Below are 288358 nucleotides of genomic sequence, written 5' to 3'. Positions count from 1 at the left end.
TTTACTCATTTATTTTTCTTCATTTTTAGATTTCAGTATAATTATGGCATAGCATTATATTACCTTCAGGAGGACACTAAAGTGAGTGAACGATTCTATACACCTAAGTATACTCTTTTTTTTTTTTTTTAAGATTTTATTTACTTATTTGACAGAGAGAGAGAGATCCCAAGTAGGCAGAGAGGCAGGCAGAGAGAAAGCAGGAAGCAGGCTCCCCGCTGAAAAGAGAACCCGATGCAGGGCTCGATTCTAGGGCCCTGAGATCATGACCTGAGCCGAAGGCAGAGGCTTTAACCCACTGAGCCACCCAGGTGCCCCCCTAAGTATACTCTTACTACTCTTCACCAATTTCAGCCATCCCTTCTTCCACCTCCTCTTTGGTAACCTGGTTTAGGTGACATTAAACCAAGGTCATGCAGCTGGTCTTTTGACACAAATCAAATATTCTCTGTAGTACATCATGGTCTTATCTAAATTTCCATCTTTTATGTGAAAGCAGTGTTTCTCAACCAATTTTTTCATTATTACTCCTTCATCCGAGACTTTTTTAGTCTTTTTTCCTCCATTGATATTGAAATACAAGAGATAATCTGTATATCTGTTTTTATTTTATTTTGTTTTATTTTATTATATTTGAGAGAAGGCGCACAAGTACAAGCAGGGAGAGGGGCAAAGGGAGAGGGGGAGGGGCAAAGGGAGATGGAAAGAAAGAATCTCAAGGAGACTCCCTGCTGAGCTCAGAGCCCCGATGACATGGGGCTCAATCTCATGATCCTGAGATCATGACTTGAGCCAAAATCAAGAGGCCAGCACTTAACTGACTAAACCACCCAGAAGCCCCTCTGTGTCCATTTATATACTCTATATGTATCTCTTCTCTCTTCATAAAAAGGGTACAATGTTTTTCACCTCTTCACTGACAATGTATGTATTAAAGAGATACAGAGTGAGGTAAGTGTGTGATTCTAAAAACACCACCACCAAAAACAAATGGAAAACCTGTTTTATGTCAGAACACTTGCAGCTGCAAGTAATAGAAAATCTAACTAGAAGTTGTTTAAACAATAAGGAAAACGTATATTCCACATAACAAGAAATGCGGAGGTAGGATCCTTTATTCTCCATTAATCCTTTATCCTACTGTAAGTTTATATGATTTCTTAGCTAATAGATTTATTTTTGAGCAGTTTTAGGTTTACAGAAAAATTGGGCTGAAAGTGCAGAGAGTTTCCACCTATTCCCTCACCTAAGCCACTAACGGTTACCTCTATTATTTGTTTTTTGGGTTTTTTTTTTTAGATTTTATTTATTTAGGGGCGCCTGGGTGGCTCAGAGGGTTAAAGCCTCTGTCTTCGGCTCAGGTCATGATCCCAGGGTCCTGGGATCGAGCCCCATATTGGGCTCTCTGCTCCGCGGGGAGCCTGCTTCCTCCCTCTCTCTCTCTGCCTGCCTCTCTGCCTACTTGTGGTCTCTCTCTGTCGAATAAATAAATAAATTTTTTTTTTAAAAAATTAAGGGTTGCCTGGGTGGCTCAGTGGGTTAAGCCTCTGCGTTCGGCTCAGGTCATGATCTCAGGGTCCTGGGATCGAGCCCCATATCGGGCTCCCTGCTCTGCGGGGAGCCTGCTTCCTCCCTCTCTCTCTGCCTACTTGTGATCTCTCTGTCAAATAAATAAATAAAATCTGTTTTTAAAAAAATAAAAAAATAGATTTTATTTATTTATTCGACAGAGAAAGAGAAATCACAAACAGGCAGAGTCAGGCAGAGGGGGAAGGGGAAGCAGCCTCCCTGCTGTCCAGAGAGCCTAATGCGGAGCTCCATTCCAGGATCCTGAGATCATGAACTGAGCCAAAGGCAAAGGCCCAACTCACTGAGCCACCCAGGTGCCCCTGTTTGGTTTTTTTGTTTGTTTGGGTTTTTTTTTTTTCTTATTTTTCCCCCCATGTTTATTTATTTATTTATTTAATTTTCAGCGTAACAGTATTCATTGTTTTTTGAACCACACCCAGTGCTCCATGCAATACGTGCCCTCTTTAATACCCACCACCTGGCTCCCCCAACCTCCCATCCCCCATCCCTTCAAAACCCTCAGATTGTTTTTCAGAGTCCATAGTCTCTCATGGTTCACCTCCCCTTCCAATGTCCTTCAACTCCCTTCTCCTCTCCACCTCTCCATGTCCTCCATGTTATTTGTTATGCTCCACAAATAAGTGAAACCCTATGATGATTGACTCTCTCTGCTTGACTGATTTCACTCAGCATAATCTCTTCCAGTCCCGTCTATGTTGCTACAAAAGTTGGGTATTCATCCTTTCTGATGGAGGCATCATACTCCATAGTGTATATGGACCACATCTTCCTTATCCATTTGTCCGTTGAAGGGCATCTTGGTCCTTTCCACAGTTTGGCGACCATGGCCATTGCTGCTATAAACATTGGGGTACAGATGGCCCTTCTTTTCACTACATCTGTATCTTTGGGGTGATTACCCAGTAGTGCAATTGCATGGTCATAGTGAAGCTCTATTTTTAATTTCTTGAGGAATCTCCACACTGTTCTCCAAAGTGGTTTCACCAACTTGCATTCCCACCAACAGTGTAATAGGATTCCCCTTTCTCCACATCCTCTCCAACACACATTGTTTCCTGTCTTGCTAATTTTGGCCATTCTAACTGGTATAAGGTGGCCTCTGTTTGTTTTTATCACTTTATTTTATTTTATATTTTCAACATGGTAAGTATACTCCTTAATCCCCACCCCCCTATTTCCCCCACCCCCCTATTTCCCCCATCCCCCACCCACCTCCCCTCTGGTGACCATCAGTGTGTTCCCTGTAGTTAAGAGTCTGTTTCTTGGTTTATCCCTTTCTCTCTCTCTTTTTCCCTGCTCCTATTTTGTTTCTTAAATTCCACATACGCATGAAATCATATAGTATTTGTCTTTCTCTGCCTGACTTATTTCCCTTAGCATTATACTCTCTAGCTCTATCCCTATTATTGCAAATGGCAAGATTTCATTCTTTTTATTACTAATATTCCTGTGTGTGTGTGTGTGTGTGTGTGTGTGTACACCACTCTCCATTATCCACTCATCCATTGGTGGACACTTGGGCTGCTTCCACAACTTGGCTATTGTAAATACTGCTGCAATAAATATATGGTTATATGTATCCCTTTGAGTTTGTGTTTTTGTATTGTTTGGGTAAATACCCAGTAGGGTCTTTACTGAATTGTAGGGTAGTCCTATTGTTAAGTTTTTGAGGGACATCCATAATGTTTTCCAGAGTGGCTACACCGGTTTGCATTCCTACCAACAGTGCATGAGGGTTTCTCTTTCTCTCTCTCTCTCTCTTTTTTTTAATTACTGTAATCTTTTATTTTTAATTAATTTATTGTATTTAAATTCAACCAACTAATATATAGCATATTATTCATTTCAGAGGTAGAATTCAGGGATTCATCAGTCTTATACAACATGAAGGTTCCCCTTTCTCCACATCCTCACCAACACTTTTTTGTTTCTTGTGTTTTTGATTTTAATCATTCTGACAGGTGTGAGGTGATATCTCATTGTGGTTTTGATTTGGATTTTCCTGATGATCACTGATGTTGAGCTTTTTTTTCCTGCATCTATCGGCCATCTGTACGTCTTCTTTAAAGAAATGTCTGTTCAGGGGTACCTGGGTGGCTCTCTCAGTTAAACATCTGCCTTCCACTCAGGTCATGATCCCAGGGTCCTGGGATCGAGCCCTGCATCAGGCTCCGTGCTCAGTGGGAACTTGCTTCTCCTTCTCCCTATGCTGCACCCCCTGCTTATGCTCTCCCTCTGTCAAATAAATTAACTCATTTAAAAAAAGTCTGTTCTTGTCTTCTGCCCATTTTTTAACTGGATTATTTGTGTCTTAGATATTAAGTCATATCAGTTCTTTATATATTTTGGATATGAATTCTTTACCTGGTATGTCATTTGCAAATATCTCCTCACAGATACCCAGAAATTAACATTCTGCATTGGTGTGGTTCATTTGTTACCATTGATGCACCAATATTAACACATTATTATTAATTAAAATCCATAATTGACATTTGAGATCACACTTAGTATTTTATATTCTATGAGCTGTGACAAATGGATAATGACATGTATTCGCCATCATAGTATCATAGTGAATAGTTTCACTGCCCTAAAAATGCCCCATACAGGGCGCCTGGGTGGCTCAGATGGTTGGGCCTCTGCTTTCTGCTCAGTTCATGATCGCAGGGTCCTGGGATTGAGTCCTGCATCAGTCTCCTTGCTTGGCGGGGAACCTGCTTCTCCCTCTCCCTCTGCTGCTCTCCCTGCTTGTGCTCTCTGTCTCTGTCAAATAAATAAGTAAAATCTTTTTAAAAGTGCCCCATACTCCACCTATTCATCCCTCTCTTTCCGCAAACCCCTGTCAGGTCCTGATCTCTATACTGTCTCAATCGTTCTGCCTTTTCCAGAATGCCATACAGTCAGAGTCATACAGCACACAACCTTTTCACATCAGCTTCTTTCACTAAGCAATATGCATTTAAGATTTCTTCATGTCTTCTCATGACTTGATAGCTCAATTCTTTTTATCACCAAATAATATTCTATTACCTGGATGTACCACCATGTTTTTATCCATTCACCAACCAAAGGACATCTGACTCGCCTCCAAGTTTTGGCAAATATGAATAAAACCGCCCAAAATATCCATAAGTAAGTTTTCATGATGACCTAAGTTTTTAAATCATTTGGGTAAATACCAAATGCCACTGCTGGATCATATGGTAAGAGTGTGTTGAGTTCGGTAAGACACTCCCAAAGGTGTGTTTAGATTTGCAAGTCTTCCAGAATGACTGCACCACTTTGCCTTCCCACCAGTAATGAACGAGAGTTCCTGGTCCAGATCCTCATCAGCATTTGGTGTGGTCAGTGCTTTGGATTTTAGATACGCTAACAGGTATGTGGTGGTATCTCATTATTATTTTAACTTGCAATTCCATGATGACATATGATGTAAAACATCTTTTCACCTGCGTATTTGCCAAGTATACTTTCTTCCTTGAGGTGTCGAGATATTTTGCTCATTTTTAAGTTGGGTTGTTTCTTTTCCTATGGTTGGGGTTTTTTAAATTACTGATGTATAATGTATTATTTGTTTCAGGGGTACAGGTCCATGATTCATCAGTTTTACACAACACACAGCATTCACCACAACACATACCCAACCCAATGTCTGTCACCCAGCCACCCCATCCCCACCCCCACCCTACATCAACCCTCAGTTTATTTCCTGAGATTAAGAGTCTCTTATGGGAGTGCCTGGGTGGCTCAGTAGGTTAAGCCGCTGCCTTCGGCTCAGGTCATGATCTCAGGGTCCTGGGATCGAGTCCCACATCAGGTACTCTGCTCAGCAGGGAGCCTTCTTCACTCTCTCTCTCTCTGCCTGCCTCTCTGTCTACGTGTGATCTCTCTCTGTCAAATAAATAAATAAAATCTTTAAAAAAAAACAAAGAGTCTCTTATGGTTTGTCTCCCTCTCTGGTTTTGTCTTGTTTCATTCTTTCCCCTCTTCCCCTATGATCTTATTCCTTGTTTCTTAAATTCCACATATCAGGGAGATCATATGATCATATGATCATAATTCATCATATGATAATTGTCTTTCTCTGGTTAACTTATTTTGCTTAGCATAATACCCTCCAGTTCTAGCCACGTCATTGCAAGATTTCATTTTTTGATGGTTGCATAATATTCCATTGCATGTATAGATATAGATACATACATATACACATGTATAGAGATATAAATATAGATAGTATATATAAACCATGTCTTCTTTATCCATTCATCTGTTGTTAGACATCTGTGCTCTCTCTATAGTTTGGCTATTGTAGACATTGCTGCTATAAACATTTATTGTTGAGTTTTAAGTGTTCTTTGTACACTTTGGATAGCAGTCTTTTGTCAGATATGCCTTTTGCAAACATTTTCTCCCAGTCTGTGGTTTGTCCTTTCATTCTCAGAAATTTTTTTTATTTGAATGAAGTCTTATTTATATCTTCCCCGCCACCCACGGGTTGACTTTTGGTGTTGTATTTAAAAACTTATCATCAAACCCAAGGTCATGTGGATTTTCTCTTGCTATCTTCTAGCAACTTCATACATTTGCATTGTACCTTTTGGTCTATGATGAAATCTGTTTTTATTATTATTATTATTATTATTATTACTTTCCAAATGTTCCCACTTTAATTATTGGATTGCTGACTATTCTTCATTTTACACTCTAAACTGCTCTCTGAAAATTAGGTTTTCCTCTTATTTTCTATTCCACAAGTTTTCCTGATTCCTTTCCATAAGTATTTTTCCTACAACAATCCTTTTGTAACATTTGTATTGATTGGACTCATGCAGTAACTTCTTTAATCATGAGCATATTATGCAATTAGTAAGATTCCTCATCTACAAATAAGGGGAATAAGTCAGGCCCTCAAAGAAACTAACTTAGTATATATCTAGCTCATGATGTATTACCCAATCCAAGTGAGAGTGTGCATCTGAAAAACTGTGAGGATTCAGAACGGTCCCTCAAATGGAACATTCAGAGAAAGCATGGGCCTCTAAGTCAGCTCGAGCTGGTACCATGCTATTAATGAAGCTTCCCTTGCCCTTTGCAGCCTAACACACATGGTGACAGGTGGGGAAACTACAAATAGCCTTGGCCTAAGAATGGAAAAAATGATAAGCTGGGGAAAAGGCTTTGAAAGTGACTTAATGACAGGAATGCAAGGGGCAGATCTGACCATACAGAAGAGTGTGTTACAGGTCTCCCAAAGAACCTTCGAGTATGGAGGACTTTGGCTGCAGCTCACTCTCAGGCTAGCTGCTTCAACAAGGATAGTAAACACAAGCCTCCGTTCTGGGGTGGTGCTGAGATCCACGAGTCTGTACACTGGGTCTCATAAATACCAGCTTCTCAAAAACAGCACAGCCCTCCAGCAGCCTTTGTCATTACACTAGACTGCACCACTTTGAACTGTGTGTTTCCTGGGCTGATCACACTGTGCTGGTTTGCACTGGTTTTGATGCCATGGGAGCGTGCAGAGCAGCTTAGCTCACCTGTCAGCTGGATCGTATTACCTGAAGACCAAGTTAAAGGCCATGGGTAGGGGATTTAAGAGCTCTGGGTTTTAATCCCAGCTCCACTTGTCGACTCATTGAAAACTTTTGGCATTTCCATTTCCTCATCTTTAAAATTGGGATATGAGCTGGCTTTACTGGGAAGATGGCTATGAGTAATTAATGAAATAGGCCACTTGGTGCTCTATAAATTACTCCATGGACAAACACGTGAACTCTATGCCTCATTCCCCTTCACCCTGTCCTTAATTTCCTCATACCATGAGATGGTTAGCCACATGACCCCCAGGATGGGTTCCATTCCAAAATACAACATTTCAGTCATTGCAACTCAACACATGGCGGTGGTTCTCAAACTTGTGCCAGAGACAGAATCACCTGGAGGTTACGCTAAAACACAGATCGGGGCCCAAGATTGGGCACTGCTAACAAGTTCCCAGATTTTGCTGATGCTGCTCTCCAGGGGACCTCACGCCTAAGAACCACTAGCTGGTGGTAGTTGAAAACACTCTGGCCAAAAGACAGTTGGCGAATTATGCTTACAGGTTGTCTGGGCCACTTCTTGGGTATCTGTGCAGTCTCATGAGCTTCCCCACTCCCCTCAGAAGGGTCTCATGGTGGGTTAATGTCCTGCTGTCACCAACCACTTAAAATTCTTCATTTTTGAACAAGAAACTCTGTAATTTAATTTTGCACTGGGTCGCCTAAATTTTGTAGCTGGGTTTGTTCACAGTGTGAGTTTTACAAATAAACTTTGGATGAATGAACAAAGGTAATTTTGGAAAGCCACTACTAAGAGTATGAAACAAGCTTGCTCAGAAATTTTTCTTTTAGGGGCACCTGGGTGGCTCAGTCGGTTAAGCATCTACCTTCGGCTCGGGTCATGATCCCAGGGTCCTGGGATCGAGCCCTGCATCAGGCTCCCTGCTCAGTGCAGAGTCTACCTCTCCCTCTGCTCCTCCCGTAACTTGTACATGCTCTCCCTCTCAAATAAATAAATACATAAATACATAAATAAATAGCAATTGTTCTTTTAGTTGCAAGCATTTTGCCAGTCTGCTAATCCAGCTAGCAGAAGTTAGCAGGCAAGCCCTCAGGCTTGTGCACAAGTGGTCGAGGTGAGGTCCGGTGTCATCCCTCTGCTCTTAAAGCTTTTCCTGTTCATTTGCTCCCTCTTCTCTGCACACTCAGCACACGGGGCTTTCCTCACTCCTCTAGGCAGAAATGCACTAACAGGATCTAGCAGGAAGTCTACACACAGAAGAATCCCTTCAGGGAGAAAGCAAAATTATTATGTGAATATACCTTTATTTTTTTAGAATAGAGGACTTCACCCTTTGAATCATAGCATGCAGAGAACTGTCTACCCAGCCTGTCTCTCAGACTGTGCTGCCACCTGATCTTACCCCTCAGAGGAGAGATCCTATAGCCCTTCCCTAAAAGCTTGCCTGAGTGAAACCAATGACACAACCAAGCCAAATGTTAGCAGAGTCAGAGCTAGGGAAGCAAAATGAAGACACCCACTTCTTTTTTTAGGATGGGATTTCCTACACTGGCATACCTCTTGACATGCTTTCCTTTTGGTCAGAGCTGATAATAGTACTAGGGTTTTATATAGTGCTGTAGCTGTGCGTGTCAACAGTGTAGGGAAGTGTAAAGCCCAAACTCCATTTGTTTTGCTTCCCTAGGGTAACTGATATTTAACCAATAGAAACATGCAGTCTGAACACGTTTTTCCAGGAAGACAAAAAGAAAGGGAAACTGGAAGAAGCATGGCCTACACTGAGATTTTATCAGACTGTCTGAGAAAGGTTCTTGGGCTCTAGGTGGTAGCCAGGGGACATGTGAAGACACCCACCGAGAGCGGAGTGATCCCGCCAATGTTGAGATACTAGTTGTGAGGAGTGAGTGGAAGGATGAGACATTAGCAAACTAGAAATGAAGGGACTAATTAGCCTTTATCGAACATGGAAAAGACATTTTACAAATACCAGCTAGGTTAACCTTCTTTTGCTCTGAAGGACTTGTGCCCAGGCCCCCATTGCTTGTATACAGGGAGACTTCTGTGTCATTTTTAAAAGAGACCGTCTTCCTCATGACACTTTGCATCTGGCCAGCTGGTGGTGCCCTGAGGTGAATGGCCCTCCTTGGAGCCGTGTGGCCATGACTTAGGCAGAGGCTCCCAGTAAGGATCCAGGGTCTCAAGGATTTTGACAGATGTGTCTTTAACTACTTTCTCCTTGGGGGTGACATCAACAGCTCATTGTCAAGGACTAATATTTATTGCACATTAACCTTTGTATAGCTGTGAAATAAGGACTCAAAAGAGCATAGAATCACTGTTAATCATTACTTCCTCAGGGCTCCTGGGTGGCTCAGTCAGTTAAGTGTCTGTCTTTAGCTCAGTTCATGATCCTGGGGTCTTGGGATGGAACCCCAAGTCAGGCTCCCTGCTCAGCAGGGAGTCTGATTCTCCCTCTCCTTCCACCCCTCCCTCTACTCATGCTTTCTCTCTTTCTCTCTCTCATACACATGCTCTCTGTCTCTCTTTCTCTCAAATAAATAAAATTAAAAAAAAAAAAAGTCATTACTTCCTCTCAGGAAGATTGTGGGATCCTACTCACTTTCCGTGGAAAACAAACATTCTCACCCAGACTCACCTTCCCAAAGAGCAGCACCACACACATCACCTCCTCCATTCCAATGCTTTCTGTGGTTGCCATCATTGGCCTAACTCACCACAACTCTTTATCCTTAGTCCTTTTTATCCTGTAGTCCTTTCACATGGAAGAGCCACAGTTTGCGGCAACTCACACACACCAAACAGATCTCAAGATTTGCTGGATCTGCTGACGCTTTTCCACTTGTTGCTTTTGCTTCTGTGACTCACTCCACACATCTCACCTGCATTCACCAACATCCCGTTAGTCCTTAGAGCCCAGATGAAACTATGGAACCACATGGAGTCTGTCCTGATCACCTCCAATCAGATAGAATTACTCATCTGGTCATTGAGAAACACCTCTCTTGACATTATCTTTCTCCACATAGTAGTACAGAGATCCAAATTCTGGCTGCATTTTACCTACTGTATCATGCCAAAGTTAATCAATTCTTTGAAAGGCAAGAACTATCTAGCTTCTCTTCATCTCTCCTGGTTGGTCGGTGACTTGCCAACTTCTGCAGGTGGCAGGCTACTATTTTGCAGAATGCCATTCTGTTTGGGAAGACCATGATGTATTTACCCATTAATCAAAAATTCAAAACACATTTATTGAGTGCTGAACTGTGCTAGGCCTTGATACCTACTATTATATTCAATTCCCTTACCAAAACCAAGGCAATTTGACTAAAAGGAAAGACAATTTTATTTAACAGGTACAATATAAAAATTATAACAATAGGAACAAAACAAAGGCAAGCAGAAAAGCCTTTCTCAACATAGTTTCTTGTCTTTATTTATTTACTAAACTTTATTCGTTTTGCCTTTGGTCAACTCAAGTTCTTAAGTTTTTTTTTTTTTTTTTCTCTTAAGATTGTATTTTTAAGCAATCTCCACACCCAATGTGGGGAGCGAACCCACAACTCCAAGATCGAGAGTCACATGCTGACCCAGCCAGGTGCCCTGCCAAGTTCTGAAGTTTAAAGAAAATTATAAAAAACTAAAGTGGAGAAAATTCTATTTGCTAGATTACCATTTTCTGAAAGTTAAAAAACAGTCACCCTTCTCTGAATTTTCCAGCAGAACACCTAAATTCAGCATGTGGAGCAACAGGGTTTGGGCAGGAGCATAGACGGAGAACCACTTCAGGAGGCAGGTTCTACATGATATTTGTGGAGAATATAAGATGCTTTCCAGAAGAAGGTGACCAAAAATAGAAGCCAGAATCAAAATTTAATCAAACCAAGTCATAAGAGGATTAAAAACTGTATCAGTATGCCTATACTTGGGTAAGATGTATTACCCAAGCCAACAAAATATTACTTTGGTTCCATCCGAGAGTTGGCTCTTATTCTACAGCAGATGGATAGTTGAACACACCATTCACCTCTGAAGTTTTGTGCTTTTCAAAAGTGTCTAAACATAATGACCACTAACAGCATCACTTGTGTCAAAGATATACAAACTCCAAAAAGGTAAATCTGACCACAGGGTCAATTCTGAATGCTCTTGTCCTGTAAGAGTTTTGTCTCCTCCTAGTGAGAACTGGATATATTTCTTCCATTTAAGGTTCTTAGGTGGCAAGAGCTTCTAATCCCAAAGACAGATCTCTGTGCACAGGAGAGATGTCCCACATCCCTGCCAAAGGGAGAATTCTCACAAATGTGCCCATTGCCTGTTGCCACCATTGGACAGAATATTAGAGAAAACCAAAGACCAGGCTTGTATACAGCTCCTGAGAGAATAAAAGCAAATTCTATCTTCCAGTTCTCCCAGAGGAAATGTTTAATATGTTAGGAGAGCCGGAAAATGAATCTGTGCTATCAGATGGGAGCCAGAGGAATGTAGCCATGTTTAAGTCAAATCAAGGCTATATCTGCTATTTTCAAAAGAATTGAAACAAGATTCTAAATCCTAAAATCACATTGATTTGCAGGAATTACATCTTCATTGGTTCATAGGGAGTAAATAAAATTTTAATTTCTTAGTGTCTTTGATAGCAGGGATAATTGATATCTGGAAACATGTCTTCCTTACGCAACTCATTAGAATGATGTTTCAAATATCAGGTAACCAAATTGCTGTCTCATTGTGTCACCTGCTGATTTTAAAATGCTCTTACATTCTGACCCAAAGGGTTAGCTGAGGTTCCCGGAAGAATGTTGAATCTGTTCCGTGTCATCTCTGTGCCAACCAGATTCTGTCCTTGTCTCTGGGAGCTGAGGAGCCAAAAGGAGAAGAACGAGATTTTGCATACAGCTTTTCAGGAGATCATTATCTCATCCTAACATACTGCTGGAGATGAAATGAAAATTGCAGTTCTACATTTTTTATGTGAAAGAAACACTACTGTGTGGTTCTGTTGTTTTAATAAACAAACATTAAAAAAAAATCTGGCAGCAACATTGCAGAAGGAAGGGAGAGTGAAAAGCATAGCCAGATAAGCAGCATGAAGAATGCTTCTCGGGATGCCTGGATGGCTCGTCAGTTAAGCGTCTGCCTTCAGCTCAGGTCATGATCCCAGGGTCCTGGAATAGAGTCCCACATCGGGCTCTTTGTTTGGCGGGGCCCGGGCTTCTCCCTCTGTCAGCTGCTCCTCCTGCTTGTGGTCTCTCTCTTTCCCTCTCTCTCTGACAAATAAAATCTTTAAAAAGAAAGAAAGAAAGAATGCTTCTCTACCATCATCTGCATCCATGGTCATTTCTTCATGGTGCAACCAGAAATTTTGTTGTTCACACTTGGATACGTTGGAAGTGAAGGGGAAGGCTGTAAATAGTTGTGCTAGGGACAAGTACCCTACCGATTGGTCATGCCTTACTCATAGACATGGTGTTCCATGTTGGAGATCCAGTAGGACCAAAAATGTAATTTCTTCCACAGAAGGCTGAAATTTAGTTGAGGAGATAAGATATTTACAGAAAAGAAATACACCACAAGGCAGCTAAATTGGGTGCACTGACAATAAGGTTTTCTTTTTTTTCTGTACTATTTCCTTTCTCCAATACCAAATTACAGGCAAAAGACAGTTCTAATTCAGGTCAAGATATATCTCAGATCTGAGTTTGGGAAGGCCCTGCCAGGCCCCAAACCCTGGGGTGTGGAGTGCTTCTGAAATTCAGTGCTTCTTTTCCTCTGAAGGACTTACCCAGGGGCCCATTGCTTGTATATAGGGAGAATTTGTATAATTTACAAAAAAGATCCTCTCCCTCAGGATGCTTTGCAGCCAATAAGTCAGGAGAAGTCATCATTGGCAGGTCAGGTGGTCCTGTCCTGAACTGAATAACCTTTCTTGGAGCCGTGCTGCCATGACTTAATCAGCCTTTAGACACAGGCCTCCACTAAGCATCCAGGGTCTCAGGGATTTTGACTGATGACCACACAAAGAAGCTGGTGGTGAGAAAGAGAGGGCAAAGCTCTGTGGGTGGACCATCTTCCTATGGCAGATTCCCATGTAAACCAGTCAGCACCATTCACTTCCATGCTTTGAACCCATCTTGTCTCCAGTATACATACAGGGAAAAGGAACCAAGCATGAATGGTGGACGGATGAGCCACCTGGATGAAGGGAGGGTAAACGCACGGAAGGGCGGCTCTCTTCCCTCGGTACGTCACTGGAATTGGCAAAGATAGGGTATTTGAAACAGTTTGCATGGACGGGAGATGTCCATCTTTTGCCCTTCTCTTGAGTATGCTCATCTAGTGAACAAGAGCCATCCTTTCTGGAAAGCCATGAGAGAGAGACAGAAAGAGAGAGAGGGAGAGAGATTGAGCACTTAATAATAGCATGTCCACAGTCTCAGTGTCTAGACTCTAGAAGGGAGCCCCAGTCTGGCTACTCAGCATACATCTACATGTAGGAATAAAAGTCAGAAACTAAGTTTTTCAAAAATCACATGGAATATTGTGAGTTTGTATTATACAAGTTGCATCTGAAAGAGAGAATCAGGTAATTGGAAACGGAAAGTGGAGACAAAGAGGATGAGTGTGGATTCGGGAAGAACCCCCCCCCACACACATTCTATCATGTGAGGAAGAAATGCTGCCCGTCTTCTACATCCCTCATCCCTTCCCATACAGTGTGTCTGTTTTGGGCCCCAGGGTGGTCTCTGTCAATTGGGAGACTCTCCACACTTGAGGAACGGGGTCTGGGGAAAGTCACTGCGGGTATCACCTCTCACTCCCACCTCACACACATTCCTGCTCTCCTCTTCACACACACACACACACACACACATTTCATACCAGTGAAGCAATGGAGAGCAAATATTAAAGCCATCTTAAGGAAAATAATAAGGCACAAGAGGAAGTGAAGAATGCGAGTGAGACAAGAAAGAGGATGAGGCAGGCTGGTTCCTCGGCGTCCAGTTCTACCCTAAGACACCCCCCGAAGACTAGGAATCAAGACAATAGTTATCCCTAATAGCCTGTTTTCAGACATTATTTTCACACACGAGATTCTTTCAGGATGATTGTCGCAGTTCACGGAAAGTGGCTGTATTCCCTGCTCCTCCGCTTTGTGGGGGACTGGATCCCAAAGGAGTTAGTTGTAAGTTGTAAGGACTAAAAGCGAGGGATTTTTTGTTTAAACTAAGTGGGAGACAGAGGCCCAAGGTAGAAAGAACCCTGAATTCCACAGGCTGTCATGAGCTGAAAATGGAGATGAACACCAACCCAGAAAAGTCTGAATCGGAGACAAAGGGCTAAGGGTTTGGAACCAGAGTCATGTGCAAAATTCATGTGCAAAAGCAGCTGAGGCTCAGACCAGGAAAGGTTGATCTGAGCTATTGCCTGAAAGTCGCTGGTCTCGGAAGATTTGGTTCTCCAGGTAGCGTTGTGTGGGAAGGTGTGGGGTTTGGCTGGGGCATGGAGAAGGGCAGAATGGCCCTGGAGCTCAATGATGCTGTCTAAGCTGGTTTTCCCACTCCACCATCTGAAAAGGCCACATGCTTGGCCCCTCCCAGGCCTAATATGGCTGCTTCAGTGCCAGGCATTGAAGACAAGGAGGAGAGGGAGGGGTGATGCTGGCACGGTTTTATCTCTCACCAGTATCTTTTGTTAAGGAAAAAAATGCTTTCTCTGAAACAGCTCCCACCCACTTCCTTTTATGTCTCAGTGGGGAGAACGAAGATGCATGGACCCTTCTGGTTATAAAGTTGGCCAGGAGAACAAATATCTGCTTGCTTATTTGTTTGCTGGTTTTCCCCATTTTCTGTAGTGGGAGGCAGACAAGGGGATGGAGTTTGGAAACAGCTATTGGTTCCCAGAGCTCCTCTGCAGGAGTGCCAAGGCACAAGTTACTGCGCAGAAAGAGTGGCCCATCAGAGAAGCCGGCTGGTGGCTTCTGGCCCCAAGTCTGTCCTCTGTTCACTTCCACGAGCTCACATGCATGGGTTCTCACACTTTCTGGCCTCAAGACCCCTTTATGCTCTCGTAAAAATTGAGTAATCATAAAGAACTTCTCTTTATCAAGCTTGGACCTATTAATATTCTCCATGTTCGGGATTGAAATTGAGAAATTTTAAGAGTATTTCTTAATTCACTTTATTTGGGGTGGGGGTTGAATCATATATAGTTCTTTTATTTTTATTTTTATTTATTTTTTTAATTTCAGTGTTCCAGAGTTCATTGTTTATGCACCACATCCAGTGCTTAATTCACCTTGAAATAACCTCAACAGATTGCCTGGGTGGCTCAGTTGGTTAAGCAGCTGCCTTTAGCTCAGGTCATGATCCCAGGGGCCTGGGATCGAGTCCCATATCGGGGTCCCTGCTCAGTGGGAAACCTGTTCCTCCTTCTCCCTCTGCTCCTCCTCTGGCTTGTGCTCTTTCCCACTCTTTCTTTCTCTCAAATAAATAAAATAATAAACACAAATTTTTTAAAAATAAAATAACAATAACAATTCTGCATATGAATATAGAATAAAGATAAATTTTTATGAGACGTAACTAGTTCCAAAAAAAATAGTAGATACAGTAGAATTGCTTTGCATTTTCATACATCTCTTTGTTATGCGTCTTAATAGAAGACAAGTGGATTTTCTTTTTTTTTTTAAATTTTTTATTTTTTATAAACATATATTTTTATCCCCAGGGGTACAGGTCTGTGAATCACCAGGTTTACACACTTCACAGCACTCACCAAAGCACATACCCTCCCCAATGTCCATAATCCCACCCCCTTCTCCCAACCCCCCTCCCCCCAGCAACCCTCAGTTTGTTTTGTGAGATTAAGAGTCACTTATGGTTTGTCTCCCTCCCGATCCCATCTTGTTTCATTGATTCTTCTTCTACCCACTTAAGCCCCCACGTTGCATCACCAGACAAGTGGATTTTCTTATCTGCTCCTGCAATCTGTTTCATTATTTCACATCATAAAGTTCTGAGAAAACTTGAATGTATGCTTGCAAGAAGATGAATGTGCCAAAGACAAATGCTGCCCTAGTACTATTATAAAATGAGTTTTTGCCTCACAGACTCCCCAAAAGGATCTCAGGATCACTTTCAGAACCAGTACAGTGCAGACATGATCATTAACTACGAAACCTCAAGTTAGTCAACAAAGAGTATCTGCCTTGGTTCCCATTTCCAATTTTGAGCTTTGCCTTTTATTTACATAACTCAATGGCCAGCCAATTCAAGTGTTAATATCAGAACTAAGAAATAGGCTTCTCCTCACTTCCCTGTACTTCTTCTTATAATTCTTACCAAACAGAAAACTACCAGCAGTTTTGAAAACACTGGCTCATTTTGGTTTCCCTCATATGCATTTGGATTTCCAAGTCATAGAGTGTTTTCAATCATGACTCAAACCAATGAAGTCTATGCTTCTCCTCTTCCCAGGAGTATCTGCAAGAAGGAAGGGTCCCTCCTGGGCACAGAGCTCAGGAAAGAGGTGGCAAGGAGTGGAATGATGGGAAGTGGAAGGATGCTTCCATTTCTACCTTCAGGCTTTTGCTCCAGGCTCCTTTGATGTATGTCTAGGCAGCCAGCCCCGTTCTATGCGGATTATGGAAGGCATGGTTGATGACATCCAAATTCACACTCTAAATCTTTAGCAGCTCCAAGAATTAAACCTAAGACTCCCAGTCAACTGTTGTCAACATTTAATTATATGCACCTCATTCTTTTTATACTGTTCATCCTCTTTGGCTCTTCCCTGTAACTGTGTGAAAGTTCACAGAGCAGCCCTGGGGAGGGGGGCCAATGTTGGGGAGGGAGGCCATTGGCTATCTCCCAATGTGATCTTTCCTAAGTACTTTGAGGTTAATTCTGAAATGTCAGGACCACTGTGGGCAAATAGCAGAAAAAGCTAGAGAGGCTCTCTGTTGGCATCCAAGGCGTGTGCTGCTGGTGTACAGAAGAGGCATCAGCGTTCACAGGCCGGATACAGAATCACCCCGGGGAGCTTTTTCAAAGTGCAAATGCTGGGTCCTTCCCCGCCCCGTGGAGCCAGATCTCTCCTCACCCCTCCCACCCCCCAGCCTGGTTGGAAATCACTGATCTAGGCTGTTAGGAAAGAGCTTTATTAAATTTAAATTTAGCAGGCGAGGTTGTGGATAACCCTATCTCTGTTTCTGAGAAACAACTGTTTACTATTCTAACACTGCAGAAACCTGGCAACCAGCTAAGGGAGGACTGGCAGACCTCAGCTCACAGAGCCTTAGGTGCAGCTGCTCTGGAAGGGACCCCTGCCCTCAGCACTCCCACCTGCCCAGCCTGGTGTTCAAGTTAGAAGGGGCACACAACCTGGGACTGCTCAGCACCAAAACGGGCAGCGGGGACCTATTTCTGATGATCCTGGGGATTATTTTGAAAGGAAATTCCACAGAGTCCATGTATCGCTCACAAAGTATTTTGTTCCAGAGCTTTCTTTCTTTGTCCCTCTGATTCTATTTCTGTATTTCCCTCTTTATGTTTATGGGTCTGGGACTGAAGGACAATCACATGAAAACGACTGTCCTAAAGCGATGTTCCTGGGTGGAAAAATGGGCTGCTTACAGCCCCTGCCACCACGGATGGGATGACAGTCTGGGTGAGACTGCAGGAAGATTCGCAGGGTCACTGGGGCTCTTACTTTTCAGAGTGGGAACTTTTAGTCTGCTGCCACTTACTCCAGGGAAAATGGGATGTGGGTCACAGCTGCGTGGATACTGTGGCCAAATCTGTTGCCAAATGCTGCAAACCTGCTTTGCTCATCCCTTCTTTTTGAAACATTGACTCCAGGAAAAGCCCTCTGCATCGACTGCCTTCTAAATCACACACATACACACACAGCACGTGACTCTTGGTATTGGCGTTGGAGCGCACTGGACAGGAGGGGCAAAACAGTCCCGGTCTGCGCACCAGTGACACAGACATTCCATGCCCCGTGACGCTCACAGCTAAAATCAGCCTCTAGAACCTGGATGGAATGGAAAGTGATGACGCGGAACGCCTGGGCAAAATGGTAACCTCAGCTGACGTTCACAGCTAGCACGACACAACCTAAATGTACGGGGGTTAGGTGCTTATGATGGCATCACAGATAGAGAACGTTCTGAAGTTGGGTGCTCTTCCCAACTTAAAGCGTCTAGTCTAGCGAGGCTACTGGTTATGAGACAATAAAATAAAGCTTGCGAACTTAATCAGTATTCGATGGGGGAAACATGCTCTGGAAGAGAATAGAGTCTGTGAATTTAGGGGGTGAGGATGTTTTGACCAAATGTGTCCAAACACATCTCTTTGATGGTTGTCTTTTACATTTTGGTTCAGCAGACTGTACACTGTGGGTCAACAAATACCTAACACCCATGACCCAGGCACTGTGCTAGAATCAGACAAATATACAAAGGGTAACAAACATGGAACATGACCTAAAGAGGATTGCAAACAAGCAGGAGAGGACATGCACATAAAGATTTATTCTACTTGTACAACATATTTAAAAATAGATTTCTCCAGCCCAGTGTCTCAGAGTTGTGGCTACTGTACCTTCTAGTAAGTAGGTTACATATATTCATGAATAAATCATATACGTGTGAGTAAGGTGATTTTTAAAAATTTTTTTAAAGAGTTTTATTTATGTATTTGACAGACAGAGATCACAAGTAGGCAGAGAGGCAGAGAGAGAGAAGGGGAAGCAGGCTCCCTGCTGAGCAGAGAGCCCGACTCGGGGCTCAATCCCAGGACCCTGAGATAATGACCTGAGCTGAAGGCAGAGGCTTAACTCACTGAGCCACCCACACACCCTGATTTTTAAAAATTTTTATTTAAATTCCAGTTAGTTAACACACAACAGAACATTAGTTTCAGGTGTACAATATAGTGATTTAACACATGACTCAGTGCTCATCACAACAAATGGACTCCTTGATCCCCATCCCCCATCCCCCACTCTCCTCCCCTCTGGTAGTCATCAGTTTGTTCTCTTTAGTTAAGACTTTGTTTCTTGGTTTGCCATTCTCTCTCTCTCTCTCTTTTTCCCCCTTTGCTCATTTGTTTTCTTTCTTAAATTCCACATATGAGTGAAATCATATGGTATTTGTCTTTTTCTGTCTGACTTATTTCAGACAGAAATAAGTGTAATACCTTTTAGGTCCATACATTTTGCCCCAAATGGGAAGATCTCAATCCTTTTTATGCCTGAGTAATAGTCCCTTGTGTATATATACCACCTCTTTTTTATCCATTCATCTACTGATAGACACTTGGGCTGTTTCCATAATTTGGTTATTATAGATAATGCTGCTCTAGAGTAGGGTGATTTTTTTTTAAACCAAGTCTTTTTTATTTTATTTATTTATTTGTCAGAGAAAGAAATAGAGAAAGAGGGCACAAGCAGGGGGAGCAGCAAACAGGAGGAGAAACAGGTGCCCCCCTGAGCAAGGAGCCCATTGTGGAACTCAATCCCAGGACCCTGAGACCATGACCTGAGTCAAAGGCAGTAGCTAAACCAACTGAGCCACCCAGACATCCCAGACAGATGATGTCTTAATGGATGATTCTGTAAGGTAAGTATAGAATCCTCTCTTACTCCACAGCAAATTCTATAGGGAGAGACAAAAGGAAGAAACTCTAATTCACCATTTATACATTTGTGGCTTTCTGCAACTAAATGGTTGGTTTTCCACACCATGCCCACCAACTCATCCTGGATCTGGGGAGGGAGGATATGTAAATTTGGGAAATTCACTGAGTCCAAGATACATGAGGGGAGTTCCTTGGCTGTTGACTCTACCAGAAAAGTGAAAACAAGACCTATGAATTTTGCTAAGAACATGATCAAGTATAAGATTTCTCCAAGGCAAAAAGTACTTCGATGTTTCAACTTAATGAAAAAATACTGGTGTTTCATAACTGAATTATTTCCATATGTTAAACCTTTTAAAATATCTGCAAGTGTTACTTTTACCTAATGTTATTCATTTATAAGGCTTTAATAATTAAATTGACTCCATTAAAAATTAAATTCAAACAGCTACTTATAATAATGGAATGAGATGGTGGTGGAGAAGGGGAGTGTGTAATCCCAAATCTTTATCATGCTGTTTTAGAAAAATAACGTATAGAAGCAGATCTTTTCTGGAAGTTTGGAGAAAAGGCTTAAAAGAAAATTCAAAATATGTTCTTTAAGCTTAATATATTTTTAAAAAAGAAAATGACTAACAAGGTTTTCTCTAATTTATACTCTCTTGGTCATACCCTATGGGGGCCATTCTTTCTACTAAAGGCCAATGCCACTCTTGGAGGAGCCTGTCAGAACCTCAGAAGTCACTGTGGTAGAACAGCCTAGAATCTACTGTCAGGTTGCTCCTGTCATATACTGCTCATATTGGCTTGCAGTAGATACAGAAGTGCTTGATGTCCAAAGTTAGGACTCTCTCACAGCCCAGTTTGCTCTATTTCCACAATGCCTATAAGATAAAGTATAAATCCCACTATGATCCTGTGCCTTTTATAACCTAAAAACCTTCCTCCCCTGGCTGTATCTGGCCTCCCTTCTTCCTGCTCTCCCCCACCGCATGTTCAAGCTACCACTATACTTCTAACTTCGCTCATGTTCTTTCTCGTGTTTGGAGTGGTTGCCCTTGCCCTCTTACCCATTTGATACGTGTTCTCCTCCTCTTACCTCCTGCCCACTTGCTATTCATTCTTCAAGAAACAACTAAAATGTTCTCTGTTAGTCTCCATGACCATATTCTCCCTCTCCCTCCAGGCAAAAATATTGTTCCCTAACCAGAATTTCTGTTCTTCTCCTATACCCTCTATGAGAGCATTTGTCACATACTTAAGTCTTTGTGTATGCTTTATCTTCCTCCACACACAGTGTGCACCAGAGGAAGTTTTTGGAAGGCCAAAGAACATATCTGAACCATCTTTAATGTCCAAGGAACTAGTGTGTGGTAAACTGCTGTGTTTGACGAACTGTCAAATATATGACACATCATTTATCAGTTCTACGACGGAAGTGTATTATAGATTACTTTTAAACAAAAGCAACTTTACACCTACCACATTCTGGAAGCTACTCTAGACACCAAAGCTTAAGCCCCATACAAGTGGCAGATAAGGTACCTATAGTCATGGACATCCCATGGTAGGAGATGGGCAAATAAGCAAGTAAAGAGAGAAACGAATGCGATCATTTCAGAGGGTCTTCAATTCTGTGAATGAAATACAGCAGGCAGATGAGAGAGAGAGACATACTTTACACTGAGGGGCAGAGAAGGCCATTCTGAGGAAATCTTAGTAACTTTTACTCTAAGATTGAGTCATAGGAAGGCAATGGTGAACAGCTGGGAACATTCCAGGCAGGGAACAGCCATTACACAGCCCAAGGTAAGAATGAGCGTGTCATGTTCGAGAAGCTGAAATTAGTGTTGCTGGAGAAAAGGGAGTTCTGTGGACTGAATTATGTCCCCCAAATTCATCTGTGGAGGCCCTAACTCTCAATGTGCTACTTAGAGATGGCCTTTGGGAGTTAATTAGGTTTATACGAGGTTGTGAAAATGGGGTCCTCACGATGGGATCAGTGCCCTTATAAGAAGAGACATGTGAGGGGCACCTGGGTGGCTCAGTGGGTTAAAGCCTCTGTCTTCGGCTCAGGTCATGATCCCAGGGTCCTGGGATTGAGCCCCGTCTCGGGCTCTCTGCTCAGCAGGAAGCCTGCTTCCCCCTCTCTCTCTGCCTGCTTCTCTGCCTACTTGTGATCTCTCTCTGTCAAATAAATAAATAAAATCTTTTTAAAATTTTTTTAAAAAGAAAAGAAAAAGAAGCATGTGAGATCTTGTGTGTTTTGTCTCTGCCATGTGAGGACACAGTGAGCAGGTGGCCATCTGCAAGGCAGGAAGAGAATCCTCACCAGAAACTGAACCGTGCAAGAACCTTAATCTTGGCCTTCCAGTCTCCAGATCTGTGAGAGAGTATATTTTTGTTTGTTTAGGCTGCCCAGCCTATGCTATTCATTATGGCAACCCAAGCTGACTAACACAGGGGGTAATACCAGAAAAAGTAAGACTAGCAGGCAGGGAAATAGATCTTTTAGAGCCTCATGCACTGGGGTAAGGAATGTACAAACTTCGTTACCTTCTGTGTGCTGGCTAGTGGTAGGTATTTCAGCTGTCTCTTACTGCCTAGACACCAGCAAGTGTCTAAAACTTAGTGTTTCACAACAACTCTCACCATTTATTTGCTCATGATTTTGTAAGTTGGGCAAGGCTTGGTGGGGACAACTTGACTCTACTCTCTGAGATGTTGGCTGAGGTCATGAATGCAGTTGCACTCAGCTGGGGGCTTGCCTCAAGGTAGAACAACAAAGACAGCTTCCCTGCTTACATGTTAGGGACCATACACCTCAGCCACGAAGCTGGGATGGATGGGGATTGGCTGGGTCTTTCACTCGCCATGTGATTTCTCATGATTTAGTAGTCTACCCTGATCTCTTCTTTAGCAACTTGATCCCACGAGGGTGAAAGCAGAAGCTACAATTCCTCATAAATTTTGTGACTGGAAGTCTGAGAATGTCATTTCTACCGCATCTGCCTATATCAAAGGAAGGCAATTAGATTCTACTTCTTGATGAGATAAGTGGCACACATGGATGGGTAAATTGTTGGCACAAATCTTCAGGACCCATCCATTATCATCCTCCATCTGGCCACAATGATTCACTTCCCCCCCTAATACTCTTCAGAGTCTCATCCAATTATGGTACGAAGCTTGAAGTCTACTATCTTGTGGTTTGCTTCAGATCTGGATGTAGAAGAGGCCCTTCAGATATGACTCCTCTTGCTTTAGATATCCATGGATTATATGTTATCTACCTCCCCTGCATCTAATATCTAATAATGAAACAGAGATTGTTGCTATTTCTGATGCACAACAGTCACTGGTCCATAGCAATTATGAAATCCATCCAAACACGTATCATGAGCTCCCTCGACTCCATTGCAGGACTGAAAGAGCACAAGAAGGTCTTCATTTATGGCCCCATTCTCCTGTCTGCGATGTGGTTCCCTGATCCTGTATTTCCCATTGCTCTTGGTTCCATCCTCTGAGCTCTTGATTCTGCCCTCTGTGTCATCTTCCATTTTACATGGTGATTGAGCTGGTTCTGCTTTCAGCCTTCATCTCATCCAAAGAAAGTGGGGCTCCAAAGTCTTATTCCATTTTGAACTTAGTCACCTTTAGTCTAAACTGGTACAATTATTTTAAACTCTTTGTGGGTTCTCATTTATCAAATTACAATCCATTTCATTAAACAAAAACCACATTCACAATTCTTTCCAAGACAACCTCCTCTCTATTTGGGGCTATAAGTCAGGGTGCTGTGGAGTAATGTTCTTAAGTTACCCAGAAATCTCAATAAAGGGATGTGGGTGGGCATCACCTTATAGTTTTATGAGACTTTAACAAAGAGTCTTAGAGAAATTTTTGTCTTTATCTTGATCCTAAGACCATGCTTAACTAGCAGTACCCTGGATTTCATCTTTGTCTTGAGACTATTCTTATTTTAAGAATCTTCTGGAGGTGCCTGGGTGGCTTAGTCATTTGAGCACCTGACTCTTGATTTCAACTCAGGTCATGATCTCAGGATCATGAGATAGGGTCCTGTGTGGGGCTCTGTGCTCATTGGGAAATCTGCTTGAAGATTCTCTCCCTCTCTCTCTATTCCCTTCTGCCTGCTTGTGCTCTCTCACTAAATAAATAAATAAAATAAAAAAGAATATTTTGTTCATCTGGACATGTTGAAAATAAGAAAGAGTTTCACCTCCTAACTCATCAATTCCTGGATCAGAAATACATCCCCTAACTTGTGCTTTAAACTGAATCATTCCCTCTTTAGCTCATCTCTCTCTTTCCTTTCTTTATCACAGACAGTTAAAATAAGTCAGTTGGCACTTTCCACATTCCACTAGAAAATCTCTTTGGCAAGCTTGACAAATACATTAGGTACATGTGTTAGCTTAGTACATTTTGCCCCTCTGTAGCACACACTGTCCTTTCTCCAGCTGTCAGGGTGGTTCCTTCATTGCTCTTCCAGCCTCCATCATGGTCTTATCACCACTCCTATGGTCCCCACCTGTCTGAAACCATAGCCAACAGCATGCATGTTAAGTTTTTTGTTACAGCAGCAGTCCATTTTCAGGTACTCATTTTTGTAGCAGTTACTATTGATGCATGACAAAACAGCCCCAAACCTAATGATTCAAAACAACTGTTGTTTATTATTTCTTACAATTCTGTGAGAATTGTGAGGGTTGAATGAGAAATTCTTCTGCTCTCCAAGTTGTTGGCCAAATCTCACTTATGTGTCTGTATTCAGCTCATAGACTCAGTTTCCTGGAGAGAAGACTCCTTTCATATGCCTGGGGCCTTGGGCTGACCATTCTCCTTCACGTAGCCCTTGTCTCCATGTGGCATTTCATCCCCCAGCGCCTCTCCACGTGGCCTCTCTTTCCAGCAGAATAGTCAGGACTGCCTTGCTGTATGGATGCTGGGTTCCAAGAAAGCCAAGTGCAAACTACCGGGCACGACATCACTGCTTTTTGACTCTACTGGTCAAAGAAAGTCCCAGAACCAACACTGATTCTAGGAGAAGAAAAACAGATGGGAGGAGCATGCACAGATGGAAGAAATTGTTAGTAGCCATATTTATAGAAACAACTCCCCCATCACGTCCAGCCTCCCCTCTGCATCCCTCCTATTCCCTCCCCTAAGGCCTTGCAGAATTCTGAGATTCTCTGGTGAGGACTCAGGAACTCCTCTGAGTTCCTTTTGATGCAGGTTTCAGCTCTGACTTTGATCCCTGGTTTGTATTCATAGGTTTCTACGTTGCTCCTAATGTGACAACTTTAGCTTGAACTCTGTCACGGGTATGGTAACTAAATCTCTTTCTTGCTCTTATTGAGGTGAAAATGGCTATTATTATGAATAGCTAATATGTATGAAACCCGTTCTCAGTACCAAGCATACCTTGAGAGCGTTTCATTATTTCTGAATTGCAAATAAAGAAACTGAGATCCAGAAGGGTTAGTTAGGTGGCCCAAGGTGGCAAATGGGATGCCAGGGACTGGAGCCTAGGCTCTTTGGGTTAAAAGCTATCTGCATAGGGGCACCTGGGTGACACAGTCGGTTAAGTGTCCAACTCTTGGTTTTGGCTCAGGTCATAATCTCAGGGTCTTGAGATCACGCCCCACATTGGACTCTTTGCTGAGTGTAGAGTCTGCTCGAGATTCTCTCTCTCCCTCTCCTTCTGCCCCTGACTCCCCTGCACTCTCTTTCAAATAAATAAATAAATCTTGAGGGGTAAAAAAAAGCTGTCTGCATAATTCCAAATCTCTACTTCTCTTTTCCTGAATTGTGGCACTGTAACTCCTGTCAATTCCCCTCATCCATATTAGGTTCTAATTCCTCACCCTGTCCCCAGGGTTAGGGCCCTGCTATGTCCTAAGATGTTTCCTAATGCTGGTTCTGTGTTTTCTTTCTTTTTAAAAAAATTAAATACATACTTTGTTGAGATATATTATACATACAGAAAAGTATAGTGTATAGCTTGAAGACTTTTTTTTACAAGAAGTACTTACTACTCAAACCAAGAAATAGAACATTACCGCTCTCCCAGAAGCCCTCATGATCCTTCTCAGTTACTAGCTCTGCTCCACAAAGATAACTATTACTATTGTTTCCTTTATTATAGATTAATTTTGACTATTTTTGCACTTCATATACTTAGAATTCTGTGTATTTTTTTTAACCTGGCTCCTTTCTGCTTGACATTCATAAAAGAATCAGTCATATTACTATGTATAACAGTGGCTTATTTATTTTCATTTCTTTTTTTTTTTTTAAGATTTTTTTTTTGAGAGAAAGAGTATAAGCAGGAGGGGCAGATGGACAGGGAGAATCTCAAGCAGACTCTGTGCCGAGCAGGGAGCCTGATGCGGGGCTCAATCCCACAACCCTGAGATGATGACCTGAGCCAAAATCAAGAGTTGGGCGTTTAACTGACTGTGCCACCAGGCACCTCTTCATTTTTGTTTCTTCATGGTGTTCCATTGTACGACCATTCCACAATGTATGTGTCTCTTCTTCAGTTGATAAACATCTAGATTGTTCCTACGGTAAGCTATTACAGATAATGCTGCAGCAAACATTCTTGGACAAGCCTTTTGGGCACACGTAGCTGTTGAGATCATACCTGAGAGGTCTGCAATTACAAAAGAATGACTTTACAAAGCATTGGTACCAATTTTCACTTCCACCAGCAGCATAAGAGAATTTCAGTTGTTCCACATCGCTACCAACACCTGGCATGGCTGGTCCTTTTAGGCTTAACCCTACTGGCAGTGTGTAGTAAGATTTCGCTGCAGCCGAATTCGACCACAGGCTGCAAACGTGTTTATATGTTTATTAGACATTCAGATGTTGTCTTTTTTTGAAGTGAGTATTAAAGTCTTTTGTGTTATCTTTCTTTTCCATTGGAAACAGTTCCTTAAATATTCAGTTCCTTAAATATTAAACACTTGTCCGATAGATCGATCGCAAATATTTTCTCTATTCTTTGGCTTGCTTTTGCACAGTCTTGTGTTTTTCAATAAACTTGTTTTTTAAGTATCAGTGCTCCTAGGTGGCCAGTTGCTAAACTACTTCCCCTCCTGGGGGTCACAATATTTCCTCTAGGCCCTCTCTAATGCTACCAGCAAGGACAATGTCTCTTGTTGGCTACACTGAATACCCTCAGAGTTCAGTGCACCTGTTCCTGTCCTTCCAGAAGCTTGCTCCATCCCAGTAGCAGATCTGGTTCCAAGTTCTGGCACTTTCCTGTCTTCTCAGGCTCCTTGCAGTTAACTAGCTGTGCCCAATCGTATTCTGAAGAAGAGTTCAGGGTGTCCAAACAATTGACTTAAACATGAACTTTAGAACTCATCACCCTGTGCATTGGGGCAGTCCTAGGTACTCTATTTCCTTCTGTCTTAGTCACTTAGGATCAAATACCATTTCTAGCTGAAGAGAACTAGAACATTACAGCCATGGTTATGGATCACCCAAGATACCTCTGCAATTTAGTGCCAGGCCCCTAATCTGTGAAAGAAATTATGCTATGAGAAAATGACACCCTTAAGCCAAATTGAGAAATTCAACAAATAATTATTGAGTGCCTGATATGTGTTTTCACTGTTCCAAACACTACAGAAATAGCAAATGAAAAAAGAAGACACCAACCCATGCACACATGGCACTTATGTTTTAGATGGAGAAATGAGTAGCACGCAAGCTAAGTAAGACCTCTAGCATGTTAGTAGTGATAAGGAAAGGAGGAAGGAGTGTCATGACAGTGGTAGTGGGTTCATAGTTTTAGACAAGATTTCTAGGTAAGGAATCACTGAAAAGGTGACATTGTAGCAAAAACCAGAAAAACAAAGAGAGTCAAGATGATACCTGGGGGGAGGAACATTTATGACAGAGGAAACAGCAAGTGCAAAGATCCTGTGGTCAAAGTAGCTCTTGTGTAAGAAAAACAATGAGTATCAAAAAGGCAAGAATAGCTGGAGGTGAGAGAGAAAAGCAGAGAAATAAGAGAAGAGGTCAAATAGGTTTAAGATGGGTAAGTTTTATAGGTCATTGACCTACAGTATGACATAGGCCTATACTAATTTGGTATAGTGCTGCTCAGATGCCAAGTTCACTGTGTGTTTAGATCGTGAGGTGGTTGTAATTTAAGAGTTGTTAAGAACAGCTTAATGCAGCCCTGAGGGAAAAGAAGGAAGAACCATGGGAAGGGAAGGGCTGGGACCCATACTTAAAGACCAGGGGCTTCGCTGGCTGGAGGGTTGGGGCACTGAGATCCTGAGTCCACAGAGACAAGAAGATTCAGGGAAAGGTGAAAATGTGGGAGGCCATCGACAAACCAAGACACAGAGGTTCAACTGAGTCTGGCTGACTTCCAGAAGACAATTAATAAATGAGAAGAAGGCTGAGATCACACTGAGAGATCTTACTGGCTCACAGCTCATTATTCAAGAGTCAACTTCTCTCCAGTGTCACCCTGCTTCAGGGTCATTCTCTACTACTTTAAGTTATTGTTTTTCATATTTTGAATATGTTTTTCATATTTTTTGAAGATTTTATAAATCTAATCTGTAAAAAAAAAAATAGTCCGTCTTAACTACTGAGTAATAGAAATGAGACTTCTTTTATTATTATTTTTTTAAATTCATGGTGTTGTCTGTCATCTTCAGCAACTCCAACTTGCTAGACATATTTTGTTAGTTCTGACTTATACACTTCTTTTTAGCTAGTCTATCTTCCTTCTTCCCCTTCCTTCCTTCCTTCCTTCCTTCCTTCTTTCAGAGAGAGAGAGAGAGAGAGAGAGTGCAGATTCCATGCTGAGTGTGGAGCCCAACACAGGGCTTGATCCCAGGACCCTGAGATCATGACCTGAGCCCAAATCAAGAGTTGAAGACTTAACCAACTGAGCCATCCAGGTGCCCCTGGCTAGTATTTTTTTTTTTAATAAAATGTATTTTTCTTTGTTGACTCGTTAGAACTCTGATTTTATGTTGAATTGCTGAAGTAGTTAGTGATCCTTCGTATAATAAAAGTTGAGGTATCTCTACTCCTGTGGGCTGGCAATGTGAAGCAGGCAGGTGAACCGTGATGTAGATCACACAGTCCTTCTGTTCTCGCTTTCTTCTTACTTTCAGAGGCTCAGGATAAGTGAAGACTCAGGGCATCATTGATATGTACCAAGGTTACTGCAAACTTAGTGGTTCAAAACAACATACATTAACTACATCACACTTCCTGTGGGGCAGGAATCCAGGGACAGCTAGCCTGGTCATCCCCTTCTGCATTTTATAAACCTGCAATCAAGGGGTCAGCTGAGGCGGTCGGTGGGCACTCATCCAAACTGAACTGGGGAAGGATCTGCATCCAAGCTCATTGGATTGTTGGCAACATTCAGTTCTTTTTTTTTTTTTTTTAAAGATTTTATTTATTTATTTATTTGTCTGAGAGAGAGAGAGTGCACAAAAGCAGGCAGAGCCAGAGAAAGAAACATGCTCCCTGCTGAGCAGAGAACTCCACGCAGGACTCAATCCCAGGACCCTGGGATCATGCATGACCTGAGCCGAAGGCAAACGCTTAACTGACTGGGCCACCTAGCATCCCTCAACATTCAGTTCTTGGTGGGCTGTTGGACTGAGGGTCCCAGTTTCTTCTTAGCTGTCCACAGGAGGCTGCTTTCAGTTCCTTGCCATGTGGGTCTTCCCCCTAATCACTTGTTTCCTCATAGTCAGCAAGAAAGAGAGTCTTCTGATGAGACTGGTGTTACGGTTGTATGCAATGGAATCACATACAAGTTTTTCACCTTTGCTGTGTTCCATGAGTTAGACTCAAGCCCCAAGCCTCAACCACATGAAAAGATTTGGATAAAGGCACGAATGCTAGTACAGGAGCTGTGGGGCCGCTTTATAGTCTGTCTGCTGTAAGTTTCTTTGTGACATGTTGGGGCCAGGGACACTAAACATACTCAAGAATTCAAAGTCAACCTACCATCAGAGGGGGCACACATTTTGGCAGGACCTGGTCTTCCCAGGAGCCTCTCCTTCGTGTTTCACACAGGAGTTTCCTGATGTTATCTGTCTCCCTTCCCTGGCACCCAAAGACAGCTAAACCTTATAGAGGAAAAAGGTTCTACTTCTCCTCACTGTTGCCACAACTCTCTGGACCAGGTGAGGTATAGATTGTAAGGTCCCAGATGAGCCTCACTTGGGTTACACATATCCAGAACTCCTTCTTGCATACATTTTTTTAAAAACACATGGTATGTCTTCCAGAGTCTAAATGTTTGGAAAGTACTTAAATGTATTATGATACCCATACATTAGAGTACCCTCAAATTATGTAGCTATTAAACAGAGATTTTAGCATGGAAAAATATTCCAGGGGGTGGAGAAAACAGCTTAAATAACAGTAGCTCTTTCAAAATTGATTTCTTTTAAATATATGCATCTATGTGTGTAAATGTTAAAAGTGATTCTCTCTAGGTGGGTAGGATAATGGGTGATTTTATGTGTCTTCCTTTAACTTAGCTGCATAACAAAATATAACAAAATGTATTGCTTTTGTAATAAAGGGCCAAGCTTTAGAAGTTTTTTGCTTTTTGTGTCTTAAGTATTGTTAGGTCCCCCAATAATGGGTCTGTGATTAAAGGAGCGAAACTGATATAAAGTGAAAGTCAAGCAAAGCTTTATTCGGCACCAAGCGTCAAAAATCAGACTGAATGTTCAGGGCCATGCCTCTTACAGAGACGGCTACCTCTCTCTGCTTCACAGACTAGCTTTTAAGGGCAAAGGCCATGTGGTTGGGCCTGGCCCCACGCAGGTGGCCAATGAAATTGTAACACACAGAGAAAGCTGCACAGTCATGTTAGGTCACACATAAGTGACCAATTGAATTACAATTTACCCTAGTAGATATTTGAACCAGTCTATCACCTTGGTCAGAACTGGCCCAAAAGGTGCCCAAAGGGTGGGGCCCATACTCCTTGGTAACTAGGGAGACAATATGGGCCCCTCCACTGATTGGATGTCTCCACCTGGCCTGACCCACCCTTGTATTTGGGCTTTGTTACCTGGGACTGGTTTCTGGGACTTGTTTTTAAGTAAGTCCCCTGGGGGAAGGGTGGCAGGGACAGTTTAAGTTTTAAACAAAAAAATTATTGTTTAACCGAATGGAAGTGTTCTGGCTAAATAGGTCCTTACAGTATGATCTGTCTGCAATGAAGGACCTGGGTTCTTTATCCTATATTTCTATCCCAGCATAACTCCCTTGGACATATTAGGTTCTTTTTTTTTTTTTTTAAAGATTTTATTTATTTATTTGACAGACAGAAATCACAAGTAGACGGAGAGGCAGGCAGAGAGAGAGAGAGAGAGAGAGAGGGAAGCAGGCTCCCTGCTGAGCAGAGAGCCCGATGCGGGACTTGATCCCAGGACCCCGAGATCATGACCTGAACCGAAGGCAGCGGCTTAACCCACTGAGCCACCCAGGTGCCCGACATATTAGGTTCTTAATGGATTTTTTAAAAGATTTTATTTATTTAAGAGAGAGAGAGAGAACACATGAGTGGGGAAAGGGACAAAGAGAGAGGGAGCAGACTCCCCGCTGAGCAGGGAGCTCAATGAGGGGCTCCATCCCAGGACCCCGAGATCATAGCCTGAGTCACCCAGGCACCCCTGGTTCTTAATGTTTTTAAACAAATACATGGATTTCAGAATATTTAAAACTAACATCAAGATATTCTATGGGACTCTGCAAACAACGCTAATTTATATACTTCATTACAAATAAAACACAAACAAAATCTCCCAAACCTTTGCTCTGTTTTTCCTAAGAAACCAACTCCACTCGCCTGCCCCAGTGAATCAACTATTCTAGGAGGTAAGTGTGGCAGACTGCATGGCTATTGGTAAAGGGTGGCTTAGACAAGTGAAATTTACAGATAATCAAGTATTTCTTGTTTTATTCTATAGCTCAAACTGTCTTCCCTGATAGAACTTTGGAAAAGGGTACTAATATGTAGAAAAATCAATGGAGTTGCCATTACACTTCCCGCTTTGGATCACCCCTAGAAGAGGTGACCATGAGCATTCAACCCGGTTTTGATCTTCAGGATGGAGAACGAGGAAAAATAATGAACCAAACTCGTAACACTTGAAACAATGGGAATTTACTATACATAACCCTTTGGTATTTTGTTTACTTCACCCAAAATAATCTGTTGGGTAAGGGATTTTTTCCCAAGAATACTGAATGGTAGCATATCACAATATGTTCATAAATTGTTATGTCCGCATTGCCTTTTCATGCTTACATCATTTTTAAGGCTAAGGAGGAAAATACAGTTTGAACCTTATTTTCTGAAAGAGAATATTGGAGCACTGAAAGAGCCTGAAGAACTGTTACAATGTTATTGGGAAATTCAGGCCCATTAAATCATAGAAACTGATGTTTGTGATCAATCTATCTGCATTAAGTGTGGCGGAGCTCTTTTCACCCCTCTTCATCGGTTTCCTGATCCCTAAAAAAATAAAACAACAAATAACAAGGTAGTTGGTCTTTTCATTTTCCCCCCATAATTTCAATACTTCGTGATGGTTAGCTCCGTTTCTTCCTTTTAGCCCACTCTGCCGAGCAAATGTTCTCAGGTACACGCAGATGAGCAACAACGCCATCCACCATCATGACTCTAACCCAGAGTTCACTGGTGTATTTCATCGTGTTGGGTTTTCCTTTATGCTTGTAGGTTCAGCCACAATCCTGTCTAGGTTCACACAACTGCTCCATTTTCCTCCGTGTGCCATTTTAACAAAACAAACAAACATACAAAACAAACAACAACAACAACAAAACCCTGGAGAGCCTGCCATGTGCTGGACACTATGCTAACCTCTTGCTGAAGGAGAGGATGGAAAAAGAAAAGCAAGCAGATAGCCCAGTTTCAGCAGCTCCTTTCCTGTGCCCAGAAGAGTGATTTCATTTCTCTCTCATTCTGCAGCATACCTTCTTCCTCTACCTTTTCCCATAAAGTCCCTGCTTGGAAGTCCCCTGCCTTTGTACCTGCTGTTCCAAAATATGAGAGCCTTCCCGGCAAAATGGCGGCCAGTCTATTTCCCTCCTTTCTCTCTTTTGGTCTCCTTTCCTTCTTTATCAAAGTTCATTTTTCCTTCAAAAAGGTCAAAATCCGATTTGACTTCTCCGCCAACAACTGTTCTCACAAATCAACCTGAGGTTTCACTCTTCTTTGAGGAGTACCTAGAATTGAATATTATTCCCAGGAAAAAATGTTCAGTAAGTACTCTTTCAGGTTATATTGGCTTCCAAATTTTCTTTAAAATTTTTTTTTCTGTTGTCAAAAGTAAACATTCTTTTGACAAAATGAGAGAACACAAGGAAATATAGAGAAGAAAACGGAGATCAGAGGCTCACTCACCCTCCAGAGCAAATGTTAATGTTTGCATACATTTTTTTCAAGATCTTATTCTATGCATCTGAGATTGCATATAAAATATATGTGTTTATTGAATGGGTATAATTGGAGATACACATTTGTTGTACTTCTTTTTTCTTTTTTTTTTTAAACATATTTTATTTATTTATTTGACAGAGATCACAAGTAGGCAGAAGCAGTCAGAGAGAGAGGGGGAAGCAGTCTCCCCGCCAAGCAGAGAGCCCGATGCGGGGCTCGATCCCAGGACCCTTGGATCATGACCTGAGCTGAAGGCAGACACTTAACCAACTGAGCCACCCATGTGCCCCTAAATATTCTTTTAAACACAGTATTTTTTTTTAATTTTTAAAAGATTTTATTTATTTAACAGAGAGAGATCACAAGTAGGCAGAGAGGCAGATAGAGAGAGAGGAGGAAGTAGACCCCCCAGTTAGCAGAGAGCCCGATGCAGTGCTTGATCCCAGGACTCCGTAATCGTGACCTGAGGTGAAGGTAGAAGCTTTAATCCACTGAGCCACCCAGACACCCCTAAACATTGTATTTTTAAAGCCTACCCTGAATTACTTTCAGATGTTACCCTTCATTTATTAATTGAAAAAAAGATCAACCCAATAATTATGAGCATTCCTAAAGAATGGAATAGTTTAGAAACCACCTAAGGAAACCTAATACATATATGTGGGGATATGTACACCAATGTGCTAGTTGCAGGATTTTTAGATGGTTAAAAATTGGATTCAGTCTAAACGGCCATCATAATGGGAATTGTTAAATAAATTAGGTTATCTCAATACCAAGAAATATGAGGCTACAGTTGGAAAAAATGTCCATGATATACCACTCAGTGGAAAAAGCAAGTCATAGGACATATATAGGGTTTGAATTTTATTAAAAAGGATATATTTATAGGGTTGCCTGGGTGATGCAGTTGGTTGACCCTCCGACTCTTGGTTTCAGCTCAGGGTTCAATCCTAGGGTTGTGGGATCGGAGCCCCTTACATAAGGGCCCTGCATTCAGCAGGGAATCTGCTTGAGATTCTCTCTCCCTCTCCCTCTGTCCCTCCCCCTTGTGCCTTCTCTCTAAAATAAATAAGTGTTTAAAATATATATATGTATATTTACTTAAATGTTTACAGAAAAATGTGTTGAGATTTATTTAAATGCTTGTTAAGAACTGTGTAGAAATGGTACACACCATCTATAGTTTAAATTTTTGAATTTCCTAAAATTAAACTTAAGCATGTGGGAAAAGCTAATACTGCTCTTAATTTTTAGGTAATCAAAAATGTCATGTATTTTATCTGACGTAATGGAGAGCAGTGGTCCTATGCATCCCAAATGCCAAAATGGCACTAAAAATAACTAAAAATAACGACTATTGGAATAAAGCTATCTCAGATATTGTAAGAACAGATGAGGAAACATGAGAGGAAATTCCTCTGTACTTTGGGAAAAGATTTGTGTGCTCTATTGGAAAGTCTGGGTCTTCTGTGTAACTATGGATCCAAATTAGTTTTAATCCTGCTTTTGTGGATTTTTAATCCTGCTTTTGTGGTTAGGATTGGTCATGTAAGTGAAGCATGGTAACTCTAAATGAATATTTCTATGATGATTATGATGATGAATACAGAAAAAAGTCTTGAGGAAGATACATTGTTGCTCAAGAGGCTCAGAAATTTATTTGCCTGATAGAAGCATGAAATCATACATTTTATTTACTTCCCTGAGAAACAGGAGATTTGACTCGATCTGCAGAAAGCCAGGCATTCTGGTAAAGGTCTCTCAAGACCTTCTTTAGTAGAAAAAGTACCCAACTGGGATTTTAAAAACCTGGAATCTGGTCCTATCTTTTTTCCTAGCCATTTGAGTGATTTGAAAAAAAATTACTTCACTTCTCTGAGGCTCAGATTTTTCTTCCCTCACTAAAAGAATGGTAAAAAATAATGCATTGTCATTGTAAAAATTTTAAGCAATATTTAGTATATAAAGTCAAAATGTAACTATAGATAATAACTCTCACTTTCCAGGTCTGCTTCACAGCAGAACTGTTGTTAAAATTTGGTGTATATCATTCTACACATCCCCCTATAAGCACTTAAATATATATATTTTAGTGAAAAGAGTAGGGTTCAACTCTATATATTGTCCTATAACTTGCTTTTTCCACTAAATAGTATATCATGGACAATCTTTCCGACTGTACCCTTAAAGCTAAGATACAGAGCTATCCTAATTTATTTAACAAGTATCATTTTGATAGGTATTTAGACTGACCTCAATGTTTAACCACCTAAAAATCCTACAACAAACACATTGGTACATATATCTCCATGTACATGTATCAAGTTTCTTTAGGCTAGCTTTCTAAAAATGGAACTGCTGAGTTTTACATATTTCGAAGTTGTGTAGTGGTACCAAACTACCCTCCAAAAACATACCACCTGATCTTTCCCCCAACGGAGTATGAGAATGCTCCTTCCGCACCCCTTTGTCAACACTGAATGCCATAACTTTTTCATATTCTGCCAATCTGATCAGTGAGCATGGAATTTTATTGAAACTTTCTTTTTTTTTTTTTAAGATTTTATTTATTTGACAGAGAGAGTACAAGCAGAGGGAGCACCAGGCAGAGGGAGAGGGAGAAGCAGGCTTCCCACCAAGCAAGGCGTCCGATGTGGGCCTTGATCCCAGGATGCTGGGATCATGACCTGAGCCAAAGGCAGTCGCTTAACCCACTGAGCCACCCAGGTGCCCTTGCTGAAATTTTCTTAAGCTACAATATAGAGCTGGGTTTCATGATTTCCACGGACATTTGGATTCTAAAATGCTACATGTGGAAAACAAAACTGCTTTGTCTAAAGACATACATGTGAGGTTTCACAATGGATTTTTCTGGGCCATTTCTGACCCTTCTGCAAAAGTAGAATGCACAGTCCTGAGAGTTTCTGCTGAGAATTCCAGAGGTGGTAGGACATCTAGTTAGAGTTAGGGGACTCTCCATCAACCTCATCTGAAAGAAAGACAAAGGTGGCTATTTTCAACAATTTTAACTAAAAGGGAAAAAACAAAACAAAACAAAATAAACAAAACCCAGAACAAAAGGCTAAAAACATAAACCTTCCTTCAGTATTGCATGTAACAGAACAAGGACAAAAGCTCTGTATTTAAAATATAGCATTTGGGGTGGGGAGGGGGTGTCTGGGTAACTCAGTAGGTTAAATGTCTGCCTTTGGGTCAGGGTGTCTCGAGGTCCTGGGTTCGAGCCCCAAGTGAGGCTCAACAGTGAGTTTGCTTTTTCCTCTCCCTCTGTCCCATCCCCCTCCATCCTGCTCATGATTTCTCTCTTTCTCAAAATAAATAAATAAATCTTTAAAATGAAATAAAATATAGCATTTAGCAGGGACTCTGTAACTATAGATAATAATTCCACTGATGAAACTTTCTCCATTCATGTCTTCTTTCTGGCTAAATTCTACTTAAACATGTAGATTCTATGCTAACGTTAACACAACTTTCAGTTTCAGCCCTAGGGGAAAAAAAAAGACGATGACAGAGCAGTGGAAAATCTACCAGGGGAAGGTTAGTTTGATTGATGTGACCTTCTGGCTGCAGCACTCAGTTGTTCCATTAAGAGCTACAGTGTCTTTTCTATAGCAATTCAGAAACCATGTCCTAGAGTTAGTGAGTTTCCCCAAGCTCCAAATGTAAGTAAAAGTTAAGGTCTTAATTACCTACCATTGGTTTTTTTTGTTTGGTTGGTTGGTTGGTGATTCCTTTCCGGTAGCCCTTTTTACTTCATAAAATCCTTGTGCAGTTTTAAATCTTTCAGCTTTTAGAATTCCAATCAGGGGCACCTGGGTGGCTCAGTGGTTTAAAGCCTCTGCCTTCAGCTCAGGTCATGATCCCAGGGTCCTGGGATCGAGCCCTGCATCGGGCTCTCTGCTCAGCAGGGAGCCTGTTTCCCTTCCTCTCTCTCTGCCTGCCTACTTGTGATCTCTGTCTGTCAATAGATAAATAAAAATCCTTTAAAAATATAAATAAAATTCCAGTCAATTATACTCTAAGAATGGAGGAAACAATTTCTTAATGGCATCTGTAGGGACAATTATTAAAATGTTAACATAACCCCAGGACTGAACTATTGCAGTGATCTCATACGGGTCTCCGCAGCCAGTGGAGACCCTTTTGACCCAACCTCCACTGGAGTCCAGAGTCACCACCTACAACGTCCCTGCCCTTTAGAGCAGATTTGTCTCAGAACGTCTCTCATATCTGACTGCAGTCTCTGGATTCCACCTCCTTCCTTGCCTTTTTCCCTCCAGCACAACCCATGTTCCACTTAGACTGACAGCTACCCAAATACTTGGCTTTCATATCTGTGCTTTTTCATGGGTGGTCCCCTTGCCCAGAAGGACTTGTCCCCAAGCGTGTCATCCCCTTATTTGTCTCTATTCGACCTTTCAAGATACAGCTGGATTGTCAGCTTTTCTGAGAAAAGGAACTCTCCAGGGAAAGCTGACCCTTTTGTGCCCTCAATCTCTGGTCTCCTGCCTGTTAAACAGAATGGTAGAGGCTATTTTAAAAGGCTGTCTTCTTTATTGGACTCTGCTAGTGCTTCCTGCTGGCTAAATCCAGACCCTCTGGATTGGTCATCTTTCCAGCATTTATCAAAGGGTGGGATATACTGCAGAGAAACTCTAATGTTAATTGAAGTGACTTGAATTGCATGACATAAAAGCAAATCTGATATTACTTGGAAACTCATTTTATTGGTGATCTTGGCATAAGTTCCAACAAAGCATCATCAAAGAAGGGACACTCACCAAATGCACAAACTACTAATGATCCCGGTCTGTGGCACAGTGATCCCAAGGTCCTTATAGGAAGGAGGTATGAGAAAGATTTCGTTCTGTTATTTCTATAGTGTTCTTTGTCCTTCCTGTACACTAGCCATGGCTCCCTAAAGATTCTGAGACCTTCTGAAATGTTTGAAAGCACCTTCAATGAAGAGACAAGACTAACAACATGTGTGAAGTGTAATGTGACTGACTTTGTTAGCGTTCATTTAATTAATTTTTTAAAGGTATAATGTCCTCTTTCCAACCTTCAAAATGTTCAAATAATTTTGACCTGACTGATTTTGGAAATACATTTCCCCTTTACCTAACATCAAAACAACTGCCTTCTATATAAATATGTCATCCTTTAATTCTAAGATTCTTTAACATCTACAATTATAGTTTTAGCCTATAATTGTTATAATTACATTGACTTTTACAGAGAGATCCTCCGAGATACATAATGAAAAATTTCCCAATGTCTGTATAAGAATATTAAACAGAGTGAATTCATTTCATTACTCCCTTTGTTGTAGAAACCTAACTTCTCGAACTGAATGTCTTCTTTAAAAAAGTATGTTCTTTGTTCTGAGGCAAGAGAAAAGCCTTTAAAGTAGCAAAACCCCAAATACTCACTGTGTTTAAATAGGTGTTAGTATATTATCTCTAGTTAGCTATACAAAGTTATTTATGGAGAAAAATGCTGACTATACTTGTTAAGGTTTAAATATTAGAGGCCGATTTTAAATGGAAAATACCATGTAAAAATGATTGGAATGCATAGATAAATCAGAAAAAGATCTTGATTATTTCTGTTTAAAACTACCAAAGTATAGTTTTCAAAAGTTTATATTTAAAATACATTCTTACATGAACTGAATTTACATTTCATTATATATAACTGTACATTTAAAGATCCACCATCCCACATGATAAAGTGATAACAGTCTGTTTATGGCTGTGGAATGTTGGATTGTTAACAGGCATCCAGAAATGGAATTACTAAGTTAATGAGTATGAACATATTTTGAGTTCCTGGTGCATATTTCCAAATTACTTCGGAAAGGGTGACACCACTTCTCAGTATCATTGGTAATGCAAGAAAATATGAATTAAAATCTGCTTTTCTGAGGAATAAACGTTACTTTCATAAAATTTTGCTAATTTAGTAGGTATGAGGTGCATTATTCTAATCTACATTTGTTTACTTTCTAACAAAGTTGAATATGTTCCCATAAATTTGAGTTAGATTTTGTGTGTGCGAATCCTTTGGTTATGTTTTCTGGCTACCTAGCCATCGAAATCTTAGTGTTTTTATTATTATTATGAGTTGTATGTTACGTATATATATAATATTATCCTTTTATCTTCTGCATTTGTTGTAGAAGAACATCTTCTATATTTATGTATATTTGTTTTTTCATTCTGTTGCTTGTCTTTTGTTTATGCATTATTTAGAAAAGCATCAGGGCACCTGGGTGGCTTAGTCAGTTAAGTGCCTGACTCTTGATTTGGCTCAGGTCATGATCTTAGGGTTGTGGGATGGAGCCCTTGAGTCAGGCTCCATGCTCAGCAGGGAGTCTGCTTCTCTCCCTCTCCCTCCCCTCCCCATCTACCCCCTCTGTGTATTCTCTCTCTCTAAAATAAAAAAATAAATCTTTAAAATAATTTTTTTTAAAAGCATCAGATATTTGAATTTATAGTATATCTGCTGATCTTTCCCTCTAATAATTGTTTTCTGAAGCATCTGGGAAGTTCTCTCTCACATCATCCCTCAAGTTGTTAAATAAGGAATTCCAGGGCACCTGGGTGGCTCAGTGGGTTAAAGCCTCTTCTTTCAGCTCAGGTCATGATCCCAGGGTCCTGGGATCGAGCCCCACATCAGGCTCTCTCCTCCATGGAGAGCCTGCTTCCTCCTCTCTCAGCCTACCTCTCTAAATAAAATCTTAAAAAAAAAAATAAGAAATTCCATTTTCTGTTTCTTCTACTAGTCGAGTTTTTATATAATATTTTTAGCATTTTGATTATGATAAGACTTAGTGTTTTTTTCTTCCTGTTTCTTGGGTGGGTGTTTATTGAGCTCCCCGAATCTATGAATTCATCATTTGTCATCAAATTTGGGAAATGTCCAGCCATTGTCTCTTCAAATATTTTTTTTCTGTCTGCCCCTGCCTTTGGGGATTCCAACTGCAAATAAATCCATCCACTTAATGTTGTGTCATAATCTAGTGGTACTTTGTTCATTTCAAAAAACAATTCTCTGTGGGTATTTTGTTTTACATAGTTTCTATTCCTATGCTTTAGAGTTTACTAACCTTTTCTTCCCTGACATCTACTTTGCCATTCCTCCCATTCAGTGGATTTTTCATCTTACACATCACAGTTTTCTGGTCTTAGAGCTCAATGTGAGTTTAAAAAAAAAAAAAAAACCCTATGTCTCTATTAACTTTTTGAACATATAGGATATAGTTATAATAATTGATGCTTGTCTTTGTCTGGTAATTCCAATGTCTATGAGAGTTCTGGGTCTGTTTCAATTGATGTTTCTTCATTATGTGTCCTATTTTCTTCCTTTTTGTGGGCCTCATCTTTTTTTTTTTTTTTTTTTCAATACCAGGTATTGTGAAAATACCTTGTTGGGTGGTGGATATTTTTGTATTCCTTTAGACATAATTGAGTCTTACTCTGGAATATAGCTAGGTCACTTGCCATCAGTTCTCTCTGTCATGTCTTGCTGTGTTGGGTGGCGCTGGGCAGTGCTTACGTCCAGCCAGCTGCTCCAGTTACGCCACTTCTGAGGCAAGACTCTCCTGTGAACTCTACCCAGTCACGAGGCCTTCATCTCACTGGGAGGAATAGGCTCTATTCTTGGTGCTGTGTGAATGTGGGCACTGTTCCCTCAATCCCTTCAGATGGTTCTTTCTTCATCTTTAGCAAACTAGCAAACTCTGACCAGTACTCAAGGGGGATTCCCTGCACATCTCCACAGCTCTCTCTCTCTCTTCTCTCTCCTCTCTCTTGCAGGGTCTCTCTTCGTCAGTAAACTTTAGGCACCTTGCTCTCCCAGACTCTTAGCTTCTCATCTTCAACTCAGAGAACCCACTGTGCTCTGCCTGGGTTTCACCTCCCAGGTTTCCGATCCTCAGTCTCTGGCCAGGAAACTCTCCCAAGAAGGTACACTGGGACAACAATGGGCCACTTCTTTTTTATCGCATCTCTCTGAGATCACTGGTAACTTAGTTGCCTGGTGCACAGTGTTTTAAAAACCATTGTTTTGCATGGAGCACTGGGTGTGGTTCATAAACAATGCATTCTGGAACACTGGAAAGAAATTTTAGAAAAATAAATAAAAATTAAAAAAACAGAACAAAACATTGTTTCTTACATTTTGTCCATGCTTTGGTTGTTTCCAGTGGGATTGTTACTATAGTCCCTGATTACTCCATTCTGTTGAGAACTGTGATTTCTTTAGGTATTCTGCAATTAATTCTTGTGTATGGATTGAGGTGAAAATCTATTTTGATTTTTTTTTACTCCACCCAAATTAACTACCCTAACATCAACTCTAGTGAATATTTTCTTCCTTGTCTTTGATATTTACCTTGTGCTATATTTTGGGGTACATTTCCGCATTAGCTCATTGGTACTGTGGCTCTATTACTCATTTTTGCCCCAGAGCTATACTCTTTTACCTGGAGCTTCTTTGTCATATATTTTTAATACCTGATAATGCTAATCTACCTTATTATATTTTTCCATTAAATTTCCCTCTGAGTATTTTTATTTTTTTTAAGTTTTTTTTAAAAGATCTTATTTATTTATTTGACAGACAGAGATCACAAGTAGGCAGAGAGGCAGGCAGAGAGAGAGAGAGAAAGAAGCAGGCTCCCTGCTAAGCAGAGAGCCCGATGTGGGGCTCGATCCCAGGACCCTGGGATCATGACCTGAGCCGAAGGCAGAGGCTTTAACCCACTGAGCCACCCAGGCACCCCACCCTCTGAGAGTTTTTTAAATGTATTCTGTTATACTTATTCTTCTACATCCATTTGGAAAACATTTTGTCAAATCTTTAAAACCATTCTGGGATTTTTCTTAAGACTGAATTATATATGTAAATTAACGTGGAGATGACACATAGACATTTTATATAATATTTGTCTTCTTATCCAGGAGTGTAATATACCTATCAATCTTTACTACTCACTCAAATGAGTTAATTTTTCAGAAGTTTTTATTGTTTTTTCACAAAGATCTTATATATTTCTCTCTCAAGTACTTAGTGTTTGTGTGTTGTTACTGGAAATGGGCCTTTATTTTGTCAGTTTGCTTTCCTACAATTACAGATGAAAAGCTATGGACAGGGGTGCCTGGGTGGCTCAGTGGGTTGGGCCTCTGCCTTCTGCTCAGGTCATGATCTCAGAGTCCTGGGATCAAGCCCGTCTGGCTCTCTGCTCAGCAGGGAGCCTCCTGCTTCCCCTTTTCTCTCTCTCTGCCTGCCTCTTGGCCTACTTGTGATTTCTCACTCTGTCAAATATATAAAAGCTTAAAAAAAAAAACCTACGGACATCACATGCATGTAGTGTATGTCTGTGTGCTTATACTCATGCCTATTTAGTTTCCTATATTCCATACTATATCCATGTATCTCTAGAACTGAGTCCTTGGCTTCTGTATGTATTTAATCATATTACTGGGAAATAATGGTATTTTCACTTCTTTATTTGCAACACTTAAATAACCCACATTAAACTAAACTGGTTTATGGAGTCTTGAAACTAGATACAGCATAGTTATACTACAAAAAAGTATTAGTCCAGCTCCCATATAGAACTGAAAATAAACTTAAATCTTCAGAGAAGTCTTTTTAGAATACCAAAGGGAGGAGGGGCACCTGGGTGGCTCAGTGGGTTAAAGCCTCTGCCTTCGGCTCAGGTCATGATCTTGGGGTCCTGGGATCGAGCCCTGCATCAGGCTCTCTGCTCAGCAGGGAGCCTGCTTCCTCTTCTCTCTCTGCCTGCCTCTCTGTCTACTTGTGATCTCTTTCTCTCTCTGTCCAATAAATAAATAAAGTCTTAAAAAAAAAAAAAAAGAATACCAAAGGGAGGCTCTCTGCCCCTCTCCATTGAACAAATAAGGGCATCCTCTGGTGCAGTGCCAGCCACCTCCCCGAGACACGATGGTGAGGGTTGGAGTAAACGGATTTGGCTGTATTGAACACCATGTCGTCAGGGCTGCTTTTTATTCAGGCAAAAGTGGATATTGTCACCACCAATGACCCCTTCATCGACCTCAACATATTCCAGTATGATTCCACCCATGGCAAGTTCAATGGCACAGTCAAGGCTGCGAACGGGGAAACTTGTCCTCAACAGAAACTCCAACTCCGACTTCTAGGAGTGAGATCTTGCCGACATCAAATGGAGTTGATGCTGGTGCTCAGTGTTTTGTGGAGTCCACTGTGGTTTTCACCACCATGGAGAAGGCTGGGCCTCACTTGAAGGGTGGGGCCAACAGGGTCATCATCTCTGCCCCTTCTGCTGATGCCCGCATGTTTGTGATGGGCGTGAACCATGAGAAGTATGACAACTCCCTCAAGGTTTTGTTAGCAATGTCTCCTACACCACCAACTCCTTGGCCCCTCTGGCCAAGGTCATCCATGACAATTTTGGCATCATGGAAGGACTCATGACCATAGTCCATGCCATCACTGACACTCAGATGACACTCAGATGAACTTCCCTCTGGGAAGTTCAAGGGGCTGTCCAGAGCATCGTCCCTGCTTCTACTGACACCAAGTAGGTAGATGAGGTCATCTGTAAGCTGAATGGGAAGCTCACTGGCATGGTCCTTGTATCCCCACCCCTGACCTGTCAGTGGTGGATCTGACCTGCCTCCTGGATAAAGCTGCCATGTACGATGACATCAAGAAGGTGGTGAAGCAGGCATCAGAGAGTACCCTTGAGGGCATGCTGAGCTCCATTGAGGACCAGGCTTGTCTCCTGTGACTTCAAGAGGGGCCCCCTAGTCTTCCACCTTCAGTGCTGGGGCTGGCATTGCTCTCAGTGACCACTGTGTCAAGCTTGTTTCCTGGTATGACAATTACTTTGGCTACAGCAACAGGGGGGTAGACCTTCTGTTTCACGTGGCCTCCAAGGAGTAATAGCCTGCTGGACCACCAGCCCCAGTGAGAGCAAGAGGAAGAGAGGGGCCCTCAGCTGCTGGAGAGTTCTCACCCCAACTCATCCCCAACATGCTGAGAATCTCCTGACCTCTACTACAGTTTTCATCCCAGACCCCTGAAGAAGGTGGGGGGAGGTCTCAGAGAGTCCTACCTTGTCATGTACCATCAATAAAGTATACTTTACCCAGCCAAAAAAAAGAAGAATACCGAAAGGAGAATACAAATGTAACACAAAGAAAACATCTAAAAATTTTTTTCTCTGGTTACTTCCTATCCAATACCATCTCACACATGGAGCTCCTCTGTTCTTCAATTTATCGCCCAACCTCTTCTCTACCCCCTAATTCTCCAAAGCCAACTCACAGAGAGCTGAATCCTTCCCCTTCATACCAATCTTCTAAACTTGCCTGGATTTTCCCGTAACTCTTTGTCATTATGTTTCTATTAATTTCTCCTTGCTGGTTTTCCTAGGTCTCTACTTCACCGCCCAGTTCTCTACTTCTCTGGGACCCTATTCAACACAAAAATCTCCCCCTAACAAACATTCAGTGGAAATTAACTTAGAATGTGGTGGGGTGGGAGAAAGGGATTCAAGACACCCATACTTAACAGTTTCGTGTGTTTGTTAAACAGATGACTGCATAATTCTCATGTACTACGAAAATCTAAATGTTTTCAAATCCTGTGGGTCTCTATATGTTTAAAGGCCTTCCTTTTATTGCCTTTAATAATATATCCAAAATTACATGAACCAATGTTTATATAATTTTATACAATTTTCAAATTTAAAAAGTTCAAAAGCTGCTGCTTCACGGTTCCTGGGGATACTGTTTAATGCCTTCTGGGGTCAGGAAAATGCTTCAGTGCCATCTGCTGGTTCCTAGAGCCATATCAGGTAGTTATTCTAATTGCTTGCCAAATCCTTTTTTTTTTTTTTTATTCCCCTTTAACTTCCCGGTTCTCCTTGACTGCATTTCAAAATAACCAGAAAAATAATTGCCATTTCCAGTGACAGGACCATGAGTATTCAAATTAATAATAATGTAATAACCTTGTTTGGGACAAAATATGAAGAACAAATATTTAACTTCTCGGTTTATTGAACTAATCATGTATTTGTTGCCACTAGACTAAAGTGTAAATTTCACATGCTGAATTGACATTGCTCATTACATGCATCTTATTTCATTTGTCACCAATGGATATATTTTCAGGTAGATAGTGTCCCATGTGTTGTGATATATGATGCAAATAATGTACAAACAAAAAAAAATTGAAAGCTTCTGAATAACCTTTTATTACTTTTAGAATATTTTTAAGTCATTCTTATAACAATACTACTTTCATTTACTTACATTTGATATACATTTCTTGAACAGGAAGGAGATACAAACAGAGACAGTTTACACATATTTGTTCAGCCAGTAAATATTTACTGTCAACCACGCCCCAGGCATGTTACTTCACAGGAGTGATTTAGAAGTAAGCATGAGAAAGCCCTGATTTCAAGACCACCCTTGGGCCAGGGTAAGATCTGCACCCTACATATCACAAACACATTTTTAAAATTTGCTTAAAAATGTGGGAGGTGGGGCGCCTGGTGGCTCAGGGGGTTAAACCTCTGCCTTCTGCTCAGGTCATGATCTTAGGGTCCTGGATCAAGCCCCTCAGCGGGCTCTCTGCTCATCAGGGAGCCTGCTTCCCCCACTCTCTCAGTCTGCCTTTCTGCCTACTTGTGATCTCTCTTCCTCTGTGTGTCAAATAAATAAATAAAATTTTTTTAAAAATGTGGGAGGCTGGGACGCCTGGGTGGCTCAGTCATTAAATGGCTGCCTTCGGCTCAGGTCATGATCCTAGGGTCCTAGAATTGAGGCCTGCATTGGGCTCCCTGCTCAGTGGGCAGACTGTTTGCCCCTCTCCCACTCCCCCTGCTTGTATTCCCTTTCTCATTGTCTCTCTCTCTCTCTCTCTCTCTGTCAAATAAGTAAATAAAAATCTTTTTTAAAAAAATGTGGGAGGCTGTCTCTCAAAATCTGCCTTTTAGCCCTGCTGTGGCATAACCTGTGAGCCTAAAAATCCAATCTCTGATTTGTGTGTTTAAGTGTCAGGGAAACAGGTCTTTTGTCCTGTGTCCCCAACTAAAAGAAAACCCTGTTTGAATGCAGGGAAGACTTATGAGTTGTACTGCTTTTGGACCCTGTGTCAGAGTGTAAGGAAGATTTGTATGTAAAAGGGCTTAGGCAAGAAAGAAAAGACAAAGTAATTAACTTGTCACGTTCTTCCTCTCAGACTGCATGAACATAACAGACTTTGCATAATGAAGTGTTATTTCTAAGTAGTTCCAAAGGTACCTTGTTGTTTCCTTTTGTTTTCTACTTCATAGGTCTGGATGTACTCATGAACCAGCAAAATGTTCTCAACAATTGGATATGATAGCTCAAGACTGTTTACAGTATTAAATAATTCATATGACACATAAATTTGAAAAAAGGTAGAAATAAATGTAACATGAATGAAGGGTAATACAGATTCTATACATTGGCAACTAGAGGGACATTGAATGACAAGCTTCTGAATATCCAACTCACAATTTTTTGTGCAAAAAGTTTTCCTATTTAATTATTTATTTATTTGACAGAGAGAGAGAGAAAGAGAGAAGATGAGCAGGGGAGGGGGAAGAGGGAGAGAGAGGCACAAGTAGACTGCCCACTGAGCAGGGAGCACAAGAGGGGGCTCCATCCTAGGACCCTGAGATCAGGACCTGAGCTGAAGTCAGGTAATTAATTTACTGACTGAGCTACCCAGGTGTCCCTTGGGAAAATATTTAATAAGGTAGTAATATTTACAAAAAATTTAAAACGTCAACTTTATTTAATCTTATTTAAAAATTTGTCGTTAATTATAATATATTTTGCCTTCTTAAAAGAAAGATAACTGTTGAGGTGCCTGGGTGGCTCAGCTGGTTAAGCATCTGCCTTCGGCTTGGGTCATGTCCTGGGACTGAGCCCCACATGGGGCTCCCTGGTTAGCCAGGAGCCTGCTTCTCCCTCTCCCTCTGCCACTCCCTTTGCTTGTGCTCTCTCTCACATGTGCTCTCTCTCTCTCTCTCTCTCAAATAAATAAATAAAATCTTAAAAAAAAAGAAAAAAGATAACTGTTGAAAACAAATGAAAAATAAAATGCATTGGCTTTTTACTTAATTAATATTTTTATGAAAATATATTCAATTTTTGTATACTTGGAATAGAATAAAATTTTATTTTTTAATTTGATCATTTTTGTCAATAGAACACAATTTATGAAAATTTGGGTGAAATAACGTGATTGGTAATTTTGCTGAAATGAAGGCAAAATTTTATGGAAAAAATATATATAGAATGCATTAACTCTACAAGTCTTTTTTTCTTCTTTTTAGCTCTATACGTCCTTATTACTCATTCACAATCATCAGCCAATCAACATTATACCTAGATAGATACAATAATTAAGTACTGTCATCTTTTATATTTTGTCACCTTTCATTTATATACAAACATTTTTATTTTGTCATTATAAATGTTTACTTGTCAAAAATAGTGATTGTAACAGTTAACAGTGGAGGAGGAGTTAACAGTGTATTAGGCTGACTTATAACTTTTTAAAAAATATTTTACTTATTTATTTATTTGACAGACAGAGATCACAAGTAGGCAGAGAGGCAGGCAGAGAGAGAGGAGGAAGCAGGCTCCCTGCTGAGCAGAGACCTGATTCGGGACTCAATACCAGGACCCTGGGATCATGACCTGAGCCGAAGGCAGGGGCTTTAATCCACTGAGCCACCCAGGTGCCCTTAACTTTTAAATAATTAGGAGCACCTGGATGGCTCAGTCAGCTGAGAGTCTCCCTTTGACTCGGGTCATGATCCCAGGGTCCTGGATCAAGCCCCACATGGGGCTTCTTGTTCATCAGGGTAGTCTGCTTCACCCTCTTTGTCTGCCTGCCACTCCCCCTGCTTGTGTGCTCTCTCTCTCTCTCTGTCAAATAAATAAAATCTTTTAAAAAATAAATATTTAGACTAATGGTAGGTGGGTCTCTATTTGCACACTTGCCCAGCTTCCACCATCTGAGGAGCAGATTTCATGTCAGCCTGTATGAAGACAGTATTCAAGAGAGGGGACACAGAAATAAATAGGCAAGCAAATCAGATTGTTCTAGGTAGTCATAAATGCCATGGAGAAAATACAAGCTTGGTCTGTTTGATGGATAGAAAGATGATCTGTTGTGACCAGAGTGGAGTGAAAGTCAAGATCAGTCCTATCTGAGGTGATCTCCATTTTGTCAAGACTTCTCATTCAGGTCTCTGCTTAAATGTCGCCTCCTCAGAGGGTCCTTCTCTAACCACTCAAACTAATGATGCCTTTTCTCGGTACCCCCTAACATTCGGCTTTGTAGTAGTGTCATTACAGTACTTACCACACTACTCGATGCTTTTCTGGTTTATCAATTTGCTTACTGCTTGTCTCTTCCTGGTGGAATGTAAATTCCATGTTCACCCCTATATGCCTAGCCTGGCATAAAGTACACATGGAATGAATCAGAGTATTAATACTGGGGATTAAAAGGGGTAGGGTGAAGGAGGGAGGATAGCCTTTAAAAAATAACTTACCCAGGGTGCCTGGGTGCCTCAGTGGGTTAAGCCTCTGCCTTCGCTTGGGTCATAATCTCAGGGTCCTGGGATAGAGCCTGAATAGGGCTCTGTGCTCAGGGGGATCCTGCTTCCCCTTCTCTCTCTGCCTGCCTCTCTGCCTACCTGTGATCTCTGTCTCTGTCAAATAAATAAATAAAATCTTTAAAAAAACAAAACAAGCAAAAAACCAACTTATTCATTCAAATCACTCTTAGAAACTGTGGGGTGGAATAGAGTCCTTGCCTCAAACAGTGATACTGTAATGACATCCCTCATCAGATGAAAGAGCATATGGTGAAAATACTGACTCTGAAAACCATGTTTATCCTTGTATCAAGAAATATTTACCAGCTACAGCTGAAGTTGTGGATTTAATGAATGTAAAGTAGCAAAAGCCATGAAAAGGATTCTTAGACAACTGATATTTTAAATTCGAATAACAACTGAGAAAGTAAGTTTGCTCTGGTCCTCAACTGAATAATCAAACCAGGAGATAGGCATATAATCACAAAAACCAAGGAGGAGATAATCAAAACACAATCAGGAATATATCTAAAAATTCTTCTAAAATGGAGGAAAAGATGTAATTCAAGATCATGGTATTTGAAAAAATAAACCCATATTTTATATATATTTTATATTATATATATTTAAATAAACCCATATTTTATATATATTACATATATAAAATGCCTATACAAACACATGAATGTATGTATATATAAAATGAGTCTCTGACTTGTTTTCTTTCCTAGTTTACTTTCAAAATAAAATTCAACATGGCACAATTGGGGGCGCCTGGGTGGCTCAGTGGGTTAAGCTGCTGCCTTCGGCTCGGGTCATGATCTCGGGGTCCTGGGATCGAGCCCTGCATCCGGCTCTCTGCTCGGCAGGGAGCCTGCTTCCTCCTCTCTCTCTCTGCCTGCCTCTCTGCCTACTTGTGATCTCTGTCAAATAAATAAATAAAATCTTTAAAAAAAAAAACATGGCACAATCGGAGCTGACATAGAAAGGCATACAATATTTCAAAATGGAGCAAGCAGGACTAGCTAAGCCTAGTTCTTCTTCTTTTTTTTTTTTTTAAGATTTTATTTATTTATTTGACAGACAGAGACCACAAGTAGGCAGAGAGGCAGGCAGAGAGAGAAGGGAAGCAGGCTCCCTGCTGAGCAGAGATCCCGATGCGGGACTGGATCCCAGGAACCTGAGATCATGACCTGAGCCAAAGGCAGAGGCTTAACCCACTGAGCCACCCGGGTGCCCAGGAACCACAAACTTTTTGCCAGCTGCAAGCCCTCAGCCTGGACTTAATTCCCTCATCATCAAGACACCTGAATCTTTCAGATTCTTCACTTTGAAAGGAGGCAGCTTGATTTGACCAATTTCAACCCTTCATTTATCTATTACTTCAATCAAGCCCAATTAACATACTTTCAATTCCTATTTTGCATAGAGGACCTACAGGATAACAGCACTCATGACCTTTTAACTTTACAGCTCTCTCCCCTCCTTGTCTTCCTCAGAGCATGTTCAAGTTCCTGCCTGAATTTGTCTCCCAAATTGCAATTCTCATTGCCCAAATAAATGCCTGTTTGCTCGAATTCTCAGTGAATTATTTCTTGGTTGACAAAGAGTTGAACCAAACACCTGTAGCACTTTTCTTTTTATTTTCGTTTTTATAAAGCTTTAAAATATATATTCAGGGGGCGCCTGGGTGGCTCAGTGGGTTAAAGCCTCTGCCTTCCGCTCAGGTCATGATCCCAGGGTGCTGGGATCAAGCCCTCCTTGGGCTCTCTGCTCAGCAGGGAGCCTGCTTCCCTTCTCTCTCTGCCTGCTTCTCTGCCTACTTGCTATCTCCATCTGTCAAATAAATAAATAAAATCCTTTTAAATATATATATATATATATATATATATATATATATTTCAGGATTTTTAAGTGAAAAAGCAAATTTATCTTGCTGATAAAATGGTACTGATTTTTCATTTCTTACTACTCTTTAACTTCTAAGCTGATTGTTCTTATAGAGGTAAAATTCCCTTAACACATAAGGACAAAACAATCTGAGAGATGTGTGGTAAAGTAGATACCGCCAGAATTTTTTAAAATCCTGTTATCCTCTTAAGGCAATTAACACCACATGAAAAAGGAGATTATTAACTATCTGTAGGAATGACTGAAGAGATTTTTAGGTTTTTCCGAATGTTGCTGAAGTAAAACAAGAACAAAAGACTGTGTTAAATTTTAAGCAGAGAATATGCATTGAGTATAGAAGCAGAGAGCCCCCAAATCTGTAACTGTTTCCAACAAGCTGCAGGGAAGAGGGTTATTGAAAGACTAACACCCTGGCACCGAAAAGTCCATTTTCTGAGAGAAATGAATGCATCCGGAACAGGTATAGGATATGCAACACTCCTGCGCCCTGGGTAGCTTCTTGGAGAGAAGCCCCCATCTGTAGCACTTACCACACTGCTTTGGATATAGACGGTGGTATACCCATATGGGACACTCTTCAGCAACATTAATCTTTAATGATGCCAAGACCCAGCGGTTGCATGGAGCTTGGAGTGAGAATGGGTATCACAGCAAAGGGGCAAGAGGGAACTTTCAGGGGCCATGGAAACTCTCTTCTTGACTGGGAAGATCGTTACATCTTCACTTGTTAAAACTCGTAGAACTGTTGAACTGAGGTGGTTAGTTCGATTGGTAAATTTTATCTTAACAGGGTCAACTTTAAAAGAAAGAAAAAAAAATTCAGTATGCGCTCTCCAGGAACACAAAGTGGTGACAAGCAGGCGCGCACTGCGCGAGCTCATCTCCTGAAATCCTCCGCCTTTCCCCAGTTTATTAAGAAGGTAACAAACTCAGAAAGATGAAGTAATTCGGTGGAGCGCACACAGCACCGGGACGCCAGCGCTGGGATTTGAGCCCAGCCAACGTGACTTCGCAGCTCACATTTTTAACCCCGGGCGAATCTGGTGGTGCACAGTAAAGGCTGGATAAATGTATGTCTAATAAATGCTACGTTACAGATCCTTAATGCTCACAAAAGGTTCGCCCTGAGACTGAACCCTTCAAGCGCAAACCGCACAGCGCGGACGAGTAATCCACAGCTGGAGAGCTCAACGCGCATCAAAACCGCCGACTGAGCCTGAGCCTGTACGGCGAAGGGGTGGGGCTTCGACGCAGGGAGGTGGAGTCATCTTAACGCCTTTCTCGTAAGCTTGTACTTCTTCTCTTGCCGTAGTGCCTGAAACCGGAAGCTCTCCTTAAGCGTGCTCTGGATTTCCGGGCGAGAGCCGGCCGCTGGAGTACCATGTGCGGGCTGATGTGAAGACAGGTTACTCTGTACGCGCCTCCCGCAGTGAAGTTCCCGGTGAGCAGGAGCTGTAGGGCAGTAGACGATATACCAGCGGAGGGGGAGGTGACCGCGGGTTTTCGAGTGTCGCGGAATCAGGGCTGAAAAAGCCGTAGCGCGGCCCCAAGAGCTTTAACTGTGGTGTCTGCATTTGGAGTCCGAGAGTCACGGGGCAGGCGGTGAGTGTCCGGGACAGCGCTGAGTGCGAGGGAAGTTGCTTGTATGTGAGCCATTAGGGGCTTGTAGTTAAGCCACTCTGTAGTTTTTCCTGGAGACTTCTCACGGTGGCTTTGTGTCCTAGCCTGTGTTTTTAGGAATCCGCCGGCGTGAGAGATGACGTCCCTAGCTCAGCAACTCCAGCGACTCGCCCTCCCTCAGAGTGACCGCAGTCTGTTATCGAGAGATGAAGTTGCTTCTTTGTTGTTTGACCCCAAGGAAGCGGCCACCGTCGACAGGGACACCGCCTTCGCGATCGGTGAGTTACCCGTTTACGAAGAAAAGCTTTGAAGCATTTGTTTTGTAGATGTTGGTGTATCGTTTTTTCTTCGGACTCTCCCTCTTTCTTAGCAGTTTCTGACTTGTTGTTTAGGGGTAGAGAATAACAAATAGCTATGTGCTAGGTGCTTGAAATGTATGTAGGTAGCGGCTACCTGAATTTCACAGGTTGAAGAAACAAGGAGGTTGACTAATGGGTAAAGCGAAGAACCGCTGAAAAAAGTCTGGAGGCAGTGACTAGGTTCCAGGAGGAATCTCCTAAACCCTAGGAGGACTGGCCTAGTTACTGAGAAGTGTATGCTTGTTTTTAAAGGAGTGGCTTCTGCCCTGCAGAACTTTCCTGTTTTTAGGGAGGGAGATAGGGTTTATTTTTTATGTTGAAAATTAGAAATCTATGTTTGGGACTGTATTACAATTATACCTGCTAAAAGGATACAGAGATCTTGGGGGTAAATTAAATTGTAGAGGGAGCTAAGATGAGTTTGCTTGCAAACAATTGTTAAATCAGCTGGCCTTTTCCTAGGATGCACTGGTCTGGAAGAGCTGCTGGGGATCGACCCTTCCTTTGAGCAGTTTGAGGCACCGTTGTTCAGCCAGCTAGCAAAAACGTTGGAGCGCAGCGTTCAGACCAAAGCAGTGAACAAGCAGTTGGATGAAAACATTTCATTATTCCTTATTCACTTGTCTCCTTACTTCCTACTGAAGCCAGCACAGAAGTGTCTGGAGTGGTTGATTCACAGGTAACAAATAAAATTACAGAAATAATTATGAGCAAACAGCTTTGATCTTTAAAAAAAAAAAAAAAAAGTATTGAGAGCACTTAAACAATTTAAAGCTGAGAAATTAGATATATTAAGAGATTATGTCTGTTGGGTAAGATAAGCGTGTCCCCGTCAAACTCACTTCTTTTGATAGAACTAGAACTCCTAGAGATCTTGAGTTAATAGGCCAACTTCAGGGGCACCTGCATGGCTCAGTTGTTGATTGTCTGCCTTCAGCTGGGGTCATGATCCCCGGATCCTGAGATTGAACCCCACATTAGGCTCCCTGCTCCACAGGGAGCCTGCTTCTCCCTCTCCCTTTGCTTGCTGCTCAGTCTGTTTGTGCTCTTTCTCACTAATAAAAAAAAAGAAAATAGGCCAACTTCATTTGTTCTAAGGAGCTCATGTTACTTTGCTGTTACAAATTATTACTGCATATTTGGAGCAAAGGTGTTCTTGACTATTTTGTTGCTAAAATAACAAAACCAATGCTTGGAGAAGAGGAAACTAGTATTCTCTAAAATATTAGTATCCTCTAAAATAATAGAAAAACAATAATAGATAGTGTGTATTGAACATTTTTGTACTAGGTGCTGTGGTAAGCACTTTGCATGCATTCAGTGCTTAGAGCATTCCTATGGAAAGATAGTTGTACTGTCCATTTTACCATATACAGAGTTGAGGTATAGTTAAGTTATCTATGTCACGTAACTAGTACGCTGAGACACAAAATTGTTTCCAGGGTTTAATCTTTTATCCTCTCTGGAAATTGTCTTGGTAAGTATACTCAGTTTATATTCCCACTTAATTTCCATCACATCACAGCTTAGACAGTTTTGTTTATTCTGCCATGTGTTATATGTTTTATTTGTGTGTTTGTTTATTGAATTCTGTTTATTTGACAGAGAGACAGCAAGAGAGGGAACACAAGTAGGGGGAAGCAGGCTTCTGTTGAGCAGGGAGTCAGGGCATGATCCCAGAAACCTGGGATCACAACTTGAGCCAAAGGCAGATGCTTAACAACTGAGCCACCCAGGTGCCCCGTGTAGTATGTTTTAAAAGTAGAAAGACCTGCTATGTCATTAATTGGTGACATGGGGATAAAGTTATTTCCCTTCTGGAAGCAGTGGAGTCATTGGGAAAACATAAGTTTAACTTGGGTCTTCTGATTATCAGAACATTAGAGTCATCAGGCGAAAAACGGGTCTGTAATATTTCCCTTTTTCTTCTAGTATTTAATCTCCCCTCTCCAATAGATCATTAGTGTAAAGAATACTTGTATTTGTGTAACTTATTTACTAAGCAAACATTAAGTTTGAAACAAGATGAGTAGGCCGCTTTGGTTATTGTTTTAAAATAAAGGTGTATGCAAAGATTGGGGCATGTTGTGCTACCTGAAGTAGAGAGAAGCTTCATGGAGAAAGTAGCTTCTTGGCTAGTAAGTTTAGAGTTTAGTTAGACATGAGGGATCACTTCACTGGGAGAATTAGAAAAAGCATTCTGAAAAAGGAGATATTTGAGCTAGGTCTTCAAGGCTAGAAAGGATTTAATGTATCTGATGTAATTAATGAATCACTTACTATAGTAGAGGAGTCAGTACAAAGTTCTGTGAAGTTCAGGGACAAATTATGTATGGTTGTACTTTAACAAGTTTTTTTTTTTTTTAATTCAAGGAAATTAATGTGATTTTCATCAGTCTTCTGGTTTTAGAATTCTGATAATTAGGGAAGCTGAGGAAGCTGCGGAAGGTGAACTTATTAGAGCATGGAAAGGAGCCAAGCTTTACTGTCTAGTTGACCAGTTGCTTTTCTGTTGCTTTGACCACAGTGATCACACGGTTTTATTAATTTAATAATAGGTTTAAAAAAAAACCAAAGTGAATGGCATGTAAATTTTGGTATTGAATCTTAAAAATACTACTGCATAAGAGTTGACCAAATCCTGCAAAATAGTTATCATTTAATGCCCTTTATCTTATAGTTATGTGTTTGTTTTCACTGATATTTATTCTTAGTAGTTTTAATTCATTGATAAACAATTTGGACATGTAAGGAAATACATGCTTGTAGGTTTTGTGTCAGTGTGACTTGTTTGCTTTTCTCCCCCCAGGTTCCATATCCATCTTTATAATCAGGATAGCCTCATTGCTTGTGTTCTACCATACCATGAGACAAGAATATTTGTACGGGTTATACAGCTCCTAAAAATTAATAATCCAAAACACAAGTGGTTTTGGTTGTCACCAGTTAAGGTATGATTATTGAATGACACATGTTTTACTGAATATTGAGTGTGGCAGTTCAGGCTAGGAGGAGGACAAATGGGGACAAAAGTAGACTAACTGTAGGACCATGGAAAAAGTTAACTTTAGGCATAATGTGAGGTCAGTGATCAGAAATACAGTTTAAGAGTTTGAATGTAAAGCACTTGAACTAAAGGATATTTAAGAAGAGAAAGCCAAGCCAAGCCAAGTTTTTATCACATTACTTCCTCTAATAACATCAAGACCATTTTTGCCCCTACTCTACACACAGAAAGTGAGGCTCTCTAAACACAGCTGTTTCAGGTATGCAAACCCCACTCACTATTAAAGTTCATTTTAGATTCTCCTTTCTTTGATTTATTCAATATTTATTAAGCACCCAGTACATGCCATGCATGATGCTAATAAGCAGTGGGAATAGCAGTATAAGTTTTCTGTGTTTGTCATCTGTTACTAGTCTTATTGTAAAGCAGAGAGAGCCTGTCAACATTGGCTGAAAAAAACGAATCTAACTAGGGGAGGTATTAAGAATCTGGAGAGTACAGGGGCGCCAGGGTGGCTCAGTGGGTTAAAGCCTCTGCCTTTGGCTCAGGTCGTGATCCCAGAGTCCTGGGATCGAGCCCTGCATTGGGCTCTCTGCTCAGCGGGGAGCCTGCTTCTACCTCTCTCTCTGCCTGCCTCTCTGTCTACTTGTGATCTGTCTGTCAAATAAATAAAATCTTAAAAAAAAAAAAAAATCTGGAGAATACAGACTTAGGTAAATACATAATCAAAATGCAAAACATAAGTAGGCAGTATTCGCTGAGGGTCTGTACCCTTGCTGCTCACCTCCTGGATTTCTAAACTTTGTGCAGTTTTATATGTTAATCTCCTATCTACCACATGCTGTATGGAGAGACTATATATTTTGTATTTATGAACTGAACCAATAGGAAGTTGTTACTATGGTAGGTACTTTAAAAAATAATTGTTGATAGATGCCCTTAACGATAATTGGTTCTTTCTGTCTATAACAGCAACACGGAGTGCCCTTAGCTAGGGGAACTTTGATTACCCACTGCTACAAAGATCTTGGATTCATGGATTTCATTTGTAGTCTGGTGACAAAATCTGTGAAAGTGAGTAGTATCTTGTTTCATGACTATATAGTTCCATTAAAAGATTGCTTGCTTGGAATGGGGAAAGCCTGCTAAGGCATTTCCTAATTACTGTACTTTGAAGAAGTTCCTTTGAAGTGAAAAAGCATGAGCAGTTCGATCAGTCTTGCATCACTAAAGGTGTTTTCCTACAAAAATTATTCTGTTTCCTTCCAAATTCTCTTTATAATGACTGTTTAAATAAAAAGATGGTCTAAAAATGTCAGGATTGTTCATTCTTGTCATATTTAATTAAACTATTGCATTTGTGTATTTAATATTGTATGTGGTAAAAAGAAACATGTCAGCCTGAAGTAGTTGAGGAGAGTTGTAAATATGCTTCCACTTTTATGTGTACTTTGTGTTTTTTTGTTCTAGGTGTTTGCTGAGTATCCTGGGAGTTCAGCTCAGTTGAGGGTGCTCTTAACTTTTTATGCTTCTACCATAGTGTCTGCTTTAGTGACTGCTGAGGACAAATTGGATAATATAGTTGCCAAGCTGTTTCCATACATCCAAAAGGTTGGCCTTGCTCATAAGTAAAGTAGATTATTTTGTACTTGAAGGAATTTCCTGGCTTTTAAAACTTTCACTCGATGATAAATATTTTAAAATTGGTCATTGGTAAGATTTAATTTTTTGGTTAAAAAAAAAAAAATGACTTGTCTTAAAAACGTGACCAAAGTGGGATCTTAATAAGGGTTCCTTAAGAATTAATGTTGGCTATTTGGCCCTGCCGCTGTCTTCCAGATCTGTTTTTTTTTTTAAGCAGTCATGTTAATTCACTGGAAAAGGAATGGATTTAAAAATCTCATCAAGGCATAGACTCTTTTATTCTTTTTGCAATGACTGACTTGACTTATACTTTGCAGTGTTTCTTCATCTCAAGTGCCTTGTTGCCTATCACCCTTCTAGATCCCTCATGAATTTACTGCTTTCACTTCCTACTGGTGTCCCAAAATTATTATCTTTAATCAGACACTATTTTGTTTCTGAAATCTCCTTTACAGTGGTGGGTGTTTGCCTTTAGAAGAGGCTATTGGCTGGCCCCTGTTATAAATAGCGGATGTTTGAGTTGGGAGACCTTCTGAGATCCCTCCTTTCATCCAGGAGACTTATCTCTATGTGCTCAGGAAATGAGGTTGACTTCTGAAGTGTGGTTGACTCTCACTTTGTGTTAGATATTATTAATCTCTAATTTATGGCATTTTCAATTTGTCAAGGTAAAGTGACATTTTAAGTAGAATTCAGTGCTATAGTTTATAATTTTTCCTTATATCTTAACAAATATTTAGGGATTGAAATCATCTTTACCAGATTACAGAGCTGCCACGTATATGATAATATGTCAGATTTCTGTGAAAGTGACAATGGAAGACACCTTCGTTAATTCGTTGGCCTCACAGATCATCAAAACACTGGCCAAAATTCCCTCTTTGATCAAGGATGGATTAGGTTGCTTGATAGTGCTCATGCAGAGACAGAAGCCAGAGAGCCATGGAAAGAAGTATGTACAATTGAATTGAAAAATGATAGTAATTAAAGGAGAATGAAGTTATTTTGAATAATTCTTTCAAATATAAATTTTATACTGGGTTGTTTTTCTTTAAATTGCCGTGTATTTGACTTCTGAAGTTAACATGTACTTATTTCTCAAAGGCCATTTCCTCACTTGTGCAATGTTCCTGATCTCATTACAATACTTCATGGGATTTCTGAAATATATGACATCAGTCCTCTTCTGCGTTACATGCTTCCCCATCTGGTTGTCTCCATTGTTAATCATGTTACAGGTATGTGGTTTTACATTTTGTGTTGAGAATCTAAGATCTGATTCTAAGATTTGTGTCTAAGATCTGATTCTCTTAAAATAGGAATCACATTCATGTTATTATCTTTAAGCTATTTAAAGGTTCTAATTAATTGTTCGGTGTCATTTATTCTGTGTAATTTATTCTTATGTGAAAAACATTTGAGGTGGGGAGTAGGTTTGTTGAAGGGAGATCCTTCCTTATTCATTGAAGGATATACTCAGAATTATGTTTTGTTTTGTTTTTTAATGTGTGTTTTGTTTTTTACCTATCTGTATGTGAAGACGACTATGGAATTATTTTAAAATGATTAATGTATGTTGCCAAGTAAAACCTCCCTTTCTCATTTAGATATTTAATGAACTTCAGTGACTCATTTATACTCAGTTGCCAAAAAAGTTTTTCTCCTTTGAGTCTTTGACCATAGACCAAGAAAATCTCATACATAAAAATCCAAATTTTAAAAAAGTCTTTAAAGTAATTAAAAGTGATTATTTCCATTATTTGCTTTTTATCCTTCAATAAATACAGAAAGACAAGAAGAAATGCTTGGTCCTATTACCACTTAGGCTAAGAAAGACATACTAAGGAAGACATCTCTAAATTATGTCATCTGTTGAAAATTAAGTTTGCTTACCCAGATCTTGGTTTACGTATGTTTTTCAGAAACATGACTAACATTGTATAAAAGCACATTTTTCCTATTTTGGTGGTGATAAGTAATATCCCAATCTTTGAAGGCAGGGCCAGCATCTGACTCAAAATACATCTATGGTCAGTCTGGAATATTAGATGACAGCTCTTGGTTCAGTAAGGTGTATCGAGATGATGATTGAGCTTGTTTTCAGAGCTAGTTTATTAAGACCTAGGCTTGGGTCCCTACTTCAGCCCCTTCTAATATGACCTGGAATGACTGGTTTTTAGACTTCTGTTTTAATAAGATAGGCATGAAAAACTTGTTAAAAATAAAGAGAATTTCGGGTAAAGCATAAGTGAGGGTAAAGTATACAAAAATATAAAAATATATAAATGGCTAAATAGGTAAAATACACTTGTATAAACAGGTAAAAAGCTGGTTTCAGATGAATACGGTTTAAAGTTATTCCTATAGGAGGGTTTTCTGCTGTAAATAAATTTAATAATGTAAGTGCAAAAAACTTTCCCAATCAATTTTAATTTATGTTGTATACTAAAGGAGAAGAAACTGAAGGGATGGATGGTCAAATCTACAGGAGACATTTAGAAGCTATACTTACAAATATATCGCTGGAGAACAACTTAGACCATTTGTTGGCTAGGTAAGAAGGTATTATTTCTGACATGCTTTTGATTTGTATTTTTGTGGTTTTGTATACTTTTTAGAATTGGCTAGCCATTTTCCAGTATGTCTTTATGATGTGCTTCTAGATTTGTCAGTATCATGTCACTAATTAGAAGTACTTAGTGCAATAATTGTGGCACTAGAAGGAAAAAATAATTTCTCTCTAGTGTTCATGTGTGATCATGGAAAGTTAATAGTTAAGCTAAATTTGGGTTATAGCTACATGTAACTAGTAGCTGTTCAGAGTTTCCTATTAATAAAGATCAAAGTGCCTGAAGCAATACCTCACAGTTGGCATTTAGTGAATATCAATTAGAAACTTGATACTGAGGGTTGGTGTGAAGTGAGGATTATTTCTTATTTATTTATTTATTTTTTAAAGATTGTATTCATTTATTTATCAGACAGAGATCACAGGTAGGCAGAGAGGCAGGTAGAGAGAGAGAGAGGGGAGGAAGCAGGCTCCCTGCAGAGGGGAGAGCCCGATGTAGGGCTCGATCCCAGGATGCTGGGATCATGACCTGAGCCGAAGGCAGAGGCTTTAACCCACTGAGCCACCCAGGCGCCCCTATTTCTTATTTTTTTGTAAAGATAGTTGTTTCCCATTTTCTTTTTTTACTTAAAGGGCAACTTGATATAAATGCAAAGAATGTAGGCATTGCATTCAGACATGGGCTTGAATCCTGCCTCCCTCATTTCCAGGAGAGTAGAGTAGTAAGTTCTGAAGGTCAGACTGCCTGGATCTGGTTTTGTAACATTGGCCTGTCTGCTGGTGTGTGTCATTCGTGCTACTTGCTGACAGAGTTGTCTTGTGAATTTCATGATGGTATATATGGGAAGTACTGTGGAGAGTGTGGGCCCCTGGATCAAACTAGACTTGAAAACACACAGTAGGTCTCACTAAGTGTTGGCCATGGTGCTTCTTCTCCTTCGATCTCAGGCAAATTAGACAAAAACCAGGGCTTAGAATTCTTGTAAAGTAAGAATGACTTCTACCTTGTGGAAGTGTGGCAGATAATATTTCTAAGGCATCTAGAACATAATGAGTACTCAGTAAATAGCTCTCATGTCTGCTGGTACTTGTTTTGCAGCCTTCTTTTTGAAGAGTATATTTCATATAGTTCACAGGAAGAAATGGATCCTGATAAAGTATCTTTGCTTAACGAACAGTTTCTTCCACTTATCAGACTGCTAGAAAGCAAGTAAGTTGTGTGTTTGTGCCGTTCTCTAATGTGTGCCTCTTGATTTATAAAAAGATTCACAGGTCACATTGAAATAAAGTAAATGAATTCTAAAGAGGCTGTCCTTTTTGTTCCCCCTTGAGGAAGACAGGTGAGGGATTTAGGTATATTTGAAATTTGACTTTCATATAGGGAATAGGGGCTATGTGGAGACTATAGAGAGTCTAATTTTTTTTTACAGAGAGACTTTGTTGCAGTAGTCATAGTTACAGACTTGATTAACATCACCAGGATTTACGTATACCGTTTTACATATACATTTGTTAAAATTTTAAGTCTCAGTAATTTTTGAAGTTTTATTTATGTTTTTTTATATGTATAAGGTGCATGTGGTCAGTGACTTTACCAAGAATGATTAACTCATTAATTTCTTCCCAGATATCCCAGAACATTAGATGTTGTACTAGAGGAACGCCTAAAAGAAATTACAGATCTAAAAAAACAAGAACTTTTTCATCAGTTTATCTCTCTTTCCACAAGTGGAGGAAAGTATCAGGTAAGTTTTTCTTCAGAGAAATTACTACAAATATGGATATATTTGTGTGGTTCTTTGAAGAGCTCTGGAAGGAAGTTTGCTACTTCATACCTTTCTTTGGAAAACTTTATGGACAGGTGAGATTTAATACAGTTTACCTAGTTCCCTGAAGTAAGGCCGTGAGGCAGGGGTTGAATCATTGGAAAAGGCACAGTAATTTAAATAACTGAAGGGATATGTGTTTCAGGGAGAGTATTGTTTGAAAATGTTACAGATGATCATCAGCAATCACTAAAAGGTAGCTTCACGTAGTTTCCAGCATTTTCTTATTTTTGTTCCATACCTGTACTTTCCAGTGCAGTACCCACTAGCTGTATATGGCTATTTAAGTCATTTATTCAGAAAAAGGGAGGTAGATTTTAATTTCATGAGCATGTTAGAAATTTCCTGGTGAGTAACCCTGAATCTTTCTACTAGAAGTTAGGCAGTTCTTAAAATTAGCCTTGAAAATAAATATGAAGAAAAACTTGATTGTTTTGGTTTTTCTTTTCTAATAATTAGACTTTCATTTTTAATGGCATTTCATTCCCAAATCTTCGTGAAGTAAGTTGTTATAAATCTGTCACTGTTGTATCATTTAGATAAATTGCTTTCTGTCTTCAGTGACCAATTTTTTAAATTTTTATTTTCATTTAGGTGCTACTACAATGATTTATTTTAGGTACTTCTCAGTCTGGAGTCAGATCTACATAAAGAATGCAAAGTTACTTCATAGAATTGCTTCACTAAATAAACCTACCCATAGACCTGAGGGTACTCAAAGTCACAACATTAACAGTATATATTTTGTTCATCTATTGTAACTCACACCCTGTTCTAGAGACAAAGATTTTACTTTATTTTGTGGTGTCTGAAGTTAGATGGTTGTTATCAAATGTGTTGGGCATTTTGGGATGGTTTTTTCTAGTTTTTATTCTTGATTAGATGCTGTTCAGATTTAATGGCGAAAATAATTTGGTGATTGTGATGAATCCTATAGTTTCTAGCAGATTCTGATACTTCCCTGATGCTCAGTCTGAATCATCCGCTTGCTCCTGTGAGACTTCTGGCCATTAATCATCTGAAAAATATGAAAACATCAGAGGTTTGTATCAGACAGCTTCATTTGTGGTATTTTTATCCTTATGGTGAACAGTGTCATTCTAGAATAAGAAATTGAAGTTACCAACTATAATTAATATTGTGTAATTACAGATATAAGATTAATAAAGCAGAGGAGAGTGTACAGGACAAAGATTTAGGACCATACATACCAGCAGGCAGCACTTTTAACTTGTGTATGCTCTAATAACAATTGTCTTCACATGTTTCCACGTTGCAGATTATTATTTAGCTTAGTGTTTTTCAGACTAGAATTTCTAGATTATTTACAGAGGCTCACAAATTATCTGAGAATGTTTTAGTTTTGAAATTTGACTTTGATAGTCTCAAGTTCAACATGAGTGTATTTGGGGACATGGGAATGAGACTTTTGGGATACCGTTCATGATCTCAGTACCTGCAGTTGTATTTGTGTTTCACATTTTGGTGGCTGCGAGAAGCAAGTACAAAGACTGACTTAATTTGTAAATAATGTCTTTATACCAAAATGGTATTTTAGAAGACTTTGTAATGATTCAAATGAAGCAGTATTTTTCATTCTTAAGCCATTCAAACAATACCTTCACGATTTTTGGTTTGTTTGCTTACTGTTGATACTATGTTTTTAAAATTTTTCTCCCACTTTTAAATGGACTCATTTTTACATAGCCATCAAATCATGGGTTTGAAGAGCTAATTGGTATAGATATTTTGCTGTAGTTACTATAATTGAAATGGGAGTGTTCATTGCTGTGATATCTGAAATCCTCTTGTATATGTACTACTATTAGCATATTTGGAAAATTTCTGGAATAAAAAAAGTGGTTCTAGAGTTGTTTCCCCATGGCATGTAGTACTACAAACATGCTGAACTCAAACTTGTGTCATGGTTGGTAGATCCAGATTCATGTCACAAGTAGAATTTAATTTCAGCTAATCATAATTACCCTAATAAATACATTTCAGTTTGAGTTTTATTGGCTTTATAGGGTTTTTAAATATTGGACTTCAAATTTTTTGTTTTATATTTTTGATATATTTATATTTTTGAGTTATTTAATTTTAAAATGATTTGTAAATAATAAAGTGTTAGGATCTGTCAGAATGTTTCTTTAAAAATGTTTGTAGTGTTCAGATTTATAATCTATTGATTTTGATTCATTTCTGATCTGGCATAAGATTATGTTTCACAAACTGCTGATAAGTATGTGCTATTGATTTTTTGTTTTTTTTAATTAAACTACTGAATTCTGGTCTTTGTTTTGATGAGAAGATTCCAGTGTCTAGAATGAAAAAGGGATTCCTGGAAGCTCCTAATACTCTTACAGCTGTTCTCAGCCTTCTTTTACTCTTAATCCCCACCTCCCCTGTTCTTTTCTGGATCTGGTTAGATTTTCAGTAAAAGGCACTGTATACATCTGCCTTTTAGGTTCAATATTGTCATTACAGTTACTGTCTTTCTCTGCATGCTTTGATTTCACTTTTCCTTCTCCATCAGTGACAGAACATAGATCCCATTATAGAATTTCAGATTGGGATATTTGGCTACTTGTTAGCTCTAGAGAAAATTTTGGTGACATTTGGTACATGAGATTTGAGCTTCAGTTTTATGAGTTCTAGGGATTTGGGTTTTATCTCCCTGTTACTTTTTTATAGCATTATAAAAAATGCCATCTACAGGTAGGGATATATTTAGGTTGGCTTGTAGTCTTAGTTTCCCATTACTTTGAATGATTATATGCTTTATTTTCTTTTGTTAAGAAAAATAAAATCTCTTTTGACAGACTGGCAACTGGCTTTTCAGCAGATGTCCTTATCCTTGTAAAAATCTTGATAATAATAGCTAACTTTTAACAGTACTTACATTGTGTAAGGCCTTGTTCTATGCACTGACAGGTATTATTTCATTTTGTGGCAGTTCTTTGAGATAGGTGCTTTTATTAGCTGTCTTTGATAGACAAGAACAGTGAGACCTGGAAAGGTTAAGTAACTTGCTACAGGTCACACAATTGGTAAGTGGTCGAGCTAAGATTTAAACCAGACGTTCTGGTTCTTTAGTTTATGTACTCTCAATATCCGGGCTCTTGTGTAGCAAGGTGAACTTCTTTTTTTTTTTTTTTTTTTTTTTTTAAAGATTTTATTTATTTGACAGATAGAGATCACAAGTAGGCAGACAGGCAGGCAGAGAGAGAGGAGGAAGCAGGGTCCCGCTGAGCAGAGAGCCCGATGTGGGGCTCGATCCCAGAACCCTGAGATCACGACCCGAGCCGAAGGCAGAGGCCCAAACCACTGAGCCACCCATGTGCCCCATAGCAAGATGAACTTCTTTTTTTTTTTTTTTAAAGATTATTTATTTATTTATTTATTTATTTTAGAGAGAGAGAGATGACAAGCAGGCAGAGAGGCAGGCAGAGAGAGGGGAGGAAGCAGGCTCCCCGCTGAGCAGAGAGCCCGATGCGGGGCTCAATCCCAGGACTCTGGGATCATGACCTGAGCCGAAGGCAGCGGCTTAACTCACTGAGCCACCCAGGCGCCCCGCAAGATGAACTTCTTAATGCAAAACTTATGTTTGGATTATACATATTCTATGGTATTTTCAGTAGAAACTGGGAAAAGTTTTTACCAAATAATTACTCATCTAAAAAGACCCTTTAGAGATTATCGAGTTCAGTGCAAGTATGCTGAGTGTTTGAGTTTGTCTAGGGTAGAGCCTGTATTTCTTGACTGATAATGAGTGCTTTTCATAAAACTAAGCTTTCTTTTTAGTGTAAACTCTTAGGAGGTTTTAGCAATAACCAAATTTAAATATTTTTTCTCTTGCTTAGGAGAGTGTTGATGAGTCTTTCATAAAAGAAGCTGTTTTAACCCGATTAGGTGATGATAGCATAGATGTTGTTTTGTCAGCTATAAATGCATTTAAGGTGAGTGAATTTGTTTGTTGAAATACACAGTTTGTAAATATTTTTTCATTCCCAGGTGATTCTCTGCTCTAGGCAGGAACATATTTGGAAATTATTCCTTCATTGGGAATTTGTTCTCCTGAGAACACAGACTTAAGCCTGATTAAGGAAAGCTCATGGGAAAAACTAGACTGCAGAGTTTTATGTATATGGAAGTTCTTCAAGAAGGAAATGTGCTTTGTGAATTTTTATCAGTAGTAAATACCTTGGGATCATGGAAGATTCTCTCATAAATGCCACTTTTGAGAAACTGTTCTCATAAAGCTTTGAAATTATATGACGACTGTTGGGAGATAAATTCTTTATAATTCATTATTTTTTTAAAGTTCATTTAACAAGTACCATGTGTATCTGAAGCAAGTGAAAATTTACTTATGTATGTTTCTTCCCCTTTAGATTTTCAAACAATATTTTAGTTCAGAAGTGACAGTTTCAAATCTTCTCAGCCTCTTCCGAAGAGCAGAACTTTCAAAAAATAGGGAATGGTATGTATTCATTTCTTCTCATACTGTTTTGAAGTGACAGAATTCTATGTCCGTTTCAGTTCTGTTTTCTTTCTTTACATTTTTGCATCTGATAATTTAGTTACGTGGCCCTTTGGTCATGGTAGTGGAATGGATAATAATGTAACTTGTGCATCATAAAAAGAAAGAGGGTTTGTGGGGGTTCTCTGTGTTTGAAATTTTCCTTAATAAATTTTCTTAATAAAAATTTTCCTAATAAAATGGAAACATTACATAATGAGTGACATAAATGGTGAAATCTGAGAAGTAAGGTAGGAAGTAGTTTAATTTTCTGCTTTATATAATTCTATTTGATTGTTTTTATAAGGATAGTATATTACTTTATAATTAAAAGTAAACATATTAAAATAAGCTCAGAGGCACATGGTCACCTGTAGTGTTTGATGTACTCTAGTTACTTCATTTTTCGCATCTAAGCTTTTTGCATCGAAAAAAATGACCTAAGCTCCTGGGGGGAGGAGAGCATGTCTTACAGATTTTTGTATCTGTCATATTTAGTTGTAACACATAGTATGTGTTTTTATTTTTTTTTAACTTAGGAGTGAATCCTTCATGTCTAGTGGAGTTGAGATATGTTGTGAGATACATGTTTTATGTTACAGTCAACCTAGTGATTTCTCAAAAAAAAAAAAAAAAAAAAAAAAAAAAAAAAAAAAAACAGTTAACAATTACTGTCCCAAATAGCTCCCTGTTAGCATGGATTTTGAGTGATTGTCTGGGGTCTCTCCAAATAACGTGTTTGGTGAGGTCAGGATAGTGTCAGTTGAGCAGAACAATATAATAATTTTTTTTGCTGAATTTAAGTTTCTAATGGGTCCCTTAGCCAAATGTGTTTGTGTTTCAGGTACAAAGTACTTGAGGTAGCAGCAGACATACTAATTAAGGAAGAGATACTGAGTGAAAACGATCAATTGTCAAATCAAGTGATGGTGCATCTGCTGCCATTTATGATTATTGTCAATGATGATATGGAATCTGCTGATACGAAGATTGCCATATATTTATCGAAATCCGGAATTTGCTCTCTGCACCCTGTATTAAGAGGCTGGAAAGAAGGTAAAAAATTTGGTTGCCTTTGGGTGTGGGGGCGGGACCAGCAACACTTTAAATACTTTAAAAAGAGGGGCGTCTGAGTGGATCAGTGGGTTAAGCCTCTGCCTTCAGTTCAGGTCATGATCTCATGGTACTGGGATCGAATTCCACATCGGGTTTTCTGCTCAGCAGGGAGCCAACTTTCCTTCTCTCTCTATCTCCTGCTCTGCCTCCTTGTGATTGCTGTCTCTGTCAAATAAATAAAATCTTTAAAAAAATAAATAAATACTTTAAAAAGAAAAGTACAATTAAAAGTTGGCTCTAATCATTATTTGAAATCATGTTTGCTATGGTCTGTGTCAGCAAGATTTTTAAAAATTTTTGCCAAGGTCAGAAACCTACGGTTGACTCTTGAACAGCATAGGGTTGAACAGCATGTGGATTCACTTAAATGCAGGTATTTTTTGATAAATACAATACTCTAGGGGCACCACGGTGGCTCAGTGAGTTAAAGCCTCTGCCTTTAGCTCAGGTCATGGTCCCAGGATCCTCAGATTGAGCCCCACGTCAGGCTCTCTGCTCAGCAGGGAGCCTGCTTCCTCCTCTCTCTCTGCCTGCCTCTCTGCCTACTTGTGATCTCTGTCTGTCAAATGAATAAATAAAATCTTTATAAAAAAAAATACAATACTCTAAATACATTTTCTTTTCTTTATGATTATTTAAACACTACTTTTTTTTCTCTAGATTACAATTTTGTAAGAATACAGTATAGCACACTTACAACATTAAAGGTGTGTTAACTGTTATTTGAAGGCTTCTAGTCTGTAGTAGGCTATTAGTAGTTAAGTTTTTGAGGATATATGCAGATTTTCTCTTGTGTTAGGGAGGGGCATTGGCAACCCCATTCCCCATGTTTTTCAATAGTCAACGACAATAAAAATAAAGCTGACCCAGAGATAGATTCAGAATTGGATAAAAGGAAAAATACAGAGCAAACCTTCATAGGAAAATTGAAACTTTTGCCTAAATTTCTTACTCTACAGAATTCATGAGGTGAGTATTGGTGATACAAGTGTCCTCTGTGTTCATTTTTTTTTTTTTTTAACAGCTCTTGAAAATGTGATTAAAAGCACAGAGTCAGGAAAACTAATTGGTGTAACAAATCAGAAGATGATTGCATTATTGGCTGACAATATAAGTTCAGGGGATCCTTCTTCAATGTTAAAGATGGTATGTATGCTGTCAAAGACCACCCCTGGACTTCCTAAAATTCTATTAGATTCTCAGTGTTTGGTTTACTAGATTTTTTAAAATAAGTTTTACATTTTTGACTACTTTGTTATGCTTTAAACATTTATAGTTTTACATAGTATGTTCTGCAGAGTGTTTGAAATCTTCTACATTTTATATAATTTTTTTGTGGTTTTACATTGGACTATAAGAATAGTGTATCTTTTTTGCTTTCTTGTTTCCTGTCATTTAAAATATAAAGTCATATATTTTTTTAAATAACAATCTCTAAAAGGATTTTTTTTCTCTTTTGCTTTAGTAAATAAACCTATGTCAAGGTTTTAGGAGTATAATTTTAAAGCCCTTTATCCAGTTGCCAGATGCAATTATGTTCATTATAATTCTGAGATTATTTAATTTTATTATTACTTTAGAAATCAGTGAAGAACTTTGAGTAATGGAGTATGTTTATTTTTCAAGGTGGAAGATTTAATAAGCATTGGGGAAAAGGAGTGCTTTAGCCTGAAGCAAAAAGTGACTTTTCACGTGATCATGGCTGTGCTTGTTTCTTGCTGTTCATCTTTAAAAGAAACTCACTTCCCCTTTGCGATCAGAGTCTTCAGTTTATTGCAGAAAAAAATAAAGAAGCTTGAGAGTGTGATTACTGCGGTGGTAAGGAGTGCACAGTTTTTGGAACATTGAGTAAAGTGGCAGCCTGGCTTACTAATCACAGCAGCACTGAAAATTGGGGGCTGAAATGCTAAATCTTTGGATACGAGGGGTGAATGTGAAGCAGCCTTGGGCAGCAATAGGTAGAAAGTTAGAGAATTTAATTGAATTATAGAATTTCAGGGTTGTGATGTTCTGTACCTGATAGTTGACTCTTCCCTGTATTATCTTTATTAATTACCGGAGTTATACTTAAATACACTTTGTGATGAAGAATTCACTAGGCATGTTATTGCTTGAACAAAATATTTACTTTATTCTGTTATTTACTAAGAATTGATTTTTTTTTAAAGATTTTATTTATTTATTTGATGGACAGAGATCACAAGTAGGCACACAGCAGGCAGAGAGAGAGGGCGAAGCAGGCTCTCTGCTGAGCAAAGAGCCCGACGCGGGGCTCGATCCCAGGACCCTGAGATCATGACCTGAGCTGAAGGCTGAGGCTTAACCCACTGAGCCACCCAGGCACCCCACGAATTCAAATTTTTAAAACAATTTGAGAGATACACTTGAGAAGGGTGTGAAGGGAGAGGGAGAGGGAAAGAATCTCAAGCAGACTCCCCAGAGAACACAGAGCCCTACATACCATGGTCAGCCCTACATACCATGGTCGTACAATCCTGAAGTCATGACCTGAGCCGAAACCAAGAGTCAGACGTTTAACTGAGCCAACCAGGTGCCCCAGGAGTTGATCTTTTGTATTATTTTAATATTACATCAGATTTGGATCTCACCAGCTTACTATTATCTTTGACAGTATTGGCTAAAGAGCATGTTTCAGTTGTTTGTATATTTACCTAGTATCACATCTTGAGGTAATAAGATGATTTCTTTTAATATTTTTAATAGTATTTTGTTTTTATTTGTCTTCCAACAATCAGAGGGCTTTTCATATTAGGGTTTGCTGAAACGAATCACATCTTTCTTACATTTACACATACCCTGAGGGTTTTACAAGTTCTAGCCATAGTCATTGTTACCTAAAATTACGTAAACTTGAAAAGCACAAATTTTTCAGAGTTCCTGGGTGGCTCATTCAGTATGCATCTGGCTCTTGGTTTTGTCTCAGGTCACGATCTCAGGTCATGGGATTGAGCCCCACCTCAGCTTCTATTCTCAGTGCGGAGTCTGCTTAGATTCTGTCAGCCTCCCTCTTGTTCACGTGTGCTCTTTCTCTCTCACTCTCAAATACATGAATGAAAATCGTAAAAAAAAATATAGAAGAGTGGTGGATTTTTATATTATAAAAAGTAGCCCAGATAAGCCCTTCTTAATTTCTTTCTTTTGTAGAATATAATAACCTGAATGGTATTTGCCCTTGGTATTAAAAGTATGGACAAATGGATTGTTTTTTTATATGTGCAGAGAACATGCTGTTTTATATTTAGTACTCTTTATAGGAGTCCTGAGTCTCTCTGGCTGCAACAGCACACTGAGTCAATGAAATCCCTCATTAGAGACATTTTCTCAAAAGTCTGGCTTTGGGTTATTTTCCTTCTAAGTTACTACTTTGCAGTCTTCTGTACAGGGTCTTGTTTATCATTTTTCTTCATGTTTTCTCATGCTGCTTTTTAGTATCTGCTGTATAATTTTTAAGCACCCTCACATTTTGCTACTTGTGTAGATCTATTTGCACCCCATTAGAAGTATGTGACATGAGAAAGCTCCCTTTAAGGGTCTCCTGGAAATCCAACTCCTTTCTCTATAGAAATGTGCCATTTAATAAACACAATTTCTATGGATAAAATTTATTTTTAGATATGTGTTCAAGGAAATATAGATAAAATGAAACTGTGGATAACTTAATCTTTTTGTTGTGAATAGTGGTAGTTAAACCTCCTTACAAATTTGGATAAAGCTGTTAATCCTGTCCTCAAATGCTCATAGAGACAAAATTTTGCATATTACTCAATCATATATCATTGCAGTTCCCCTGTGTATAATCCATGTTCAAAACTCCTTCATATTTATGCTCTTTGTTTCCTTTACTATTTCAGGAAATCCCTTCCGAATGGCATTTTGAGCTGATGATGGACAGAGAGATACCAGTGGAACTGTGGGCCCATTACATAAAGCAGCTCAATTTGGCCCAGCGTGTTGCCCTGGAGGACTCTGTTTTACTCATATTTGCACTGAAAAATTTTATTCATGCACTGAAGGGTCCTAAATCTTTTCCTAAAGGTAGGACAAAGTGTGAGTTTTGAATGTGATACTCAAGAAAACAATTATTTTCTCCACAACTATTCTTTGTTTTGAGTGAAAAGTTCCCAGCACGTGTTCACATAAGTTTATTCATCATTTCTCTCTCTCTTCATGTCCATGTAGATGATATATGGTGGAATCCCGAGCAGCTGAAAGAAGATAGCAGAACCTATCTGCGCTTGCTTATTGGGCTCTTTGAGATGATACTCAGTGGTACAGATGCCACTCATTTTAGGGTTCTGATGAAACTTTTCATAAAGGTACTAGGCTCATCTTTTTCAGGCATACTCTTCCCTTTCAGAAGATAGAGCATTTATGACAGTTTTTTAATGTAAATGAAAGTAGATTTTTGAACAGTGCAGAGTATGGGGTAATATACACGGGCCCTGTGAGGTAGTGATATCATTATGACACCAGTCCATAGGCCAGAGACTAACATTGCTGCATGCCTAGTAGTGTGTTAGGCCTGTCATGTACTTACTAATCACAATTCATTACCAGTGAGAAACTGCTGTTCAATGGGGTAAGTTAGCTTGTGCAACTCAGTTAAGAAATTTCATGGACCTCCATGTGCTAGGTCCAGCAGTTAAGTCTCTGTTCTTGTCTTACCCCTTTCAGCAGCATTTGGCACCACTGGTGACACTTACTCCATCTTGAAATTCTTTCTTAACAAGGCTTCCCCCTCATCATGAGTCTTGGTTTTCTGCTTATTTTCACATGTTGTTACTATTGTCCAGTGTGTTCAGAGGCAAAGTTATAGCAAGTCCTTTGGATTCATTTCCATACTTCTCGTTGGTTAAAATAAGTATGGAAAATTTTAAGTCTTGGGACAGGGCTTTGTTGTCATTACAACAAAGTGTTTTCTGTAATTGTACACTAGTGTAAAGAGGATTTGGAACCAACTAAATGTGAGTAAAAATTAAACTTCACTGTCGTTTATTTAATTTAGGTGCATCTAGAAGATATTTTTCAGTTATTCAAGTTCTTCTCTGTTTTATGGACATACGGGTCTAGCCTTTCAAATCCACTTAATTGCAGCGTGAAAGCAGCATTGCAGACTCAAGCTCTTTATATAGGTTGTGAGATGCTCTCTGCTCAGAAGGCACAGGATAAACATCAGCTGGCATCTGTATCTTCTCCAGGTATCATGAGTAGCGTGTTGTGTTCTGTCATGATCAGCTTTAATGCTTTCTCTATAGGTAGTTTATGTGGGTTATAGTTGGGAGAATTTTTTTTTTAACTTTTTTTTCTGAAGAGTACTCACAGTGTGGGCACTCTCTCTGCTCTTTACGTGTATGTATAAGTTAGGTGTATACATATAAATTCTTGTGTATAAACTGTATATACGTATATATAAATTATTATTTTTTTTTAGATTTTACTTATTTGAGAAAGAGGGCATGCACACCAGCAGATGGGGAGGAGCAGAGGAAAGGGAGCCCAACATGGGGATCGATCCCAGGACCCTGAGATCATGACCTGAGCTGAAGGCAGACACTTAACTGGGGCACCCAGGAGCCCATATATAAACTACTTTTAATCACCAAAATGGGTTGTTAATATCCAGCTATTCATGTTCTGCGTTTCATCAGTGAAGGGTTACATGGAGAAGCCATGCCATTTAATACAGTTCTGTATTCATCTGACTACTTAGAAAATGGGTCTCCAGACAACCTTTCTGAATTTGTCTCTTTTATCATGTGTAACTCATTTTCAGGTTGGGCATTCACTACTAAAACACCCCCAAATTTAAGTTTATTAAGTTTATTTTTTGATAAAATGAAATTTGCAAATTTCATGAAGTTGATGAACGTGATACTGGAAAATAGGTACTTTAAAGCTACTGACCAAAAAAATTTTTTAAAAAGCTACTGACAAATGAGAGGATCTGGCAGAATTAGACCCTGTAGCGATTAAAGATGAGAGAATTGATAAGGATGATGCATATGATTGATACTTCAGACTGGAATGATTTTAATGTCAAAGGAATAAGAGTGGCCTTTGGGAAATTTGAGGGTATTCTAGATTTTTTTTTGTTAGTTCTAAAATTGCCTTTTTTTTTTTTTTTTTTAAAGATCTATTTATTTGACAGAGAGAGACAGTGAGAGAGGGAACACAAGCTGGGGGAGTGGGAGAGGGAGAAGCAGACTTCCCACAGAACAGGGAGCCCAATGTGGGGCTTGATCCCAGAACCCCAGGATCACGACCCAAGCAGAAGGCAGATGCTTAACGACTAAGCCACCCAGGCACCCCCTAAAATTGCTTTTTATAAATGTTTTGTGAAAGTAAAGTGAATGATCATATGTTTTTCCCAAAATCATTTCTGTTTATCTTTCATTAGTTCTGTGAAAGAGCACATAATTACAATTGTAACCAAGATTTTGTTAAATACAAGGTAATTTACATACATAGATTTTGAGTTTTACTTATAAAATAAAATCCCATGAATATAATTTCTTTACCATTCACTGTAAAATTGCCTTCCCTTTTTTTAGGTAGACTTACTTTAAGGTTCTTTTTTTTTCCAGTTTTTTTTTTTCTGCCTTAGATGAGAAGACCCTCCTGTACATTTTTTAAACTCTTTATTAAATTTATTTTAAACTTTTTATTAAATTCTTTAATAAAGTATTAAGTATTATATTACAAGTATTCTATAGTAGTACTTTATATAAGAATTTATTTTAAAATGTCTGCAAATTATTCCATTGTATGGAAGTAGCATGATTTATTAAAATGGATATTTTTGTTAAATTTGGGAGTTTTCATAAAGGTGTTTGTATTTTATTTAGAGGTCATAACTATTTGGATTTCCTAATTATGAAATGTCTGTTATCTTTTGGTATCAAAGGCAGTAGTTTCTGAGGAATGGATATCTCCAGGACCCAAAGACTTAACTTGTCCCCAGTTTTGCTGCAAGATAGGCTCCCTGTCTACCCCTGACTTGTCATCTGTCATTTTCCTTCTTCCTAAAGTACTTTTGCATTTATGCTGCTAGAAATGTCACAGTACTCCACTGAAAACAGGAGAGATGCACCTTGTTCTACTGGGAAGCTCAAGGACTGCACACTATAGAGTCCCAGGGGGCCTAAAGTGGAAGGTCATTTAGCCATTGCACCTGTCCTCCGTGCTCTCCTCTTTGAGTACACAGTGAGCTTCTATGCGTACCTTGTCTGTGAGGAGTCCAGGAAGTGTTGGCTGATACTTCTTTTAATCTGTTTACAAAAAACTTTGTCTTTAAAAAGAAAAAGGTATTGGCATGTTAATATAGTATGCTGTTATTTGAATTAAGTCTTTGTCAGTGGCTTGGGAATCTAACCACCATTTATTGCTTTCTCTCCAGATACTCAGTTCAAAATTTGCTTACATACAGCAAATTTTGTTAGATGAATAAATATTTAATCTCATTTGTAATAAGATGTAGACTGCCTTTGTTTTTTTAATACCTGATCAATGTAGTACATTCATTTATATATTTAAAACCAAAGCTCAGTATTTTTTTTCAACTTCTGTGTAAAATAACTATTTTAAATCTAAGTAAGATGATTTGGGAGAATGAAGTCACAGAGATTTTAAATGGAAGAACATTCCTAAAACCTGATTGTTTAAGGTACTTTTTGCCTACCTTGAGTTCCAGTAAATGTTACTGGAACATGGTAACTGTAGTATTTTCTTCTTTGAATTCATTTTTGAATGATACAGGGAATTTTAGCAAATAGTATCTTGACCTGATGCTGCCCCTTGCATGAATTCAGCTTTCGAGCTGTTTGTTTCTGACTTTATGAGTTAACATTACAGAGACCAGGAAAGATTTCCATCTTTCAGTTTACCTTCTCAGGTTCAAAAGTTTGTTGAGCTGTTTCTTAGCATTCCAGAAATGGAATATATGGAATGGATCGTTACTACCAAAATAAAAGTTGGCACAACTCACCTCAGTAGATAGCACAGAATAAAGCTTAAATAACTAATTACCATAAAAGGATTTTAGGTATCCTTTTCTCCCAAAGACATTTTTTCAAAAAACCCTCAATCCACTTGAGCTTACAGATACTTTACCAGATTTTTGAAGCAGATTTTCCAGTGCTGTTGAACTGAGCAGGGCATAGAATGAAGAAAAGCTTCCAGATGCTTTGTCTAAAACAAGTGTAACATTGAAAATTGACAGTTCTTCCAAACAAAAAGAAAACAATAGGCATGTTTCTTTGAATAATAATGCAAATTTCTAAAGTATTTGCAAATTGAGTCCAGTATATTTTTAAAAAGCACGTATTTACCCAAATAGAGTTAATTCCAATAATACAAAATTGGTTCAAAATTATGAACTCTTAATATAATTAGCCATATCAATTTAAAAGGAGAAAACCCATATCATTTTCCAAAAACACTGAAAAGGCATTAGATAAAAATCAGTAATTCTAATTAAGTGGCAGCAAAATAAGAGTGAGTAATAAAAATACTTCTCAAATCAAAAGCTAGCATTCTTAACTGCAGAGTTAAAAGCATTCCTTCTAAATTCATTACATTACTGGGCTTGGTTCTAGAAGTAGTAGTTGGCAGCAGTAGCTCTTTCAGATACTGATGGAATGTATGAATAATAAAGCTCTAGAATTTTTAGGTGGATTATTAAATGGGACATCTGGCTAGCCATTTGGAGACATTAAAAGTTTGACTCCAATCTTATTCCTTAGAAATTTCATGTGAACTAAAGATTTCACATTAAAAAAACAACACACAACTTAACTCTAGTGGTAGAAGAGAACATGTGGTACATGTGGCCTCTCTCAGAATATGAAGATAGACACTTGAACAACTGACTCAGTGCGGGGAGGGCCTCTCTAAGCAATGTATAAAACTAGAAGAAAAATTAGACTAATTTCTGCCACTAAGGACAAAATATTTGCAAAGCCTGATACACAATGGGTAGTTTATCTGCGTACTTGCAAGGATGTATGTAAAGAGATATTTGTGTTAGCAGTTACAGTGCTGAGAGATAAGGAACAGCTGAGTCACCAGCAAGGTACTGGTTTAAAAAATATAGAAAATAGAATGGAGAACTATACAGTTTTAAAGAATGATTTAATTTAGATACACACACTTAGGTAGAAAGCACTTCAAAATAAATTGAGATGTAATCATTCTGTGTGTGTGTGTGTGTGTGTGTGTGTGTGTGTGTGTGTACACATTGTGTGCTCTGCTCTCATTTGTATGTTTTCAAAAGGATGTAGTAGCATAGAGCTAATAACATTTTGCTAGAATAGTAAACAGTGAATGGTCTTCAGAGAATTTCAGTGAGGAGGCAAACTTCGACATACCCTCTGGTACTATTTAAGTTTTATACTGTTTAAATTTTTTAAGTTGCTAAATATTTTCCCCTTTGGTTTTAGTGGTGATAGCTCTACTCATTAATCTGGGAAGCCCCATAAAAGAAGTACGAAGGGCCTCCATTCTTTGTCTCCAAGCCCTCAGTGGAGTGGTGTCTCAGTTCCACCTGGTAATAGATCATCTGGTTCCTAAAATAGAGGAGATCACCTCAGATGCCACCTATGTTGCTCAGGTAAACTCATTATCAAAGAAGATTGATCGTGTGCGCATGCCTGTGTATACCTGTGAACAGTTTTGTCCTCTTTTTACATTTTGCTTTGTAGGGATTTTGATCGAGTCAAGTCACTGAAATTTTGAAATTGATGTCAATATCTGCACAACTTTCTCTTACCGTTTTTAAAAAAGATAGCATACAGTGTTTCAGTATGTGACTCTTGATAGTACTAACTTAGAGGTATTGTACCATTTCCTGTTAAGGTTTCAACAGGAAATGAAAAATGATTCACTATCACGTGATTTGGAAAAGACTCTTCTATGATTAGTACATTTAGCTTTTATAGTTTCTCAGCCCTTTTTTATCTGATTTTCTTTTTGGTGTGCTAGGATTTAGCTACTTTGTTTGAGGAACTACAGAGAGAAAAGAAACCGAAATCTCATCAGAAGTTATCTGAAACTTTGAAAAACTTACTCAATTGTGTATATAGTTGCCCATCTTACATTGCAAAAGATTTGGTGAAAGTACTTCAGAAAGTCAACAATGAGGTATGTACAATTCAGGTGGCTTACACATTCCATGTAATGTTACTAAACACTATTGTATTGGCTAATGAGTGAGGAAAACATTTGCAGGAGTTACAGATACTCACTCAGAAGTGAAAATTTTCTTTATAATTTGGGAGAGGGAAGATGTAGAAACAGAGGACACAAAAAGCAAGTACTGGTAGATTTTTTTTTTTTTCTATTTTAAAATTGTATGTTATTCCAACATAATTATTTATTTGAAGTGAATTTAAAAAAGTAAAAACATGGGGAAAAACACTGAAGATGCACTGCTGAGAAAACTGTTGGTTTGTGTCTTCTGGTGGAAATCCTACACAAGATAATATATTTGGACATAAGCATGAATATTCCAGAATCCTTTGTTCATTCATAAAATGTGTGTGTTTGAACATTATTTCTGGGGGAAATCCATAGCTTTCATTATGTCGTCAGGAAGGCCTTGGCACAAAGGAGGTTGTGAATCACTGTTTTTTGTGATGGCACATGGGATCAGACTGTTCCAAAGTGCATGGATGCTTCACCAGTCTCAGACTGACTGCAACGTGGAGAACTCAGGCAGGTGTCAGTGGAGTGAAAACCACATGATCAGATTTTCCTGGTGGCAGCCAACAGATGGCATTGAGCGGCTTTGTGTCATCCCTTGTAGTTTAAACTAGGAATTGACTGTTCTGTGAAAGACCAAATAGTAAACATTTGTTTGTGGGCTCCCACAGTCTTTTCTTCTTGCAGGTGCTTGGCTCTGCCATTGTATTGTGAAAGTTGGAGCCAGTTATGGTAAACATGAGCTTGGCTGTATTTCAGTAAATAAAATTGACCAAAACAGGTGGACCTCTGGATTTGGCCCACGAGCCATAATGTGCTGGCATTTGGTTTAGTTGTTAAAGACCTCACATACATAATTTGGAAGTTCTGTTTGAGGAAATATGCAGTGTTTGCTAAAATTTATTTTTGTGGTCGAAAACTTTAGTTTGTGTTTCTTGTTATCAGAAAGTCTTGGGATACCTACAAATTACTCCTCATTTCTGAAGGGTTTAGAGCTTTTGACTATTATAAACTGAACCATCAGAGAAAGCCTGAGTGCTTAATTGGATTAAACAGCCTTGCTCCTGTCCAAGGGATCATTTTTAATTGGGTTTTTTCTCCAGGCTAAGCTCCCAGGCTTGTAACATCATATCTTGGGATGTCTTTGTAAAGCAAGCAAAAATAGGTGTCAGTAGAGATAACTGTTTGCTAATAAATTTCTCCAACTTTAGATGGTGCTTTCTCAGCTGTTGCCTATGGCTGAACAACTGTTAGAAAAAATCCAGAAGGAGCCGACAGCTGTCCTAAAAGATGAGGCCTTTATTTTACATCTCACTCTGGGAAAATATAATGAATATTCAGCTTCCCTTTTACATAAGGACCCAAAGAGTCTAGATATATTTATAAAAGCTGTACATACAACAGAGGAACTTTGCACAGGAATGCCAACCATTCAGATAACCGCTCTTGAAAAGGTCAGTGACTTTTTTAAAGACTAAAGTATGTTCAAGCTCTTAAAATTTTGTAGTGTTTTACTTGGAGGAGCTAAAGTAGACTGGACATGTTTTAAAATGGATATGATCTGTTTGGCCTGCTTTTGCAAAATTGAGTGATACGTAGGTGTGATAAAGCTACATTTTAGCTGACAAAATGGGAATAATATTACATCATAAAAAAGAACTGTTTAAAGGTCATTTTGGGGATTCACATTTGTTGAGCTCAATTGCCTTTTTTCTACCTCCTCTAGATTACAAAGCCATTTTTTGCAGCTATATCAGATGAAAAAGTTCAGCAGAAGCTTTTGCACATGTTGTTTGATTTATTGGTGAACTGTAAAAATTCACATTGTGCTCAAACTGTTAGCAGTGTTTTTAAAGGGGTAAGTTACGCAATTTCTATAATTTGTTTATTATTGTTCTCTTCCAAGTAATACCATGTTTAATCAACCTCTGATAATCCAGTGCCTTTAGAGTGTCAGATGTTAGCATTAATAAGAATCATGGACAAGTAGCTCATAGAGAAGTGCAGAATCAAAATTATAAGTCTTCACCACGATTTTTATTTTGTGAAATATTTATATTTTAACCAGGTTGGGTATAGTGTTAGTTTGGCTCTTACATTAGATGGGATCTATTTGTTTTATGCAAGGATTTTCAATGGAGTACTCCTTAACGGAGTACTCAGCGGGTTCTACTTAATTTAAATAGTTGTTTGATGACATGTATATCGTGGAATTGAGCCTGTGCTCATTGGTTTATATGTATATTAAAACATAGCTGTACATCAGAACAACCACTTAGTTACTTTGTTTTGTTGTTAAAAAGAAAACAAGTTCACAAAAATAGGTACTAGTATGGGGAAGTCCTAGTATGCAGATTCACCAGTTCTCAGTATTTAACATATTTTCTTAGATTTCTGAGATGCAGATTTCTAAGTGAAACAAATTAAGCTACAGAACAGTGTGTATACTACACTCCTGTTTGTGTGGTGTTTTCGTCTTTATACAGCTGTTAGGACATGGAAAAGAATATGGTGGCATTTGCCTTCAGGGTTTGGGATTGGTTTGGGCTCTAAAGTCCTAGGAAAATGTGAAAGTGGACATGGACATTTAAGTCAACATCTGTTTCTCTAAGTTTATCCCATGAAGTGTATCATCAGTCATTCTTCATTCATATTTCAGATTTCTGTTAATGCTGAACAAATCAGAATAGAACTGGAGCCACCAGACAAAACAAAGTCCTTGGGCACAATTCAACAAACGAGAAGACAAAAAATGCAGCAGAAGTAAGAGCTAGGAGTGCAATGAAAGCATGCTATTTATTCCCCGGTCCTTGAATGTTATGAAACCATTATAATGTTTTGATGCCCATTAATTTGGCATACATAGTATGATAATTTTTACTTTGCATTGATAGTGTTTGCTTTTCAAATATTTTCTGTTTCCCAGAAAATCACAAGATCTAGAATCTGTTCAGGAAGTTGGAGGTTCTTACTGGCAAAGAGTAACCCTCATCCTAGAATTACTGCAGCACAAAAAGAAACTCAAAAATCCTCAGATACTGATACCAACTCTTTTTAACCTGCTGTCAAGGTACTGACACTTGCCTTTGCATTTGATCTATGAGAGAATAGGATTCTAATTCATGCACATCTTACTTAACATTCTTTTTTTTAAATATAGTCTTTTCTTAACTAGTCTATAAAATAAAGCAAGTTAAGTACTGTAGTTGAAAGGTTAAAAGAAAGTTGTTAGGTACCCATTGTTAATGCCCAAATTGATCATCCTCTTGTGTTGTATACTGAATGGCCATTCCCCTTATAGCCTGCTTCTTAACTTTCAGAATCGAGTTCTTGGGGCATGCTTACTTTAAGGATAAAGGGAGAAACCCGCTATGGTTTTTAAGTATAAATTACCAGATAGCTGTAGTGTTTGCCATTATATTGTAGATAAAACTTGTTTTTGTCTGAAGAGAATGTAATTCTCAAGGTTCTCTAAGATTTCAAATAGGTTGATGGAGAGTACAACAGAGAGATAAAATTTGACATTAAGCACCTGCCCATATGAGAAAAAAAATCAGTTAGAATCTTGTTTTTTATAGGCTGTGTTTAATGTAAATATTTTAGTTATTCCTAAGTAAATATGCATTCTGGAGAGTGGTCATTAATGCACAAGTGAAATTGTGTAACTTCATTTCTCATTATGTCTTTGCCGGGGGGTCCTGAAGGAGCTTAGAACCTCTGCCACCGGAGCAGGGAAATATGGAATACACCAAACAATTAATTCTTAGTTGTTTGCTCAACATCTGCCAAAAACTATCTCCAGATGGTAGCAAAATACCAAAGGGTATGTACTTTGTTGGAAGGAAACGATGGAAAGATTACTTGCTTTGCGTGCATATGTACCTACCACTTAGAGGTTTTTTTTTTTTTTTTTTTCCTCCTCACTCTAGATGTTCTGGATGAAGAAAAGTTCAATGTGGAATTGATCGTTCAGTGCATCCGTGTTTCAGAGATGCCACAGACCCATCACCATGCCCTTTTACTTTTGGGTACTGTTGCTGGAATATTTCCTGTAAGTACTAATGATTTTGAGACTTCAGCAGATATTTTGATATTTTTTTTCTTCAGAGGAAATGCGTAAGTGCTCACTGGTCTGAATTCAGTCGACTTTGGGTCTTATTGGTGGGACTCTGAGTCCTGTCTCTTAACAGTTGTGGCACTGTAGCTGGTTGATCTTGCTAAGCTTCAGGTCCTCTTCTTGTAAAATGGCAATAATAGTAACCTTCTTTGTAGGATTATTGTGAGGCTGTGACTGGGTAGTTTATGGTTTGCACTTAGCACAGAGCCTGACACCATGTAACTTATAAGCAGTAGTGTTGGTGTTCCTTGACAAAAATTACCATCCCACTGTCCTCAGACAGCTTTTGTCCAGTGAGTTGAGAAAAAGTACTTTGATTATAAACTACCTCGGTGAGAGAAATCCTGTTCGTTATAGAAGTACATCTTTTGAAGGTAATTGAGATTTTTTTTTTCCTGTTGGGGATTGAGGTCACAGGTTCTTAACCTGGGGTTCTCTGGGAGCTTTAGCGGTCTTTCAGTATACTAAACATCACATAGATTTTATGCATATAGAACTTTTTTCCTTGGAAGAGAATCAGTAGCCCTCAGAGGAGTTGTTAACTAGAAACAATTAAGAATCATTCATATTTTTTCTTTGCTTTAATTGAAATATAGTTCATATACAATAAAATTCATCCATTTAAATGGGTTCTACTATTCACTGGTTTCAGTATGTTGACAGAGTTGTATAAATATCACCATTCTCTACTTCCAAAACATTTTCATCACCTCCAGAGAAACCCCATACTCATTAGCCATCACTCTTTATTCCCTGTATCACTATAATTTCTGCCCCTGGCAAACACTAATCTACTTTCTCTCTCTTGGTTTACCTGTTCTGGACATTTCATGTAAATGGAATCCTATTATATGTGTGCTTTTTAATGCTTTACTTCTTTCACTTAGCACAATGTTATCCAGGTTCATGAATGTTGAAGCTTGAGTCAGTATTTCTTTTTTATGGCCAAATAATATTCCAATGTATGTATGTGCCAGATTTTGCTTATTTGTTGGTCAGTTGACAGACATTTATTTCTATGTTTGGGGTATTGTGAATTATGCGCTGTGAACATTTGTATATGAGGTTTTGTATAAATATGTTTTGTGTTCTCTGGTATATACTGAGGAGTGGAATCTGAGTCAGAAGTTAACTTTAATTTTCTTAGAAACAGCCAAGCTGTTTTCCAAAGCATCTATATAATTTTGTACCCACCGGCAGTTACGAGAATTCTAATTTCTCTAAACCCTCTCTGCTAGCTGATCTTTTTTTTTTTAAAGTCATTCTTGGGTGTGTGAAGTTTCTTAGGATTTGGATTTTGCATTTCCTTAAATGCCTAATGTTGAGCATCTTTTCATGTGCTCATTGACCATTTCTTTATCTTTGGAAAAATGTCTTTGGGAATCCTTTGCCCATTTTTAAATGGAGTTGTCTTCTTTTCTTGCTAGACTATAATGAATCATTGATATTTGGTGTGCTTAAAATGGAAAATGTTGAAAGATGTATTTTCTTTCAGGATAAAGTTCTACACAACATCATGTCTATTTTTACATTTATGGGAGCCAATGTCATGCGTCTAGATGATACTTACAGTTTTCAGGTTATTAACAAGACTGTGAAGATGGTTATTCCAGCACTTATTCAGGTAAGCTGTCTTTATACCATCAGTAGTTTTTTATTGTTTAAGTGTGCTGCATACCTAACATGAAGCCCACCACAAGGCTTGAACTCATGATGCTGAGGTCAAGACCTAAGCTAATAAAATCAAAAGAGTCAGACGCTTAACTGACTGAGCCACCCAGGTGCCCCAGGTTTTTTTGTTTGTTTTTGGTCTTTAAATTTTTACATAGTATGAAAGTAGAAGTAAATAAGTGACATTAAAAGCCTTTCTGAAATGCTCAGGTATTTGTGCTTCTTACATTTTAGAATGCTGAAGCTAATAATTAGTTTTAGTAACAATGTCCATTCCAAAAATACAAGGAAACATGCATAACTGGTTTGCTGTGCTAAAGGGGTAGAATTATACCTGGGGCTTAATGTTACACTGACAGAGTGAATTTAAATTTGCCATATATTGCACTTGGATAATACTGTTATACAGGTTAGTGAAGGTAGGACATCTTAGAGTTACAGTGGCAAATTTGTTAATTCAACAAACATTTTTCAAGTGTTCTCTAAGAGCTATGTACTCAGAGATGATTGAGTCTCTACCCGGAAGGATGAACCATTTGAAACTAAAAATCATCCTTAAAAATAAAAGAGCTTGATCATCTACATGAATTTTCTGTTTATCCCCACCTGTTGTTAGTGTCTTCTTCACATTATTGGCCATTCCAGGGATGACCGTATTCAGCACTCCTCTTCTTTTAATCTTGGTATTAGGTTGATACTCTCTGTGTCCAACAAGTTGGCAAGTACAGGACACAGATATTAAAAGAAAAATAACTGTATGCATCAACATCATATATGCCAGTTGAATAGGTCTGTGCTGAAAGAGTTCAGAATAAAAGACAGCACCCATGAGCCAGGAAGACCACAAAGTTTCCTAAGAAATACAATTTGAACTGATAGGAATGAAGGACAGGATTTGCTTGATGAAATGACAAGGTCCAGGAATGTGTACAGTGTGTGTGTGAAGAATGTAAGTTAGAGTGATGTGTGGAGTTCAGAGTGTTGAGACAGGGAGAAGTAGAGGGCATTGGTTCATTCATTCTTGCATTCAACAACCGTATTTGTAGTATCAGTTCCAGATTTCAGTGGTTTGAACATTATTCTGTAAGCAACAGGGAGTTTTTGGCCTTTTCTGTGTTCTGCTTATGTAGATTATACCCATTCTTCTCTGGGCAGAACACAAATCCTTCTTGTGTGTAGGTTCCCAGTTGGCCTAAGAGCAGACTTGTTCTGAGTGCCACATACTTGGGATCTGTCATTTAGTACCTCCAGTTGGTATCTTTCCCCATGTGAGTCTTGTTCATACAGATGATAAATCTTTGTGGCGGGGCTCACATCCTACATGTTGTATTCCCCTCAGGGCCATGCAGTCCCTGGTATGTAATCTGTACTCACTGAATATTTACTAATAGTTCCTTGATTATTCATGTTCTTTTGATCATTTTGGGGGGGACACATCTGAAGGTCTTCCCAGGTCTACCTGAAAGCTTCTTTGTGAAGGGTTATTTGCTCCTACTCATTGTTTCTACTTGCTGTTCTGCAGTCCGATGGTGGAGACTCTGTAGAAGTCACGAGAAATGTGGAAGGAATCGTGGTGAAAATCATTAATGTGTTTGTGGACGCACTGCCACACGTTCCAGAGCACAGGCGCCTGCCCATCCTTGTTCAGCTTGTCGATACATTAGGTGCAGAAAGATTCCTCTGGGTTCTCCTCCTCCTGCTCTTTGAACAGTATGTCACTAAAACAGCGCTGGTGGCTGCCTATGGAGAAAAGGTCAGAGTACAGGGCAGGGTGACTAGAAGGAAATGCTGATATTTCACACACACTTCGTGATACTTTCCAGTTCATGTGTAGGGCCAGTGATGCTTATGTCTGTTATTTACTTATTCATTTGTTTGTTTGTTTATTTTTTAAAGATTTTATTTATTTGATAGAGGTTACAAGTAGGCAGAGAGGCAGGCAGAGAGAGAGGGGGGAAGCAGGCTCCCTGCTGAGCAGAGAGCCCTACAAGGGGTTTGATTCCAGGACCCTAAGATCATGACCAGAGCAGAGGTAGAGGCTTAACCCACTGAGCCACCCAGGTGCCCCTACTTATTTATTAAAGATTTTATTTATCGATTTGACAGCACAAGCAGGCAGAGTGGCAGGCAGAGGGAGCGAGAGAAGCAGGCTCCCCGCTGAGCAAGGAGCCTGATGTGGGACTTGATCCCAGGACTCTGGGATCATGACCTGAGCCACAGGCAGATGCTTAACCGACTGAACCACCCAGGCATCCCACTTAATGTCCATTATTTAACAGTACTTGCTCAGAACTGTTTTAAAAGATATTTTTTACTTTTTTTAAAAGATTTTATTTATTTGACAGAGATCACAAGTAGGCAGAGAGGCAGGTGGAGGGTGCTTTGTGGGGGCGGTGGGGGGGGGGGAAGCAGGCTCCCTGCTGAGCAAAGAGCCCAGTGTGGGGCTCGATCCTAGGACCATGACCTGAGCTGAAGGCAGAGGCTTTAAACCACTGAGCCACCTGGTGCCCTGTTTTTGACATTCTTTACAGTTGCTTTCAGAGCCTGTGGCACTCCGAATACCCTCAGTAGCAATGGATTATTTGCTGTGGGTGATTGGACTTTCCTGAGAACTGGTCTGTAGTGCCATGCTAGGTGGTTCTGTTTTAAGCCTAACACAGTACGGCTATAAAGTAATTAAACTGTGTCTCTTGAAAATGGTTTTGAAGGCATTTCATGGAGAAGGGGAGGAGTGTCAGGATCATCAAAATTGTCACAACACTGGTGAATGTTTTTTAAGAGCCCTGTTTGCATAGATGAGGGTAGAACTTCTAGGTCAAGGTTAGGCTTTTAAATGACTTTTTAGACAGAGGATTTGGGATAGGTCTAGATGTACCCTAAGGAAAGGAACATATTCTGTTCTGCTAGAAATCACAATGCAGATTTTCCTGGAATTAGGCCCACACAGTTCTCATAAATTGGCTTTTTTATGTAGGACACTTCGTAACTCATTCATCTGGGATACAAATGACCATAAGGAACAATACGTAATGCCTTTGCATGCTAAGAAATATTTTTAAAACATTTCCCTAACGTGTACTTACTAACAAATTGGATAGGTATAGTTTTATTACCTATTTCTCTTCTTTGTACAGGATGCTATTTTAGAGGCAGACACTGAATTTTGGATTGCAGTCTGTTGTGAATTTAGTGTCCAACATCAGATACAAAGCTTGATGAATATTCTTCAGTATTTACTAAAGTTGCCAGAAGAAAAAGAAGGTAAGCGTTAAGTGTTAATTACTGTTTCATCTGAAAGATTAAAAGAAGCAGAAGACTGTGCCTGTTATCCTTAGAGCACATAGTACGTTTTTAGAAGGGTTTTTTGCAAGTAACTTAATAATTTTTAAATTATGTATGATTGTGTGTCTTCTCAAGTCCTTGTGGAAAATAGAAAGTAGGACTTCAGCTCACCTCTCCTCACACACTGGCTTTTTTACTGCTCGGCTTCTGTGGATGTGTTGGCTATGGAGTGTTACCAGGGGCACCAGGATGCGTTATGGTAAAATGACAGCAGGTTAGCAGGGACTTAATAGCTGTCTCTTGACTTCCCATTAAAATATTTGTGAAGAGGGGCGCCTGGGTGGCTCAGTGGGTTAAGCCGCTGCCTTCGGCTCAGGTCATGATCTCAGGGTCCTGGGATCGAGTCCCGCATCGGGCTCTCTGCTCAGCAGGGAGCCTGCTTCCCTTCCTCTTTCTCTGCCTGCTTCTCTGCCTACTTGTGATCTCTATCAAATAAATAAATAAAATCTTTTAAAAAAAATATTTGTGAAGAGACAGGAAGAAGAAAAACAGCACAACTTTGGTAACTAGGGGTGCCTCAGTGGCCGTTGGTTAAGCATCTGGCTTTGGCTCAGGTCGTGATCCCAGGGTCCTGGGATTAAGCCCCATGTCGGGCTCTTGGCTCACCGGGGAGCCTGCTTTTCCTTGTTCCTCTGCCTGCCATGCCACCTGCTTGGGTTGCTCTCTCTCACTCTCTGTCAAGTAAATAAATAAGATCTTTTTTTTTTTTTTAAAGATTTATTTATTTGACAGAGATCACAAGTAGGCAGAGAGAGAGGAGGAAGCAGGCTGAGCAGAGAGCCCGATGTGGGGCTCGATCCCAGGACTCCGGGATCATGACCTGAGCCGAAGGCAGAGGCTTTAACCCACTGAGCCACCCAGGCGCCCCAATAAATAAGATCTTTAAAAAATAAATAAATAAATATTAAAATTTTGCTGTGTATGTAAGTCTAGAAAATAATTCCACCAGTGAGACTGGTTTAAGAAAGGGTTTGATGTGTTCTTCATTCTCTGCCTTTTGAAGCAGAGCAGCAAGGAGTCCACAGGGACTATTTTCTGTACAGCTAGCTGATTTGGCCCTGCAGCGGCTTGTCTGGCCCTCCATTCTGCTTAGGTCTGGCAGGGACAGACCAGCCTGGAGAGCTGTATATAGTAACCTGTTTATGGAAGAAGTCTTCAATTAGAGTTACTCTCTAGGACAGTGTTTTCTAAGTGGCCCACTGTGGACTCCTAATTACTGTATCTTCAAACCCTTCTATATTAGATAAATGTGGATATGGGATTCTACAAAGTTTTAGGAGACACATCTGTGAACTTTTAGAATTAAACGTTGAAGCTAGAGAAGACCCTTCCTTTATTCTGCCCCGGGCCACTAAGTAAATGCCTCTGTGGCTTCAGGATTGGGAATAGATGCAATACTAAAAGACACATTTTGTAGTGCTTTTGTCTTTCATTTGCTTGTCTTAGTTGCCTTGGGTAATTTTGTTTGTTGTACTCCCAGGACTCTTGGATATGTTAATAAATATACATCTTTCACTAATTCAGAAGATGAAAAACTGGGTGTGATAGATTCACAAATTCCAATCAGAAAATTATATCCCATGTACCGTGCTCTTTATATCCATATCTTCCTAAAGATTTCACATGAAGATGAGTGAGGTCACTTGTCATCTTGTTCTTTTTCAGAAGCTGTTCCCAAAGCTGTATCAACTAAAAGTGAATCACAAGAAGAAGTGCTACAGATTTTTAATGTAGACACTCACACTAGCAAGCAACTGCGGCATTTTAAGTTCTTGTCAGTGTCCTTCATGTCTCAGCTCCTGGCTTCCAGCCATTTTATCAGAAAGGTGATATGTTTTTTAACTGTATTTATGAAAAATTATTTTTTTGAAGGAACTATTTTGAAAAATATTTTTTTGAAGGAACTATTGTTTAAATTAGTAAAAAGAGATTGGCAAATATAAAAACATGAGTCAGCCCTTAAAGATAAGAAAAATACAGTAGACTTTACCATAAACAATTTGGCGTGATCTGTTATGGCTGTACACATGTAAACCCTGCCACTCCGTAGTTCCACTCTCCAGCGGTACACAGGCATACCTCGTTTTACTGTGCTTCACAGGTGCTGTGTGTATTTTGTTTTTTTACAGATTGTAGGCTTGTGGCCTCATGCACCAGTTTTCCAACAGCAATTGATCACCTCAAACTTTTTCATTTTATTTGGTACGGTGACCTGTGATAAATGATGATGACTTGCTGAGAGATCAGGGGATGGTTAGCATTTTTTAGCAATAGGGTATTTCTAAGGTATATACATTGTTTTTTTTAGATACAACACTATTGCACATGTGATAGACTATAGTTAACATGAATATAACTTACATGCCCAGAAAGTTCATTCGACTCACTTTACTGTGATGACTTTATTTTGCTGGACCTGAATCTACAGAATCTTCGAGGTATGCCTCTGCACCCAGCAGAAACATACACACAAGCCAACGTTTAGCAGACGTGCTACAACACATTGAGGAGAACCCCCATGAGAGCGGTAGTTGTGGTAGCCCAGAACTGGCAGCAAGCCAGGTGTGTGTGAACAAGAGATGAAGTGTCCATCGACATAAATGGATACGAGTGAATCTCAAAAAGGCAATAGTAAAAGAAAACAGGCAGACACACAAGAATATGCCCTAATTCCAGTTATGTAAAGTTGAGAAACAAGCACAACAAATCTGTGGTGTTAGAAGTAAGGACAGTGTTTACCTTTGGGAAGGAGGGAAAGAGTGGTAATGAGATCAGGTAGAGGAAGGATTCTGAAGTGCTTCTAATTGTAGGCTCTTTATCTGCATACAGCAAGCTCTGTACCTGTGATTTAGATGTCTTCCTGTTTGTGTGTTAAACTTTACACACAGGAAGAAGGAAATACAGAAGCAAAATGAAAAGGAAGGATTGGGAACATCAGAGTGGTTGAACATTAGAAAGTCTGTTCTGTTTCTACTGCATGAGCAGGTCAACAGGGAAAACCATATGACAATTGAAGAATTTATAGAGAAATCATTAGATAAATTCAGTACTTATCATGGTTTAAGAAAAATCCTCCTAGCCTCCAACATGGATGGGAACTTCCTTGGCCTAATATAAACCAGAAACTGGTTTATATCCCACTTCTTAATGAGACAGACATTGTAAGTCTGGAACAAAGAGGATGTCCTGTCCTGTCCTGTCCCATTGCCGTTTCTATTCTGCAAAAGATTGGAGCCTAAGAATCAGAAAACATGGTCACCAAGCTCCTAGAGCGAATAATTCATTTTGCAGGCTTGCTTGATAGGGGTTAGTGTGGACACTCCTGAGGATCCACCTGCCGAGGACAGTGGTGGTGCACGAGCAGTCGGAGGGGTCACACCCGTGCAAAAGCAAGGGAGGTGATGATGTGGCGGGAGTTTTGCGAAGTAGGTGAGGAAAGAGAACTGTCCTATAACTAGAACCACCAGGATTTGTTTTCCATTTGGGGAAGGAAGACTGATCACACACTGTATACAAAAGATAATTTTAAGTAGATTGTGAAAAGGAACACTTAGAAGAAAATTGAGAACAGTGTGACCAGAGGATGGAGAATTAATTTAAAAGTTCAGTTCAACAAAAGGCCACCATAAACAAAATGAAAAGAAAGCCACAGTTACAAAGTTCATAAATTCATTTCCCCTAAGAACATCTGGCAGAGAATATGAATTCACTAAAAAGGGAACAGAAATGGCCAATTAATATGCAATGAACTACATTCCTAGTAGGAAGGAAATTGCAGATTAAATGATAATGCCACTCTGATGTCCCTCAGATTAGCAAAAATTTAAAAGCTCTTACTACCAAGAAGTGGCAAGGCTGTGGGGACACATTTGTGTCCACAGTGATGGGTAAGGTCTCTGAATAGGGACTTCAAAAAGCACACGGCAGTCTCCAGGTTGGAGATGCGCATCTCCTCTGATCTAGCCATTCCCTTTCTTGGGTATGTGCCCTACAGAAAGGGGCCCGCTTGTTCAGGGAGATAAACAAAAATGTTCTTTTCTAACGTTCTTACCAGCAGAAGACATGGACATAAACCAAAATGTCCATGGTAAACAGAGGTGGACGAGCAGATACGGCATGGTATGTCCTGTGGTGTATGCAGAGAGCACTGTGTGCCTTTAAATAAGCATTAGGACGACATGAGTTCCCGTAGACAGATCCCAGAACCCCCATATTCCCAGAAAAGCACATTGCCAACTGCTGTGTACTCTGACTGCATTTAACGGCAGGTTCAAGTTGGTGGGGCTGGGGGTATTGGGAGAAGGGAAGAGGGAGCCGTAAACGGAACTACACCTGTATCTGTAGTGTTCAGGGTCTTAAAATCAGCTAAGAGCTAAGGAAAGCATTTCATAAAATTTCATAAAATTAGTATAAAATATAATAAAATGTGCATAGAATAGCTAAATTAAGGGGAACCAGAGTTCTTGAAGTATGATGGGGATAATCTGAACCTGATTAAATTGTAAGGTCAGAGGGACGCCTGGGTGGCTCAGTTGGTTGGGCAGCTGCCTTCGGCTCAGGTCATGATCCCAGCGTCCTGGGATCGAGTCCCACATCGGGCTCCTTGCTCCGCAGGGAGCCTGCTTCTCCCTCTGCCTCTGCCTGCCATTCTGTCTGCCTGTGCTCGCTTTCTCCCTCTCTCTCTGATAAATAAATAAAAATCTTTAAAAAAAAAAATTGTAAGATCAGAAAACAGCCCCTGGGAAGTTTGAACTGAATAGTCTTATAGATAGCGGAGTTTTACTGTACTTACCTCAAATGATGTTATTAATAATGTCCATACTGTTCTGATGATACGATGTTTTCTTTAAAAATTAGGTAGTTGAAAGTGGTGGTCCTCAGGTTTTAAAAGGCCTTGAACAGAGGTATGTTACTTTTTTTTAACTTGGAAATAATTTCCAACCTTATATCAAAAAGCCAAGAGTTGTGCACAAAATTCTCATGAGTCTCCTTTGTTTTAGGTTGCTGGAAACAGTTCTTGGCTATATTAATGCTGTAGCACAATCCATGGAGAAAAATGCAGACAAACTAACTGTGAAATTTTGGCGGGCACTGCTGAGCAAAGCCTATGACATGTTAGATAAGGTAGGTTTTCATTTCTCCCCATCTGCTATGTTTTGTTGACTGTTTATGTCATCGTGAAATGATCTGACATACAAAGTTTTAAAAAATAAACTTAGCAATAAGCTTTTCTTAATATACTGCAGCTCACATGTTTCTTAGAAAAGAATCCCTTGATGGCTAGAAAGAAATTCATCTGTAAAAGGATTGTTTCCCTACCAATTATGAGAACATGTGTCTCTGTCTCAGAACATGTGTCTCATATGCTTTGAATATTCAGTCATCTAATACTGTATTATGTTCCACTTTATTCAAGTGAAATAGAAAAACACCTCTTTAGGTGGAGTGTTGGGGGATACTAGAAATATCACTGGCCTTGACATTAGGATCACTGTTCAAAATCTAACTACAAGGCTTGGAACAGTTCACTTACTCTTAGCATCAGCCTTTTTTCCTTTCTTAAATAAACATGGTTAGTAATGCGTCCCTGAAAGGTTAGTCTAAGAAATAAGAAAAAGGATCTCTAAGTGCCTGGAACCTAGAAGCTCTGCAGTGAATAGAAGTCTTTCTTATTCTGAATGGATCTTCCTTTTTAAAAAATTTTTTGTTCATTGTGACTGCCGTCTAGGTAAATGCCTTGCTGCCCACAGAGACATTCATTGCTGTGATCAGGGGGCTGCTGGAGAACCCATTGCCATCTGTCCGCCGGAAAGCACTGGATCTTTTGAACAATAAGCTACAGCAGAATATATCCTGGAAAAAGAAAATTGTAAGTGGAGACCATACGCTGGACCCATTTACCATTCTTGGCTTTATCAGAGCACTGCATTTAACTCCCTAAGTTCATCCAGTGGTACAGTTTGAATAAGCATATCATTATCTGAACATAATGCCGTTGAGGTGCATTTCTAACATGTGATGTTAATTCTTATAGGAATTGTGATAAGAGTTCTTAGAATAGAATCTCAGCCTAGTGGAATTCTTGCTAATAAGGACCAGATATTGTGGTTTAGCATACTGCTTTAGCATAATTCTAATCCTTTTTTGCTCCAGACGGGTAGGGTGCTTTAGATAAATACGTCCGAAATTGGTCACAAGCACATTCACTGGCTCAGTGGTAAATAAAGCAGGTGGGGAAACAGTTGCTTGTGTAGAATTGTTTGGCATAGGACGTCCTGGTCTGATTTCCATTTAGATGGTCTCAAACAGTAAAAGTGGGAAAATGTACTAGTGTTTTATTTTGCAGCTTTAATTATATGAAAATCTTGGCTGACCTCTTCAGGTTTATCGTTTCCTCAAACTGGTTCCAGTCCTTTTGGCCATTGTGCAGCATAAAAAAAAGACAGTAGAAGAACAAGCAATAAACAGACAGACAGCATTGTATACCCTGAAGCTTTTATGCAAGAATTTTGGTGCAGAAAATCCAGAACATTTTGTCCCAGTGCTGAACACTGCAGTGAAACTGATTGCACCGGAAATGAAAGAAGAGAAGAATGTCTTGGGGAGTGCTCTGCTGTGTGTGGCCGAGGTGGCCTCCACCCTGCAAGCACTGGCCATCCCCCAGCTTCCCAGGTGGGCTGACTGGGACCTGGGATGGGAACCGTCACTTTGGGTTTCTGGTACATGTTGAAAAATACGTCAGTGGCTTTTTTGCCTCTAAGTAAAAGTTATGTAACATTAGTTATAGATGTGATCTTTGCTTCAAGCTGAAACCTACAACATTATCATATCCCTTTATGATGGTTATTGTCCCCTGATTTTTCATTCCCCTTTGGCCTACTGTAACTAGGAAGTGTAGGGGGTAAGGTCCCTCTAGAGGGCCCCATCTCTTTGGGCAAAAGCTGCATCCTGCTGCCCACATTCTGAAGTTAGATGCTCCTGCTTTGTCCTTGGCTTTGGTATTCACTAGTTGCGCAGCCCTGGGCAGTTTACTTAGTCTATTAGAGCTTTGCCATCTCTAAAACCAAGATTGTACCTCCCACATGGGATTCTGGTGGGACCATGAGTGTAAGGGTTTTCACACAGTGCCTGACACATAGCAAATGTTAAATTGAGAGACCCCGTTATTTTAAAAAAATGACTGTGTAACCGTGGGTACTTGGAGATCTTGCTCTTGGGCTCATAACATGTGCAGACACCGTTTTGTGGACTGGGCGGCGAAGTGATGTATCAGGCACAGTTTGGATTTTTTCATGACTTCTTAAAGTTACGCTGCAACTCTTGTTTTCTCATTTTAGCCTGATGCCATCATTGTTGACAACAATGAAAAACACCAGCGAGCTGGTCACTGGTGAGGTCTATCTGCTCAGTGCTTTGGCAGCCCTGCAGAAGGTTGTGGAGACCCTCCCACACTTCATCAGCCCTTACCTAGAAGGGGTCCTGTCCCAGGTGAGCCACAGTGACCTCAACATCTTGTCTGAGATGGCAGGGGCGGGAGAAGAGGACAAATTACAAAGCTAACAATTTTGTTTATTCTTTAAGTTTTTAGTTTCTGTTTCACAGAAGGCTCTTATTTCTGAAAGCTGTCTTGCTTTTTTAGTAAAAGTTCCCTTTTTCTCTCCCATTGTCCCACTTGCTTGATTGTGACAGTGATACGGTTATTGCTGTCTTGCAAGGCTCATCTCTCTCGATTTTGCAGAATGTGTTTTATTGCCTTTCTTCTGCCTCCCCGCCATGAGATTTTTGGCATTAGGCTGGTAGAGTTGCTTTTTATTACTTCTTACAGGAACTAGTGTGCCCTGTTTCTAACATGGATTTTTTTAATCGTAAGGTATCTTTCAGAGCAGGATTCCTCTGTCGTAGTTCACCGCATACTTGGCAGACAGGCAGCGGGCCAAGTGACATTTCTAACTGAAAATGCCCCCAAATGATCCTTGTTCTGTTCTGTCATTTGCCATCTATGAGGTTAGGAGCCTTAACTGCCATGGTGAAAATTACTTAGCTGATTCACACACTCTATAGCCAAGATTTAAATTACAACACTGCATCTGAGGAGCTTTCTGGAAAGAACTGGACTTTCTCATGGTCTCTGCATTCCTGTCCTCTAAAAAAACAAAAACAGAAACAAATAACAGTGGGAATGGGGCACCTGGGTGGCTCAGTGGGTGAAAGCCTCTCTTTGGCTCAGGTCATGAAATCAGGGTCCTGGGATCAAGCCCTGCAACGGGCTCCCTGCTCAGCGGGGAGCCTGCTTCCCCCTTTCTCTCTGCCTGCCTCTCTGCCAAATAAATAAATAAAATCTTTAAAAAAAAAAATAACAGTGGGCGTGCTCTGTGTCCTTCTGCCTTCCACCACGTACCTACATCCCTGACTCCCACCTGGGAAAGAGGCATCTGTTCATTTTTCTCTACAGATATTCAGGGCTGGCTTTAAAAGGGATTCTGTCTGAAGCGCACTGAGCTTTCGGCAACCACTATCATCTGAACTGAGTTCTGTAGTGTGCAGACATTGTCAGTGAGTTCTAATACTGGCTTTGATCACTCTTTTTATATTCCTATAGGTGGTTCATTTGGAGAAAATCACTAGTGAAATGGGTTCTGCCTCACAAGCTAATGTCCGTGTCATATCCCTTAAGAAGACACTGGCTACCACACTCTCACCCCGAGTCTTACTGCCAGCAGTCAACAGAACGTACAAGCAAATTGAGAAGAACTGGAAGGTTAGATCATACTGGGTATTAGACTTTGGAGAAGGGAGATAAAAGTAATAAAATTCTTAAGTTTTCCCTTAAAGAGGATTAATTCCTTAATGAATGCATTAGTGAACTCTGAGAATATTAAAAATTGGCACATCTCTTTACTCTGTCACTGGTAGAACCACATGGGTCCATTTCTGAGCATCCTGCAGGAGCACATTAGGGTCATGAAGAAGGAGGAGCTCACCTCCCATCAGTCTCAGCTGACCACGTTTTTCTTGGAAGCCCTGGACTTCCGAGCACAGCACCCTGAAGTAAGCTTATTTCCTCTTCCCCAAATCCTAAAGTTATCTGCCTGTTTAAGAGCCAGAGAAAAATCTTGCAGTGTAACCTGTTTTATTTGTGAAAGTTGTGGAAAGCCAGATGTTAGTAATCTGGCTAATAGATCAGATGCTCTTTTGTTTTCAGAATGATCTGGAGGAAGTGGGAAAAACAGAAAATTATATCATTGACTGTCTAGTAGCCATGGTTGTAAAACTTTCCGAAGTCACGTTCAGGCCGCTGTTCTTCAAGGTATGCTTTCTTCTCCCACATCTCCTTTGTATCCAGATAGAAACGGTACAAGAGAAATAGAATAAAGTAATCCTACTTTATCTTTTTAGCTGTTTGATTGGGCTAAAACAGAGGATGCCCCAAAGGACAGACTGTTGACATTTTACAACTTGGCGGATTGCATTGCTGAAAAGCTGAAAGGGCTTTTTACTCTGTTTGCTGGCCACTTGGTAAAGCCTTTCGCTGACACCTTGAACCAGGTGAACATCTCCAAAACAGGTTGGTAGCGGACTGTAGTTCAGTGGACACCTTTACTTTTGCTACCTTACACACAGTACAGTAAGTGTAAGGAAGGTGAAGTTTTTACTTCATGGTCAGTTGACAGGCATTGAAGTGTTTGTTTCAGGGTAATGAAAGTGTGTTATGGTCAACTGATGCACTTGGGAGAGAGAATAAAGCACATGGGCGCGAACTATAAGTTCCTGAAAGGAACTGTAAGACGTTCAGACTGGCGCAGTGCGCACTGCCCAGTGACCCACTTGACAGCTGCTAATTGAACTTGCCAAACTAAGTGATCTGAGAATCTTCTCCTAAAGAAGTTATGTAACCAGAGCCATTCATATCGTGCCTTCATCCTGATTGATTTATCATTTTAGAAATACCGTTCTGTTTGTGGTGGTAATAATGATTTGAATTTAAACATTGACGATTAAATTGTAAAAATTTTTTTTTCACTTTTATTCTCTCCTATCTACAGATGAAGCGTTTTTTGATTCTGACAAGGACCCTGAAAAGTGTTGCTTGCTCTTACAGTTTATTTTGAACTGTTTGTATAAAATCTTCCTTTTTGATACTCAGCATTTTATCAGTAAAGAGAGAGCAGAGGCCTTGATGATGCCCCTGGTGGACCAGGTAACCAAATAGAACCATCTCTTTTTGACAAACAATGAGGAAGCCGCCAACCCTGTTAAAAACGTGTTACTAGATCTTAACATCTACTAAAAATTACAGCTGCTGGGTTTTAATCTCTAGACTTCTTAATGAAATTTTTATTTCAAAATTGAATGAAAGGAACTTCTCTTCACAGTGGTGTGTACTAAGTCTTACTTTTGAATTTTTCAAATGAAAGGCATGATATAAGGCACTGTGGTTAGATTTTTAATTTTCTAAACTTGAATTTATTGAGAATGTTTTAGGACTTGCTGCTCTCTGGAAGAACTCCTGTCAGTTGTTCTGCTAGAGGGAAAAGAGTGATGCTAAGGGCTAGGAGAGTCTGAGCTCCAAAACGTGGTAAATTTGTTCTAGAGAGAGTACTAGAATTACACCTCGAAAAAAAAAAAATTACACCTTTTGAGCCTGCTGCCATCATGAAAGAGAGTGAAAAATTACTTACACATTAGGTATTTTTTCAAACAGAAGGAGACCTGTTGCTCAAAGTCCTCTTCTCTCCCTCTTCATAGCTAGAAAACAAGCTGGGAGGGGATGCACGCTTCCAGGAGCGGGTGACGAAGCACCTGATCCCCTGCATCGCGCAGTTCTCCGTGGCCATGGCAGATGACTCCCTTTGGAAGCCGCTGAACTACCAGATTCTGCTCAAGACCAGAGACTCCTCACCCAAGGTAGGAACTGTGGTTGACAAGCATTGAAGCTGTGTGTGTTCACCATACAGTCTGAACAACCTTAAAGCAGTCAAGGATATTAGGACCCTGGTAAGTCTGCAGGGACACAGCTTGTCGTGTAGAACTAGAGGATGCTTATGAGGCAGAAGTTTGAGCCTGACAAATTTTTGGTTTTTACTTAAACGCTATTTATAAATAACAGAAGTCCTCTCCCCACCGCAGTATGTTAGACCCAAGTACTAACATTTTGTAAATACTTCAGAATTTTGAGAAAACCTGAATTCCACTGTTTAAGTGTCTTTGTGTTCCCAGAGACAGTCTTTCAGTTTGCCACGGAATATTCCTTTGAGTTAGAGCACTGTATTATCTTCACTGTAATTTATCAGGCTTAGGATTTTGTGGAATCGTGAACGGTAAGCAGCTCACTGGCCTGCGCGAGGATGAGTGGAAATTAAAATCCCATGTCTGAGTGTCAGTGTTTTCAAACTGGTTAGCAGAGAATCACCATTTCTCTAATTATCATACAGGAGCCTCAGTGAATAAAACAGACCAAAGTAAATTTTATTGAAAGGTTTTGTACTTGAAATTCATAATATTTATTTATGAGAACAATAAAGCTGTTTTCATGAGCCCCCAGATTTTTTTTTTTAAGATTTTATTTATTCATTTGATAGGCAGAGATCTCAAGTAGAGAAGAGGAAGCAGGCTCCCCACTGAGCAGAGAGCCCAATGTGGGGCTCAATCCCACCCAAGACTTTGAGATCATGACCTGAGCCGAAGGCAGAGGCTTTAACCCACTGAGCCACCCAGGCGCCCCGAGCCCCCAGATTTTAAATTGCAGCTTCTTACAAAGTTGCAGCATGAAATTTATTTTAATGTTTTGACTGTATAGTACCAAGAAAGTCTGGTTTGAACGTAGGTGGTTACAGATGCTTAAGTCATTTTGCTGTATCTGAATATTTTTTTAAATGATCCAAAAACTAGAAAGAAGACTGGTACAGCTTTGATTTTAAGCTGAATCACTGGAGGACCTGGTTGGTTTAGTCCATTAAACATGCTTTTGGCCCCTGCATTGGGCTCCCAGCTCAGCAGGGAACCAGCTTTTCCTTCTCCCTCCTCCTAGGCAACCCCCCCCAGGGTGTGGGGGGCTGGTGCTTTTGCTCATGCAATAATTAATTAACAAACCTATTGATCTAATCTTTTGTTTTTCAAAGGTAAATCATTGAGTGCCTGACAACCACTTGCATTACTTCTCATAGACCAGTCATGTGAGACACCCAAACTTTAATTCTGTGCTGAGCATGAGACCAGAGCCAGTGCCCAGCCCCTCCCACAACTATAGTGGTGACACAGGGTTCTGAGGGAGGGGCCCTGCCTGAGGGGACCAGCAATGCTCTTCAGCCAGGCCAGCATCATCTCCAACAGCCAGGCAAGCCATTGAGTTCCAGCATACTTAAATTTGGGATGACACTCTTCAGTTTGTGTGTAGCATTTTATTTATTTTTAAAGGAAAATGTGGAGGTGCCTAGGTGGTACAGTCAGTTAAGTTTCTGACTTGGGTTTCAGGTCAGGTCCTGATCTGAAGGTCATGAGACAAGCCCCACATCGGGCATCACGCTCAGCATGGAGTCTGCTTAAGATTCTCCTTCTCTGTCTCTACCCCAGCCTCCCACCACCTGCACTCACACGCATGGCGCCCTCTCTCTGGTAGGAGGGGGCGGGGAGAAAATGTTATAAAAACAAATTCGTATTGGGCCCCGCAGCACTGGAAGACACTTATAAAACACTGGTTTGTAGAAGGTTGCTCATATTAAATCATCATTCTTTACCTCTGTCCCTTTCAGGTTCGATTTGCTGCTCTGATTACCGTGTTAGCGCTGGCTGAGAAACTAAAGGAGAATTATATTGTCTTGCTACCAGAGTCCATTCCTTTCTTAGCTGAATTGATGGAAGGTAATTCCTAAATTGCTAAGAAATAGTTAGAGTAAAATTCTATGAAAATGTACCGAGTGATAATGGGCATGTGGATAGAATGGGGTGAGCCCTTGGCTCCCATCTTCCTCGTACACTGCATCTCCCGCTGCAGACGTGGGAGGCGGAGTTGCTGTTTTGAGTAGGGTGAGGGAGCGTGTTAGGGGACCACCAGGCGTTCATAAGAAACTTCGTTTACACTGTATTCACTACCTGTACTTTGGTGTTTTGATGGTAAGATCATCCTATATGGTTTTTCATCAACCTTAGATATTTATATCCTTGAGTATCCTGGTCCCCAGACATAGGGCTATTGTAGCAGAGTGTCTAGTGCCATTAAGATGGCAGTAGATGAGCTGCCTGTTAGTAATGACCATTTACTCCATGCTCTGCATACCATTTAATCCTCACGATGGGCTATATGCCATTATCCCTGTTCTCATAAAGGAATAAACTATAGAGGCTTTATAAGAACCTAATAAAGTGGGACAGGTAGAAGTAGGGTTGGAATCCAGCTGTGTGCACTTGTGGACATATGGCACTCGTGCCACCATGCAGCCCGAGGGAGAAGCGTTCAGGTCTTACTCAGCAAGGCTGAGTAGCCAAGTAGACAGATACTTTTTCATGTTAGTGGTTCGCTACTTTTCTAAAAGTACATTCACCTCTGTTTCTTATGTCCTGGATGAGGGGCATCACTAGGAATTTGGGATTTTCGTTAGTGTACCACTATGTTGAGGGACCTACGTTACTCAGCTTCCAGGTCCAAAACCAAGAAGGGAACAAAGGCAAGAAGAGGACATGTGGAGGAGGGGTTCCACGATGCTCTCTGCTGCATTTCCCTCTGGTGACCAAACAGTGGCCACAGGATGCAACACCTGAAGTATTAGACGAGTGGTTATTGAAGCAGAAGATTGGTTCAATTTTATTTTTGTTTTTTAGATGAATGTGAAGAAGTAGAACATCAGTGCCAAAAGACTATTCAGCAACTGGAAACCATACTGGGAGAGCCGCTCCAGAGCTACTTCTAAACCTTGGGCTTTTGGTGTTTCTTTTTCTTCCTCTGTTGAGAGGTCAGATTTTTTATATTTTTATTTTTGGGTGTTTGGTACCATATTACTTTTGGTACCCTGACCCCTATACGGACTTCTTTATAAAACTCCTGCCTGGTTTGTGCTCCCATAGAGCCTTTCCCACCCCCTGTACAGAATGGCCTTGAGAGTAAATGGTACCCGGTGTTTGTTTGCAGTCTGTGTTTGTTTAAACATTTGTTGGAGTCTTTTCTGATTGAAGTTATTGATACTATGGCTGTGTGTAAGTTGGGCACTCAGAGTTAGACAGTAAAACCTTAACTCTTTCTAGAAAGGGAGTCCTGTGTACATGTGTGCATGTTGTGATCTCACTTATGGTAGCTCTTCAAGACAAGGACACGCACTCAGCAGCGCTTTGGACTGGAAGCTACTTGGAATACTTTTCATTTTGGGTACATGACATGTCAGCCCTAATTTTTGTGTGTGTGGCCACAAAGGGAATTAGTTTTGGAATACATTTCCCACTTAGGACTAGGATTGTCGTCTTTACCCTTCAGTCTTTGGGGTGCCACAGCAGTGGGCTGTGGAGGCAGGGCCCAGAAACACTAGGTGGCATGGCTCTTCCGGGATTAGAAGTGATCGCATTTCCACCGGTGGTGATCCAAGAATTACTTGTATGAGAAAGTATCATTTGTTTCAAAGCTTTGAAGTTTTCTAATCTCTGATTGTCATGTGAAGCAAAGGCTTAAAAAAATAAAACCTGCCTTTATTCAAGGCATTTTATTTACTTATGCCTTTTTAAAAAAATTTAAAGCATCTAAGAACTTCCCATAGAATGTTTAGTTTGAAAGCCTCTGTTATAGAAATTTAGTGAGGAACTGAGACAGAGAAGTAAAAGGCTAAACTGCAGCTTCAGAGATGTGGCTTGGGAGAACTGGGCACTCCCAGCTAAGAAATGTCTTGGTAATAAGATTAATTCGTAAGTGCTAACAGCTTCTTTTAAAAATACTGATTTTTTTTTTTTTCCTGTCACAGAACTTGTCTTATGGCTTAATAATACCTTCATGTGTAACAAAACAGCAAGCATAAGTATGGTTAGGTATTAGTGAAAACAATATATGTGGGCTTTTTTCTCTGAATGGCCTACAGTCTGCATGTCTTAGTCATGCCCTCTGATGTTCTTTTTAAAGGGGGAAAAAAAAAACAAAACCCTGGGGGATTCCTTCTACAACTTTCGCAGTGAAAGTTTGACAAGAGGCAACATAATTAACATGAATAGAAAAGAATTAAGTGTCAGAAACTTCTACCCTGAGTACGTCTAAAAAAAAAATCAGATTGCTAGTTTTAGTCTTTTTGGTATATGGGTACAATTTCTAACCAAAACCTGTAACGAAAATATTTCTAAATGCTGGCAGCATATTCAGCCCAGGAACTTAACATGATAAAATGATCAAACTGATTCAGCTTTTTTACCTCCTTACTCCCAAGCCTTTGAAATTTCCTGTAACAAGATCTGACCTGTAAGAACTGTACAAAGAACTTCTGACAACTCACTTCAAAGAATAGAAAAAATTACAGAAATGCAATAATTTAACCTGCTGATACAAGTCTGATTTTAATCACTTACAGTGGAACAGTGTTTTGATCTCTGTCGCTAATGATGAGGGACTAAGCTTTAGAGCAGAAGAAAGGCAGGGTTCGTTTGCTCAGGGGCAAGCAAGATTGTTACACCCCCTCTCTGCCCCAATGGTCTCTGTGTATTTTACCTTCTGATAGTGCCTATTTTATCAACAGTCATGATATCTAATCTTGACTTTGTTTTGCTAAAGTCCTATCCCTTAAATTTTCTGTTGGGGTATGTGCAGACCTTGGACTCATCCTGAATTCAGGTACACTAAGCATTTACTGACAGAGACATCATTGGCCTTGAGACTGACATCAAGTTAATTTTAATATGATTGGTTTTGTTTTGCTGCATTTTTTGCCTTAATCTTTGTGCCGTGTTCAGATTCTGTAGTGTTAAATTATTTGGCAATGCTTACAGCTAGTAAAGCTAGGTATTTATCATGCCAAAGGAAACTGTGAGATGGAAGGCAACATCAGTCCTTTCCATTATGGGATGTGATTGAACTTTAGGTATGAAAGTGATCGCTGGAGAAGTAGAGTTTCAGAAGTTAGTTTATGTAGGTGACTTCACAGCTGAGTAATTATCTCTGGTTACTTTATGTGACTAATGCCTGTGGGAAAAGCAATGGCATGATGTCAGAGCTCAGAAGATTCTGAACCTGAAAACAGGGAATATTGCGCTCCACTGTATACTTCTGGCCCCACACAGTACTGACAGAAAATAAGTACTCCCTGTATGTCAGCTTCTGTACCAACAGATACTTACTGAATGTGAAGATTTAAAAAAGAAGAGGCCAGGGTGGGAGAGAGAATAGAAAGACCTGAATAATGACTGTACGTTGCTGTTGCCTCAAATTTCCTTATTCTGTGCTAGACAAAGCCACACTGTGTGGCAAGGACTGAGAACGCCTAGTAGGACTTCACGTTATACAAGCTCATCTTAATATATATATATACAAATATAACAGATGCATTTTAACAAGGCCAGTGTTACATAAGTCATTTTGTATTTCAGTTTTTGTAGCAAGCATATCAGCTACCAGCTCCTTACTTCCAGTAAGTGAATATCTCCATCAATTTCCAGTGTGTCAATATCGCTAAGCTCTTTAAATCTGTGTTTGTACTCCAGGCTGTGTACACCATTTACCGCAACCTTGAATTCTCTAGCGTCACAATAAATTATCATCTGGAAGGAAAGTACACACAACATTAGTGGCTCTCCTTGGGTTTGCTTTATACCGATATTCTCCCAGCCTGCTGCTGTTAAACTTCAGTGTCTTAGAAGTTCTTTGGTAGTCGCACCTTCTGCTTTGTCCCACTCAGGGAACTGAGTATGCTTGGAGCTTCACACTGTGCCTATGGCCTGAGGCCTTCCTTCCCTCAGCACATTACCTCTGCTGTCCCTTTTCCTGCCTGTTGTCCCCCCTCTCCTGCCAGTGTTCAGGTGCTGTAATGACGCAGGAAACTGCCGCCATATTGGCACTCACAGAGAAGTGGATTCCAGCTTACAGTTGAAAACCAGGGGACCTGGATTGGGACTTTTCTGCCTTAAACTCTAGGGTCTTAGACAAATCTTATAATCAAAAACCAAGTTTTTGCACTCTATAGGATTGCACAGCTGCCTCGTGGCCCTGAATTCCCTCCCAGTTCAGCACCTCTTGGTCTCCATTTGTTTCCCAAAAGCTCAGGCTTCTGTGAATCCACGGAGGAATTCGCATTCTGACAAAGATTCAGTTCCGATTCGTGACTAGTGTGAGTCTTTCAGAGATGTCTTTGCCTAAAACTCAAAACAGTGAAAACCAAAAGAAACTCCAATCCCTTTAATTCAACTTTACATCTAAAATTCCTATTTCTGATAAGACATTCCTGCTGCCAATCAGCCACAATTCTGCCATTTGTTCTCCACTCCCGCTAAAAGGACCCGTGCGGTGAACCTGCACTATGTTCTCCCAACTGTGACTTCCCTCTGTCAAGGCTTCAGCAGAGCTGAAAGGAGCAGCCCTGCTGCTAACCCGGCTCCATCCCCAGGGGCCAGGCTGAGGCAAAACCTAAATCTGCAAAGAAGCAAAGAGTGTATTTATTCTTTTGTTCTGACTAGTACAAAGGTACCTTTGACAAAATCTCAACAGAAAACACAGTTTCGTGCCTGGAAGGGGCAGTGGGAAGAGTCTATCAGTCACCACATGGTACCAGAGCAGGTGGCACACCGCTGCCTTACCGACCGTCAGGACAAGTCTGTGGCCCAGGGAACACACTGCCGCTACACAAGTACGTAACACACAAAAGAGACCCAGAACCTCCAAGACAACATGGAACAACAAAATCCCTCACAACCATTGGATGTTCTAGAACAGCTCATACCTACGTGATTTGATGATTTAAAAAAAAAAAAAAAATTTACAGAACTAAAATTTTTTTTAAAGACTGTAGTTAGAGTGAATTTTAAACAATGAGGAACAGAAGATACTGGTTAAAATCAAACTAATGGTATAATGGAATAATCGAGAATCTTAAAAAAGGCAGGCATTTGAAGCAGAGAAAAACCGATCACTATAGATAATTAACAGTGATCTAAGAGGAGCGTATTTACTGTTCTTGAGATACAGAACAAAAGGAAAAAATGATTATTTAAAAGAATTCTTGGGACTCCTGGGTGGCTCAGTTGGTTAAGCAGCTGCTTTCGGCTCAGGTCATGATCCCAGCGTCCTGGGATTGAGTCCCACATCGGGCTCCTTGCTCGGCAGGGAGCCTGCTTCTCCCTCTGTCTCTGCCTGCCATTCTGTCTGCCTGTGCTCGCTCTCTCCCCCCCCCCTCTCTCTGATAAATAAATAAAAATATAGGGACGCCTGGGTGGCTCAGTTGGTTGGACGACTGCCTTCGGCTCAGGTCATGATCCTGGAGTCCCGGGATCGAGTCCCGCATCGGACTCCCAGCTCCATGGGGAGTCTGCTTCTCTCTCTGACCTTCTCCTCGTTCATGCTCTCTCTCACTGTTTCTCTCTCAAGTAAATAAATAAAATCTTTAAAAATAAATAAATAAATAAATAAATAAATAAATAAATAAAAATATTAAAAAAAAAAAAAAGAAAGAATTCTTGTCCTTTTCCATTTTATTACAGAACCAAACTTGGGGTCAGTTCAAAGAACAAGTAATGTCACTGGTTTCCTGTCACCAACCCCAGGGGTCCACTTCCTCTGGAGCAGTCACCTCTGTGTCCTTCCAGTGAGCCCCCTGTTACCTTTTATACCTGGACTTCTGCCAAGAAAACCCCTGTACTACACGCCCCCCCATCTTGTTCAAATCATCCCCTCAATCTGGAAAAGCCACCTTTCACTTCACCCTCCTACATCGTTCTGAATTCCAAACCAATATCCACACCTTCCAGGGAACCTCCTACAACTACTTCACATTGGCACAGCACGTACCAGGAACTTACGAATACATATGAATGTCTGATTGCCATCTATTCAGCCTTAATGTTCCTTCTGTTAACTACTACTTTTGATGAGTCCTTAAGAACTCCGTGTAATGGTCCAGAGCATGTGACTGTGTGTAGGATGTAGAAGCATGACCTAAATCAGTGACCGTGAATGACTATGTAAGGCAGTGCTTCACCTAAGCTGGTGAGCGGACCTATCCAGCCACCCAGCATCCACGTCTCATCTGCTTAGCATCCAGAAGCATTTTGGGAAAGGCTGTTTGACCATAATATTCACACACTTGGGGGACTCAGGACCGTATGTCTTCAAGTTCTAAGGGTCTAAACCTCTTTTTCCTCGAATATATACGAACAGGACTAACCTGGAAGAAAGGACTGCCACCTAAAGCTACATATAACCAAGATGGCAGGTGACAGAGCAGACAATTTCATGGTTCCTGTGTCCTCAGGTTCACTTAGCATTAGCCTAAATCTGTCTTGAGGCACAAGGCTCCTGTTAAAATTCCTACAAACTAATATGGCACCACATAGTAATAATTCCAATGCAAACAATGTGCTATTCTACTTGCTATGCCATTTATGCCAATCAAAATACTATATTTTGAATGCCTTTTATATGCACAGTCTCCAAATAAAAGCTAAATGCAATCTCCACATGGACTTGATTTTAAAAGACCATTTATCCTATCCCTCCTCCCAGGATTCTTTGCCCTGGCCCATAACGTAATCTTACCTCAAAGTACATCCCAGGACTAAATGGGAAACAGGTAATATTTCTCTCTTCTTCTCCCCAGGCCTCGTGAAGAAAAGAGTTTCTTACAAATGCTTTAATATTGAGGCGTGGGTTCAAGTGAAGAGCAATATCCTTTGATTTTCCCGATACAAGGTTAACATTAAAGCTTTTGAGAGAATAAAGAAAATTAACCAGTAGTCAGCAGTGCTCTTCCTACAATTTTAACAATCAGAACTGAGCTCTCTTCACAACTACACAAAATGTGTGCACACACAGACTCAGGAATGCGGATGAAGGTAGAGTTTTAAATTCGGAGTTAGCATTCCACTGATGTAAATATGCTCTTTGCAAAATAAAAACCTAAAAAACTTGAACATTAGAGTTGAGGCCACAGATCTGGGTGGGAGGCAACTGAAGGGTTGCCGAAATGCTTGCTTCAGGCTGCAGCCCTCTCAAGTACTGTTCTCGGTCAACGTTTACAGTTGTTCTGTTCTTCAGTCTATTGCTTTCTAGGAAATAGGGGATTTCAAGCTTTAGAATGTCTCTAGAAAAGGTTCTTCAGAAATTCTACCAAGTCACATGACGTAAGGGGCCCGAACAAGTGGAGCGGACCTCCCAGCTGCCCTCAAGTCTTCAAGGCATGGGTGGGCTTCCCGGACAAAAATGCCACCCTCCTGTGTGGCCACAAAAAGCCTAGCTCAAAACACTAGCCTTCAGTCCCTGATTCTGCCACCAGCTCGTTAGCAGTCTTGGTGGCAGCCTGACCTCCCGCTGCTTCGACAGCCTCACCTTTGTGGTGAGGATCAGGACACTAGGCCCGCGCCAGTCTCCCAAGACTGTTAGGGGAAGAAGGCAGGAAGAGACGTGTGTGGAAAGTGTTCGCACTCATCCTGGTAACTGGTACTGACCCTTTGGCAGTTTTATTCACTTCTCCTTTAATGAAGACGGTTCGTCCAGGGCCCATTGAGGAGTTCAGCCTCGCAGTGAACGGCAGAGTCTGAAGAGAAACCACAGTGAGCACTAGAAGGCCTGCAGAAAGCGACCTCATGGGAGAAAACTGAAGACACGGGGCCATGGTTAAAGGCCTTGCCCCTGTAAGCCCCAGCGGTCAGCACCGCCTGGCTCACAGCCAACTCTCAAGGAAAGCGTCTCAGAGGAGGCAATGAATAAACGTGAAGTGGGGCCTGAAATCCCTCGTGTGAGTCAAACACACTCTGAGAAAGTTGCCTACGCTCGGGGCCTGCAGCCGTGCTTCACGTTCTGCCTGAGGGAAGCGGCCCAGGTGGGAGCATTACAGAAACACACACTCAGCCCAGAGATACGATGCCCAGTGGACTCTACTCTGTCCAGGGTCCGCGCAGAAAGGCAGAGTGGCTGCTCGGGGCTTCTGCTGAGGGCAGAAGTTACACATTACCAGCTAATTCAAACTTAATCGGTTATACAAAATTAAGAAAATTTTTGGTTCTTCAAACCTTTGACAAACAGCTGGTAGGTAGTATTTTGGCGCAAGTCAAAGTGTGATGGGCAGTCGAACCTTTGCTCTTGGTGTAGACAGTTCTGGGTACGATTTTAGAAATGTCTCCTCTATTACTAGGCTGTTGGGGAAAGAGTTCTGCAGTAAGGTGGGGAAGGAATGAAGCTGTCTTCTAAGGTTTAAACTATTCATGTCCTGGGCGATTTTAGAAAATGTTCCCTGTTATAACCTGGGCAGTAATACTTACATAATGTGGCGTGTCGGACTTCAGTACCTATTGGAAGAGAAAGTCAAAGTGAAGACATTTGGAAGGGAAAAATGCATTTACTAACGTGAGCAGTCAGCGCCGATTGCTTACAATGGCCAGAGCCAGTGCTTCCTGACGGTGTGGTGTGGAGCTGTGAGCAACTGGCTGCTCAGGCTGGGGGTACAGCTTCATGGCCCTGGTCATCTGAAGCCTGTATCATGCATAGATTACTTTTTTGTAGGACTACACGTGAACTTCAGACATAATTTACTTGTTCTTTCCAAGGTGCTCCCAAGATGCTGAGCTACTGTATTCCATCTATTAGGTCACAGGTTCCGAGACCATTAAGGTATCGCTTTGTCCATTAATAACAAAGACTGTACTTGTTCCTACCAGTGAGAAGATACATGTGGGAGTTCATGTGCCAAAGCACTGTGTTTAGTACTTATAAATACTGTGACAGTTCTCTCCCACAGTTAAGAGTGAGAGGGGTTTTTTTGTTTTGTTTTGTTTTGTGTTGTTTTTCATAAGAATGGCAGCTAGTGGGCAGATGCACTGAGAGCTCAAGCATCTGCACAACTAACAGGGCCTGGGACAGAAGGAAAAGCTTTAATTTTCAAATGCTTACTTCAAGCCTATTAATATTAAAAATAATTTTTTGCATTAAAAACATAATTTTTAAAAACTCAGCCTACCACCTGATTTACATGGTAACTAAAAGAACATTTTCAAACTGGTAGTTCATTAAAAGATGTAATATTTACATTTTCTTTACTTATCTCTGTCAGTTCCAGAGTAGATGCTTGGGTACTTCTGAAATCCTGAAGATAAGATTAATTTTTAACATCCATCAGAATTCTAAATACAACCCTCCCTGACATATCAAAAACAATTATAAATAGTACTAAACATGAAAATATGCTTGAAAATTACAATCCAAAAATGTACTTAACGTAAGGGTCCTCCCCCCACCCCCCCAATCAGACTGGCAAGCATTACAGAGACTAAGAATGAGCATCTAGAAGAATGTGGGCGAGCGGGCATGGCTGCCGAGACTGTAACATTCCTGGAAAGCTTTCTGGAGGGTGAGCTCGCCAGCCCTCCAGCTGCTATCAGTTGTAACTTAAAATGCAAATACCTTTGACTCAGACTTTCTACTTCTAGGAACTTATCTTTGACAAATCCTCCATTATATTCCTGTGTCAAGGAATTTGCCCCTGTTAAAAAGGGTTTTTGTTTTGTTTTGTAGTCACTGTTTTGGGTTTTGTTGTTGTCAGAGCCATACAAGAATTGAGATCCTACAGACACTGAAGCCCTGGCCCAGACATAGCAAACTACCAGTCTGAAAGATTCACTTCCAAGAAATTAATACACTAATGACGGAAACATTTACAGAATTTTTACCTTAACAGAAGACACTAAAGATATTTCCTACCGTTTCATCAGAAGACATCAGCGAAGAAGAGCCCAGCGGTGGAAGGGTACTCACCGAGCTGAAGCTATAACCAACTGAGTGGATATTCACTTTGCCATAAATGCCCAGAGTGTCTACTTTCCCTGGGCTAATCCTGTGGGCATAGAGCAGTATGTGTTTCCCATTTACAGCCACCTACATGGACAGAGAAGACAGCACAGCACCCCCAGAAAAAAAAAAAAGAACAAAAAAACCAATTAATACATTTATTAATGCATCCAAATTTAAATCATGTTTACTTGGGTTTAGTGTCTTCTCTCACAGGTCTGTACATTCCATGTCTGACCAAACTGACTGGAAGCATCCATAATATTAGCAATGTTTCTTAACTTCCTCTGAGGAACAACCATGGACCCTCCCCGTCCACCGACAAATTACGCATTCATGAATACAGATGTGCATACGCATGTGTGTCCCCGTGCATTTACATGAGACACTGGGCTTCAAAGTCGCCCGATCCCCTCGTCCTGCAAGCCTGCCACCCCGCCCGCTGTCCTAGAGGACCACACTCTAAGGAAGACACCCTGCACACCACAGGCGCTCAGTAAATCTTGTGTCTGCTGAATGAACACACATGGGCCAGCTACTCAGTTCAGCTTCAATTCCTACTGTAAGTGGGAAAAGGCTCACCCTCAAGGCAAGGGCTGCTGCTGGGAGGAGACCAGAAAGTCACTCCCGAGCATCCTGCAGCACCAGGCCTGCCAGCAGGGACCCACACCACTCGGCTCCCCGGCCCTCCCTCCCAGACAGGGAATGTCAGGAGAACACAGGCCATATGCAGACCATTCCCCGACCTCCAGGAGCTTAAAATCCCACTGGTTGGGTAAAAGAAAACCAGAAGAAGGCACCGCAGCACAGGAAGGAGTGTGTTTTGTTTTGTTTTTTTAAAGATTTTGTCAGAGAGAGAGAGGGAGAGCGAGCGAGCACAGGCAGACAGAATGGCAGGCAGAGACAGAGGGAGAAGCAGGCTCCCTGCCGAGCAAGGAGCCGATGTGGGACTCGATCCCAGGATGCTGGGATCATGACCTGAGCCGAAGACAGCTGCTTAACCAACTGAGCCACCCAGGCGTCCCAGGAAGGAGTGTTTTAAAGAAAGTTGTAGACACAAGTGCTCAGAAAGCCAGGCAAGGGAGGGATAAATGGCAACTGGGCGATTCAGGGGCGTTGTCTTGGGAGCACATCCTGAAGGACAGAAAGGACCAGCACCAGAGATGGGGAATCTTCCCTCAAAGGCGAGCGGATCTCAGGTCTGGGAGGTTCGAGGCTCCATGGGGCTTGCGGGCCAGTGCGCGCTGTCCAAAGCCTCCAGGGCCACCTTCTGCCTTACCCCTACATGCTAGTACGGGCAGGGTCTTTACCACTTGGAGCCAGCACTGATATTTACTATGCGTAGGACTTCTACGAACTCCTCTGCATCTAAAATCTCATGATCCTAAAGAACTTGTGGTGAGACTTAACTCTGATTCCCTATTCATCTGTGAGTTCCCGATGCCCCACATTTGGGTCACGGTGATCACGGTTTACTATCCCAGTTAGAGGATGCTGTGCTGATTTGGATCTAAGCTCAGTCATGCTAGCAGAAATAGGATCGAATAAAAAGGCCTGGCTGCCCTGGACACATATTCCAATGAAACACCAAAGGCAGACACAGGTGTGCCCCAGCTCACATTCAGGTACTCCCCTGGCCCGTGCTTTCGAGCCAAAGGCTGGAGATGCTTTTTTTCTCGGAGTTAAAATAACAAAGGATGAGTTCATGGACGTGCAGAGCTGCCCTGGGCGCTTATGGTCATTAATGAGGATTCCACCTTCTTTCTCCAAAACCTACCTGGAATTTATCTTTCAACACCATAATCACAATTTCAAAAGATTTTTCTTTTTTGAAAGGCACATCGTAGGTGATCTCTTCCCATCCCCATTTTTCATTTTTCAGAGTATTGCACACGATGCAGTCAGACCACTTGAAGCGCGGATTGAAATGAAAGGCCACGTCGGCACGCGGCTTCACGCTGCTCCCGCACTGCAGATCGACCTGGAACCTGCGAGAGCAAGGAGCAAAGGGCCGTGTGGGAGCCCAGAAGGAGGCTGCAGGGGAAAGCCCAGCAAGCACAAAACTCCAGCCTCAGAGACCCAGGACTGATCGTCTTCACTCACCCAGGTGGCCTAAATACCTTCTTACAGAATCTTCCTTTCCTTCCTCAGTGCAGAGCCCTGGGCTGGGGCTGGGGCCCTGTCTACGCAGAGCAAGAGCCCACGTTTTTCCAGCCTCCCTGGAAGGCAGGTGCCCTCCGGTACCGGAGGTTCTACTAAGGTGCAGATGCTCAGGGAAGACTCCTGAGAATGGCCCCAGTCAGCCGGCATCTGTCTTTTGTCCACTCCCCTCCCTTGCCCACTCCCCCCAAACCCCACAGGCACCCACCCAGCTACCCAAAACGTGGTGTGAGGGCTAGGTTTCTAGCTGCCACTAACCATGAGAAAAAGGACCCAACCCAAGGGACAGCAGAACCGTGAGCTGGGAGAGGCCTGCTTCTCTAGATTCTACAGAATTCCCTAGAAACATGTGGGCTATCTTCTTCAGACCTTTCACTTCTTTCTTAAACCGCTGTCATCCGTGCCTCAGAGCTGGCCCAGCTCGAACTCAAGACAGCCTCATCCAGTTTGTATCAGAGCAAACAACTCTGACAAAACATCAGACAACTCGCCCAGAGGGAATCCTAAGCAATGCTGTGGGAGCGTTACACTGCAACTTGACCTTGTCCCTGGGGTCTGACCACGATTCCCATTGCTAACTAGATCTCTAGTACTTTACAGCAATAAAATGAAACATCCAAGTAAACTTTATCTCAGCCGCTCATTCCCATCTCCTCAGCACCTGGGCTGTTGATGAAAGCAAAACCAGGCCTCAAAGTACCAAAACAGTCTCCCCACAAAAAGTTCAATCTTGTTCCTTTTTCATCTAACATGATGGCTTTACCTGTCCGAATCACAGGGAACATGCCCACGTATTACAATCAAAGTTCCAGGCTCCAACTGCCCAGGAATGGTTCCAACATAGGGGATTACCTAGGAAAAAATAATTTTAACAAGTGGATGTTTACAGAAAACAAAGACTACATTTTTGAAAGGATGCATGTAAATCTCAGAATCTAGCATTTTCCAAGTCACTATTCAAACAGGATAGTGACAGGATCTGAAACATCTTGGAGTTCTTTAGAGAAAGACACAGCTGGAAGTTCATAGAACTTTTTATTTGGCTGGGGGTTTTGTGAAATAAAATGTCTACTTAATAGGATAATTCTGCTAACATAAGAAACAACTTGCTGGAAGTTCTCTCCCCCTCCCCTTCCCCTAAAGTTCCACTAATGATCTGAACGTGGAACTGAGACCATGCAAGGCCCCAAGCCCATGTTGATGGAGGCAGCAACATTCATTTACTGCCTGGGGAGGGGGCTCCAAACATAGTCCCTTTTCCACACCTGGGATCTGAGTGTCTAATCTTCCCTGCCAGGCTTCCAGACTCTTGCTGGCAATCAGAACCATGTGATCTTAGGATGCCTACGGTCTCTCAAGGCCTAGAACCCGCCTGGCCTGGCCTGGTCCAGTCTGCAGACTTAGGTTGTAACACAGTATCCAGGTCTTTGCCTGCCCCCTAATCACCTGGAATTCACCCTTTCTGTCTGGGTTGGGACACACTATCAGATCTTGTCACTCCCTTTCCCCAGAGCGGACTCCACCATCCTCCCCACCCACTGGCTGAATTTCCTGCATCACGACCATTGCCCCTTCTACTCAGGGACATCTGAGCAAGACAAGCAGGCCAGACGCCATCATGCCCTACACCAAGCTCACTCCAGTTATGATAAAAATGCTCAAGTCTATCCACGGCAGCCCTAATCATCAAGAAATAAGACCTAAAATGAGAGGGCACATAAAAGTAGTTGTAGAGGGGCACCTGGGTGGCTCAGTGGGTTGGGCCTCTGCCTTCGGCTCAGGTCATGGTCCCAGGGTCTTGGGATCGAGCCCCCACATTGGGCTCTCTGCTCGGCGGGGAGCCTGCCTTCCCCTCACTCTCTGCCTGCCTCTCTGCCTACTTGTGACCTCTCTCTGTGTCAAATAAATAAATAAATAAAATCTTAGAAAAAACAAAAAACAAAAAAAAGGTAGTTGTAGATTGGTTGCTCCTAAACAGAAAATCCCAGCTCAAGGGCCATCTCCTCCATCAAGCTTTTTTCAGACTCCATGGGCCAACAGACTTAACCCCTCTCCAATGATCCCTCACAGCACATGAGACGCTGCCTCAATTTTAAGCTGCACAGGGCAGACCTCAGTCGGCACCTTTAGGCGCCCACAACTGGGGTCAGGAGATGATCAGCGGTTACATGGTGAGGAGTGAGTGCTCGTCAGCCCAGAAACTGGATTCCGGCAAGCCACACATTTGCCGTGGAGCGGCAGCTGAGCGGCGGCAGCTCAACGAGTGTGCTGCTGCCTTGACCAGTGAGCCGAGTGATGGCCGAGCATAGCAGGAAATGACTGAAGCCAGCTGTCACCTAGTGTCGTGATAACTGCTGAGAGCAAGGTGGGTGGGAGGAACAGAGCCTATCACACCAGAAAACACAAGACACGCACAGGAGGCTACTGCCACACACCAGAGTTGCTGGGTTTTGCGTGGAGAGGATACGGAAGGAATTACACTTCCACACTGATCTGGGCCACGGCCATTTCCAGGAATAGCCAGCAGCACCCTTCGCAGGGTGAACCTCTTAATCAACTGAACAGTCTTCATGACTTCGAATTTTATATACATTTCAACTGTATTTATGCAGAAGGATGCAAAAAGGTTAGGGATATAAATATTAGTGAGAAAAAAGCCTGTAGAACTAGACACAGTATGATCTTAATTAAGTAATGATAAACATAAAAATAAAAAACCACTGTAATGAAAGAATGTTAACAACAGTTTTCTTAAGGAATGGGATCTTAATTTTCTTCATGTATTTTTATATTTTGCAGATCTCTATGATAAGCATTTTTATATATATATATTTTTAAAGATTTTATTAACTTGTTTGACAGAGATCACAAATAGGGAGAGAGGCAGACAGAGAGGAGGAAGCAGGCTCCCCACCGAGAAGAGATCCCAATGTAGGGCTCGATCCCAGGACCCTGAGATCATGACCTGAGCTGAAGGCAGAGGCTTAACCCACTGAGCCACCCAGGTGCCCCCATTTATATTTTTATAACAAGTTTTTATTCTATATTTAACTTAAGGTTTGGAAACTTTTTGAGACCAGTAATCTATTCCCGTCACTGCTAATAAGTTCTCCCCAGTTGTTAATAAATTGTTCCAGTCTGAGAAAAAACAGTGCTGAACACCTTCGCCATCTGCTGTTTCAGCTGTCTGCATGAACACTTTCTACATAGGAAAGTGCCCTCCACGGTGTCAGTCATACTCAGGTGACTGGGGCGGTGTGAGTGACACAAAAGGCTCTGCAGCCCACTCCTTGAACTCAGCACTCTGCAGAAAGGGAGAAGGGTATTGTTTTGCAGGCAAATGTCAGGCTTCGGATGTTTCATGAATAATTTATGTAAAAAAATTAAAAGCCAGTTCTGATCACACTGGAGACAATACTGTAAGCCGAAGCCATACTTGGGTTTAGTGTTACCTGCCGGAACGTCCTAGCTGTCTCATCCTGCTCTACCTGTTGTAGGATTACTTCCGTGATGTCTGCTACCCACAAAGGCCTAGGCGGCGGCTGCAGCTAAAAGAAGTACGTGATTCCTGTCCGGGAGGAGCTTATAACGCAGCTGGGGAAAAGTCGGAGCCCCGTGGAAATGGGATACTCTGGCTGTTCAGAATCACAGTCTTCTCCCGTATCTGGAAGATCCTCCCTCAACCTCATCCAGACTGCAGGGAAGGGCAAGGGCATGGGATGAATCCCCGTCACTTGGGACTGCCAGAACCTCCCCAGACGGGAAGTCAGAACCAGGGCAAGAAGCCAGAATCAGAGTGCTGGTTTGGCAGGTGGGTGGCAGCGCTCCCTGGGGTCGGAGGCACAGCTGGTCCAGGTGGAGCTGCCAGTGCAAGGGGACCATCTTGGGGGAAGAGGGGTAACAGTTGTACAGCACGACTTTGCGAGTTGTCTGTGACTCTGTAGTTGCCAAGTGTGGTTCTTCAGTCCTGCTAGAGATTCTCAGAACTATTGGGTGTCAGTGAATAATGCCTTTTCTGCTCAGACTGGCTCCTGTGCTTGCAGCTGCAAGCTTGAAGCTCAACACCTTCAAATATAGGGCAGAAGAGGCCAAATCGGTGCTCCAGGTTGCCCAAATACAGTTTCTAAGGAGGTGTGATATGAGCTGGCATTTAGGAGGGGAAAGCCATTTCAGGAAGACATGCTCATCTACAAAAGCAAAGAGGCAGGAAAAGATGAAACAGATCTGGCAGACATAGGCAGTAAGGGGATAGTACAGAATGCCTGGGTGGCTCGGTTGAATGTCTGCCTTTGGCTCAGGTCATGATCCCAAGGTCCTGGGATAGAGTCCCAGGTTCCTTACTCAGCAAAGAGCCTGCTGTTCTCTCTGCCCACTGCTTCGCCTGCTTGTGCTCGCTCTCTACTCTGACAAATAAAATCTTTGAAAAAATTAAATGGGGGTGGGGGAGAGTTCAAGACAGAGGGTCAGACTGCAGAATGAGATCATGAAAGCAGGGCTTGGGGATGCAGTCCAGTTGGGAACAGCACAGTGGAGCATTGGGCATTCACGGGGAGAGTGGCTACTTTAGGGAGCCGGAGATAAGGATAAGCGAGGCTGATGGCAGCAGACATGGGGAGACGGAGGGAGGAAGAGACACACACAAGAACTACTTCCAAGGGAACGATCTACAGAGGGCCACCATCTAACATGGTAAAACTGAGGAGGAAACCAATTTCAGAAGGAAGAGGAGTATCATTTTGAACACGTCTAGTGTGACGGGTTGGGAGAACAGCTAAGAGCACATACACCGAAAGGAATAGCGGATACAAGGACCACACGGGATTTGAGAGGCCAGGACTCATGCTCTGAGTCCAAGAAGAGAGGGTTACTGAAGGTATCAAGGCATGAAACCTAAGAGAATGGAAAAGCTGGGGCAAAGGTTTATAAAATGGTTTGTAAACTGAGGGACTATGCAGAAGGGAGTTCACAGACTGCCAGCGCTGCAAGGCCTCCTGACGAGGTTGGCCCTGGCTGGGGTCTAGGGACTTGGATCTGGGGAGCGCACCCACCACCCACACGGCTAAGGGTGGTGTCCTGTACTTAAACTGCAAGCCATGTGCAAGCTTCTCCGGTGGGAGGCATTTCACATGCACAGCTTGTTGCTGGGGGGTTTCAGTGGGTCCAGGGGAGCCCACTGGGGGAGGGCCTGCAGAACCTCGCACCTGGTTTCCCCTGGACTTCGCCCCAGGTGCCTTTCCCTTAGTGATGTTGCTCTGTATCGTTTCGTGGTAATAAATCACAGCCGTGAGTAGGACTGTGCCAGTGAGTCATCACACCTGGGTGTGTGTGTCGGGGACCTCAATTGGGGGGATGGGAAGAGAAAGGAGAGAAAGCCAAGTCAGCTAGACACATCAAGGAGGTCAATTTCCAAAATTCTTAACATGGATAAATAAGGAAGGTTTTTGAAAAGATAACAAAGGGGGTATCATGCCCTTTGATCCAGTGATTCCACTTTTACAGACTGACCCTATAAAATTGAGGCATACACCAGGCTGTACCACACAGCACTGATGGTATTTTCATGGAATCATCACAAAAGCCAACAGTCCTTTAAAGAAAACTGGCTGAATAAGCGACAGTACACCCATACCACGGGCCAGTCGTGCAGCCAGGAAGATACGCGAGGCAGTGCCACATGTACTGAAATCTCCAAAACGCATTCACCGGGGAAGCAGCACACAGAGCAGTGTCTATGCAGGCACACTCGGAGAGACTGTGGCCTCAGCTTCCGGACCACTTCAGTAAAGTGCAGAGGGCAGTAAAGCTCTTTAGATATGCTGTTTTGTTTCCCAGTGGAGGAAGAAGTTATATTTACATGATACCACAGTCTATTAAGTGTGCAATGGCACTAAAAACAAAAAGTACTCTTAATTTAAAAATACTGCTACAGGGGCACCTGGGTGGCTCAGTGGCTTAAAGCCTCTGCCTTTGGCTCAGGTCATGATCCCAGGGTCCTGGGATCGAGCCCCGAGTTGGGCTCTCTGCTCAGCTCTCTGCTCTGCTTCTCCCTCTCTGCCTACTTGTGATCTCTGTCAAATAAATAAATAAAATCTTTAAAAAAAAAAAAACTTAAAAAATAAAAGTAAAAAATAAAAATACTGCTAACAAAATGCAAACCATCATCTGAGCTTTCAGCAGGTTGTAATCACTGATCGCTGGAATTGAAATGATAATAATGAAAAAGTCTGAAGTGTTCCAAGAATTTCCAACCTGTGACATAGACACGAAGAGAGCAAACACTGTTGGGAAAATGGTGCTGACAGGCCTGACGTGGGCCTGCCACAGACCCTCACTTTGCGAGAAGCACCACAAAACGAGGTCTATAGTGAAGAAACAGGATCAACAAAAGTGATACAACACACACTCTGGGAAATTCATGTGTATTCTCAGAAAAGATATTCAAAAAACTGGTAAATATGGTTGTCTTCAGGGAGGGGAACCAAGCACCAGGGCAGAAGGAAAATTTATGGCTTAATGTAACCCTTAAATACAGTTTGAATTTTTAAAAATGATTTACGCATACTATCATTAGATTTTAAAAATACTAATAAAAAAGGGAAAAGGGCGCCTGGGTGGCTCAGTGGGTTAGGCCGCTGCCTTCGGCTCAGGTCATGATCTCAGGGTCCTGGGATCGAGTCCCGCATCGGGCTCTCTGCTCAGCGGGGAGCCTGCTCCCCCCCCCCTCTCTCTCTGCCTGCCTCTATGCCTACTTGTGATCTCTCTCTGTCAAATAAATAAATAAAAAAAAAAAAAAAAAAAAAAAAAAGGGAAAAGCCACTGGGTTTGACATAAATGAAATTAAATTTGGAACACAGATTATCCTCAAACTATTCAGGGCTTGGCGGCATGTGGGGAGGCATAATTAAACAGCAGAAAGGCATGGAAAGAAATGGAAACCCGCAAAAGGGAAGCTGATTCGGGGAGGGAGACAGGAGTTTAGTTATAAACTGCTCAGTCCGGAAAGGCCGGCAGAGCATCTAAGAGCATTAGGTAAAAGGCCAGAACTGCTCACATACTGTGTACATACTCAGAAGGTCTAACAGTGATCAGTAAAGACAAAAAATGGAAAAGACAAGACTAGTAAAGACAAAGAGGAAATTAAGAGTTAAAAAAAAAAAAAAAAAAAAAGAGAGGGCAGAGCTGTGGTGAAGGAATGAAGACTGCAGAACCGATGCCGTCTCAGGACACTAGTCTGCAAGGGGAGAACAAGAAGGACATGGGGCTGGATGAGACCATGGAGGTTAAGATTTTACTCTTTTGGGGCGCCTGGGTGGCTCAGTGGGTTAAGCCTCTGCCTTCAGCTCAGGTCATGATTTCAGGGTCCTGGGACTGAGTCCCGCATCGGGCTCTCTGCTTAACAGCAAGCCTGCTTCCCCCACCCCCATGCCTGCCTCTCTGACTACTTGTGATCTCTGTCAAATAAATAAAATCTTAGAAAAAAAAACTATTAAAAAAAGATTTTACTCTTGTGTGTTTTAAGATTCAGTGGTAAGGCAGAAAGGGGGCTACTCAGAATACAAAGGAGAGAAGGTTAAATGTGGAAGCGAGGTTCCCAAGGAGACTGGAAGCGTGTTTTGGCACCAGGTGGAATGAATGTTAACCGCCAGTGTGAGTCACTGCTAAAGAGCATCTTAACCAGCTCACACTCGGTCACAGATTAAGAACTGCATAAACAGCAATCAGTGAAATGTATTAGGTATGAGAAAGCACACAGAACAGTTACACAGTGCACTCTGCTTTTGCCAAGAAGACAATGTGGACAGAATTTGCTGCCACAGTGGATGGAAACTTTAGAAACATTAAGAAAAATTAAAAGGCAGTAGTTTCTGTGTCTTCCTGATAAGTCAACGAACACATGCGTGTCCGCGCTGCTTAAGCTCTTCTCCCATCTGCAGCTAGCTGCCCTTCCACTGTTCAAAACACAACGGGTAAAAGAAATAGAGGCTGCCAAGTAACTTAGAGATTCTAAGTCAATCTATTAGGATACTGTACAACCTAGACTTAACAAGAACTATTTTCTTGCACTACAGTTATTTTGTTAGTGAGCGTAGCAGTGTGAGCACTTGGTGCTATGAATATTTCTTTAATAAGTTAAAGACGGAGCACAATGTCGTTTTTTTTTTTAAAGATTTACTTATTTTAGAGAGATTGAGAGACAGAAATAGAGAAAGGCATGGGGGAGGTTGGGGAGTAGGGAGAGAAAGAATCCCAAGCAAACTCTGCACCGAGCACAGAGCCCAACGCAGAGCTCGATCTCATGACCCTGAGATCACAACCTGAGCCAAAATCAAGAGTAGGACGTGTCGCCCCAGCAAAATGTCATTTTTGCTATTCAGGTCAATCTTTCTATCTCTACCCTTTTCTGCTTGTGAAAATAGACTACAAAACAGAAAAGCTTAAAAAAAAAAAAAGGAAAAGAAAGTATCTGCTAAAAATCTTTACTGTCGAGGAATGTGTCACCATAAACTACCTTCAGAGCAGCAGTGAGGCCACATGGACACCCTGGCTGTTTCCCGCCCTGGAGCAGCACTGTTTCTGGGCCCTTTGGCAGGAAATGAACGTCAGTGTACTCTTGTTTCGACCCTTCAGCTGAATGTGCTAAACCCAGAAATTACAGGAATCATTGGTGTGCTTATACCAGGGTGCACAGGGATCTTAGTCTAAAATATGGCTCTAAATTGCACTCCAATGAGGCACCTTCGTGCAGAAAGGGCAGTCACCAGACCATCCCTTCCGCCTCCTGGCAGGAGCCAGGACTGTACTCCGGGCACCCTTGTGGACAGCTTTTTTTTCTTTCTTTCTTTTTTTTTTTTTTTAATCTTTGCAGAAAGTCCATCTACAACCTTGAGATGTTGTTGCTGTTGTTTTTTAAGTAGGCTCCACGCCCAGCATGGAGCCCAGTGTGGGGCTTGAACTCACCACCCTGAGATCAAGACCTGAGCTGAGATCAAGACACTTAATCAACTGAACTACCTGGGCATCACCAACCTTGAGATATTTTTAACTTGAAGATACAGAAAATCATTTTAAATGTCTCAATGACTTCAAACTCGGTCTTCCTTTTTAAAGGACGCCTACAACTAAGGCTATTTCTTCTAAAATGGAACTTGCTTGAGTGCTGGTTGTCCCTGCTCTGCACAATGACATCAAAAACTGGATAAAAGAGAATTACAACTAGAAAGTAAGTAACAAAAAAAGGGGACCACAAACACTAATGAGACTGGCTTACCTGCTTCAAGGACTCACACCCTGTCTCTCTTGCCCACCAGTCTCCTAGGAGGATGGTTACAAAAGAAAAGCAGCAACTCTACTTCAGACCTAAATTCAGGATTCAGCTTCAGATATGTGGAAACCAGACATTTCTAAAGATTGTTGCCACCACATAAAACTAAAACAAGTTCATTACTTCCCAGGATGTTCCTGAAACTTCCAGCAATTGCAGTCACTGGGGCTCTTGGACCACAAGATCCTAATTATTCTCTTTCGCCATCTTCCCCCTAGCTTTTGACCTTTTCCCCATACAAGTACGAAACAGTATTTGAAAGGCAGAGGGAAAAGCTGAGATATTTACTTCTCAGAAACCAGGTCTAATGAAAAAAGAAAATTAAAAATTTGTAGAGCAATGAATCAATTTTCCTTTGAAAATTATGTCCTGTGACTATCTTCCCAAAACCACCAAAGTTGGCTTCCCTGCACTGTACCCCCATGCTCTCCATTCAGAACACGTCCTCACCACCCTGTATTGTCACCGTGACTTCGTCCTCCACTAGACTGAGCTCCACCACAGTCCCTGTCACAGTCCCTTTCCATATGTTTACTGAATTTGATGTTCTCTTCTCCCCAGCAATGGACAATTAGTATCCAATTGGATTTGCTCTAAATCCCGCCACAGATAAAAAGTATAGCAATCACTTACCGGGTTATAGATGATATTCTGCAGGTTTGTCAAGGACAACATCACTCTTTTCCACCTTAATGTTGGTTGAGGTCTCTCCTTTGTGTAGGACCTAAGACTTTAAGCAAGTTTCATTTAAAGGCTTCCCAGATTGAAACTGATGCTCTTGCCCTGTGTAAAATTAAAAGAAAGAAAAATTAGCATGCACTATTTTTCTTTTTAACCATTTTTAATTTAAATTACAAATTATTTTACTTATATCTACCAGATAATAGGATATTACAATCAAAGCTGTGACCCCAATTCTTTCATTGTATACATGCACACTAAATAATTTTGTTCTTGAGTGCACATGAAACCTTCTCCAAAACAGACCACATACTGGGTCACAATTCAGGGCTCAACTGATGCCAAAAGACTGAGATTATTCCCTGCATATTCTCAGATCACAATGATTTGAAACTGGAACTGAACCACAAGGAAAAGTTTGGAAGGAACTCAAACACCTGGAAGCTAAAGACCACCTTGCTTAAGAATGCTTGGATCAACCAGGAAAACAAAGGACTTAAACAATTCATGGAAACCAATGAGAATGAAGACCATTCGGTCCAAAACCTATGGGACACAGTAAAGGCAGTCCTAATGGAGAAATACATAGCCAGCCATCCAAGCCTCCCTTCAAAAAATTGAAAAATCCTGAATATACCACCTATCTCTACACCTTAAAGAACTGGAGAATCAACAACAAATTAAGCCAACTCCACACACAAGAATGGAAATAATCAAGATTAGAGCAGAGATCAGTGAGATAGAAACTAGAGAAATAGTAGAACACATCAATGAAACTAGAAGCTGGTTTTTTGAAAGAATCAATAAGATCGATAAACCATTGGCCACACTAATCCAAAAGAAAAGAGAGAAGACTCAAATTAATAAAATTATGAAAGAAAAGGGAGAGATCACAACTAACACCAAGGAAAGAGAAACATCATCAGAAATTATTATCAACAGTTATATGCCAATAAGTTAAGCAACTAGATGAAATGGATGCACTCCTGGAAAACTATAAACTTCCAAAATTGAACCAGGAAGAAATTGACAATCTGAATAGACCGACATCTAGTAACAAGATTGAAGCAGTGATCAAAAACCTCCCAAAAAACAAGAGCCGAGGACCTGATGGATTCCCTGGGGAATCCTACCAAACTTTCAAAGAAGAAATAACACCTATTCTCCTGAAGCTGTTTCAAAAAATGGAAGCAGAAGGAAAACTTCCAGACTTTGTATGAAGCCAGCATTACCCTGATCCCCAAACCAGCCAAAGACCCCACCAAAAAGGAGAATTTCAGACCAATATCCCTGATGAATATCCCTGATGACACTGATTCTCAACAAGATCCTAGGAAATAGTAAATAGGATCCAACAGCACATTAAAAAGATCATCCACCACGACCAGGTGAGATTCATCCCTGGGTTGAAAGGACGGTTCAACATTCGCAAATCAGTTAATGTGGTAGAACAAATCAGTAAGAGAAGAGAGAAGAACCACATGGTCCTCTCAATTGATGCAGAAAAAGCATTTGACAAATCTAGCATCCATTCCTGGGGCACCTGGGTGGCTCAGTGGGTTGGGCCGCTGCCTTCGGCTCGGGTCATGATCTCAGGGTCCTGGGATCGAGCCCCGCATCGGGCTTTCTGCGCGGCAGGGAGCCTGCTTCCTCCTCTCTCTCTCTGCCTGCCTCTCTGCCTACTTGTGGTCTCTCTCTGTCAGATAAATAAATTAAAAAAATCTTTAAAAAAAAAAATCTAGCATCCATTCCTGATTAAAACACTTCAAAGTATAGGGATAGAGGGAACATTCCTCAACTTCATAAAAGCTATCTATGAAAACCCACAGCAAATATCATCCTCAATGGGAAAAAGCTCACAGACTTCCCGTTGAGATCAGGAACAGGACAAGGATGCCCAATCTCACCACTCTTGTTCAACACAGTATTAGAAGTACTAGCAACAGCAATCAGACAACAAAGAAATAAAAGGTATCTAAATTGGCAATGAAGAAGTCAAACTCTCTCTTCGTAGATGACATGATACATTATATGGAAAACCCAAAAGACTCCACCCCCAAACTACTAGAACTCATACAGCAATTCACTAAGGTGGCAGGATACAAAGTCAATGTACAGAAATCAGTTGCTTTCTTACACACTAACAACGAAAACACAGAAAGGGAAGTTAGAGAATCGATTCCATTTACTATAGCACCAAGAGCCCTAAGATACCTGGGAATAAACCTAACCAAAGAGGTAAAGGATCTGTACTTGAGGAACTACAGAACACTCATGAAAGAAATCGAAGACACAAAAAGATGCAAGACCATTCCATACTCTTGGATCGGAAGAATAAACATTGTTGAAATGTCTATACTGCCTAGAGGATTCTATACTTTTAATGCCATTCCGACCAAAATTTCACCAGCATTTTTCAAAGAGCTGGAGAAAATAATCCTAAGATTTGTATGGAATCAGAAGAGACCCAGAATTGCTAAGGAAATGTTGAAAAAGAAAAACAAAACTGGCAGCATCACGTTACCTGATTTCAAGCTTTACTACAAAGCTGTAATCACCAAGACAGCATGGTACTGGCATAAAAACAGACACTTGGGGGCGCCTGGGTGGCTCAGTGGGTTAAAGCCTCTGCCTTGGACTCAGGTCATGATCCCAGGGTCCTGGGATCCAGCCCTGCATCGGGCTCTCTGCTCGGCAGGGAGTCGGCTTCTCCCTCTCTCTGCCTGCCTCTCTGCCTACTTGTGATCTCTATCAAATAAATAAATAAAATCTTTAAAAAAAAACAGACACTTGGACCAATGGAACAGAGTAGAGAGCCCATATATGGATTCTCAACTCTATGGTCAAATAATCTTCGACAAAGCAGGAAAAAATATACAGTGGAAAAAAGACAGTCTCTTCAATAAATGGTACTAGGAAAATTGGACAGCTATATGTAGAAGAATGAAACTTGACCATTTTCTTACACCGTACACAAAGATAAACTTGAAATGGATAAAAGACTTCATTCAACGTGAGACAGGAATCCATCAGAATCCTAAAGGAGAACATAGGGAGTAACCTCTTCGATATCAGCCACAGCAACTTCTTTCAAGATATGTCTCCGAAGGCCAAGGAAACAAAAGCGAAAATGAACTTTTGGGACTTCATCAAGATCAAAAGCTTCTGCACAGCAAAGGAAGCAGTCAACAAAACAAAGAGGCAACCCATGGAATGGGAGAAGATATTTGCAAATGACAGTACAGACAAAAGGCTGATATCTGGGCGCCTGGGTGGCTTAGTAGGGTAAGCCTCTGCCTTCGGCTCAGGTCATGATATCAGGGTCCTGGGATCGAGTCCTGCATCAGGCTCTCTGCTCATCAGGGAACCTGCTTCCTCCTCTCTCTCTCTCTCTCTGCATGACTCTCTACCTATTTGTGATCTCTCTGTGTCAAATAAATAAATAAAATCTTAAAAAAAAAAAAAAGGCTGATATCCAGGATCTAGAAAGAACTTCTCAAACTCAACACACACAAAACAGGTAATCATGGGCAGAAGACATGAACAGACACTTCTCCAATGAAGACATACAGATGGTTATCAGACACATGAAAAATGTTCATCATCACTAGCCATCAGGGAGATTCAAATTAAAACCACATTGAGATACCACCTTACACCAGTTAGAACGGCCAAAATTAGCAAGATAGGAAACAATGTGTGTTGGAGAGGATGTGGAGAAAGGGGAACCCTCTTACACTGTTGGAGGGAATGCAAGTTGGTGCAGCCAATTTGGAGAACAGTGTGGAGATTCCTTAAGAAATTAAAAATAGAGCTTCCCTATGACCCCGCAATTGCACTACTGGGTATTTACCCCAAAGATACAGATATAGTGAAAAGAAGGACCATCTGTACCCCAATGTTTATAGCAGCAATGGCCACGGTCACCAAACTGTGGAAAGAACCAAGATGCCCTTCAATGGATGAATGGATAAGGAAGATGTGGTCCATATATATTATGGAGTATTATGCCTCCATCAGAAAGGACAAATACCCAACTTTTGTAGCAACATGGACAGGACTGGAAGAGATCATGCTGAGTGAAATAAGTCAAGCAGATAGAGTCAATTATCATATGGTTTCACTTATTTGTGGAGCATAAAAAAATTACACGGAGGACACAGGGAGATGGAGAAGGGAGTTGAGGGAAATTGGAGGGGGAGATGAACCATGAGAGACTATGGACTCTGAAAAACAATCTGAGATCTTTGAAGGGGTGGGGGTGGGAGGTTGGGTGAGCCTGGTGGTGGGTATTGTGGAGGGCACGTATTGCATGGAACACTGGGTGTGGTGTATAAACAATGAATTCTAAAACACTGAAAATTAATTAAAAAATAAATAAGTAATTTTGGATCATCAGTGCAGGAAATAGTGATTTAAAATATACATTAGTAGAGAAGATGGTTCAAAATGGCCACATAGGTAGATCCGGAGCTCACCTCCTCCCAAGGACACAACAAACCTACAACTACATATGGCAAACCTCCTTCTAAAGGGGGACTTGGAAACTGGATGAACAGCACTTCCACAAGACACAGCCTGAGACAGGTAGACGAGGCAGAAATCTTGTCTCACTAATGGAAAAACCACACCCAGGCATGGCATTGCACAGTCCAGACAGATCTCAAAGGTATGGAAATTTTCCCAGAGGAGTGAGAAATTCAAACTCACATCAGGCTTTATATCCTGCACAGATGAGACGGCCCCCCAAACAACTGGCTTTCAAAACTGACATGGAATCACCCATACAAACTACAGGAATCTAGGGAGGGAAAACCCATTCTTAAAGGGCCTGTGCAGACTCATTTGACCCAGAAACCAGCACAAAAATACCAGACAAGAAGCACAGAGACTACAAGTAAAGGAGACCCCCTATTAACTTTGGGCCACCTGTTGGAGAGGCAGGGACACTGGGTCTCTCCCCGGGACTGAGAGACCAGTGGCAAGCCATTTTTGCTGTCTCCTTCTGTCATGCTGATCTGCCCTCTAGACTGCTAGTGTCAGGGTGTGCACGCTGCTGAGAGCCCCACATAACCCTGTGCTTCTGTGTGGCCTCACAGCCAAGGGGGTGATAACCCCGCCCACCAGAGGAACCTGGCAGCCAGCTGGCTGGGAGGACAACTAGCAGTCCAAGCACTGCCACAACAGGAGGCCACGTGCAGCCCACACAGGGGAAAGCCCTGGAGCAGCGACGGTCTATGGAGGCCTAGGGGATTGTGTTTCTGTGCTCCACAGGACATCTTCATACAGTCACTCCTTCAAGACCGGGAGACATAGCGAACTACCTAATACACAGAACCAGAGACAGGCAAAATGAGGAGACAAGAATATATGTTCCAAACAAAAGAACAACAACAACAAAGAATAAACAAAAAATAAATAAATGAAAATGTAAAAAAACCCAACAAGACAAAACTTCAGAAAAAGAACAAAACAGAAATAAGCAATCTACCCAATAAACAGTTCAAAGTAATGGTCAAAAAGACACTGACCTAGGGAGAAGAAATGAGTGCACATATTGAGAACTTCAACAAACAGAAAATATAAGAAAGTACCAATCACAGTTGAAGAATACAGTAACAGAAATGAAAAATACAATAGAGGGAATAAACAGCAGATTAGATACAGAAAAATGGATCAGAGGTCTGGAAGACAGGGTAGTGGAAATCATCCATAAGGAACAGCAAAAAAAGAAAATAATAATAAGTTTAAGTACAAGATAGCTTAAGGGACCTCTATGACAACATCAAGTATACTAACATTCACATTATAGGGATCCCCCCCAAAAAAAGAGAGAGAGAGAGAAGGCAAACAACTTTTTAAAGAAATAATGGCCAAAAAGTTCCCAAACCTGAGGAAGGGAACAGACATTCAGGTCCAAGAAGCACATGGAGTTCCCCCCAAAATTCCCCCCAAAACCCAGATAAATCCATGCGAAGTCATGTTACAATTAAAAGGTTAAAAATAAAGTGTGAATCTTAAAAGCACCAAGAGGAAAAAAAAGGGCAGAACCCCCCACTCCTTGGATTATCAGCTGATTTTTTTTCAACAAAAACTTCTCGGGCCAGGAGTGGGAAACACAATATATTCAAAGTGCTAAAAGGAAAAACTAACAAACAAGAATACTCTACCCAGCAAGGTTATCATTCAGAACTGAAGGGGAGGTAAAGAGTTTACCAGAAAAGCAAAAGCTAAGGAACTTACTGCATCAACACTAACTGGCTCTACAAGAAATATTAAAGGGACTTCTTTAAGGAGAAAACACCATAAGGAGAAGTAAGAAATACATTTTAAAAATCTCTCTGGTAAAGGCAAATATATGGTACAGATAGCAGATCAATAATAGAGAAAGTCAGTATGAAGGTTAAAAGAAAAAGTAGTAAAATCAATTCTATCTACAATAATTACTCAAGGGACACACAAAATAAAAGGATGTAAGACATGACATTACAAAGACATGGAACGAGAGTAAAAACGCAGTGCTTTTACAACCTGCGCCAACTTACGCAACCACCAACTTAAAACAGACTGCTGTATACGAGGTTGTTATATATGAACCTCATGGTAACGACAAACTAAAAGCCTATAATAGACAAACACGTATAAAAGAGAAAGGAATCCAAACATCACATGGAAGAAAGTCATAAAATCACAAGAGAAAAAAAGGAAACTACAAAATCAACCAGGAAACAATCAATAAAATGGCAATACATACTTTTCATTAATTACTTTTAATGCAAATGGATTAAATGCTCATTAAAAGACTTAGGATGGGGCCACCTGGGTGGCTCAGTGGATTAAAGCCTCTGCCTTTGGCTCAGGTCATGATCTCAGGATCCTGGGATCGAGCCCCGCATCATCGGGCTCTCTGCTCAGCAGGAAGCCTGCTTCCTCTTCTCTCTCTGCCTGCCTCTCTGCCTACTGGTGATCTCTCTCTGTCAAATAAATAAAAATAAAATCTTAAAAAAAAAAAAAAAAGACTTAGGATGGCTGAGTACATTTCACAAAACTAAACTAAATGAAACGGAAAAAAAAAAAAAACCCAAACAATAAGGTGGACTGTAAGGGCCTATTTAGCCAGAGCTGCTCCACCTTGGTTGAACAGCCATTTTGTTGTTTATGCAGTAAAACCTAAACTGACCCTGCCCAGTTGAAGGTGAAGAGTTAATGAGGTATGGTATGGTATTCATTTAAATGCAATACTAGGGGCACCTGGGTGGCTCAGTGGGTTAAGCCTCTGCCTTCGGCTCAAGTCATGATCTCAGGGTCCTGGAATCGAGTCCCGCATCGGGTTCTCTGCTCACCAGGAAGCCTGCTTCCCTCTCTCTCTCTGCCTGCCTCTCTGTCTACTTGTGATCTCTGTCAAATAAATAAATAAAAGCTTTAAAAAAAAATAAAAAAAGAAAGAGCCCAACAAATAGCCTAGAGAGAGACAGAACAGAAACAGCAATTTGAAAAATGCTTGGGGCCCATGGGAGGGAGATTTACTTACTAATCGCAGGTCCTAGAGGGGCAGGGGTCACTGGGGTACTCTGCCAGGAACAAAGAAACTGACAAGCACCATATCCCTCCCTTGCCTTCCCCCCAGCATAAATACAGAGCAATCTGTGGGAATCAGCGCTGTGCTGACTTTCACTACCTAACTTGCTTCCATCCCTTCCAACACCCTGGGCTTCAGGCATATGCCCCTTCCAGCCAGACGTGCTTCAGTTCACTTCTGGACCTCTCCTGTAGAAAACCAGCAGTGTGCAAACCTTGCTAACACTGCTGCCCACCACACACACACACACACCCGCCCCCCATGCTGCAGATCTACAGCCTCCAATACACTTCTAGATGGGGCCCATTCAAAGCCAGGCCACAAGCCAGGCAGTATGCAAGCAGCCCTGGCAGGGGCTGGCCTGACTCCCAGTGCCTACTGCCCCGGGGTGAGGGGAATATGACCACACACACCAGTCTGACTGCTGACCCAGCAGAGGAGTGGAGGCAGACATCTGCTCTGACTGCAGGTCCCACCCACCAACTAAAGCTTCACAGGGAACAACACAGAGCACCCAGAAGTTCAGAGCTACCACAGCTCTGGCAAATGCCTGTTCTCACTCAACTCAAGCCCTGGCAGCCCAGGGTCCACTCACACTGCAAGGACCAAACACTGCCCACAACAAAGAGAGCCACTGAGGATGAATGGACTGAAGTCACAAGGGGCTCAGCCACCACAGCAGGGTGCCTGCAACACACACAGGACACACCCCTGAGGCACCAGGTTCCAGAACAGGGACACCACACTAGAGGACACTACAGGAAATCCTCATAAAGCCACAACTTTCAAGACCAGGAGACATAGGTGACTCTCCTAACACACAGAAACAGACACACAGAGTTAGACAAAATGAGGAGACAGAGAAATAGTTCCCAAATGAAAGAACAAGACCAAACCACTGCAAGAGACCTAAGCAAAATGGAGATAAGTTATATGCCTGACAGAGAATCTAAAGTAATAATCATATCACTGGATTTGAGAAAAAAGTAGAGGATGTCAGTGAGACCCTGAACAGAGATAAAGAAGATCCAAGCAAAGATGAAGGACAAAACAAATGAGATTAAAAATACACTAATGGAGGGTGCCTGGGTGGCTCAGTGGTTAAGCCGCTGCCTTCGGCTCAGGTCATGATCTCAGGGTCCTGGGATCGAGTCCCGCATCGGGCTCTCTGCTCTGCGGGGAGCCTGCTTCCTCCTCTCTCTCTCTCTCTGCCTGCCTCTCTGCCTACTTGTGATTTCTCTCTGTCAAATAAATAAATAAAATCTTAAAAAAAAAAAAAAACACTAATGGAATAGACAGCAGGGACCAAAGCAGAAGAATGAATCAGTGACCTGGAAGACAGAGTAATAGAAAGTAATCAAGCTGAGCAGTTAAGAGAAAAAAAAAAAAATGCAAAATGAGAACAGACTCAGGGAACTCAGTGACTCCATCAAGCATAACATTTGCAGTATAGAAATCTTAGAAGGAGAAGAGAGAAATAGGGGGCATAAAATTTATTTGAAGTAATAGCTGAAATCTTCCCAAGTCTGGGCAAGGAAACAGATATCCAGATCTATGGGACACAGACACCCCCCAAAAAATCAACCCAAAGTGGCCCACATCATGACACAAAGTAATTAAAATGGCACAAAAGTAGTGATAATGAGAGCATTTAAAAGTAGCAAAAGACAGGGCGCCTGGGTGGATCAGGAGGTCTGCCTTTGGCTAAGGTCATGATCTCACAGTCCTGGGATCAAGCCCCAAATCAGGCTCTCTGCTCAATGGGGAGCCTGGTTCCTCCCTTCTCTCTCAGCCTCTCTGCCTACTTGTGATCTCTGTCAAATAAATAAATAAAATCTTAAAAAAAAAAAAAAAAAAGGAAGCAAGAGAAAGGGAACTCCAGAAGCCTATCAGCTAATTCTTCAGCAGAAACCAGGCAGGCCAGAATAGAGAAGACTGATATGTTTAAAGCACTTAAAGGAAAAAAATCTGCAGCCAATAATACTCTATCAAGCAAGGCTGTCATTCAGAATAAAAGGAGAGATAAGAGTGCATGACCACTAAACCAACACTACCAGAAATGTTAAAGAGGACTATTTGAGCGGAAAGGAAAAACTATGAGTAAGAGTAGCAAGTAGGAAGCACAAAAGCAGTAAAAATAAGTATATCTGTAAAAATCACTCAGGCCATGTATAAAATAAAACAATGTAAAGTACGATACCATCTACCTAAAATGTGGGGAAAGAGAAGTGAAGAATAGGTTTAAAATTAAGCAATCATCAACTTAATGCAGACTGCTATATATGTAAAATGCCATTTACAAACCCAATATTAAGCACAAATCAAAAACCAGTAACAGACATGTAAAAATAAAAGAGAAAGAAATCCAAGTAAATCACTGAAGAAAGCAGACTTACCATTAGAGAGGGGAGCAAGGGAAGAAGGAATACAGAAGAACTATAAAAACAAACACAAAGTTAGTAACAAAAGAGCAATAAATACATACCTATCAATAATTATTTGGAATGTAAATGGAATAAATGCTCTAATTAAAAGACAAACGGTAGGGGGGGGTGGTGTCTGGGTGGCTCAGTCCATTGAGCATCTGACTCCTGGTTTCAGTTCAGGTCAAGATCTCAGGGTCCTGGAACTGAGCCCAGCATCAGGCTTCACTCAGCATAGAGTACTCATCCATCCCCCTGCCCCTCTGTTCCTCCCTGTGCTGGCACATGCCCACGCTTTCTTTCTCTAATAAATAAATTAATAAAATCTTTAAATATTTTTTAAAAATCTAAGATCTTTATAAAAAAAAAAAAAAAAAAAAAAAGACCAGGGTTACCTGGGTGACTCGGTTCAGTTAAGCATATGGATCTGGTCATGACCTTGGGGTTCCGGGATCAAGCCCCACATCAGACTCCCTCTCCCTCTGCTTGTGCTCTCTATCTAAAATAAATAAATTCTTTAAACATACACACACACACACACACACAAAACCCGTCTATATGCTGCCCACAAAAGACTCATCGCAGAACTATAGACACATACAGGCTTAAAACAGGGGAATAGAGAAACATCTGTCATGCAAATGAATGTCAAAAGAAAGCCAGAGTAGGGGTGGCTGGGTGGCTCAGTCAGTTAAAGCCTCTGCCTTAGGCTCAGTGGGGAGCCTGCTTTCTCCTCTCTCTCTGCCTGCCTCTCTACCTACTTATGATCTCCGTCTGTCAAATAAATAAATAAAATCTTAGAAAAAAAAGCCAGAGTGAAAATATTTACACTGGGCAAAACAGACTTTAGAACAAAAACTATAACAAGAGACAAAGAAGAATACTATATAATCATAGAGGGAACACTCCAACAAGAAGACAGAACAATCATAAATATTTATGCACCCAACATGGGGGCACCCAGATCCATGAAACAGTTAGTAACAAACATAAAGGAACTGACTGATAGTAATAAAATGATAGCAGGGGACTTTAACACCCCACTTATATCAATGGACAGATCATCCAAACAGAAAAACAAGGGAACAGTGGCTTTGAATGACACACTGGACCAGACGAATTTAACAGATACAATCAGAACACTCCAACCTGAACCAGCAGAATACACATTCTTTTCAAAAGTACACAGAACATTCTCCACAACAGATCATGTAACAAGTATGAATTTAAAAAGATCAAAACCACACAATGCTATGAAACTAGAAATCAACCACAAGAAAAAATGTGGAAAGAGTCAAATATATGGAGGTTAAATAACATGTTACTAGGGTGCCTGGGTGGCTCAGTGGGTTAAGCCTCTGCCTTTGACTCAGGTCATAATCCCAGGGTCCTGGGATCAAGCCCCCCATTGGGCTCTCTGCTCAGCAGGGAGCCTGCGTCTCACCCCCTAAACCTTCTCTGTCTGCTGCTCTGTCTACTTGCGATCTCTCTCTCTCTGTCAAATAAATAAATAAATAAAAACCTTTAAAAAAAATGACGTTACTAAACAATGAAAAGGGTCAACCAAAAAAAATCAAACATGAAATAAAAAAATACATGGAGACAAATGAAAATGAAAACACAACAATCCAAAATCTTTGGGATCTGGGAAAAGCAGTTCTAAGAGGGGATGTTTATAGCAATATTGGCCTACCTCAAGAAGAAAAATAAAAAACCAAACAATCTAACCTTACACCTCAAGGAACTAGGGGGGAAAAAAAAGACGGAAACCAGCAGAAGGAGGAAGCAATAAATATTGGAGCAGAAATAAACAATATAGAAACTAAAAAAATAGAACAGGTCAGTGAAACCAAAAGCTGTTTCTTTGAAAAGATGAACAAAATATATAAACCTTAGAGTGCCTGAGTGGCTCAGTGGGTTAAAACCTCTGCCTTTGGCTCAGGTCATGATCTTGGGGTCATGGGATCCAGCCCCACATCAGGCTCTCTGCTCAGTGGGGAGCCTGCTTCCCTTCCTCTCTCTCTGCCTGCCTCTCTGCTTATTTGTGATCTCTCTGTGTCAGATAAATAAAAATCTTAAAAAAAATTGATAAGCCTTTATCCAGACCATCCAATCAATACAAATAACTAAATAAATACTAAAAAAAATCAGAAATGAAAGACAAGATAAAACTGACACCACAGAAATACAAGATTAGTAAGAGAATATTATGAAAAATCATATGCCAGGAAATTGGACAACCTAAAAGAAATGGATTAATCCTAGAAACATATAACCTATCAAAATTGAAGCAGGAAGAAACATAATATTTGAATAGACCAATTACTAGCGATGAAATTGAATCAGAAAACAAAAAACACCCAACAAACAAAACTCCAGGACCAGATGGTTTTACAAGCAATTTCTACCGAACATTTAAAGAAGAGTTAATACCTATTCTCAAACTGTTCCAAAAAACAGAAAAGGAAGGGAAACACTTCTAAATTCATTTTATGATGTTTGCATTATCCTGATTCCAACACCAGATAAAGATACCACAGAAAAGGAGGACAGACCAATATCTCAGATGAACACAGATGTAAAAATCCTCAACAGAATATTAGCAAATTGAATCCAAAAATACATTAAAAATATCATTCAAGTAGGACTTGAATGAGTGGGGACTATCAAGTGGGACTTATTCTTGGATTCAAGGAATTCTTGGATTCCCAAATCAATAAATGTGATACACCACATCAATAAGAGAAAGGATAAGAGGGGCGCCTGGGTGGCTCAGTGGGTTAAGCCTCTTCCTTTCGCTCAGGTCATGATCCCAGGGTCCTGGGGCCAAGCCCCGCATCAGGCTCTCTGCTTAGCAGGGAGCCTGCTTCCTCCTCTCTCTCTGCCTGCTTCTCTGCCTACTTGTGATCTCTGTCAAATAAATAAAATCTTTAAAAAAATTTTTAAAAGAGAAAGGATAAGAACCATATAATCATCTCAATAGATGCAGAAAAAGTATCTGACAAAGAACAACCACAATTCATGATAAAAATGCTCAAGAAAATAGGGTTAGAGGGAACATATCTCAACATAACAAAGGTCATATATGAAAAACCCACAGCTAATATCATCCTAAATGGGAGAACTGAGAACTTTTCCCCTAAGGTCAGGAATAAGATAAGAAGTCCACTCCCACCACTTTTATTGAACATAGTACTAGAAGTACTAGCCACAATAATCAGACAAGAAAAAAGAATAACCGGGATCCAAATTACTTAGGAAGAAGTAAAACTGTCACTATTTGCAGATGACATGCTTCTCTATACAGAAAAGCCTAAGGACCCCACCAAAAACCTACTAGAACTGATATAGCAATTCAGTAAAGTTGCAAGATACAAAATCAATACATAGAAATCCACTGCACTTCAATATACTGATAATGAAGGAGCAAAAAGAAAAATCAAGAAAACTCCCATTTACAACGGCACCCAAAATAGTAAAATACCTAAGAATAAACTTAACCAAGGTGGTGAAAGACCTGTACTTTAAAAATGATAAAACACTGATGAAAAAAAAAACAACAAAAAAAACGAAGTTGATAAAAACAAATGGAAAAACATTCCGTGTTCACAGACTACAAGAATATTGTTAAACTGTCCATACCACCCAAAGCAATCTACACACTTAATGCAATCCCTATCAATATACCAATAACATTTTTCACATAACTGTAACAAATAATCCTAAAATTTGTAAGAAGCCATAAAGTACCCCAAATAGTTGAAGCAATCTTGAAAAAGAAAAATGAAGCTGGAGGTATCACGATTCCAGATTTCAAGTTATAGTACAAAGCTTTTAGTAATTAAAACAGTATGGAACAAAAATAGATGCAAAGATCAATGGAAAAGAATAGAATGCAAATAAATAAACCTACAATGTTATGGCCAATTAATCTTTGACAAATAAGGGAATATGCAATGGGGGAAAAGAATAGGCAATAAGACATCCGTTCCTGATTAAAACAATTCAAAGTATAGAAATAGAGAGAACCTCTTCAACTTCATAAAATCTATGAAAAACCCACTGCAAATATCATCCTTAATGGGGAAAAGCTGACAGCCTTCCCTCTGAGCTCAGGAACACAACAAGGATGCCCACTCTCACCACTCTTGTTCAACATGGTACCAGAAGTCCTAGCAACAGCAATCAAACAACAAAGAGAAATAAAAGGTATTCAAATTGGCAATGAAGACATCAAACTCTCTCTCTTCACAGGTGACACGATACTTTATATGGAAAACTAAAAGACTCCACCCCCAAACTACTAGAACTCATACAGCAATTCACTAAGGTGGCAGGATCCAAAATCAATGTACAGAAATCAGTTGTTTTCTTATACACTAACAATGAAAATACAGAAAGGGAAATTAGAGAATCGATTCCACTTACTATAGCACCATAAACCATAAGATACCTGGGAATAAATCTAACCAAGAGGTAAAGGATCTGTACTCGAGGAACTACAGAACATTCATGAAAGAAACTGAAGACACAAAAAGATGGAAAAACATTCCATGCTCATGGATCAGAAACATAAACATTGTTAAAATGTCTATACTGCCTAGAGCTATCTATACTTTCAATACCATTCTGATCAAAATTCCACCAGCATTTTTCAAAGAGCTGGAACAAACAATCCTAAAATTGTATGGAACCAGAAGACCCCACATTGCTAAGGAAATGCTGAAAAAAAAAAAAAAACTGGTGGCATCACGTGGCCTGATTTTAAGCTTTACTACAAAGCTGTGGTCACCAAGACAGCATGGTACTGGCACATAAACAGACACTTGGACCAGTAGAACAGAGTAGAGAGCCCAGATATGGACCTTTGACTTTATGGTCAAATAATCTTTGACAAAGCAGGAAAAAAATATACATTGGAAAAAAGATAGTCTCTTCAATAAATAGTGCTGGGAAAATTGGACAATTATGTGTAGAAGAATGAAATGCAACCATTCTCTTACAGCATACACAAAGATAAACTCAAAATGGATAAAAGACCTCAAGGTGAGGCAGGAATCTATCAGAATCCTAGAGGAGAACAAAGTCAGTAACCTCTTTGACATAGGCCACAGCAACTCTTTTCAAGGTAGGTCTCCAAAGGCAAAGGAAACAAAGTGAAAATGAACTTTTGGGACCTCATCAAGAGCAAAAGCTTCTTTCTGCATGGCAAAAGAAACAGTCAACAAAACAAGGGGTAACCCATCGAATGGGAGAAGATATTTGCAAATGACAGTACAGACAAAGGGCTGATATCCAAAATCAATAAAGAACTCAAACTCAACACACACAAAACAGACAATCACATAAAAAAATGCGCAGAACATGAACAGAAACTTTTCCAATGAAGACATACAAAGGGCTAACAGACACATGAAAAAAGGTTCATCATCATTAGCCATTAGGGAGATTCCCATCAAAACCATATTGAGATACCACCTTACAGCAGTTAGAATGGTCAAAATCAACGAGACAGTAAGCAACATGTGTTGAAGACGATATGGAGAAAGGAGAAGAGTTAATACCTATTTTAATACTGTTACACTGTTTGTAGGAACGCAAGTTGGTGCAGCCACTTTGGAAAGCAGTGTGGAGATTCCTTAAGAAATTAAAAATAGAGCTTCCCTATGATCCTGCAATTGTACTACTGGGTATTTACCCCAAAGATACAGATGTAGTGAAAAGAAGGGCCATCTGTACTCCAATGTTTATAGCAGCAATGGCCACGGTCGCCAAACTGTGGAAAGAACCAAGATGCCCTTCAACGGACAAATGGATAAGGCAGATGTGGTCCATATATACAATGGAATATTATGCCTCCATCAGAAAGGAAGAATACCCAACTTTTGTATCAACATGGATGGGACTGGAGGAGATTATGCTGAGTGAAATAAGTCAAGCAGAGAGAGTCAATTATCATATGGTTGCACTTACTTGTGGAGCATACGGAATAAAATGGAGGACATTGGGAGATGGAGAGGAAAAGTGAGTTGGGGGAAATCAGAGGGGGAGATAAACCATGAGAGACTATGGACTCTGAGAAACAAACTGAGGGTTTTGGAGGGGAGGGGGATGGGGGTGAGCCTGGTGGTGGGTATTAAGGAGGGTGTGTATTGCATGTAGCACTGGGTGTGGTGCATAAACAATGAATTTTGGAACAATGAAAAGAAATTAAAAAAAAGAATATGCAATAAGAAAAAGACATTCTCTTCAATAAATGGTGTCTGGAAAACCGGACATGCAAAAGAACTTTTTGACACCATACACACAAATAAACTCTAAATGGATTAAGTACCTAAATGTGAGACCTGAGACTATAAAAATCCTTAAAGAGCACACAGGCAGTAATTTCTCTGACATAGGCCATAACAATGTCTTTCTAAATATGCTTCCTGAGGCAAGGGAAACAAAAGCAAAGATAAACTGTTGAGACTACATCAAAATAAAAAGCTCTGCACAGGAAAGGAACCAACAAAAAAAACTAAAAGATAACCTAATGAATGGGAGAAGATATCTGTAAATGACATCTGATAAAGGGTTAGCATCCAAAACATAATACAGAACTTAAACAACTCAACACCAAAACCCCACAAATAATCCAATTTAAAAATAGGCAGAAGAGGGGCGCCTAGGTGGCTCAGTGGGTTAAAGCCGCTGCCTTCGGCTCGGGTCATGATCTCAGGGTCCTGGGATCGAGTTCCGCATCAGGCTCTCTGCTCAGCGGGGAGCCTGCTTCCTCCTCTCTCTCTTTGCCTGCCTCTCTGCCTACTTGTGGTCTCTGTCTGTCAAATAAATAAATAAAATCTTTAAAAAAAAAAAAAAAGGCAGAAGACATGAACAGACATTTTCCCAAAGACAACATCCAGAAGGCCAACAGCCACATGAAGAGATGCTCAACATCACTCACATCAAGGAAATATGAATCAAAGCCACAATGAGATATAGCTAAATAAAAAACACAAGAAACAACAAGTACTGGCAAGGATGTGGAGAAAAAGGAACCCTTGTGGTGGAAATGCAAATTGGTACAGCCACTGTGGGAGACAGTACAGAAGTTTCTCAAAAAATAAAAAATAGAACTATTCTATGATCCAGTATTTGCACTACTGGATGTTTATCCAAAGAATACGAAAACAATCTGAAAGGATATATGCACCCCTACGTTCACTGCAGCGTTATTTACAATAGCCAAATTTTGGAAGCAACCCAAGTATCCATCAACAGATGAACAGATAAAGAAGATGTGGAGTGTGTATGTATATATATATATATATATATATATATATACATACACACAATGGAATATTATTCAGCCATAAAAAAGAATAAAATCCTGCCATCTGCAACAACATAATGGATCTAGAGAGTATAATGCTAAGTGAAATGAGTCAAAGAAAAATACCATATGATTTCACTCATATGTGGAATTTAAGAAACAAACAAAGGAAAAACTAAGAAACAAACCAAAAAACAGACTCTTAACTACAGAGAACAAACAGACGGGTACCAGAGGGGAAGGGCTGGAATATGGGTGAAAGAAGTGAAGGGAATTAGAGTACACTTATCTTCATGAGCACTGAGTACTACAGAGAATTGTACTGTAGACCTGGAATATACCACTGTACATTAACCATACTGGAATTAAAATAAATTTTTTAAATAAATAAACATGCAAGACCTATCCATATACTGCCTACAGGAGACTCACTTCAGATCTAAAGACACACACCAATTCAAAGTGAAAGGATGGAAAAATATATTCCACACAAATAGGAAAGAAAAGAAACATGGCATAGCAATACTTATTTTAGACAAAATAGATTTTAAAACAAAGACTAACAAGAGACAAGGGCATTACATAATGTTAAATCAACCCAACAAGATGTAACAATTATAAATACTTATTCACCCAACATAGGTGCTCCTAAATATATAAAGCAAATACTAACAAACACAAATAAATAAATAAACAGCAATACAGTTGGCTGGAGAGACCACCCAACCAGAAAATTAATAAGAAAGCACTGGCCTTAGAAGATACATTAGACCAGGTGGACTAAATAGATATATACAAAACATCCAATCCCAACACAGCAGATAGTAATTCTTTTCAAGTACACATGGAAATTCTCTAGGAAAGACCACACAAGAAGTCTCAATGAATTTAAAAAGGCTAAAATCGTATCAAGCAACTTTTCCAAACACAATGGAATGAAACCAGAAATCACTTACAGTAAGAAAAACAAACAAACAAACAAACAAAAAAAAACCTCCACAAACATGTTAAGACAAAGAACATGCTACTAAATAACCAATGGCTCCATGAAAAAAATCAGAGAAAATTAAAAAATACCTTTAGACAAATGAAAACACAACATTCTAAAACATACAGGAGGTAGCAAAAGCAGTTGTAAGAGGAAAGTCCATAGCCTACCTCAAGAAAAAGAAAAACAAAAAAAATAAACAATCCAACCTTACACCTCAGGAGAATAGAAAAAAAAGTACAAAATTAGTAAAAGGAAGGAAATAGTAAATATCAGAGAAGAAATAAATGGAGACAAAAAATGGTAAAGTTCAATGAAATGGGTTCTTTGAAAGAAACAATATTGATAAACCTTTAACCAGACTAATCAAGCAAAAGACAGGGTCTAATAAGTAGAATCAGAAATGAAAGAAGTTACAACTGATACCATAGAAATACACAGGTCATAAGAGACTACTACAAATGAATATATGCCAACAAACTGGACAACCTAGAAGAAATAGATAAATTCTTAGAAACATACCATCTTTCAAGATTCAATCAGCAAGGATGCCTGGGTGGCTCAGTGGGTTAAGTCTCTGCCTTCGACTCAGGTCATGATCTCAGGGTCCTGGTATCGAGCCCCACATCGGGCTCTCTGCTCAGCAGGGAGCCTGCTTCCCTCCCTCTCTCTCTCTCTCTGCCTGCCTCTCTGCCTACTTGTGATCTCCTGTCAAATAAATAAATCTAAATCTTAAAAAAAAAAAATTCAATCAGCAAGAAACTAAAAATCTGAAGAAATCAATCACTTGTGAATGAAATTGAATCAGTAATCAAAAAACTAATAAATTGAGAGGCAATGTGGGGGCTTTGGGAGGTAGGAAAAGAATAAATGAAATGAGGGATCAGGACAAAGACAAACCATATGAGACTCCTAATCTCACAAAACAAACTGAGGGTTGGAGGGGTGGGAGGTTGGGCTATGGACACTGGGGACAGTACGTGCTATGGTGAGAACTGTGAAGTGTAAACCTGGCGATTCACAGACCTGTACCCTTGGGGCTAATAATACATTATACGTTAATTAAAAAAAAAAAACAACTCCTAATAAAAGTCTAGGACTTAGAAACCTTCACAGGTGAATTCTACAAAACATTTCAAGAACTGTTAATGCTTATTCTTCTCCCATCCAAGTACTAACCAGGCCCGACCCTGCTTAGCTTCCGAGATCAGACGAGATCGGGCGCGTTCAGGGTGGTATGGCCGTAGACAATGCTTATTCTTCTCAAACGCCTCCAAAAAACTGTAAATGAAAGAATGTTTCTACTCCAAACTCATTCTACAAGGCCAACATTACCCTGATACCAAACCATACAAAGACACTACCAAAAAATTACAGGCCAATATCCCTGATGACCATAGCTGTAAAAATCCTCAACAAAGTATTAATAAACTGAATTCAGCAATACATTAAAAAGATCATACATGTGCTCAGGTGGGATTTATTCTGGGGATGCAAGGTTCTTTAAATATCCGCAAACCATTTTGTTATGCCCCCAATAATGGGTCCGTGATTAAAGGAGCGAGACTGATATAAAGCGAAGGTCAAGCAAAGCTCTATTATGAACCAAGTATCAAGAATCTAACCCAACGTTCAGGGACGCACATCTTACAAGACAGGGAGGGCGACCCTTCTCTGTTTCACAGACTAGCTTTTAAGGGCAACGGCCATGCAGTCGGGCCTGGCCATGCACAGGTGGCCAATGAGATTGTAACACACACAGGAAACACCACAGTGATGCTAGGTGACCAACTGAGTTACAATTTACCCTAGTAGACTTTTGACCCAGCCTATCACCTTGGTTGGGATTGGCGCCCCAAAGGCTCCCAAAGGGCGGGGCCCACACTCCTTTTAACTAGGGAGACAGTATGCATTCCCCCCACCACCATTGATCGATTGTCTCCACCTGGCCTGACCCACCCTTGTATTTGAGCTTTGTTACCTGGAGCTGGTTTCTGGGACTTGTTTTTAAGTAGGTCCCCTGGGGGAAGGGGAACAGGGACAGTTTAAGGGTTAAACAACAAAGTTATTGTTTAACCTCAATGGAAGCTTCTAGCTAAAATAAAAATATAAAATAGGTCCTTAAAATTTAACATGCTGTACCACATTAACAAAACAGAATGAAAATCATATGAACATCTCGATAGATCCAGAAAAAGCATTTGCTTAAATTCAATATCCACTTTTTTTTTAAGAGTTTATTTATTTATTTGACAGAGATCACAAGTAGGCAGAGAGGCAGGCAGAGAGAGAAGGGGAAGCAGGCTCCCTGCTGAGCAGAGAGCCCAATGTGGGGCTTGATCCCAGGACCCGGAGATCATGACCTGAGCCCAAGGCAGAGGCTTAACCCACTCAGCCACCCAGGCGCCCATCAATATCCACTTTTTTTTTTAAAGATATTTTTTATTTATTTGACAGAGGGAGAGAGAGAGAGGTCACAAGTAGGCAGAGAGGCAGACAGAGAGACAGGAGGAAGCAGACTCCCTGCTGAGCAGAGAGCAGATTCGGGGCTTGATCCCAGGACCCTGGGATCATGACCTAAGCCAAAGGCAGAGGCTTTAACCCACTGAGCCACTCAGGTGCCCCCTCAATATCCACTTTTGATAAAACTCTCAACAAAGTGAGTACAGAGGAAACATACTTCAACATAATAGAGGTCACGTATATGACAAACCCACAGCTAACAACCTACTCAATGGTGAAAAGCTGAAAACTTCTCCTCTCAAATCAGGAACAAATCTGCCCACTTGCACCATTTGTATTCAACACAGTACTAGTCCTGGTCCTAGTCACAGCCATTAAGCAAGAAAAAGAAATAAAAGGCATCCAAATTTGACAGGAAGAAGTAAAACTGTTGCTATTTGCAGATGACACACTATAAAAAAAAAAAAAACCTTAAAAAACTCTAAAGTCTCCACCAAAAAACTATTAGAATAAATGAATTCAGTAAAGTTGCAGGATATAAAAACCAGTATAGAGAAATGAGTGTTTTTCTATACGCTAACAGTGAACTCTCAGAAACAGATATTAACCATTTACCATTACATCAAGAAGAATAAAGTACCTATAGATCAATTTAATCAAGACGGTGAAAGACCTAGAATCTCAAAACTCTAAGACACTGATGAAAGAAACTGAAGAGGACACAAATAAACAGAAAGATAGATGATGTTCACTGACTGGAAGAATTAATAATGTCAAAATGTCCAAAATACCCTAAGCAATCAAAAGATCTGAGGCAGGGCACCTGGGTGGCTCAGCAGGTTAAAGCCTCTGCCTTCGGCTCAGGTCATGATCCTAGGGTCCTGGGATCGAGCCCCACATCGGGCTCTTTGCTCAGCAGGGAGACTGCTTTCTCCTCTCTCTGCCTGCCTCTTCCCTCTGCCTACCTATGATCTCTCTGTCAAATAAATAAATAAAATCTTAAAAAAAAAAAAAAAGATCTGATGCAATCCCCATCAAAATACCAATGGCATTTTTCACAGAACTAGAAAATATAATCCTAAAATCTGTACAGAACCACAAACAAACAGAAACAAAAAACAAATACCCAAAACAATCCTGACAAGAAGAATAAAGCTGGAGGTATCATTCTCCGAGATTTTGAAGTACACTACAAGGTAGAGTAATAAAAAACAAAGAGATAAACAACACAACAGAGAGCACAGAAATAAGCCCATGGTTACATGGTCAATTAATTTACGACGAGGCAACAATGGGGAAAAGACAGTCTCTTTAATAACTGATGTTGAAAACGTGGACAGCTACATGCAAAAGAGAAACTGGGCCACTTTCTTGTAACAAATACAAAGATAAACTTAAAACGGGTTAAAAAGTTATAAAATATAGGACCTGAAACCATAAAACTCAAACAACACAGGCAGTAAGCTCTTTGACATCAGTGTCAACAGCATGTTTTTGGCTCTGTCTCCTCAGGCAAGGACAAAATAGTAACAAATGGGCCAAGAACAAAATAAAAAGCTTTTGCACAGTGAAGGAAACCATCAACAAAACAAAAGGGAAACCTACTGAATGGGAGAAGATATTTGCAAATTATACCCCAATCGGGGTTAACAACAAAAGTACATAAAATACATACATAAAACATCCAAAATACATAAAATAATACAACTCAGTAGCAAGCAAAGAGTATGATTAAAAAATGAGCAGAATACCTGAATAGGCCCTTTTCCAAAGAAGACATACAGATAAGTACCAGGTACAAGAAAAGATGCTCAACATCACTAACCACCGGGGAAATGCAAACCAAACCCACAATGAGAGATCACCTCACACCTGTCAGAATGGCTAAAATCAAAAAGACAAGAAAATACAAGTGTTGACAAGGATGTGGAGAAAAGGAACCCTGGTGCATTGATGGGGGGAATGTAAACTGGTACAGCCACTGTGGGAAACAGTATGGAAGTTCCTCAAAAAATTAAAAATAGAACTGTCATATGATCCAGCAATTCCACTTCTTGATATTTACCCAAGAAAATGAACAATACTAATTAGGAAAGGCATATATAATCTTATGTTCATAGCAGCATTTACAATAGCTAAGATATGGAAGCAATCTAATGTCCATCATAGTTGAACTGGTAAAGATGTGGTTTATATGTATAATGGAATATTATTCAGACATAAGAAATAATGAAATTTTGACATTTGTAACAAACAGGGATGGAACTAGATGGTGTTAGGCTAAGTGAAGTACGTAACAAGAGACTCATGTTGCCAGAAGGAATGGGGTAGGAGGGATGGAGGAAACACGTGAAGGAAGTGAAGAGACAATCTTTCAGTTATAAAGTAAATAATAAAAGGGCTATAATGCGGAATATAGTCACTAATATTGTAACAATCTTGTAGGGTGACATCACCAACTAGACCCCCAAGACATGACCTTTACCACCCACCTCCTTCTACCCACCAACCTTGGTATTCTGCATTTTTCCTTAAGCTCTTCTTTACAGCTTATGTCTTAATTCAGGCAAAAGACCCTGTGGGCATAATATCCCATGATGGAAACAACTCAATCAATAATGACCAAAGGAGCACCTGGGTGGCTCAGCTGGTTAAGCGACTGCCTTGGACTCAAGTCATGATCCTGGAGTCCCAGGACTAAGTCCCGCATCGGGCTCCCTTGGGGTCTGCTTCTCCTGCTGACCTCTCTCCTCTCATTCTCTCTCTCTCTCAAATAAGTAAATAAAAATAAAAATAATAATGACCAGAGGAAGAACTCTGGTGGCCCTAAACCCCTGACTCAGGCTTGTACAGAAGGACCAAGGAGCGACCTCCAGAATAACCAACAATTACCTTGACCTCATTATAATACTAATGTAATACCCAGGAGAAGCACAAACTTCACTTACATTAACAACCCTTTCACCTCGCCTAGGGGAGTCCCAGCTTTGAAAGTTATTCCCCAGGATCTCCTTACTGGACCCAAATAAAGCTTCCTTTGTGGGACAGCTCACCCAGGTGTAGTTTCTATCTCTGACTCATCAAGGAGCAGACTCCTGTTGGTTCCATTATAGTAACAGATGTTTACTACATATACATATTGTCAATATACTGTAACAACTTCATGGTGGTAGATGTTCATCAGATTTATTGTGATCATTTCATAAATAATGTATATAAATTTTATAAAGACAGACTCAATGTTACACCTGAAACTAACACAATATGTCAATTCTTCAATTAAAAAAGAAGACCAAGTTCATCGGATCATGCAGGCAAGTTAGTAACAGCAGGAGGAAAGAGACATTAATTGTGATAAGCAAAATTAGCACTAATTGTCCCTTATTTTTGCCACCCAAATCCTAAAGTTGCTCAAACAAAAATAAAACCAAATAATAAATCTAGGATACATGCACAGAAAATCTCTAATTTGGAATTTATTACTAAAAATAAAATAATAGCAAAGAGTCCTGTACAATTACTAAAGATACTCATTTAACTCTTCTCCCCTGTAAAGTGAGAATAATAGCATTCACCTTACAGGTTTGTTCCGATTAAATGAATTAATAAAACAGTGAAATAGTAAGTGATTTATAAATGCTTGCTCTTATTTTAATAGGAGCCATTGCTCTTCCTCCTCCACATTAAACAAGCCAAAAAGAAAAAAAAATCCAGGGGCGCCTGGGTGACTCGGTCCGTTAAGCTCTGACTCTGGCTGGGGTCCTGATCTGGGCTCCCAGCTCCCCGGAGAGTCGGCTTGTCCCTCTCCCTCCGTCCCTTCCCCGGGCCCACGCTCTCGCTCTCTCTCTCAAATAGATAAATAAATAAAATCTGAAAAAAAAGAAAAAACCCAATCCCTTCGATAACAATGATATAGTTTCCCTTGTGGCTTATAACAACAACTACTACCGGCGGGGAGGGGCGGAGGCTGCTGCGCCTCAGCCGCAGCTTTAAAGATTAAAGTCCTCATCTGATAGAAGTTCACATTAACTAGCTCCAGGGAAGCCTTGAGGTCGTCCAGCAGAACTAAAAGAGAAACGAAAGTGAAGCTTCCTACATTTACTTCCGCCCATTCTGTCCTTACACCGCACCACAAATACGCAGTAACCGCATCTACGAGTTTCTATGAACAAAATACTGCCTCCCTCTAGGTCTACCACCTAACCGTAACCCCAGACTGCCATCAATTTAGACACGAGTCAAAACCTCACGACCCTTCTGCTCCGGCAAATTCAGGAAGGGGGAATCCGAGCAAACAGAAAGGGCAGAGATGCCACACTGATCTCTGACATCAAGCCCAGAGAGTAACCCGGTTTAAACCCCAGGCTTGCGTGAAACCCGTCATTCCCAAAGGGACGGGTCCCGCTGTTTATTCGCTTCACAACAAGCCACCATCACGTTTCACCAACAGTCCAAGCTACTACGCTCCCAACTTTTTCACACCGCAGTCAAATGACTCGGCATCTAGAACGAACGCGTCTGCGGAGAGCACGGAGAGCAGAGGAGGTCCGTCCCCAAGCGTCCGGACCCCCCGGGGGCCGGCGGCGCTCGGCTGGGGCTGGGAGCCCGCAGGTGCGCAAGGGAGGGGAGGGGAGGGTCTGCGGCGGGGCGGCCAGCAGCCGCCGCCGGGAGGGCCGGGCCACAGGTCCCGCGGCGAGTCCCTCCCGGGAGCCTCCCGCCACCCCGCCCCACGCGGCCGCGGAGAGAACCTGTGGAACGGATGCCCCCCAGACGTCCCAGACACCAAACTCCGACTCGCAGACGGCGACGTCCGGGGCCCCTCCTCGGCCGCCGCGCCCCCAGCGAACCGCCGTCGGCCGACTCACCCCCGGACTGGCGTCGCAGGCGTCGGGCGCTCACCGAGCTGTTCCTCTGCCGCAGCGCGTCCCCGGGACCCCGGGAGGCGTGGGCGACTACGGCAAGCCAGAGGAATCAGTCCGCCTCCGTTTCGCGGTTCGCAGGCCCGGGAGGGAGTCGCCGGCGGCCCCGCCTCCGTGTGTCGGGCGCGGTCAGGGCGCTGCGCGCGTGTGGCAGCGGATCGCCGCCAGGCGGACCTTCCGCCCTCGGCTTGCTGCGGGACGGACCGGGAGGGAGGACAGCAGCGTGTGTTTTAAGAATTCCTGAGCGCGCCCGCCTGCCTCTGCCTGGCTCGCCTGCCCGGGTGGTCGGGGTGGGAGGGCGGGGAAATGCGCTGGAAAGGAGAAAACTGGAGCACCCTGGGCCCCGCGTGTTCCGCCCGCGCACGTGTCCCGGCCTCTGCCTTGGGTCAGAGTGCAGATGGTGCTGTGAAAGATAACCCGCCCTGGAGGCGCCCCCTTTTGCCCGTACACAACCTGGGTACCCGTGACATGGGCGGGGAGCGGGTTCGGTACCGCTGCACAGCGCCCAGCCCCGCGCGCCGCGTCGGGCTACTTTAACTTGGACTTGCCGCAGCTGTGGACGACTCGCCAAGTACTTGACGAGTTGGTTTTCTAAGTTACACGCCTCCCCTAGGGAACAGTGCCAGCAGGATGGGGCACAGTTACGAGCAGATTTAGATGTCCAGTAAATAACCGATTTCTCAGTCAGGGACCCACACTGGCCGCTGGTTTGCTGTAAAAACAAATGCAAATCAAATTATGTAAGCTACTTGAACAGCTGGCTGCTTGCCATCTGTTTCCTATTAGGCACCGCAAAGATTTCATGTTCAAGCAATCGGCGTGGAGTCCGCTTGTCTATCGCTCTCCCTTTGCCCCTCCTTCCCACTCTCCCCCTCGTCACGCACTACCCTCCCCTCCCCTCTCCTCCCACCCCCATTTCATGCACACTTGTGCGCGCGCTCTCTCTCAAATACACTGATTAAATCTTTAATAGAAGATACTACAGTGGTGCCTTGTAGACTCAATGAGTAAGCCCCAATAAGAACTACATGGACGTTGTGACTTGTCGCATACATGGTTAAAATTATGAAAAAAAAAAAAACTTTGCAAAACAATACTCTTGATATGCAAAGCACTCTAATTTTTCATTTAAAAAACGCTGCCACTAAAATGTTTGCAAGACCCATTAGCGCGTTATCAACTGAGGTTTGAAAAACATTTTCAGGGATATATTGGAGCTGGATGATACTGGCTTGGGAGACCCAATTTTGCACCTCATTTCCATGCTGGTATCTTGAAATTGGCCACGAGTGGAACTATTTACACCACGCCACGACCACCTAAGGCTTTCCCCCACTCACTCCACCCCCAAAGCTGTATATTAAACATTTACCACCACACTACTGACTCTACTCCTATGAATGATACAGTACAGCGGAGAACGCTAATGATGGAGGAGACAGGGGATAATTACAAGAGTGGTTCTTGAGATGATTTTGTCCCCGAAACACAGCAATAAACATTAAGAATATCAGTTCAAAACAATAACATAGATGTTACAAATTATTTGCAGACAGTTGCCTTAGAGTTCCAAAGCTGAAGGGATCATTTCTAGTTGCATCGATGTCTTTTCATCACTTTATTGACCTCTTTCCTCACCCAAGAAGACACACTTAAGAGGGGCTGCCAATTTTAATTTGTACGATATAAAAATAGTGTCTTAGAAGCAAAATGTGAACAAATATTAGTGCCCCAATTTTATAAAAAGCAGTAAAAATAATTTTAGTTTTATGAGTTGAAACTGTATGCTCTTCTGGTTCCTTAGTAGGATTAACACCTTTAGAAAGAAACACCTGCCACAGTTTATTAATGACGTGAATCGTGTTGTTTACACGTAGGAAGCACTTCTGGTGGTGATTTTGTTTGTTACTGTGTTGCTGTGTTTTTGTATTATAATTAAAATTTTTAATCTCCAAGCATTGATTGGATGGTGGTGCCAAGGCTGGGAAAATAGGCCTCAAATCAATAATTTTGGAATATAAGTCAGGTGTGCTAAAACACTGTAAAGAACTTTAAGTAAAAACTTTGATGGGGCGCCTGGGTGGTTCAGTGAGTTAAAGACTCTCCCTTTGGCTCCGGTCATGATCTCAGTGTCCTGGGATGGAACCCCGCATCAGTCTCCCTGCTCAGCAGGGAGCCTGCTTCCTCCTCTCTCTCTCCCTGCCTCTCTGCCTACTTGTGATCTCTGTCAAATAAATAAATAAAATCTTAAAAAAAAAACTTTGATAGATCACACTGTGCATTTAGAAGTCAAAACTCTAGAACAAGAATAATGATATATTCTAGCAAGAATAATGATACAGATACATATAAAAGCACTATTTAAAAAAAATCTGCCACGGGGCGCCTGGGTGGCTCATTGGGTTGAGCCTCTGCCTTCAGCTCAGGTCATGATCTCAGGGTCCTGGGATTGAGCCCCACGGGAGGGCTCTCTGCTCAGCAGGGAGCCTGCTTGCCCCCCTCTCTCTGCCTGCCTCTTCTGTGTACTTGTGATCTCTCTCTCTGTCAAATAAATAAATAAATTCTTTTAAAAAAAATCTGCCACAATAGCTACAGATTTATAAGCTCTGAGAACATACACCTGCTTTTCATCTAGTCCCATGAGAAAAATAGTCCCGAATTATGCAGATTTTAAATGATGCTGTCTTTAGGAATGCGTTATTTTGATTATTATTATTTTTTAAGTAATGTCTATACCCAGTGTGGGGCTCGAACTCATGACCCCAGGATCAAGAGTTGTATGCTCTATGGACCGGGCCAGCTCTATGGACCTTTTCAGGAGTACATTCTTCATGAAACTACAGCACTTATATTGCTTAACCATAGGTCTACTTCCCAGGAAAATTTCATGGTTGGTGTCATCAACCTCTTCTGAATATCCCCCCTTTCTGTAAATGGACTCATTTCTTCTTTGAATTCTCTTGCTTTGAACTAATCTCTCTCACATCCCACTACTAACACCCATGAGCACTCAGCCTTTTTTCCCAACCTTCAGACCCCGCTGTGGTCAGATTCATCAGGCTTACCTCTTCTGTTCTACAGGATCATGTTCCTTATTCAGTCTTTTCAGGTGTGAGGAACAAGCTTCTAGAACTATGGTTTTGTCATAAAATAAAAGAACCTTGAAGATGTGAAAGATCTGCAGAGGAATATAAATTAAATCAATTCATCCCAATGGCCCAAAGAATGAGATGCTATCCTATTTTTAAACTACTTCTTTTGAAAGACTTGGCAGAGGATGGTATGTTAATGAAAGAATAGGGTATTGTTATTCTACGTAAGAACGAATCTGAAATTATGTAAATCTTTAAAATGAAATTATGTAAATCTTTAAAATGGAAACACAATAGAATACTTAAACTATGTATATTACAGTAGGTAACATTTTAGACACTAGGGATACAATGGGTAAAAAATATCTCTTTCCAAATGACAGTACAGACAAAGGCTGATATCCAGGATCTATAAAGAACTTCTCAAACTAACACACAGAAAACAGATAATCATGTCAAAAAATGGGCAGAAGACATGAACAGACACTTCTCCAATGAAGACATACAAATGGCTATCAGACACATGAAAATATGTTCATCATCACTAGCCATCAGGGAGATTCACATTAAAACCACATTGAGATACCACCTTACACCAGTTAGAATGGCCAAAACTAAAAAGACAGGAAACAACATGTGTTGGAGAGGATGTGGAGAAAGGGGAACCGTCTTACACTGTTGGTAGGAATGCAAGTTGGTGCAGTCACTTTGGAAAACAGTGTGGAGATTCCTCAAAAAATTAAAAATAGACCTTCCTTGTGACCCCGCAATTGCATTACTGGGTATTTACCCCAAAGATACAGATATAGTGAAAAGAAGAACCATCTGTACCCCAATGTTTATAGCAGCAATGGCCACGGTCACCAAACTGTGGAAAGAACCAAGATGCCTTTCAACAGACGAATGGATAAAGAAGATGTGGTCCATATATACTATGGAGTATTAGGCCTCCATCAGAAAGGATGAATACCCAACTTTTTTATCAACATGGATGGGACTGGAGGAGATTATGCTGAGTGAAATAAGTCAAGCAGAGAGAATCAATTATCATATGGTTTCACTTACTTGTGGAGCATAAGAAATAACACGGAGGACATGGAGAGATGGAGAAGGGAGTTGAGGGAAATTGGAGGGGGAGATGAATCATGAGAGACTATGGACTCTGAAAAATAATCTGAGGTTTTTGAAGGGGTGGGGGGTGGGAGGTTGGGTGGGCTGGTGGTGGGTATTGTGGAAGGCTCGTATTGCATGGAGCACTGGGTGTGGTGCATAAACAATGAATTCCAGAACACTGAAAAGAAATTTAAAAAATGAAAAACTAAAAAAAGAATCACTTTCCTGGAGCTTACGTCTAGTGGGAATTTGACAATAAGTAATTATGTATATGTATTTTAAAATGCAGAAGAATGATGTCAGTAACTGTTAATGCCCCTTGTGATCTTTGTTCATGCAAAGGAGCAGAGATTCTTTTCTTTTTTTTTTTTTTTAAGATTTTATTGATTTATTTGACAGAGAGAGATAACAAGTAGACAGAGAGGCAGGCAGAGAGAGAGAGAGAGAAGCAGGCTCCCTGCTGAGCAGAGAGCCTGATGAGGGACTCCATCCCAGGACCCTAAGATCATGACCTGGGCCAAAGGCAGCAGCTTAACCCACTGAGCCACCCAGGAGCAGAAATTCTTAATACTGTTGGAAGGCCTCCCTCAGCTTTGCACTATGGCCAATGAGCTTTATCTGAGGCTCAATTACTGCTAATTGTAAAGGCCTCCCTGAGCAACCCAATCTGAATATTTAACCAATCCTTTTTGTGCATGGCTAATCCTCTTCTAGCTAGTATTTACACAGCTCATTGTAAAATAAAGTAACAAGGGAAACCTCAGAGGAAGAATTTCTGAGACAGGTTAGAGCAAGCAAGAAATCCAAATGTTTTTTTCCGACTAGAAAAATGTGATTGAGTCCACATTCTAAAACCTCTTTTTATTTTGGAAATGTAAAAACATACACATCACTTGAGAGATGACAGGATGAATTTTCATGTGTTCATTGTCCAGTTTCAGCAACTATCAAGATGGCCTATCTTGTTTTGTCTGCACTCCCTCCTCACCACTGGCTCATTTGGAAGCCGATCTTCAGACTTCATTTAATCTCTAAAAATTTACAGGTTTCCTAAGATCCAGGTCCACATTTTTGGCCAGAAGACCTCCTAAGTGATATGTACTTTCAATTTGCAAGTATCAGGAGTCACTTAATTTCTGGTTTTTCTTTTTATGCTGTCAAAACTGGCCAGTGATTTCAGATGATGTCAGCCTGACTTATCTGTTAAAAAGTTCTCATCAGTTTTTGATCAAATATTTTTAGCAGCTACCTGTTGATGGTCATTGTCTAGATCCATTATTTTGTTAGGAACTGAAAACTGATGGTAGATCAATTCCATCATTTCTCCTACGTTTATGAGTTGGAATTCTTTTATAAGGAAATACAGCTCAGTGATCCCAAGGTGAAGTTCATACCAGAAAGGTAAGGGTTCGATTCTTTCCCTTTATGTAGAGAATTTCATATTTCACTCAACTCCCTAGCCTCCACAAAAGGTAACCAATGAATCATCTTTTTTTAAAGGTCATTATGAATTGATGAATATTAATATACTTGATGTGTTTCTAATTTTTTTTTAAATTTATTTGACAGACAGAGATCACAAGCAGGCAGAGAGGCAGACAGAGAGAGAGGAAGGAAAGCCGACTCCCTGCTGAGCAGAGAGCCCAATGCGGGGCTCTGGTAATCTTAGTTTCCTTGCTTTGGGCTATGACAAGATGTCCCAAGCTACCATTGTTATTTCCTGCTAAACCCAGACTTAGCAGTTTCTCCAAGAAAACTTTAAGAGGAAACAGTATATAGAGACCACAAATTTGACTAGGAATGATTATAGCCACTGGGGTGGTTTCTAGACTTCCTCTGTAGGTGAAGCCAGAAAAATGTTTGTTTAAAAAAAAGTAAATATTACATATATTGTAAAAATTTAAATAGTAAATATTATATAAAATATAATATTATATATAAAATATTAAATGTATAAATATATTTTTAAATACATACTTAAATATATAAACACACATTTAAATTTTTATTTAATTAAAAATATATAAAATATAGGGGCACCTGGGTGGCCAAGCGGTTAAGTGTCTGGCTTCAGCTCAGGTCATGATCCTGCGGTGCTGGGATTGAGTTCCGCATCGAGCCCCACACGGGCTCCCTGCTTGGTGGGAAGCTTCCTTCTCCCTCTCCCGCTCCCCACTGTTTCCCCCTGCTTGTGTTCCCTCTGTGTCTGTCTCCCCCTCTGGCAAATAAATAAATAAAATCTTTAAAATAAAAAAAACACATATATATATAAAATATAAATATATATCTGAGTTTATACTGATTTCATACAATTTAGGATTACCATGTTTTCATTTAGCTTGTTTATTTTATATTTATACCGCATTTTAAAAGCTTGGTAAAAAATAAAATAAAAATCTTAGTTTCTAACAACATTAACATATTTATTTGTTTTATTCTATTTTTTTCTTTATTCTATTTTTTCTTTATATTTATTATATATAAGGGTTTGGGGATAAAAAGTTAAATATTGTAACAATATGATTGCAAAACAAAATGAAGGATTATTTGCAGTTGCTTTCTGTCTTTAAGCTATATCTCACAAGAAATGTATAATATTTCTGTTTTAAAATAATTTCATAATACAAAATGATCTCCTGATCCACCACAATCCCCATCAAAATTCCAAGAGGGCTTAAAAAAAAAATTCTTTCTTTTTCTTTTAAGATTTTATTTATTTATTTGTCAGAAAGAGAGAGAGAGGGCACAAGCAGGGGGAGTGGCAGGCAGAAGGAGAAGCAATCTCCCTGCTGAGCAAGGATTCCAAATGTGGGGCTCATTCCCAAGACCCTGGGATCATGACCTGAGCTGAAGGCAGACACCTAAAAGACTGAGTCACCTAGGCATCCCTCTAACAGTGCTTTTTGTAGAAATAGAAAAAAAAAATCCTAAAATTCACCAGGAATCTTAAGAGACTCTGAAAAATACGACAAAGCTCGAGGTCTCACACTTCCTAATTTCAAAACATCTTTTTTTTTTTTTTTAAAATTTTACTTATTTTATTTGGCAGACAGAGATTACAAGTAGGCAGAGAGGCAGGCAGAGAGAGAGAGGAGGAAGCAGGCTCCCTGCTGAGCGATCCCAGGATCCTGGGATTATGACCTGAGCTGAAGGCAGAGGTTTTAATGCACTGAGCCACCCAGGCGCCCCTGATTTCAAAACATCTTACAAAGCTAGTAAGCAATAGTGTAGGGGTGGCAAAAAGGACAGCCATACAGACCAACAGAACAGAATAGAGAGCCCTGAAATAAACCCTTATGCATATGGTCAAATAATCTTCAAGGAGAGTGCCAAAACCACTCAGTGGGGAAAAGACAGCTTCTTCCACAAATGATGTTGGGAAATTTAGTTATTCACATGCAAAATTGGACCTTTACCTTACACCTTATACAAAAATTAACTCAGAATGGATTAAAGATTTAAACATTAAACCTAAAACTATACAATTCCTAGAAGGAAACAGAGGGGGAAAACTTCATGACTTTGGATTTTAGCAATGATTTTTTGGATATGACACCCAAAGCACAGATGACAAATTAAGAAATAGACAAACAGGGCCATATCAAACTTAAAAATTCTATGCATAAAGGTCACAATCAACAGAGTGAAAAGGCAACCCGTGGAAGGCGGAAAAATATTTGCAAATAATACATCTAATAAGGGGTGAATATCCAAAACAGATATATAAGAACTCCTACAACTCAACAACAACAAAAACAAATAACCCAAAGCAAAGAATCTGAACAGACATTAGTCCAAAGCTGATACATAAATGACCAACAAGTTCAACATCACTAATCATTAAAGAACTGCAAATCAAAACCACAGTGAGATACCACCTCACAGTCCTATGGCTACTGCAAAAGAAAGGTCGGGGGAGAGAAAGAAAGAAAGAAAAACTAACGAGGTTTGCCAAAGATGTGGACAAATTGGAATTTTTTTCCCCAAAGATTTTATTTATTTGACAGAGATCGCAAGTAGGCAAAGAGGCTCCCCACTGAGCAGAGAACCCAATGCGGGGCTGGATCCCAGGACCCTGAGACCATGACCTGAGCTGAAGGCAGAGGCTTAGCCCACTGAGCCACCCAGGCCCCCCAACAAATTGGAATCTTTAAGCACTATTGATGAGAATGTAAAATGGGGTAGCCTCTATGAAAAACAGTATGGCAATGCCTAAAAAAATTAGAGCTAAAATTACCATATGATCCAGCAATCTCAACTCTGGTTATACATCCAGAAGAACTGAATGCATGATCTCAGAGATGTTTGTACACCTGCGTCCACAACAGCATTATTCACAATATCCAGGAAAAGGAAGCAACACAAATGTCCTTTGATAAACAAAAGGAGAAACAAAATATGACATCTATAGTGGAATACTATTTAGCCTAAAAAGGAAGGAAATCCTGTTGCATGAGACAACATAGATGAATCTTTTTTTTAAAAAAAGATTTTATTTATTTATTTGACAGAGATCGCAAGTAGGCAGAGAGAAAGGGAGAAGCAGGCTCCCTGCTGAGCAGAGAGCCTGATGCAGGGCTTGGTCCCAGGACCCTGAGATCATGACCTGAGCTGAAGGCAGACCCACTGAGCCACCTAGGCGCCCAAAATAGATGAATCTTGAGGACATCATGATAAATGAAATAATCCAGTCACAAAAAGACATCTACTTACATGAGACATCTAATGAAGTCAAATTCATAGAAACAGAAAGTGGAATAGTAGTTTCCATGGGCTGTGATGAAAAAATGGGGAGTTGTTTAGTGGGTATAGGATTTCAGTTTTGTAAGATGAAATAGTTCTGGAGATTTGTTGTACAACAGTGTGAATGTACTTAACACTACTGAACCGTGCACTTAAAACGGTCAAGATGCTAACTTTGATGTTGTGTTAACGACAGCTTTAAAAAATAGTAATTTGAAATAACTTATCTCTGTGTGAATAAAGCACTAGCTGAATACACCACTAGATTCATTGGTTTCATTTTGCTTTCAATTTTGGGGGCTTGCTTTTAGTTTATTTCATTTTGATTTAATTTTGGATTATAATTTTATGAAATATTTACATGGTCCCAACACCAAATTTACAAACAAATCTACAAATAAGACACATTCGTGGAATCCTAGTTTTCAGCCCTGTCATCTCCATCCTATTCCCGCCCTCTCCCTACACATAATATATGTCGATAGTTTTTATATTCACACTTGCAGTGTAAAAAATGATAGCACACTACGCATAGTTTTGCACTTTGTTTTTTTTCAGAGATATTCTTTGTTTTGTTTTTTTTTCCAGCTGCATATTGTACTATTGTGTGGATGTGCCTGTGATATTGTAATTTATAGTAAGGTATATATGTATTTGGGGGGTGCCTGGGTGGCTTAATTGGTTGAGCATACGGCTCTTGATTTCTTTGGTTCAGGTCATGATCTCGATCATGAGATCAAGCCCCACATCGAGCTCTGTGCTGGGCATGGACTCTGCTTCCAATTCTTTTTTTTTTTTTTTTAATTTATTTATTTGATAGAGAGAGAGATCACAAGTAGGTGGAGAAGCAAGCAGAGAGAAGGGCAAAGCAGGTTCTGCTGAGCAGAGAGCCCGATGCAGGACTCGATCCCAGGACCCTGATATCATGACCTGAGCCAAAGGCAGAGGCTTAACCCACTGAGCCACCATCCAGGCGCCCCCCCCCCGCCCCCCGCTTCCAATTCTTCTCTCCCCTGCCCCTTCCCCCACCTCACACGTGTGCATATGCTTGCTCTCTCTCGCTCTCTCTCGCTCTCTCTAAAACAAATAAAATAAATACAGTTTAAAAGAAATATCCATTCTGTCTTTGTCCTCTTTTCTGGCACAGAGCTCCTTGGAATTTCCTAAGGGAGGAGAGCTGTAAAGGTGCCTTTTATTATGTTAATGAGGTGCCTTTCTGACCACACCTCCGGATGGAGGATGGTGGACCTTGGAGCCAACCATGTGACTGGAGAGCTGGAACTTTCTGTCCCACACCCGTCAGGTGTGTGGGACAGAAAGGGGAAGGGGAGGAGTTGGAGACTGAGTTCAATCATGTGGCCAAAGAGTAAATCATCCATGCCTATGTAATAAAGCCTCCATAAAAATCCTAAAGCACGGGGTGGGGGAGCTTCCGGTTTTCTGAACAACTGGAGGTTTTGAAAGAATGACCCACTCAGGGAAGACAAGGGAGCTCGGCACCCTTTCTCCATACCTTGCACCAAGCATCTCTTCCATCTGCTATTCCTGAGTTCCATCTCTGTTTAGAATAAAGTGGTAAGATGGTGAGTAAAATGTTTCTCTGAACTGTGAGCTACTGCTGCAAACTGAATGCAGGGAGGTGTCCTAGGAACCTCTAATCTCTGGTGGGTCCTTCAGAAGCACAAGTGCAACTGGCATTTGAGGTGTGAGGGGGCGGTCTTGTAGGACTGAGCCCTTAAGGCACCTGATGCTATCTCTGGGTAAATACGAAAAATTGGGTTGAATTGTAGGACACTCAGCTGGTATGGGAGAATTGCTTCTTGGTGTGGGAAAACGCCCCCATCCCCCAACACACATGCACATTGGAATTGGATGCAGAATCTTTTAGTAGCATGGTTTGTTCAACCTGTGGACATTTTGGATTGCTTCTCATCTTTTGCTATCATAAATAATGCTTCAGTGTATAGCCTGTATCTTTTTGTATTTTTGCACACTGTCTCTCTGGGGTAGATTCCTAGAAGAATTTTTGTGTTGAAAGTTGAGTGCTATGTAATTTTGCTAGATATGAGCTAAAGCACTTTTTGAGAATTCATTCAAATCCTTTGTTCCTACTCCACTTTAGGAGAAGGTCCAGGCTACTGTGATGGGAAACAGGTGTTGGATTTGAGGCATGAGAAACTCTAGTGGAGAACCTGTCCCCGAGAGGCCTGGGGGAGCTAAAACCAAAGGAGTGAGCGGGACTGGGAACCACATGGAAAGCCAGAGTCGAGAAGCCAGGAAAGAAAGCTAGGAGATTCCAAATAGGGGCCAGGAGGAAATATGGAAGCTTTCATCCAGGAACAGAAGTGCAGGAATAATAAATGCAAATGGGTTCGGAACAAAGGGGGAAAGATCCAAGGTAATTAACCCAGAAGAGTGCTCCTGTTCCACATTCTCTTCTTGGCTGGCTGACCAGGAGTCATTGTATGTGTTTGTACAAGGACAACTAGCTGAATTCAGATGTGGTAGCTGCAATGCAGTCTCTACCTTACACGCCAAAGAGGCATGATGCTGTATCTCCAGGGGTAGAGCAATGAGGGTGGGAGGAAGACCACCTTCTTTAAATTTGCACAAAGGTGCCAGATGGCCTAACCAAACCTTGCTCAGGTTGGCTGGGTTTAAGGGCTATGCAGAATGGACAACAATCATCCATCCAAAGTGTCCTTCCACCTAAGTGGTTATATTCACTTCTTTCTTTATAATTTAATTATATTTCAGGCTCTAATACTCTACTCTAGAACGATCTCTAGGAGGAAGGTGAGGCTAAGTTTTATGGTCTTTTGCATTTGAGCCATAGTAAGGAGTTGTTTATTTTAACAAAATGGTTTATTTTAATACATATTTTTTTTTTTTTAGATTTTTATTTATTTGACAGATCAGAAGTAGGCAGAGAGGCAGGCAGAGAGAGAGAGAGGAGGAGGAAGCAGACTCCCGGCTGAGCAGAGAGCCTGATGTGAGGCTTGATCCCAGGACCCTGGGATCATGACCTGAGCCGAAGACAGAGGCTTTAACCACTGAGCCACCCAGGTGCCCCAATACATAATTTTTTTTTTAATGAAAATGGCTTTTAGGGAAGACTGTGACTGCCAACTGGTGAAACCTGTGTTATGAGAGGTGAGGCATGTTGATACTTTTGTTAATTTGGAGATGGGAGAGTCAGGAAAACAGCAAACCATGCATTACCTGGAGATGATATAGAGCTTTATTTAATGGGCTTTGAGCTTTAGAGCTGAGAAAGACAGGGAACTCAGGGCCGGCTTGACCATATGCTAGTTTAGATAAGTGATCTGCAAACATTTCTGCTCACATAACCTCTAACCAGAATTTTGAAAAACTATGTAACCTTTCCTCTCACATGGTACTGGAAGTCCTTGCTAATGCAATAAAACAAGAAAAAAAGAAAAAAGAAAAGAAAATGTGTACAGATTGGGAAAGTAGACATAAAACTGTCTTTCTTCACAGACAACATGATCATTTGTGTGGAAAATCTGGAAGAATCAACCAAAACACTCCTGAAACTAATAAGCGATTTTTGCAAGATTGCAGGATACAAGGTAAATGTACCAAATTCAATTGCTTTCCTATATACCAACAATGAATAAGTGGAGTTTTAAATTAAAAACATAATACCATTTATATGAGAGCACCCCTAAGAATGAAATACTCATGTATAACTCTAACAAAATACATATGAGATAAACTACAAAATGAATGAATGAAATCAAAGAAAAAATAAATAAACGGAGAGATATTCAATGTTCCTGGATAAGAAGACTCAGTATTATCAAGAGTTAGATTCAATGTAACCTCAATCAAAATCCTAGCAAGCTATTGTACAGATTGATTCTAAAGTTTGTGTGGGGAAGCAAAAGACCCAGAATCACCAACACAATATTGAAGGAGATGAACAAAGTTGGAGGACTGACACTAATAGGCTTCAAGACTTCCTATAAAGCTATAGTGATCAAGTGTGTTAATGGTAAAATAATAGACAAACAGATCAACAGAAAAGAATAAAGAACCCAGAAGTAGACTCACATAAATACAGCTAACTAGTCTTTGACAAAGGAGCAAAGGCAATAAAATGGAGCAAATATAGTTTTTTTCAACAAATGGTGCTGAAACAAATGAATACTCATATATGAAAAAATAAATTTTGAAGCAGGCCTTACGTCTTTCACAAAAATTGATCCAAAATGGATCATAGGCTAAACATAAAACGCAAAACTCTAGAACTCCCCCAAAATAACAGAGAAAACCCACATGATCTTGGGTATGGTGATGCCTTTTTAGATACAATACCAAAAACACGATACATGAAAGAAATTTTACAAGCTGGACTTCACTAAAAATAAAAACTTCTGGTGGTGAAAGACAATGTCAAGAGAATGAGAGGACAAAGCATAGACTGGGAGAAAATACTGCAAAGGACACCTCTGATAAAGGACTGTCATGCAAAATATACAAAGAACTCCTTTTTATCCCCCCCCACCAATATTTTATTTATTTGAGAGAGAGAGCATGAGCTGGGGAGGTGGGGTGGAGGAGGGTGGAGGAGAAGGGCGCACAGGCAGAGAGAGAGGGAGAAGCAGGCTCCCGCAGAGCAGAAAGTTCAAAGCAGGCCTCCATTGCAGGACCGTGGGATCACGACCTGGTCTGAAGGCAGACACAACTGACTGAGCCACCCAGGTGCCCTACGAAGAACTCTTAAAACTCAACAATAAAAATACAACCAAATTTAAAAAACAGACCAAAGATCTTAACAGACACCTCACTAAAGAAGAGAGACGGATGGTGAATGAGACTATGAAAAGAGGCTTGATGTCACATGTCATTAGGAAGATGCAAATTAAAACTACAATGAAATAACATGACGTACCTATTAGGATTCCCAACATCCAGAATGCCAAAATCCCAGTGAAGATGTGGAGCAATGGAAGCTCTCATACACGGCTGGTGGGAACGCAAAGGCACAGCTTCTTTGGAAGACAGTTTGGTGGTTTCTTACAAAGCAAAACACCCTTTTACCAGATGATCCAGCAATCGTGTTCCTAGGTGTTTACTGTAAAACAACTGAGAGTTTCTGTTCACACAAAAACCTGCATACAGATGTTTATAGCAGCTCTAACATAACTGCCAAGACTTGGAAAGAACCAAGTAGGTGATGGACAGATAGGTTCTGCTACATCCAGATAACCAGCGCTAATAACAAGTGAGCTAGCCATTATGAAAAGACATGGAGAACCCTTACTAGCACATTTTTAAGTGAAAGAAGACTGAGAAAGCTACATACTGTATGATTCTAACTATGTGACATTCTGGAAAACACAAAACTAGTGATAATAAAATGATAAGTGGTTGCTAGAGGTCAAGGATAGGTAGGGAGCGGAGGGAGTGGGGAAGAGAGGAACAGGCAAAGCACAGATGTTTAGAGCAGTGAAAATACTCTGCATACTATTCTAATGATGGATCTGTGTCATTACACCCTTGTCCAAACCCACTGAATATACAACACTAAGAATGAACCCTTAGGTAAACTATGGATTCTGAGTGATTATGACATGTTAGTGTTCCTTAGCACAAAAAGTACCATTCTGGTGAGTGATGTTGGTAATGGGGGAGTCTATGTTTGTGTGTGGGAGCAGGAGGTATGGGAAATTTCTGTAGCTTCCCTTCCATTTTGTTATAAACCTAAAACTGCTTTAAAAAAATGAGGTTGTTAAAAAATAGTAAACTCTGGGGCGCCTGGGTGGCTCAGTGGGTTAAGCCGCTGCCTTCGGCTCAGGTCATGATCTCAGGGTCCTGGGATCGAGTCCCACATCGGGCTCTCTGCTCAGCAGGGAGCCTGTTTCCCTCTCTCTCTCTCTCTGCCTGCCTCTCCATCTACTTGTGATTTCTCTCTGTCAAATAAATAAATAAAATCTTTAAAAAAAAAAATAGTAAACTCTGTAAGCTTTCACACTTTTTACATGGATGTTTGGGTTTAATTGGTCATAAGGAATATAATTTCTAGCATATTGCAAATATTGACATTTTATTTTTTAAATATTTATTTATTTATTATAGAGCATGGGCAGGAGTGTGGGCAGAGGAAAAGAGAGAATCCCAAGCAGACTCCATGCTGAACATGGAGCTCGATGGAGGGCTCGATCTCACGACCCTGAGATCATGTCCTGAGCTGAAACAAGGAGCCAGAGGCTCAACTGACTGAACTACACAGGTGACCCTTTATTTACTTTTTTTAAAGTGGGCTCCACGCCCAGAAGTAGCCCAACGTGGGGCTTGAACTCACGACCCAGAGATCAGAACCTGAGCTGAGATCAAGAGTTGGACGCTTAACTGACTAAGCCCCCCAAATACTGAGATTTTAAATAAATTTGTTTTATTACTCTTTTAAATGTATTAGGTAGAATATAAATACCAAAGTGATTTGATATCCACCATCAGCCAATGAAGAAATCATGACCAAACTTCTATTTTACAGTTTTTTCCCTATTATTCTTTTCTCTCATGAAATCATATCCACTCCATTTCTCCTGTAGAATTTCATCTGTGTATAAGACATTTTTAATGCTTGAAAGGCTTTATTTCCTATCCATCCTATGTCTCTTCAGCAAAATGTTTATATAACTTTTCTTCAATCCTATGATCATAAGGTTCAAACTATTAAATTTTCTCCTACATTGCGTTTTCACAAATCTCTTTATTGTTATAGTTTCCTGTACCTGATTGATCAAATGACACCAACAAATTTTATTACTTTGTAAATAAAAAACCATAAAGTTTTATGAAAGATGATTATTTTTATAGGCCAGAAGAAGTTTCAGAGTTTATGAAAGGAGGTTTGCAGGCATTGATTTGAATTGTTCTTTTACTCGACAAGGTGGATTTTTTTTTCTTATCCCTCAGGGCAATGAACCATATTAAACTAAATACTGAACGTTTTGGTAAAGCGGGAGAAGAGCAATCCTGAAATGGGGAGCAGGAGAAGAGTCAGCCTGATGCCGCAGAGCAGGTGGCTACTTTCTCAGGTGGGTCAATGTTAAGAAAGGGTACAACTGCAGATAGATGATCCCTGGCCGAGGACCCCAGGCCAAGTCTTCATCTACACCCAGAGATGCTCACACCCCGATTGGAAGACTGCTGGCTCATGTGAGGTTAGGTGAGATCCTTTATCCATAAAATGGAGAGTAATAAAACCTGCCTTGGAGTTGTGAGGATGAAACAGGATGGTGTGTGAACTGCTCACACACATCATGCTATGTGAGCACACAGTAGGCAAACACCTTCGGAGTTGGATTTATTCTTTTGCTGCTGTTCCTGGCAGTAAACCTATCACTGATCATTAAGATAAGGGATATATATATATATATATATATATATATATATATATATTAAGATTTTATTTATTTATTTGACAGGCAGAGATTACAAGTAGGCTGAGAGGCAGGCAGAGAGAAAGGAGGAAGCAGGCTCCCTGCTGAGCAGAGAGCCCGATGCGGGGCTCGATCCCAGGACCCTGGGATCATGAACTGAGGCGAAGGCAGAGGCTTTAACCCACTGACCCACCCAGGCGCCCCAGGGATAGATATTTGTTGCAAGTTTGCAACATACCTTTATCCCACTGAGATGTAGTGGCCTGTTTTCTTGTCTGTCTTCATTCCTGGACTTGCTGGCCCCTTGAGGTTGGGGAACTGCCCATTGTCAACCATAGATAGCAGAGGATCTGACCACAGTAAGTGATCAGGAAATGTTTGTTAACTGAATTAATGTGATTTCTCCTAATAGTGCCTATGCAACATTAAAACTAGAAACAGAAGTCATCTAAAAGACGTGAAAACAATTAGTTCAAATCTGGCACTTCAGAAAAGTAGCTCTTACTCAAGCTGGTTCGTTTTAGAGAAAGACACTTGGAGGGAGAAGCAAAGAAAAAATGGGCCAAACCATTGTTTTTATTTGCACCGTTGCCCACGTGGGGCCATCACAAAGCTCTGGTTGAGTGTTTCCTTGGGTCTAAAGTCCACCATTTCCTCAAGGAGCTCAATGAAGACAAATTATTGTCTCGACCAAAAGAAAGAAAAACTTAGCGAGCAAAGAAAGAATTCTTTATAAAAATTGTTTGAGAGTTAATGCACATGAATGTCCAATTAAGTGTATTTTATTGAATTGAAAGCTGTTATAGTTTCTACAGTTATAAAATCAGTCTCCTGATGAATTCCAGAAACACTTCTGGTTCTAAAATTATGTGTATGCATAATTTCATGCATTAGAATTACCATATGTGTACCATTAGTGGCCAATTTTCACTAGACTACCACATTTTCACCAGCATTTTCTTTTTAATTTTTTTAAAAGATTTTTAAATTTTATTTATTTGACAGAGAGAGAGAGAGATCACAAGTAGGCAGAGAGGCAGGGAGAAAGGGGGAAGCAGGCTCCCTGCTGAGCAGAGAACCTGATGCCGGGGCTCAATCCCAGGACTCTGAGATCATGACCTGAGCTGAAGGCAGAGGCTTAACCCACTGAGCCACCCACGCACCCTTTTTAAAAGTAGGCTTCACCCACAGGATGGGGCTTGAACTCATAACCCTGAGATCAAGAGTCACATGCTCTATCAACCAAGCCAGCCAGGTACCCCACCAGCTTCTTTTTTTATTCAAATATTATTTTTCACAGCAGTGTAATGAAAGCAGAAATATATTTTCAAGTGGTTGAAATATTTACTTCATCACAAACTTATTTCTCTTTGGCTCAGTCTAATTTCTTTTAGATCTTTTTTTTTCCCTGTGTGTGTCTAATTTTTCCCCTAGTTATAAATCCAAAATCTGCACAAGAAAATAAGCTCTGATTCACTGGAGTTTTGACGAATTTGGCAGATCGTACAGAACGTGTAGGGGACAGTAAAAAGCTGCAGTTGTTGACGTCTGTGTTTTGCAAGCACTTCTGGGAGCGGACTGCGGACTTCTCAATCTGCATGATTAGGCAAGAAGTCATGTGGGTTTGACAATCACGAACCCTCAGAAACCCCGAGCTCCTCATGTTACCTGCAGATCTTTTAATCTGTGCAAGAAATTCCTTGAAAAACTATTCATAACGTTGTGGAAAACCATCCGTGGCCCAGGCTGGATACTGACATAGAGTTTGGTAAAATGTGTCTGGGACCCCTTCAGGGTGTGGCTTTTAGAAGGAATCAGGAAAATAATAACCCAGGTAATCTGGCCCAGGAGCTGGAATTTGAGGCTACCAGCTCTCTTGCTGCTTATCATTCTTCCTTATCTATCATTTAATAGCCAACCAACGTTATTAACACACCCATTGGGGTGTGTTAGGTAGGCGCTGAGGGCAGAGAACTATACTAAGAGCTATAAGCCCCACTCAGAGTCAGAGCTATTCAAAGTGTGAATATTGTCAAAAATCGGCGTACCGTGAGGTGGGATCCTGAGAGCCATACCTCGTAGCACAGAGACTAGACCCTAACATAGCATCTTTGAGGAGAAGAGCCTCTGGCCATAAGTGATCAGGAAGCTGGTCTGTTTCTAGGAACAGAGCCCTTTGCTTGTATAGGCCCCCATGTGAGCCGTAAAGACAGTCCAACCTTTAGCACTTCGGGTGGTTAGTGTGATGGTTAAACTACAGTAGTTAAACTTAAGGGTCAAATCATTCTAGATTATGCATATGAAAGAGCGGGTCTTCAGAGAACCAGCCCAATACTCCTGGAGGGTTTTTCATGAATGAAACCCCAAGATTTGGGAAGCAGGACTGTGCAGGAACCAGTCCAGGCATTTAAAGCTGGATTCAGGGGTGCCTGGGTGGCTCAGTCGTTAGGCATCTGCCTTTGGCTCAGGTCATGATCCCAGAGTCCTGGGATCAAGTTCTGCATCGGGCTCCCTGTTTGGCAAGAAGCCTGCTTCTCCCTCTCACACTCCCCCTGCTTGTGTTCCCTCTCTCACTGTGTCTCTCTCTGTCAAATAAAGTCTTTAAAAAAAATAAATCTGGATTCATTTAGAAACTATTTTGAAAGAGGTGAAGACCACTGAATTACTAATCTAATATAATCCCTAATGCCCAGATACCTTTTTTCTAGAACTTAATCCCATCTCTCAGTGACAAGCTATAGGAAGAAGAGAAATAGAGCAATTTTAGCACAAAACCTGATGGTGGGGCCAGCTGCAGGCCAAGACTGACTTCTGCCAGCAGGATAAAGGGGCGCGGTGAAGAAGACTGAGAACACCAAAGTCCCTTACTGGACATTTTTTTAAAGTGGGTGCTTAGCCAGTTCTCGGGACCTGGGATCAGGCAACAGTGTCCTGTGTTGTTTTAACTCAGTGAGCAACCGATTTACTGCTTGGAAGTTTTCCTCTGCTAACACCTGTTTAAAAAAAAAAAGAATCCCACTTCCCCTGCCACCTCTGCAGGCCTCACCCCATACACTTGCACCCTTCCTTCTAGAAGGCTACCCCACGGAGGAGTCATATGTTGCTTTAAAAGACAGATGAAACCCAGCTCATACTTCCTATCTATGTGCCATCTCAATTTCCTTTGGGCATGTGTATCTTGAAAGGTAAGACACATCTGTCTGAATCTTAGCTCTTTGGAAATGATCTATATCTGGAGGTATTTAGGTGAAAATGGGAGTTTCAGATTTTTTAAGATTCTTTTGTTTTTTCATGTTGAAGAAGTGGTTTTATTTTCTTGCTTTTTATTTTTTTTTAATTCAAATTAACAAGCCGTCTCTCTGCTAGAATTACAAAGCCACCTGGCTCATCACATTCATCAAAGAGGGGTGCCTGGGTGGCTCAGTGGGTTACGCCTCTGCCTTCGGCTCAGGTCATGATCTCAGGGTCTTGGGATGGAGCCTTGCTTTGGGCTCTCTGCTCAGCGGGGAGTCTGCTTCCTCCTCTCTGTCTGCCTGCCTCTCTGCCTACTTGTGATCTTTCTCTGTCAAATAAATAAATAAAATCTTAAAAAAAAATTCATCAAGGAATTATTCCTGCGTAGGTGAACCAACCCCCCCCCCCGCCCCAACTAGTTTGGTATGTGCTCCTAATAACCACACATTTATTATTCCTTTTTTGTCCATCTGAACACACTGGCAAGATTACACAATGGATGTGTGTGCAGAGGAAAATAATTATTTGCCCTAACATAGAGTATTATGGCAGGAGGTCGTAACAACCAAGGAGGGGTTTATTTACGTCTCTATCCCAGCAGACACATATTCAAACCAATCTGTTGGGGGAATATCATGTCCAACTAGTGAAGATAAATTCTGGATGAGTGATTTTGGATTCCGGGCTTTGCCGGCAGAGTAGCCCGATAAGCCGTGCCGTGAGCCTAGCACAGTCCCGTCTCACGTGCTAGCGAACGTGAAGCTCCAAGATATTCCCCAAAAGGCACCCCCGACTCCTCCCCCATCTTTGTTCATCTCTGCCAGCCTTGCAATGCAACATTTTTTTTTCCATCAAAGAAAAATCCAGTGCCTGGCCTGAATATCTTGATTTTTCACACCCATTTGCGTCTTGATCTCTGTGCGGCTTGTGGCTGCTCCTTCCTTGAACGGAGTTGTGGCCCTGCTGCTCACTGATGTCATCCACTTGAGTGGACAAAAACTTGAGTGATGTCCACTCAAGTCTTTGAGACTTGGGTTGGGGGCCACAGATGCCGAGACTTGCAATCTCGATTGTACATCTACTTGGGTTTACAGTTCTTGTTGTGCCCACGAGAACTGAGTGAGCCTTTAGACATTTATAATCTGGGATAAGTTTTGTTGTTTCATTCAAGTCGAAAGTCCAAGGGCTACTTTCTCTTGTAAGGGAGTTTTTCTGTAGTTATTGCTTTGTTTTTTAATGAAATCATTTTTACTGTGCATTTTTAGTACAAAGTTAGCAGGCTCTTACCAAAACAGCGTATAAACAAGAATACTAATGCATCACATACCCAAGGCAAACACAAAGAATGAACATCTTCATACGTCGATAAAGATGCTGTGCTTTTTCTATAGCATCATCTTTTTTTTTTTTTAAGATTTTATTTATTTTTATTTGACAGAGAGAGATCACAAGTAGGTAGAGAGGCAGGCAGAGAGAGAGGAGGAAGCAGGCTCCCTGCGGAGCAGAGAGCCCCATGCGAGGCTTGATCATAGGACTCTGGCATCATGACCTGAGCCGAAGGCAGAGGCTTTAACCCACTGAGCCACCCAGGCGCCCCTACAACATCATCTTCTTGTGTAAAATTCTATGAATTAATCCAATTTACAGAATTTTTAAAAAAATTCATCTTTTAAAATAATGTAGGTCTGGGGCTCCTGGGTGACTCAGTCGGTTGGGTGTCCAGCTCTTGATTTCAGCTCAGGTCATGGTCTCAAGGTTTCAGGATCGCCAGGCTTTGGGCTCTGAGCTCAGTGTGGAGTCTGCTTGGGATTCATTCTCTCCCTCTCCCTCTGCCCCTTTCACCTTCCCTCCCTGCTCTTGCTCACATAGGCTCTTTCTTTAAATGAATAGAGTCTTTAAAATAAATAAATAAAATAATCTAGGTCATAAATATTTAATCACCTTTCACATGTGTAACGTAGGACTACTGTGGTTTGCGAAAAATCAGGTAATTATGATAGTACTTAAGTGTCCCTAAGAGGAGTCCCAGATGTCCTCCACAAAAGTACTTCACCCCAAGTTATTAGAGGTGTGTGAAAATCATGTGGTTTGTTTCTTGAAATGTCTACGCTTCTACTGATAATTTATAAATGCATTTTAATGCAGTTCACATAATTTTTTGAAGCAGCCTCTCTCTTCCAAACCTCTGCATGAAATCAAGTAGCTGTTTAAGAACTTTTAAATGTTATTGGCCAGACAACCAAAACTTCCTACCACCCTCTTGGGCCGCTATTGCTCCCGAAGGCCCCCTTCACTCCAAATGTCTTCTTCCCTATGTGGCTGTCATGCTTGGCAATTCTGTTGTTCCTGCTCTGGGTATATGCTAAGTGTTATGGGTTGGGGGCTGGCCCTCGAGGAGCTTGCTGCATGCGGGGGAAACCGCAATCAAAGCAAATCATTTCTTTGACCTGAAGATTCCATCATGAGGCAGTCGGGCTAATGTGATCTCAGAGATACGGGATTCATGGGTGCTAATGGACGTGTTCTGCGAATTCAGTGTGCCTTCTCTCTGCTAAGCCAGGCTCCACTCTTCCTTTTTCTTCTTCAAAGCCCCAAAGGCTGAACCTTTTTTCCTTTGCTTTCCTAAATTTGCTGCCATCTACGTGGCCACCAACAATCCTTTCAGACGGTGGAAGGGAATGCAACCGGTCTAGGGCTCCCCCCAGCTTTCCTGTCACCTACCTGTCCCTTCCTCCCTTCCTTCCTCTCTTCTTCCCTCCCTCCCTCCTTCCTTCCCTCCAAGATTTTACTGGATGCACTCTAGGGAAACCGACAGAGCTTCTGAAAAATAACAAGAGGAACGAAATTGGAGATACTCCAGGAATCTTGTGACTTCCTCATGGTAGTCATTTTTGCATGTGTGTTTCTTCACTTCCTGTCCTTGGGTTGTTGTGAAAGCAGAGCTGAGCGGTCCAGGGCAGAGCCTCTGGGACCAGACCACGTGTTGGGATCTGGATGCTGCCACCCATATGTCCTTAAGCAAGTGACTTAACCATTCTGTGCCTTGGGTTTCTCATCCATAAAATGGAGATAAGAGGAGTACTTACCTCATAGGGCCCTAGGGCTTAAAGAGTTAATTATCTGTAACATATATAAGCAAGTTATAAATACCATGTAAGTACATTAGCTGTCATTACTTTTAAAATTCGGGAAATCCCAGGTGCCTTTTGGTTTGGCGATGACTTTTGCCATATTTAAGTGCCACAGTTCTTACGTCCCAGAGGTACCCCCAAATTTCTCTCATAGAAACAGAAAATAAGAGTAGGTTATACCTTTACTGAACTTTTATAAGATTTTGCCTAGGTCTTTTTTGCAAAATAAGATGGGCTAGGAGAGCCACACCAATGGAGGTGGCAGGAAGTGGAAACGTTTTCTGACTCAAATCCTCCGACATAAGCAGCCACTATCCCCACCAGTTATGGGGATTTAGGAGGGATGTACAGGCCAGAGCCAAGACTGGGCTCTAGATTCTCCAAGGAAAAGGAGGGTCTTACTCTTTAAATACCCTTGGCATTTGGCCCTTCTTGATGTTCTGAATAACTGTATCTTCATCCTTGTGCTAGTCATTCTGTTTCATCATATGGAGAATGAAAAAAATACAACTTCCCATATGTGGCTCTTAGAATTAGCTAACAATTTGATCAATAGGGCACTCTCTTTTTTTATTTTATTTTTTTGTTTATGGGAGAGAGCACAAGCAGGGGGAGTGGCAGGCAGAGGGAGAAGCAGGCTCCCTGCTGAGCAAGAAGCCCAGTGTGGGACTTGATCCCAGTACCGTGGAACTGTGACCTGAGCCAAAGGCAGACACTTAACTGACAGAGCCACCCAGACACCCCAGTAGGGCACCTCTCAAAAACATAATCGAAACACAGCGATAAAGAGCTGTCATTCAGGTTTCCTGACTTAGCTAGAGCTAAGAAGAGTGTTCCTGCTTTCATTCAAGGTTTTAAAGTCCTTCTTTTCTGACTACAGTGTTTGTCTCACACACAGTTGGAGGTATAGCTTTTAAAATAAATAAATAAATAAATAAATAAATAAATAAATAAATAAATTTGCTACAAACATGTGTGTTCAGGGTCCTGGGTGGCTCAGTGGGTTAAGCCTCTGCCTTCAGCTCAGGTCATGATCTCAGGGTCCGGGGATCGAGCCCCGCATCAGGCTCTCTGCTCAGCAGGGAGCCTGCTTCCCCTGCCCTCTCTCTGCCTGCTTCTCTGCCTAATTGTGACGATCTCTCTCTGTCAAATAAATTAATAAAAATATTTTTTAAAAAATCAGTTAAACATGTGTGTTCAGGCTTCTGTGCAGATCTTTGTATAAGTACCAAGGAGTGTGATTGTCGGATCATACGATAAAGGCATGTTTAGTTTTGTAAGAAACTTCCACACTGTCTTCCAAAATGTTTGAACTGTTTTGTATTCCCTCCAGCAATGAAGACGCATTCCTGTGGCTCCACATCCTCGCCAGCATTTGGTGGAGTCAGTGTTCTGGATTTTGGCCATTCTAAGACGTGTCTCTTGTTGTTTCCATTAGCAATTCCCTGATGACATATGACGTGGAACATCTTTTTATGTGCTTATTCACCATCTGTGTTTCTTCCTTCCTTTTTATTGAGGTATAATTGACATTAACGTTGTATAAGTTTCCGGGGTGCAACATAATGATTCCATATATGTAGACATTGTGAAATGATCATAGTAGTCAAGTGAATATCCATCACCACACATAGATAAAAAAAATTGTTTTTTTCATATTGAGAACTTTTAAGATTAACTCTTGGCCACTTTCAGATATACAATATGGTATTGGTAACTGTAGTCACCTTGTGGTATGTGACATCCCCATGACTTATTTATCTGATGATTATTAGTTTGTACCTTTTGAGTCCCTTCACCCATTTTGCACCCCCTCCCATCCCCCTCCCTGGTCTCTGTCAACCACGTATCTGTTTTTCTGAATGAGCTTGTTTTTAGACTCCACATATAAGAAAGAGCATATTTCTCCGTCTGACTTATTTTACTTAGCACCATGTCCTCAAGGTCCACCATGTGGACCTATCTTCAAGGATTTCCCTAAGCCCTCAATCATTTTTAAAAAGTAAACCAATTTCTAAGTGTATTAGAGGTCGGTATTTCCTAAAAGTATTCTAGGTTCAGTCAAATATATTGACGTGCTATGATGAGTTAACCTTCTGTGTCAACCTGACTGGGCCACAGGGTGCCCAGACATTTGTCAAACATTATTCTAAGCGTGTCTGTAATAGGGTTTTTGGGTGAGTTCAACATTTGACTTGGCAAACCCAGTATGCAGATTGCCCTCCCCAGCGTGGGTCGGTCTAATTCAGTCAAGGGAAGACCTGAATAAAACAAGGGCCTGAGCCGCCCACAAGTAAAAGGGAGCTATGGGCTTGAGCGGGGACTCATCTTCTGCCTGTACATTTCAACTGAAACATTACTGTTTTTTGGTCTTGAGCCCATCAGCTTCCAGACTGGAACTTAACATGACCAGCTTTCCCAGGTCTCACGCTTGCCGACTCATACTGTGGATCTCGGGGTGTGTCAGCCTTCATAGTCCCATGAACCAATCCCTTAGAATAAGTCTCCTTTTGTATTAATATACACACCCTAGTGGTTCTGCTTCTCTTAAGAACCCTACTACACATGCATTTGGAAATTGCTTCTTAGCTATGATGGGGGGAACCTGGACAGGTAGACCAGAAGCTGCTAGATCTGGCACTTAGTGGGGGAGGGACATGGCTGAGATGGGGCAGTGATGCTGGGGTGGGCTGCCCCATCCATGGGCACGTGATCAGAAGGTCAGAATCACATCTACCCAGTTCCTCAGGGTCTGGCATGGTGCTTACAGCACAGCATTATTTGTGAAAGGAATGAAGCTTTCAGCAACCTTCCAGGGAACACCCTCCTCCATCTGAAAGTTTTCTGACTAAATATTTAAATGTTAAGTTGAAGCACCTTCACTGATGGGGACAGGTATTTGATTTGGCTGGGGGTGGGAGATAGTAGAATGCAGGGGAAGCAAACAAAGGAATTTAAGCAGAATAGTAATCTGACTTGGGGTGGTGAGGCATAAAGGGAAACTGGCTGGGGGTTTGGGAGACCAGTTATGATGACAGCAATAGGGCTGGACAAGAGTAGATGAGCCCCCGAGCTGGTCTGGGTGGTAGGGACTGAGGCAGGACCAATGGGACTAGTGACCACTACCATGTGGTCACGAAGGAGGGCAATGCCAAGCCTCACTGGAGTTCCTCACTGGAGTAAATGGGCACTCTTCTCTGAGGTAATTTTGGGGGAAGAACAGATATTGGGCAGGATATGATGTCTGCCATTTTGGATGTATTCTATTTGAGGCAACTGGGACTTGTTCAGTGGACAGTTGCATTCTGTATAGGGGGCACAGGAGGTGGTCAGGACTAAGCAATGGGATCGTGGGTTACTAGCAGAGAGGTTGTAATCGAAGTCGGAGAGATTGAGTAGAACATGAGAAGGGCAGGGAAGGAAAAATGCAACACTGAGAGCCACAACCATTTAGTGAGTCACTGAGGTAGAGGAGGTCACAAAGGGGATGAGAAGGAAAAAAAATCAGAGAAGTAGAAAAGAACTGGGAGAAAATGGAGTCTCAGATGCCAAGGGAAAGACAAGAGAATGAAAGAAAAATTTCCTCAGCTTCTCACTTCTCCCTGCAGATAGGAGGCCCTCGGCACCTGCTGAGTTCTCTCCAGGCAGAAATGCTTCCCTGGGAGTCACTGGTGACATCACCTCTGGCTTTCTCTCCCATGGGATTCTCAGCCTTCTCTGGATAAAGCATTTCTCCCCGAGCATGGAGGGCCCTTCTCCAGCCACATGGCTGTGGCTCTGGGGGTCAAAGGCCCTGCTGGTCCCCACTCAGCTATTCACGGTTCTGTTCTGCCATAGCCAGCCTGGGCAGTCAGGGTGGCAAAGCTCCAGGGGAATTTGTGACAGAGTGAGGGGGGCACCGTTCCCTCCCCTTTGAGCCACAGTTTGTCAGAGGTGTGGTATTTGTTGATGGGATCTCTAGGTTTGAGGCATCCACTGGTGGAATATTCTAGAAGCACTCACTATAGTATGCTGAAAACTCCTACTTCCTTCCGATGACTATGTGTTGGTAGCTTAGGACTTTGTTGTATACTTTTCTCAGTTCCTTTTCTCAGATTGTGCTCTCTCCTGGGAGGCCCCTGCAGACATGACTTTGGTGGGAAGGCCTGTCCCATTCCCCCCACATGTCCAGATCCAGCCAGCAGTAGCCAGGGCTGGAGTCTCAGCTCCGCAGCTCCTCAGATCCCATGCAACCATTCTCTGTTGGGTCTGTGCTGCCACTTCGGCAACAGATGTGAGCCTCGCCAGTGGACACTAGAGGCCACGCTCAGAGCAGGATGAGCTCCCGTTTACATAAGGATAAGTCCTGGTGTGGATGAGTGGACGCCTCAGTAGTTAGAAGTTCATTCTTCACCTCTGCCAGATACTTTCACTGGAGTCAGACTCCAGTCAGCAAGTCAGTGAATCCAATGGGAAACTAAGAGTTCTAGACCAAAAGAACAGACAAATTCTTTCAAGAGGCTAGGCTCTTGAAAGATGTAGATGGTAGGCAGCTATAGGCAACCATGAAGTTAAACTCGTTTTGTTTGTTTGTTGTTGTTGTTTTTACAGTGTGAGACGTTTGAATGGAAAACAAATACCATAATTTATTTGTCTTCAGTTTATACTCCCTTCTGTTTTAGTGGTTCAGTTGGTTCTCTTACATTATTTACTGAGTCTATACCAAACATACGATGATTTTCTGTAACTTGTACAAATCCAACAGCAACAACCATGATCACTTGGGCCTCTTTGGTGTTTCGTCCTGTTCTGACCTGGGAAAGGGAGCGGCCAAGGTGCCATCAGGATATGGTCTTTGGATGCATGGTGGCACTGGGAGCATAGTCCCTCGCTACACAGACCCTCTGAGGAACTGGATCTTCAGCTCTGAGGCACGTGGAGAGAAGAGGAAGGCAGGGCTCCAGGGTGCTTCTTGTCACCCTGCTGTCATGGAGATGGACCACAACTGGCCTGGTTTGGCGGGGGGAGGGGGGGTGTCACAGAGCAGTCTTAACTGGCTAAGACCAGCTCCCTGTTTTGCTCGTTTCTGGTTTTATATTTATATTTCATTTTGTTATTAAGATTTTATTTATTTATTTGACAGACAGAGATCACAAGTAGGCAGAGAGGAGGCAGAGAGAGAGAGAGAGAGAGAGAGAGAGATGGGGAAGCAGGCTCCCCGCTGAGCAGAGAGCCTGATGCAGGGCTCCATCCCAGGACCCTGAGATCATGACCCAAGCAGAAGGTAGAGGCTTTAACCCACCTACCCCCCCAGGTGACCCTCATTTTATTATTTTAAAAAGAAAATTTTGAGTGTAGTTGACACAGCATGTTAACATTCGTTTTCGGTCTGCAACCAGCTTCTTGCTGGCCTCCCCACTTCCTGCCTTCTCCCTGGCCCTCTCTCCCCGCCCAGCTGCAGGCTCCTGTCTCTCAGCTGGTCTTTCCGCCTCACTTTCTCCTGTGGGGGCAGCGGTGATGATTTTTTAAGCTCTTTTCCTTCTCCACTTGGAGTACAATTTACCGGACATGAGATTCACCGTATTAACCATTTTCAAGTGCCCAATTCAGTGCCTTCTAGAATATTCACAAAGTTGTGGGTCCATCGCCACTTTGTAAATTCCACATTTTTGCTTTGACCTTTTAAGCCCACGGGAAGGAGGGAACGGGTGAACCTCGAGAGGAACAAGAGTTCTAGTGTCCAGAGGCATTCACAACTTGGAGAGGGAAGCCCCTTGTTTTGTAGTTTCTATTTAAAACTTTTTCCTCCTCGCAGGCTGTGTAAAGAAAGATGGCTTTATTTAGCATATTTATTTATGTACTAATTCCACTTCATTCATTCGGCATATTTAGAATCTCTTCGAGGCTAGTTAGTACTGATGACCCAGAGGTGAGTAGAGTAAGTGGTCACTTTTGCGGTTCGGGCTGTGGAGTAGATGGCAGGAAGACAACCATTCTGGGAGTCAGGGGCATTTTCTCTGAGCTATTGGTGTTGAGGGTGAAGCCTGGAGCTGAGTAGGGTCAGCTGGGAAGGGTGCTGTATCCAGGTATTAGTTCAGCTATGTGTGGACAGGGCAGGGGAAGCTGCATGGGGTGAAGACATGGGCAGGAAAAGGAATGACAACCGTGAGGACCTAGGATCCAGCGAGGCTGAAGCACCAGGAACTGTGGGAGAATGGAGCAAGATGGCAGCGGGTGGGGGGCTGTCTCACAGTAACTTACCTCACAAAGGAGAATCCATAGAAGACGTTAACATGGTGATGACAGGATCCATCCACTAGGTAGAAACTGGCTGGGAGGCCCTTACAGGGTGAGGAAGGGAGACTGAGTTAGGATAGCAGTCATGAAGATGGGGAGGAGGGAAGAGATTTCAGCGACATTAGGGAGGTAGACTTGGCAGGAAACGAGATCTTTATGCTCACTTAAGCAACAGGGTGAGTGGTGAGATAGGGAACTCTGGTGAGAAACAAGTTTGGAAGGAAGGGTCACAAGTTCACTTTAGGATAGGTTGACTTTGAGGATGCATCCATGTGGAAAGGTCAAGGTCATTAGTTCGTGATATCTGGCAGCTTGGAGGACAAGCCATGGCCAGAGACCGAAAGGTAGAAGCAGCAGAAAGTAACCATAAAATCATCCTTCATGTACGGATATCAGAGTGTCTATTTACCTGTTTTTCTTCCTATCTCAGTGATTCTCAATTTTGTTTGTCCATTCCAGACCGCATGTACACTGCTCTTCCCAGGAATGTCTCTCATGGTGTACAGGGATTCACCCTCTCTACAGCCTCCTTGAGGGTGGGATGGTGTTGCTTATCTTTGCATCCCCGGTGTCCAGAACACATTTTAAGAAACTCACTAGTTTTCTGACTGATGACTGACAACAGATTACATGAATCAATGATCGCGTTGGAATCCATATAAAAGCACCAGTCCAAGATAATGGTTGACATCAGTTTCTAATGTTGCAGTACCCATTGTTAGAGTTATTATAATCTTTAGTTGTTTATAAGAAAAATACAAAATCATATAGGACATCAAAATGAGAGCAGCTTAAAAAGTATACCATTAAGATATATAAATGGAGTATCACAGAAATTCAGTTGTTTAAAAGCATCGCCTTTATCAGCTAAAGAAATGTCCTCCAGGAAGCTTCTGAGGGCATGCCTCAAAGGAACAGGGGTCACTGGCTGTCACATAACATGGAAGAGTGTGGCTCAGCTTGGGAAGTCAAGAGAAGCTCCTCCCCCCCCTTTTTTTTTAACATTTCCAAAAGCGTTTTTTGGAAATCATTTCATCTCAAGTTGCACTGTTGACTGCTGACTTCAGGTCAGCTGTGGAGCTGGTTTCTACAAGGCACAGCTCCAGGAGGGAGCTCTTGCCTGTTGTGGGCTTCGAGGTGGGGAGCACCCCACTGGGGTCCCATGCATCCCAAGGCTTCAGCAGGCCCAGCACAAGGGTTAGGATCACAGCCATGAGCTTCTCTACACACCAGGGAAGCAAGACTTGCCCTCATCCATTTATACCCAAATGCACAAGCTTCAGTCTGACTTCCCAAGCAGGAAATCGTGCAGCAAATCGGGGTGACCATTTCTCTTCCCTTCTTTGGGCGAACGTAGTTATGTGTGTTTCAGTTACAAGGGTAGGAAACGGTTTGAACATTATTAGGCCCAAAGTGTCATTAAATATGAAAAATGACCCAAAGCATCGTTTCTGCTTGTGTAAGTGAACAGAGGAAGCTGATGTTCCAGGAAGTCCATACCTGGGAGGGAGAGGGCCGTGGGCGCAGCAAAGAAATCTGACTCAGAAACAAGTGAATGGCTCTAAGATAAGAACCCGAAGCAGAAACATGGGCTCCAGGAAAGGGAAAGTATAGAACAGGAAGGGCAGAAGCGGAGAAGGTTATAAGGAGGATGTGGTTTTGGTTCAAAACAAAATATCTATTGCTTTTAAAAACAAAACAAAACAGGAAATCTGCTAGACCTTAGTTATGAATGTTGTTTTTAAAAGAATATGTTTTTGTTTAAAAGAATATATTTTAAAAGAATATATTTTTGTACTTAAATTATACAGGAAGAAGAAAGCTAGTGCTCGTGGTTGACGGCTGCTGTAACTGAGAGTGATGCCTTTGCCTTTTTACAGGAAAGTCACTGTTGCTCACAGCCACTTCCCTGAATACGGAAGAGCGCTGCTTAGTCGGAAGGGAGAAAGCGCAAACATCCACAAACAGCGAGCTCTAGAACTACATGGAGGAAAAGTCTCATTGACAGAATTCCCAGAGCCTGGACCTATTCGGAGAGCAGGCCGATCACACAACTGACAAGAGGACGAAGGGTCTACTGGACCATCATGTCAGCTCTGCCAGCCTCCTTCTGGAAGATAACTGAGCTTTTCCCATCTTTCATCATTATAGGTGGTAAACTATAATGAATACAAGGTTGGTTCTGGGCTGGTCTTAGGACAGCAGCCAAACCAGAAAGGATGTGTGTGCACATTTTATGCTCCAGGAGAGGGCAGCACCACACAAAAATTACTCTCAAGGAGACCCTGAAATGTACCATATTCTATTACCACAAATTTTCTATGTTGTTGAATCATTGTTATTTGGTAACAATGGGTGCATTCTCCATACGGGATATCTAGAAATATTGGTGGGGGCACCTGGGTGGCTCAGTCGGTTAAGCATCTGCTTTCAGCTCAGGTTATGATCCTGGGGTCCTGGGATGGAGTCCCATATCCGGCTCCCTGCTCAGCGGGGAGTCTGTTTCTCCCTCTCCCTCTGCCTCTCTCTCTCTCTCATGAATAAATAAATAAAATCTTAAAAAAGAAATATCATTGGGCAATCCTGGCAAACAACTGAAGCCCTAACCATTTTAAGTCTTACAATCGAAGGAAGCGTGGCTCCTCGTGTATGTGTCTTGAGTGTGTGTGGTGTTTATTGTGGCTTTGCTTCCCTTTCTCACATGAAATCTCCACATTTTGTATTGGAAGCAAATAAAGTAGGCTCATAACATAAAGCCTCACTACGTAACACAGCAGTACGCAAGTGCTGTTTGAAAGACTGTATCCTGGAACGTAGCTAAAGTGATTTCATCTTTCTACTGGCAAAAAGCACTCATCATAAGCAGTTTCATTCGTAGCATGGACAATTTAACCAAGATCCCCAGGAACATATCATGGGAAAAACTTACGTATTAATTAACTTACATTTTAACAGTTATTTGATCAATTAATTATCAAGTGATTTCCTTCCTTTCCACTCCCACTTTGGTGAAGTTTCAGCATATTTATGCTGTTACAGTATTTGTGCTAAAAAGTTATTTATTTTAGAGAGAATGAGAATGACTCAGGAGGGGCAGAGGAGAGAATCCTCAAGCAGACTTTCTGCTGAGCTCAGAGCACCAGATGGGGCTTGATCCCATGACTCATGAGATCACGAACTGAGCAGAAACCAAGAGTCCAACACTTAACCGACTAAATCACCCAGGTGTCCTGTTACAATATGTATTTGTTGAAAATTAACTTAAAAAGTATTTTGGGTTATTACACAAATGAGTTCTGGTTTTATTTCTGTTGAGGATTACTCTTTGATATGCCCATATGTAACAGAGACAAAAGTCACCCTACATTTAATCAAAGTCTAGAGTCCAGATGAACTTGTATTTAAGAAAACTTCTTGGCTGAATTTCTGTCTGCTAATATATTTCTTTTTTTTTTAAAAAGAATTTATTTATTTGACAGACCGAGTGAGAGAAGGAGAGAGAGCACGAGTGGGGGGAGCAGCAAGGGGAGAAGGGGGAGGGGAAAGCAGGCTCCCTGCTCAGCAGGAAGCCTGATGCAGGACTCGAACCCAGAACCCTGAGATCATGACCTGAGCCAAAGGCAGAGGCTTAACCCACTGAGCCATGCAGGTGCCCCTCTGCTAACGTATTTCTAATAATTCAAACTTATCATAAGGTAAATGCCAATCGCTAGAGATGGCAGTAGGTGCAAATAACGGTAGAATCAAATTCAAACAGTATAGTCACGTCAACTCCCCTATTTAAAAAAAACAACAGCAACCCTGCCTACCCTGCCATTTCCCTCATGCAATTATAAACAGGAATTTTAAGCTTTCATAGCTAGGATTGGAAATTATTCTCAATGAGGTCTTTGGAAGTAATGATGCCAAATGGGGGGGTTGAGGGGTCGGGGGATGACTCTGTGGTCACATGCTTTTCCCGAAATTCCTGAATTTGACCGTAAAGGAGCCCATACCACTCCATCCATACCTGAATCCCCTGAATTCCGTCTTAACATTTTTGATCTAATTCAAAGTTAAGCTCAGCAGACACTTAGGAACAATAGCCATACTGAAGATACATAAGTTGATAAGTTCTGTTGAAAGTCAGTTTTGAGATTGGAAGTTTGAGTTTGGAATTGGAAACCTGCCCCCGAGAAGCAGTGCCAACAGGGACGTGCGGCCACACGTTCCCAAGCCAGCTTACAAAAAACTTTAAAGTTAGGAATTTGTGAAATCTAGAACTGACAGTTCTAAAGAACCTGATGTCCATCTGTAGCTGTGTTTCTGTGGGAAAATTTGTCACAGTATTTTCCAGATTTCACATCTGGGATATTAGGACCTTAAACATTTTTTAAAAATTGCAGCTGTGGCCCTAACAGAAGGAAATTTAGAAGCCCTCGCTACTGTTCCAAGCACTGGGGGGAGGGCAGAGGGGGAGTCTGTGACTTGCCAGGGTCAATAGAGCTGGGCACCCACTGAGCTGGGAACTCCAGGGGTAGGGGGAGGGGAAGACCAGGGAAGTTGGTGGGGCAGCAGCAGAGGCAGGGCAGGGTAGTGCAGGTGGTATTATTCCAATCCTCTCCTCCCTTAGGTTGCTCTTTCTTCCCATTGCACCTCTGTTCTGTGTGAGTTGGAGGCGGAGGAAGTCTCTGGAAATAAGGGAAACCTTACGCCCTCCCGCTACATCCACCCCCTAACAGGAATGATGGCTGGGGGTAGGGGTGGCGCTACCACCTGTTATTTTGGGTCTCTGTCTGGGGGAGGTGGAGACCTAGAGGCTGGAGGAGGAAGGAGCAGGCTGAGGAAAGGGAGCCAAATGGCTTTTCCGTCCCATCTCCCTCCTTCCTCGCTCTCCCCCTGCTTCTACCTGGTCAGAGCCCCCCCCACAGACTGCTGGTGCTGAGCTGGGGTGATCAGTCTGCCAGGATGGAGATGGGCAGGGGGGAACTATAATAAAAAGGTGGAGTTCCCCAGCAGCACGGAGAAGGAAGGGACTTCCTGTGGCACCTGGCCAGGCAGCAGTCAGCCGGACATTTGTCAGGCTCCCTGTATCCCAAGGGTGGCGGGACACAGGTGACAGCATCCCCCCGCTGGGGGTCCATACCATACTGCATTGAATAATCACAACACTTTCTGTTCCCCTTCCCTAGCAGGTCAGGAACGAATGCCGAAGCTCATCTGTATTTTCCCACAGCAAATTTTGGGCTAACATATTGGGGGGGGGGCATGTCACATGTAAACTTAACAAGAACATGGAACATAAAACCAAATTCCTACAAGACTGGAGCCCCCTTAATGAGTTCTGTACGGTGCCTAGAGCAGGGCTGATGATAAATATTTAACAACCCCTCATTGGACATCAACTGCAGAAGAACCCATTTTTAAAAATCTCCACCTTTTATTACTTGCTGCTCCTTCAAATACATCCTGTGACAAACCTGACATTTATTGGATCAGTCAGACAAGGGAATATGAGCTGGGTGCAAAGAACCCTGGATGAGAAGTGACGAGGAAATCTCCGTAGCTTTTCCTAGCTTAGAGTTCACATTTGATAGTGAAGCTCACTGTATATATTAGCAACCTAATAAAAACCATTAAAACTATCCATGGAAAAATATGTTGAGAAAATACTTTCCTTTTGCGCTAGTCCTAATCTTTTTTTTTTTTTTTTTGTACTCACATCAATGCTCTTCATCATTTTGGCTAATTTGAATCGAAGGTGTATACAGAATCCCACCAAACTGTAACAAGTGCCTTAATTTTCTGAACCCACAGCCAAAACCAAATAGTGCCTTTTCTGGAATTGTCAAGCAAGCCTTGTATCTGTTACCCTGTAAAAAATCGAGAAAATCAGATCTCTCCAGGAACAAAACCTTCCATCCTCCACACTTGACTTCCCTTTAAACCATCAAATAAGAACATCAGATATTGCTTGGACCCAATTTTTCATTCGGTTTAAAATCCTTTTAAGTGTGGATTTTGATATCGATTCCCTGTTCTTGGCTAAACGCTATGTAGTGTTTGTCAGTGCCCCTGGACAGCGGTTAGAAGAGTGGTTATACTTCAACCACGGGCCAGGTGATTTTTATTTATTTAACTGAGCTTGATCTCAGGGGTGAAACATTTAGCCTTATCTAAAAGACATAAAAGTAAATATTAAGTTAATTTAAAAAAAATCTTGGGTGACAAAGGGCATTTTTTGGTATTCTCTTGTCAAAGACCACGCCCGAGGTCCTTATTCCCCTGCAGATTCTGGACTCTGTCCTCCCACCACCAATTTTGCATTTCTTGGAAAAAACATTTGGACGAATGCCATTTTTGATAGTGTGCAGATTACCAAAGTATATCAATAAAGAAGATGGCACATACGGTCTGAAGGTCTGGCCCATAATACCAACACCCTGCCACTTCACCTAAGTACTTTATGACTGAAAAAGGTACAAACTAGGTAACGTCTCTGTGCCGTTTTCTTGTAAGCTGTGGGAACGCTGCCCATCATGAAGGATCCCACGGGGGACGATCGCATGGGGCCATCGACAATCCTCGTTCTTATTTCAGGCTTCCACAGCATTGAAGGGAAAGGGCAATTTTATTTTCATCATGGCATGAATCCATTCAGATTGTAGTCTTCGACCCCAGTCCCTATAGGAGTCTACAAAGTCTCCTTCCTGATTCTGGATTTGGATATTAAATTAAAACTGATGTGCAAAACTAAACAAACAAAAATCCACCACCAAAACATAGCCTAACCCTCCAAAAACAAAACAAAACAAAACAAAAAAACAACAACAAAAAATAACAAACCCCAGCTTTGGGGAAAACCCATGTCCACAGTTCCATGTCCTTATCCTAAACTCTTAAAAAAAAAAAGAACAGATCCCCATTCCTCCTTAACCTGTGGTTGTCTCCAGGTCCAAAGAGGCCAGTGCAAAGAAGCAGGGGTCTAGAAGTTCCTGGGGTGGTCTCCACGCCCCCTCTTGGGCCACTCCTCATCCACCCACCTGTGCAGGACCTTCTCCACGTCGGCCCTGTGGTACAGCCTGCACAGCTCCATCAACTGACCCACTGGCCTCTGGCTGTTCCGCAGCAGAAACTCCAGGGTGGGGCTCTGAGGCCTCTGCTCCAGGAAACACAGTTCATCATAGGGCATGCCCCATTTGCTGGCAAAATTCCTCCAGTTTTTTACTGTTGGGTGACACGGATCCAGCTTTATCCTGATGACGTCAAGTAAGTCCTGATCATTGAGTAAGTCACTTATGGTCGGGGCCCGGAGCGAGCAGGAGGGACAAGTACAGTTCTCCTTGCAGGATTCGCCTTTGCTTACATCTGCGGGGACAAGCAATACAGCCCACAGGTCAGCCAGAAAGTGAACGCGCGCGTCCATCTCTCCCGTCCTCGATCTTCCTGCTCACATGCCAACAGCGCCGGTGCGCGTGGATCCTATCGATACTCAGATACCTTCAGGATACTCATTCCTAGAGCCTCGCACAACAAACGGGGCATTCTTGACAGCCAAGGGATGGGGGGCTTTGCTGGAAGCACCAGTGGGGTTTTACATGGTTAGGCTCCCTTTCTTTTGGAGGCTGAGTCTTACATCGTGCAATTGCGAGACCGCTGGCTGGAATGTGGGTTCTGAGGAGCGGGGCTGTCTCTGGGGGGTGGGTCCCCGGCAGGAGTCACACTCCGCGGTCCCACAGGTAAACCAGCCCAGACTTGCCCGAACCTCCACTCTTACCCCTTACAAGTTACAAGTCGGCCCTGACAGCTTTTTAATGCCAAACACCGCACAATGGGGTAGGAAGGATTGCACAGCTCTTTAAAAGGCCTTTAAACACACTCAAACATTGAGCACTGGAATATCTATTCCATACACATGCTTGAAACGGAGTGATTGATAACTGATAATGCCAGAAAACTTACTTTTTTAGATTTATGGCCACCTTATCATTTTGCCTTTATCTGCGTTTTCTTCACCCATAGGGCTGCCTTTGAAGGGGAGCCAATGCCCTGAGGTGGGTGCCGTGGGATGGATGAACAGGAGGCTTCTGAGCTGAGCCTCAGCAAGAAGGGCACAGCCCCAGCCCAGAGGAAGGGCAGGCATTCTCCCATCAGGCAGTCATCTTTAGCCTCATTTCAAGGAAGCATGTTAGGGGGAGGATGAAGGAGGAGGGAAGAAGTGCTGGCAAGTCATTGACAATTAAGTTGTTAAGTGGTGTTTGCACAGCGTGGCAAGGGAAGTGTCTTAACTTCTGCATCAGCGCTGGGGCTCCCGGGCTCCCGACCCTTCTGACCGGGGACTGTAACAGCCAAAGGCTGTGCCAGAGATCACTAGCTTGGAAGATTCCGGGAGGCTGGTGACAATGACCTTTACTATACTGAGCCCTGGACTTTCCCATTTAGGAAAGGAAAGAATTTGGGGAAAGGGAGTATCTTCGGTGATCCAAAAGTTGAGGACCCAGCATCTGGAGGGAAGTACAAATAAGATGACAAGAACCATAAAAATCCTGCTCCTACTCTTTGACCTACTCACATAATTTCTGGGAATCCAGCCCAAGGAGATAATCTAGAATATGACAGACTTTAATTATAGTCCATTTTATTTTAAAACAAATGCCAAAGCTAAGGGACAGTGGAATAAATTATTGTGCACCTTGATGGAATTTTATTGAAGTACCTATGAAGACTATGCAGGGACCCAGAAAATGCATGTGCTGTAATGGCAAGTGAAAAACGCAAGATGTACAGAATGTGTGTCCTTGACATTAGGACTGTGTGAAAACTCTGTTACTATTACTATGGAAGGAAATGCACAACAATAGTAATAGCTATTGTCTTAACTCTTAGGATTGTTTCTGTTTCCCACACTTTGTCCAGGGGTGTTTTATCTCTGTGGTAACCAAGACAATGTGTTACACGGACAAGCAGGTTGCCACCTGACTTTGAAGGTCACCTGGATCTCCTGTGGCTTCTAATGACCCTCACACCAGCTCCCTTTGGATACAGCTGTCTCTGGAACTGGGACCAAGGCTCCTTTGCCCCTTCAGACACTATTTCACGGTAGGGTGTCTCCTCCCTGAAGTTGCCTTCTGACAGACAAACCCCAACACCCAGCCCCAGGTCCCAGCTGTAACCCTCCCCCTATCACCTGGCTGCTGAGATCCCAGCCTGTTTCACTCACAACTGAGTCCTTGAGAGGGACACGGAGGTGCTCCTGTTTGGTTTTTAGCCCAAAGCTCTCCCTTCTCACACTCCCTCCCCTTGGTCACCTCCTCCACTCCCAAAACCCCCACTGTGCACTCCCACAAGAATGGAAGGCCCCTTCTTTTTACATCTGTGGGGCGTGCAGAGCCCTTGACATACAGCAAATGCATAAGCAATGTTTTTTGAATGAGTGAGTGACTGCATGAGTAAATAAATGAGTGCGGAGCCCTGCCTGTTCTTCTGGGCTCCACCATGACCATGGGAAGCCCCTCTTGATGTCCAGATGACATCTCCAACTCAAGGGACCTAAAACTGTCCTTAGAAATGTCTCCCGCTAAGCATCAAAAGCACTCCAACTCCCCTAAGACACTTAGAGCTTCCTAGGTGTCCTCGGAGACTTGATCACTGTATCCAACCAGTTACCATGTCACAGCATCCACTGGAAGCTCTCTGTGCTACAGTTCCTGTCTTCCTTCCCAGAACTTCCTTAAAGATAACCTGTACTCCAAACATGTGGGACCCCTCCATTCCCCAAACTTCATCCGGTCTGCAAAGCCTACCTCAGATTCATTAAAAGAAAGACTAATACCAGCTCAGGGCAGAAAAACTGGAAATTATAGACAATCACAGATTTTCTATCAACTATTGAACATTTAAAGTTTTCCCAGGTTCTCACGACTAAGAGGAACACTTTGATGCAGACCCTCGCATATATATTTTTGGCCACATCTCTACTCATCACACTAGTAATGGGATTATTGGACCCAAAATTTGTAAAAGCTTTCTAAGACTATCAACACATGTGCCCAAAACTGCTTTCCAGAAATAAAGGTGATACTAATTTATACTCCAACCAGGGAACAGCGATGCTGCTTATCTCACTTGACCTATGTCAGCACTGAGGGAACAGTATTTGTCGGTTTCACAGGTGGGAAATCGGGCCTCCTAATTCTTCTACTTCCATGTCTTTCCTGGTGTTTTCTCTCTGATTGGTTTTCTCTCTCCTCTCTCTCTCTCCCAGGACTTCCTCTGTGGAACTTACTCCGTCCTATAAAACCCACCTTGCATGAAATCTCCCCGGCTCCAGCCCGGAACGCTGCCTCCTTCAGAATACCATCATTTTATCTGTGTCTCCTAACTGTGCCTTGTGGTAAGATATTCTGCGCAGTTTTCTTTTTCTTTGTGACACCTTAAATGCCTTGAGAACAGATCCGGATCCTTCTGCAGTGTGCTCTACCTCTTAGAGTTTAAAAATGCTGCCTTACATCTCTATATAACATAGCTGTTCTCAAGCCACATTAATAGTGATGCATTAAGGGGGCACTGAGTGGCTCAGGGGGCTAAAGCCTCTGCCTTCAGCTCTGGTCATGATCCTAGGGTCCTAGGATTGAGGCCCGAAGCAGGTTCTTTGCTCAGCAGGAAGCCTGCTTCCCCCTTGCTACCTGCCTCTCTGCTTACTTGTGATCTCTGTCTGTCAAATAAATAAATAAAATATTAAAAAAAAATATGATGCATTAAGAAGTAAGGCTTTGGGCTGCCTGGGTGGCTCAGTCCATTAAGCGCCGGCCTTTGGCTCAGATCCTGATCTCAGGGTCCCCGAATGGAGACAGGCTCCCTGCTCATCGGGGAGTCTGCTTCTCTCTCTACCCCTCCCCCCTGCCTGTGTTCTCTCTTTCTCCTCGGCTCAGGTCATGATCTCAGGGTCCAGGGATCAAGCTCTGCATCAAGCCAGGCTTCCTGTCCAGTGGGGAGTCTGCTTCTCCCTCTCTCCCTCCTCCCTCCCACTCTTTCTCAAAAATGAATGAATAGTATCTTTTTTAAAAAGACCAGAAAACAAGTCATTCATATCCATGTAAAGCATATATTGTATTACATATTCACAGACATAGAAAAAGCTTGGAAGCATGTATAACAAAAATGTTACCGATGGGTAACATTCCTAATTTTTTATGATGATTGTGTTTCTTTGGATACTTCAAAAATATTTTTAAATGTCACGGAAAAAGAAAGGAGGATTTAAATCTTGAAGTCCAGAATTAAATGTATTGGTGCCCAAAGGCGATCTCTGGTACCACCTTTGTAAGATTCAGTGTTGGCAAGGCTTTCTCCTTTGGTATCAAGAAGAATAAAAACAATATAATAATAAATAATATAAAGAAAAAAGACATCATTAGTAAGGTTTCTGTGAAGCTCCTTTAAGTCCTCTGGTGTAAAAGAAGCTTGTCTTTGAACAATTACACTGACCATTTATTAGTTTGTCTGAAAATAAAGGATGTGCCAAAAATCTATCAGTGTTTTCCTTTAGTATTTTCCGTGACACAAACCACAAACCGTTTATTGAACTGCAATCTCCACGAACTGCCAACACTAGTGAATTTAAATCTGCCTTTTAGAATCATAAACTATAATTAGCTCTCTGGCGGACTTAAGTGGAGAAACATGTTTTGTTTTGTTTTTATCAAATATATTTTGTCCTTCTCTGCTTTAAACACCTATCATGTAATCGTGCACATAAAAGGCTAGGCTAGGTGATGCCTTGGGGAAGAAACAATTGTAGGGAGAGAGACAGACAGAGGACCAAAGAAGCTTTCATCAGAAATGGGGAAAAATGGGATTATTATTTGAAGTCTCTCAAAAAACAAGCATAGGATTGCTGTACCGCTGAAGCTCAGAAATTGTTTGCCAAACGAATGAAGAGGAGCTAGCTTTCTCCTCAGGAGACAAGGGACACTTGCTATTTTTAAGGAAGCTCTACACCAGATGCGGGGCTTGAACTCACGACCCTGGGATCAAGAGTCACTGTCTCCCCACTCAGCCAGCCAGGTGCTCCCAGTTGACTTGTTATTATTGTGTGATGAGTCTTAGGACCTGAAGAGAGAAAGTTAAAAGGAAAGGGAATGTTGTTGATGTCTCCTGGTGATAAACAGATATGGATGGAAACCAATTCAGCATTGGTCTTAAAACACAAGAGAATGGATTGATTCCAGATTTGAGAGAGGAGAGGAGAGGGCTCTTTCAAAAAGGAAGTTACTGATGTATAAGAAGTCACTCAGATTCTCTAATGAGAGTCCTCACTTGCCATATTTTGGCGCCTGACTTGTGTGTCTTCTGCTGAGGCAAAGCCAGAATGGAACACAACATTAATGTACGATGATTCCCTATTCTAGAGGCCAAAGCCCTAGGAGATTAGGTCTCTGTGAGTCTAGTCTGAGTACCGGCTTATACTTGGGGAGAATTTGTCAGGGGAGGAAGTGCTCAGTGTCTCTGCATCACACCACCTGTCATTTATGGAAGGACTACCATGTGACCACCCCGGCATGGAACACTTGATCCTATCTCATTCTGACCTGTGTCACTGGGGCTCATCAAATCTCAGTGCTCCAGCCTCCTAGAGCTTGACTTCTCCAGGCACTAACCTTCCAAAGACTTCAGATTCCTCATCCCTAAAATGAAAATGGTAATCTCTATATCTCATGAATTTGATGTGATATAGGATGTGAAAGCATTTTCATCAGATCTTATGTAAAGAGAATAGGTTTTTTTTTTTTTTTTTAAATAAGGACACTGAGAAGAAAAGAGTCCCTTTGTAGTCTGGCCTCTGCTGATACCTCCCAGCTCACTTCCTCCTCCATTGCTTTTCCCTGCCTGCGCTTGTCCCTAGATCTCTAAGCTCAGGCTTGCCTCAGGACCTTTGCACCAGCTAGCTTTTCTTCTTGGAGTTCTCCTTCCTCATATCTTCACAGCTGGCTTTTTTGCATTGTTCAGGTGTCCGAGTACCTCTTCAGCTAAAGCAGCATCCTCCCCAGGCAAAAATCCCATTACCCTTGTTTATTTCCTCAAGGCACATCAACCACCATACATAATGCCTTATTTGTGTTTATCGTCTGTCACTCCCAACTAGTTTATAACCTCCAAGAGGAAAGAGACTTTCATATCTAATGTCGCCATTTCATTCCAACCACAGAGTAGGCGCTCAGTAATTTTTGTTGAGTCAATCAAATGCATGAAGAATCTTATAGAGAAATAGTCCAATCAGAAACCTCTGGGCAGCCTGAAAGCTATCTGGAAAATTTCAGATCAACCAAAACTTTTTTTTTTTTTTTTTTTTTAAGTGCTGAGCATATAGAAAGCAGAAGAATGATGCGTGGTCGCTATGCAGAAGGAGTAGCCTGTGTACCAGAGATTAGGAACAGCTGTAGAGGCAGGCCAAAGGACTGTCAGTACCAGCTAGCACGACGCACGTGTGCAACTTGGACAGGTAACTGAGCTCTCTGAGGCCATATCCTTACTCTTTGAACAGGGACAGTGAGGTCTGTCTCACAAGGTTGTTGCAAGGATTGTGTGAGATCGATTAAAGCCTCATCCCACGGCAGGCATGGTGGGCAGGCAACAAAGGGTTCATAGCTGTGGGTAAGGAAGCACAACCAACAGCCTTTTTTAAAGCCATAGTTCTCAGCCTTGGCCACAAGATGGAACTCCTCCTCCCAGCAGAATGCCCGCCCACACTCCCAACTGTCTGGCCCCACCCACCGAAATCCTTATTTAATTGGTCTGGGGTGCAGCAGGGACCTGGGAATTTTTAAAGGCCCCCCATGGGAATTCTAAATGCAGCCAGGGTTGAAAACCATTGCCTTCAAGACATCCGCAGAGTAAGTTCTTAGTCAGAAGGGCCTGCCACAATTACATTTTGGAATCAGAGCTACTTTTCTTTGAGAGAGGGCGAGTCTGCTCCGTGATTAAGTCTTTGAAGAGATAACATGCCCCCACACTCAACGGTGATGAGTGGATTTTCCTGTGGGGTGCTTTCTGTCCTCTCCCCCTACTCTTCCTCCTCTCTCAGACACACATTTACACAGACTTTAAAGAAGCCGTAAGGATTCCGGAATGTTTGCCGACAAGGTGTGGCAATGACATTTAAAACGACAGTGAGAAGTTCTCGTCCAATGGTGCAGTGTCTAAGTCTGGTACGGGGCTGACAGTCTGCAAATACTGGTCAATTGGGGCACCTGGGTGGCTCAGTTGGTTAAGCCACTGCCTTTGGCTCGGGTCATGATCCCAGGGTCTCGGGATCGAGTCCCGCATCAGGCTCCTTGCTCAGTGGGGAGCCTGCTTCTCTCTCTGCCTCTGCCTGCCTCTCTGCCTGCTTGTGCTCTCTCTCTCTCTGATAAATAAATAAAATCTTAAAAAAAATTTTGTTAAAAGAAAGTACTGGTCAATTAACAGTTAATTGTGAATTGGAACAAGACTCAGGATTCACAAAGGTCATGATTACTTGAGCCTAGAGATTGGCTCCAGTCAGGATGCTGGCAATGGATCACAGATTGACTTAATGTGTCTCCCTGCAGGGAGGATGCCGTTTTATCTTGTACACTCTGCCTTTTGGAGAACTATTACCACACGGGTGTTTCCCTCCGGTGTGCTCAGGACCACTGTGAGCTCTTAGATCATTTATAATAACGTTCGGCAGGGTAACGAGGGCTTGAGTTAATTCAAACAATTAAGTGGTAAACATTTTTTATTGGCAATTTTGCAAACAGCACAATATTGTGGTCCTGAAGTAAAATAAGTCCATCCCAGGTGTTTATAAATTATCAGATTTGGAGCTTGCAGAATACCAACAAAATGTCAGCGTGGTGTCAAACACTTCTGCAGTTACGCATATAAACTCGGGCCTTTTTTCTGTGTGTGTGTGTGTGTGTGTGTGTGTGTGTGTGGTTTCCAGTGTGGTTGGAAATAAATACATTTAAAATGTCAGTTTATGGCTTTGATATATCACTAGGGCGCACACGCACCACGTTTTTCATTGGAGGTAGTTTATGTGCTCTGAGCTGGAAAATGATGAAGAACTATTTTTATCTCCCAAGAAACTAACCCAAGGGCTTTTGGTGGGCGTTTGATCTTTTAACCAGAGGGAAAAAAACAATACAATTTCATTCTCATTCTCTCTCTCTCTCTCTCTCCCTGAAACACCCTTTTAAGGAGACATCAAGTTGGCAGCAGCACTAGGGAGTCTAACTGACAGACTGGAAAGATCTGGGCTCGGAGATCAAGCCGTGCCTCGATTTTGTCATCAAACAAAGCCGGAGTGTAGAAGGCACTTGAAGAAAAAAAACTCAGCACAGAATGCCATGTTTGGATTGCCATTCGGGTTCTGAAATGAGGGGAAAACGTAGGAACAAAGCGTCCTGTAATGGACCCAACTTGAAAAAAAGTAACAGTCGTATTTGACCTTCATTTCTGTGGGGAAATTAGGTTTAGTTTGGGCAAGTGCTGAATTATGCAAGGTCGTCAGAAAGTTATCCTTGAGAAACTGGCCAGGTGTCGAGAGCAGGTGGGTTGATGTATTAGTCCAGGACACCGCAATGAGGGGCTCTGCCTCCCGTGGGCATTTGCTTCCCAAAGCACCAGCCCTGGGAAGGAGGCTGTGCTTTTCTAGTGCTGGGTCACTCTGGTTTGTATTCTTTTTCTTTCCTTGTTTATAAACCGTCAGCTGTCATTTCTCACGTCTGTCTAATCCCTCCCTCTGAGGCAGTGCCTTCTATTCTCCCCACATTGCTTATTTTAACCAGCTATAAGCAGGATCACAGATCACTGAGGTTTTCAAAGACAAGAATAAAATATGATCCAGGCTCTGAGTTCAGGCCCAAGGGCCTGATCTAGGGAAAGCAGCGAGCTTCTTGTGGACAGTATTACAGCGTTTGGAGACTGACTTTGGGGGTGGGGGTTGAGGGGGGAATGAGCGGGCTTTGGCTTTGTTCCAGGTTAAGACTGTATCTGAGATAGTCGACCCCGACCCCTCTGTATGACACTTCAGCATTCGATGTGTGGACTACCCGGGCAACGCTTCTGACTAGTAGAGAGGCAGCCTGGTGTGGTGTTTGGGACTGAGCTCCCCCAGAGGACTCCTGGGACCCAGCACCAGCCAGGTGACCCAGCACCAGCCACATGACCCAGCATCACTTCTGTAACCTCCACCTGGTGAGGAAGACAACTTTGGAGCTGTCATGGGCAGTTTTTCTAAGCAGCTCTTTAAAGTGCTTAGAACAGGGCCTGGTATACAGTAAGTGCTAAATTCGTGTTTGTAACTAAAATGATAAAGTAAAGCTTACTTAAGGAGCTACTCTCACTCAAAGACCAAAATATACGGATCAGCTTTTGCCAGTTTATCCAAGAGCAAAGCCACTAAGTCTGTGTCTCTCATCCTTCTGTTTATGAAAAAACAAAAAACAAAAAACAAAAAACAAAAAACAAAACCAAAAATCCAACCAAACACCTGTACACTCACTCTTGTGTGCAAAGCAGCAAGCTGGGTGTGAAATGTTTTGACTTCAAGGCATCATGTGCTCTCAATCAATTTACCTGTGGTCACTGTGAAAAGTTTATTCTCTGCAAAAGTCTCCCATTTCATTTGGACACGGATAAAATTTTTTAAGAGACAACTGAAATTTGTTTAAAGTTAATCCATTAGTCAACAACAACCTTGAATTATAAAGGTTTATAGATATTCCTAAATAGCATACTTTATCCATTTTCATTTTAGCTCACATCTCATGTTAGTGTAGAGGGTGTTAGTCTTTTAAAAGTTTAAATACAGTTTTTTTTTTTTTTTTTAGTTAGAAAAGAAATATGTGCTAATTGTGGAAAATCTGAAAATTCAGATGAGCATCAGGGAAAAAGAATTCATGTTCTTACCACCGAGGTCACTCAGTAGCCTTTTGTGGATTTCCTTGGTTACTTTACATGTTGTGTTTACATCTGATCATTGGTTATATACCCTTTGTATATACAAGCTAAAGTTTGGGGGGAGAGATTTTTTCTGATATCTACTAATGTTAGAAATTTTAAAAATATAGGAGAGTGGAAAGAAAACAAAAACTGACTGCTTGGATGCAAACATGCTTTCTTTTCCTCACATCACCCAATTAGTGCTTCTAATCGAAGCTCGTCTGCTGCAGCATTTGTGGAAAGGGAATAATTACTGGCCAGAGGTCCTAGCCTCTGGTAGCGGTGGATAGGAACTTTCCAGGGAAGGCAAGTTCCAGTGGGGTATCCAGATGGGACACCGACCTTGGCCCTGTCACGTGAAACCTGGTGGGAAGGCACCACGGCAAATTCAGCTAGCTCACTTTCCCCTCTGACTTCTCTAATCACAGCAGGGTAGTGGCTGGACTAAAACCAGGATCCCAACTTCTGCCTCCCAGAGCTGTACTTTTGCTCTGGAACCCACATAGTAGGTCCTTAATAAATAAAAATCTACTGAATGAAAAAAAAATTACTTAGAATCTCACTACCCAGAGATAACTGTTGCTAACATCATGTTTCTTTCATTTTTTTTAAGTGAAGCCCAATGTGAAGCTTGAACTCATGACCCTGAGATTGAGACCTGAGCTGAGATTAAGAGTGGAATGTGACTTCCTGTCTTGCTAAATTAGCAAGACAGGAAACAACATGTGTCAGAGACGACGTGGAGAAAGGGGAATCCTCTTACACTGTTGGTGGGAATGCAAGTTGGTGCAGCCTCTTTGGAGAACAGTGTGGAGATTCCTCAAGAAATTAAAAATAGAACTTCCCTATGACCCTGCAATTGCACTACTGGGTATTTACCCCAAAGATACAGATGTAGTGAAAAGAAGGGCCATCTGTACCCCAATGTTTATAGCAGCAATGGCCATGGTCGCCAAACTGTGGAAAGAACCAGGATGCCCCCCTTCAACTGATGAATGGATAAGGAAGATTTGGTCCATATACACTATGGAGTATTATGCCTCCATCAGAAAAGACGAATACCCAACTTTTGTAGCAACATGGACAGGACTGGAAGAGATTATGCTGAGTCAAGCAGAGAGAGTCAATTATCATATGGTTTCACTTATTTGTGGAGCATAACAAATAGTATGGTGGACATGGGGAGTTAGAGAAGAGAAGGGAGTTGGGGGAAATTGGAAGGGGAGGTGAACCATGAGAGACTATGGACTCTGAAAAACAATCTGAGGGGTTTGAAGGGGTGGGGGGTGGGAGGTTGGGGTACCAGGTGGTGGGTACTATAGAGGGCACGGATTGCATGGAGCACTGGGTGTGGTGCAAAAATAATGAATACTGTTATGCTGAAAATAAATAAAAAATAAATTTAAAAAAAAAAAAGAGTGGAATGTGAACCGACTGAGCCACCCAGGTGCTGCTCACATCATGTTTCTAAGAGGATAAAGAAAGCTGTGTTGTACACCCCATGTTCTGATTTTCAGTAGAGTTACACGGGCACAGTCTAGGTAGGATCAGGGAGAGATTATCTTGAAGGTGTTAGGGTCCACCACCCTCCCCCTAAAAAAGAAAGATACATAATCCTGATGACTCAGATCCTTTGATATGTGTTTTAAAAAGTACAGAAAACATTAGGGAGGTTTTTATGTTTTTTAGTTATTCTTTTTGGTAGCTTATTTTAATGCTCACTCCAGATTTTCTCCATGATGAATTAATTAGAAATCTGAAGATTGCCAAAGTTTCCAGCTTACAGTAACACGTGGGGAAGGAGACAGATCTTAGTGTTTCCCTGGTTAAATACACCATCAGGAGACCAGGGACGAGCATACGGCTGATGTGGGAGGGGGTCTTTGGCTGACTGAGCACCCCTCCACCGAGAGGGCAATGGCTTGGCCCTTCCCACATGGACTGCTTGGCCCCAGCCCCGTGGCTTTCTTCTACCTGGCAGTTTTCCATCAGCGCCAAGACTCCCAAGACTCTGAGAGAGGAGGCTCTTCTCTGTTCTGTTTCCTGCTCCTAAACTTTTCCTATTGAGAACCCAGCTGAGCCCCTCATGGAGGGGCAGTTTGGAGAAAGTACTCTTTGAAGGCTTTTGTGAAATCTGGTTAACATTTCCTTCCAGTTCCCCTTGGCCTGTGGTTGGAAAGTTCCACTAACCTGTAATACAGACTTTCAAAGTTAATGATAAACATATTTGCAAATTATCTTTAATTCCGATATGCCAATTATCAGAGAAGCCCAGACATCTACAGAGTCAATCCTTTACCTGAAAGGGGATCTCCAGTACTGTCTGGAAAGCTGTTTTCTTCTCCCTGTCAACCAGAAAGCAACCTACATTAGAATCATACTCAGATGCGAATGGAGATAGTATCAATTTTCCAATGTAGTTAAGTTTCCACCAGAACCTGGTAGGGTGGGTGGTGATGGAGCTCAACAACAGTATTGTAAGGGGTAGGGAATGGAATAGAAGCTCCTGGAAGGCAGGAGCTTTGGTCTGTTTGCTCCCTGTGCTGGGTCCTCTGTGCCCAGGATAGTGTTGGCATGCAGCAGACCCCAGTGGATGAAACAATGCGCTATCGTTTTACTTTTACTTCACATGAGGGATGATTTTTATTTTATTCCCCATTTACTCTTTGTTTGGGTTTGCTGTCAGTCTAGGTGGTAATTCGTTTCTGTATCTATAAAATTTTTTAAAAACATATTTTGATCTCTTTGAACAGTGTCCATATCTCTAGAGATGACCGCGTTTCTGCCCTTCTCCTGGGGCTTCTGTTTTTAGAAGCAAGGCTGTGCTATGGGATAGTCTCCATGGAGGGATTTACTCTGACCTTGCTGGAGGCTCTGTGTGTGTGTGTTTTCAATGAAGTCGGCAGAGACCATCCTCAAGACATGTTTGTTTATGTTAACACCACCTTCAGACAGTGAAAGCCTCTCTCAGTAGCCTATAGGACCCCTTTATTTGGGTTCCAGAAGCAGCACCAGGCATGGGCTCCAAAGCCCTGGGTTTTCGTCCAGCTGCCCTGGTCATCTGAAGGACCTCACATACCAGCTCGGCTTTCTGGATCATCATTTGTAGGTCAAGGTGGCCACAGACTGGCTCATCACTAAGGTGCTCTGCCTTCTCAGTTTTGCCCTGAAAGTCGCACTAACTCCCTGGGGTCGAGCCTTTTGAACGGTGTTTTCCCTTCATTGTCTTAGAAGCCCTCCCCCTCCCTCCCCCCTCCCTCCAAGCTCATAAATCCCCATGTCTCAGCACTGTAGATACATTTGTCTAATTAGGAGCCTCATTTTTTTTTCCACACAAGAAGCATTCCGATGTTTAACCAGCCAGATCCCCACCCCCTCTTCCTCCCAGCAACGAATCTAAGTATTTCTTGTTTCTGTTTGAGTCTTGCTCCTCACCATTGTCCTAACTGGAATGAAAAGCAACCCGCTCGCTCTGTGCATACAGGGAGTCAGGGTTATAAGAAGTTTTTGAAAGAACGAAAATCTTTTTTTTTTTTTTTAAACTTTTACAAGGCTAACCCCAGAAGCTCCCCAAGGGGAGGGCCACTGTTGGACGGGTCGTGCAGAGACCTGCCTTCCCACATCTGTGCAACGGCGGCAGGACTGGGCAGGCGTGCTTCTGTCAGCAAAGTCACGGTACTGCTCACCGAATTGGAAACGCACACGGAGCAAACAGAAACAGCCCCTTCAGCTGGTGTTGACAGACACAAATATGGAAACTTGACAGGCTCCGTGGGACAATGGAGGTCCCCACTCTCCCACAAGCTTTCCTTTCACACGAGACTATGTTACATGGCATAGGTGACCTCTCATCTCATGACCCGGAGAACATTTTTACCAAAGACCATGTCTGGCCAGAATCATCCCCGTGACAGACAAGGGACATGACGTGACTCGGGATGACTTGTGAAGGTCGGTGGAGACAGAATAATAGAATAACATCTAGGATCTCTATTCTTGCTCTGATTATTATACTACTTCTTAGGTTAAGTTTTCTAAGAGTGAAGTCAGAAGAGACTTCTTTTTGCATTTAAAAAAAAAATGCCCCTCTTGAAACCACACTCATGGCTTTACTCCATGCCTCTTGCTGGAGCACCCAGTATGTACCAGTTCCCTGTGTCGGAACCTATATACAGAGATTAAGAACTCTGAACCCTTGACCTCAAGGCCTGCCCTCATATGCTGGGGAAGCAGAGACACACACAATTAACTAGAATACAAGGCAGATGGTGTGGAGTTCCAATATGGAGGTGTAGACACAGAGAGGAGACGTTTCCTCTGACAGAGAAAAACCACAGGGGGTTTCTTGGAACCAGAGATGTATGAGATGAGCTTTTCTGAGGATCTGGCAGTGGGCACTTGGAGGCAAGGGCACTGAGCCAAAGGCTCAGGTGAGCCGACAAGAAGTGGCAGTATGGTGCCTGTAGGGAACTTCGTCCAAAGCAAAGGCCATGAGAGGTGATAGACGGAGATACTGAGGCCAGACTGAGGTCTGGAAGGCTGTCTAAGGAGCTGGGCTGCAGCTCACAGACAACAGGGTGGGGTTGGAGGGTCACTCAGGAGCTCTCTCCAGAAGCAGAGCAGGAAGTGCCACCTGGCTGTGTGTGCAGCACAGGAACATGGCAGTTAGGGACAGGCCAGGTGACATGCACAGGCCAGGTGACTGTGTGGTGTGGGGGTGGGGGAAAGCAAGATGGCCTTGGACATGATGATTAATGAGACCCCAAACCACTCATCTGAATAAAGCTGGAGCCACTGTAGAGATATAGTCACAAGGTGAAAGAAGATGAAATCAGGAGAGTTTGGAAGAGTGATGGATAAGACCATCAGATGTCCGTGGGTGCTGAAAACATGGTGCTGGTCCTTGAGGGAGATCAGGGCCAGAGAAGAAAATATGGATGTTGATAGGATTATGGAAGAATAGAGAGATGGCTGGAGAGCAAGATGTGGAATCACAGCCTTGAGGAGCACAGTGACACCTATGTTTTGGGGGCAGGGAGGGCACGAGGGGCAAAGCAGAGAAGGGAGGTCAGAGAGGAGGGAGAAAAGCAAGAGGTGACAATATCAAGCCAGGGGAAGTTCAGGAGCTCTGTGGGTCCTGCCAGACAAGATTTGGTGAGGAGATGGGTAGTGACATCTGAAGGCAGTTCCAGCCAAGAGATGGATACGAAAGCCAGCTCCTATCAGGTGGGTGACGAGGACAGAGGTTGTCAGCCTACAGCGCTACCCTCCCCCCACCCTTCTATCTGCTTAACCTACTCTTATCATTGAGGTCCCGGGTCGGACATCACTTCCTCTTGAAAAGCCTTCTGCAGAATTCCAGGGTGGGTCATGTATCAGGGTGTTCCCACGGCATCCTGCCTGTGCACCCCACGGGATGCTTGCTACACTGGCTGTGGGGGGTTCAAGTGTCTCTCTTCCGCACTAGACTCTAGACTGCCAGGCAAGGGCCCTGTCCAGACTGTTCTGTGATGAGCACACTGGAAACAGATAACACATAATATCTGTGTAAAGGACAGCGAGTGGGAGGGAGGAAGGAAAGAAGACACAAATACGGTGTGGAGTCTGTGGTCTCTAGAGCAGGGGAGGAGCTGCCATCCTCCATGATGCTCTCCCCATGCCTCGCTCATGCCCTCTGATGCTACTCATTGGCCTCACCTTCTCAGTCACTGGTTCTGTGGTTTTCACCCCTGCTCCACTGTTCTGGCCTTACCTGGATTCCTGTCCATTCGGTCACGGTCCAGTGTCTTAGCCATGTGTTTATAAACACCCTAGACTTGTCTGTCAGCTGTGGGCCCCTGGCCACTCCTTAGCTCTGCCCTCCCTTCTAAACTGCTAAACATGCCCTCCCTTCTAAACTGTTCTAAACTGCTGACTATTGCTTGGAGAAAAAGAAGTGATAAACTCCCACATTCATAAGCTCTCAGCAGGGTCTCAACTGCTCCTTGGTCATGCTTGGTTTTTCTTCCACTGTCTTCCTTAAGGCCCTCTCAGGTGTTGATCCAAACCTCTTCCACCCAGCTGAAGGCCTCATACCCATTAGTGTCTCTTACCCCGAGAAGGGGCTGGGCCAGTGTATTTGTCCCCACTCTTCTCCTTTTCTCCTATCTCTGAAGAGATGGTATCTTTTCATCTTCAAGGGCCAACCTTTATTCTTGAACTATGGTCCTGTGCATATGTTTTTAATGGCATGTACTAGGAAGGGTGGGACATATCTTATCACTGCCTAGCACTGAACTTTGGTGCTGTGTTCAGAAGTGTTAGTTCAATATAACTCAACCCAGAATCATTGCAAGGGGGCCTCTTGCTACAGCACAGGACTTGCCTCCAGGATCAGACCAACCTTGAGGAGCGGTCTGAGGTGGGCCAGGAAGAAGAGGATCACCTCATGGACAAGGCCCAGGATACAGAGGATGTGGCAAGTTCTGTGATGGTTCCGAAAGCAGCTGATGTGAGGTATTTCCAAAAGGAGACTGTGGGCTCAACCTGGATATCAGAGGGACATGACATACCAGTAGGAAACATGGACAGATGATCCCTGGTGGCAGACAGGGCCAGTATCAGCCCTTAGGAGATGTGCTGGTGATGGGAAACTAATGTAAGCCCAGTTCTAGGGAATGGGAGTCCAAGGGACCGGGGGAGCTGTGTCTTTAGCATGGAGGCCCAGCTGGTGGCATCCTTGGGACCTAGGACTGGGGCCTGAAAGAATGAATGGTGCTGAGTTGCACAAGCTGAACATCTTGCTGCTCCCATTAAAACTGATCCAGGAACATGGAGGACAGTCATGGGTCACAGTGGCACCAGACTTAGCTGTGAGCAAGCCAGGAGAGCGGGGGAAATGAGCCAAGGGCTCCTATCACATACGAGTCTCCCCTGTTCTAAGCCAACCTCTGAAACCAGTCCTCTCCTTCTACCGCTTTCTTCTTCCTTAATTCTTTCCAGACTTCTCAAAGACTTACTGCTACAGAATGGATACTATCTTCCAGGTACGTCATGCTTTGGGTTAGCTCACTGACTACTCCAAGTACTTCTCAGGAATGAAGAACTACCATTTACAAATAACAAAAAAGATTTCTGCGTAAAAGCCTTGTTTTAATTATGAATGAAGTTCAAGTATAAACCATTGGTTTTGTGGGAAAGAGCAGCTTCTGGGTATGGTTGGATCTGTGTGCCAAAAAAGAAAGGTCTAGATACGAAAAAAGATGGAAACAACCCAAAGGACCATTGACAGTTGAATTGATTAACCAAATGTCCAATATGACCCAACCTTAAAAAGGAAGGAAATTCTGACCGAGGCTACAACATGGATGAACCTTGAGGCAATTATGGGAAGTGAAATAAGCCAGTCACAAAGGGACAATTATTGTATGAGTCCAGTTATATGGAGGTCCTTAGAGGAATCAAATTCAAAAGGCAGAAAGTAAAATAGTAATTGTCGAGGGGGCAGTGAGTGGAGAAGGGAGAATTACTATTTAATGGGTATAGAGTTTCAGTTGAGGAAGAAAGTTCTAGAGATGGATGCTGGTGATGTTTGCTCAGTGTGAATGAACTTAATGCTACAGAACCATATACTTAAAAATGGTCAAGATGGTAAATATTATGTGTATTTTGCCACAATAAATTTTTTTTTCTTAATCTCCTCAGGAAATCTGAAGAGACCACAAAGTTGAACACCAATGTTTTATATATCCCAGGAGGCTAAAGAAAATCCCTCTTTTGTAAAGCCTTCTCATTGTGAATAGGGGGAAATTACCTTATACTTGGGCAAAGGTGTTATCTGCTCCAAGAATTCTCTGAGCGGAAAGTTGGCTAGGTTACACTTGTTCCGTACTTCAGTTAGCTTATAAACTGTTGCCAGGTCCCATTTCTGTTTCCGGAGCTGAAGGCACTGGGTGACAAGAAGCCACCTATGGAGATTTCACACATAGGGCTCACATAGGGCTCCGGACATCTCACACAGATTTCACACAGCAGCAGAAACCCCAAGGCCAAGAACGCACTGTGGGGAAAAATTTCTCTTCAGAGATGACTGTGCATCCCATGTGGGGATGGACTGAGAGGCGGAAGCCGCTGACAGATTGATGGGGAGGATACTAACTGGTATCTAGGAGCTAGTCTTCTACAAAACATGCTCTTCTGGACTGTCTAGTTCCATCTTTAAATGTCTATGCTTAGCTAATTAATAAAGAGTCTGCTTTGTTATTTTGTAAAGTAGGGAAAAGATAACTGGGTGGGAAAGCACTGAGCAGGTTGGTTAACCTGATTTTCACCTGAGTCTGGCTGGAAACTACCATGAAGACCAAAACCAAGTTATCATGGCTCACTTTGGGGCAGAAACCTGCATTCTACCCAAAAAGTCAGAAAAGAGCTACCTTCCATGCAAATGACTTGCCCACTTGAGGTACCAGTTCAAGCAAATTCCTTAAGTAGCTTCTTTGGGAGAACAATCAATGCTAAATCTTGATCTCTCTGCCTTAAGACAATATTTTAGTAAATGGCTTTGAAAATATGATTTTAAGAAGTGGGTGTGCAATAGTAACAAATCCTCTATAGCATGGATTTAGACTGTTCTAGACTCTCTGCTGTCACACAGCCAGTGAAACTCGAGCCACTTTCAGTGGTGTGAATTCCCAACACGCAGCAGGTATCTGTGTAACTCTGCTGAATGTATTTATCTGTCATCAGCTTGTACTCATTAGGACTAGACTATGAGGCTCCTGTTGTATTTTTCTAAAGCAATTTATACTTAATTATTTTTTTTCTACAAATTAATTATGATTACTACAGTTAACTATTTGCACTTTTACTGAAGTACACTATATATAGAAAAGTTGGGCATATCTATTTACTTGAAAGTATATTCCAGAAACTGGCCTTTAGAAACGTATTTAACTGACGATATGCTTACCAAGCACCGACTCAGTATCTGAGACCACCTTAAGGCTTGGAATATGGAGACAAAGAATTCATGCCCTCATGCTTCAAGGTTACAAGCCGGTAATGAAACAAAGATGTGAGCATAAATATTGACACCACAAGGAATGAGTAATGTGTTAGAAAGGCAAAGAGAAAGCCAGGGGAGCACAAAGGTGGGCAGGAATTCAAGTGAGACCTCGGGGAACAGGGAAAGTTTCATCGAGGATGAAAGAACAAAATGCAGAAGAATAGAAATTTGGAATAAAGGCTGCACTGCTTTGCTGGGGTGAGAGCAAACCTGTGGATTTGTGTACACTTGGTTCAAAGGGGGTTCTCTCCAACTGCGAGGAAGACCTGCTATTCTGGGAGTTGAAGTGGGGGTCAAAGCCTGGAGGGGCTGCCCCTGGGGCTTGGAGGCTAGGTGTGCGCAGGTGTCATTTCATACCCTCGCTATGGTTTCAAAGGCAAAGGAGGGAGGGGTTTTCCCCTGGAGCATGAAGTGTGGTTGATTACTGCTCCGAAATATCGTCAAGTGTTTCCCAGGAGGTTATGGTTTGCACATGCAGGGGCAGAGGCTGTCCCGGAGAGGGAGGGGGTTTCCACCCAGATTCCTAACACTCACAGATCCCAGGTGGGGGACGCACAGGATGCCGGACCACAGACTCGTGCAAGGCTGCAAGACCAGCCGTATACTCCCTACGCCGCAGTTCACCCTCTCGTCTTCCCGTGCTGCGTAATTACGCGTGGGCTGAAGACACACAACTTGGTTCCAAGGGCCAATACGGGGAAGCTGGTTAGGCCCTTTTGTTGTTGTTGTTGTTGGTTAGGACTTTTTAAAGAAGATTTTATTTATTTATTTGTTTATTTGAAAGAGAGTGAGAGAATATGAGTGGGGGAGGGGAAGAGGGAGAAGGAGAAACAGACTCCCCACTGAGATCATGACCTGCACCAAAGGCAGTCACCCAACCAACTGAGCCACCCACGTACCCCCAAAATGTTTTTTTAAAAAGCCACAAGAGATGTGAAAATCTTTCTCTCAATCTCTCAGTCCATCTCCTCCTCCAGAGCTTACTGGTTACAATCTGGGACATGTCCTTCCTGACTCCTTAGTCATAGGAACCAAGACTGAGACAATATTTTAACCCCAAATCATAGCAGTCTACACCTTTTATTTATTTCTTTTTTAAGTGGAGGAGGAGCAGAGGAAGAGGGAGAGAGAATTTTAAGCAGAATCCCCACCCAATGTGAAGCCCAATGTGGGGCTTGATCTCAACCTGAGATCAAGATCTGAGCTGAAATCAAGAGTTAGACACTTAACAGAGATACCCAGGTGCCCCTACAACTTGTTTTATTTAATAATATCCAATGGAAGGCACCCGGGTGGCTTGGTCAGTTAAGTTGCTGTCTTTGGCTCAGGTCATGGTCTCGGGATCCTACATCGGGCTCCCTACTCATTGGGGTGTCTGCTTCTCCCTCTGCCCCTCCCCCTGCTCGTGCTCTTTTTCTCTCAAATAAACAAATAAAATCTTTAAAAAAATAATATCTGGGGTGCCTGGGTGGCTCAGTGGGTTAGTCTCTGCCTTCGGCTCAGGTCGTGATTTCAGGGTCCTGGGATCAAGCCCTGCATCAGGCTCTCTGCTCAGCAGGGGGCCTGCTTCCTCCTCTTTCTCTGCCTGCTTCTCTGCCTACTTGTAATCTCTCTGTCAAATAAATAAATAAAATCTTAAAAAAAAATAAAATAAAAATAAAAAACAATATCTTACGGATATATTTTAAGGCCATTGGTCTCTCCTTTTTTTTTTTTTTCTTAAAGATTTTTAATTTACTTATTCGACAGAAAGAGAGAGATCACAAGTAGTAAGAGAGGCAGGCTGAGAGAGAGAGGAGGAAGCAGGCTCCCCGCTGAGCCGGGAGTCCGATGCAGGGCTCAATCCCAGGACCCTGCGATCATGACCCAAGCTGAAGGCAGAGGTTTTTTTTTTTTTTTTTTTTAAGATTTTATTTATTTATTTGACAGAGAGCGATCACAAGTAGAGAGGCAGGCAGAGAGAGAGGAAGGGAAGCAGGCTCCCTGCTGAGCAGAGAGCCCAATGCGGGACTCGATCCCAGGACCTGAGATCATGACCTGAGCCGAAGGCAGCGGCTTAACCCACTGAGCCACCCAGGCGCCCCCGAAGGCAGAGGTTTTAACCCACTGAGCCTCCCAGGCGCCCCATGTCTCTCCTTTTTTAAATGGTTTTAATTGTACTAAGTCAAAGTACTGAAACGTATCCAAGCAGTCCCTACAGAAGGGCATGTAAGTCATCCGCAATTTGTATCAATTTCAAACACACTCTGCTGTGATATCTGTAGGATCCTTAAAGGGAGATTGCCTGACCAATGAGTAATAGATGCTGCCGAACAGTGTTCTGGAGTATCAATTTCCACTCTCAACCGTGCATGTGGGTAACGACACCCCAACACCCACATCAATGGGAAGTCTAAGTAAAATTCTAACTCACTAGTGAAATTCAAAGGCATTACAGTCAATAAAGCACTGAATGATAATGAGAACAGAAGCCTTCAAGTCAAACAATTAGAGTGGATCTAATGAGGGACTGTATAATTTAGTGATTAATAAACTCCTCTTATGTTGTTCCTAGGGAAATAATTACTAAGTGCTAGAAAGCCGCCATTTCTACCCTTTGGCTCATACGTATCTGACCACAAATATATTATTTTGACTTGCCCCAAAAGTAGAAATAAGGTAAGAAAACATCAAATTAGACTATCAAATTAGAGTATAGATCTTCCTTGACTTATAGCAGGGTTATATACCAATAAACCCATCGGCAGTTGAAAATATCCTAAATTAAAAATGCGATACTATGGCTAACCTACCGAACATCATAGCTCAGCCCAGAAGACGTTAAAGGTGCTCAGAACACTTACGCCGGCCGGGGAGTCTGGGTGGCTCAGTTAAGCTTCAGACTTGGTTTTAGCTCATGTTGTGATCTCTGGATTGTGGGATCGAGCCCCACACTGAGCAGCGAGTCTGTTTAAGCTTCTCTCTCTCTCTCTCCCTTACCCCTCCCTCCCACATACTCACTCTCTCAAATAAATCTTAAAAATAAAAAAAGTGGGAGAGAGAGAGAGAGAATAATTATGTTAGCCTGTAGTTGGGCAAGAGCATCTCACACGAAGCCTATTTGATAAGAAAGTGTTGAATATCTCATGTCACTGATCGAGCAACGTACTGACAGGGGGAAGCAGAACAGCTGTGTGGGTGTGGAAGGGTTGTCGGTGTGTTGGCTGCTGACCCGTTGTGGTCGTGCGCCTGCCTGGGAGCTGGGGCTGCTGGCTGGCATCGGGAGAGAGGATCATACTGGGGATCACTAGCCTGGGAAAAAGATCCCAATCCAAACTCCAAAGTGCCAATTCTACTGAACACATGTCACGTTTGTACCCCCATAAAGTAAAAAAAACCATTAAGTTGGCCTTCCTAAGTTGGGAATTCTCTGGCCAAGTTTCTTAAAGAAGACATTTTCAAGGCCCTGGAATGATGACTGCAGGGGACACCATCAATTTGTCATGGGGACAGCAGTCTACATCTCATTATTGTGTCTGGCATTCAGAAACACAGGATACACATGGTCCTGGTCTACCTCAGCCAAGGGCAAGGCAAGACAGGTTCTACCAAAAATCAGCAAGGGCAGCTTCAGCCAGAAATGCCTGACAAGGGGAGGGCTGTAGAGAGCTGAGCCTGTGGGCAGGGGGAGGGAGGAGGTGGGAGAGGGGAAAAGGGACAAGTCTGGGTGTGTGCTGGGGGTCGGGTGGAGGGTTTGCTCCCTGTGATGATGTGGTATCACCTGCTGTGGTTCCTAGGGATGGCACAAGGAGAGTGAGGAGGTGGGCCAGCAGAAGGTCACCTTGCTGGATACACAAATTTAGTCTAGAGCAAGTAAGATGGTACAACCTAAGGAAGCTAAATTCTATCCTCGGAGACAAAGTCAGATCTTTATGTGTTTTAGGCAAAACCATATAGCATTTCAAGACAAAGAGAAGATCAAATCCTTTGAAAGATCCTAATCAAATTCACTTGGTATTGCTTAAATTTAACTTTCCTGGAGTTTGTGTATCTGTTCCCCTCATGGGGCACCCCAAACCCCTTAGTAGAGGTGAGGTGATCAAGTGTGCAGACTGGGGGTGGTGTGGGGAAGGAGAGAGGATGCAGGGGACATGGGAGATGCAGAATACTTATATTTACAGAACAGGTGGTTTCCATTCCAGCAAAACCCACCCTCGAAATTCCTTCCCCTTCCTCGAAACGCCTAGAAAGCTGCGTCTTGAGAGCCCTCTCCCAGCCTGTTTCAAGAAGGGGCCCTCTATTTTGGACTGGCAGCTAGTGACCGCAAAGCCAAAGGAAGTCCCTCTCACCAGGGTTAAAAATAGCGAGTTCCGGTGCCAGGGAAAGTTTTCTAGTTTTACCGAACAGCATTGCTTCCTCATTCTCCAAACGTGGTCTCAGGGATGAAGAGGGCCGACCGAGTATTTCCAACAGCCAGAACTATCTGCCTTTCCCTCCAAGAACAAACCCGAGGGCTTACTGATCTGTTGCACAGATCTTGTTGGTGCTTGAACGGATCGGGGCAGGAGGGCAGGTGGTGGCCTGCTGGGCCACCTCCCGTCAGATACCATCTACAGCAAACGCTGCCTGGGTCCATTCCCTGTTATTAAAACGCACATAATTGCTTCGGGTTTGCAGAGTCTGCTGGATTGGTGGCTCTGCCAAGGCAATGAGGCAGCTGGAAAGGATTTTGCCAACTACTTCTCAATCCAATTTAAAGAGAAGAGCAACCCCATCGTTTATTGGTTTTGTTCTAGTCTCCTTGACCCACGCTGTGCTGCCAGACAGATAGCATTTAGAACTGTGGGAAAAGCCAAACATCTACCCTGGCAAGAGGCCCAGCATCAACTGGAGATGGCAGCTGTGACTGACTTAGGGATGCTGGGCACTGAGGGTGGGGAGGGGGCACGGGGGCAAAGCAACTTAGGACAAGGCACAGGTCCCAACTCTGTCCCTCATCAATGGTCTCTGGTTCTCTCTGCTGTAAAACAAAAGAAACCATGAATGACATGATTTCTGGGGGCCTCTTGGGCTCAAACCTTGCCAAGGTGTCCGTCTGCATTCCTGGGCACAAACCCACATTCTAAATTGTCAGGATCTCTGGGAGCCGGGAGGAAGGTAAGGACCCAGAGATCGAAAATGAAGGTATGGAGAGACGTGGGTGGTGCAGCTGGTTCAGTGGCTGACTCTTGGTTTTGGCTCAGGTAACGATCTCAGGGTCGTGGGATCGAGTCCCGCTTGGGGCTCTGTGCTCAGCACAAAGTCTGCTTGAGAATCTTTCTCCTTCTTGCTCTGCTCCTACCCTCTGCTTGCTCTCTTCTCACTCAAATAAATAAATAAAATCTGAAAAAAAGAAGAAGAGTAGGCACGGATGGTAGTTGAGGGGTCAAAGCCGTGGGGGAAAGTCCCACCAAAGATACAAAACATGTGTCCTTGGAAATAAAAGACTTCTGCTTCTTTGGTGAATAAACAAGATCCAAGATTACCCACAATGTCTTTAGTGTCCATCATTAACTAAGACAGTTCTCCAGCTTGCAAAGGGTTGAGAACTTCAGTCTTGGTCCTTGTAGGGTACTTGGCGTAACACTATCAGCAAGCACACTTGGCATTCCATGGCTTAAAAATTGGGGTGGGTCCCCTGCCCGCCATCTCCTCTGGGCAATATACTGTGCAGTTTTATCTGTGAAAGGTTTTGTTCAATTTCAAAGAAAACAGTTACTGACAGGCTTTCAACAGATAAAACAGCATCTTTTTATTTGGTGGCATTTTGTTACTAGGAACTGATGTGCACTCTCATAACTTGTTGGGAGGACGAGGAGACTGGAGGGCTGTCCTGTTAGGTCTAGTCTGCAAATACAGATGCAAATGTAGTCTAGGAAATCTGCAGCTTCCGTGGGGGGCGGGAGAGGCAGGGGATGGACGTTTACCACAGCAATATTTCAGAGAGCAAAACAGTTGAACCAACCTCAAGTTCCACAATAAGGAAACTCTTCAATTACTCTATGGTCAAGAATATAACAGGATATGAGATGGACATTCTCCTAGTGTCTCAAGAGCTGTGACTGGGGCCCCGAGTAGAGGACAATGGTATGTATCCATTCCCCAGTGAGGGGCCAGGTAAATCCCAAAGGACTAGCTACGAAGGGGCCAAAAGTGGTGGTGTGACCATTAATTACTCTAAACCCACCTTCAGCTTATGTAAGAAGAGATTTCTTTGAAGGAACTGAGAGAAGTGAACACTGTGGCTATTCCCCTTCCCCAGCCATTAGGAAGAAGGGGAGCCTTTCTGCCAACCCAAGCCAGGTGAGGGGGCCTCTGGATCACCACTCTTGCCAGCAGAGGGGAGATCAGCCTCTCACTCCTTGATCAGAAGCTGACTGAAGTGTAGATACTCCGGGCCCAACCCTCTGCCCCTGGGAGGTCCTCACCTACAGGTATGAGGAAGTGCCAAGGGAGCCGACCCTGTCCCTGACAAGTTCCCCATGGCCAAGTGGGCAACTGGACGGGAGCCATCTTGAAAGGGCCCTACTCAGGTAAGACAGTGTGATAATGGCGCTGGGGGAGAAGTGGCTGGGGTTGGCTGTTCCAGGCGGATGTAAATATTTGCTGGGAGTGCTCTGTACACACTGTGTCACTATACTGTGCTGTGATCTCACTTGGGTAAGGAGAGGGGAAGCACGTCCACATCTCTTTGGGCCTCAAAATTTCAGGTGCGGAGAGGAGGTGAGGAGACAAGTTTTGAGTTTGAAGGTGAAGAGTTAATGAGGTATGGTATGGTGTTCATTTAAATGCAATACTAGGGGCACCTGGGTGGCTCAGTGGGTTAAGCCTCTGCCTTTGGCTCAGGTCATGATCTCAGGGTCCTGGGATCGAGTCCTGCATCGGGCTCTCTGCTCAGTGAGGAGCCTGCTTCCTCCTCTCTCTCTCTCTGCCCGACTTTCTGTGTACTTGTGATCTCTGTCTGTCAAATAAATAAATAAAATCTTTTAAAAAATTAATAAATGCAATACTAACCAGGTATTTATTGAGCATTTACTATGTGCCAGGAGACTGGTACCCATTTTAGGAAGGAGGAAACAAAGAGATCAGGCCTATGAGGCCTGTCTAGCTCCAAGGCCCGTGGTGAGGCCAGTAGCAATCGCAAGCATGGAGTCTGGCGTCAATATGCTTGCATGGTTCAAATCTTGGCTCCACTACTCAGTAGCTGAGTGACCTTAAACAAATTATTTAACCTCTTTGTGTCACAATGTCCATCTGTAAAATAGGCACAGTAATAGTACGTCCCACACAGGGTCATTTGGAAGATTAAATGAATTCATACAGGTCTGTGCTTAGAGTAAGTCTTAGCCTTAAAAATGTTCATTACTATTCTTTCGGTTACATCCCATTAACCTCATAGAATGCTTAGGATACTGTACTAAGTTGAGAAAGGAGAGGCGCTTAGGTGGCTCAGTTGGACTCTTGGTTTCAGCTCAGGTCACGATCTCAGGGTCATGAGATCAAGTCCTGTGTTGGGGCTCCCTGCTCAGCACAGAGTCGGCTTGACATTGTCTCTCCCTCTCTCACTCACACTCTCTCCCTGTCTCTAAAATAAATAATCTTTTTAAAAAAAACATTACATTGTACAGCGTGATTACAACTACATACAAAATTGTTATATCCTCATAAAGGGAAAAAAAGGAAAAATAATTCTTCTGTTGGGTCCGTTATCAAAGGAACGAGACTGAGACAAAGTGAAAGTTATGCAAAGCCTTATTCTATGCCAAGCATTGGAAGTTAGACTGACCAGCCAGGGCTGCCTCCGAAGAAAGCGACCCCTCCTTGGTCTTTTTTTTTTTTTTTTTTTAATTTATTTAACAGACAGAGATAACAAGTAGGCGGAGAGGCAGGCAGAGAGAGAGAGAGGGGGAAGCAGGCTCCCCGCTCAGCAGAGAGCCCGATGTGGGGCTCGATCCCAGGACCCTGGGACCATGAACCGAGCCGAAGGCAGAGGCTTAACCCACTGAGCCACCCAGGCGCCCCCCTCCTTGGTGTTAAAGGTTAGTTTTATAGGGCACAACCGCAGACCTCTACGTATGTGGCTTTGGCTAATTGGATGTCTCCTACCTGTGTGTTTTAGTAACAGTTACGTGGAACTGATATCAATAACTGTTGAGGCATTTATTAAACAAAATGGCCTTATTTTAGGTGTGTGTTTTAGCAACAGTTACCTGGAACTGATATCAGTAACTGCTGAGGCATTTATTAAACAACAAAATGTCTACCTAGGCAACATGGAGTCACTTTGGCTAAGTAGGCCCAGGCAGGCTCTAGGGGTTTAATAGGTTTTAACGTGGAATCGACCCCAACACTTCCCTTTTCTTCATTTCGTAAGAACATGACTTTTATTTGGAGGTTAGTTAGTTGGGAAAGCTCTGGCTTTCCGCCGGGAAGAGGATGTAAACGATCAGGGTGTACGTTTTGTGCACGGATTAGCGCTGGCATACACAACACCCCCGGTGCTAGAGGATAGGTATTCATCTGTCCATCCCACTTATTAAATGCCTACCGAGTATCAGATTCCAAGATAAATGCTGTAATATAATCAACACCAAATCACTGAATGCTGATTAAGGTTGAATTGTGCCCTGCTTACCCCTGCTCTAAATTCATATATCGGAGTCCTAACCTCAGTACATGACTATATTTGGAAATAAGGTCTTCATGGAGGTAATCATGTTAAAGAGAGGTCATTAGGGAGGACTCTCATCCCAGAGGATGGGTGTTCTTATAAAAAGGGGACATTTGGAGAGAGGCACCACATAGGGCTACACCTGGAGGCAGCAGTGGGAGCAGCCTGCATGCGTGGGAAATGAAGAGTTAATGTTGTGGGCATGTCCGGACCCCTCACACCATGGATGCATGGTCTATGTGCCTCTCAGTGGAATTCCCGGGGCATCAAGGGCTAGCAGTGATGGAAGCCTACACCAAACTGTCGCAGTCAGAATCTCTATGGGATAGAAGTCAGGCACTGGAGTAATACAAAACTTCTCCAAGTGGGGTGCCTGGGTGGCTCAGTACGTTAAGCGTCTCCCTTCAGCTCAGGTCAAGATCTCAGGGTCTGGGATCAAGTTCCGCAACAGGTTCCCTCTCTCTCTCTGCCTGCTGCTCTGCCTACTTGTGATCCCTCTCTCTGTCCAATAAAGAAATAAAAAATCTTTAAAAAAAAAAAAAGTTCTCGAAGTGATTCCTATGTGCAGTCAGGGTCCAGATCCACTGCGCTGAGCAGATTGTGGGAGGGCCTGATTTTATTTTATTTATTTTAAAAGATTTTATTTATTTGACAGAGAGAGAGAGAGAGATCACAAGTAGGCAGAGAGTCAGGCAGAGAGAGGGGGGGGAAGCAGGCTCCCTGCTGAGCAGAGAGCCCGATTCGGGGCTTGATCCTAGGACCTTGAGATCATGACCTGGGCTGAAGGCAGAGGCTTAACCCACTGAACCACCCTGGCGCCCTGGGCCTAATTTTAGTAAGAAAATTTAAATCTGTTTTCTGTAGGTCACTGAGAGGTGTTTCCGCATTTTGTAAATCTGTCCCTAAGGATTCTCATTCCTGTTGGCAGCGTCGGATCGTACTTGATGTGTGAAGGACCCCTGCCCCTTTTCTCTGCAAAACCACATGCCAGGCTCGTGGATGATCCAAAAATGGCCAAGACGGGTAGGGTGGCGACAGGATATGGCGAATGAAGGGTAAGAGGTACTTTTGTGATCAATCTCCCAGTAACTGCCACTGCAGATTTATGTTAACGTGAGCCAAAATTATTCATACAGCAGCCTTGCTGCCGGACAGGTGAATTTCACCCATACCTGGGTGCCATGACTCCTATTCAGTGATTTTGTTCGTAGGAGAGGAAGTGGGGTGCATCAGAATCACCTAGGGGGTTTTTTAGATCTACTCCTAGGTTTGGGAAGGTTTTGCCTTCCCTCTCCCTATTCTGGAAGCTCAGAGCTCCTACAACCTGCCCCACACCCTAAGGCCCCTCACTAAGGCCTCTCCACTCCCATTGCATGGGCAACAGGACTGACCCAGTGCAGGAGAGAGTCCTAGTCTCGAGGAGCAGGAGCACGACTGAACCCCCGGAGTCAATGCCTCGAGCACTATCATCAGGAGAAACACTCAATATCACTCCGTTTGTTCCTCATCAGTCCTACTTACTAGTTCCACGCCCATAAAGCATCTGTGATGTTCTGCATGACATTTTAAGAGCTTCAAAAAAGATCAATTCGTTTTCATCCCCCACTGCCCAGATTCGTGTTTTCCTATTTTTGACAGTGACCCCCATGCGCCCGGTCACCAGCAGTCACCAGCTTCCCTTCTCTTCAGTCCCAAGCCCCGACGGATGACAAACCCTTCCACCTCCTTCCAAACATCTTTTCGTTTGTTCTCATTTTGTTCTGTTTGCAAAAGTTCCTATGAGTTGACTTAAGTACCCTGCACAAAGAGATCCAACACGTTGGGGTCCTAGCACCCAGGACCTCAAAACATGGCTGTGTTTGGAGATGGGCTCTTTACAGAGGTATCAAGTTCCAATGAGGTCATGAAGGTGGGCCCTAAGCCAGTATGACTGGTGTCCTTGGGTAAAAGGGACGTCTGTACAGAGATCCACGCAAAGGACAGATGGCGGGAAGATGCAGGGAGGAGATGGCCATTGACAAGCAAGTGCAGAGCCTGTCCCCAGCGCCCGCAGAAGGATCCACCTTGGACTTGCAGGGTTCAGAGCGGCAAAGCAGCCCTAGGCACCAGCACGGATGTTCAGAACGGCACCCTCCATGTCTTGTACCCGAGCCCTGGGGACCCCATTCCTGGATGAGCGCCATTGCCTCCATGTTTCTCCCAAGCCCTCCCCTGAATGAGCCACTGCTGAGAGGACTTGTCTAAAACTCTGTTCTGTGCCATCACTCTATGGGGAGACTCTTCCAGGAAGCTCCCCAGGTCTGCGAGACCAAGACTGCTTTGTCCAGAGTGGCACTTTGCAAAGGGGAGCTTTGGAATTCCACTGGATGCCTGGGTTAACAGTCGTGGGAGGTGGGAGGTGTTTTTCTCAGGTGGTGGGAGAAACAAGGCTTCTTCCTCTGCTCAGAGACGTCTGCTTACCTGTCAAACGAACTCAACCACCAGTCTCCTCTCTCTCCCTTCCCTGATGGAGATGTGCTGAGACTATCTGAGAACATAAGGGAGAGTTTCTCAGCTTACCTGCCTACAGAGCATCTTGAAACATTCCTACTCTGCTTTCCAGGCTGGATATGTCAAATGCTAACTTTGGAGCTCCAAGCATTAACCATTATATCCCCAGCACCTAAGGAAGTGGTGGTATCAAAGACTGGACGGATGGATGGACAGACGGATACCAGATATGGCATTATCTATCCTGTCGCAATCCATTTCCAACTTACCAAATGCTGCCTCGCCCCTGCCTCATTCACGATGGCCTCTGGTCTCCCTGTTGTATGGACGGAACACACCCTTGAGCTTCCAATCTCCTCACTAGATGTCCCCCTTTCTGCCCCACTCAGGGGTCACCATTCAAGACACTACTCAAATTTGCCATCAGCTATCTCAGCTTCCAGAATCTTTTTTTTTTTTTTTTTTTTAAGATTTTACTTATTTATTTGACAGACAGAGATTACAAGCAGGCAGAGAGGCAGGCAGAGAGTGGAGGAGGCAGGCTCCCTGCTGAGCAGAGAGCCTGATGTGGGGCTCGATCCCAGGACCCCGGGATCACGACCTGAGCCGAAGGCAGAGGCTTTAACCTACTGAGCCACCCAGGTGCCCCTCAGCTTCCAGAATCTTTACATCTAAAAAGAAGGCTTTTGTCTTTACCTATCCAGGCTCCTTTTCATCCTGTCTCTGAAAACGTTGAGATTCTTAGTTTTATTTATTGTTGAAGATTTTATTTATTTATTTGAGAGAGAGAACATGAGTAGGGGGAGGGGCAAAGGGAGAATCAGACTCCTCACTGAGCAAGGAGCCTGATGCAGGCCTCGATCTCAGGACCCCATGATCATGACCTGAGCCAAAGACAGACACAACCAACGGAGCCACTGAGGCACCCTGAAATTCTTTTAAAATGCTAACTCATCAATATGTGCATCAAATAACTTTATGTATCTAATACATGTTTGCATTTATCTTCCCTACCAGATTATACATTCCTTGAAAGAAACCAATATATTGGGTGTTCCCCACAGAACATTTTTTTTTTAAATAGGCGTCATACTCAGTGCAGAGCCCAATGTGGGGACACTAAGATCAAGACCTGAGCTGAGATCAGGAGTCAGACACTTAACTGACTGGGCCACCCAGGTACCCCCACAGCACATCTTCAAGCACGTTATCTGTCAGTATTTTCGAGGAACATTAATCCTGTAAGGAAAACCAAGCCCACTAATTGTCACTTCTGTATCTGATCACTCCACTCCTGGTGATACCTTATCCTTTAAAATCCACTGTTTCCCATCTTGAAAAGAATCAGCTTTCACTGTATTTTCTAACATACTCAAATAAGAATTTACTATTTTTTCCTTGCTCCCTTAAGGAATCTGACAGGACTGCATGAACTTTCTTATCACCCACTCACTCTTTAAGCCTAGCAATTGCATTTTGTCCCAAGGACTGATTTCTGCTTCTGAGCTCCTTTTCTTCCTCTGGCCTCTAACATGACATGTTCCTCAAGTTTCCGTCCTTGGTTCCCCTCTTTGCTTTTCTACAAGGACTCCGTCCCTGGCAGTTTCATCCACTCCTGAGGCTTCAGCTGTAACCTAAAGATGCAAGAGGCCTAAACCAGGACCCAGAGCTGCATTTTCTAGCACTTACGGGGCATGGTCACAAACCTCACCCATCCCAACCTCTAACAAACCTTCACATCTTGTCTCACAGCCCATAAACAAACAGAACTTAATCCCTGCAACACGAATCTCATCTTCTTCCTGAATTCTCTGTATTTTTGGTAGGAACTGCTCCCAGCTACAGACTTAAAATTTACCTTCATCTTTTTTACAGTCCCCCTGGGCTCCCGGATATGGTCACTGGGCCATCACTCTCCACACCCAATACCTTCCATCCACCTGTGTCTGGCATTCAAGCTCTGGGGCCTGGGCTCCAACTCATCCTCAGTCTTATTCCCTAGGATCTTCTTCTTCTTCTTTTTTTAAAATATTTTAATTTGAGAGACAGAGAGAGAGAGAATAAGCAGGGGGAGCAGCAGAGAGAGAGAGAGAGAGAAGCAGGATTCCCCACTGGGCAGGGAGCCTGATGCAGGGGCTCGATCCCAGGACCCTGAGATCATGACCTGGGTGAAGGCAAACGCTTAACTGACTGAGCCACCCAGGCACCCCTCATCTAGGATCTTATAATACTTCAATCCAGGCAAAGTACTTGTCAGTGGCTCTTTCCTCAGAGTGCTGATAGGTACCACTGCTGGTAGCAGGGATGCTTCCGTCGGGCCCTTAGACACGCACACCAGAATCACTTCCATGTCAGAGACTGTAATACCACATAGCCGTTCAAACTGATGGTACAGGCATGTTACAAGCTGGATAAAGTTTGTGAAATAACATCACATGACAAAAGCAAGATATATTTACAAACAGTTTTTATAATCATTCACATAAAAAAAGTATATGAAGGAATACATCCAAATGACCAAAAAAACGGTTATAGTAGAGTAGTGGAATTGTGAATGAGGTTTTGCATTTTTCTAGATTCTAAATTTTACTTCGTGTGTTTTTTTTTTTTTTAAAGATTTTATTTATTTTATTTGACAGAGAGAGATCACAAGTAGGCAGAGAGGCAGGCAGAGAGAGAGGGAGGAGGAAGCAGGCTCCCTGCTGAGCAGAGAGGCCAATGCGGGGCTCGATCCCAGGACCCTGGGATCATGACCTGAGCTGAAGGCAGAGGCTTTAACCCACTGAGCCACCCAGGAGCCCCCTTTGTGTGGTTTTTAAAATACATTTTTACTCTAGGGCTGCCTAGTGAATCAGTTGGTTAAGCTTCCGACTCTTGATTTGAGCTAAGGTCTTGGGGTCGTGGGATTGAGCTCCGCATCTGGCTCCGCGCTCAGCACGGAGTCTGCTTGTGATGCTCTCTTTCTCCCCCTCTGCCCCTCCCCCCACCTGCACATACTCTCTCTAAATAAAACTTTAAATGAGATAAAATACGTTTTAATTTTAGAATAGTTTTAGATTTACAGATAACTTGAGAAAATGGTATAAAGTGTTCCTATATACTCTCTACCCCATATTCCTTTATTATTAAACACCTTTCTTTAGTCACAACTAAATGAACCCAGTACTTTCATGTAGTTTTTAAAACTTAAAAGATAAAACTTTTTGTTTGGTGAAACCAAATAAATAACTTAAATAGAAGAGAATGTCATTCTTTCTATAACCTCTAACTCTGAGTTAGCAACCTGATATTTATTATTTTTATTATTACTACAGCTTCCTCTTGACACAGATTGTTGGCCACAGACTGGAAGAAATTTTGCCTTATTCTCATTTGCTTGATGTTTGTGTATGTGTCCACATAACTGAAACTTCACTGTTGGCTAAAGTTGTGGAAAGTGTTTTCTTGAACATAAAGTTCCACATTTTCTTTTTTTTCCCCTCTAAGAAGGCTCCATGCTGAGTGTGGAGCCCTGCATGAGGATTGAACTCACAACCCAGAGATCAAGACCTGAACTGAGATCAAGAGTCAACACTTAACTGACTGAACCACCCAGCTGCCCCAAGTTCCATGAACGTTTTTAAGCCCCGTGAACCATCCCCACACCTAAAATCTCATGCTGGGTGCCTTGCTTCTCCAATGAGTCTGTAAGCTCTATGGGGGTCTTCTCTCACCCCCTGCCCCCTCTCCTGCTTTTTCTTACGTCCAAGAACACCCAGTCCAGGTTTGGTCTCAGAACATCCATGCAACAAATTCCACTTGTAATAAACAGTAGAAGACGCTTAACTGACTGAGCCACCCAGGCACCCCCTCATCTAGGATCTTATAATACTTCAATCCAGGCAAAGTACTTGTCAGTGGCTCTTTGCTTAACTGACTGAGCCACCCAGGCACCCCTCATCTAGGATCTTATAATACTTCAATCCAGGCAAAGTACTTGTCAGTGGCTCTTTCCTCAGAGTGCAGATGGGGTATGGATTTTAAGTTCCTAAAAGTAAAGGATTCTTTATGAAATTTTGTGTGAGAGGTCAGACTTTGACTTTGCACACCAGGACACCGCATTATTTTCTGTCTGCTTCATTCAAAGAGGTAGATTTTAGTTTTCAAATGATAAAAAGCACTCACACACCAAATGTTAACATATTCTGAAGAACATATTTTTGGCTCACTTTTAATGTCAGAGCTCTAGAAAATGGACTGTGGGGGTTTTGTTTGTTTGTTTTTTTAAACGTGTCTCCCCTAGTAAGTTTTCTTTGTTCTAACTGCCAAGTTGGTTTCAAAGAATCCTCTGGATATCTAGCAGTTAGAACAAATACTATAGATTATACAAAGAAATAACGAACTGAATTACCTAGGTACAGTCCTCCTTTTCATAGGAATATGACGGTTTCTTTTACAACAGAACTAAAAAAATCTCAAATAGCTTTCTGCCCCTTTTATTCGTTGATAGATCTATTTTCATCTTTTAGGAGAGTCTTTACTTCTTATAGCTAGAACTATGACTTAAAATGAAACAGCTTCTCAACAGTGTCCTAAGGTATATTTCGTACCTAATCTTAACTGGTTTTGGAAAATCCCTAAAAGCAGGCTAAACAAACCATGTAGCATTCTTGCCTCTTCCTTGAGTCTATATCATGTTGCAAAACATGTGAGGAGCAAGACTTGGTTAAACAAATTGAGGAATGCGAGAAGAGAAAATTTCTTACTTTGGGTTTACTACAATTGTTTAAATTTAGTCGGCACCAAACTCAACCATTAGATCGTAATTCCAAGGAAAACACTAAGGATGACTAAATAAGAATATGATGTTCATAGTAGGTGACCCAAGAACCCCAAACCAAAGTTAAAAGCAGCATCACTGACAACTTTCGAGAGAGCTGTGTCCAATTAAAATTGGCCGTTCTATCAACAACAGTATAATTTTGTTTTTTCCAAAAGTGATCTGACTACCCAAGAGCATCACTATTAATGATTTATGACAAACTGACATTTGACAAGCAAGCCTAAACAGAACTTTTAATTTGTCTCACTAAAAATCACCTTGGTGTTATGGAACGGGCAGGACCAAACTAGCCCATCTTGAGGTAAGACATGCTTTTTGAGACATTTGATACTCTAAATATAGTTCACCTGCTGTGAAGCATTGTGCAATTTTGCCAATGAGCTTTGAAAGAGTGGAAAGCAACGGGCTGGACAGTACCAGATATAACTGAACCACACAGTGACCCAAGGAAGCTTCTAGAAGGATGTACCTCAAAAGTAAAAAATGGAGTGACAGGCAAATCTCATTTTGGGGGGATACATTTCTGTCCTATTTGAAGTTTAAAATAACAAACATTCTTTTATAATCAGAAAACAATCCCTAGATTTGGCATTGTGGGAAAGACCCCCCAAAACAAACAAACAAATAAATAAATAAAGGGTTCCTGAAAAAAGGTAAAGTTTTATAAAAACATTACAAAAATGTTATTAGACTGTCCAGTTTTGTTGTGGCTTAAAAAAAGCTTCCCATTCACAGCATACCAACTCCATCTGAAAGAAAGCAGGCTCTGCTCCTTCATTCATTGACATTGCTGGTCTGTGTTTAGCCTACAGACAAATGCTTTCTTTGAAGCATGGATTAAAGCTACCATAGTTACTGGGAGTAACAGAAGTTGTGTGCATGTACTCTGTCACTGGGCTGTTTAAAGATCATTTCCAGACTTATTTTATTACCTAAAAATCCTCTTCTTTTTTTTCAAAGCTCTGACAGAGAATTTCTAAAAAATTCTAGATGGATTAGCAAGAAGCCAAGGGTGAAAATATAAATAAAACGAGTTTTACCTGATGTTGCACGTCAGACTCTGTTGGGCAGTTCAAAGTAATGGGATCGCATTCTTCAGCTGGGGAGGGAAAAAGACACAGGCTTGATAAGGAACAGGGTCTGCGGTGTAAGGTCTACCACGAGGACTCAGTATTATGTGCTGCTTGGACATCTGGTGAAATCAGGAAGGCCTCAGGTCTCTGCCCTCTCTGCAGCCATGAGTCAGCTACACCCCACTGCCGGGGAGGGCACCAGCCACCGTCCCCACTCAGCCCTGAGTACTGAGTTTCAGATCCCTACTGGCACACAGAATTACTCAGCTGAGCCAGTCACATCCCCGCTAGGAAACCAGGGCCCTCCATCCTCTCGCCACCCTTACAACCTGCAGCCCCTGCTTGTTCACGCGCTCCTGAAGGCAACCCCATGTGACCCTGCATGGCTTGCAGTGTCCCCTCCCCCAGGTGAGGATAAAGGACTCATAAACTGCCGTCCATCTCATGTGTCCAGTGTCAGGTATATATGGCTGTCGACCTAACCCCGGGGCAGGGTCCTTCCCTCACCAGCCGGGTGAATGGGAGGTGGTGTGACAACTGACATCAGGAACAGCATGGCCCAAGTACTGTGGCATCCCAGCTAAAATGTCCTCATCCTCAAGGTGAAAACCATTGTTCACGGTCTGTCCCCCAGTATGATGTGTTGTTGGGGTCTGCTGATGTTTGGCAGGCGAGCTTGGAGAATTCCAGCTCGAAGCACCCTGGCTGGTCACTACTTAAGTCCCAGCTATCACAAGCTGGGCTAGAGCTCTCCGGCAGCTGTCTCCAGCCTGGTGAATACCCAGGGAGAGCCGCACCGGCACCGTGATCATACACAAAGTGCCAACTCTTTCTGCAAAGAGTTTTGCAGAAAGCCATGAGATCACCATCCCAGGGTGAGTGAAACATGGCGCCCTGCTTGTGGCTGTTTGGGCACAAATGGTGACCCTGCTGTATCCTACACTGTGGCTTCCCTTGCTGCCAGCACATGTGCTCTCCTGACCCCCAAGGGCATCAGGATACATAACCATGGCAGCCCGTGGCCTAGGAACTGGGGGAAACGGAGAAGGAGCATTTGGCACATGGCTGTTGTCCCCATGCCATGCCCCCAGCCAGTGTGTCTGGGCTTAGCTCAGCTGCTTACAGTGTGCGGAAGGACCAATTCTGGATCACCGGCCTGCTGCACCCCACCCGATCCCTCAGCAGTGAGACCTTCCTGGAGGTGGAACCTGGCCCCAAGCAGACTGACTGGCATTCCTTGGAGGAAGAGATGGCTCCCTATGAGGTGGGCCGTCAGCCTCCCCAGCCCATCCCTATAAGCCCCCAGAAAGTCTGCACCATGAATGGCCAGAAAGTGAATGCTGGGGCTTTATGCAGATAGAAATAAAAATATTCCAAGGGAATCTGTAGAGAAAGCATAAAAGAAATGAAGAAAAGGCAGGGCTGTAGCAAACCCATTTTAGCCCATTGCCCGCTGGGCCCGTGGGCCACTTCTGCCTGTCTACAGTAAGGATCCTGACCCTCGGTTACAGGGGAAACCCACCCACGGTCCCCCAGCCACATGACGAGGAGTTGGTTGGAGCCTGACGCAAGCCCAGGGTTCCGAAACCATAAGAAAGCCACCACTACCCTGTGGCAGGCAGCTGTGGCGGACCCCAACCCCCATGGTACTGATTTGAGTCTCTGTGGAGGAGGAAGCAGAGGGTTCCCCCACCTACTTGCACCCAGAGTTTATCCAGTGACGCAAAAAGAAAAGGGGAGGGGACATGAAAGCAAGATGGAAAGAAACCTGGATACTGGGGAGGAGATAAAAGGAAAACGAAGAACTGGAAACAGAGGTCCACAGTGTGACCTGATGGCAAATCCAACGTTCACTACAATAATTCACTCAGGCAATAGATGAAAGAGGGCCGGGTGGGTGGCTCCACTGGCTGAGCATCCAATTCTCGATTTCAGCGCAGGTCATGATCTTGGGGTGGTGAGATCGAGCCCCACGTCAGGCTCCGCACCAAGCTTGGGGTCTGCTGGAGATTCTCTCTCCCTCTGCCCCCACCCCCCGCCACTGCAGGTGTGCACGTAGGTTCTGAATTAGCTTTAATATCTGCCAAAATATCTGAACTGGCCAACCCTCATGGACTTCGTCAGCACCAGGGCTCAAATTACAGTTACACCTGGAGATGCCACTAAATGTCACCATGGTGTACCCCCCATTATGGTAGGAGAGCTCCTGAAGGTAAAACAGAGGACAGGCATGCCATACCCTGACCATGAGGACTACCATGTGGCCTCAATTTTCCAGGGTCACAACACACACTGCCTTAGAGCATCTCATGGGGGCATGGCTGCTCTGACCCCATGAATTCATATTAAATCTTCCCAGTTAGTTGACAAAATGGGACCCCATAGACTTCTCAGTTCAAATAGCTACTATGGCCCAATGTAAATTAAACAGGACCTCCAGGGGCACCTGGGTGTCTCAGTGGGCCTTTGGTTCAGGTGGTGATCCCAGGGTCCTAGGATCAAGCCCCGCATTGAGCTCTCTGCTCAGCAGGGAGCCTGCTTCCCCACTCCCTCCTGCCTCTCTACCTACTTGTGATCTCTGACAAATAAATAAAATCTTAAAACAAACAAACAAAAAACAGGACCTCCAAAGATCAAAACTTATTATATAAGACCTGAAGAGTGAAAGGCTGATTATCTCCTGCTTCTCATTTAACAGCTGAATGTGGCCTTGTCTGAAACCCGGAGGAAAATGAATGGCACCTCAAAGTGCATTACTGCAACCTTACTGCCATGGTCCCATGCATGAAAGCCCTACGCTCCATGCCCAGTGTTATTACCATTACTGACTCTATCCTATCAGCCACTAGTAAATACCTGGATATTCAGTTTTGGCTGAAATGTTCTGTCTAGTGTCTACTTGAGCAGCCTCGCAGCTGCAATGTGCCTTCATCTACAAAGGCACCCAGTGTGTGGTGACCAGGATACCCAGGGGGTTTTCTAACAGCTTTGTTCTAGCACACGGACTTTTCAGGCAAGATCTTATCTACACCCACCCTTCTCCAGGTTCACAGTTCATATCCTCCTCTGAGGACATCCATGTGACGCAGTCATCCAAACCATATAAATATCTGTAAAAGAGCTCACAGAAAGGGATCAGGACATTGCCCCCCAGGGCAGTGCACCGCTTGGTTCATTTTCTAAGAATTTTCTGGTAAACTAAGGGCTGCTTCATTTCTGACAAGGCCATTAAAGAGCTATGGGGCCTCTGAGTACCTACACATTAATACAAGTCCAACATCTTTTAGTCCTTTTGGAATTCTGGAGACAACCCGTTCCCCATTTACACACTTCACTTACTCCCATTGCCACGGTTACTTGCAGATGGGTCCACCATGAACGGGGCTCCTTCCAATACAAGTCTACAGTGAGCATTCTCAGCAACCCCTTCCCTGTCAGGTAGAAATCTCCTTCCTCGTATTCCTCCTGAAGTCTCTGGACCACCATGATACCCCTAAGCTGTCCATAGGCTTCTGATGCAAGAAACCGCCCTCCTAGGCCCTTCTCTCTCTATACCATTAGAGCAGTGATCGCTGGCTGCAGGCTGGGCTCTTCTGGAAATAGAGGCTCTCACTGACCCTGTACCTGTGAGGCTCCAGGCGCTGCTGCCCATTCTGCCTTGGGTCATGGAAGCAGCACCCTACAAGCTTGACATGGCTTCTGTGGCCTTGCTACTGAGTCGAGTCAGACTTGGACCCTCGGGCATATTCCGCTCATGGGAGGGACAGTCACTCACTCTCCTCAGTCTCTCGCTGGATGCCATGGTGCCGGAAGAGGTCACTCTTCCCAGATGCCTGGGTTACCTGGGGGGTCCCCTTCAGACCAACTGAGCGAATAGCTGTGGGAAACTGTAGACACTACAGATGAGATGGCCACCACCAGACATGATGGAGCCCATGGAGACCTGTGCTTTTCAGCCCTTTCAGGATGTCCCTGATAACAGACGGGATTCAAGAGTCAGCACAGTTGGCCAGACTTCAGGCTGTCATCTCAGTGCTACATGCCCTGGCCAACAAATGGTTCCATCAGTATTATCATTATCATCATCATCATCATCATTATTATTATTATTATTACTACTACTACTACTGCTACTACTACTACTATTTAATATTATTATTTACAAACTCTTGAACCATTGCTGAAGACTTGCCCACTCTGAAGTAAAGAACCCTGGGAATCTCTTGCCTCACAGATGAACAGAATATAAATCAAGGTAACAAATGTCTTTACCTCTAGTAAGTCCACAAATATAAGGCCTTTCTAGAACACTCTCTATCCCCCTTGGAGTTCCAGACCAGGGGATAGAGAGTCCCTACTGGATAGGGACCAAGACATTGATTTCACTTCTCAGAATGCACAGTGCCTGGCTCTAAAAGGAGCCTTTGGAAGGAACTTTCATTTACTCTGTAGGCAACAGGCTACCTCAAAAGGTATAATGGGCCCCTCATAGAATTCCTGTTTTAGTTACAAAGCGCAAACAGAGCCTTTGCCTGGGGTCACTATTGCCATAAGCATTGGTTGTCTGGATTCACGCCCTTGGGGGCCAGGCCCTCACTCCCCTAGTACCACACCACATGGCCCATTCTCTCCTGGGCAAGTTATGCCCTGTTTTGCTATTTAGGGAGGCCCTCCTCTACCCTGTAAGTCTCAATCGTCACTAAGATTTAAATTGATGTCAAGGCACCATGGAATCAACGGGGGTTGACTTAGAACTGCAGCCCCTGCTTCTTCACGTGCTCCTGAGGGCAACCCCATGTGACCCTGCATGGCTTGCAGCATCCCCCACCTCCAAGTAAGGATAAAGGACTCATAAACTGCTGTCCATCTCATCCACCCAGTGTCAGGTATGTGTGGCTGTCCGCCTAACCCCGGGCAGGGTCCTTCCCTGTCCAGCTGGGTGAGTAAATGGCACTCCAAACACATTTCACCACAGCAGATGCCACTGGGCTCATCTGCTCATTGGACACTTTAAAATGCCTGGTGGATAGCAGACAGTGGGAATGACACATGTCTTCAAAGCTCAGCCTCCTAGAGGACAGAGCAAAGCTACGTCAGTTCTACCATCCAAGTGTGGATTGCCAGAGAAAGTCAAAGGAACCTGAAAGGCAGGTGCCATGTTTAACACCTTCCAAAAACTTGACTTGGGGAGGAAACCTCCATTCTTAGGTTGTTTGACACAGGGGTTAACTTTGCAGCTCCCCGATTTGTGGTGAGGACAGCACCAATGCATGGAAATCAGATTTTGGTCCCACCAGATTGGAACCTTTGTAGAATTCCACACTGTGCTCTCAACTTGAAAGTTGACAGACATAGAGAACATTATGAAAGAAAGGCTTATGCAAACTCTGAGAGTTATAAAGCTTTGAAGAAAGAATCATTTATCGGGGGCCAAGAGTTAAGACTGAATGAGAGCCTGGTTGATTGATCTCTTTCTTACATTCTTTAACATCCATTCACCTAGTAAGTGGCAGGGTGCTGGATTTGTTCAAACAAGGGGCTACGTTCACAGCCTCCCACACGATTCCAACTAAAAGACACCCCCCCTCCTTAATAGTATTATCTGAGAAATTTAAACTAAAGGTAGTTTTTCACTAAGATTCTATGTGGTATCTCTTGAAGTGAGAGCAGTAGAGATCTTGCCTTGGCCTGTGTGTCTCAAGAGACAGAGCCCAGCTTTCTGGCATCTGAACCTCCCGTGCTGGCTAACAATGCAGATTCCCAGGCTCCACACCAGACTTACTTAACTGGAATGTCGGAGGCCTCCGGAAGTCTGACATCCAACAGGCATCCCACAGAATTGAGGCACCACGGCAAAAAGTAACAGACGTGTGATTTTGGTTACGCCGGTTCTCAAAATGGCTACTATCATTAACAGTCAGCCCGGCATTTTTGTAAAAGCATGTTTTTTTCCGGCCAATGTGAGGACAATTTGAACTTACGTACTTTTGTGAAGTGGTACCCCAAATACTCCTGTGGTCACATCCTTCCCTCTCCTTTCTGCCTTCCTCAAAGGGAAAAAAAAAACAAAAAACAACTGTGCAGGATGGGGGCATCTGAGTGGCTCAGTCCGTTAACCATCTGCCTTCAGCTCAGGTCATGATCCCAGGGTCCTGGGATCAAGCCCCACATCGGGCTCCTTGCTCAGTGGGGAGCCTGCTTCTCCCTCTGCCCCTCCCCACTCAGCTCGTGCTTTCTTTCTCTCTCTTTCTCTCAAATAAATAAAACCTTTAAAAAAAATGGTGTAGGACGGTCACTTCTGGATTCAAACAATAATTTGGGGAAGGATGGTTGATTTGGGAGTTTATTATAATAGGAGTCCCAGTCAAGGTTGAGTGGGAGGCCATGAACTTATGGAATGAGCTCAGGACCAGGACACAGCAAATCATGCAGGCAGGAGGGGTGTTTGGCTTCCTTTTAGAACAGGGAAGCCTATTAACAAAATGCTTCAATCTATGAGAGGAAAGATCATATATAATATAGCATATTGGCTTATGAGTTTTAGGGCAAGTATTTTTACTTCTGAATTATTTTAGTGAATTCCTTCATATTTGTTTTTCTCCTCGCTTTTTCAAATTGAACCACTACTTCTACATTTAATTGACAAATTGCTCTAAAACATCCCCCCAGGTATCATCTATGTTTGAGTTCAAATGCCTCAAATTTAGCAACAGAATTAGTCCACTTTACCTCTCTTTAACTTAAATTCACCACAAAATTTTTTGAATAAAAGATAAAAAATAAATTTTATCTTCTTTTAGATAAAAAGAAGATAAAATCTTGATTACTTTATAATGTATTTATGTGCAGTAATTTCCCCTCACTGGGAGTAGTGGTTCAAAAATGAGAATTTTTTCCCAAACACACTTTCTCTCAAATTGTGAAGAGTCACATTTCCTTCAAAACACTTAAGCCAGCAGTTTCTACAAGATATCAGGAGATCTTTGATATAAAATAAGCCCCACTCATGTCGCAAACTGTGCAATCTCAACCTTTTTAATGGTTGTGTAATATTCTAACACACATACACACACTCACACTCACACCCCACCCCACATCTTTTCATCCATTTATCTGTCCGTGGACACTCAGGTTGCTTCCAAAGCTTGGCTGTTGCAAATAATGGTGCTATAAACATAAGAGTGCATATATTTTTTTGAATAAGCATTTTTGTTTTATTTGGGTAAATACCCAGTAGTGGAATTACTGGAGCATATGGTAATTCTATTTTTAATTTTTTAAAAAAGATTTTATTTATTTATATGACAGAGAAAGAGATCACAAATAGGCAGAGAGGCAGGCAGAGACTGAGGGGGAAGCAGGCTCCTGGCTGAGCAGAGAGCCCGATGCTGGGCTCGATCCCAGGACCCTGAGATCATGACCTGAGCCAAAGGCAGAGGCTTAATCCACTGAGCCACCCAAATGCCCCTATTTTTAATTTTTTTAAGGATGCTCCATGCTGTTTTGCACTATGCCCTACACCTGAAATTAATGTAACATTATGTGTCAACAATACTCAAAGAAAAAACCTTAATAAAATGAACCTCACTCTTACATTAGTACTGAGTTTAGTGCCAGCAGACTCTCCCAGAATAGCTCTCAGAAAAGAGGCCTGACAGAATGAACCCCTGAAATCTATAAAATCAGGGCAGGCGGAAGCTACCCATTTGTTCTTGATAAGAAAACAAGTTTAGCAGCATGTTTCATCTCAAAAACAGGCTGGTCATTGGAGCTGCATTAGACTTCACTGTTGATTTATGGTGAAAGCAGCTAATTCAGAGCCCCTCTATTCAGGACCGTGTGAAGAATGGTTTTATACTGCCCATGGAGACAGCAGGAATATACTAGAAGCGTCATATTTTGTGAAACACGGTTAGTCTGCTTAAAAAAATAAATTTTGAAGACTTTTTAACCATATGGAAACTACTGAAGCTAATTACAGGTAAATCCTCTGTTAAAGAAGGCAGGACCCCCTAAAATTCACTTAAACGTTAGAGTCCAAGTTTGGACTTAATTAGATTATATTTGCTTTTGAACCTATACTTTGTTTCTGCACTGATTCATATGGGTTCTTCACCTAAAAACATTTATGATAAAAAATTACCATAATATGGACATTGGGGAGGGTATGTGCTATGGTGAGTGCTGTGAAGTGTGTAAAACTGGTGATTCACACACCTATACCCCAGGGGCTAATAATACATTATATGTTTATAAAAGAAATTACCATAAATGTTTAATGGTGATATTGGTCCCGTTGGTAGGTTTTTAAAAATACTAGCAAATATCAGGTCATAGATGATATTATTATTATTATTAAAAGATTTTATTTATTTATTTGACAGAGACAGAGACAGCACGCAAGCAGGAGGAGCAGCAGAGGCAGAGAGAGAAGCAGATTCCCCACTGAGCAGGGAGCCCGATGCAGGGCTTGATCCCAGGACCCTGGGATCATAACCTGAGCCAAAGGCAAATAATTAGCTGAATGAGCTACCCAGGCATCCCAAGTCATAGATATTATTGAATGCAAATGTTGAAGTTTTTAAAAAAGATTTGATTCATTTATTTATTTATTGAGAGAGAGGGAGCATGCATGTGTGTGTGTGTGAGTGAGTGGCAGGCAGGGCAGAGGGAGAGAGAATCTCAAAGAGACATCGTGCTGAGCAGAGCCTGACACAGGGGCTCGACCCCATGACCCTGAGATCATGACCAGAGCTGAAACCAAGAGTCAGACGTTTAACCATCTGACCTACCCAGGCGCCCTTAGAGTAAGTTTATAAACTTCCAGACATTATGTATAAGGCGATGTATTTCTTTAGAGATAAGAGGTCATGTGCTTGGGGCGCCTGGGTGGCTCAGTGGGTTGGGCCTCTGCCTTCAGCTCAGGTCACGGTCTCGGGGTCCTGGAATCGAGCCCCGAGTCAGTCTCTCTGCTCAGCAGGGAGCCTGCTTCCCCTTCTCTCTGCCTGCCTCTCTGCCTACTTGTGATCTCTCTTTCTGTCAAATAAATAACTAAAATCTTAAAAAAAAAAGAAGTCACATGCTTAGTTAGACAGTTCTCCGTGAATCAGGATAGAAGATCTAGCCACATTTCCCATAAACATGGTTTTCACTGTCATGTTACTTGTAAAATCTTCACCAGTTTAATTAAGGTTTTGTGAGTCTCAAATTCCAGGAAAAACCCAGTCTTCTTTTTTTCCCCCCTCCAAAACAGGAAATCACTTTGAAGGGTGTTAAAAAAGATCTTTTAGACAGATCAAACCGTGACATTGCATTTTCAGAGTCACTGCAGCTCAGCGGTTGTCTCAAGCAGTACCGTTCTTGCTATGGCACTGGGAAAGCATCCTCAAGCCTGAGTTTGCACATTTCCTTCTCCCGATTTCCCTCCACCATCTGGCTCGCCTGTGTCAGTACCATCCTGGACTCATTTCATTGGATTCTCCTTAGCATCCTGGGAGGAGAGGAGAACACTGTCCTTCCTGCCCTGAGACCCTGAGAGGTGCAGCCACCATTCTAATGGCGCTTAGAGTCCAGCTAGTGGTCTGGCTACAGATTGGTTCTCTTGTCTATCTGCCTCTCTGGTGGACATACCAAATCCTTGAGCTTCTTAGGTTAAAGTGAGGTCTGCCTCCCAGCCACTCAGGTATGCATTTACAAGTTCCTGGGCCTGGCCCCACACCTGCCACATGGTGATTTCAAAGCCACTGAGCCCAGAATCTAGATTTTCAACAGCTCCCCCCACGCCCTCAATAATTCTTCACTGCACACTGAAGTCAAAGCCATACCACCTGAGACTGCCTCCCACATCCCTGGTCGCCTGGTTTGTGTCTTCTACCTTCTGGCTGAACTGGAGAATCGAATCATGGACTGGAGGATCGGAACACTTAGAAAATCACTCACCACTAGGGGAAGGGGAGCTTACCACAAGCCTCCCCGAATACAGCCGGGATTTGGATTCTGCCACTCCCGGGACATGCACAGACAACAAAAGGAATGAACGCCGGAGGTTTAATTTCTGGGTGTAAGGAGAAGAGTCTGGCCAGTAAGGACTGGAGGGAGGGGAACCTTCGCAGAACCCTGGACCTAACCCCAAGTGGACCCTGGCAAGGAGCTCCCTCCTCACCCTCCAGTTGGGTGACCCTACGGCTACCCGGTCACAAGGACTGCCAGGAAAACCCACAGCGGCAGGTGCTGGGAAGTCCCACCTTTTCAGGAAGCTGGGGGCCCCTGCCATCTCTGAAGCTACTCAGATCAGATTGTCCCTCACCCCGTCCACCCCTTCTCTCAGGCCTGTCAGCAGAGTACAAGGTAAAGACTCAAGAGGGCAACCAGATGACCCCACAACAGATTGCCCCACAGAAGAAATCACGAGAGGCTGAGCCTGGCCATGTCTACACCATGGATAAACCATTGGTCTGCAAATTACAAAAGATAGGTTTTTTGGATTTGTTTTTGTTCTGTTTTGCTTTGGGGCCTGACAAGCATCCTTTGCCCCTCTGTCTAGTAACAGAGGCCTCTTTCCTGTGGTTTGGGTAGAATAACTCCATGCCCTTCCCCACCCAACCTCAAGGTGCAAACCTGACCCACGTCCTCCATCCTCCTAAGGGCAACAACGGAGTCACGGATGGCCATGTGACCCAAACTCCCCATATGACAGCCATCCCTAGAAATTGGGCACTAGGGGAAAGGCACACCCTTGCTCTGCCATCTCGATGGGCACCGTGTACAGCCGGAGGTGTTGGTGACCATGCTTCCGGCCAAGAAGGGAAAGCCTGCCCCAAAATGAAGCCAACACAGATGAAGACAGAGAGATGAGATGAGAGACACACAGAGACTGAGCCTGAGAGCATCCTTCAAATTTGCACCTTGCAGTATCCAAAGAGCCTAAGCCAGTATGTCCCGTCCCTTTTTAAAATGAGCTTGGGTTAGGTTTCTGTCATTTGCAACACAGAGCGCTGGCTCTCTTCATTTTATGCATCATAAAAACGCCACAGGGATTTAATGTATAATTTGTAATGAAATAATTTGTAGATTTTAATAAGAAAAGCCATGCCCTAGAGAGTCAACAAGTCAAAAGCTAAACTGTCAGTATGTTTCTGTTTAACAACTTTAAGGAATGAGAGATGACTTTCACTAGTGCTTTGTTCAAGACATTAAAATAATCACAAGTTCAAGTAGTTATATTAAGTGTACATACCTTTAGGGAGTCCCGTATCTTGAATGGGATATTTGTCTGACTGTGGAAACCAACAAAAGAAGAGAGTTATTTTTAAACCCCATAGTTCAGTTATAAGAGTAAAGTGAAAAGAAATCTTTGTTTGGGCAAAGTCATAATTTTAGTTTAAAGCCTTGCAAGTTTCTAGCCATGGATTTATCAACAGGCCTGACCCATTGTTCGTTTTTATCCTGGGTCTATAAAAATGAAATCAAGGTTGACAAGAAGTTAATGTTGGAACATGAGACAGAATAAGGCTTCCAAACTGCTTCGGCTCTGACCGCTAAACCACACTTCCTCTCTTTTCTGCTGGGCTATTCCCCCCCACCCATTTCCTGTAGTTTAAAATTGAGGAGCATTTGTTATCATGAATTATGGGGATAGACCCATTTCTTGTCCCCATTTCTGTGGCATTCCTTTGGCTCAACAAGCCCGTGGGCCAGGCTGTATCTCACTCATGTAGGGCTGCGTCCTGGAGTGGGTAGGACAGGATTGAAAAGCCAACCAGCCTACCGACCGCACAAAGGTCTACAAAGATCTACTCATTGCGCACAATTGTACACAGTTGCTCAGTGCACTGGCTGGCGGCAGTACCATGGGAGGGAATTCAAAATATCAAAGGCTCTTGCAATCACATATTTCTTTCCTGGTACCTCCATGCAGGTATTCTGGAAACTTTGACTTCCGATTAAACAATGTGGTCATTCTCCGATGACTTCCATGAGCAGAGTGGGAAGTGCCCAGTCTCCCTATCCTGTCCCTAACCCCTGCACAGCTCCCATTCCCCATCTGGGCCTTTGGATCCATGCCTCCAGCCTTTAAAAAAAAAAAAAAAAAAAGGCTGCACCTTCCAACTTGCCTGTAGGTCTCACACATGTCTTCCTCTGACAGAAGAGAAAAACAAACAAATGTGGAACCAAGGATTTTGTTTTAAAACTCTTTCCTTGCAGTTTCTTTGGAGCTGAACAGTGAAGTTTCAGAACCTCTAGAAGCCTTGAAATCCTCTTCCACAGAAGAAATCAATCCATCAGTCATCAGTCACGGAGAACTTAAAGTCAAATTCTCCCTGAGACTAGATTCTTCTAGATAGTCTGGTCCCTGGAGCACAGAAAACACACCTGTATGGTAACACTTATCAGGCTGTTTTTAAAGTATGGACTTGCCTATTTCCTCAGATAGGCTCGTAAGTTTTTTTTTTTTTTTTTAAGAAAAAGGAACTATGATCTTTGCAGCCCCGCATTTTGACTCAGTGTTAAATAAACATCTACCAGAAGTCTGTGTGAGGGAACCCACAGGCTGGAGCAAACGCAGGTTTCCTGGAGAGACTGACATTTGAGCTTGGTGTGCAGAATGCCCAAGAACTCGGGTGACCAAGAGGAAGGAGCATGGTGGTCACAGGTGGTGGGCCCAGGGGAGCAAGTCCAGGTGGTATGAAGTGTGACAAGTGTAGAAGCAGAGAGGCACACTGGAGGGAGACAGGGGATCCACCTTTGCTTTGTGTCTGGCACTGAATATGGGAAGACATTCAACACAGTCTTGCAGGAACTCACACAAGTAAACAATTCCAGCACAGTGTGATTAAAAAGTAGGGGCTAGGCTGTAGAGAAAGGAGCCTCCCAAGGCCCCAGGGTGAAGCAAAGAGAGCGTTGCCTGGGAGGAAGCACACGAGTTCCTTAGTTGAGGAAGCTGGGAGATTTTCCTCACTGCATGGAACAATGTTAGTATCCCTGGAAGGTGAGAAAGTGAGAAGGTGTGGGGTGTTTCAGGCGCAGCAAAGACCTACACACGACTGGCTCATTGGGAGGGCTGCTGAGATGAGGTCATGGAGGACCTCAGCTGCCAAGAAGAGGCGCACAGATTTCATCCCAGGAGCCCCTGGAATGTTCTGGGCTGACATGCATCTCCCCTGCTAAAATGTGCTGAAGTCCTAACCCTGAGTACCTCTACCTGGGACCTCATTTGAAAATAGGGTAGCTAGACATCTACAGACTTAGATAGAGGACCAGTGAGGATGAGATCCCACTGGGGTAAGGGAGCCTCAATTCAACAGGACTGCTCTCCTTACAAGAGAAGAGATACAGAGATGGCCACCCACAGGGAGAATCCCGCCACGGGGCAAGGAAGCAAGGACACTGGAGGGATGCAGCTGAGAACCACTAGGGGTTGCTGACCACCACACATGAGAAAGGATTCTTCCCCACAGTTTTGGAGGGACAAGAAGGGCCCTGCCCTTTCCAACCTACAGACATGGGGAGCACTTAGTCACCCACTGTGTGGTCTTCTGTTGTGGCAGCTCCAGCAAACCGACCTAGGGAAGGTTTGGGGAAATCACTGTGCCCCGGGACGGAGAAGTGAATGGAGGTGGAGATGGCTGTGACCCCAGGCGGGAAGAGAGCAGGAGTCCAAGAGCAGTGCGGGTCGGGCACTGGGTCAGGGACTGGAAGGACAAACTGAGGGCACCTTCTAGCAGCCAAAGGCCCTCGTTCAGGACCACAGCACAGGGCTGGCCCACGCTCTGTCAGAGGATGTTTTCCTCTTGATTTCCACTGCGTGTCCAGCTTTGTCTCCAACGCTGCCCCCAAAGAACTATACAGCGGGGACTCAAGGCTTAAGGACAAACCCCTCAAGACACTGAGGTAACTCATGAATCACCAAAGACTTCAGGACATTTCATCAAATTATATTGTCTAATGATATTGATGTGTGTCTTTTACATCATTCTAACTACACTGATCAGGATCTTTCATGGGCTGCACAGTTCTTCTCCTCCAAACACTCTTTTTTTTTTTCTTAAAGGAGTGTGTCACCCCCTATATGCACAATAACACATGTAATGTTGCCAGAGGCATGGATTTGGTCATAACCAAGAGTCAGTACCACACAGGAGAGCAGAGCTCCCGTCTGCGTGACTTTTTATGAATCTGTGAACTTTCATCGCTTCATCTGTACAATGGGGTGACTGTCCTTCCATCTCACTGATTACTTGGGGGATGAAGTATGTGAAGTCCTTGGTAAGCCGTAAGCAGCAGACACACCACAGCGTGGTTCTGGGAAGGCAGGGCAGGGACCGGAAGCCAGCTACTGGGTCTGCATCCCATCTGGGCTGCTTCCAATGTGGGCAACTTACCCCAACCCCCGAGTCTCAGTTGTTCATGTGTGAAATGGGCAGTGCTTACCTTACAGGGTTATTGCAGGGAATAAATGCAGTAACATAAGTGAATCAAACATCTGTGCCTGCTGGCCCCCAGTAACTGTATACTAGTCCTGCTTTTGCCTTCCATCTCACACTAAATATTTTGAACTTTGAAGAAGGGGAAGTTAAACAGAGGACTGACAAGTATTAAAAATAGACAAGAATACAAAGACCTGATATAATCTAAGAAGATCACAAGAACAGAATCCAATACCATTTTTAGCCCCGAGAAACCCAAACTTCATTACATCACAGAGAACACCACGATAAAGAAGTTTATCTTGGGAAAACCTGACTTTGGGGTTTCTGATCTTCATGTAAATACTGAGCAATAAAAACGTAACAAAGGGAAAAAAGAAATAACATGAGTTGTCATTACTGATGTAAAGATTGTAACCTACCGGGTTAAAGGACAACGTGCTAGGGTCTGTGTCTTCCACTGGCTCCTTTGCCATCTGATCTGTAAAAAACAAAACAAAACAAAAAAATGGAGATTATTTTAATGTAAGAGCACAGATGTGTCCTTTGAGAATTGTCTTCCCATCGATGCAAGCTACCTTAGTCACTGGAAACAAAACAGGAAGGAATGGGGTCAGATAGCACCAAGAAAGAGATTAAGACAAACTTTTCTTAAAAAACAACAACAACAACAACAAAACCCCACATCGTAAGACAGCTCACTTGTAGAGATCTACAGACACTCGGAGTTCTACATAACTACGGATATGCAGACGTACCCATGACTCTTTGGTATAATTTTTTTAAAAGATTTTATTTATTTATTTATTTGACAGACAGAGATCACAAGTAGGCAGAGAGGCAGGCAGAGAGACAGGGAAGCAGATTCCCTGCTGAGCAGAGAACCCAATGCAGGGATCCCAGGACCCTGGGATCATGACCTGAGCCGAAGGCAGAGGCTTTAACCCACCGAGCCACCCAGGCACCCCTCTTTGGTATAATTTAATTATAACTTTAAGCAGGAATGACATGATCCAGATGTCTTCTTTTCTCCATGTATCCCACTCCTCTGTAATTTTTTAAAAATCATTTTAAAATATTAAGCTTCTGGCTGTGGTTTAGGTAAATTAATAAAGTCAGCAATCTCCTGGGATTATCATCAAACAAAAAGTGATTTTTCACTTCCCAAAATTTTGCTTCTTATTTATCACTTGTTGCATTTAAGAAACCAAATGAGGAAAAACAGAAAAAGGTATAAGTCTTGGTTGAGGCCACCACTAGATCTGAAGAATTTGTTCAAAGTAGAAAAGAGCTCACACTCCAAGTCACCTGACCAGACATCTTCCAGAAAACTACGTTAATGAAGAACCAAATCCGTTTGAGTGGAGTCCTCTAGATTTGTGCAGTGCACAACCTACAAAGCCCTAAGTGTAAGCCTTAAATCAGCCAAGAGTCAACTTAAGCTAAATTAAGTAAACACTGTGGACGAGGCACCAGGCCCAGGAAATGCCTTTGGGGATCCAAACGAGCACATCAAGACGATTTATTGATATATTCATTTACGTTTGTTCTCCCTCACTGTCTCCTTTCTAGAATGTGTCTGGGCTTTCCACAGGTCTCTGCCTGGCAGGTGTTGAAAATGCCCAGAGGAAAATGTGTGTGAAGTGTGAAGGGAACATCTGTTTGTTTTATGACAGTCTCGTCACTAGGGAGATTAAACGAAGTGGCCCAGAGGAGTGAGGACGAATGGAGAAATCTCGAAATCTCTAATAGATGGAAGTTCTGATGGGAAGGGGACAATGAATTTAGGCTTCTCATTTTCTGAGTCATGGCCACAAAGCCAAAGGGCAATTGGGAAAAGAAACAGGTTCGTGACCAGTCAGGGAGGCACCTTCAGGACTTTCAATCATGTTTGCTGGAGCCTCTGATGGGGATCAGACCCTGGAGGAAGTTCTTCCAGGTGCATCATTGCCAAGTTCGCTCACCGACCCAGACCCAGGTGGTGCCTGACATGCTCTGCCTGACCCTGCTCATCCTCGTGGTTCGAACTCAGTCACCTTTGTTTTCGAGGCCCAGATGGCTGTGTACCGAAGAGATCATTTGGAAGAGGGCTCACCCTGGTTATTTGATACTGGTCTGGAAGGAGGAAGTTGTGCTAAAGGATTTCTGAGAGCTCTTGGAGCTGCATGGTATAATATTATTAAGTCTGAAGTCAAATCATTTGGAAGCATTAAAATGTTTATTTTTACAGGTCCCAGGAAACAGCAGGCAGGGCTCTGATATCAGATGGGAGGAGAGGCACAGGAAGGGCCGAACTAGAAAGGGGGACCATGGGAGCTCAGGCTGGGGCTGCACAGGGACCTTCTTCTAGCTCTCAGCTGGAGCTCTGCTGTCCTGGGAGGTCCTTTCCTCCCAAAGCCACCTGTCTCTCCTGGACTGGGGACTCCAAGCAAGGCACAGGCCACCCCAAATTAGCTGGCAACTAACCAACAAGGATCTCACTGATGGCAGCAAGAATGATGTTTAACTTATATGCACATCTTCTGGACAGTTCTCGAAATGCGTGAGAAAGGCCCAGGGTAAACTCATGCAGTGGCCCTTGGAGAGGGCACCCAGCCTCACTCCAGGAGACCACAGCTGAGATCCAGCTAGGCAGGTTGTGCAGTCATTTGTTTCTCTGGGGCTCCTGTCCCTAATCTGTAATATTCAGGGGTAAATAGCCTCCATGTGTCCTTCCAGCTTTAAAAGTCAGTGAATGGTGAAAAGCGGGGGTCGCAGGGTCAAAAGAGCATCTTCAGGCTAACGTCACTATGACATGGGAAGCCGAGGTCCACAGCATCTTCATCTGAAATTCCGCTAGAGCTCCCATTTACCTAGTGCTCAGCCTGTGTCTGTTTTCCACTACTGTCAGGGTTCTAGGAGTTCATGCACTGCCCACCACTGACAGTAGGGGCATCTCTCTGTCCAGATTTTCCCTTTACATAAGGAGGTCGGTTACAGGAGATTAGGGCCCACACTAACGACCTCATTGTAATGTGATTGCATCTGTAAGGACTCTAGTTCCAAATAAGGTCACGTTCTGTGGTACCAGAGATAAGGACAGCAGCAAGGTTTCTGGGGGAAATGCAGGTCAGCTCTTAACAGTCCACTCTCTGGCCCCCCAAATTCGTGTCCTTCCCATGTGCAAAATACCTTCACCCAATTCCCCCTAAAGAACTAATCATTCCAGCATCAACTCTAAATCTGAAATCTCATCTGTCCTCCTGCACTCGAAGACCCAGATCTCACCCAGAGCATGGGACCAGAGGACTGCATCCAGAAGCCACAATCTCCTGGTAAAGCTGTCCAACAGCTGCGCAGTCCTGACATCACCCTCATTAGTCCCAGCAGCCGAAGGCCTACAGTTCCTAGAGACAGTTTCTCTGAGGAAGTTCAAAGACCACCTCAGAGGGCGTTCTTTGGGAGAGAATGAAGAGGGAAGGGGGTCAGAACCTCCTGCCATTCCCAGGGCACCCAGAGCCCAGAGAATGAGGCCTTGGGTGCTTTCTAGTGACAGATTCAAGGCAATTCTTCGACTTTGGGACTTCAGAGTTAACTTAGTTTTCATTTGTGATTATTATTCTTGTGTGGGGGCCATAGCTTTTCTTTTGACCTATGGCTGTTTTCACTCCTGGTTCTGAAGAAGCCCCTAAATCCTAACCCTGTTGAGGACTCTGAAAGCTCTCAGAGCAGCAGTGCTGGGGGACAGTGTGGATGCATGGTTTGGTTTCTCCTCTGGCCTGATTCTGTGGCAGCCCCGCTCTGTCCTCCTCAGACTTCAGAGCAATAGCTGAACAAGTGGAGAAAGGACCAGGGGGTCAGGAAGGTGGCCACCGAAGAGTGACTTCTCTGGAGGGTGGCTGAGCTAGCGAGTGATCGTGTTAGTCCAGCTCTGCCTGCAGTCGGGATGGAGCTGAACAGGGGCCAGGGAAGGGGAGGAGGAGCAGAGAGCGGGGACAAAGGGACCAAAGAGGAGATTCAGACGAAGGGAAGTAATTGGGAGGAAAGAGAAGAAAATCTAGAAGACAGGCATGTAAGAAAGGAAAAGGGATGAAGTGGGCATTGGGAAAGGGCACCACCAGGGAAGGAGAGAGGGGAAGGGAAGAGGGAGGAAGAGAGGAAAGGGGAAAGGGAGAAGGGAGGAATCAGCACGCCAGGGCTCCCCCTGCATCTGAAGAAGAGGTGGCTGGTCCGGCTTGTCAAGCAGGGTGCTCACTCTTTGGTCCCAGTTTCTGCTCCTAGTGCTACTGGGCTGTGCAAGGAAGGCAGGCTGTCACCTGGGACCCACTGGAGCCCACTGGAGCCCACAGGAGGGTGGGAGAGGTAAGATGCCACCGGGTCCTGTCCTGAGCTGCTCCCAGCTGCTAGCCTCACCACATGGTGCAAGAGGGACCCCAGAAGAAAGGAAGGACACAGGCCCGCATGTCTGCCGGTGGCCCTGGGCACTTAGCTCATCGCAGTGAACCACACCGCCTCCTCAACCCAGGCTTTCAAAGCCTCTTTCTTCGTTCCTGGCTTTCACATCTGTATGAATGTGAGCCGGATCTAACTCATCTCCGACAGACAATTCTGACTCCCCCCGTGTCAGATTTTTTTAGTGGCCATGATAGAGTAAGATAGCAATGCTCCAAGGAAGGGACAATTTTCCTCCCACGTGACCTCAACAAACTTATACATTTTCTTAGCGAAAAATCTGGTCTCCTTTCATTAAGCTCATAACGTGGTCTAACAGTATACATGTGCCTTCGTTAGATGCGATCCAATACAGAGGTCTTTTAAAAAAAATTTTACAAGGTAAAGTCAGTGAACACATCTAACTTGACGAATACGTCTCTAAAATGTCAATCCAGGCAAAGCTTTTTCTGCCTACAGTTTGAAGCCTACGTGGGGATATTTTAAAAAATACTTTCAGTTACTCAGTGAGGCTCTTAGAAGCTAGCCAGGGCTTACTACGTGCCAGGCACTGTGTCAGGTGTTGGAGCTAAATGGACGGAGAGCTTGGAGGCAGGCTGGGGAGGGACATCCGTGACACAACCACAGCTAGAAACGGAGGCCAGTGCTAGAAAAGAGAGAGCAGGCTGCATGGAGAGTGTGTACCATGGGGCTTGCGAGCTCACGAATAAGTGGGAGTAACTGGAGTGGGGAGACGGGGGGAGAGAAAGAGGGTCTTCCCATCAATGGGAATCACCTGTGCTTGGAGGCAGGCGCCATGAGGGGTCTCCACAGGAAGAGGGAGGCAGCGTGGTTGAAGGGCAGAGAGACGGGGCAGAAGAGGCATCAGTCGGTTGGTGGGGTAGGAAGAGACGGATGGGAGGATTATGGATGCCTTTGGAGGACTGAGAATTTGTTAGAAAATCAGTGCAGATTTCTATGGAGACAAATGCCAGGAACTGATAGGTCTTTGAAAGGTCACTATGGCTGCCTTTTGGCAAAGGGGTTGGTAAAAGGCACGAGCAGGTGTGAACACACCAGGTGGGAGGTGAGTGCAGGAAATCAGGTGAGGGAGCATGGGAACTTGGTCGGGGGTATATAAGGGAAAATGGCCTTTAAGGAGTTCCACAAATTGGCAGGGTTGTGGCTTCATTAGAGCTCAGGAAGGGGTAGGTGGGCGTGTCCTAAAGGTTACAGAAATTACATGAGAAAGGGAAGTCATTTTAGATCTTTTTTTTTTTTTTTTTTTTAAAGTAGAGGAACTCTCACCTTATTGATAGAATTCCAGAGTGGGAACGGATGGACATGAGGACATCTTTGAAATGTCTGAATGTGTTCTTCGACATCTTTGCAAGTGACGAGGAGACCTCGACCTTAGAAGGCCTCGGCCCTCTTTGTAGCCAAAAAGATTTCACCTACAGATTTGGGTTCTCCCTTTTAAAGTGAAGGAGACAGTCCTTCCAAAGGACACCTCCTATCATTCTACCCTCTCATCATGCCTCACGTGCTGGGATCTCCAAGACCATTGGTACCAGGTTGTGATTATCCACTTTGGCGGGGCTGGGCTGGCCAAGAACACCACCACAGGAAATCTAGAGCCTGTAGTGCTATTAATAACAGCATCTAAGACTGTATTTGCTGCCCTGGTGGCCTCTTCCCACCATGACTCACTGAAGTTTTTACACGTTGTATCCATTAAGCTATAGTTCCCAAAGCTCATCTTTTCTGGTGCCATTAATTTTTAAGTAACCAGGCAAACCTTAAACTTGGCCTCCTTCATTGGATCCCCGTGCCCCCACAATCTCTTTGAATGCCTTTCACCATGATCCTTGAATAAGATCTGAGACCACTGCTGGTACCTAACACTTCTTGGCACCTTGTCTGTTAGGTTCTTAGAAGAGGAGGTGGCTATGGGGGTGAGTGGGGATGGGAGTGGGAGGATTTTTCCCTTCACTTCCCCTTTTGTCTTTTCAAATAATGGGTTTTGAGGGGGAGGGAAAGGTTAACCAGACAATTTATTTTTCACCTCCCATCGATAAAATGTTTACCATTCCCCAATGGGAGAATTTAGATCTTTCTTTTGAATCTCCAGGAAAATCTCCCAAACCCACACACCACCATGCGGATTCAGCCATCTTATGATTCACCTCCAAACTGTCTCCTCCTAACTGCTCAAGCCACAGATTGAGGGCATAATGTTCAAGGCCCAAGCAATTAAGTGGGGAACACGTTTATCTAAGCAATTGCATGCAGCTCTGTATCTGTGTACAGGGGGTCTCTCCCAAGCCTTTCCAACCTCAGCGAAACAAGAAAAAGCCCCAGCGATCTGGGGTATATATCATTCATTCATTCCTGTGTTCAACACTCATGGCGGATCCCCACCAAGACTGTGGGAGAGCAAGGACGGGAGAAATCCTGGAAGCTGAAGTCTGAGGAGGGTTTCAAATTCAATTCAGAGATGAAACATCTGGACTCCGTCCTCAGGTACACGCAGTATTCTGAACTGAGGCTAGAATCAGAGACCATTCTAATGAAAGGCCTCTACAGGTGGGCTCCGACTCGGTTTCGTGTATATTCGTTCATGAAATAGCTCTGCGGGTCAACATGCGGAACAAAACCATTTAATAAAAGTGAAAATGAGGAGAGGAAAGGGACGCGAGAAGGCATGTTAGTGGGGAGAGAGGAAGAGCCAAGGCGGAAAAACCGAGAATCCCTCCCTGCGCTCCTTGCTGCCAGGGAGGTCTGAGGGACTAGTTTCCACCTGGGATCCCAAGTCCAGAACAAAAGCGTTGGGCCACGGCGCCGGACGAGGGAAGGGGGGGTCCTGGACACGCGCGCGTGGGGGTGCCAAACGATGGGGGCTAGCGCGCCTGCTGGCGGGGGGCACCTCGCGCGGCGACGTCCCAGGCCAGACCCCGTGCGGACCCGGGTGCGGCGCGGCGTCCGGGGTGGTCCCAGTGCCCCGGGGGTCGCGGGAGGCTGGGCCCCGACACCCCCGCGAGGTCGCGGGAGGCTGGGCCCCGACACCCCCGCGAGCTCGCGGCCCGCGCTTCCCGCTCCAGGTGAGGGCGCGGCGCGGTGTCACTTTACCTGCGCGCAGAGGGTCGTCCGGAGAAGCCATGGGGCGGGGAGGGGCAGCCGGCCGCTGGAGCGGGACGGCGGAGCCTCGGGGGCTGGGCTGGACCGCGGGAGCGCACAGGCGGCGAGTCCGGAGGGTCCTGCAGTCCCGATTTCTCCGCAGCACAGCACCGCGGCGCTGCGCGCCCCTCCTCCGCCAGCCCCTCCACCTCCTCCCAGACTCTCCACCGCGTCCTCCGCGAGCTCACTTCCTGCTTCGGCAATTAGCAAAGCCCCTTCTCCGCGCCGCCCCCGCCCCCCTCCCTCCCGAGGCGCGGGCCCAGGCCGGGCGCGGGGCGGAGCCCGGGGTGGGGGGGCTCCGAGCGTCGCCAGCGCCCGCGCTGGGCGGCCTCCTAGCCTGGCGCCCAGGCTCGCCAAGCGGGTGTCCGCGTGCGGCCTGGCTGCGAAATGATCATCAGCCCTAAACCCCGGCTGCACTCTCGGGGCACTTTGCTGGCTTCCTAATCGCGCCCGAAGCCGGAACCAGCTTTTCCAGCACAGGCCTGGGCTGAGATGCCTGCCCATCTATTTAAGCAGTCTCCTCGTCTTAAGGCAGGGTCTGCCGTTGCCTGATGCCACACGCGAATAACTTCGATCTGGATGGGTTTTTTTGTTTGTTTGTTTTGTTTTGTTTTTTGTTTTTTGGTCATTGGTTATTACATGACCTCCAGGGTAGGTGCTCCACAAAGGGAGTGAAAAGAGGACGCCTGATATATACGCATAAGGCCATTCTAGAAAAATAGCTTGGGGTTCTCTCGGAAACGCGGAATTGGTCCTTAAAAGAAAAGCAGCACTAGCGGTTTAATTGAAAAGGGATTATGCACCAGTTACTTAAGTGAGCATAGGTTGGAATCGTTTACCGAGAATATATATTTAAAATAGTTATATTTTAACTAAATCTATCATCAATCATAAATCTATTACATGAAGGTTACAGGCAATTTAAATGCAATAGCACTCTCTTCAGGGTTTTAAATAATCAGTGTCTGTCTTGACACGTGAGAATGCAAAGATAGGAAGTGGTTTGTAAAAGATCATATAATAGCTTTTACTATACGGTATCAGCAATTTATCATAAAGGAGCGGCCTCCAGCTAAGAACTCAGCTTTGAAAAATGCAAAAAAGCAGCAAACGTCTACATACCCTCTTGGTGACCAGAGGCTTGCTTTGTGCCCCTCTTCATCTCTTTCGTGGTTCTGAGGCCCATGGCGCTCTGTAGTTTAGTGTCTTATTCTTTGGACTAGGCCATTGAAGAAATACCAAGCCCAGAAAAGAAGGTCCTGCTGGGTGTCTGAAGAAAGTACAACCTTTTAGATGAAGCTTCTGGAGAATTTGTTAGTGGGAGGTTAAACTTCCCTTTGGTCTGCTTCTGATAGGAAGGGAAATTTTTTTAAAGAGTATTTTCTCTTTGAATCTATTTTGAGGTTTGGTTTGTGGTTCTTTCTGACTTCACATAAAGATGGAATTATTTCTGAAGTTGGTTGTCAGGAACTGCATATCAAATCGAGCTATCTTGTTAGCAAAAAAAGCTCAAGTGTTGGTATAAAGCTGTTTTGCTTTTCAAAACCCCGAACTATAATTCATGTATCGTGGTCATTCTTTATCATATCAAACAGGAGAGATGTGGGAGAAATGCACTTTTGGGTTAATTTTTTTACAAGGAAGATTGACTTATGGACCTACTTTGTTATTTCCTTTCATTCAATTTCCCTGTACCTCCTTTTCTATGAATTGTAACCGTAACCCATCATTATCTTTATTGTTGCCACGTGCTTTGTGAACTATAAAGTGTACGCTATAAATGGGAGTGCTTTTTTTTTTTGCAGTTTACAAAAAACTAATTTAAAAACATTCATCCACCAGAGTACCCAAAGGGCTCCCATATAAACTATCTGTTGTTACATTATGTCATTCTGCTTTCGTTTCTATTGCTGTCCAGTGTTTTAAAATGCTCTTTAAAATGGGCATTTTTTATAAGATTTTTAAAGAAGATTTTATTTATTCATTTGTCAGAGAGATAGCACAAGCAGAGGGAGAGGCAGGCAGAGTGGGAAGCAGGCTCCTGTAAGCAAGAAGCTTGATGGGGGACTCGATCCCAGGATGCTGGGATCATGAGTTGAGCTGAAGGTAGACAATTAACCAACTGAGCCATCCATGTGTCCCTGAAATGGGCATTTTTGACATTTCCTGATAGCACCTACACACTCATGAATCTCAGACTCATGATATATGGGGCTAGTGGACTTGACAATCATGGAGTCAAGCATGCTGGATTTGACTCATGGGCCTGTCACTGTGAATTTGGGTGGCTTACTAAACTTGCTACATATAAACCCAAGCGTGTAAGAATTGGCAGGATTATGACAGTTCAGTGGTATAATGTATACATAAAAATACCTAAACCGGTGTCTCTCACAAAGTAGGTACAAATATACCAGCTCCCTTCCTGCCTTCATTCTGTCCTTGGAATTCCGTCCCTTGGGAGAAGTTCCTACTGCCTTTGTTACAAGGAATGAACGATATTTACTACACTTTTGGTGCATAGCATGGATCAATACATTGAGTGATAGTATTAACATACTTCTTGAACTGCCCATTGCCCCCCAAGCACCAAATAAAATGTCATGCTCAGGGGAAACCAAAGTCAGAGGTCCCCAACTTTCCAGAGTTATGGACAGGAGAGAGAGGCAAATACTGTGTCAGTGTAGAACCAGGGTAACTAATGTTTAAACCAGGAAGAGAAGGTGTGTGGAAGAAAGGCACTGATGATGTATAAAGCCATTTGGCTGGGTGGTGACTACCCTCAGACTGACAATTTGCCATGAAAGCTTCCAGGCAAATTTGAGATCTTTATTAGTGACAATATGGCTATAGCCTTAAGGGGAAGAAAAAAGCCAAAAACCAAAAACCAAAACACACATACACACAAACTGTTGGTCTTGTGTCTTTTCACAAATAATGACAGTTATCAGAAATTTTATGTTTAAATGGGGAAAACAGCAACTGAAAATGTATTTCATTTGATTCATCACAGAATATGGTGTTTTTGTTCATTTCACACCATTTTTGTTAAGTTTTATTTAAATTAATGCAATCTGAGATAAAATGTTAATATTCCTGAGGGTATGGACATTGTATACAAATGAACCCAGCTAAGCAGGCTTCTGGTCAGGGTCTGATCTATTTATAAAAGTAGCTGGAGCTAAGTGGTTTGTTCCAGAACAAGACAATGCCTTCCCTCAGTTGCATTTGCTTGCTACAGCTTAAGTGGTTGTTAATACGTTCGCTTGTCTCCTTAACTTTTGTCCAGAGTGTGTTAAAGCAGTCATAGGGGACCTGGGTGGTTTTGCCGTCTGCCTTCTCATAACAATGCCCCAGTTTTCTCCAGGAGAATCAACGTTCCCGCTTTCAGTCCATGCAGTTAGGGGGCGGCAACTTCACCCTGGCTCCTGACTCTAGCAGTTGGCATGTCACCCACTAATGGCCTTTGAGAACGTCACTGAGTGAGCCGTGAGTTTAGGAGACGCATGAGACGTTTGCTGGGTCAGTGGGGAGGTGGTTCTCTGAATAACTAGCCTGAGATCACTTGTGTGTGGAACAAATGAGCAGAGTAATGTGTTGGCCAGGGTGCCCATCACAGAGAGCCCTGAATGCCAGACAAAAGCATTTGAGACTATTTTTTTTCAGGCAACAGGAAGCCAGGAAGCTAGTTTTGAAAAGCAGCACACGAAAATTGGTGTTTTTGGAGGATTAGTCAGGCAGCTGTGTGTAGGATAGGGTGGCGGGAGGAGAGAACGCAATCCCTGAGTGCTTTTAATCTTTATGATGCACTGTAATTTATTATGAAGTTGAATTTGCATCCTTATCCAAACGTGAGGGAAATGCCTGTCTGAAAACTGTAAATGTTTTTTGGTTGCCTTTTTTTTTTTTTTTTAAGATTTTATTTGTTTATTTGACACAGAGAGAGATCACAAGCAGGCAGAGAGGCAGGCAGAAAGAGAGAGAGAGAAGCAGGCTCCCTGCCAAGCAGAGAGCGTGATGCGGGGCTTGATTCCAGGACCCTGAGATCATGACCTGAGCTAAAGGCAGAGGCTTAACCCACTGAGCCACCCCAGCGCCCCTGGTTGCTTTTTAAAATTTTTTTATCTGACAGAGATCACAAGTAGACAGAGAGGCAAGCAGAGAGAGAGGAGGAAGCAGGCTCCCCACAGAGCAGAGAGCCCGATGTGGGGCTCGATCCCAGGACCCTGCGATCACGACCTGAGCCGAAGGCAGAGGCTCAACCCACTGAGCCACCCAGGTGCCCCACCTGGTTGCTTTTTTAAGCATTTGTTGTCTCACATGAAGTGATTACAAATTTGCAGATGTGCATTAAAATGATGTATTCCAAAATGTTAACAGAGGATGAAGTTATTAAGTTATTAACAGAGGGAAAAAGTTATTAAGTAAAATATTATCATTTTTGCTGATTTGAAGCCTATTTGACAAGGGACATAGCATTCTGGTGCATATATGTAAACGTGAATAATTCTTTTTTTAAAAAAATTTTATTTATTTATTTGACAGAGATCACAAGTAGGCAGGGACAGGCAGAGAGAGGGAGGGGGATGCAGGCTCCCAGCTGAGCAGAGAACCTGATGCAGAGAACCTGATGCAGGGCTTGATCCCAGGACCCTGAGATCATGACCTGAGCCAAAGGCAGAGGCTTAACCCGCTGAGCCACCCAGGTGCCCCTAAACATGAATAATTCTTACACTTATATAGAAGTATAAGAATTATTCTACTCACTTATATAGAAGCCCTTTTCCAAACAGAAGATTAAATCTCTCTTGGATACTCCTATCAGCTTATTTTGAATTATTTGCCATCCAGAAGCATGAACTAGAAAACCACAATTTTTGCGCAGTGTTTGGTTTTCCACCAAGAGAATCACATAATGTGTGGTGGTTCAGTGTGGTGTGTTGCTAAAAACATTTCCAATGCCATGGATATGAAGGGGGAAGTGCAGAGAGGTAAGGAGACAGGAGAAAAGGTATGGCTCTCTAATGAGCACTTTATTCTAGAATTTTCCTCCAGCCTTGGGATCTCATCACTCACAAGTGTGTGCTGGTGCCTTGATCTCTTGGGCCATAGTGCTCAGCATCTTCCAGCTGCTTTTTTAGTGAATACATATGTAACAATTGATTTCTTGCCCCAGACTTTGAGAGAAAAATCTGTTCAGACGGATGGACTTTATATATATATATATATATATATATATATATATATATATATATACACACACACACACACACACATATATATGCACATATATATATTTTAAAGATTTTATTTATTTATTTGACAGACAGAGATTACAAGTAGGCAGAGAGGCAGGCAGAGAGGGAGGGAGAAGCAGGCTCCCTGCTGAGCAGAGAGACTCCTATTTGGGGCTTGATCCCAGGACCCCGGGATCACGACCTGAGCCGAAGGCAGAGACCCACTGAGCCACCCAGGTGCCCCTGGACTTGCTATATTAAAACCTGAACCCCAACTATCTAAAGTCAGCCAGAGGAGATTTTGTTGTTTCTACTGTTAGAAGAGAATAGAGGAGAAGAAAACCCAGGGTTATCAATGACAAGCTGAAGCTTGTATGGTAATCACCCTACAGTTTAGTTTCCTGCGTTGTGTACCCCCCAAATGTGGAACACAGGCTCAAGTTGCTGACTCAGATATCTACAAGGTCATCCACCATTAAATAAGTTATTTTAACAACTTGTCATTTAGAATTTATTCTGAGCTTGGACAATAAGGTAGGCTTAGATCCAAGTGAGTCAACTGAGAAACAATGAGAACATAAGTGAGTTCAGTTTGGAGGAGAGAGAAAGCTCAACAAATGGAACCCCAACAGCTTTCTTATAGACCAGCAATAACCAAGGGGGGAGGGGAAACAATCCCATTTACACTAGCAAATAAAGGTGCTCCTGGGTGGCTCAGTGGGTTAGGCCTCTGTCTTCACCTCAGGTCATGGTCTCAGAGTCATGGTCTCAGGATCCTGGGATTGAGCCCTACATCAGGCTCTCTGCTCAGAGGGGAGCCTGCTTCTCCCTCTCCTTCTCTCTCTGCCTACTTGTGATTTCTCCATTAAATAAATTTTCCATTAAATAAATAAATAAGATTTATTTAAAAAATTTATACAGTAGCAAATAAAGCTATAAATTAACTGGAGATAAATTCAGTAACACTATTTAAAAATTACAAGAACCGAGATGCCTGGGTGGTGCAATTGGTAAGCACCTGACTCTTGGTTTTTGCACCAGTCGCGATCTTGGGGTCATGAGATTGACCCCCACAAGAGGCTCTGTGCTCAGCATGGAGTCTGCTTGGGACTCTTTCTCCCTCTACCTCTGCCTTTAAAATAATAAGTAAATCTTAAAATAAAAAAATTGCAAGAACTACAGAGCTTTCCTGAAAGCCATAAAAAGGAAATCTGACTAAAGAGAAAGCTATACCAGGTTAATAGGCAAGAAGCATCAATACTGGGGCCCCGGGGTGGCTCAGTATATTAAGCATCTGCTTTTGGCTCAGGCCATGATCCCAGTGCCCTGGGATCTAGCCCAGGATCAGGCACCTGGTTCAGTCTGCTTCTCCCTCTCCCTCTTACCCCCAACCCCTAGGTCATGGTCTCTCTCTCTCAAACAAATAAATAAAAATCTAAAAAGAGAGAGAGAGAGAGAGAGAAAGAGAGAGAGAGGCGTCAATATTATAAAGACACTCATGATTCCCTAATGAATCTATCAAGTTAATAAAGCCCAATCAAGCTAATAAGATTTTCTAAGAACATGAAACTGGTTACAAATGTATATGAGAGGGCAAATAAGAGAATTTTGATAAAGAATAACAAAAAGGGGGGATTTGCCCTACAAGATAGCAAGATATTATAAAGCAACAGTAATTAAAACAGTTGGTGTAAAAAAAAGATTAATGGGAGCAGAAAAAATTTCAAGCACAGACTCTTGTATCTTTTGGGAATTTGCTGTATGACAGATATTTAAATGGTGAGGGGCACCTGGGTGGTTCAGCTGGTTAAGGGACCAACTCTTGGTGTCTCCTCAGGTTATGACCTCATGGGTCTGTGTGGTAAGTCCCACCTCAGGCTCTGTGCTCAGCAAGGATTCTGCCTGGGTTTCTCTCTGCTCCTTGTCCCACTCACATGCATGCAGGTGCATGCTCTCTCTCTTTCAAATAAATAAATCTTTAAAAATAAAAGTGGTGAGAAGATGGATAGTCCAAAAATAGTATTGGAATATTTGGATTGAGATGAGCAATGCAAATTATATCCCTACCTCACCTTATACACAAAAGTAAGTTTCAAACAGATTAAATATCTAGGTGTAAAGCATTTAATTTTAAAATTACTAAGAAAGACTAAAATTACTAAGGAGGAGGGAATGTCTTAATAACTTCAGTAGCAGGAAGGCTTTCTTTTAAAATTATTTATTTATTTATTTATTTGAGAGAAAGAGAAAGAAGGGTGGGTGGGGAGAGGGAAAGAGAATCTTAACCAGACTCTGTACTGAGTGTTGAGCCCAACATGGGGCTGGATCTCTTGATCCTGAGACAAAATCAAGAGTCAGTTGATTAACTGACTGAGCCACCCTGGTGCCCCAGAATGGCTTTCTTAAGGCCAAAAAATAAGCAGACATAAAGTCCAACTGAATATAAATTCAAATTATGCACCAGAAAACAATAAAAAATTATAAAATGGAGACGTTTCTAGGAAAAAGTTTCTATGGCTGGGGTTGAAGAGGTTGCTACCTGTTTTCTCTTCAAGGATTTTGATGGATTCCTGTCTCACACTGAGGTCTTTCATCCATTAACTGAGGGGTTTCTGGGGAGCTGGGAGGGGAGAGATAAGGTGGCTGGGTTATGGATACTGGGTAGGGTATGTGCTCTGGTGAGTGATGTGAATCATATAAGACTAATGATTCACAGACCTGTACCCCTGAAACAAATAATACGTTACATGTTAATGAAAACAAAAACAAAAAATTAAAAAAAAATTTATACAATAAGGGCAAAGTTAGAGAAATTAACTATATAATATTCTATTTTATAACTAAGTAAAATATAAAATAAAATTTAAATATAAATATATTTCTTTTTGAAAAAATTTTTAAAAGATTTTATTTATTTGACACAGAGAGAGAGAGTTTGCAAGCAGGCAGACAGGCAAGCAGAGAGAGAGAGAAAGGGGGAAGCAGGCTCCCTGCTGAGCAGAGAGCCCAATGCGGGGCTGGATCCCAGGAACCTGAGATCATGACCTGGGCCAAAGGCAGAGGCTTAACCCACTGAGCCACCCAGGTGCCCCTAAAATATTTATATTTCTAATTATGAAATAAAATAGTATATAATATATATTTATGCATATAAAATAAAAGGCGAGGATCAAAAGTTTTCAGCATTCATTTAAACAAATTAAAGTATGTTAAAAAATAATATAAGGTTAGATAAAAACTAAGTAGAAAATTCCTAGGAGAAACCAAAATGACCAATAAAAATATGATAAGGTGCTCAACCTTGTAAAAATAAGAGAAATATTGGGGTGCCTGGGTGGCTCAGTGGGTTAAAACCTCTGCCTTTGGCTCAGGTCATGTTCCCAGGGTCCTGGAATTGAGCCGCACATCGGGCTCTCTGCTCAGAGGGGAGCCTGGTTCCCTTCCTCTCTCTCTGCCTGCCTCTCTGCCTACTTGTGATCTCTGTCAAATAAATAAATAAAATCTTAAAAAAATAAGAGAAATACAAATTAAAGTATTAGTGAGCTAGCAGATTGGCAAAACCTTAAAAGCTTGCTGATATCAAATATGGGCAAAATTGCAAAGAAACAGGTCTTCGTACAGTGTGGGAATGTAAAGTGATAATGGTCACATTGGAGAGCATTTAGCCTAAAATTGCTAAATTTGCTAAAATTGACCTAAGGTATCCGTTACATGTGATACAAGGAGGCAAGCATAAGAATGTTGTTTGCAACATTGTTTGTAATAGCAAATATTAGAAACAACATAAATGGCAACAAATAGGAGGATGAATAAATATATAATATAATCATGCAATATAATATTTTATAGAAGTTACCAAAAATAAGCTAAAAATTTTTTTTAGTGAAAAAAAAAAAGTTGCTCAGTGATGTGAGGGGTAGACACAAGCCAATCTATGTTTTCTATAACTGCATGTACGATTTTTAAAAAAATGGATATATGTCAACTTTGCCTTATGACCAAGGTAGAGTAACAGGAAGCAGATTTACCCTTTTACCTGAAATAAGAACAAAAACCCCAAGTAAAATATATGAAACAAGAGTTTTTAAGGCATTACACAACAGATAAAAAATGTCAGTGATTTCTAAGAGCCAGGATATAAGCAAGATGATTCTTTTTTTAAAAAAAAATTTATTTATTTATTTGACAGAGAGAGATTGCAAGTAGACAGAGAGGCAGGCAGAGAGAGAGAGAAGCAGACTCCCTGCTGAGCAGAGAGCCCGATGCGGGACTCAATTCCAGGACCCTGAGATCATGACCTGAGCCGAAGGCAGTGGCTTAATCCACCAAGCCACCCAGGCGCCCCAGCAAGATGATTCTTATAATTGTCCCGGCTTACTGTCTTTTTTTTTTTTTTTCCGGCTTACTGTCTTAAGGGAATTTCCCAGTTGCAGTGCAGAGAACAGTAACGCAGACAAATCCCTATGACTCCCTAATGTGAAGAGATGTAGCTAGAAGTCACAGGACAGAATGCTGTAGGGACTTCACAGAAGGTTTCTCAGAGATCCATGGAATGTCCCTCTTGACTATTCAGCATAACATTTACTGATGGAGGCATTCATGTTGGAAATGACCCAGAGTTGGAGAAAGGATGATTAGAGGGACAATGTCAGAGAGTTAGAGGGGACAATGAGTGGTGCTCACTCAGAGCCACGAATAGTGCTTAGTCCTACCAATGGGACTAGAAAAACCTTCTGTTTCATAGGAATTTGGCAGAGTACACACAAGAGTCTTGCCTCAGTAGTGGAGAAGAATTAGGAGAATAATTATCCCTGGACTGATCGAGCGCTGCCCCATTTCCACCCAACAAATCTTAAAAGCAAGACCCAAAAGGATCAAACTCTTTTCAAGTAACTTAGCTGCATCCTGAAAAGCTCAATAAACAAAATATAAAATATAGAAATACAAAAATATCCAATACATGCACAGACTATGACATAAACATAAACAGAATAATTGAAATAAGTGTGGGAATGTAAAGTGATAATGGTCACATAAAAATGATTTTTTATCCATTTTACACAATTAAGTGGTGGTTAGCATATTTGAAATGATTTGAGCCTTTCCTATCTGAGATTATATACCAACCATTCCTTTGTGTCACACTGTTTTGATCTCTTTCAAAAGGCAAATAGTTTCATGCTATTGTCAATTATTTTTATCCAATCAGGTTTTCTTTGGGGGAAGAGAGGAAATAAAGAAGAGGAACAAGGAAGTGCACCGAGAGGGAAGGTAGAGGGCACCAAAGGCAAACACAAGTACAGAGGACATGTGCATGAGCCATCTCAAACCAACATCTGTTCCAGCAGTTTCAGGGGAAGAAACGTGTACTTTTTTTTTTTTAATTGAATAGCCAATTTTATTTCTATGATAGACAAAACATTATACATAACAGGATAGTATAAGGCAAAGCTGCCTTTTGAGAGTTCTAGTGACATTTATGTGTCTGAAACGTGTACTTTTTTATCACTAAGTTACAGTTGACACAATTAGCATGGAGAAAAATTTAATTCAGTTGAAACAGAAGGGAAAGCTTAAGTTGCACATTGTAGAATATAATTTCTCATAGATTAACAGAATTTAATTGACCTTCCTTTTGTGATTATTAAGAACTCGCATTTTAGAAATGCATATCACCAGCATTTCCATACAAACTTTCTCAGTTTCAGGACTCCTTACTTCTTCCTCTTCTTCTTCTTCTTCTTTTTTTTTTAAAAGATTTTATTTATTTATTTGACAGACAGAACACAATTAGGCAGAGAGACAAGCAGAAGGAGAGAGAGAAACAGGCTCACCGTTGAGCAGAGAGTCTGACTTGCAGCTCAATCCCAGGACCCTGGGATCATGGCCTGATCCGAAGGCAGCGGCTTAACTGACTGAGCCGCCCAGGATCCCCAAGGACTCCTTACTATTCAGTTGAGAGAATGGGGTGTCACTTAACTTGTTTCAACAGGCAACTCCTTATGATACTCAGACATTTTCCACTTCAATCAGTGCAAAGACTTGGAAGTGTTGAAAGAGGACTACTAATCCTCATGTGTCTCCTCCCCCAACCTCCTTTCCCAACCAAAAGATCCAATCAGTCATGAATATTATAGTCATTTTCTTAATCGATTTTGGGATTAGGGGTTTATAGATGTGACCTTGGATATAAAAAGAAAATAATCCAAAGAAGAATAATTTCAAGTGCATGAAGATAATCATTTCAGCTGAAGTATAACTAAGAAATAAAGGAAGAGTAGATGCACCTTCGTGTTCAATAATAGAGTGGCTGAATTATGATACCTTAATGATGATCACAAAAGTATACTGATACAACAATAAAATCATTATTTTGCTTTCAAATACTTAAAGCTTTATAATGGCCAGCATGGAGGCTGAAAGACATCCCCACTCCTCCCTGACAACAAGTAAAAAGCTCAACAAACCGGAAAGTCATCAGCCCTCCTTAGATCCATCAGGGAAGTGGGGTCACAGGGCAAAGCACTGCCTTCAAACATTGGAGAAATCAACAGGCCCATATAGAAGATTACAATCTACCAGAACAGAAAGCCACACACAGAAACCTTCACTAGAATTCGTAGGAAGGCAGGAAAACCTGGACTGTAATTGTTCAATTGCTGAAGGCTCAGTGTGGATTTCTGAGAAATAAAAACTCCAGGGGGCGGGGGGATGGGGAACCATACATTTTTAGGAATTTTACCTCATGAGTTTGACCAGGTTCTCACAGTGACTATCAGTAGCAAGAAGTGAATTGGAATCATTTTGAAATACTCAGAGCATTCTGTTATTAAAAACGCTTCCCTCTCAGAGGAACTATTCTACCAGAGTCTAAACTACTGGTGTTTTATCACAGCCTAACCAACCCAGAGGAAGGAAATGTCCAACCTCAGCTGGCTCTCACCTTCCACATGGAGGAAAAGAAAGACTCAAGTCCAACCTACTCTAGCAATTTTGTCTCATCTCAGGGCAAAAGTGGACTGAGAAGCATTTGTGAGGTTCACAGTCCAGAGACACAGACTCACCAGAAGACTGAAACCAAATAATAGGACTACAGAATGCTTCCTCACCCCAACACTCACCACCACATTACTAAAGGCTGGCGTATGAGAGGCCTATGTGCCACAGTTCCTTTTACCTGGTACATCATGTCTGGCTACCAAGAAAAAGTTACAAGGCATACTAAAAAGGCAACACAATTTGAAGAAACAGCAATGGCAAGGTTGTTGGAATTATCAACCAGAGAACTGAAAACTCTGATCAATATGGTATGGGCTCTAATGGATACAGTAGACATCAGGCAAGAGTGGATTGACAACTTAAGTAGGAAGAAGTAAATTCTCAAAAGAAAAATTTTTTAAATGCTAGGGGAAAAAAAATCACTGTAGCAGAAATAAAGAATGCCTCTGATGGGCTCATCAGCATATGGGATATGGATGAGGAGAAAAATTCAGAGCTTCAGGATAAGACAGTAGAAAATTCCAAAATGGAAGAAAAAAGGTAAAGAAGATAGAAAAAAGAAACTAGAACAAAATATTCTGGAAGTGAGATGTAGCTACAAAAGTTTTAACATACATGTAATGGGAATATCAGAAGAAGAGGGAAAGAAACAAAAGAAATATTTGAAGTGATAATGATTGAGAATTTTCCTAAATTAGTATCAGAGACCAAACCACAGATCCAGGACTCTCAGAGAACACCAAGCAGGATAAATGACAAAAACCAAAACCAAGCAAGACAAACAAAACTATACTAAAGAATAATATATTCAAACTTCAGAAAAGCAATGATAAAGGAACAATAAGCCAGAGAATAAAAACACCTTACTATAGAGGAATAAAGGTAAGAATTACATCCAACTTCTGCTCAAGAACCAGGCAAACGAGAAGACAGTGAAGTGAAATATTTAGTGTTGAGAGGGGAAAAAATGCCAACCTAGAATTCTGCACCCTGAAAACTTAACCTCCGAAAGTGAAAGAAAAGTAAATATTTTCTCAATTTAACAAAAATTGAGGGAATTAATTGCCAGTGGACCTGCCTTACAATAAATGTTAAAAGAAGTTCTTTAGAAGGAAAAAATAGAGGTAAAAAACTCAGACCTCCATAAAGAAAGGAAGACCATCAGGGAAGCAATACATCAAGGTAAAATAAAAGCTTTTATTTTTCTTACTTTTAGTTGATCTAACAATAATTTGTTCAAAATAATAATAGCAACAATGTACTTAATTATGTGTGTTTATATACATATATATGTATAGTATGCTTATTGTATAAGTGAAATGAGCAATGATACAAGGGATATACGGGCAGAATTAGGATTACTTATGTTATTATAAGGTACTTGCACTACTTGCACTATTTGAAAATGGCTTTTATTATTATATTGCACAAGTCTAGGACAGCCACTAAAAAAAAGTTTTTTTTAAAGTAATATAGCTGATATGCTACAAAAGAAAATAAAATGGAATCCCATAAAATGCTCAATTGAAACTACAAAAGGTAAAAATAAAAAATAAAAGAATAACACTACAAAAGGTGGGGCACCTGGGTGGCTCAGTTGGTTAAGCATCTGCCTTTGGCTCAGGTCATGATCCCAGGGTCCTGGGATCAAGACCCACATCAGGCTCCTTGCTGAGCAGGGAACCTGCTTCTCCCTCTGCCTGCTCTGCTTGCTGCTGCTCCCCCTGCTTGTGCTCTCTCTCTAACAAATAAATAAATAAAATATTTTTTTAAAAACTACAAAAGGGAGAGGAAGATAAAAACAGGAACAAAGAACAAAGGCACTAAATGGAAAATAGTAACAACTATGGTAGGTATCAATCCAAAAATATCAATAATCACTTTAAATGTTAATTGTCTAAATATACCAACTAAAAGAGATTATTAGAGTGGATCAAAATACAAGATCTAACTATATTTTATCTATAAGAAACTTATTTTAGGGGTGCCTAGGTAGCTCAGTCAGTTAAGCATCTGCCTTCAGTTCAGGTCATGATCTTAGGGTAATGGAATTGAGCCCTGCATCAGGCTCCCTGCTCAGTGGGTGGTCTGCTTTTCCTTTTCCCTCAGCTCCTCCCCCCATTCATCTCTCTCTCAAATAAATAAAATCTTAAAAAAAGAAACTTAATTTAAATATAAAGACATATAGAAATTAAAAGTAAAGGGATGGAGAGATATATACCATGTTAACACTAATGAAAAGAAAGCAGGAATAGCTATATTAATTTCTGACAGAGCAGACTCCAGAGCAAAGAAAGTTTTCAGAGATAAAGAGGGGCATTACATAATAATAAAGCAGTCAATTTTCCAAGAAGACTTAACAACTCTTAATATATATGTGTCTAACAACAGATGTCAAAATGCCTGAGGCAAAAACTACTAGAACTACAGGGAGAAATAGATGAATTCATTATTACAGCTGAAGAATTCAATACCCTCTGTCAGAAATGGGCGGATCTGGGTGCCTGGGTGGTTCAGTTGGTTAAGCAACTGTCTTCGGCTCAGGGCATGATCCTGGAGTCCCAGGATCGAGTCCCAGGATGGAGTCCCACATGGGGCTCCCTGCTCAGTAGGGAGTCTGCTTCTCCCTCTGACTTCTCCCTTCTCATTCTTTCTCTCAAATAAATAAATATAAATAAAATCAGAAAAAAAAAAAAGAAATGGGCAGAACCAGTTGAAAACCAGTAAGGACATAGTTGAACACCATTAGTCAAGTGGACCTAGTCAACATTTATCAACTATTTCCATTCAACCACAACAGAATACACATTCTTGATAAAGAACATATACAAAAAAAATCCCCCATAACTAACATTACACTTAATGGTGAGAAACTATAAGTTTTCTTGCTAGATTAGGAACAAGACAAGAGTGTCCCCTCTCAACACCATATTGGAGGTCTTAGGTAATGCAGTAAGACAAAAAAAAAGGAAATAAAAATTATACTTATTGGGAAGAATGAAATAAAACTGTCTTTGTAAGTGACATGATCATTTATGTAGGGAACAAAACTGTCAAAAAATTCCTGGAAATAATAAGCAATTATTGCAAGGTTCCAGTATACAAGGTTAATATACAAAAGTCAATCACTCTCCTGTATACTAGCAATGAAAAAATGGAATTTGAAATTGAAAACACAATATCATTTACATTAGCACCCCCTAAAATGAAATACTTAGTTATAAATCTAACAAAACATTTATAACATCCATATGAGGAAAATTATAAAACCCAAAGGTAAGATATCAAAACAACTAAATAAATGAAGAGATATTCCATGTTCATGGATAGGAAGACTCAATATTGTCACAATGTCAGTTATTATCACCTTGATCTATAGACTCAACAGAATCCCAATAAAAGTTCCAAAAAGTTATTTTGTGGATATCAACAAACTGATTCTATATTTCATGTGGAGATGTCAAAGACTCAGAATAACCAACACAATACTGAAGAAGAGCAAAGTCTTACTGATAAAAATTAACTTCAAGACTTACTACAAAGCTACAGCAATCAAGACAGTATGATGGGCAAAAAATAGATAAGTAGACCAATGAAACAGAATAAATAGCCCATAAATATACCTACATAAATATAGTCATATGGTCAACTGATCTTTGACAAAGAAGCAAAAATATTCTTTTCAACAAATGGTGCTGGAACAACTGGATATCCACATATATTAAAAAAAAAAAAATCTAGGGGCACCTTGGTGGCTCAGTGGGTTAAGCCTCTGCCTTCAGCTCAGGTCATGATCTCAAGGTCCTGGGATCGAGCCCTGCATCAGGCTCTCTGCTTGGCAGGGAGCCTGCTCCCCCCTCTCTCTCTGCCAGCCTCTGCCTACTTGTGATCTCTCTGTCAAATGAATAAATAAATAAAATCTTAAAAAAAATAATCTAGACAGAGCCCTTACGCCCTTCAACATTAACTCAAAATGGATCATAGACCTAAATGTAAATCCAATTATAAAACAGATGACAACATTGGAGAAAACCTAAATGACCTTGGATATGGCAATGATTTTTTTTTAGATATACACCAAAGGCACGCTCCATGAAAGAAAATATCAATAAGCTGGGCTTCCTTAAAACTGAAGGCTTCTGCTTCACAAAAGACATTGTCAAGAAAATAAAAAGATAAGCCACACACTGGGAGAAAAAATATTTGCAAAAGACACATCTGATAGAGGACTGTTATTAAAAATATATGAGATACTAAAACTCAAACATAAGAAAATGAACAACCTGATTGAAAAATTGGCAAAGGGCTGGAACAGACACCTCACTGAAGAAGATATAGAGATGGCAATAAGGATATGAAGAGATGCTGTGATGATCCACAGCATGTATAACTAAGGAATTGTAAATTAAAACAACGATGATATATCACTACGCATCTATTAGAATGGCTAAAATCCAAAATAATGACAACATAAAATGTTTTTGATGATGAGGAATAAGAGAAACTCTCATTCATTCTGGTGAGAACACCAAAATGATGTTACCACTTTGGAAGACAGTCGGGCAGTTTCTTACAAAACATATTCTTACCATATGATCCAGCAATCGTGATCCTTGGTACTCACCCAAAAGAGCTGAAAACTTTGTGTACACAAAAACCTGCATACAGATGTTTATAACAACTTTATCCATAAGTGCCAAAAGTTGGAAGTAACCAAGATGTCCTTCAGGAGAAGAATGGATAGATAAATTGTGGTCCATTGAGACAATGGGATATGATTCAGTGATAAAGAGAAATGGCTATCAAGCAATGAAAAGACATGGAACAAACTTAAAATTCATCGTAATATGTGAAAGAAGTCAATTTGAAAAAGCTTCATGTTGCAAGGTTCCAACTATATGACCTTCTAGAAAAGGCAGAACTATGCAAATGGTATAAAGGTCAGCGGTTTGTAGCAGTTAGGGGAGGAGGAGGATGAATAGGCAGAGCACAGAGGATTTTTAGGCCAGTGAAAATGTTCTGTATGACATGTATGATATTTTAGATATATATCGCTACACAGTTGTCAAAATGCATAAGGTACTATACCAAGAGTGAACTCTATGAGAAAAGTTTTTTTTTTTTTTTAAAGATTTCATTTATTTATTTGACAGACAGAGATCACAAGCAGGCAGAGAGGTAGGCGGAGAAAGCAGGGGTTGGGGGGAAAGCAGGCTCCCTGCCAAGCAGAAAGTCTGATCTGAGGCTCGATCCCAGGACCGTGAGAGCATGACCTGAGCCAAGGGCGGAGACCTTAACCCACTGAGCTACCCAGGTGCCCCACCGAGAGTGAACTCTAATGTAAACTCTGGACTTTGGGGTGATAATGATGTTTCAGTGTAGGGTCAGTGAAGGTGACAAATTATCACCGTGGTACAGGATGTTGATAATGGGGAAGGCTGTGTGTATGTGGGAAAAGGGAATTTTACTTTGATCCCCAAACTACTCTAAAAAATGCAGTCTGTTAAAAAAAACTTTATAATGCAATACAATACAAAACAAGAATGCATATCAAGAGGGAAATAATGTTTAAAGGGAATGAAGAGGGCACCTGGGTGGCTCAGTTGGTTAAGCAACTGCCTTTGGATCAGGTCATGATCCTGCAGTCCCAGGATCAAGTCCCACATCAGGCCCTCTGCTCATCAGGGAGCCGGCTTCTCCCTTTGCCCCTTGCCCCTTTCATGCTCTCTCTCTCTCTCTCAAATAAATAAAATCTTAAAAAAAAATAAAATAAAGGGAACGAAGAACTTGAGTAATATGTACCTAGGGATTTTGGTTGCACATTTGTAGGAAGTTCACATTATCGTTAGCAATTGTTTATCTGTGAAGTAGAAGTAACATAAATAGTGATGAAAACTCAAAAACACAATGTTAAAAAAATGCCATCTATGGGCTCTTAAAAAATGGAACAAAATTATTTCCCATCCAATACTTCTTGGCTTTATAAGGGTTGTGGGGAATGAAGGGACAGAATTTAAATTCAGCTTTATTATTTTTAAAAGATTGGATAATATGTTTCTATAAAGAAGGCTCCGCTGAGTAATAAAGAAATGAACTCGGTAGCAGAAAGTGGAAAAAAGGCTAAATCTCTTGTCAGCTCATGTTCTCTGAAGCCCTGTCACATAGTGGAGACAGTAACTATTCGATGAATAGCAAATGGTAGTCTTTCAGATTCCCGAGATTTTCACTAAGGATCATGAATGGATTTAAAAAAAAATATGTAAAGAATGTCTACAGTGCAAGTACATGCAAATAACTGACATTTTGGAGAGAATATTTTAATCAGCAGAGAAGGTCAAATGACAAAGTTTCAGGATCGGAATAAACATATGGGATTAAAAAAAAAGATTTTTTAAAAAGGACTTTTTTAAAAAAGGACTTTATAAAAAGTCCTTTTAAGAGACAGTTGGCTGTTTAAACCAAAAGCACAACTCACTGAGAGAATCACCGCATTATTTATTTGGGTAGAAAGGACCTGGGGGCCCATTCTGCAGAGGAAGAAATAGAATCACTAACAGGCCTCATGCTTTGCACAGCCAGTGGCTAGAATCCCTGCCTTGTGAGACCCTGTGCTAGAACGCCGCTAGAAACATCTAGATCTATGTTAGTCTTTCCTGGAAGCCAACAAGTGTTTGACCAGTTAAGAGCACAGTAACAATAAGTCACGTTAAGTTATAATGATTATCAATATCTTTAAAAGCTTTGTATAGTTCCTTTTTGAGTAACCCTGATGCCACCCTTAGAGAAATTTATCTGTGATTCACCTCTTTGAAATACCTCATTGTTGTTAAACATTTACCATAGCCAAAAAAAAAAAAAAAAAAAAAAAAAAAAGCTTTTTATTAACAAAGTGTTCAGAAGGGGGCGCCACTGAAAACAATGAGAGTTTTTGGGCCGGACAATTTTGTTGCAGAAACAGCTGAAAGCAATCAGGTCAGACAGCGCCAAGGGCTGGAGGGATTTTTAAAATTACAAAAACCAAACCAAATAAAACCAAAACAAAAATCAAAACCAATGGCCAAGATTTCAAGTTTGCTACTAAAGCTATGACATGCTCCTAAGATATGTGAGTGACTTGATCGATATATTTATATATTTATATTTATATTTATATATTTATATTAAATATATATATATTTATATTCCTGACTAGGAAGTGGTTGAAGCCTGAATTAAAGTGATATAAAAAGAGTAAAGACCTAGGAAATATATGGGGAAAAAAATCCCTAGAAAAACAGCAATAATAACCGGCTGCTATTTATTGATCCAGACCCTGCGGTATGCAAAGAAGAGCTGGTTTTAGTCAGAGGATGATCTCCGTTTGTCTTCATGATCAGTGATTTCCTGCAAGCCAGGCATGGGGCTCTGCACTAGAGCTGCAAATGCTGGGGGGCCCTCACTCTCCCTTTTCTCTTCTCAGGGGGACAACGGGCATGTCTGTGGTGCAGTGTGACAATATTTACCAGAGGGAGATAAAAGACTGCCAAGGGTAGGTTGGAGCTGGGAAAAGCCACTTAGGAACAGATTTTCAGGGGAGGCGATACACAAAGGCAAAGCAGAAGAATGAGGATGAATGTGTCAAGTTTCAAAGTGCCAGGAGGCAGCACAGTGCATTTGGGAAACTACAGCAAGTTCATGACAAGCGACAACTGATCTGGCAGCATCACCTGGGGATGGAAGCTGAGCCCTGGGGTTAACATTGGGGGTGAGATGGTTTGTATACTATGCAGAGGAGGTGAGATACTACACTGTGGGGGCACAGGGAGCCACCGGAGGATTTAAAATAGCAGAATCGTAACCATAATGGAGTATTTAATTGCATCCTAGCTTTCATCAAGGGTAAGGTGCTCTATAGTTTATGTTTGACTAAGAAAGAGAAATGCGCCAGTTAAACTAGGATATGTCATCAAGTGCAAGGTGAGTGCCACCTTAAGAGATATTACAATTGGGGGGGGGGAGGACAAATCTTAGAACAAGTAAATTGTAGTACTAGAATAATTAAGAAAGGTTGAACACTTGGATCAACAAAAAAAGTGATTATTGCTTACCATGTGCCCCAAACTATGTTAAGTCTTAGAACAAGAGATGTTCTCATCTTGACGCCCCGCAGCAGTTAGACCCAAGGTACAGAGGGCAGTAGCCAACTACCAGCAGGCCCCAAGTGCCATGTGCAGACTCTAAGAGCAACTGCCTTTGAGAGAGCAAAGGCTTGAGAGTGGGCTTTCTGAGGTAGAGAATTACTAGCTGGGAAAGGAGGAAAATCGACACAGAATCGGAGTTGATGCCACTACATGACAGAGTTGGTGAAACTTCCCTTCTCAGAGATCTTGAGGCTCCTCAGAAATGTATTTTTCATTTTGGACAGAACATTCAGGATAAATATGATTTGTTCGAGTTCCTGGTTCTCTCATCAGGAATGTTTCTTAGGCTTCACTGGCACAAGAAAAGGGTTTTGATAGTTCAGGGTAAGTCCTGACAAAAGCAAAGCACAGTATCTATGTCAAACTAACCACTCAGAAGATAACAAAAGATAAAAAGCCAGGCTGACCTGACCCTGCAGGATAGGTAAGGTTGGTCCGGCAACAGGGGCAGATGGGAAGTGCCCATCTCCTGCTAGAAGAGCTAGAGAAGACCCTTTTTGGAGAGACCACCAGGAGAGGAGAGTAGTAGGTGCTGAGAGGCACTAAGGACTTTGCTTGAAGGACCCGTGTCTGAAGCTGGCACCAGGGAGTTGCAAGGGAGCTGAGCAACCTTTAGCTCTTGAGAACTGGGTTGGAGGGAGAAGTCCTTGAAGGAGGAAGATCCAAAACTTATGTAGGGGCTACAAGAAAAGCAGCTGGGACAGTGGTGAAACCTGGCATCTTACAGTAAGGAGTTCCTTCTCTGTTTGAAGCTTGACAGACCAGTGAGGAACCATCGCCAGGCATTCCACCTCCAGAATGACCTCGTTATTGTTCCCCATCAAAGGGAGTGAATCTTCTTTGGGAATGAGGAACCACGATGGATTTTTGGTATCACCTGAGTAGCTGTTAGACTCATTAGCTCACACTCAGTGGGAGACAGCTTCCCACCCCCCCTTAACAATATGTGTTTTAGTAATACAAAAGTAACCGGAACTTGTAGTGAAAGATTATTGATGTGAAGGACAGGATTCTAAAAAAAAAAAAAAAAAAAAAAAAATAGTGTAATTTTAAAACCATATGGACCATCAATTTTTAAGGGAAGGAGTCTTAACTCTTTTGTTTTCTCCATTTTTCTACCAGAATCAGTAAATGTGTAGTTAGAGTAGTGTCTGAGCAGGCCTCTTCCTATGAATTATTAGATATTAAGCCTAAGAATCGCAATCTAATCGTCCCAGTATGGGGTTTAAAAAATATTGCTACCGTGTGAATGTAAAATTCTGTATAACGCACAAAATTAGATGTTACCAGCCCCAATGCCGAAAATATAGCGAACACTTAAACGGATCATTTCATCAGCAGGCACTAGGTATGAAATCTGGTGCATTGTTTGGAATCCTGATCTGTTGGTTTTATGTTATGTTTAAGATAGTACACCCAAAAAAGCCACCCTTACTTTCTGCTTCCAGCAAAGTTAAAGTAATACGGACTCGATTCATTGTCTAGCCTGAAATACGCCCCGAAACAGACAAGAGAGATGAAACAATGGTTTTCAAGTAACTCTACACCAAAGAACAATGATCTGAGACAAAAAGCAAACAAACAAAAAACCCGAAAACAAAATAAAACAAAACCCCCAAAGCTGGTGAGTCCTAGACTGTTCACCGCACTACCTGGAGAAGTTCTCAGGCCCCTGGAGGCGTGGCTGGTAAGAGCCTGGGAGGTAGGAAGTCAAGGGCGACCGGTAGGAGGACAGCCCTACTCCTGGGCGCTCGGAGCCGAATCCTGGCTCGGCTGTGCAGGTGCGGGGCAGGAGGGCTGAGTTCTAAATTTGAGAGGGGGCTCGCGGGAGTGAGGGAGTGCGAGAGACCAGGAGGGCTGGAAGGATGGCGTGCCTAGGGGAGGGCGCCCCGCCCGCTCTTGCTCTTGTTTTGGAGACTCACGTGGTCCTGCCTAATTCACCACCCCAGAGCCCGAGTTCCCGGGTTCTTCTAGCTGCCAGCCCCAACTTCCCGCAGGAGGCTCGCCCACAAGGGGACCACAACTCCCACAAGGCCCCGCGCTCCAACAGAGCGTGGCCGATAAAGGGGCGGGGTCTGCGTGAAGGGGCGGGACCTTGATGCCGGGTGCTTGGGGCTCAGCGCCTCCATGCAGCTTGCTGGAGCTCAGGAGCTTTCTCAGCACTGGATTGGCATCCTGCCGCTGGACTCATTCGAGTCCTGGGGCGTCCCCTCGGACGGGCTCTGGAAGGGTAGAGTGGAATGAAGTGTTAGCTTAGGAGGTGCAGTGCTAGGACTGGGTAGCGCTGAAGCTGCTGGTGGTCCTGGGCTTCCTGAGGAGCCTGTCTGAAGAAGTCACAGGTGCTGGTAGGGGAATCCCGGGGGAAAACTGGGGCCCAAACCAGCACTTTGGGACTCCGAGCCGGAAGCCAACAATAACTGGGAAAAAGTCCAGCCACGCTGAGGCGCTTTACTTTTGGCTGAGAAGAGAAGCAGGAAAGATGACAAACCAATGGGATGTTTGTAGACCTCTGCTGGAACTTTTAGGTCTGTCTTCTGTAATTCCTTACCTGTCACTCAGAGCTCTTTTATCTTTTTCTTCCTTGGGTTGCCTTCTTAGAGAATTCCTTAGCTTGATATTCCATCTCTCTGGTTTGGTTTAAAGCAGTGCTCATTCTGCTATTCAGCCCATCTCTTTGAAAGGTTTCTTTTTACTGCGGTTTCTATTTGTATTTCCAAAATCTCGGTTAATTATTTTCATAACTACCTGCTCTCATTTCATGATAAGTTATTCTGGCTTATCCCTATGATTAATTTAATTACATTGATATTAATGTCTAGCACTTTTTTCCCCCTTAGGTGCATATTCTCTCTTGAAAGAAAGGATAAAACATATTAAAGCTGTTTTTTTCCGTGGCTTGATTTTTCTGAAACGTTTGTGATTGTTGGTTTATGTCTCACTCGTTTTTTTTTTTTTTTTTAAAGATTTTATTTATTTGACACAGAGAGAGAAATCACAAGTAGGCAGAGAGGCAGGCAAAGGGGGGCGGGGAAGCAGGCTCCCCACTGAGCAGAGAGCCCGATGTGGGGCTGGATCCCAGGACTCTGGGATCATGGCCTGAGCCGAAGACAGAGGCTTTAACCCACTGAGCCACCCAGGCGCCCCTGTCTCACTCATTTTTATGTACCTTGAGAGTCACTGTTTTTTACTCTCTTTGCAGGAGGGAGGGGGATGAAGAGGATGAACTGCAGGTTTTTTTTTTTTTTTTTCTTTTTAACAAAAATGGGTAGAATCAGGGTTTGTAACATACTGGTCACCTGGGTACCCCACCCCATTTCTCCAGAGCCTCATAATAATCGGGATTTTGCTTGTTTCTTTTACCCAAGCTCCCATACTCTCCAAGCTGGAAGCAAACATCCCATTTTCTACTTCCTGGAAGGCTATACTTTGGTGAAGCTTCAGTTCTAGTCTCTCAGCCAGTTCCCCTTTCATTTTATTTTCATTTTCTTTCTTTCATTTCTTTCATTTTCATTCTGGCCTCCTCCCTCCAGGTTTGCATGTACAAATGGAGGTGGTAGGAAAGAGTGACTGAGGAGCCCTTCCAATTTTAAAAAAGTATTTTATTTATTTATTTGACAGAGAGAGTACAAGTAGGCAGAGCTTCAGGCAAAGGGAGAGGTACAAGCAGGCTCTCTGCTGAGCAGAGAGACTGAAGATGGACTCGATCCCAGGATCCTGGGATCATGACCTGAGCCAAAGGCAGCCACTCAACCGACTGAACAACCCAGTCACCCCCAAATATTTTTTAGTATCTTCTTTTCAGTACTTCAAGGGGAACCAAATATCTTCACCAGGACTCTCAAAGATGAATGAAAAACCAGTAATAATTTGCTACAAAAATGACAAACATCCATTTTTTGTACTGCATCTAAACAAGTAAATTTTAAAAATTAACATTATGGTAAACATAAGAATTTGCTGGAGGTAATCCTTTGAAAGTTGATGCTTGTATACTTTTATATCTTGGTCAAGCAAGGCACCATAGAATCATGGTGACCATCCATATTCTATATAAAAACTCTCAGTTCTGTTAAGAACATGAAACAAGGGGTGCCTGAGTGGTTCAGTTGTTAAGCATATGTCTTAGGCTCAGGTTATGATCCCATGGTCCTGGGATTGAGACCCACATCGGGCTTCCTGCTTGGTGGGAAGCCTGCTTCTCCCTCTCCCACTCTTTCTGCTTCTGTTACATTTCTTGCATTGTCTTCTCTTTCAAATATATAAATAAAATCTTTTAAAAAACAAGGACATGAAAGAAATTCTCCAGGGAGAGGGAAGAGAATAAAGTTCAAAATTAGAATAAGTTCAAATTTAAATTTGTACATCAACAGCTCTTTCTAACTGCCTTTCTTACACATTATTCTACTAAAATAGCAAACCCAATAAGAGGACAAAATTGTTTGTTTCAAAATACATAGCCTTGGACTTTTGTTATGTCTATAGAAAATTACCCAGTTGCCTCCATTAATTGGTTAGAATTTTGAGAGGATGCTTGTGTATAGAAACGGGGATTTTTAGCATCGAGAGGCCAATGAACTGGAGGACGCTAACACTGCCTGCAATCTAGCAGCAAATCTCTGAGGTCACACGCTGATTTTGGATGGTCGTCTTTTCCCTTGGGGAGAGCACGACTGTTCAAAGTGAGTGTATATATTTGAAGAGAGGACCTCAAGACCTCTGGAAGTCTGCATGCCTCATTCACTGGGCAGGGGACTTCCTGCTTCAGGTATTTGGACAATAGACTCTAGTTAAAGTCCACCTTCAGCTACGAGTCAAAGCCATGATTGTTAAGAACACAGAATAGGTTCCTATGTAGCATACACGATGTGACCAATAGGCATTAACGGTCACTCAAGGGTTCTGGTACATTGTTATCCTCCAGTAGATTGTAGAGGTAAAAAACATCTGAAAGGTTCCCAGGAAGCAGTGAGTTCTGTTTTGTTTTGTTTTGTTTTTTGGAAAGAAGAGGAGAATGGGGTCGCTAGACTTTAAGAGGTCATGAATAAAGTGGGAGAGGTAGGAACTAAATCATAAACTTTTGTAGTTAGCTTGGCAGGAGTTGAGGTATAAGGTCCTGGGTCTGCATGAAGGTAGGTAGGTCACAGGGAGATAGTGAGGTTAGTACTCCGAAGGGGGGCTGGCATTTGGGCTCGGGTATCAAGAAATCACCAATGTAATTAAGTGTAATACCATGTTTGTAGTGTGTGTGTGTGTGTGTGTGTGTGTGTGTCTGTGTCTGTGTGTTAATTCTTCATAGCTGGGGATACTGAGTTAGATGGTTATTGATCTCCTATCCAATTCCAACATTCCTAGTATTTATGACTTCTCTGGCTCAAATATTAGCAATGGCTTTGGAGAGAAGGGTTAGACCCCAAATCATGGAGCACAGTGTATAGAAAGTTTCTCCAAAGCTTGAAATAAGGCTTTATCAGTATATTTTTGTCTACTCAGGCTGCTATACCAAACACAGGCTGGGGGGTATAAATGACAGAAATGTATTTTCTCACAGATCTGGAGGCCAGAAGTTCCAGATCAAGGTGCCAGCAAGGTTGGTTTCCAGTGAGCCTTTTCTTGTTGGCCTATAGATCGCTATCTTTTCAACTGTGCCCTCAGATGACCTAAGATGACCTCATCTCTGTGGGCCCCCAGAGGGAAGGTAGGGAGAGTGCTTTCATGTGTTTCCCCCTTATGAGGACACCAGTCCTAGCAAATTAGGACTCCCGTGACCTCATCAAACCTTCATTACCTCCTTCTAGGCCCTATCTCCAGATGCAGTCACACTGGAGATTAGGAATTCTGCATATTGTGGGGACACAATTCAGTCCATAATAATCAGTACAGGAGAAAAACCATGGAATGAATTCTAGAGGAGCCACACGGTGATGTTATAAGGTAAGTGGGTATAAAAGAGCACCTCTGAAGTCCAATAGGGCATTAGAGCTAGAGGCCGACAGGAAAGTCCCACACGTGCCACAGTTTTGAGTCTGACACAAGTGCAACTCTGAAGTTAAGATATTTGGGAGGCCTTGGCCAACCACTACTTCCAGCCAGGGGGTGATTCTGGAGGGAATATCTCCCAGAGTGCTGCCTAGAATCAAGACTTTGGGGTTGGAAAAGTGCCACTCCCAAAGCTGGAGAAGGATGGTGCTGTAAGTTACTTGAAGAGTACTGTTCTGGGAGATAGGAGATCTGGGGTGTCCTTTTTGTTCTGCTGCTGACCAGATGTGAAAATGCAGATTAACTCCCTAACCATTTCAGTTCTACCACCATGTGCTGCTGTCATGTGTCCCAAGCCCCAGAGTTAGTTTTATCCATAACCAGAAGCCGGTCTTTTAGTTCCCAATCTCTTAATCGGGCTGATTGTCACAATATATAGCGGACATGTGACAGCCACTGGGGAGAAGTAAGGGTTCTCTTCCCCTCAGGGAGAGTGGAAAGGCTCTAGGAGAGGGCAGACCACTAGGCCAAAGGCAGCCAGTGCCTGGGAGAGGAGGCACAGGGAAGAGTGTGCTGATGACAGCCTTGTGGAGGGAGGGCAGAAAGAGCCACCACCATGACACTTGCATCATATATCGAGCCTGGGGACAGAGAAGGGGTCAGGGCACAATAGAGCAGCAGCTGGCAAAGTGATTCTGTTGAGCTTAAGCTCATAGTGCCTTAGCAAATTAGAATGGGAAATACCTTGATGTTGTCTGTATCTCTGTGATTGTGTGTGTATGAGTGACAGAGTGGGGACAGAGAGAGAGGGAGAGAGAATGCATTAAATTTTAAAGAAAGACAATAAGGGATGCCTGGGTGGCTTACTCAGTTAAGCATCTACCTTTGGTTCAGGTCATGATCCCAGGGTCCTGGGATTGGATCCCATACCAGGCTCTAGTGGGGGGCCTGCCTTCCCTCTGCCTGCTGCTCCCCTTGCTTGTGATCTCTCTCTTCCTCTGTAACAAATAATAGTAAAAAATAAACAAGGGTGATAAGTAATGTTTACTTTTGTTTCTGATGCCAGACATAGGTTCAGAGGATTGAAGAGGGAGATCCAAGAAGCTAGCCTCTTAAGAGGAGTGAATACCTAGTCACTGGTAAGACCCCTGGTCCTGCAATACAATATGGCTCCTGTGATCTAGGTCCTGTTAAACGCCTCTCGCCATCCTTAACCGGATAGTTTGATTCTTCATTGTGTTCAGTGTGGGGAACTGAGAGAAGCTATGACACTTGGCCCTTTGTGGGGGAATTTTAGTAGTATAAATAGCAAAGTTATTGGTTCTGGAGCACTTCCATGACTCTGCTGCAGGCACTGTGCTGTGACCTGGGTTTATAGCAGTGAGATAAACATAGAAATAGATGTGGGCTCTGTTTCCAAGAAGCTGAAACCCACTGTTCTCCTTGTCCCCTTCCCATTCTGTCTTCTCCAGCCCCTGTGCAACCCCACCAAGCAGGGAGCTTGCTTCTCCTCCTCCCTCTGCTGCTCTCCCTGCTTGTGCTCTCTCTCTCTCTGTCAAGTAAATACATAAAATGTTTTAAAATTAAAAAAAAAAGCAAAACAAATAACCTGGTTCTGTAAAGTGATTTTCTGAATGTAGTTATGGGCAGTGCTGGGTACTGAAGAAGACGCTCTGCTGACCAGAGGAGTGGGGAAATTACAGAAAAAATTCCACAGGTCATTGAATGTATCACTTTCATCACCCCACCCATAGCACTCATTAATCTCTAGCCCAGCCAATCTGTTGGTTATAAAAATGAGCTTTCTCCAAACTGACAGACAGCTCTCATTTTAGCAATATAAATCATTCTGATCTTTATCACGAATGCAATCTAATCCTGTCTAGTAAAGAAAGCTGGAGAGCTCTATAGCTCTGTAAACATTTAAGAAAAACAATAGACTCAACTCTAGTTACTTTTTAACTAACTTGGCTTGCCAAGGGAAGGAGAAAGTAAATATCAGAAATCTTATCACTAAGCACAAATTGCAAGTTATACCTGCCAAGATGTGGTTCAAAATATAAATCATCAGTCTCCTTAGAAGCCTTTTACCTTCTTATATCTGTTATGTTGGGTAAATGAGTAGTTACTAGAACACAGCTGGCTCAGTGATCACAATTCAGCTTACCCTCAGAAGTACAAATAAATTACATGTCTAGCCCAGTAACTGGACACTGATATAGAATTATTCACTGGCTGATTCCTAGATCAGAAACCACAAAAAAATTTTTTTCTTTTTTATGGAAGTATGGCTGTTACAATAGTTTCACCTGTACCTCATGGTGATTGATTTAACTACTCTATAAATTACAGCTCTAGATGTAACATTTTAATAGAACAACAATATCCTTGATGGTATCATGGAAATGTAAGTACCCTGTACACTTTTCTTAATATGTATAATTACTTAAACATCATAGTAAATGAATCAAGGCCATTGTCAAGCTTCCATCAAGGAGAGTCCTTAACGAGAGGGATTTCCCATTGCTCTCAGGATGATAACCTCTGAGCGACAGGTTCCATTAGTTGGCCGCACACATTTGGAGCCTTGTGGACTTTCTGACAGCTGAGCAGTGTATCTCTGTTTCAAGCATTGTGATCCCTGTTCTAATGCAAGAGAGACAGTTGTCACTTTTCCTGTTACCCCTGTCTTTAGGAAAGTGTCTGACTCAGAAAGTCAAATCGGTACCCCACAAAGGGATTTTCAGGAGAACCACCTCAAAGATGGTTGCCTGAGATATTGTCAAGAAAAAAACCTGAAATTCTAATCAACATCCATAATAAGTCTTTTCATGTTGATAAGGAAAGATTTTCCCCTAAATACCAGATAGGCTCCATGAAAGTGAGATTTTTACCTGTTTTGTTCACCGTGTCACCAGTCCCTAGAAGAGCGCCTAAGACATCACTCAAGATGTTTTGAATGAATCAAATGAATGAATGAACTGTGGCCTTTGGTAGTGAGGTAGTTTATGGTCCTTAGGCAAGAGATGGGATTTGTGTTGGGATTTCAAGAATGGGAGGGGCCAAAGAGAAAATTGAGAAGGTAAATGTGAAAGTATGCAATTTACTGACTGGAGTAGGTCTGAATACATTTCAAACATAATTAAACTATGGCTGTGGGTCTATATGCATTTTCATAATTTTCCCTTGAAAATGTGAGGCATACAGATGTCATCTCCAGTGAATTCTCTGTATACAGAATCATCCACCCCCCTATCCCCCCGCAACAAAAAGGCATTCTGACTGTCCTCAGCCCATCCACTCCAGGATTGTAACTCCTTCTTCCCCATGTTCTTTATGACATCATGGACTTTCAGGTTGACCTCTCCCATCTTGGGTCCCACTCTCATTAGCTGTAGAAGTCATGTGATGTTTGCGATGTGAGGGTGGCAATACTCCCTAACCTTTGGTTACAATATGTCTTTGAAAGCCAGTGTTTATTCTGCTTTTATAGCATTTCTCCATTTGCACTGGCCACCTTTTAAGTGGTCATTAGCCACATGTGGCTGCTAGCCATCGGACTTGGACAACAGAGGTGTGGAAAGTCTGCACATTCTTCCACTCAAAGGATGTTGTGACTTATGCTACATCTTTTTTTTTTTAAGTGTCTTTTTTAGGTATTTAAATTCAATTAGCCATTAGGTAGTATATTATTGGTTTCAGGCAGACTTTAGTAACTCATCAGTTGTGGATAACGCCTGGTGCTCATCACATCAGGTGTCCTCCTTAATGCCCATCACCCAGTTACTCCATGTCTCCCACTCCCTTCCACCCCCCAGCAACCCTCAGTTTGTTTCCTATAGTTAAAGGTAGCTCATGGTTTGTCTCCCTCTCTGATGACTCCCATGCAGTTTTCCCTCCCTTCCCTCTGATCCTCTGCACTACATCTTAATCTCAACAGTGAAGTCAAGCAGTGGTAGTAACTCGGTCATGGAGTCATGTATATTCTAAATCTGATGAGGCGGATTCCCGTACTGCTTTTGTTTCTGCTAGAGCACTTACACTTGTTACTATTATTGCTGCTGTTTTCATGTTTCTTGTTCACTGAATGTCTGATAAAAGAATTAGTGAAGTGTGTGACTGCAGAAAATATAATGAGTCATGGATGATGAAGACTTTCTCCTTGACGAGAGTTGAGTCAGGTTCCTCTGAGTCCTCTTTCTGTCTAGGCCTTGACCTCAGGCTCTGCCCACTTAGCCCAGTTTTAGCAAGAAACCTGCTTAGTCAATTTTTCAGCAATCTCCTATCCTACTCTTGATATCTGATCAAATTCCTTATCTCTCACCCCTGGTATCTTACCACTCTTTTTTTTTTTTTAAAGATTTATTTATTTTGACAGAGCATGAGCAGGGGGAGAAGCAGAGGGAGAGAGAGAACCAGACTCCCCACTGAGAAGGAAGCTCAATGCCAGGCTTGATCCTGGGATCAGATCATGACCTAAGCCAAAGCCAGAGAGTTAACCAACTGAGCCACCCAGGTGCTTCAGAATCTTACAACGCTTAATATCTGATCAAATCCCTTATTCCCAGGGCACCTGGTTGGTGCAGTTGGTTGAATGTTTGACTCTTGGTATCTGCTCCGGTCATGATCTCACGGTCCTGAGATCAAGCCTCACATCAGTCTCTATGCTCAGTGAAGAGTCTGCTTAAAATTCTCTTTCCTTCTCCTTCTATCCCTACCCCTGCTCCCTCTCTCTAAAATATATTAATAAATCTTAAAAAAAATTCCTTATCCCCTGCTCTCAATATTTTATGACCCTAGCCTTCCTTCAACAATATTACTGTCCAGATGGTTTATCCAGAATCCCTTCATCCTTACCCTTGATGTTCCATCTTAATTTTACATTCAGTGACCCCCACCATGCTCTTTAGCTGTAAATCTCCATTTGTCTGAGCTGAGCCAGATTTCTCTCCCATACTATAAAATAAAATCCCATTGTAGTAGCATCCCTTGAATAAAATCTTCCTTACTGTCTTTAATGGGTGTCACAAAAATTTTTTTTCTTTAATGGTCAGGAGGGTGCTAATGGAGTACCATAACAAAAGGCCTATATGGACATTTTTTTGGGTTTACCCGACAAATACTCTTTTCCTCTTCTAAGAAAAATTTCCAGTTCTCAGTATAACTGCCAACTGGCCCAGGGGTGGACAAGTGAGTCAGATGAGACCAAAACGAAAATTCTGTTGAGACACTGGACCGTGAGGATTTAAGCCAAGGACCAAAAAGTGTTGGTACTCCATTATTCTGATGGTCCATTAATTCTTGCTTTTTTAGTTCCTGTGTCTATCACAGTCCCTGCCTTTTTGAAGATAATGACCACTCATCTGAGTACACAGTTCACAGAATCCCTTTGCAGTGGCCCATGTGGGCCAAGGTAGTAGAGCATAATAGATCTCTGTAACTTTTTAAAAAATGCCTTTGTCCCTGTTGCCCATGGCCATTAAAAACAAAAGGTTGGGGGTGGGGGGATATTGGAAAAGGTGAAGTTATAGCTACTCACTGATTTTGTGATTGGTAGAGAGAAAGCAACACCTATGTATAGGGCCAGTGGGTGAGTGGAGGAAACATCCTTGGCTCTAGGAGGAATGGGGGAAGGAGAAATATTAATAATTTTTGTCTTTGGAACTGCCCCTGAAGACTTCCCACAGGAAACTGACCTAATGTGACTCTCCTAAACTTTGGCAAGCCCCTTAAATTTAACTGACTTCTAGATCTGATACTCCCTGCTAGATAGCTCTGATCATGATTTGATTGTTACTTATTTTATTTTTAAATTATTTTAAAATAAATTTTAATTTAAATACAATTAATTAACATATAATACTAGTTTCAGACATACAGGTTAGTGATTCATCAGTCTTTTATAACACCCAGTGCTCATTGTATCACATGCCCTCCTTAATGTCCATCACCCTGTTATCCCATCCACCTATCTCCCTCCCTTCCAAGAGCCCTCAGTTTGTTTCCTATGATTAAGAGTCTCTTCTGAGGGGCACCTGGGTGGTTCAGTGGGTTAAAGCCTCTGCCTTCAGCTCAGGTCACCATCTCAGGGTCCTGGGATCGAGCCCCACATCGGGCTTTATGCTCAGTGGGGAGCCTGCTTCCTCCTCTCTCTCTCTTCCTGCCTCTCTGCCTACATGTGATCCCTGTTTGTCAAATAAGTAAATAAAAATCTTTTTAAAAAAGTCTCTTCTGGTTTGTCTCCCTCTTTGATTTCATCTTGTTTTATTTTTTTCCTTTCTTCCCCTATGATTCTGTTTTGTTTCTTAAACTCCACTTATGAGTGAGATCATATGATAATTGTCTTTCTCTGACTGACTTACTTCCCTTGGCATAATACCCTCTACTTCCATCCAAGTCATTGCAAATAATTGCCATTTATTTTAACTCAGCAGAGAAGGCCACTAGAAACAGCAGAGCAGGTGATGGCCCCAGCTCCTGTCCCTCCATGCATAACATCTGTCAACACGTATGGACGTCTTTTCTTCCCCATTCCTATGAATGTTGCTCAGTTGTTACATGGTGTGGACAAATGCTGCTGACTCAATACAGTTAGGGAGGACATTCCTCAGGAGTCATAGAATGCTGGTTGCCATGAGGGAGGAGGGAAGCATCTTTTACAAAGTCTGGGCTCTCACAGAAGGAGTCTGAAGCAGGTGTATGGAAAGCAGAGGTCAGTTCTGGATTAGAAGCTCTTTCTGAGGGGAAATGAGTAGAAGCAGGGATTAACCAGGACTTGGGCTCTGCCTTATTCAGGTCAGGCTACTGCAACAAATGATGACAGACTGGGTGGCTGAAACAGCAAAACATTTACTATTCCTTGCAGTTCTAGAGGCTGAGAAGACCAAAAGCAAGGTCCTGGGAGATCTGATATCTAGCAAGAGCCTGCTTCATTATCTACAGATGCCCATATTCCTATTGTAGCCTTGCATGGCTGACAGCTGGCAGAACAAGCTCTCAGGTCTTTTTTCAGAAGTGCTTTTATTTCATTCACAAGGGTTCCAATCTCATGACCTCATCACCTCTCAAAGCCCACACCTCCTGATGGCACTCCTTGAGGGTTAGGGCTTCAACATCTGAACTGGGGCAAGACACAAACATTCATTAACAAGTATTGTCATGAGGACAGTGTAGCTTAGCAACTGGGTATCCCCAGGAATCCATGGGACTAGCAAAGCAGAATCTGGGGGGGTCACTGCAAGGAAAGCAGGAGTTCCCCAAGAGAGAGTCCTCATAGCATTTTACAGAGACAGCATGACCCTTGAGAAACAATAGTTTCCGTGACTCATACAGCAGCCTTTATCTATGCCTGTCCTCCCTGCTGGATTCACAGCAAGCCTGCTTCTTTCTTTTCCAGTACAAATGGATTTCCACTCTCTGAATCCTGATGGATTTTTGCTCTTTTGCTGTTAGTAGGTTGTCCCTCAGGATTCTGCATGTCTGGATTTGCAATAGTGGAAACTGCCAAAGGTCTAGGGACCTGCGTGGCAGAACCCGGCCTCTACCACTATTGCCCAAGGTAGCGACTCTGGTCCCTTGAGCGTCCTGTGCTGCTGTCAAAGGTCTGTGTGCACTGGCTTGTTTTTTTTTTAAATGTAATTGCTTATACGTGTGTTTGATCATGCTCAAGTGGCCTTTCTGTGGAAACAGTGGCCAGGCTACACCTAGAAGTCACTGAAGAAAGTTCTAAGAACTCTTCGTTGGTATGAGGCTAGAGAGAGAGAGAAAGAGAGAAAAGAAATCTGCCTCTCTGCATTTTGCAAGTCCCTGGGCAAAATGCGAGGGTTGTGCACTCCCCACATGGAGATTCCAGGCAGAGAGGCCCTCCTGAGCCTCATCTCCCTGGGCTCCTCCTCCAGGAGCAATCCCTAGTTTGAGACCAGGGTTAGGGAAGAAAGAGCAGCAAAGCAGGGTCCAGAAGGAAGGACTGCCACAGACCACGGGGCACCAGAGGGCCAGGCTGGTACCTGCTCACTGTTGGGGTACAAATGGGCTCATCTCAGCAGGTGCAGGGGTGCCCTTGGCCCCTCTGATGGGGTTGCAGTGCCCCAAGCTCAGGAAGAAAAAAGGCTGGCTCAGGTGACTTATTTTTCGCTGGGAAGGAGCTGACGGCAGTGGGAATAAACAAGTAGGGAATGATGTTGGAAAGTTGTATGGTTTGTCCTTTATATCTCAGCTTTCTCTCCCATCTTCCCTTGCTCTGTAGTGTGTTCTCAAAGAAGTTTTTGACATGCTATTCCTGTTCCCTGATTTACTCCTGAGCTGTGTCTTTTCTGCTGTTCAGCCCATCTGGTGAATTCTTTTACTATAAAAAGTATCTTGCCCTTGCAAGGTCTTGTCTCACCCTCCCCCTGGGGAGACTTGAGGAATCCCAGAGAACTCAGCTTGCCACCCAGAAGGAAACCAGGCTATTTGGAACACTGGAAAGGATTCAGAGTAGGGGAAATCTGCTTGGACATCTGAGGCTACACCTACATTCAGGGGTCCCCTGGACACAAACCCAGACTTTGATACTGATCCTGAACCATGCTCTCAACTCAGACCCCTCTGATCCTCACTACAGTGCTTTCAGATCAGTGCAGCCATGCCCATAGGCACAAACTCTAAGCCTAGATTCTGTCCTGAGAGGTCTGTCTCCAACAGCCTGGTTCCAAAGACCCAGAGATTGGGAACAGTGAGCAACACCATAAGACTCACCCTGCCACACTCAAAAAAACCATGCCATTTGGAACTCCTGAAAGGATTCAGAGGAACTGAAATCTGCATTCCCACCTCTGGACACCCCCATATTCAGCAGGACCCTGGATGCAAACCTGGAGCTTGACACTCACTCTGAACCAATCCCTCGAGTCCACTCCTTCCCCCCTGTCCCCCCCAAAAGAGGGACAGAGTGCTGGCAGATTAGGCCTGCCATGTGGTGGGCCCTAACCATAATCTTTGGTTTGGTTCTCAGGGTTCTGACCCCAGAGGCCTTGCAGTAGAAGCCCTACAATTTGGGGACACCTGGGCAATACCAGAGGACTCAGCCTGCCGCCCAGAAGGAAACCATGCCATGTAGAACTCCGGAAAGGATGAACAGCAGAAAAAATCTGCATGTGCACCTGAGGCCATGCCCATAGTGAGTGGACCTCTGTCCAAAAACTCCAGAGCCAGACATTCACCCTGACCCACATCCTCAGCTCAGCAATCCGGGAAGCTCTCCACAGAGCCTTCAGGTGGGTCCTCCCATGCCCCTAGACCATAACCCTAAGCCACGGTTGGGTTCTGGTAGGTCCATTCCCAGGGGCCTGTCCTCAGAGCACAAGGGATAGGGGGCGCCTGAGGAATCCCAGAGGACTCAGCCTGCCACCCAGAAGGAAATTGTGCCATTTTGAACTCTGGAAAGGATTCAGAGGAGCAGAAATCTGCATGCCCAGCTGAGGACACATCTACACTGAGCTGACTCCTGGACACAAAGCCAGAGCCAGACACTCACCCTTACCTACACTGTCAACTCAGCCACCCACACAGCTGTCCATGGGGTCTTCAGGTCAGTCCTGCCATGTCCCTAGTCCCTAATGCTAACCCTTGGATGGCTTCTGTAATGATCTCCTCATTTCAGGTTATGTGGTGGTTCTGCAGGACATTGTCCTGCTGTGGGGTCAAACACACTGAAGCATCCCGTGTGAAGTGGCAAATGTGGTAAAGAAATGATGGCTGGGCTGCAGCAACATCTTCCTAGGAACATCGCCATAGGCAAGGGAAGCAAGGGCAAAATGAACTATTGGGATTTCATCAAGATCAAAACCTTTGCACAGCAAAGGAAACAGTTAACAAAAACACAAGACAACTGACAGAATGGGAGAAGATATTTGCAAATGACTTATCAGATAAAGGGCTAGTGTCTAAAATCTATAAAGAACTTAGAAAACTCAACACCCAAAGAACAAATAATCCAATCAAGAAATGGGCAGAAGACATGAACAGACATTTCTGCAAAGAAGACATCCAGATGGCCAACAGACACATGAAAAAGTGCTTCATATCACTTGGCATCAAGGAAATACAAATCAAAACCACAATGAGATATCACCTCACACCAGTCAGAATTGCTAAAATTAACAAAGCAGGAAATGACAGATCCTGGCGCGGATGCAGAGAAAGGGGAACCCTCCGACACTTTTGGTGGGAATGCAAGCTGGTGCAACCACTCTGGAAAACTGCATGGAGTTTCCTCAAAATGTTGAAAATAGAACTACCATATGGCCCAGCAATTGCACTAGTGGGTATTTACCCTAAAGATAAAAACGTAGTGATCCGAAGGAGCACATGCACCCGAATGTTTATAGCAGCAATGTCTACAATAGTCATACTATGGAAAGAACCTAGATGTCCATCAACAGATGAATGGATCAAGAAGATGTGGTATATATACACAATGGAATACTATGCAGCCATCAAAAGAAATGAAATCTTGCCATTTGCGACAACATGGATGGAACTAGAGCATATCATGCTTAGCGAAATAAGTCAAGTAGAGAAAGACAACTATCATATGATCTCCCTGATATGAGGAAGTGGTGATGCAACATGGGGGCTTAAGTGGGTAGGAGAAGAATAAATGAAAGAAGATGGGATTGGAAGGGAGACAAACCATAAGTGACTCAATCTCACAAAACAAACTCAGGGTTGCTGGGGGGAGGGGGATTTGGAGAAGGGGGGTGGGGTTACAGACATTGGGGAGGGTATGTGCTATGGTGAATGCTGTGAAGAGTGTAAACCTGGAGATTCACAGACCTGTACCCCTGGGGATAAAAATTATATTATATGTTTATTAAAAAAAAAAAAGAAATGACAGCTGGGGAATCTGAGTGTGGAGACAGCACATATTTGTGCTGCTATAACAAGCTGACTACACTCTGAAATCACCGCAGAGGAAATGACTCTTCCAAACATCCATGTTAGCACGACGACACAGAAGCAGAGAGGACATCAGACTTTGGGATGGAAGCCAAGCCCTCCCAGATCCAGGTCACCCAACGTGGAGAGGCCACATGTTAGCAAGAGACTCGTGGGAGGATTAAATCACGGGCCCCCATGTCTTGGGTTCAGTAGAAGCAGTGGATTTGGAATTCCAGTTTTCCACAACGCTCCACCACAAGCTGGTTAGAACTGTGTAAAGGCAGGAAAGGAAGCCCCAGTAAAGTGGACTAGGGACACCAGAAGGGGAGGCTGGAAAGGGGTGCCTGGTGCCAAGTACCCATTACAGACCCACGTTGCAATCCCTCACAGGAGAGACTCACCAATTCCAGGCCCCACAGGGGAAGCTGGAGGTTCATCTCCTGACTTTTTGTAGGAGCTTGCAGCTCAGCTGGTGAGAATTCTCCATCACCCCGAACCCTGCCTTTCTCCAGGGGACTTTCCTTCTAAGCACCTCTCCCAACTTCTTCCTCCTCCATGAAATAATGTTCCTCTCCTTTGTTTGTCGCACTTGCTTGTGATGGGACCGTAGCTTGCTCAGCCCAGACTGCCATTCTCTGCTCTTCCCAAATAAACCCATGCTGCTGGTCAAATAACTGGCAGATTGAGTTTAAGGCAAATCCAACTAATAAATTCAAGAAACTTGCAAGGAACAAAATCAATATGTACAAATCAGTGGCACTCCTACGTGCTCGGAAGGAATCATCAGGAAGAGACTACGGAGAACAATCTCATTTACACCTGCATCCAAGAGAGCAAGATACCCGGGAGGCCCCTGAACCAAGAAGGTGACAGACCTGTCCTCTGACAGCCCTGCAACAATGACGACAGACAGGGAGGGGGACACACGGAGATGGGGAGGCACTGTGCTCAGGGAAGAACCCACACTGGGAAAATACCTACTCTCCCCAAAACCGTCTACAGAGTCCTCACTCTGGCTCCCGAACTTCTGGACTCGGCGCCAGCCCGGAGTGGGTGTGGACACGGGAAGGACCCCGCAGGGCTGAGGTGGGGGGAGCACAAGCAGCGAGGCAGGCGGACGCTCCCTGACTGCAGACCATCTGAGGAGCCCCAGGAACCGTATCCGCGAGCACACAAACACAGACGGAGGACCAGGGAGCATCCGAGCCCAGAAAGGGGGAACCCCACAGCCCCGTGCACAGCACAGCAGGAGGCCACGTCTCCTCACACAAAACGACGGAAGTTCCAGTGTCTACACAGGGCGCCCTTCCTCTGTGGGGTCCTGAGGCCACGAACCCCTTGACAGTCCACTCAGGCGGCTTCTCCTCACCTCCTCCAGCGTCTGGTCCTTAGAAGGTTGGACTGCTGTCAGTGTGGGCACGTCCTCCACAACGGGTCCGGTCAGTGTGGATGCAAAGCCACACCCTCCTCAGCTTGTCCTGTCAGGGTGGGAGCCGCCCCACATTCTCCAGAAGTCTCCACAGTGGATCCTGAAGAGGCGGGTCTCTGGTCCCAGCTGTGGCTCCGCAGCCTGGGCTCAGGGCGGGAGCTGGGGTCTGGTGCCCTCTGCAGGCGGTGGAAGGCAGTGCAGGACTTTGGGAGCTCACCCTTTAGTGGAAGTGAATTTCAGTGGTGGGAGCTCACCCTTCAGCTCACCCTGCTCCCTCCCCGGGGCCAGCTGAAGCCATTTCATTCTGTAAATTCAAGCAGCATGGAGCCCAATATCCCCCAACTTCTCCAAAAATAGCTAAGGAACAACGAATTAGAAACAATGTGGAATTATAACAGTCCTTGACCCAAACAGTGGCACTGAACATGGCCCTGATGCAGACCCACACTCTGACCTCAACTTGGTCTCAAGCCTGGACCTGACCCCAATCCAAGACCCTAACCCTAGCTCCCAACCCAAACAATGTTCACAAGAACCAAAAGGTAGAAACTGCAAATATCCATCAATGGCAAATGCATGAGCAAAGTGTGGTGAAGGGTTTGAATTTGGGTTCAGGTTCAGGTTTTAGTCAGAGTTCTAGATCAGGCTTTGGATTTAGTGTCAGGGTAAGGATTTAGAGTGAAGGGCAAGGGAATAGAGTTAGAGTTTAGGGCTTAAACTTTATAATTTAGGCTTTAAGACTCAGGGTTCAGATACAGATAAAGTTCAAGGTCAAATTTGGGGATTGGTTTCATGCTGAGATTTGGGTTTGGGGTTCATGACTTGGAGATCTGGTTTAGGGTTTGGGTTTGTGGTTCAGGGCTTGGATCCAGGATTCAGGTCCAGGTTTTGGGTTCCACTTCAGGTTTGGGATTCAGGGTTCTAGTTTGGGCTTTAAGGTCAGTTTAGGGTTTCAATGTTGTTAGGGGTTAAGGTTAGGTTTAGGGATGACACATTTTCTTCAGTTGTCATCATGGACACAAAATTTCTATCTGAAGTTTCTAAGTCAGAAATGTATTTCATCTGGGGGCACCTGGGTAGCTCAGTGTGTTAAGCCTCTGCCTTGGGCTCAGGTCATGATCTCAGGGTCCTGGGATTGAGCCCTTCATTGGGCTCTCTGCTCGGTGGGGAGCCTGCCTCTCCCCCCACCCTGCCTGCCTCTCTGCCTATTTGTGATCTCTGTCTGTCAAATAAATAAATAGAATCTTAAAAAAAAAAAAAGAAATGTATTTCATCTGGGTGTCAGGAGCTGGTTTGGAATTTAGGATCCCAGTAACTCCCTCCCAACAGCATTCTGAGTCTCCCAGTCACCCAGAAGCAGCTCTTGTCTTGGCTCTCTGCCCTTGACAGAGAAGGGCAAGTTGGTGCCAAAGTTGGGATTTCACAATGGTAGAGGTGTGAAACCAAATATTGTGGAACTATCATGGAAAATGAGACAGGAGACAAATAACTGGTTGACTCCTGATTCTTCCACAAAAACAAAGACCAAGTTTCCAATAGAATCTTATAATGTTCCCTAGGAAGGCCTATGGTTCTCATTACCAGTACCAAAAGAGGACCCCTCCCCTGGTTTAAACTAAGAATAACAGCAGGATATTTCCTACTTAGTGTCAAAAATAAAATTTTATTTTTTGGCTGTTTCAGTGTGCAATTTGTGGAAGCACTGACAACCTTTTCATGCTCAAATCCTCATCAACACAATGCAGGCAACATTGTAATGCATTGATCCTTGGAATACCAAGTACAAGGAGGGCTATTAGAAGTAGTAAAAAGATACCAAATATGAAATTCAGAAAAAGCATCATTTATGGGCACCTAATGTGGATCCCTAAGCATAAGATCTAACATATCATCCTATAGATTTCACTTACAAAAATCATCAATAACAGTAGCCTACTGATCACTGTAACCACCCCGCCATTGACCTCTAGGCCTGTAATATACACTCCAACCGCTGGAGACACAATTCTCAGCAGCACAATGGGACTTACCCAGTCTGGGTGGACCAACTCTTATAGTGAAGCCAAAAAATCCTGCTTCTTGGAAATCCCAGCCAGTAGGACACGGTCACAGAAACCATACCCGGAACTCAATAAAGGACAGACATCCCATGGGGCGGATGCTGCAGATCACCCCCCACTCCAATGGAGTAGCTCTACAGTGGACTCCAGGTCTGTCCCCTTCCCGGGATCACACGTGGCACCACTCCCTCCTCAGAACAAAACCGTGAACTGTCTTCATCAGGCCTGTGTGCAGGCTTACAGAAAGCCAGACACTTTCTTGAGAGCACTCAGCCTCTCATGCCTATCCCAGCAGATGGAGGGTTCTGTCTTCCCAACTTTGTACCAACTACAGAAGACTTGGAACAAGTCTTGCCAGACTCTATGCAAAGGCATATTCTCCATCTGCAAAATGATGGATGGTAAAGCACCATGCATTCCCTGCACCTTCTTGAACCTAGGTAAGTTGGAGCTACAGCTTGGCCAGAGCTATTATCCCCAATCCCCTAAACACACACACTTCCCTTGTGCACTCTGGGCCAGTTTCCATCCACTTTGCTTCTCAGCCATTGTCTCTGCAGAGAAGTACAGCAGTACTGAGGTGCTGGGACTGAGGTGCTAAGTGCTAAGCCAGCACCTTGGGCCCACTTACTATCAGAAATTAATATTCATTTTATTAACAGATGCAACCCATAAGATCTTGCCACCACAGCCATTAGAAAATTCATTACAACAGAGGTCCTAACAACATGTGCCAACCTCCATGGCTCTACTCCCTGGCTCCAGGGATTGGTTCATTCATGGGCATGTGACCTGGTCCCAGCCAATGAGGTGGGAGAACCTTGGGTCTTAGCTTACCAGGCCAAGGATGGAGTGAACTGCCCAGGCCAGGGGTTTTTTCCATCATGACTACAGAAGTGGCTTCAGCCAGGCCTGTGCCAGTGCCACAGAGAGCCCAGGAAGCCAGATGCTCCATAATATTGCTGAGAGCTTGAATCAGACTTGTCCTGAAGCCCACACATGCCTCATCCTCTGCTAACTCAGGAGAACCCTAAATGTGCTCATGGTCTTGGCCTGAACAAGATGACCATCTGTGTGGTATATAACCTGCAAGATATACCCACCAGGCAATGGGGACTGACTCAGGCAAACAATACCTACATAGAGTTCAACCACAGGCAAATGTCTTGTGGCAAACTTGAGGCCTACAGAGAAAGGCACGAGAATTCCTGAGGCCTTCATTGTTGGCCAATCTCTCTATCATCTTTTTTTCCTTTCAAGTGAAGGGGCCAGGGTCAGGCAGGATATGTCCCAGTGTATTCCCACTCTGCCAGTGGAAAAGAAGAGCCCTCTCCCCCATCATCCTTCATGTTGCAGATCTGGAGTGTGGGAAACTATCACCCATGGGCCAAATGGGACCTCTCCCTGTATTCTGTCAATCAAGTGTGGCTGGAACATGAGTTATGGATGGTCTGTGGCTGCTCACAAGCCACAGTGCAGGAGTGGAGTCATTGTCAGAGACACCACATGGACAGCAAACCTGACAGAAAATCTTTACAGAAGGCCTTAAGGAAAAGTCTGTGTCAATCCCTGGTCTCAAAGGTCCTAGGACCATGTCACTTCTTTGAATAGAGCATAGCGCCTTCTGGGTAAAATGTAATTTCTTCACCCCCAGAGGCAAGGGCTTCCATCCTTTTAGCCAGAACTCCATCTCCATCCTCCTCTATTTAAACCTTAAATGGCACATCTACATGTCTGCAGCCCAACAGGAATTCACTGTAGTTTACATGATAGTGATGCTCAGAAACAGAGGTGTAAGTGTGAACTTGTGAGGGTGAGGGTGTGCTTCCCCTTTGTTAGCCACAGTGTGCAAGGAGGATATAATACAGTAGCGTGCTTTCTGTCCCACAGGAATGGCACGCAATGTGGTCGCATTGTGACCTCAGAAGGAAGCCACCTTCATAGAACAAACTTCATCTGGGAGGACTCCCAAGTCCCTTGTCCTAGACACTATGTTCCACTGAGGCTGGGAGCACAAAGAGGGACAAAAACTACTCTGCCCATCAGCGTTTTGAATGACGCCTGCTCTTCCAGGACAAAAGATCCTGAAACCATTCATCCACTTGTCATCCAGCCAGATGTTTGTGAGAGAGATCTACTTCAAGCAGAAAGGACAGACCAAGAGACAATAAATGACAGTCTTGTGTGACAAGTGCCATGACAGGGACACTCAGGAGGACTGGGGGTGTGCAGGGTTGGCCAGACCAGGTTCCCAGGAGGACAGGGAATGCTCCAGGAGGGTGATCACAGCTGTGTCACTACAGGGAATGCTCGGGAGGACTGGGGGTGTACAGAGTTGGCCAGACTAGGGGCAGGGGCCTGGGAGTGCTCCAGGAGGGTGAACGCAGCCTATGTCACTATAGGGAATGCCTGGAGGACTGGGGGTGTGCAGGGTTGGTCAGAACGGGGGGCAGAGGGACCAGCAGTGCTCCAGGAGGATGTCGCAGCTGTGCCCTTGTGTGGCTACACATGTCAGTGTGACTGGTCATTGGCCAGACTGGAAATGACAGGGCGGGTAAGGGGCTATGTCCCTAAACTGTCTTCTACGAGGAAAAATTTCAGTAACGAGATTTCTTTCAGTATAATTTCATGTCACATGTGCCTGTGAGTCCCTAAAGCTGACTGTGTAGAATATGAAGTACGTAGTTTGCCATTGCTTTCAAACCTGAGGTGCTGGGGGCAGAGCACACTGGATATTTCATACTCTGCTTTCAGAGTATGATGACTTTTCCTGCCTTTATCTCTGATCCAAGCACAGAGAGCAAAGGCAATTCAGATCTACACTTCAAAATGTCAACAGAAATCTGAAAACCCAAGTTCTCCCAGGATCTAAAGGCTCAGGACCAGGGTGACGGAAAGGGGAGGCAGAGAGCAAGGAACCAAAAGAACACATCATGTGCATGTGAGCTGGCCCACTTCTCCACCTGGCAGAAGCAAGCCATGCCTGACAGGAGGGAGTCCCACCTGCACCCATTTGTTTACTGCCCTTGAGCAAAGCAGAGGATGGGCTGAGCTGGGTGTGGGTGTCAGGAGAGGCCAGCTGGCCACAGATGCTATATGCCAAGTACCTGTAGGACCAGCTCCTGATCCTCAGCTAAGATGAAACAATCAGTATGTTTAGTTATCTATGTCCTGGGACAGGGCATGTGCTCAGTGCTTTGGTGACTATATCCTCTCTCATTTTATTTTTTTAAAAACACCTTAGGCAGGTTAAGATTGACATACAAAAAACTGTTTGTAGTTAATGTATGCAACTTGACCCTAACCCTAACCCTAATATCTAGTTAAGATATACTCAATTTAGAATATTGATCAAAAATTAGAGGATGGTTTTTAGGAGCTAAGGAATCCAGTGACCAACCTTCTGTCTTATTCTCCCTTGAATCTGTTAAGTTGGAACACGTTCAGCCACGTGCTTTCTGGAGAGTGGCCACACGGGAGCAACAGTGAGTAAACACTGACGCAAACCCCACTATAAAGCCAATTCTTCCTTCACCCTGTCAAAACTTGTTCATTCAATGTTTACAGGTTATTGTATACATTATGAAAAGTGTGACTTTGTTGAATTTTTAAAAAGCCAAACTAATTCTTTCAACCTGTTAAGAATAGAAGATGTTTTCTAAAATCTGGGAGTTGGCAAACAGATGAAGGCCCAGGGGTCTGGGAAAAGGCTATTACTGTTGAATCTATTCAGGTCTACTAAGGAAACGAGGATGACTTCTATTCCACTTCTATGCAGGAAGAATTTGTGTCAACTCACAGCACTGAATCCATACAAAATAGTGTAGCTCAGAGGAAAACAAAAAAACAATCAACAGCCTCCAGGAGCAGAGAAAGAGCCACACCCAGGGACAGAGAAGACAGACCACAGAGGCTCTGCTCAAGCCAATTTATATTTCTGTAGATCTTCTGGAGCTAGAATGCCCCCAGTGCCCCTGGGGGCCATGGGTCAGGCAGAGAGAACAACCTGATACTGCATTGTTGGAACCCATGACAAGCCTCCTGGTCCCTTCCTCCATGAGACACCCCCTACCCCCGACTACTCCAGCCTGCTTCTTGGAACTCCCATTCCCCTTTATGACACCATTGTTCACTTTTCCCATCACTGCCACCATATAGAGTACATACTATTTTGTCATTTAAATGCTTTTCATCATGTTCGCTGTGAAACTATACTTTGCATCATCTACCCAGATGTAGATTACCTGCTGCTTTGCATGACATAACTGTGGACTCCAAGTGCCCTCATGGCATCATGGGGGCTAGTGTCCTGGGCAAGGTCCTCACTAAGCTGGCTCAGCTGTAGCAGTGAAGGCCTGACCTGGGCACTGCTATTTTTGTGCAAGTAAGGTAGCACAGCCAAAGCCTTGGTTTGGGTTTAGAATTTCTCATGGCCCCTTGACCACATCAGATGGCATGGGGGCACACCCTGAAGACCCTTGCTAATCCAGTGTTGCTCTGGGGAATTTCTATGGAACAGCCATTGTGTCCAATGGAGGAACTCAATAGGAGTTGGAAGGATGGGAGTCAGAACTTCTGAGATAGAATCCATCTTGGGGGTTGCCCAGAACTTCCTAGGCGTTCATTCCATAGTCTTGAATGAATCCATTAATCTAAAAACATTCCCTCATTTTAGAAATAATGAGCCTAAAGCTCTGATGAAGTGACTTTCCCAGGTCATATTGGAAATCAGCGAAAGAGCCAGAATGATCTGGGAGATGGCCTCCAGCAGGATCCCCCAGAGTGGCTTTTGCTAGAGCCGCAATCACCCATTTATCTTTCCTGGACTCCCCAACTCTCATGGGACTCTTCATGGGACATATCCTGGGAACAAAGGTCATGTCAGTGCCACAGAAACCTCTGACACTGGCTATAACGAGACTGTGGTGTCAGTGGAGTCCCAAGCCATGGGCCATTTCAGAGTTTGTCTGCAAAAGATACGGTTGGTGGGAAACCCACATGACAGAGGGTAGAGGAAGATGGAAGCAGCTAGGGAAAGAGGGGGTACCCACGTCACATCTGGCCTCAGATGACACGGTGGTGTCCAGCAGAACAAGCCCCCCAAACGCCCCCCAGCGCCTTCCCAGAACTCACCCTAAGGTTTGAAGCTGATCTTCCTACATGGGTCAGGAGTGCTCAGCTAGCTCAGGGAAGCAAGACACAGGACACAAGAAAGCCACAGCCTTGACAGATGTGTTTTCATGGAACAATAGTTTTCTCCAAATATATTCTGATGATAAAAAAATTCAATGATAAAACATGGATATTTTTGATTAAAGAAAGCCAAATTTGTTGAATTAATAAATATTTATGGAGTATCTACTTAATGCAAATGTATAGCTCCAGTTCCACCTGGGAGCTTGTAAAGTACACGGGATACAATCAATGGATCAATGGTAGGAAGGAATGCAGGCTGAGGGCTAAGAGAGCCATCCTATTCAGAGAGGCCCATTAAGGAAGCCCACTGAGAGGATGCTTTTCAGCCAAAACCAGAAAGACAGGGCCAGTGAGTCTATCTGGGAGAAGAGTAACAGAGCAACTTGATTTTTCATTATTTTGACCCTAAAACACAAATGTCAAAAATATTGTCTTAAGTGTTGATTTGGAACATTTGGTTCTTCTCTGTAACTATTTGGGTTACATGCTAACCTTACTCACTATAAAATGCTCTAAGAAAATGTCTTATTTAAGCATGGAAATCTTGT

General features: G+C 42.4%; 3 protein-coding genes and 1 pseudogene across 14 annotated transcripts; 2 read left to right on the top strand and 2 right to left on the bottom strand.

Moving 5' to 3' along the window:
* Positions 1-43320: 43320 nt before the first annotated feature.
* On the top strand, positions 43321-44304 carry LOC131830346 (glyceraldehyde-3-phosphate dehydrogenase-like; annotated as a pseudogene).
* A 7420-nt stretch (positions 44305-51724) lies between these two features.
* On the top strand, positions 51725-101058 carry HEATR1 (HEAT repeat containing 1). The gene is made up of 46 exons (XM_059170313.1): positions 51725-51846; positions 52239-52367; positions 52651-52824; positions 53368-53584; positions 55715-55856; positions 56885-56986; positions 57383-57523; positions 58297-58508; positions 58661-58794; positions 60008-60110; positions 61225-61335; positions 61753-61870; positions 62889-62993; positions 65815-65910; positions 66346-66434; positions 67318-67529; positions 68614-68735; positions 69216-69407; positions 71462-71645; positions 71790-71926; positions 72616-72808; positions 77048-77217; positions 77589-77747; positions 79019-79261; positions 79534-79665; positions 80467-80570; positions 80734-80877; positions 81512-81630; positions 81737-81858; positions 83420-83548; positions 85118-85348; positions 86730-86856; positions 88603-88763; positions 91795-91841; positions 91938-92061; positions 92666-92806; positions 93320-93609; positions 94275-94425; positions 95537-95695; positions 95851-95985; positions 96140-96244; positions 96334-96502; positions 96981-97135; positions 97684-97842; positions 99687-99795; positions 100753-101058. The coding sequence occupies exons 3-46, from the start codon at positions 52683-52685 to the stop codon at positions 100839-100841; spliced, it is 6426 nt and encodes a 2141-aa protein (XP_059026296.1). The 5' UTR covers positions 51725-51846; positions 52239-52367; positions 52651-52682; the 3' UTR covers positions 100842-101058.
* Positions 85200-150820, bottom strand: LGALS8 (galectin 8). 12 transcript variants are annotated; one of them, XM_059170317.1, is made up of 14 exons: positions 147562-147672; positions 132443-132546; positions 121998-122147; positions 112806-112894; positions 111660-111870; positions 109850-109969; positions 109125-109181; positions 108361-108387; positions 108112-108234; positions 107548-107636; positions 106640-106805; positions 103519-103653; positions 89988-90155; positions 85200-85331 (listed from the first exon to the last, which is right to left on the bottom strand). In XM_059170317.1, the coding sequence occupies exons 3-13, from the start codon at positions 122037-122039 to the stop codon at positions 89991-89993; spliced, it is 1224 nt and encodes a 407-aa protein (XP_059026300.1). In that variant the 5' UTR covers positions 122040-122147; positions 132443-132546; positions 147562-147672; the 3' UTR covers positions 85200-85331; positions 89988-89990. The 12 variants fall into 12 exon arrangements, with proteins under 12 accessions (XP_059026300.1, XP_059026303.1, XP_059026298.1 ...); XM_059170320.1 differs by lacking the exons at positions 132443-132546; positions 147562-147672 and adding an exon at positions 150798-150820; XM_059170315.1 differs by lacking the exons at positions 132443-132546; positions 147562-147672 and adding an exon at positions 147679-147817.
* Positions 150821-183327: 32507 nt separating this feature from the next.
* EDARADD (EDAR associated via death domain) lies at positions 183328-242112 on the bottom strand. The gene is made up of 6 exons (XM_059170312.1): positions 241766-242112; positions 234649-234707; positions 231037-231076; positions 219768-219826; positions 195983-196028; positions 183328-184083 (listed from the first exon to the last, which is right to left on the bottom strand). Exons 1-6 carry the CDS (start codon positions 241794-241796, stop codon positions 183701-183703), a joined length of 618 nt encoding a protein of 205 aa, XP_059026295.1. The 5' UTR covers positions 241797-242112; the 3' UTR covers positions 183328-183700.
* Between the last annotated feature and the right edge of the window lie 46246 nt (positions 242113-288358).

The sequence above is a fragment of the Mustela lutreola genome, chromosome 4, assembly GCF_030435805.1.
Source record: "Mustela lutreola isolate mMusLut2 chromosome 4, mMusLut2.pri, whole genome shotgun sequence".
NCBI lineage: Eukaryota > Metazoa > Chordata > Mammalia > Carnivora > Mustelidae > Mustela > Mustela lutreola.
This window is presented reverse-complemented; position numbering and strand designations above follow the sequence as displayed.

Coding starts and splice junctions, on each gene's coding strand:
- LGALS8 (XM_059170320.1), bottom strand. CDS start 122,039: ATGTTGTCCTTGACAAACCTGCAGAATATCATCTATAACCCG. Junction 106,806..107,547: donor GTGAATAAAACTGCCAAAGG/GTCAGTACCAGT, acceptor TTCTCTCAAAAG/CTTTAATGTTAACCTTGTAT. Junction 103,654..106,639: donor GTCCTGGGATGTACTTTGAG/GTAAGATTACGT, acceptor CTTTCCTTCCAG/ATGATAATTTATTGTGACGC.
- HEATR1 (XM_059170313.1), top strand. CDS start 52,683: ATGACGTCCCTAGCTCAGCAACTCCAGCGACTCGCCCTCCCTCAGAGT. Junction 77,748..79,018: donor TTCAGAAAGTCAACAATGAG/GTATGTACAATT, acceptor CTCCAACTTTAG/ATGGTGCTTTCTCAGCTGTT. Junction 91,842..91,937: donor TTAAAAGGCCTTGAACAGAG/GTATGTTACTTT, acceptor CCTTTGTTTTAG/GTTGCTGGAAACAGTTCTTG.
- EDARADD (XM_059170312.1), bottom strand. CDS start 241,796: ATGGCTTCTCCGGACGACCCTCTGCGCGCAG. Junction 231,077..234,648: donor GCACGTTGTCCTTTAACCCG/GTAGGTTACAAT, acceptor TGGTTTCCACAG/TCAGACAAATATCCCATTCA. Junction 219,827..231,036: donor AGATACGGGACTCCCTAAAG/GTATGTACACTT, acceptor TTCCCTCCCCAG/CTGAAGAATGCGATCCCATT.